Raw genomic sequence first — 288,358 nt, forward strand, 5'->3', positions numbered from 1 at the left:
AAACCTATATTCAGTAAAAAAAAATAACCTCAAATTTGTATCAATAAACAAAAATCTATACCAATATATAATATACAAGACTAGTAGTTGATTTTTGGTTTAAAAATAGATTCAATAATCACTCCTATTATCCTATCATTTCATTTAAAATTATATTCAATAATCTACCCTTTTAGCCTATTATTGCTATATCCCCCTTTTCTTTTCGGAACAAGAACGCTGAATTTAATCTCCTTTGTTAAGCTTTTTTCCTGGCCATTACCAATAACAACTTGTAACCAACCACCCTAAATGATGACAAATATTCATAACCCACTGAATGACCAAAATATGCCCACTCCCACCTATTTGGAATGTGGGTATCATGCTTTTAAAAGTACTTCCTGCTGCCTGGGGGTGTTGGAATCTTTATGAGAAACTGAAAAGAAAAAAACTGGAATAATTGTCAAGTCCTCAGTTACTGTATCATTAGTTTTCTCATCTGTGTGTAATGAGAAAGTGTAGGACTTATCTCACATTGTGGCTAGAGTAGTCTGTGAGGCTGGACCATCTCAGCTAGCTGCCTCAAAATTGTTCTGAGCAATTTTTAGTTTAAAGCAGACTTTAGATGTTGGTTTTCAGCTTAGTAACATTACCATAGGTCACATATGCCTTTTGGAGATATCAAAGGTTGTTGTTAGGCATGGACATTATTCACTGCAGAAAACTTAAGCAGTTTGAATATCATGTGTGGCAGATCTCAAAGAGGCTAATGGATCATAATTTGCTATATATATTCAGAGTACAAAAACTTAATTTCTTGTTACCTGATAGAGACTCAAACCCAAAATCATGAACAAGAAGGTAAATTAAGCCTTTCTGTAGAACTACTTAGTACTCTTAATGACCATTATATCATGACAAAATTTAATATTATATATTAATTTTTATACATTTTGAGATAATATAGCTTAAGAAATGTGTTAGAGTAAAAATAAAACTGAAGGATTATGAGGTTAGTGGCAATAGAATTGTCCCTTAATTTTGGTTGTTCTGTCCCATTCAGGTGGCTCTTCTGGCATGAGACAGAGATTTTGAATTTTCCATTAACTAGCTTGCTTGGGTTTAGAGAAGGAGAGAGTCTGTAGAGAATAGCAGATACAAACAGTTGGAAAGACTTATGTGGTGTAGGAGGTTCTTCTGTTAGTATGTTGCTTTCATTGGTTGAATAAAGAAACTGCCTTGGCCTTTTGATGGGGCATCCCTTAGGTGGGCAGAGTAAACAGAACAGAATGCTGGGAAGAAGGGAAGTGTGGCAGACACCATGTTTCTCCTGCCTGGGATGGACACCCGTTAGAATCTTTCCCGGTAAGCCACGACCTCATGGTGGTGATACATAGATTGATGGAAATGGGTTAGATCAGGATGAGAGAGTTAGCCAATAAGAGGGCTAGAAATAATGGGCCAGGCAGTAATTAAATTAATACAATTTCTGTGTGGTTATTTTGGTGGTTAAGCTAGCTGGGCAGTGGGACGCAGCCCGCACCTCCTTACTACACTTAACGAAATTCTATTCTGTACAGAATATGATATACCGATAGGCCGATTTACTCTTTTTCTTGAGACATTTTTCTGCATGTTTTCTCCTCCCTTTTCATCAGATGTCTCATTTGTCCAGTGGTTTTCAGATCCCTTAGTACATAGGAGAGCATGCACAGAAGCAGCACATGTTGCGGGAGCTGCCTGGAGGCAGAGCTGGCTGGTGGTGAGGGATTAACTCAGGCAGCATTTGGATTCCAAGTGCCTGTGAATATTGTTGTAGAGAGGCTGCAACAGAAAAATCCCAGACTTGCTCAGAGGGCTTGAGATAAGGGAAGAAAAGCCAGTCGATTCTAGGGGTTGGTTGTGTCTACAGCTGTGACCACCAGTGTTGGCTGTAAAGCCAGGGGCAAGTGGCGATCTGTCCTTTTGTGCCCCAAGGTGATGCCAGATAAAACATAAATCTATTAAATCTTAACAATAAAAAAACAGGAGTCAGATATCAGGGTAAAAACCTGAAGGATCAGAGAAGCAGAGCAGCAGTGGCCAGTTACTATCTGCCTCTTCTTTCAAAAGGGTTGAGATCCTGTCTCAGCCCTACCTTACCAAATTTTGTTTCCCATCTGTACAGTCTTCCAGAATGCTATGGCTAACTAGTGGCTAGCTCTGCCCTGACTCCAAGCAAACTCTATTTGTCAGAACACAAAATATCACACTACAGAGACTGTGATCAGGATATATTATATGAGAAAAAAATTATTTTCAATAAAAGAAAAAATAAAACAATTCTATAATCTATGTAAGAGCTATCTATTTTCATAATGATATACATGAATAAATTACATATGAATCTTATGGAATTCCATTACTTCATTAGTATTAACCCTCACAAAATTACAAGTGCCAAAAACATATACTCCACTTGTATGATGAAGACACAAAGATATGGAGTTTCATAGTCTCATTTGGTAGAACAAGGTTGTTTTTCCTTGTTACCTTATGGATATCAAAACTTATTAGCAAATTTATTAGCTACAGTTGAAAGCCTGTTTTCATTCATCTGTGTCCTAATTGACTTTAATTTGAGCTATGTAGCGCAGTTTCACTTTGTTTGCAGCTTGGGAGGAGGGCTCTAAAGTTGAATCCAGGTAATGAGCAAAGATCAGGAAACTTGACTGTTTGTAGAAGATAGTAGAGTCATTGTATCTAGAGTGAAGATTGAAATGCAATAGTGGTTTCTCAGATAACAGTAGAGTATATTTGGCGGGGAGTGGGCTGATGGTGCACACCTTTAATCCCAGCACTCGGGAGGCAGCAGCAAGTGGATCTATGTGAATTCAAGGCCAACCTGGTCTACATGAGCTAGTTCCAAGACAGGCCCCAAATCTACAGAGAAACCCTGTCTTAATAATAATAATAATAATAATAATAATAATAATAATAATAATTAATAATAATAATAATGTGTATTAGTGTTTGTTGAAAGTACCTAAAACTTTAAAGAATTATAGTAGAGAAGAGTGATTGTTTTATGATTTACAGAGCTGTTTTTCTGAAGGGGTTTTCCATCCACTGCCTCACTTTAGTACAAGATATCCAGGTACACTTAGAGGTCTTGAGTTATGGGATACTGCAAAGAGTACACAATAAGAACTGAAGTTAAAGGGCTGTGGTGATTTCCTTCTGAGAACATATAGAATAGAACAAAGATGATTTGGTATGCGGAACCTATTAAACCCCAAACACAACTTTTGGGTACAATCAATAAGTATGCTTCTGTATGGAGGCTTGAGGTTCATGTCACAGAAACCATTCCTTTCTGCTGCCAGAAGGACTAAAATTACTACATTCTGCTGTGACACTCCTTTGAGCATCCTGTGCAACACAGAACACCCAACATTTTGCACCCAGCATCATGGGCTCAGAGAAGAGAGGGGTTTGGACACTCCAGGACAACATTACTACTTGACTATAGGGAAAGTACTCTAAAGTGTAGGTGAGACTCCAGGATAGAGCATGGATACGGGGAATTCCCCATCTCATGAACAGCATTATGTGATGTTACTGAAGTGTTTGCTAAAAGGAAATGGAGTGCATTTGAGAGAAAAAGAGTTTACAGAGCTTTTGGTATTAGTTAACTGGCATTACATTGGTTTCAGGCAACTCTTCCTGTTCAGTTAAAACTGATAGCATGGAAGCAAGTGTTTAGAGCTTTGAGGAGAGCTCATAGAGAGTGCAGCATATACCAGTGAAGATTTTTTAGTCTTTATGTAAGTTGATCTCAAATGCTCTGGAGTCACTACACAATGAGGGGTCACAGAAAGTTCACTCTGATGTGGAATAGTCCTCATTTGTTGTTATCTTGTTACAGCTACCCCAACAGAGGAAAACTGTATTTTACCTTCTGACTTCTTATTGAAATATAATGTAAATACAAGGAAAAGAATAAAAAACTTTAAGCCCACTGGATTTTCATATACTGACAGCAATCATGGTATCAGTATTTTGATACAAATTAGAAGCATCACCTTCAGGTCTGCTGAACTTTACTACAGAATACTGAGAAGTAATACAAACTGTATACTTGAAAGTTCATACTCAGCAGCAGCCTTGCCATTTAGTTGATGGCTTGAATTACCTGAAGTCCTGTACTACACTGACATCTACTGGTTGTTCATGCTATACTCTTTCACCCAAGCAGGGAAAGAAAATAATGCCTTTTTTTTTTCTTTCAAAGCAAGGTTTCTCTGTGTAGGTATCCCGGACTGTCCAGGAACTCACTTTGATGACAAAGCTGGCCTCCCAAACTCAAAGAGATCATACTGCCTTTGCCTCCTAAATGCTGGAATTAAAGGCATGCACCACCATTGCTGGGCTATACTGTACTTTTTTAAGTGATGAGGTTTTTTTCTTTTTTGTTTGTATATTTAACAAAACTTAACTTTTTATTTTATGTCTTTACATTTCATAAAGGAGGGGAGAAAAATGGAAAGGAATAGTAATTAAAAACATATTCTACAATGAACTGTTTGGACTTACAGCAAGTATAACAGGGTGCTGATATGAGTATCTTAAAATAATCTTCATTTGAAATTTTGATCGTCACTAATTTTCTTAAACAAATTTGCACTCAAGTCCTACTTGCAATGTGCTTACTACAAAACATACTTAGAGAAATTCTGCTCTATACTGGTAATGAATAAATTGTTGTGGACTCCATTAAGTATCATGCAAATATGCCTTCTCTGCTTATGGCCATACCATTCTGAACATAGGTGATCTCATTTAATCACAGAAACAAATATGAGTTCTCTTCTCTTAGAACTTACTATCTGGTTACACAAAGAGACAGGTTTTTACTACAAAACAAAGAGCCATTTCTCCAACATTTTGTGATGTGCAATGAAAATATATTGTACGTGGCAACCCGAAACAGACACTTGTTAGGCAGGAGAAGCTCCAAAGCTCTAGTTTGTGCCAAAAGCAGGCAATGGTCATTCTTTTCTGGTGTGTTGCTAATCGGAGCCAGCAGAGTTTTCTGAATCTGATTACATCTGAGAAGGATACTCAGAAAATTGTTGAAATAAACTGAAAACTGTCAAAGCTGCAGCTTGTATTGGCCAACACAAAGGTTCTGATTCAACACACAACCATAAGTCACACAAAACCTTCAAAACATGACTAAGTTGGTAAAACATCTCTAGGTAAAAGCATTTGCTTTGCAAGCCAGACAAGCTGAGGTTAATCCCTGGAACACAAGTAAAGATGAAAGAAGAGACCTGACTCAAGACGGTTGTCCTCTGATTTCCATGTCCACCCACAAACACATTAAAAATAATAGATAATTTTTTAATATATATTTTTTAAATGGACAAAATTGGAACCCCACATTGCTCTCCTCTCCTTGTCACTCTGTGCTCGCCCGCATGACTGACAGAAGCCTCCTATTCCAACAGAGGCCAAGCCAGCATCTTGAACCCCAGATAAGACTACCTGCCACCCACCTGTACTCATCCATCCTCTCCTCATCACCATATTCTGGCCCACACCTCTGCCAGAGACCAGGTCAGCTCCCTTAAAACCAGTTAAGCCACTCCCAACTCTACCCCATGCCCTGCCTGTGCCTCCTCAGCTTAACCCCAAGTGCCTCTCCTCTCCTTGCCACCATATCCAGGCCCACACCTCAGGCAGAAGCCTTCTATTTGAGGAGATGTCAGGCTGGCATCCTGAACCCCAGGTAAAACTGCCCCCATCTGGCTGGCTCTCACACATCACAACTTCAATTCTCCCACCCCTTTTCCTCAAAACCATATTCTGTCTCACAACTCTGACAGAAGACTTCCACTCCAACAGAGGTCAGGGCAGCTTTCTGAATCCCAGAGACCAAGACAATGCCTTGAAAACTAGGCAGAAGCTTCCTACCCCACCAGAATCCAGGCCTGAATCCCAAACCCCAGAGGGACCCACTGCCAGATCAGAAGCCAAACACACAGCCAGAACTGGAGGCACAAACTTGTGCAGCAACATACTGTTTGACTAGACGCTATCTAGGCCATCAAAAGTCCAGCCCCCAATATAGGTAGAAACACTCTACTCGTCCACAGACCATAACCACCAGAAGACCAGAGAGGACACAGAAACCAAGAAAGAAAACACCCATCCAACAAAGACAAATCTAGAAATTGGTACCTAGACCTATAATCACCCCAAATCCAGATGCCTAAACATATGTGTAAGAACACAAACAGCAGCAGCCAACGCAATATGTCACCACCAGAGTGTAGCCATTGCACTACAGCCAGCCCTAAATATTCCAGGACTGCTGGAACACAATAAAATAGCCTTAAAACCAATTTTATGGTGATGATAGAGGTCCTTAAAGAGGAAATAAAAAATTCCCTTAAAAACATCAAGAAACAGACAATCAAAAAATTGGAGTAAATCAATAAATCTCTTAAAGAGTATTCAAAGTACCAAGAAAAAAACAAATAGTGATGGAAATGAATAAAAATCTTCAAAACCTGAGAATGGAAATAGAAGCAAGGTAAAGGAAACTATCAACAAGACAAAAATGGTAGCCAACAGAATTGGAAAAGATTCTCACCAGCCTCATATCTGACAGAGGGCTAATTTGTAAAATATATAAAGAACTCAATAAATCAGACATCAAAAAAAAGACAAATAATCCAATTTTTAAAATGGGGCATATATCTAAACAGAAAATACTCAAATGGCCAAAAAAAACAAAGAAATGTTCAACATCCTTAGCAATCATGGAAATGTAAATAAAAACAACTAAGAAATTCTACCATACACATGGAAAATAGCTAAATCAAAAACACAAGGGACAGCTCATGCTGGCAAGGAAGTGGAGCAAGGGGAACACTCCTCCATTGGTAATGGGAGTGTATTCTTTGGCAACAATTTGGAAAGCAATATGGTGGTTTCTCAGAAAATTGGGAATCCATATACTTCAAGACCCAGCTATCCCACTCCTGGGCATATACCCAAAGGATGATTGATCATGACAGAAACCTCCTTGAACAATTATGTTCAAACAATCTAGATGTCCTTTAACCAAAGAATGAATAAATAAAATGTAGTACATTCACACAATGGAGAATTACTCAGCTGTTAAAAACAATGGCATAATGAAATTTGCAGGCAAAAGGATGGAACTACAAAAAATCATCTTGAGTGAGGTCACCTAGACCCAGAAAAACAAACATGATATGTACTTACTTATAGAGTAGGTATTAGCTGTAAAGTAAGGGATAACCATGCTACAATCCACAGACCCAGATAGGCTAAGTAATAAGGAAGGCTTATATGGTGACACTAAGATCTCCGTGGGAGCCTGCATGGGCCTGACCTATGCCCTCTATGTATTTATGTAGCTGGTTTTATTTGTAAGACTCCTAACAGTGTGAGTATGGCTGTTTTGGCTCTTTTTGATGGTTTTTGGTACCCTATTCCTCATGTTGAATTGTTTTGTCTAGCCTTAATACATGGAGAGTTGCTTAGTCATACTGCAAATTGATATGTCATGTTTCCTTAATATCCGAGGGAGGACTGCCCTTTTCTGACTAGAAAAGGAGGAGGAGTGGATTGGAGGACTGACAGAGAGGAGCGGAGAGGGATTTGGTAGAGAGGAGGGAGGAAAAACTGTGGCCGGGATATAAAATAAATAAATAAATTTTAAAAATAATAATCAAATCACATTGAATTTTCAGTTTATAGCAATGTAAGTATAGAGAAGGAAACTAATGTTTTAAAATCAGCTTCGGAAGAAATAATTAAAACTGAATGAACTCAGTAAATTAAAAAAAAACAGAAAATTGAAAATGAAAAACCAAACTCAAACAGTAACAACCCAAAAGCAAACATCCTGCAAAATACTTACTGAGTTGTTAATATTAGTTATTTCTGGGAATAGAGTAGGGAGAGGTAGTGAATATTTTGCTCTGATGACCTGAGTTCTAATTCTTATTCCAGGACCCACAAGGTGCAAGGAAAGAACCTACTCCCACAAGTTACCCTCTGGCCTACACACTCTTGGGTACTACACACTCTTGGAGTAGTACCCACGCACCCACCACATGCCTATACACAAATAAAAGTAACTTTTAAAAACTTGAATGAATTTTTCAATGAAGTTTTACACTCTCCATTATTTTACCTGCTTTATTACCAAGTGAATATCTATCACTTATTCAAGTATATGCACGGCCCTTTGCAGAGAAAACAGCTTAAAAAAAAAAAGAATAAAAAAAAATACTTTCCGAGAATCCATAAAATTTCAAAGCATGGATTCTTGTTGCATAGGAATAAATGACTTTATTTTGCATTGAGAAAAATATGTTTATTTTATTGGACCCTCTTTTGATTGATAAGATATTTGACTCTGGTTATTATGATTTAAAATTCATAGTCAAATAACCTAAGGCATTACTGGCAATTGATGATTGCTGGGAGATGGGGAGAGTCAGCTTTCTTTTCCAGGGATGTAGTTCCTGAGAAGACTAGAGCTGTACATGCTCTAGTAGATGATCTTACAACCATGCTCTAAGTGAATTCAGTGTGTCTATGTTCTCTGGGGTTGTGGTTTGTAGGATAGTTTTTCTTTGCTTTATGTCTAAAAGCCACTTCTGAGTGAGTACATATCATATTAGTCTTTCTGGTGGTTCAGTGGTAGAATTTTCGCTTGCCACACAAATCTGTTTTTAATTTACATACCCCAGTCTCCCCCCTCCATCCTCTAACCACAACACCCCACCCACTCCTCAGAGAGGGTAAGGCATCCCATGGGGAGTCAACAATATCTGACACATTTGAGACAGGACCAAGGCCCTACCCCTGTATCTGGGCTGAGCAAGGTATCACTCCATAGGGAATGGGCTACAAAAAGCCAGTTCATAGACTAATGATAAATTCTGATCTCACTACCAATGGTCCCATAAACTTCCCAAGTCTGACAACTGCCACTCATATTCAGAGGCAGATCTGATGATAAGAATGGTAGATCTGTCCCTGAACCCCACCAGCCATAGCATTCAGGAGAGAAGGCCCTTCATTTTGCCTGGGCAATACAATGAAGCCAACCCTTTTGGTACAGGTGTGGGTAAGCCAGCCATGAAGTAGTGAGCATGGGAGTGCTATTCCCACTAATCATCTGTTCTGTGGTGCCATGGGTGAGAAAGAGTTGCCTGCCTTCCCCTCCCCCCACCTATCAATGCCTGACGTAGGCATGAGAACTGCCCTGAAGTCATAAGAACAGGAGAACTGTCCCTTGCCCCTACCACCTGCAACACTTGGGAGAACAGGCACTGCACCTCACCTGGGCAACACAATAGAGCCAACCTTGCTGATGGACGTGTGGATGAGCCAGCCCTGAATTTGTAAGCATGAGAGAGCTGTCTGCATTACTCATCTGTCATGTGACATTGTGAGCAGAGCTGCCTCGTGGTTGGAGGTGAAGGTCATCTAGCCCCAGTATTGTGAGCAAAGGAGTGATGTTCCCATTACTCATCAGACATGTGGTAACATTGGCAGAAGAGAGATACCTTCCCTCCCACCTCCCATCCATCAGTGCCTGAGACAGGTGGAAGATCTGGCCCTGTGGTCATAAAAGTAGGGAACTGCCCTCCCACACACACACCAGCTACAGCACTTGGTAGAGTGGCCTCTGTACATTGCTGGGCAATACAACTGCCTATTCCCAAAACCAGGGCTATGATTTTGCCTGCCCCAATATCCACCCCATCTATGATCTGCTGAGATTCTTTCACTGGAGCGTTCATTTCTTTTTGTTTTTCAAGACAGGGTTTCTCTGTGGCTTTGGAGCCTGTCCTGGAACTAGCTCTTGTAGACCAGGCTGGTCTCGAACTCACAGAGATCCGCCTGCCTCTGCCTCCCGAGTGCTGGGATTGAAGGCGTGCGCGCATCCTATACCTCCTAATGCGCATCTTCCTCCAGTAACTGTTTTCCCACCCACTGCATTGGATATAGAAGTGATATATGATGCGACGGAGATTTGAAATAACCAAAAATAGTCCTTTTCGAATAAATCAGTTTTAATAAAGGGAGAAAAATGGGATAAACTTATGCGAACCAAGAGGAAAAGGGAAAAGAGGGCGGTCCTACCCCAAACCCGGTTCTTTTAAAGGTATCCTCCGCCCCTGGGGTGGCCACGCCCCTCAAACAAGGGAGTGGTCGGCCGCCCCAACATCTCCCCCTTTTGTCTAAATAAGACAGATACAAAAACCAAATACAACTATATACAGTGGGAGCAGGTCATATAAGATTACAAGAAGCACACAATATTAGGCGAGGAACATATAACAGAAATTTTACTAAACATTCTACTTCAGGAAGTCTAAATAATATAGAAGGTAGCTACAATTATCTAATCTTCAACCCCATCAAAGATCTGAGAAGGGAAGTAATATTACTAAAGCAACCAGGAAACACAAACGAGAAACTTCCAAAATGTGCAACAGATGACAGAGACAACTGACTACCTGGGCAACCATACAAAGTCTCGTTAGCAATGTTGAGGCAACCAACTTTGGCTAAAGCCTGATACAACCTGACATACCATTTTTCAACGGCAAGGAACCTTTAGTAGAACTATCCTATCCTGTCTTGGCAAAATAAGATAATTCTGTTTTATCCACTAATGGATATTTTGTATCTTAGTCAGTAGTGGAGGTATGGGCTTTTCTTTGCCCAAAGGCCAGTTCTGCCAAGAAAACAAACTCCCAGTGGAGTGTCTTTGGTGCTCAACATTCTCTCAGGAGTAGAGCATTGTTGCCAGGAGTGATTGTGTCTCATAAGTAAAAAACTCTAGGTTAGATTAAAGGCCATGTTCTACAGCTCTTCGAAGAGGTCGAAGATTATACTATCTATACTAAATATAATCTCTATGTGTCTAGAAAACCTGATTATCCAAAATATAAATATGACAAACATATAATTCTCAACACTTATCTAACTGTATGACTAATAGAATAGACAACTGTGCAATAAATGAAGACAATGATTTCTAAATGTAAACAGGATCATTACATAAATAATATCCGAGGTAGGAATGTACATTGCCATATGGTAAACAATGTCATTACATAAATGATATCAGAGGTAGAGATGTACATTGCAATATGGTAAACAATGTCATTACATAAATAATATCAGAGGTAGAAATGTACATTGTAATATGGTATATATCTCAATATAACAATTGTTTCAAACAGAGGTAGGATCATACTCTCATACAATGTTCAATATATCAATATACGAGATTCAGCACCAATACAGTTTTCAAAAAACAATAACTCACAAATATCAATTATTCCTTCAGACCAGTTAATCCCACCTTTTTGTGAATAAATATAGACATATACATAGTTTATACCCCTGAGTCCACATATTACCTCCCTCAACCCCTCAACACTATACCAGCCACCAATTAGTGTCCCTAAACCTGAGGGTAAACTTTGTTGGGAGAGGGGGCGTCGTCTTCTAAGATTGCTTCCAGCTGACATAGGGGCGACTTTTCCTCTCAGGAGGTCCTGTGAAAGCAAATGATGGTAAAATACCCAGGGTAACATTTCATCTAGGAAGAATGTGTCTAGCCTCTGAATATTTTGAGGAGATCCAGCCACAATGTTGTCAAAAATGTGCACTATTCAAAAGTCTTTTGTGCAATTGGTATCAAAAAACAGGCCAAATTTTAGCACTACAAAAACATGACGTCATAATAACCAGTTGGAGTTGATGTTACGGGGCCCCGTCTTCATCCTGGAAAACGCAAAGATTACTGAAGAAAAAAATTTGTTGTCTGTTACGGGAAAGATAAGCATTATCTACAGAGACATATACAGACATATACGTGTATAAATTCAATGAAAGGTGCATTAAAGACAGACATAGATATGAGGGAAGGCAAAGAAGGCAAATATATTAGTATCATTATTAACATTATTATTATTATTATTATTATTATTCTGTCTCATAGCATGACTCCTGATCTGAGACAGAAACTCTGAGAAATCTTTTATAAACAAGCTTGGAATTGTAGAGGGACTGGGCCAGAGTCCAACTCCAAAAACCGTCTCTAAATATTTATAAAGAAATGTACACTGAGACACATTAAAACATTGTTTTTCATACTCACGGAGCTTATTTAGTGTTATTGCTGATCCTTAGTGGGTCATAACTAGTTTCCATTCATCAGTATTTAAATAGCCAGGGTCCCTTAAATTCTTTGAAGATGAGTGTTTTCCTGTGGAGATAAGAAAAGAACCCTGCCCCCAACCTATGTTTTTCTTACCATCAGTATGATCACCATCTTTATGTATGAATTGTTATTTTTCTTTTCCAGGGGGCTTCCCCTCTTCAAACCGAACCATTATTAATTTTGACGGTATCCACAATTTTTCTTCTCCTGTGGAGACAAGAGCAAATCCCCTTTCCCAACGCAGCACATCTCCTGGCTTCCATTGCGAGGTCAGCACATCCTTGACATAAACTGGTTGATTTAATTCAGCAGACTTTTCCATTATCCAATGTCTTTCTGCAGCCGTTGTCCCTCCCCTTCTCATTTGCGTTGAGAAAATTCAAGGTTAATAAAGCATTATGTAATCTATTTCTGGGGGTATTTTCCACCCCTTTCTGTTTGTATAATTTATCCTTTATAGTTCTATTTGACCTTTCTATGACTGCTTGACCTGTAGGATTGTATGGTATACCTGTAATGTGCTTAATATTGTAATAAGCAAAAAACCGTTTCATTTTCCTAGAGACATAAGCTGGACCACTATCCGTCTTTATTTGCGCAGGTATACCCATGATGGCCATAACTTCTAATAAGTGAGTAATTACTGAATCGGCCTTTTCTGAGCTTAAAGCAGTTGCCCATTGGAAGCCTGAATAAGTGTCAATGGTATGGTGTACATATTTTAATTTGCCAAATTCTGCGAAGTGGAACACCTCCATCTGCCAGATTTCATTCCTTTGAGTGCCCTTTGGATTAGCCCCTGCAGGCAGTGGTGTTTGGTTATAGAAAGAGCAAGTAGAGCATTTCTTTACAATCTCATTAGGTTGTTGCCATGTAATAGAAAACTCTTTCTTCAAGCCTTTGCTATTGACATGATGTTTTTTATGAAATTCAGAAGCCTGCAGCATACTACCAATCAATAATTGATCAATATCTGCATTACCTTGTGCTAAAGGACCTGGCAGACCTGTATGGGATCAGATGTATGTTATATACATAGGGCACAAGCCTGTTCCTGATCATGTCTTGTACCTGGATAAACAATGAGGTTAGTTCAGTATCATCAGGTATGAATTCAGCAGTTTCAATATGTAAGATAACGCTTTGTGGATATTGTGAGTCAGTAACAATATTAAGAGATTCCTTAAAAACCCTTAGCACCATAAGAATGGCAAATAATTCTGCCTTTTGGACAGAATCATAAGGACTTTGTTTCACCTTACTCAAATCTTCTGATTTGTAGCCTGCCTTCCATGATTTATTAGCATCAGTATAAAACGTGCAGGCTCCAGTTATTGGAGCATCATGGACGATTCGAGGAAGAATCCAAGAAGTTCTCTTTATTAAGTTAAGCCTCTTGCTTTTTGGATAGTTGTTATTAATTTTTCCTAAAAAGTTAGCACAAGCTCTTTGCCATGGTTCATTATCTTCCCATAATTTTCTTATCTCATCAGCGGTGAAAGGCACTATGATTTCTGCTGGGTCCATGCCTGCTAGTTGACGAAGTTTCAATTTGTCTTTTATAATTAATTCAGAAAGCTTCTCCACATAAGTTTTTATTTTCTTACTTGGTTTATGCGGTAGAAAGATCCACTCTAAGATAATATCATCTCTTTGCATTAAAATTCCTGTAGGAGAAATTTTTGAAGGCAATATGATGAGAATACAACTGAGTTCTGGATTCACCCTATCCACATGTGCTTCCTGTAACTTTTCTTCAACCACTGTCAGTTCTTTTTCCGCTTCAGCTATTAATTCTCTGGGACTGTTCAAGTCTCTTTCACCATCTAAGGTTTTATTTAAGTGAATTACCATATCAGGTGTTATCCCAACAGCCAGTCGAAGGCTGGAAATGTCTCCCAACAACCTTTGAAAGTCATTAAGAGTCCATAGTCGATCTCTCCTAACTTGTGCCTTTTGTGTCTTGATTTTTTGCAAACTTATTCTATAACCTAGATAATCAACAGAATCTCCTCTCTGAATTTTTTCAGGAGCAATCTGTAATCCCCATTTAGGTAAAACTATCTTAACTTCTTCAAACAATCTTTCTAAGGTATCCATGTTTGAATCAGATAATAAGATATCATCCATGTAATGATAAATTATAGACTTGGGAAATAGCTTGCTTTTATTTGCAATGGTTGATTTACAATGTATTGGCACAGGGTGGGAGAGTTCAACATGCCCTGTGGAAGGACGGTCCACTGGTATCTCCTGGTAGGTTGAGAGTTATTATAAGTAGGCACTGTGAAGGCAAATTTTTCTCTATCATTTTCTTGTAAAGGTATGGTGAAGAAAGTCCTTCAAATCAATAACTATGAGAGGCCATCCTTTTGGTAATAAAGAGGGCAGAGGAAGTCCAGATTGCAGAGAGCCCATAGGCTGAATAACCTTGTTGATAGCTCTGAGATCTGTCACCATTCTCCATTTACCAGATTTTTTTCTTAACCACAAATACAGGAGAATTCCAAGTGCTGGTAGATTCTTCAATATGTTGAGCATCCAATTGCTCTTGTACCAGCTGTTCTAAAGCCCGCAACATTTCCTCAGCTAAAGGCCATTGCTTTGTCCATATTGGTTTCTCAGTCAACCATTTAGAGGCAGGGCTGTTGGTATTTCTGGAGGGGCATCCTTTGCTTTGTGTTCTTGTACAGCCCAAATGGCTGGTTTTTGCCATCTGTAATATCTTTTAATGTTTTCCTCAGAAATATATTCTCTATAGGCAGCAGGAATGTTAATTTGAGTATTCCATTGCTGCATTAGGTCACGGCCCCATAAATTTACTACAATATTAACTACATATGGCCTTAATTTTCCTATTTGTCCTTCTGTCCCTATGCATTCAACCCATCTTGTGCTTTGCCTTACTCGACATAGGGTTCCAATTCCCAAGAATTGAACATTAACATCCTGTAGAGGCCAATATGGATGCCAAGATTCTGGAGTAATGATACTTACATCCGCACCTGTGTCCAGCAGGCCAGTAATGAAAATGCCATTTACACACACTCTTAACTTTGGTCTTTGATCACTTATAGAAGTTTGCCAAAATACACATAATTCATCTTTCAGGCCGTTTTTGCTTTTAACAGCAGGCATGGGGCTTTCTAATTGTTCTGACAAGGCATGTTCTCCATAGTAACAGGAAATGACTGGACCACATTCGCCATGGGGGCCTGCGAGAGGCCCCCCATTGCATTTCCCGCTTGCAGTGGATTTCCCTGTCTATCTCTTGATGATCTGCATTCATTTGTCCAGTGTCTACCTTTTCCACATCTCCTACACAAACCTGAAGGCTGAGGCCTCCTATTCCAGTTATTCCTGGAAGACCCATTATTATTATTATTTCTGGAAATCCTTTGTCTGCAATTCCATTTCATATGACCCATTGTGCCACAATTAAAACATTTGGTATTTTGATATCTTCTTTTACCATTGGCAATTGCTTCTTCCACCCATGCCTTTGTTCCATAGTCAAATGATTCAACATTCATTGTATGCAAGACCCATTCATCCAAAGGTGCTGATCTGATCTTTAGAGGCGTCAAAACCCTTTTGCACTCCACACTGGCATTCTCATAAGCCAAGGACTCAATTATTACATGCCTTGCTTCTGGGACAGATATCCCTATTTGTACTGCTTTAGTTAGATTATGTAAAAAGTCAACAAATGGTTCTCTCGGATCCTGTTTAACTCTGATATATGATTCTGTTCTCTGTCTTGGGTCTTGAACCATGTCCCAAGCCTTTAAGGCTGCGGTAGTACATATGGATAAGGTGTGTTCATCATAATTAGCTTGTTCTAGAGGATCAGAATAAAGTCCTTTGCCCAGAATTTGATCTAGGGTAATGTCAACTCCCTTTGATCTTTCTAGCTGTTCTAAAAGTCTAGCCTCTTGTCTGAACATACACTTCCAGTTTAATTGAGATCTGCTCTCTAGAACCGCCGATACCAAATCAATCTAGTCCCTTGGAGTGGGTCTCGTACTGATTGACCACAATTTTAGCATCTCCTTAACAAAGGAGCTATGTATCCCAAAATTCATAACAGCTTGTTTAATTTCTTTCAGATCATTCATACGGATGGGTTCCCATGTATATTCCTTGGTAACCTTAGGGTTTTTAGAACCAGTCACCTTCTCTGTTCTTATTACCGGAAAAACAGGCAAAGTCTTGTGAAAACTATTCTGGAGAGTTCTATTCACTGATGGGGTCAAGATTTTCTTTTGTACTATTTGCTCCTGTTCATCAGAGTCTATAATTTCCTCAATCTTTTCAAATCTGTTTACCATTGCCTTCTGCAATGCCTGAATCTCTTGCCCAGTATTATGTTCCAAGGCTTTCATAGAGGATTCAAAGATATGAAGTTTGTCTAATACCGATAATGTCTCATCCTTGGACAGAATTTTCATGGCATGAATGGTGCCATCTTGTATTGAAATTCTGTCCAGTAATCTTTCATAGCCCTTTGATAAAGTCTTGTTAATACATTTAATGGTTCGGATCTTCTCAGATAATGTTTCAGTTCCTACAGACAGGGACTGCAATTTATGATTCAAATCAGCTGTTCCTGCCGTCATATCCTGTACATTTTTTCTCAAATGATAAAGCCATCTCAGAGAAAGATCTATTATTCCTTTCCTCCTGAACTTCAAACTTCTCCTCGAGAACTTCAAACCATTTACAAATCTCCTGCATATTTTTCTCAATTGACAAAACCATCTCAGAGGAGGATCTATTATTTCTTTCCTCGAGAACTTCAAACTGTTTATTGGTGTGGCGGAAGTTGTTTCCCAAACCAGTCGTGTCCTTCTTTAATTTTTTAACTTTTGCCTGTAAGGACTCTATCAATTTTCTATTTTCCAACCACGTTGTAATGAAAAAAATAAAAATAAAGAAGATACCAAGCCCTGTAGATATCCAGCCAAAGGAAACCACATCTGCATTGCTCCAAAATTCAGTCATCATGTAATTAAACAAACTATAAAATCTGTCAACAGTGATATTATCAGACATTTTCAATCAGATCACTTATTTCCAATCGAAAGAAAAATTACCTGTAATGACCGTTGTCTGCCAGTAGATGGCACGGTGCACCTGGATCCACGAGGCCGGGAAAATCAAAAATGGTGAACAGGATCACGGTGGAGCGAGCAGTGGTGCATGGGGATAAAGGCAGTGGCGTTGGCGGCTGTGGCAGCAGTGGGAGGGATGGGAGGATGGCGGAGGTCCAGCCGGCTCCTCTCTGGAGGTTCCGCAGTGGCTGCAGCGGAGGGATGTGGATGGGGCCAATTGTGCTATAGCGGGCAGGGGAGGGTGGCCTGACGTTCGGCACGGCTCAGACCTGGGAGCTCGGGCAGCTCGTAGGGGAAAAACAAACTGTGCGCCGACGATCCGCTAAATTAAAATCAACATTGGATCTCTGAAAAAGTTGCACGAATGGGAGTTCTTCCGTGTTGGCGGCGAAGGCCTGACCCCGGAAGCGGCGGGTGCCGGCCCCGGAAGCACGATGCTGGGGTTCGCGAGGTAGCAGAGCCCCACGTTGCAGCGCCAGATGATGCGGCAGAGATTTGAAATACCCCAAAATAGTCCTTTTCGAATAAATCAGTTTTAATAAAGGGAGAAAAATGGGATAAACTTACATGAACCAAGAGGAAAAGGGAAAAGAGGGCAGGCCTACCCCCTAACCTGGTTCTTTTAAAGGTATCCTCTGCCCCTGGGGCAGCCATGCCCCTCAAACAAGGGAGTGGTCGGCTGCCCCAACAGATATATTTGGAACCCTTTTTATTCCAGACTTCTCCATAGTAGTTATAGCATTCTGATCCTGTAATGCATGAACTTATATGCATAATTACATGTATAAGACCATGTATAAGCAGGTCTTGGTGATGTTTATTACAGAAGATAGAAAGTAGTCAATAGGGATGAGGCCCAAAACGGCTCAGCTTACAGAGTTTTTTTTTTTTTTTTTTTTTTTTTTTTCTCGAGGTAAGAAGTACCAAAATTAAATTCTGGTTTAGTTCATTGTTTATTTCCTAAATGAGCATCTCAGCCTAAGGGCAATATGTACCATGTGATTAAAATGAGAGAAGGCACCAGGACAACTGTGTTGGAGCAACTGAACTGACCAGCTTACTCTCGTCCCTACACTTCACCCTATTTTCACTCTTAGGTCATTTAAAAAGCTACAGACTAGCAATTTTATGGCATATTCTTTCCGGGGATGTTTTCTGGGTGTGTGTTTCTTCATCTCTACGTCTTTTCATTTGTCTTCATTCTCTCTCTTTTTCTCTTCTTCCCCACCCTGCTCTTTTTAAGAACCCACTTGTGAGTCTATAATAAACTTGTTTCTATGTCTCTCTAACTCACTCTGTAGTCTGTGAATTTGTTTTCTTCAAATTCTCAAAGTAAGAAGCTGAAAGTCTCTGGCTTGGGATGGCTTGAGTGCCTTTTATATTTCCAGGACACACCACTCCATGATAGACTCTACTGTTCTCAAAACACCTTAATATTCCCTGTCAGTAACACAAGAGTATAATCCAAGCAGTCACTCAGCATCCATGAGGTTGAAGCAGAAGTAGCATGACCAGTTTTTTTTTTCCAGCTTTATGTTTCTGAGTCTGAATTGTTATAAGGGATTACCATAGACTCAGTGACTTAAGCAACAGAAGTTCCTTTCTCACAGGTCTGGCAGCTATAATTATCACCATGGTTTATTTCTAGCATGAGTTTTCTTTTTGACTTGCAAAATGGGAACTTTCTCACCAAATAAACTCATTATGGGAAGAGGGGGAGGGAGGAAGAGATAGTTCTGGCTGTCTGCTGTCTCTTCTTATAATGGGCATCTGACTATGGCTCCACCTTTATAATATGATTTATATATATAGTTTTACCCTGAAGATTCTATCTACTAATCTTATACTAACTTACAGTTAGAAGAAAGCTTCAACAACATAAAAACAAGGTCTCATTATATACCACAGGCTGGTTTCTAAGTCACTGTATAGAAGAGGTTCACCTGTAACTCATGATTCATATTTAATCCCAGGCAAAAGACCTGAGAACTAGGTAATCCAGTGCCTTAATCCCAGGCAAAAGACCTGAGAACTAGGTAATCCAGTGCCCATAAATGAACAGAGGAAGATGGTTATTCCAGGCAAGGTGAAAGAAGAGGATTCTTTGTATTTCTACATTTTCCTCTAACCTTTGTAAACTGGTTTACAAAGTAAAAGTTGCTCCCAAATTAAAGATTCTAAAAGACTAATTGACTGATTAGAACATCTGTGATTATGGCCAATTGGAATGAAACAAGTTCAGAATCAAATTATCTCAGGTTATTGTTACTTCCCTTAACAGCTATATATTGCCCATTTCTAGGTTTAACTTAATATCCATCTGTGTGATTCCTAGATGAATGTTTGTTTGGAAGGCCCAAATAAGCCATTAGCTTCTATAAACCGAAAGTCTAGTAGTGTCATCAGACAGTATTGAGGTCTATAACAGAGATTGCCCTGCTTTGCTATAACTTTTTCTACCTGCTATTCTCATCTATTTGATTTTAAATTGTCTTATTTATATATAACTTTGTTCAATTATTATAAAAACTTCTTGAAACTCTTATCACCTTAAAACATTGTAGTTAGGATAATTTAAATCAGTGTTCATGGGCCATAGTCACTCATGCTTTGCTCTAGAATAAACTATATTTTATTGTCTTTGAGGTGAATATTATATTTTTGTGCTGACATCTGGTACTTAGCAAATTGTACTTATCTGCCCACATTTGTGACAGTAGATCTACTTAACATAAACTGGTTAATGCAAAAGCTAATCATGAACTTCCTTACAAACTTGGCATAGTTCAGGAGCCCCTTCAAATTTTAACTGTTTCAAACATCAACTATAAATTATAAAGTTTAAATTATCATAGGTGTTATCATCTACCTGATACCCCAGGTTAATTCTTCTCCACCATGATTTGTGACCCTTTGAAATATATATATATATATATATATATATATATCTTTCCTCCCTCAAGTTGCTTGTGTCAAGAAATTTATCACACAAACAATAAGAGTAGCTAACTCAGTTTCCACTGCTAAATCTGACATAGCATACCTAGTCCCATTATAGTAAGGATAAATAGGAAAGAAGGAAGAGCTCATGACACCCATGAAAATCCAAAAAAGGTTAATTCTATTGTGTTTTAAGGAGTGAGAATAATTATTCTTTTTTTGCAAACAGCAAGAGGATTCTTTAACGTCGAAGGCACCAACAAGGGACTCACTACTCCAGTGAGAATGAGCCCCAAGAATAATTATTCTTTGATCCTACACTTTAACCTGCATACCCATACTACTACAGTGTCAATGTCACTTTAATGACTTTCTTTTAAACATAATTCTTTATTGATTCTTGCAAATTTTATATCACGCATTTCAATCCTGCTCACCTCCCAGTCCTTCCATATCCAACTCTCACCCCTGCAGCACTCCCCAAATTAATTAAAAAAACAAAATAAAACAAAAAATCCAAACAGACCAAAAACCACCTCACTCTTCCATATTTTCAAAACCTCTTTATTCATCCTAGTGGCATTCATAGCTGCAGTGTGGCATAGAACACACCTCAATCAGCCCCACGAAAATGTTCATTTCAGTGAGTCCTTGGTCTGGTTCAAGGCCTTTGGCACACCATCATCACTGGATCATCACTGAAACTCTTCTCAGATATCTTGCTGTTGCCTGGAGTTGTGGAGATCCTCTGGCATTCTGCAGGACTAGTTCCTCCACATACTCCATCATGTCATAGAAGGGAGAGAGGTTAGGGTGGGCCAACCCAAGGTCCAGAATTTGGGTCTAGGTGATAGGTGAGCTGGTTCATCTGGAGTACTGGGAATATCCTCCTCAGGCAAGGGGCAGAACTAGCTCTCCTAGGCCCATGCCATTGGGGTTAGCTCTTCCATGCCTGTGGTGAGGGGTAAGGCTAATTGTCCCAACTGTGTGGGTGTTACAAGGGAGGGAGGGCACTTGTTCATCCTGGCTGCCTGGATAGCTTAGCCCCAAAATAACCACACAGAAACTGCATTAATTAAATTAATGCTTGGTCCATCCACTCTAGCTTCTTATTGGCTAACTCTTATATTAATTTAACCCATTTCTATTAATCTTTATATATCACCATGTGGCAGTGGCTTACAGGCAAGATTCTAACCGGTGTCTGTCTCAGGTGGAGGATCCCTGGTTTCTCCCTGATTCTGCTTTCTTCCTCCCAGAATTCAGTTCTGTCTTCTCTGCCTACCTAAATTCTGCCCGATTAGGCCAGGCAGTTTCTTTATTCATTAACCAATACAAGCAACACACAGAGGGAACTCCCACATCACATGGGTCAGCTATCCCATGGGAGGTGCAGGACCAGCTACCCTGATGCAGTGTCCAATGAGGAGCAGAGCCTGTGAGGAGCACAGCCTGTGAGGAGCAGGTTCTCGCTCAGCACGGCCATCATATTTCAATGTACATAGTTTCTATGACCCCCTGTAGTAACACGGGCCATGGACATCATCACAAACCCCAGATGAGCAGAAACAGAAAACATGACATGGCCCTCAGCAGCAACTTGGGCCTGGATGTCACCATGAACTTCTTGGAAACACAGGCTAGGTAGATCAGTATGGCTCCAGCAGCAGCTAGGCCCTCAGGCATCAACTTGTTCTCAGGTGACTGTCCAGGCCCCAAGCATCCACTCAGCCCAAGGTGGTAACAGGAATCATAGACATAAACTCAGACCCTGGCTGCTGTTGAGCCATGTGCCAAGACATGGCCCTTGACAGCAGCCTGGACCTAGACAATACTATGGTCCTATATGGCAGTACAGGTCACCCAGATAGGCACAGATCTAGTGGTAGCATGGCCCTCAGACACAAACATGGTCACAAGTTGCAGCTGACGTAGACCCCAGGCATCTATGTGGTCTTTGGTGGTACCATGGGCCATAGACATGAACACAGAACCAGGCTGCGGTAGGACTACAAATTCAGACATGGTCCTAGGTAGCAGCCTGGGCCCAGATTTCACCATGGCCCCAGGTAGCAGTTCAGGCCACACAGACTAGTATAGTACCTACCCTCAGTATGGTCCTTGGACATCAATATGGCCCCAGGTGTTAGCCTAGATCCCTGGAATCAGCATGGCCTTCAATAGTATCAGGAGCCACATAAATGAACACAGACTCTGAATGCAGTAGGGCCACAGACCCAGACATGGTCCTAAGCAGCATCTCAGGCCCAGGTGACAGCACAGATGACTCTGATTGGGATTGCCCTGGCATCATCATGGCCTTTTGGCACTAACATGGATACAGGTTGTGGCCTAGATCCCAGGTATCTATATGACCTTTAGTGGTACTACAGGTCACTGACATCAACACAGAACCTGGCTATGGCTGAACCATGGACCTCAACCTGGTCCTCAGCAGTAGGCCAGACTCAGATGTCACTGTAGTCCCAGGTAGTGGTGCAGGCCACTCAGATTGGCATGGTCCTCCACAGCAACATTGTCCCCAGACACTAACATGGACCCAGGTGATAATGCAGACTCTTGGTATTGGCATGGCCTTTATGCTATCAGAAACCATAGTCATCAACACAGATCCTGGTTGCAGTAGGGTCACAGACCTGGATGTCACCATGGTACCTTGTGGCAGTGCAAACCATTAAGATCTATATGACTCTGGCATCAGCATGACACTCAGATTCTCACCTGGCCGCATGGCATTCGGTGGTATCAGGAGACATGGATATCAACTTATCCCCTGGTAGTGGTAGGGCCGTGGACCCACAGATGATCCTATGCCACAGCATGGGTTCAGATGTCACCATGGCCCTGGGTGACAGGCGATTCAGATTCACATGGCCCTGGCAGCAGTGTGGTTCTTAGACACTAACATGAACTCGAAAGTCTGACCAGACTCCAGTCATCAGCACAGCTTTCTCTGGTTACTGAAGTGATGGACATCAACACAGGCCCTGGCTGCTAAAGGGCCATGGACCAGACATAGGCCTGCCCAGCAACAGCTTGAGTTCTGATGTCATCATGTTCCCTGTGGCAGCACAGGCCATGCAGATAAATATGGCCCCAATGGCAGTATAGCCCATGGACACCAAAATGGCTAAAGGTGGTGGTCCAGACCCCGGGCATCCCCTTGGCCTTAGTGGCAACATGGGTAATGGTTTGAATACTGCTGTCCTTAAAACGTTGTAACTGCAAGTAACTACCAGCTGACATAAGTGTTGCAAGAGCGGAATGTGTCTGGATCGAAACTTAGTTAAGCCTGCAAGAATGCTGAACTCTATGTGTAGAGTAAGGCTTTGTAGGGGGTGGGAAAGTATAATTGGGGAAACTTAAAGGAAACAATGGGGGCTTTTATAATGATTATGAAGTGATTCTGAAAGTATGTTTTTCTTAAAAGTCAAAAATAGGAGCCAATATTAAAGCCATTCATATAAGCTTGGTAGAAAAACCTTTATTATAGTATAAAGACAGCTCAGGCTATTTGGGGTCACTTGAGTGCAATCCACCTGGTGATCAGCTTTCTTCCTTGTACCAGTGCCCTTCACTACCTCAGGACCTGAATCCAAGCTGAGGCTGGACCCTGTCACAAACCACTCCATCCCTCTTTCTCTCCCATTTCTCTACCATATACTTTCAGCACCAGGAGTGCCTGTGGATGCCCTCAGCCAGCCTGGACTGTGAGAACACAGGCTGTTTCATGGGTATCTTCTGTCCACCTGAGCCAACTGGCATCAGGCGTGGCAGTGAATGCTTCCTGCAGTTGAAACAAAAGTGGGGGTTTTAGTTCTATATCTTTGCTGGTAATCCTTCCAAGAAGGCTCAAGATGCACATACCTGCATGGTTTTGCAGCATCATCTGGCTACCATGGTTATAGGCAAAAGCTGTATGCCTGATACATTCAAGGTCCTAACCCTAGTGTTCTTACCACAATGCTTAAAGACTTCTGGGCAGGAAAGGAAAAATAGCTTTAGCATATTCACAGGTACAAATACAAGAGTTCTGAAATTCTCATTTTGTATGCTCTTTTCCTGGTCCTGAAGTCTGATTTGGCAGTGTATTAATTTCATCTAGAGAGACAGTACAATAGTATCTTTGGCACTTCACATCAAAATTTCACTTTTATTTGCAGAATAGATAGACTGAGAAGTATCCATCATATTAGAGACTGTAAATGGATGTTTGGAAGGCATTCAGTATATTACACCAAAAGACTAAAGTTACAGTGCAGACATATTTGAAAATTAAGACACTAAAGAAAGTGGTGTGCAAATTAGTTATCTGGGTCCTTGTGAAAATATAAAATCTCATTCTGTTTAGGGTTTATGATTTGGGGTTTGATGGCAGAAAATAGGTGAGGTTGATGTTGCTGGTTCATAAACTGAATGAGCCACCTACTATGGCCCAGGATTTCAGTGCCTGGATTGTCTGGGTCTTGTACTAGAAACTGATAATGTGCTGTGTCTGAGAAGGGCTCAGGCAGTAAGATTTTTAAAAGTTCTGCAGGTGACTACACAAAGAATAAAGCTTGCAAGGCTCTGAATAAAATCTCAAGAATTATTAATTTTAGCTATGAAGGCTTTCATCAGCAACTCTAGTGTGATCCCTTTTGCTCATCCTACATCACTCCGTAAAACTCAGTCTTCTCTAATTCACATCTAAGGTTTGGGTGGTGAGGGGTAGAGTTAAAAGTGGTGATAAAATGTTAAGGAAAGGATTAGGAGATTCAGGAAGTCAGAGTTTGGAAAGTTTGGATGCAAAGCATTTGAAGAGTGATGAAGAAAAGCAGGTAGAAACCCAATGGGCATGATTCCCAAAGGAAACCTGATATTGCAAGACTTGCCTGAAGTCTTGGGGCTAATAGTGAGTTAGGTAGTTGTCTTAGTTAGAGTTTCTATTGCTGTGAAGAGACACCATGACCACAGTGACTCTTAAAAAGTTGAACATTTAATTGGGGTGGTTTGCTTACAGTTCAGAAGTTCAATTCATTTTCATTAAGGCAGGGATCATGGCAGTGTATAGGCAAACATGGTGCTGGCTACATCTTGATCAGAAGGTAACAGGAAGTATACCTATTGTCACACGAAGTAAAGCTTGGTCAAAGGAGATCTCAAAGCCCACCCCCACAGTGACATACTTCCTTTAAAATGGACACACCAACTCCAGCAATGTCACACTTCATAATAGTGCCACTCCTTATGAGTTTATGGGGTAATTACATTCAAACTTCCAAAGCAGTAAAAACAAACTACAATTCTGGTAGCTGGGATGAGACAACCAAAGACACGTCTAATAATGATGCTTGTGAAGCATCCTGGATGACATGGTTAGTAAATGTAAAAGAAAGACACCCAGTGACAAGATATGGATGTAAAATCTTTTATCAAACCATGCATATCACAAAGGAAACTATGAATTAGTCTAACATGCTAGTCTCCATGGAGATGATAATGAAATAGGAAACACTTAAGGCCTTTACCTGAGCCAGGTACTCTTCCACATGATTTACATGCATCAAACTCATTTGATCTCAATGTAAAATGGCCTTGGTGTTTGATCAGCTTTATACTACATATAAGGAAATAGAGGCAGAGCACTTGAAGTACATGCTCATTTTTCTCAGGTAAGTGGGTATTGTGGGATTTGACTCTAGCCAAGCTGATGGCAACAAATCATTTCCCCAAAATCCTGTCTTTCTGGAACAAAAAAAAAAACAGAGAATATTATTGAGTGAATTAATTTTTGCAACATTTAGAAGCAACTTGTTTCCCTTGTTTTCTTTTATGTAGATAAAGGACCTGTGTTTCTAGAGGGACTCTCCAACATACAGCCAGAGGCTCATAAAACAGGCAGAGAAGGAGATACAAGGGGAAAATTAGGTACGGTTGAGAAGTGTAAGGAAATAATAGCGTTTTGTTGAAATTGAAGCAATAGTATTATAGTCCTAATTAATAAGGAAATGTCAAAGTAGAGTCATGGTGACATATGAAAGATGATTGTAGCAGATCTAAAGATATTTATATTTAATTAATAAGAGTTCAAAGCAGTCTGCTACCTTTAAGATTAAAACAATTTATAAATCTTTGCAAACTTTATGGGCAAAATTTTATTTTTGAGATTTTTTTGAAGGCATTGTGCCTGAATGTGTGTCTGTGCACCATGTGCATGCAGTGCCAACAGAGGCCAGAAGAGGGTGTCATTTACCCTGAAACATCTTTTACAGATAGTTGTTAGCATATATGTGGGTGCAGGGCATCAAACATACATAGATTCTCTGAAATAGCAGTCAGTGTTGACCACTGAGAAATCTCTCCCACTCTTCAAACATTAGTTTCATTTTTGAAACTCACACATGGCACAAAAGTAAGAAAATATTTCAGATTTTCTGTTGCACTGATTAGGGATTATATTCCATGGAATTTCACTTACATACAGTAAGAGTGGATTGAGAATAGTGAATGATTTTTAAAGAGAAATGAATGTATCTGGAGATACAGGTATGACTTATTTGTGGAAACTTTAATCATGTGAAATAATTTCTAATTACTGAAACTTAGAATAAAATGAAAACTTTTCCTTCACATTCAAAGGAGGAAAAAAGTGGCTGCTTTGAGACTGACAGTAACAAACTGATTTCAAAATGACCTTGTTGCAGTCACTGCTCCTCCAGTATGCAAGAAGGCAATGGTCAAACTGGGAGGAGCAGCTCTCTGGATGTTCCAGCATATAAGCACTCTTGGAAATGTCAGATGCCCTTGGCTTTGGACTGAATTGTCTGTATTCTCTATGTTCTCTTTCTGGTGAGTTTTCCAGACCCACAACTTCTGTAGCATCTGTGTGAGAAGTCTGATAATTTTACTGGTTTTCTGCACAGAGGGTTAACTCATTGCTCTGACCTCCTGGACTACATTTTGTGCCCTCTGTGCTATCAAATTTGGCATAGCATGGTTTCCTCTTGACCCAACATTAGGCCTCCATTACCGTGCCCTTACATTAATTACACCAGCATGATCAAATCATGTGTTCAAGCTCAATTCCTAGAATCTAGATCAGTCCCTTTGTTTGGGGTTATTACTATCTACCCAAGAGCAAATATTACTGACTTGTCTAAAATCCACTAAGACAATGCCTCCTCTACATTTCCTCAGTCACCACTACTACTCAAGCCATACTTGTTTCTTCCTTGGATGGGATATAGTGATTCTTTGGTAGTCAGTTTTGTTTGTCAACATGAATGGATGAAGAAACTTCTAGAAAATTGGTAACACACTTGTGGATGTGTCCGGGAAAATTAATGTGGTGATTCTCAACAAACTGGGTGAGGAAGACCTTCTCTGAATAGAAACAATTCTTTCTAATAGGCCGGGATTTTAGGTGAAATGAAAACCCGGAGAATATAGCTCACATCTGTGCACAAATTGGAGTCTTCCTGAGAGGAAGCACTTTGTTCTACTGCCATGGGCCTGTGGGTTTCTGGCTCCTGAGTCTTTTGTCTTTGAATTTTGGTTTACAACAGAGAGCCTACCAGGCCAGCCTTAGGCAGGACTGATTTTTGGACCATCTTTTCAGACTCTCAGCTTCCTGGACTAACAGTTATTAAAATTCCCAGCTTTCCAGTCTACCTATTTCCTCTGTAGCAATATCCTGTCTCTGATTCTGTGAGCAAATCTCATGAACCTCCTGTTATTAACATATGGTTCCCAGCTGGTCTCTTACCTTTAGCTTTCCCAAAATCTGTGTAGTATTAAAAGCAAACATATAATTGGCTTAAAATTCAGAAAGAATTTGTTCTTTTATGCTCAATATTATAAATATAAATTCCACTCATGTTTTTCAGACCTTAAAAAGATGTAATGTAGGATTTTGGTATATGCTTAATGGAAGTATATGCTTATTTGACATATGCTTACGTTTGGAAAGAAGTAGAAATTCAAGTATTGTAAAGGCAATATCTATGACCTCCCCAGGGTCCACAGTAAGTCACTCTGTGAGTATAAGGAGAGCAAGTAAATGCTCACTTTCACTATGAGTGTGATCCAGGATGAACTGGTGAGAAGGATTCTCTGCCATGCTGCCTTCCAGTCTCTCTTTCTTGGTGCCTGGATAATGAACTAACATTTCAATATTTATTAAAATAAAAATCTTAGGTAGCTGTTAAAGTTTCTTTGTATAGTTTGGCTTGGGGAAACGAGGAAGTCATAAGCCAGGCAAGTAGTCTTTTAGTGAGTTAAACACAGAGCCTGAATTCCTTCGATTTTGAACCCTGACCCACTTGAATTCCTCCACTTCTGTTCCAGAGGCACCACGTGCTTACAAATTAGGAACAGACAATAGGGCTCCAGACCACTACCACATCATAACCCACTATATCATACACCCTATGTTCATGTAGTCTCTTAGAGAAGATTAATGTGATGCAGTGCTTAAGAGCACTGGCTGCTCTTCCAGAGGACCTGGGTTCATTTCCCAGTTCACACAAGGTAGATGACAACCATCTTTAACTCCTCTGGTTCTAGAAAAACCAACTCCCTCTTCTGGTCTCCACCACCTGTATAGACATGATGCACAGACACACATGCAAACAAAACGCTCATTCACATAAAATGATAAAAAATAATAATAAAGAAAGCTAAGCAAGCCACTAAGCAACAGTCATCTATGTTCTTTGTTTTGGTTTCCTGCTTGAGTTCCTGTCCTGACTTCCTTTGGTAATGGATAGTTATCTAGGAAGTGTAATCCAAATAAACCCTTTCCTCTCCAAGTTATTTTTGGTCACAGTGTTTATCATACAAGACAATGCACACTAGAGCATTTGGTGATTGATAGAAACTACTGATTAGTGGAACTTTTAAAACTAGTCAGAGATGTGATATAGAGCACTTGTCTAGCATGCTCCAGGCACAAGGTTCAATCCCCAGTACCCCAAATCAAACAAAACACACTCAGAATACTTCATCTATATCCAATATAAATATTAACTTAAGACTGTCATATTTACTAAATTACATAAATTGGAGTGGAATATTGTTGGATAAATTTTTCTACTTATTTCTTTAGCAACATTAATTTGTAAGCTGAAGTTTTCAAGTTGCTCTGCTGAATGTATGGCAGAAGATTTCATTTCAAAATAGTACCAGTTTTCTCTAAGTATAGAAACTCCAGTTTCAGTAGCAATTATATATTTAAAGGTTTCTTTCTGTGTGCAGGATTCTTCAGTACAGTCAAGAATGTGATTTCTTACAGTTTTGGAGGCTTGTATCTTCAACATCAATATAAAGACTTTCTTTCCTTATTTTGTGCACTCATAGTTAGACTGCTCTCAAAACAGCCCTTGTGTTTCTCTCAATTCCAAACCTATGAATAAAAAAAAAGAACTCAGCTATCTAAAAGATAGACTTTGGTTTGAAGTCAAATGGACTGATTTATACACTCTAATTCCACCAGTTTAAAAAATATGACAGAATGAAATATAAATGAATAGTCAAATATAATAGTAGAGAAAAAAAAGAATCCAGGATGCTTGGATTTTAAAGATTGAGCCATAATGTTGCCACAGGAGTGGATTTGCATAATGATCTGCAGACGTGCTGTTCTATTGTTTGGTTGGAAATGTGAACCTTTCAACAGAAATAGATTTCCTGGAATGAAGTAATTCTTTAATTTGCTTCAAGATAGTCAGCACTGTAAAAATCCATGTACCACAGGGTTCTTCACCCACCATCAAAAATGGTGCAAACAAAATAAATTACACCTTATTTAGTAGAATAAATCATCAGGGCAGCAAAAAAATAAGATAGCAGAATATTATTATTATTATTATTATTATTATTATGTCTCTTTATCACATGAGTTAAATATAGTACTCTCACACTCTTAATATTATGAGAGCATAACATAATTTCTTCCTAATGGAAAAAAGGAGAGGATTGCTGTATAGCCAGGAAATCCCTGTGCAATGTATATGCTGTTTTGGAAGAGGAAGAAACCCTACACCAAGCAACTACTTTGTGGAAAGATTTAGGATCTTTGAATGGCATTGGGAGAGTACCACTCCCCTCATTACTGCCATCTTCAACCTGTTTTGAAATTTTGTAGACACAGAAATTGAAAACTTCTGTCACAAGCTAAACATATTCTAGATTTGTTTTAAAATCAGCAGACAGTCTCTCTGACTGAGCTGATTACCCAGCCAGAGAAAAATCTGCAAGAACCTCTGTAAGTCTATGGTATGACCAAAACATTCGGTTTGATGAAAATATTTTGGTCAAAATATTTGTCTAAAGTAAGAAATTTATTGAAACTTCAGAAGGTATCCCATTGTGGTGTGTGCTTTGTGGGGTAAATGAATGAGTGTACACTTCTAAATAAATCATAGTCATGTTTATAACACTTAATAATAATTGGATGAAAAAATAATGCTTTAAAGTTATTCTGAGTGGGACATTGCGATAAAGACTCATAATTATAGTATTTAGGAGGCTAGAGCAGGAGAATTGCTAGTTCAAGGCCATCCTAAAATACATAGAGTTTTGTATAGCCTGGACTACATAGTGAGATTTTATCTCAAAAACAAAACAAAACAAAAAGTAATATTAAACAAACAAAAGTTACCCTATTTTTCTCTTGTTACAAAACCTCATTATTACTTTTCATTAACACATACATAAGCCTAGAGCTTTCTAGATCACAGATAAAATTTTGGGGTTATTTTTGTGATTTTCCATTTGTTAGCTAACATCATCAAAGTTTTTGCCTGTTGGAAAATTTTACATATTACTTCTCTTTTCTTGTCCTTCTTGGTGGTCTATAAGGAAAGAGGTGGTAAAAGCTCTAGTATTCCTGGTTGAGAAAAGAAGCCTGGAGTATGGGGGCTAAGTATATCCCTTTATTCATGACACAAGTCTGGCCATGTCAAGAACCCAAATGCCTCAAACCCATGAGAATAGCAAGGTCTTCCCTGGATGAGGCCCCAGGGGAATGGCAAGGACTTCTCCTAGAGGGAGGATGGATGTTGACAATGTGTGCAAAAATGATCAACAACATCTGTCTCCTCCTAGTTGACTGCAGCCTGAGACTGCTTCCTACAGAGACCCACTGTGTGTATTAATTAACCCGTCTCTTAGTTCATCTGCATATAATAACATATGTGTGTGTGAGTAATATAATAATACACACACACACACACACACACACACACATATTCTGAGTTTCAGTGCTGCTTGTACATATCCATCAGAATGCATGGTTGACCAGATCTCAGATTTTCTGTATGTTTATCTGTGTGTCTGTCTGTCATTTCTTTATTACCTAACCTTCCTAGTCAAACCAAGTCCAAAGCCATGTAGGCCATAATGCTGGAATACTTTGTCCATACTCTATTTTGGTTAAAGTAGCCCACAAAACCTGCTCTATCTGGGGTATAAACCTTCTCTTACAGAATAAAACATGAGATATTAACAAAATAATTTCCTGCCAGGTTATTATTGCAGTGTCCTGGAAAATTCACAAGAATTTTGTATCATGGAAACTACTCAGTCATCATTAAAGTCATCTAATATGATCTAAAATAGATTCTATTTTTAAATGAATTTAAATGCAGGGAAGGGACTTGAAATCTCTCTCTCTCTCTCTCTCTCTCTCTCTCTCTCTCTCTCTCTCTCTCTCTCTCTCTCTCTCTCATGTGTGTGCAACCATGTGGAGACCATACCATGTATTCTTTAATAAAAAGGAAAGTACTTTATGTAACTGGTTCAGAAGGTAAAGAAAAGCAGTCTCTTCTGTAATAATTTGCCTTAAACCCTGGCGGGTTTAACTTTTGCTTCACCTGTCAGTTTACAGGGAACCCTGACTGCTTCATGGCCTGAAAGGGACGGGGAGGGGCAGGGGAGTTAAGAGAGGGGGAAGGAAATGGGAGGTGGGGAGGAGTTGGAGATTTTTAATAATAATAATAAAAAAGTTGCCTAGGTAGGAAAGGGACCAAATGTAGAAAATACTTAAGATTATAACAAATTGAGGTTTGAGAATCAAAATTTATTTTGTTGCCAGAACTTGAAAATGAAAATTAATTTACAGTGATGTGCATTTTTAGTAGAGTAACCACTTATTTAAATGAATTAAACATGAGTCTTTTGCCTTTAAAAAAGAGAATAAGTAGACTAAGGAATTCACAGTTGAACTATGTTAAAAATATCAACTTACCATGAACCTACTATAACCAGGGTCTGCATTGATGTCAGTGGTTCCTGTTACCATGGAAGGCTAAGCAGATTCAAAGGGTTGGACTGCCACCTAGGGACATGGTGGTGCTCAAGTGCCATGCTGCCAGTGGGGCCAGGCTAATCTGGGGGACCTGTGATATCAGTTATGGCGACAATGACATACAGGCCTGGGCTGCTGCAAAAGAACGTATCAGGTCCTTTTGCAGCCTGGGTCTGTGTTGCCACCAGAGGCCACATGAATAACCAGGATCTGTGTCTCTACCTGTGGCCAGATTGTTATTCAAGGGCTATGCCACTACTGGGGCTAGACAGACCTGAGTAACATTCTCTGCCAACCAGGGTCATGATATTGTAGGAGTTGAGCTGTGGCCAGGGACTTGTCTGTGACCCAGCAACGGCCAGGATGTGAGTTTCCTTTTGCCATCAAGGGTCGTGTGGATGCTTGGGATCTGAGCCATTACCAAAGGCCATGTTTGTTTTCCAGGGCCATGCAGCTGCTGGATCCAAGCTGATTTTAATGGCCTGCACTGCCAACTGGAGCCATGGTGACATATTGCCTGGGCTGCTGACAAGGACCATGTCTGAATCCATGGTCCAGCTGTACTCATGGTTTATGTTTATATCCATGGTCCATAGTGCCACCAAGGGCCACATGGATGACTGGATTCTGGCCTAGCACCTAGGACCATGTTAGTGTCCAAAGGCCATGCCCCTACCAGACCATGTTAGTGTCCAAAGGCCATGCCCCTACCAGAGGTATGCAGATCTGAGCAGCCTGTGCTGTCACCTTGGAGTTCTGGTGTCTTCTGAGTCTGGGTTGCTGCGCAGGGCCATATCTAGGTCCATAGCCCTGCTGTAGCCTCAGTTTGCATTGAGGTCCGTGGCTCCTATTACCACCGAAGTCAGTAAGGATAGGGCTGCACAGAATTAACTCTGCCCCTAGTGGCTGCTTCACTAGGGAGAACTGGTCCTGTCCCCCACCAAATGCAGCACTCATAAGTGCAGGCCCTGCATCGTGCCTGGGCAGCATAGAAGAGCTGACCTGGTTAGTAGGGGTGTGAGTGAACTGGCCCTGAAGGCATGAGTGTGGGAGAACTAGTCCCACTATCTGTCTGCCCATGGTGTCATGGGCAAGGGAGAGATGCCTTCCCCCTGACCCTTCACCACCGAGTGCAGGCACAAAATCTGGTCTCAGGGTCAAGACAGTGGGAGAGCTGACCCTATTCCTCACTGGCTGCACCACTTGGGAGAGCAGGTCTTGTACCTCACCTGGGCAACACAGCAGATCTGACTTGGTTGATTAGGGTGCAGGTGATCTGGCCCCTTGTGAATCTGCATGGGAGATGTGGCCCCACTCCTCATCTGCCATACGGTGGAGTGAGTAAGGGGGAGATGCCCTCTCCCATCCCTTCTCCCTCACCATTGGTTGTGGGTGGGAGAGCTGGCCCTGACTCTCTCCGGGTGCAGCACTTGGGAGAGTGGGCCCTGCACCTCACCTGGGCAACACTGACACTCTTGGTGGGGTGATCCATCCCTGAAGGTGTGAGAGCAGGAGAGCTGACCTTGCCTTCTATTCATCTGCCATGTAGTGATGCAGGTGAATGAAAGATGTCCCCCCTTTGCCACCTGTAGCAGACACAAGACGTGACCTCAGAGGCATAAAAGCAGGAGGCACTGCACCTCACCAACTGCGGCATTCAGGAGAGTGAGTCCTGTATCTTGCCTGTGCAAAATACTACAGCTAGCTCTGATGGTGTGGGTACAGCTGAGCGAGCCTCAAGAGCATCAGAGCAGAACTTGCTCTGCTCCTTATTGCCTGCTGCAACGAGTGGCTTGCCAGGGCAATGCTGGAGAGCTTGTGCTGGTGGTGTCAATGAGGGAAAAGCCTATAGGCTGACCAACCCAGCTATTTATCACTCGGGCCCAGAACCAGGGCTATGAGTTGGGCTACCTGAGCATCTACTTCATCTGTGAACTGCTGGAGCATGTGAAGGAACCAGCTCTGCAGATCAGAGCTGTAGAATTTCCATGACACAACACAACAATAGAATACCCAAGAGAAGTTCCAGTGAGGGTCCAGTATCAATAATGCAGCAGAAGCCAGAGGCATACAACCAGACCAACGTCTTATTGCCATGAACACTTACAAGATGTGTAGACTAAAGGATATACTTTGCGACTCGCTCTGTCACACTACAGCTTCCACACCAAGACTTTGTTGTTGTTGTTGTTGTTTTGTATGTTAGTTTGGTTGTTTCGTTTTTCTTTTGAACTTTGTTTTGTTTGGGGGAGATTGCAAGGGCAGATATGAACAACTGGGGAGATGAATGGGATCAGGCTGCATGATATGAAATCCACAGAGTCTCAACCAAAAGATCTTTTATAAAAGAAATATGAACTTACTGTGTTCAGGCCGATAAAACTATCAACTCATTTACTGAATCAGACTAAATTTTATTTGACTTTTTTTGCCTTCACAGTGCCTACTTATTTTTAATACAGCTTTTATTTATTTAAATTTTTTTGAGTTATATAGTTTTCTTTGCTCACCTCCCTTCTTCCCCCTCATATTCTACCCTGTCCCATAATCCTCACTCTCCCAATTTACTCAGGAGATCTTGTCTTTTTCTACTTCCCATATAGATTAGATCCATGTATATCTCTCTTATGGTCCCCTTAATTGTCTAGGTTCTCTGGGATTGTGAATTGTAGGCCAGTTTAATTTGTTTTAGGTCTAAAAGCCACTTATGAGTGAGTAGATATTATATTTGTCTTTCTGGGTCTGGGTTACCTCACTCAATATGATGTGATGTTTTCAAGATTCATTCGTTTGCCTGCAAATTTCAAGATGGCATTATTTTTTCCCACGGTGTAGTATTCCATTGTGTAAATATACCACATCATCTCCATTCATTCTTCAGTAGAGGGGCATTTAGGTTGTTTCCAGGTTCTAGCTATGGCAAACAATGCTTCTATGAACATAGTTGAGCACATGTCCTTGTGGCATGATTGAGCATCCTTTAGGTACATACCCAAAAGTGGCATTGCTGGATCTTGAGGTAGGTTGTTTTCTAATTTTCTTAGAAGTCACCATACTGATTGTCAAAGTGGCTGTACCTTTTTGGACTCCAACCAGCAAATGCAGGAGTGTTCCCTTTATCCCACATCTTCTCCAGCATAAGCTGACATCAGTGTTTTTGATCTTGGTGATTATGACAGGTGTAAGAAGGAATCTCAGAGTTGTTTTGATTTGCATTTCTCTGATGGCTAAGGATATTGAGCTTTTCCTTAAGTGTCTTTCAGCCATTTTAGATGCATCTGTTGAGAGTTCTCTGTTTAGATGTGTACCCCATGTTTTATTGGATTATTTGTTCTTTTGATGACCAAAAAGACTTGAGTTCTTTGTATATTTTGGAGATTAGCCCTTTGTCTGATATGGGGTTGGTGAAGATATTTTCCCATTCTGCAGGCTGCTGTTTTGTCTTTTTGACTGTGTCTTTTGCTTTAGAGAAGCTTCTCAGTTTCAGGAGATCCCATTTACTAATTGCTTCTCTCAGTGTCTGTGCTACTGGGGTTATATTTAGGAAGTAGTCACCTGTGCCAATGTGTTCAAGTGGACATTCCATTTTCTCATCTATGAGGTCTAATATGGTTGGTTTTATGTTGAGGGCTTTGATCCATTTGGATTTGAGTTTTGTGCATGGCAATAGGTATGGAGTTATGTTCATTCTTCTACATGTTGATATCCTGTTATGCCAGTACCATTTGTTGAACATGATCTCTTTTTTCCATTTTGTGTTTTTTACTTCTTTGTCAAACATCAGGTGTTCATAGGTGTGTGGATTGATATCTGGGTCTTCAGTTCAGTTCCGTTGGTCCTCCTGTTTCTTTTTATGCCAATATAAAGTTTATTTGATTAACATAAAAAGACATAGAGGTCTGTCAGCATAGCCCATAAATGGTTAATATATCTCTGAATTGCAAATCAATTGTAACCTCGTTAAATTTTTAAGGTTTCACAGAAAAAAAACATACAAATAACATAATAAAGTAGAATTCTAAAGAGACAATGCCCACCTTTTCTAACATTTTACACTTTACAGAAGCATCATCAAGATTTTCTATGCATGTAGTGAGAGCCACTGAGATTCCTAGATGAAAAAAAAAACATTTCTGTGGAGAAAGTTGTTTTGTGCCTGGTGGGAGAGGGAAGTGGAAACCAAGAAAGTGATAGAAATGATGTATGTAAGATATAAGAGAATTATTCTGGAATGTAATATCCAAACAAACAAACTGTTCATTGTTTCAGCTTAGGGACTGTGGCACCAATAAAGAGAAAAATATTTCAGTGATGATTACAGACAGCTCTAGAAGGAACACCTCTAGTTCTCTGCACATACAACTTCAGGAATCACAGAATGATGTTATCTCCGAGGAGGAGGAGGAGGAGGAGGAGGAGGAGGAGGAGGAGGAGGAGGAGGAGGAGGAGGAGGAGGAGGAGGAGGAGGAGGAGGAGGAGAAGGAGAAGGAGAAAGTGAAATGTCATCAAACCTCAATGTGAAAAGGCAGAAATCTGACTTGGCACAATAAAGAACAATATGTGAAAGTTCAAGGATCATCTAACTTCTACATAAAGAAAATTAAAATAATTTCTGAAAATTTATTTTTTATACATGTACTATTGGATTCTGATGAAACACTCATAATGGTCTTTTCACTTATCTGCCTTCTTTTCTGACATAAATTCTTTTGGTAATATGGATGACATGAATTATTCTATAATTAATACATTGAGTTCCATTTGTTAATTATCTCTAAAAATATATCTTAATTTTGCAAACAGCATTTAATAAATATAAATGATATTTTAGTTCAGCAGCAAATACTGTTAAATGGACAGAAATCAAAAATGCCGTAGATGCTTCTTGGCATAGGAACAGACAGAATCAGAAGAGACATGCGTCCAGGCTCCTCAAACTAAAATTGAAATAATCAAATCCTAGACAGATCAGCTAGGTTGTGACCCTAAATTCAGGCCCTGAATAGAATTAAATTTAGTGGTTGTTTGATTCTAAGACCACTCCTGGTGCTTTTTACCTCCTATTGTTCCTATCCTTCTGAAGCTACATCCTACTGCTGAATAAGGAGACACCACATAGCCAATAGTGGTAGGGAGAGCCCACCTGAGATGACCACTCAGGTACAGTACATAGTCAATTGAAAGTATTTCAGCCAGCAAGGACTACACTCAGGTGTATTCCAGGACTTGAAGTGTGGCTGAGAGTTTCCAGAGCATTGGGGTTTCAAAGGCAAAAACAACAACATCCTGGCATCTCACTGGGCAGTCTTCATAGAAACAAGCAGTTTAACAGAAGGCAAGATGAGCAGTTAGCTGTGGATGTGCCAAAAAAAAGCGAAATTAGTTAGGACATCCTCATCTTTCATTTCTAGAATAGAATTGGTTAATTTTCCATGGTATTCTCCATCAAGGAGATCAAATTCTAGTTAAGCTGTGACTGGACTCTGCAAGAATACAAGTTGGAGTGACCTCTGCACTGTCTTGCATTGTCACAATTAGATGAGGTGGAAGTGGCACTTTAGAACTCAAGATCCCAGACTATGTCTTAGTATACCTTGAATTTGATTTGATACTTTTGGAACTTTCACTTTGAGAAATCTTTGAGAATCTTCTATCAAGATCCAGTTGGCAAGTTTTGAGCTCAGGCTACACAGATGCTTTAAAGATGCTGCTCTTGTCAACAGAACCATTTACCTCCACTGTCAACAGCTCAACATTGATTACTACCTTTCTTTTTTTTTTTTTTTGATTACTACCTTTCTTAGTGCATCATGTCACACGGTCCTCCTAATAGAGGCTTTTCAAATAGTACTAGCCAGACTCTGACATTAAGCACATGTGAATTTCCTAATGAGATATAACTAACCAAGGCAGCAAAAACCCCACAACACTGTGAGGGACTAAAATAATCACCTTGAGGCAGTAAGTTTGAGAATAATCTTTTTGTGTAGAAATGGATGCAAGAATGGGGAGAGAATAAAGAAAGCAAGTAGCATTTTATTCCTTCACTCAAACTCACTACACATTTCCTTGTTCAAAGGAAATGTTTCATACTCTATCCTCCCTTTACATAAGCCTACTTGACTCTGACATTCAAATGCACCTTTAGCTCCTTTTCTCCCTTCTAACTTCTCTAATTTTGTATTTCCTTTAGAGTGATCATGCCAAGAACATCAGAACATGAATGTTTTTATTGCTAATTCTTGTTAACAATCATTTAAATTTTACAGAACTACTCTGAAGCCTGTTCTGCTATTGTGCCCGTTAATTAGTGAAGAAACTGAAAAGAAGAACAAGGTAAATGTTTCCATTCTATTGTTCCACTTTAAAACAGTAGAATCAGAAACTCAACCTAGGAATCTATCTAGAGTCTGTATCTTTAACCAAGAATGTATTGCTACATGTTACTGCTCTTAATACTTTAAGTGCATTTGTATACCGTGCATAGAAGACAGTGTAATCTCTCAAAGAGGAGGAACCTTTTGTTATTTTTCATGGAGTTCTCAACACTTTATTATTGCCGTGTAAGTTTTTTGTAACTATATTCTTTATTATTGTGTATTAAATAATGATTTTATATTAGTTTATTGTATATTAATTAGTTCTCCAGTAGCGCTTAAGAGAATTTTGACTGAGAAAATTTAGGAGGACCAAAATTTTACTGTAGTTTATTTTTAGACATATATGTGGGTGGTATGTGCACAAGTATTCAGGTGCCCATAGAGATTGGATGTCCTAGAGCTGGAGTTCCAGGCAGCTGAGCTGCATGATGTAGATGCTGGGAACCAAACTTGGGTGGGTTCTCTGCTAGAACAGACTCAACTCTCCAGTCCTAGGATCAAAGTTTTAAATGCATATTTATAATAATCATAGGTTAACTGTCTTCCACTCATAGCTATTCACTGTAGAACATTCTGTGGAAACTTAATATCTATCCTGATGGGTTTTCTCTAATACATGCATTTATATTGATGTAGAAAAAGAATGGATTCAATCACATCCCAAAGTCTCTGCCTAAGAGCACTTATGGCCAATAGGGTTCCAACATAATACTCTGAGGAGACATGAACAGTAAAAGTTGAACAACTTTGGATAGAGGCCACCTAACCCATGCTCAGAGCACAGACTGTCCACTCAGTTTTTTAGTGAGACAGAGGAAAAAAACTCATTCAGCTTACTTTTGCCATTACTATTACTTAATTTTTCCTAAAAAATCAACTTGATCTAGCATTCAATTAAACTTGTTTATCAGAACATTCTAAATATTCAAACATATGAGGAAAATAAATACCCTTAGCTCTGGAATTGTCCCTCTATGACTTTATATCTTCTAGGCTTGATTTTTAGCACACATACAATATGCCTTCTGCATTTAAATGTCTTAACTGCTCTAAGTACATTTACTGGATGTAGCCGGTATGGTGGGCCGGCAACGGGAAATAACCAAACTAGCCTTATATGAAATACTCAGCTTTAATAAAAAAATGGAAAATGGGAGAAACTTACAGAGCCAGAGTTCCAGCGAAGAGCAGGGAACCAAGAGGGCAAACAACCAAAACATGGATCTTTTAAAGGTATTTTATGTCCTGGAGGGGTCACGCCCCTCAGAAGAGGGATTGGTGAGCTACCCCATGAACTGGAATAAGTTGTTGTTAAACTGTTTTAAACAGCTTGTGTAATATTACCTGTGCCTAGCCCAACCAGAAAACTTCTGAAAGTTTAAGTGCTGAGCCTGACTCTTACACTGTCACTCTGTCTCACATGCATACTTTTTCAGATGCTATTTAAGTGTGCAAACACTCGAGTCAGTATTATGTAATTAAAACTTATACAGTTTATTTATTGCAGAGTTATTAGGATTTCTACAGGGGCATGTTCTGTTCACGTATTCATGCAAGAGACACATCCCATCATTTGTTTCAATTTATTCAGTCAGTATAACAGTGTTGAAAAAATGTGCACAGCTGTACAAGCCTCTAAGTTCCAGGATGTGAGAGATAGTGGCAGGAATTCAAGGTCATCTTCAATTACAAATAAGTTCCAGATGAACCTGTATGTGTAGGTTAGCTAGGGTTCTCTAGAAGAGCAGTGTTGATAGAATGAATATATAAGGGGGATTTACTAGAGAGTCTTAAGGGCTGTGGTCTGGCTAGACCAACAACAGCTGTCTCCTGACAGAAAGGCCAAGAATCCAGTAGTCATTCAGTCCATGAGGCTAGACATCATAGTTAGTCTTCAGTCTCTGCTGGAATCCTGAAGATATACTTCTAATACCAGCAAAGTAATGCCTCAGCAGCAGGATAGATAAACTTGCCAGTAAGACAATAAGCAGTCAAAACTTTTCCTTCTTCTATGTCCTTCTATGTTGGCTGTCAATACAAGGTGTCACCAAGGATTAGGGTAGGTCTTCTGACCTCAAATGATCTATCAAGAAAAATTCTTCAGAGGTATGCCAGCTGCTTTAGTTTTAGATGATTTCAGATGTAGTCAAGTTGATAGCCAAGACTAGGCAACACACTGGCTAATAAAAAACATTTTAGAACCCAGCAATATTGGGTGCAGTGGTATGTAAGGAAGGCATTACTTTACTGTATATAATCCAGTTGTTCTGGGGCAATGCTGAGACTGTTCTCCCATCCCCATCCCTTGATCCTTGATGTGATTTTGTGCTGTTCACCCAGACTAGGACCAAGGGAAACAGGGCTGTGTTTTGTGTGCTACATCTTCTGCACAAACTTGCTTCCTGCTTTTAGTCTTCGTACTCCATAGCTTTTGTGTTTCATTTGCTCTGCAATCTAGGACGTTTCCCCCAACAGCTGTTTACTCTTTTGTCTTAACATTTGTGGAAGTTTGTTTGTCATTGTTTGTCATGTCTAACTTAGTAGTAGAGCATACATAAAGTCCACGGTTCTATCCCCAGGAAAAACACACACACACACACACACACACAAAAAAAAACCACAAAAAACAATCAACCAATGAACCATAATAATTACAGATAAATATAAACATTAAGAACATCAGCTGGAAAACTGATGAGTTTGATGAATTGATAAGATAAAAAGTGGGGCTTTTAAACAGGCTTTGCTTTTAAACATTTCAAGAATCTGGAGAAATTAAATTGATTAAAAACAACTCTTAACTCAAAACAGCATTAGTGATGTAAAAAGGCTCAGAAAAATATAATTTTATGATAGATATATACTCCCCCTTAAGAACCTAGCTTTAGTGGTTGGGGATTTAGCTCAGGGTTCCTGGGTTTGGCCCTCAGTTTTGGGGAAAAAGGCACCAAGATTTATTTCCAAAATTGTTGAGGTACACAAAAGTATATCAGTACCTCTCTTTGGTAAAATGTGCTAAAATCTGCTGATATCATAAGTACTAAAGTGAAGCTATGTAGTACTATGATACCCAAAAAGTTAGAGCAGTTATGCTGGCACATCAACATAGACTTTTAAAGTAAAACAAGTGATAGTATGTACACTATTTATAAACAGAAAAACCAAGTTAAAATTGTATAATGTGTGTGCGTGTGTGTGTGTGTGTGTGTGTGTGTGCGTCAGAGTAAAACTGGTGGATGGTGTCAGGATAGATTAGTAAAGAAGCAGGCAAAAACAGTTCTATGGGAGGTTAAAAGAAAGACAACTATTTTGAAATTGTTGAGGCTGAGAAGCAAAAGGAGGAAGGGTGAGTAGCAAGGACTGTCAGAAACAAAATTCACAAGGTAACTAACTATCCCAAATCCAAACTGCAGATGAAAGTCTAAGAAGGGGTCTTAGATGTGCTCAAGTGACCAATAAGTAAGTTAGTGTGTGTGTGTGTGTGTGTGTGTGTGTGTGTGTGTGTGTGTATCTGTGTGTAGGGAGATCCTAGTGTTGTTAAAATGAGGATGTCTTCTGGGGTATTAATACATGATTCATGGTTGGCATAATCAAGCTGAAATTTTTTTTCAGAAATAAATATATACTTGGGATTTATAATTAAAATTTCACCCCAAATATAACTTAAAATTTAATAGCAGAAAAATCAAATGATATCTACAATGCTTCCATAATGCTATTGGTATCAATTTTTACTATCTTAAGTTAGTTACACTTGGAGAAATGTCATGTGCTCACAATGCTTTAATAATGTGCTATTTTTTCACATGGCAAATGTCAAAAGCAGGTTAAGTAGTAAAAAGGCAGCCTTTTGCTATCTGAAAGCATCCTTTCCTATTCTCATGAAGTGACAAAGAACACAATAGCAAGGATCTCATTCCATTTACATGAAGCACTTGTTTCCATTTCTTTCGGTCATTTAGAAAGATTTTGATGCTAAAGAAAAACTCCGTTTTTTTTTTTTAGTAGATTATTCCTGATTTCTGTGTATTGATATTCTGCAAATTAATATGAAAATACAATAATCTGACCTAATTAAAAGTGTAATTTATAATAGTTTATGCAGTACTTTTTACCACTTAATCACATGATAAATAAATGATAGAAAATAATCTCCTGGGTTAAAAATAGCTTTATTTAGCATCCTAAAAACAGAGAAACATAAGAAAATTGGATCTAGTATAAACATAAAAAGTTAAATATCATAATTTAATGTAACCCAAACATTTGGAAATGTGAAGTATTGTAATAAAATATATGCTATTTACATAGAACTGAGTTAAAACTAACTCTGTAGTTACTGGATGAGATCATCACTCCTGAAGAAGTTATCATTAGCAATCAACAAATATAACATCTCCATTTTAACTGGTCAATATGAAAAGAAGCAATCATTTTGTTTATTTAAAACATATAGAATTTACTGGGACATTTAGAGCAGCAAGCCTAAATTGCCAGTTCAAGGATTCCAGACACAAGCACTGCAGGTTGAGGTTTGAAAATCTTTCTACTTGAGGAACCATGAGCAGATCCTTTTATTCAATATAAACCATTTAATTCCATTTACTCACTGTTTAGAAAGGTATTAAGAATATTCTGCAAAAATAAACCTTCATTAAAAATGATCAAAGGCAAATGCAGTATCAAGCAAGTAGGAAAGGCAAAGCATAAAAATATACATTATTCCAGATAAGCCCCTTAATTATAATAAATGTTAAGAAACTCAATTTATAAAACCAGAAGGACTAGCAAAAGGGATTTAAAAAGATTGAAACCTAAAGTGTACTCAAACACAACAAAAAATGTAAAATCAAATTTCATGAAGAAAGTATTTTGATTATTCTATCATTATCATGGAAAGGCTATCATGAAATTTATGCTTAGTGCAACTATTATTTACTATGAAATAGTGTTTTCTCTGACCATCAATCTACATAGCTGTCGAAACATTTGGTTTTTGTTTCAAGAACCATCACTCATTCTTATAATTCAGTGCGGGAAATGTTAAATCTAATATTCAGACTTCAAAATGTAAACTCACATTACAAGAACAAAAACCTATCTTAATGACCATGTCCTGTGTTGCCTAATTTAAAATTTTGGCTTCTGGATCCCCCTTTACATTCTTTGGGAAATCTAGATTCTAAAGAACTTTTTTTTGAGATTTATATCTATCAATACTTAGCATGTTAGAAATGAACTGAAAAATTAAAACCCTAGCTCATCTAAAAATTAAAAAAAATATGCCAATACAGGTGTATAATTTTTATGAAAAATAGCTATTTTTTTAAAAAAAATATGTGTGGGAAGACTATTTTTTCCATTTTTCAATTATGTTTTGAGAGACTTAGAATAAAGAAATAAATAATGTCTTCAGATAGGATGAAAATATTTTGATTGCTCCGATTCCCTAGAAGGCTGTCAGGAACTCTAAGGGTCTGTGACCACATTTGAAAATTACTGGTCTCATCTAAAGCCTAATATAAGTGTTGTACAAACACAAACGTACACACAAATCCCCATGAAAATAGCCTCAATTTTCAGTTATAAACAATCTCTTAATCATCTTGCACACTGAATCAAACATCTGTAACTTCAGACTTAATTAGAAAGTAAAGATCATATAGTCAGAAAAAATTCAAAGCAATAATTTTGTGGTGAGACCATTATCAAGATAAAATATTTTTCATCTATCAGACCTATTAACTAATTTATGTACTTTGGTGTAATTTCCAGCATTTCTCCATCTTATGCTGCATTGGCAAATGTACTTATATTGGCACAGCTTTTATATAGTTCAGATTATATCAGAAGTTAATAATACCCCGTACATTCAGAGGAAAATATTGTTATTTATGGAACAGACTGCTCTATTTGTCATTATGTGAAAGCTCTAGTCAGTTCTACGGAAACAGGAAGAAATGGCCCCCTGGAGTGCAATACTGTTATAGTCTTACATTTGAATAGTTCTTCACATTTTACAAATTATTGGTACATACAACATGTCACTTGACCTTTTCTAAAATTCTTCTGAAATAGTTTATTGTGGCAGTTCATTCACAACCTGTTCCTTCTACTCCAAGGGAAAGACATAAAACTACTGCATCTAAAAAAATTAATAGAATATAAAATAAACAGCAACAGTAATGAGATCTATATGGGATGAAAGTAGATTTAGTGTGAATCTACTATAGTGAATACTGTATAATCATATTCTATCGACAGGTATCAACACAAAAATCACAGCTTATAATTGAATGGAAAATTGTATACTAATAATTTTGAGAATAAGATTTCAGCCTGTATAAAACATTAAGAATATAATTCAAAAATTGGTTTTAGCTAATCTTTCAAGTGCATGAAGTGTTTGTTGTAGAAATGAAAAAAAAATTAGTATAAAAGAAAAAATATTATCCTACCATACTATGAGCAAAGGAGTGGTCAGTATCTACTCCTTGTTTTAACACATACATTATTTCATTACCTAGAAATTCTTACAAACAAGATAATAATATGAGTGGCATGAAACATTCAAAGATGGTAGCAAATTTTGATGAGACAGTGTGTGGTAATCAGCCAAGAAGAAAAATCCTGGTACAATATGAGCTAAATGCCACTAATGATCAATGATTTCCTTGTTATATACTACAATCTCTGTCTCACTCTCCCTCTGTGAGATGTCTCTAAAACTGAAAATGAATCCATGTACATTTTTTTCCCTTTCAAGAAAGAATTGGGAGTTTAACCAACATCTATAATAGTTAGAAAACATAGCATGGTGCTGACTATTACATAAACTGTTCCACTTGACTTTTCAATTTTGGTAAGTAATACTGTCTTTATGGGTGGTGTAATGGAAATTAGTTATTTTTACAAGAGTTATCCACAAATCGGATGATGCACATGTGGCTATAAGCATTATATATATATATATATATATATATATTATATTCAATACATACATATAGATATTTGTGCATTTGTACAGATATGTGTATGGTATCACAGCACTTACAGACCTTCAGTGGCATGTCTTTCCTTCATGTTTCTTCTTGTAAAAATGAACATGGATAATGCTTTTATAATAAGAAACAAAACGAAAGATAAATCAACCAGTTAATGTAAAGTGGTATGCTGTAAGAATCCAATAAAATAAATCAATGCACATTTATGTAGTGGTAAAGTGCTAGAAAGTTCTTCCATTAGTATTTTAGAAATGATTTGAGTAAAAAGATGTTGCAGCTTCATTTGATGGTGGTGACCACAGGCACCATAGCAATGGCACTAGCTGAGCTGGAGTTTACTATGTCCTCATATTCTGGTGGTGGATCTAAATGAGGTTCTGTTTCACTCCTACTCAAGTTCACCTGGCCAGTGGCTTCCTCATAGGTTGGTGGGGGATCACAGTTGGAAAGGCGAGTGGAGACAGAATCGGAGCGCCCAACAACGTATTCCAAAAAGCCTGGAGACAATCCACTGTTATCAAAGACTTCATCTGGTGGAGGAGGTGGTGTAATAATGTTAAGATGTTGAGGGAAAGGAATGTGACTTTCAGTTACTGTCTGTCTCCGAGTTTTGTTTCTTAGAAAGCATCTCCAGATTAAAAAGATAACAAGGAGAATAATGAAGAGGCCAAAGATTAATGGAAAAGTAAGATAAAATTGAAACCAGTCACTTCCTCTATTGGTCTCTCCTTGTTGTGCTTTTGTGTAGGTGCTCCAAAACTCTTTCTGAAAATACAAAACAATCGGAAAAAATCAGTATGGTCATAAGATGGTAAATATGAACAAATATCTATTCTGATAATGACAAAAACCTAGAATCAGATGTGTTGGCCTTATTTTCCATGCCAGCAAACAACAAATATAGAAGTCCCCCATTAGAACGGAGTTAGTCCCAAAGAAATTGATTATCAGTTGAAAACCTCATTAATTTACTGCATTTAATAAACTTGACTACCGCCGGGCGGTGGTGGCGCACACCTTTAATCCCAGCACTCGGGAGGCAGAGGTAGGCGGATCTCTGTGAGTTCGAGACCAGCCTGGTCTACAAGAGCTAGCTCCAGGACAGGCTCTAAAGCTGCAGAGAAACCCTGTCTCGAAAAACCAAAAATAAATAAATAAACAAACAAACAAATAAACAAACAAACTTGACTACCAAGCATCGTAGCTTATAGATGAGTACACTGCAGTTTCAGGTCTTTTACAGTTGCATGGCTGACAGAAGTAATGAAGAGCTGCTGCTCCTTGGAGCTGAAAACCATTTGCAAAGAGTTATGTACTGACAAGGAAAATCTCAAAATTCAAAAGCTTAAATACAATATCTACTGAATGCATTATCACTTTCTCAGCACTGGCAAAGCGTGAAAAAATTTTAAGTGAAACCATCATTGGTCAGGGATTATCTACATATAGACCATCATAGTCACTCTGGATGCTGTCTAAAAGAGACATAATGCAAATCTCTTTAATATTTAAGAGTTTACATTTTTAGCTATAGCATTTTATAAATAGTCATACAATTGGAAGAGAGTCAGGGAAATAGCTGTGGTGTTTTAGAGTGAAAATTTAAAGTGTAGGGAGAGGGTTCAGTAAATAAAGTGCTTGTGCAAGGATGACGACCTGAGTTCAAACCCTAGCACATCTATAAACAAAGAATATGTACACAGACCACAGACTACACGTATACAAAGTAAAAGACAATTAAGGACTGAGTTTTTCTCTTTTTCAGATAATAACAAATCATCTAATAAGCCAAGCGTTGGGGGGAGTACTTGCAATATAGATATGCATATAAATGTAAGGATATATACACATGTGACTATGACCTGTCACTCTCCATGTCCAAATCTGCGATTCTCATTACACAAGCCCCATCATGATTAATAATATGTGATGGTTAAGGCTATTGTAGGCTTTTAGTACCTAAGCATTCAGCAGACAAAACAACTTGTTTCCTAATGGTTCTGTTTGGAAAACATAACAGACATTCCTCATCTCCCTTACCAAATGCAATGCTTTATACAGAGATGCTAACTGTGGAAAAAAAATATATATGCCCAGAAAAGGCATTAAGGTAGTCTAGAAATTCTGTTACTGTACTCTGGAACCTAGACTTTCAACTCCAAATAGAAAAAAAAATTCTAGTATTTGAAGCATTTAATGTTTGTTGGGATATATTAGAAGATACAAAGGAAGATGGTTAGTGGTTGGCACCGGCCTTAAATCCCAACACTTGGGAGGCAGAGGCAGATGGATCTCGAGTTCAAGGCCAGCCTGGTCTACAAAGTTCCAAGATAGCTAAGGCTGTTAAAAAGAGAAAACCTGTCTCGAAATACAAAACAAAATAAAACATACAAAAAAAGATATAAAGGAAACTTTTTGTAATTATAATTAATTATTTCTTGAGCCTTAATTTATTTGCCTGCAAAGTGGGGTAATACAAGTTGTCTAAACATTAAGTGAGATAGCACATACAACACATCTAATTGAGTTTCTGGTACATACATTTTCAATAGTCACGATTATAACTGATTTTTATGTCTAGTTATGCTTTTGCTTCACTCTATCACTTGATACAAGGGCCACCTTTTAATGTCATTAATTCCCTCCCTTGTCCTTATTTTCTTCCTTTTGTGTGTGTTTTTGTGTTGGCCACTTTAGTGTTGTCATTGAGAAGAAATTGAAAGAAAAAGCATTTAAAAGGAGGAAAGGATCTTTTTGCTTTTGTTTTGAGAGTCTTCAGTTCACTGTCACTGACTTCATTGTTTCTGGACATTTGCGGCAGGTCATCATAATGATAGGCATGGCACTAGAGCGTTTCTCACTTTATGGCACTGAGAAGCAAATATGGATTGAGCACAAATTATAGCTCAAAAGAATATGCCCACCCTAGAGACCTACTTCCTCCTATGGAAATCTACCTCCTAAAAGTTTCACCATTTTCCAATAATATGAACTCACCAACAGATCATTCCATTGATTAGGTCAGACCCCTGATGATCCAGTCACTTCTTAAAACAATTTTATCTGGTGTGTGTGTGTGTGTGTGTGTGTGTGTGTGTGTGTGTGTGTGTGGTGTGATGGGGAAGCTCAGCCAATCACCTTGTCTGTGGGCTGTGTCCCCCAAATAGTCTATAAAACATCCGTGTGCGTTTGTTTTTTCTGTTTTTCCTGCGCTCCTCGCTGGAACCTTGGCTTTTGTAAGTTCTCCTTTCTTTCCTTTATTAAAGCTGAATATTATATATTAAAGCTAGTCTGGTTAATCATAACTGCTGATCGACCACGTCTCTTCATTTGGTGTTCAACTCGGGGCATTTGTGAGCCTTTAGCTCCGGTTCCCGTGCTGTGCCACAGGGATTCGGCATTGGGATTTTGATTGATTCAGTGCATAGCAGCAGTGCAATTTTGTGCCCCAGCCACCTGCTCGCTCTTGCACTCGATCTCAGCACAGTTTCCCAGAGCTGCCTTTCCTTGCACCCTGTGCGCTCCTTTCCCTGGCGCACTTCTCACAGGCAGCGCGTGCCACACCACCAGCCTCAGTAGCCCTTCCCAAGACCTGCTTGTACAGAGCACAGGACGTGCGAGTGACTCAGCCCGAGCGTGCTAACCCCTCAGGCAGCGCCTGTCCTGGCAGATTCCAGCCTCGGCCCTGCCTGGGCCCTGCTAGCCCTATGCAGCTTTCCTGACCTGCCAGAGACAAGCAGTTACTGCCTGCATCCCTGCGGTCGAGCTTGCGCAGTCACCTTAGAATGAGAGCAACCCTGCTTGCATTACAGCCTGATAGGCTTCCGGGCCGGAACCACGGCCACCACCACAGCTGGTTACTGCCCATGCCACGATCGTGGAAGTAAGGCATGAGCAACCAAGCCAGGGAGCGAGCCTGCCAACGAACCACAGGGCACGTGACTCGACCCGAGCGTGCTCCCACGGACACTCTATCCTCTCAGGCAGTGCCCTCCTCGCCCAGCTATAACTGACAGACAGAGTGCATTGTCTGTGAGCTTCTAATTTTTAGAATTTCCTTTCTGGTTCTGACCTTTTCGGCCAAGTGGATCCAGGTGCACCCCGCCACCTACTGTCAGGCAACGGTCATTACAGATAAAATTTTTTTCGATTAATAAATAAATAAATAAATAAATAAGATTTGATTGAAAATGTCTGACAATATCACCATGCAAGGCTTCTACAGCCTCTTTAACTGCACTATGGCTGAGATGTTGCAAGGCACATATGAGGCTTCCCTTGCTTGGATATTTATAGGATTCACTATGGTTCTCGTTTTTGTTTTTTCTTCATAATATGACTTGACAACAGAAAAGTGATACAGTCTTTACAGACTGAATCAAGGATTCTTAGGAAAGAAGTTGAAAAATTAAAAAAAGGGCACAATGGTTTTGAATGACAACTTTCAGATGGTTGAGGTAATTGCAAAAACAATTCAGACTGACACCAACCTTCTCAAAAAAGAGTTTGAAGTTCTCAAGGAAGGGACTAGATCTTTGTCTAATATGACTCTGTCAACTGAGCAAAGTTTAGAAAAGGTACAGTCTGATATTAAGGAGAAATTCACTGCTGTGGAGGAGGGAACAGCTGATTTGGATCATAAACACTACAGACAGTCCCTGTCTGTAGGTGCTGAGACATTATCTGAAAGAATTAAAACTGCTGAATGTGACAATCGGATTTTGTCTAAAGGATATGACAGATTGGCTGAAAGATTGTCAATATAAGAAGGCACAATCCATGCCATGAAAATTCTATTCAAAGATGAAATATTATCTCTAATGGACAAACTTCATACCTTAGAATCTTCCATGAAGGCCTTGGAGCATAATAAGGGACAGGAGATCCAGGTCTTACAGAAGGCTATGGTAAACAGACTTGAAAAGATTGAGGAAATTATAGACTCTGATGAACAGGAGCAAATGGTAGAAAGGCCAAATTTAACTGTCAATAAGTAAAATTCTCCGGGATAATTTCCATAAAGTTCTACCTGCCTTTCCAATAATAACGTCAGAAAAAGTGACTGGTTCCAAAAACGCTAGGGTCATCAAGGAATATACATGGGATCCTGTCCGAGTGAATGATTTGAAAGAAATTAAACCAGCCGTTTTGAATTTTGGGCTACATTCGTCCTTTGTTAGAGAGATGCTCAAACCTTGGTTTATAAGTAATAAGGTCATGCCCCAGGATTGGGTACCATTGCTATCAGCTGTTCTAGAGAGCAGATCGCAATTTAATTAGAAATGCATGGTCAGACAAGAGGCTAGACTTTTAGAACAGCCGGAAAGAATGAAAGGAATTGAGATTTCCCTAGATCAAATTCTAGGTGAAGGACTTTTCTCTGATTCTCTAGAACAAGCTAATTATGACGAACACACCTTATCTATATGTACTACAGCAGCATTAAAGGCTTGGGGCAGGGTTCAATACCCAGGACAGAGAATGGATTCATATATCAGAGTTAAACAGGGTCAGAGAGAACCCTTTAGTGACTTTTTACAAAGACTAACTAAAGCTGTACAAATAGGGATATCTGACCCAGAAGCAAGATGTATAATAATTGAGTCTTTGGCTTATGAGAATGCCAATGTGGAGTGAAAAAAGGATCCTGGGGCCTTTAAAGATCAGATCAGCCCCCCTGGATGAATGGGTCTTGCATACAATGGATGTTGCTACATTTCGCTATGGCACTGAAGCATGGGTAGAAGAAGCAATTTCTAATGCTAAAAGAAGGCATCAAGATACCAAATGTTTTAATTGTGGCAAAATGGGACATATGAAAAGGAATTGCAGACAACGGATTTCCAGAAATAATAATAATAATAATAATAATAATAATAATAATAATAATAATGCCTCGTCTAGAAACAACAGACATAGGAGAACTCAGTCTTCAGGTCTATGTAGGATATGTGGAAAAGGAAGACACTAGATGAATGAGTGTAGGTCAAAAAGGGATAGAAAAGGCAACCCGTTACCATTGGGAAACACATTGGTGGGGGGGCTCTTGCAGGCCCCCATGGCGAATGTGGTCCAGTCATTTCCGGTTACTGCAGAGAACATGCCTCATCAGGAAAATTAGAAAGCCCGATGCCTGCTGTTAAAAGCAAAAACAGCCTGAAGGATGAGTTACATGTATTTTGGCAGACTTCTCTAAATGAACAACGGCCAAAGATAAGAGTGTGTGTAAATGGCATTTTTATTACTGGCCTACTGGACACAGGTGCGGATGTAAGTACCATTACTCCAGAATCTTGGCATCCGTATTGGCCTCTTCAGGACTGAAATGTTCAGTTCCTTTGAATTGGAACCCTATCTCAAGTAAGGCAGAGCACAAGATTGGTTGAATGCATAGGGGCAGAAGGACAAATAGGAAAATTAAGGCCATATATAGCCAATATTGCAGTGAATTTATGGGGCCATGACCCACTGCAGCAATGGAATACCCAAATTACCATTCCTGCTACTTTTAGAGCCTATATTTCTGAGGAAAATATTAAAAGACATTACAGACAGTGGAAACCGGCCGTTCGGGCTGTACAAGAACACAAAACAACTGATGGCCCTTCAGAAATACCAACAGCCCTGCCTCTAAAATGGTTGACTGAGAAACCAATATGGACAAAGCAATGGCCTTTAGCTGAGGAAAAGTTGCAGGCTTTAGAACAGCTGGTACAAGAGCAATTAGATGCTCGACATATAGAAGAATCTACCAGCCCTTGGAATTCTCCTGTATTTGTTGTTAAGAAAAAATCTGGTAAATGGAGAATGGTGACAGATCTCAGGGCTATCAATAAGGTTATTCAATCTATGGGCTCTCTGCAATCTGGAATTCCTCTTCCCTCTTTATTACCAAAAGGATGGCCTCTCACAGTTATTGATTTAAAGGATTGTTTCTTCACTATACCTTTACAAGAAAAAGATAGAGAAAATTTTGCCTTCACAGTGCCTACTTATAATAACTCTCAACCTACCAGGAGACACCAGTGGACCGTCCTCACACAGGGCATGTTGAACTCTCCCACCCTGTGCCAATACTTCGTAAATCAACCATTACAAATAATACACAATTTCCAAAGTCTATAATTTATCATTACATGGATGACATTCTGTTGTCTGATTCAAACATGGATACCTTAGACTGTTTGAAGAAGTAAAAATACTTTTACCAAAATGGGGATTGCATATTTCTCCTGAAAACATTCAGAGAGGAGATTCTGCAGAATTTGCCAAATTAAAATATGTACACCACACCATTGACACTTATTCAGGTTTTCAATGGGAAACTTCTTTAAGCTCAGAAAATGCTGATTTAGTAATCACTCATTTATTAGAAGTTATGGCCATCATGGGTATACCTGCACAAATAAAGACAGATAATGGTCCAGCTTATGTCCCTACGAAAATGAAATGTTTTTTGCTTATTACAATATTAAGCGTGTTACAGGTATACCATACAATCCTACAGGTCAAGCAGTCATAGAAAGATGAAATCGAACTATAAAGGATATGTTAAATAAACAGAAAGGGGTGGAAAATACCCCAGAAATAGGTTACATAATGCTTTATTAATCTTGAATTTTCTCAATGCTAATGACAAGGGTACAACGGCTGCAGAAAGACATTGGATATTGGAAAAGTCTGCTGAATTAAATCAACCAGTTTATTTCCAGGATGTGCTGACCTCACAATGGAAGCCAGGAGATGTGCTGCAGTGGGTAAGGGGTTTTGCTCTTGTCTCCACAGGAGAGGAAAATTCTGGATACTGTCAAAATTAATAAAGGTTCAGTTTGAAGAGGAGAAGCCCCTTGGAAAAGAAAAATAACAATTCATACACAAGGATGATGATCATACTGATGGTAAGAAAAACATATAGGTTGGGGTCAAGGTTCTTTTCTTATCTCCACAGGAAAACACTCATCTTCAAAGAATTTAAGGGACCCTGGATATTTAAATACTGATGGGTGGAAACTAGCTATGACCCACTGAGGATCAGCAATAAAACTAAATAGGTTTCATAAGTATAATTTTTAATATGTCTTAATGTGCTTTTATTTATAAATATGTAGAGCTGGTTTTGGAGTTGGACTCTGGCTCAGTCCCTCTACAATTCCAAGCCTGTTGATAAGAGATATCTCAGAGTTTCTGTCTCAGGTCAGGAGCCATGATATGGGACAAAATAATAATGATAATAATAATAATACTTGATAAACTTTCTTTGCCTTTCCTGATATCTGTTTCTGTCTTTAATACAACTTCCATTGAATATATATGTCTGTATATGTCTTTGTAGATAATGTTTACCCTTTCCGTAACAACAAGTTTTCCTTCAGTAATCTTTGAAGTTCCAGGATGAAGATGGAGCCCCACAACATCAATTCCACCTGGTTACTATGATGTCATGATATTGATAGGGCTAATATTAGACTTGGGGTTTTTTTTGGTACCAACTGCACAAGACAGTTTTGAATGGTGCATATTTTTGACAACACTCTGGCCGGACCTCCTCAAAACAATCAGAGATTATTTGCAAGTTTTTCAGACCAAATATTAATCTGGGAATTTTACCATTATTTGCTTTCACAGGACCCCTAAGAAGAACATCGCCCCCATGTCAGCTGGAAACAATCTTAGAGGATGACGCCCCCTCTCCCAACAGAGTTTGCCCTCAGGTTTAGGGATATCATTTAGTGGTTGGTATAGGGTTGAGGGGATGAGGGACGTATTATATGGGCTCAGGGGTGTTTATTGAAAAAAAGGGGGGGTTAACTGGTTTGATGGGATGATTGGTATTTGTGAGTTATTGTTTTTAGAAAATTGTATTGGTGCTGATTCTTGTATATTGATATATTGAACATTGTATGTGAGTATGCTTCTACCTCTTTTGTATGAGAGTATGTGTTTACCTCTGTTTAAAACAATTGTTTTATTGAGATATTTACCATATTGCAATGTACATTTCTACCTCTGATATTATTTATGTAATGACATTGTTTACATTTGGAGATCATTGTCTTCATTTATTGCACAGTTGTTTATTCTCTTAGTCTTCAAGTTAGATAGGTATCAAGAATTATAAATCAATAGTCATATATGTTTGTCATATTTATATTTAGGATATTCAGGGTTTTTTTAGATACATAGAGATTATATTTAGTATAGATAGTATAATTTTCAACCTCTTCGAAGAGCTGTAGAAAATGGCCTTTAATCTAACCTAGAGTTTTGTACTAATGAGACACAATCATTCCTGGGAACACTGCTCTACTCCCAAGAGAACATTGAGCACCAAAGACACTCCACTGGGAGCTTGTCTTCTTCTTGGCAGAACTGGCCTTTGAGCAAAGAAAAGCCCATACCTCGATCACTGACAGAGTTTCAGAGTATCCATAAATGGATAAAAATAGAATTGTCTTATCTTGCCAAGACAGGATAGGATAGTTCTAAAAAAAAGTTCCTTGCCTTTGAAAAATGGTATGTCAGTTATGTTAGGCCTTAGCCAAAGTTGGTTGCCTCAACATTGCAAAACCAGACTTTGGGTGATTGCCCAGGTAGTTAGTTGTCTCTGACATTTATTGTACATTTTGGAAGTTTCTCATTTATACTTCCTGGTTGCTTAAGTAATATTACTTCCTTTCTCAGATCTTTGATGGGGTTAAAGATTAGATAATTGTAGTTACCCTCTACATTATTTAGACTTCTTGAAATAGAATGCTTAGCAAAACTTTTGTTATATGTATGTTCCTTGCTTAATATTGTTTGTTGTTTGTAATTTTTTATTTATTATTTGTTCCTATTGTATATAGTTGTATTTGGTTTGGTTCTGTCTTATTTAGACAAAAGGGGGAGATGATGGGGAAGCTCAGCCAATCACCTTGCCTGTGGGGTGTGCACCCCCCTTCCGCGGGCCACAAATAGTCTATAAAACATCCGTGTGCTTTTGTTTTTTCTTTTTGTTTTCCCTGCACTCCTCGCTGGAACCTTGACTTTTGTAAGTTCATTTTTCTTTCCTTTATTAAAGCTGAATATTATATATTAAAGCTAGTCTCGTTAATCATAACTGCCGATCGACCACGCCCCTTCGTGTGTGTGTGTGTGTGTGTGTGTGTTGTGTACCCATGCCACAACAAACGTGAAGTCAGAGGACAATTTTCAGAAGTAAGTTCTCTCCTATGTGAGCCCTGGGGACTGAATTCAGGTCAGCAATTGAATTCTGGGCAATAAATGCCTTTATCCATTGAATCATCTCACTGTCACCTAATCATGTCTTTATGATTGGCTCTATCAGGATTAAGTGTTCAACATATGAACCTTCTGAGAGATACTTCATATCCAAACTGTAACTTTTTTTGTTCTGACGTGTTCGGTATGCTATACGTATCTGGTATTTCAAACTCAGGTATACAATGGGTTTATTGCATTTACATGAAATAACAAATGTTCCAAAGAAAGGTTCTGGGCTCTAAAACTGCATGGTTTATGATTTTATATCAATATAGCTTTTAAAGTACTTATAGACATTTTGTCTTGTTGATTGTGTCCTTTGCTTTACAGAAGCTTTTCAGTTTCAGGAGGTCCCATTTATTGTTTCTCTCAGTGTCTGTGCTGCTGGAGTTATATTTAGGAAGTGCTCTCCTGTGTTAATGCATTCAAGTGTACTTCCCACTTTCTCTTCTATAAGGTTGAGTGTGGCTGGCTTTATGTTGAAGTCTTTGATCTATTTGGACTTGAGTTTTGTGCATGGTGACAGATATAGATAAAGGATGCTCAATTGTTCCACAAGGACATGTGCTCAACTATGTTCATAGCAGCATTGTTTGTCATAGCCAGAACCTGGAAACAACCTAAATGTCCCTCGACTGAAAAATGGATAAGGAAAATGTGGTACATTTACACAATGCTATACTACATAGCAGAAACAAAAATGACATCTTGAATTTTACAGGAAAATGGATGGAGCTAGAAAACATCATTTTGAGTGAGGTAACCCATACACACACAGAAAGACAAGTATCACATGTACTCACTTGTAAGTGGTTTTTAAACATAAAGCAAAGAAAACCAGCCCACAAGTCACAATCCCAGAGAACTTAGACAACAATGAGGACACTATGGGAGACATACATAGATCTAATCTACATGGGATGTAGAAAAAGACAAGATCTCCTGGGTCAAATTGGGAGCATGGGGACCTTGGGAGGAGGGTTCAAGAGGAGGGGAGCAGAGAAAAATGTAGAGCTCAATAAAAGTCAATAAAAAAGTACTTGTGTACATAATAATGATTCAAAATAATAACTTCTCTAAGGTGTAAGGTTATTGCAAACATTTGTGTTCCTAAGACTAACTTGAATGTATTATGAAAATATTATATATTTGTAAAATGTGTAAATATTCATAATTGCACTCTTAAAATCAGAAGGGATAGTGGAAAGATAGCTCACTGGTTAGGAGTATTTGTTTATCTTACAGAGGATGTTGGCTTGGTTACTAGTATTCATATGGTGGTTTAAAACCAGCCTGACTCTAGTTTCAGGGTACCTGTACTTTCTTCTGAACTCTGAGGTCATCAGGCATATACATGGAGTGCACACATGCATAAAGGGAAAACATTCATACACATAAAATAAAGTACATGAATCTAAAACAGTTTTTTTTTTAAATCATGAGGCTGGTGTTGCCACTATATGTGAGAGGCCTGCACTGCCATCTGAGGTCCTAATGACATCCAGATCCATGCTGCTGCCAAGGGCCATGACTGCACCTAATGTCCTACTTTGGCTAGGGTCTGTGTTGATGTTCTAGGCCTGTGTTACCACTAAAGGTCATACAATGTTTGTGGTCTGTACTGTAGCCTGAGCCTATGTTGACATCTGTGTGTCCTACTACATCCAGGAGCCATACTAATTTGGGTGACCTGTACTGTCACCTGAGGCCAAGTTGATGTTGTTGTCTCTAAGGGCCATGTCTAGGTCTATGGTCCTACTGCAGCTGAGGTCTGTGCTGTCACCAGAAAACATGTGGAAGCCCATGACCCATGCTTCCAGTGGCTGTAAAGAACACTTTTGGAGTGATATAGATGATGGCAGAAGTACAGTTGAGAGGGACGAACCTGGAAGGTTTCTGTTACAAACCCTTACCCTGCCAATTAACCCCTCCAAAGAAGGGTAACACCCTGAATAGGAAGCCATTGAAGAGAACTGTTAGGAAGTGTGATGAGGATGTTGAGGTTGGTTCTTCACAATTGATAGCTTCTGGCAGGGGTGCAAGAGGATAATGACTCAGTCTATTAAAGTGGCAGGCCATTGAGAGTTTAACCACACTCCAGTGAGTGTATGGATAACACAAATTGGACTTTTTTTACTTTTTTAAATTTTACTTTTTATTTTTTTTTGGGGGGGGTATGCCACAAGAGAGTGGGTGTGGACATGAAAAGACTGGAAAATGAGTGTGATCAGGCTACGTGAAGTGAAATTTCTAAAGAATCAATAAAAATATTTTAAAAACTTTAGAAGGCTGGAAACAAGGCTCAGCAGTTTAGAGCACTTGATGCCTTTCCTGAGGACATAAATTTAGTTCCTAGCAACCCATAACAGCTCACAATAATCCATAACAATTCCAGGAGGTTCATCATCTTCTTCCGGCTTCCTGGAGTATTTTACACAAGTTGTTCACAGATATACATGCAGGTAAGATAGTTAAGACACATAAAATGAGAATGAATAATAAATAAATAATAGAAAATTAGAAGGGACTCTCAGGGTTTTTATTGCTACGAAGAGACACCATAATCATGGCAACTCTTCTAAATGATAATGTTTAATTGAGATGTCTAGCTTATGGTTTCAGAAGTTTAGTCCATTATCATCATGGTGGGGAAGTATGGCAGTACACAGGCAGAAATGGGGCTAAAGAAGCAACTAAGAGTCTAACATATTGTGGGCAACATGAAGATGACTGTCGCATGAGTGAAGCTTGAGCAAATGAGACCTAAAGCCTACTCCCACAGTGATACAGTTCCTTCAACAAGGCCACACCTCCCAAAAGAGTCACTTCCTTTGAGCTTATGGGGGTCAAATGCATTCAAACTACCAAGACAAGGCTCAGCATTTAAGAGCCTTGATGCTCTTCCAGAGGACTTGAATTCAGTTCCCAGAAACTCATGACAGCTCACAGTAATCTATACCTCCAATTCCAGGAGATCCCATCACCTTTTACTGGCCTCCTTCTGTAGTGCATACAGTGGTTCTCAGACAGACACACAGGCAAGACAGTTAAGACACATAAAACAAAAATAAATAAAAAAATAATAGCAGAAAATAAGGAGGGATGTAGAAGGAACGCTGCGGGCTGTGTCCCACCACGCGGCTAGCTTTACCCAAAATAATTACACGGAAACTGTATTCATTTAAATACTGCCTGGCCCGTTATCTGTAGCTTCTTATTGGTTGATTCTCATATCTTGCTTTAACCCATACTTATTAATCTGTGTAGCACCATGAGGGGTGGCTTACCAGGAGAGATCTTAACCTGTGTCCATCTCGGAGAGAAGCATGGCGACTGCCTGAAGTGTCTCCCCCTCTTTCCCAGAATTCTGTTCTGTCTACTCCGCCTACCTAATTTTCTGTTCTCTTAAATGGCCAAGGCAGTTTTCTTTATTAATTAACCAATGAAAGTAACATAGACAGATAACTCTCCTCCATCAGAGGGACCCCACAAGGTTTAAAGAAACAAGATTAGAAAAAGTATGCCAGCACTCTGGAGACAGAGAGAGGAAATTTTCTGCAAATTTAAGGCCAGCTTGGTCTACATATGTTTTTAATATTGTATACTTTTTGTACAATGGTCAATTTTACAATTGCTAATTTTCATTATATAAAATGACATTTAGAATACAGATTAGAATTATATAAAGTGTCACTAGCACATAAACAGCTAAAAGAAACAAAGCACTTGAGATTTTATCACAAAGAAATTAAGCATTATTAATATTTTGGTATATATCATTTAAAAGCATTTCAATCTATTCAGAGTAAGTTTTTTTGTATCTTCATATAAAACTTACCACCTTCCTAGTCCCTTAGAATATCACATCCTATTACTGTTTTATCTTATCAATGAATATAAATAATCTGTCACATTAGATAAAAACAATAAAATGTGCTTCTAAAACATGATCCAGATTACTTTGGAATAGTTACTGTATTATCAATGTATATTAAAATGAGTTGGAGATATAGCCCAGTGGTTAAGCGCATTTGTTACTATTGTAGCAGGTCTGGGTTCAGTTCTTAATATCCATATGGAAGCTCACAACCACCTGTAACTCCATTTTTAGAAAATTCAATTCCCTCTTCTGACCTCCATGAACACAATAAATATACATATAGGAAAAAAATCCATACATATAAAACACACATGAATAAAAAGTAAGCATGTGCAGCTTGCATAAATCAATTTCTCATTTCTTTGATATGATGGGAGCATAAATATTCAAGCACTGATATTCCTGTTTGATGTAGAAATGTTAAAGAAAAACAATCAAACTTTTATTTCTGAAAAGAAAAAAAGCTTTTAGGCAAAAGCAGATTTGGCAAGCTTATTTTTTTATTTTACACATAGTAATATTATTCCATACAACCAATACTGTAGGTATTATTATGATATTCATACTGCACGTGAGGAAATGGAGGCCCATAGTGGATACATAACAAAAAACCTTTACTTTGTAAATTTGAGCTGGAATTTCAACTAGAAGGTTTGGAACCAGAACAAATTAAGAAGCACTCTGTATTAATATGTAAGGTATTCTAACCCAATTTGGCCATCTCTTGGAAAATTAAATGTTTCCTTTATATTTAATGTATAATTAAAAGTAAGCCAACATATTTTACAGATAAAATATTTTCAATTAATGCAACAATGATCTAAATAAAAAGGTACTTGCAAATCATTTCTTTGGAACATGGAATTATTTTGCTCTTGAGACCAGGAGCTCAGAGGATGAAAGAATTACTAAAGGGAATTTGTATTTTTCTGTTTGTTTTGTTTTGCATTTCTAGAGACTGAATTCAGGGCCTTCTACATATTAGGCAAGTACTATAACACTGAATTATAAACCCAGCCAGGAGAATTCATAATTTTAAAGCAGGCTAAAGTTATCCAAATAGTAAATGTATTATAAAGCTAGCAGAGAGATTGGAAAATCATTCCAGAGAGAAAAGGACCATTGGGGAAGCATTCATTCTATTATGGAAGGAAAATTATAGAAGAGAATTCAGCAGGTTAAGGATTCTTTGAAAGTATATCTGAGTCACTTTAAATATGTGATTTTTTTATTTTAATTTCCTCACTGCCACTTATGAGTAGGATCTGAGTGATTCAAGCAAGGCCTTAACAACTTTACAAGTATTTGGAAAGAAAGAGTAGAACTGTTAATGTTTTTTAATATTAAAAAATATTTATGTATACGTGTGAATATACGGCATATATGGAGACTAAGGATCATGTTGGAATCCATGGAGATGGAGCTACAGGAAATTTAACTGCACAACATTGGTGCCAGGCCCATAAATGTTAATGTTTTACTGTCTTTGATTATTTAGTTCAGAATCCATCTGGGAAAGCAGAGAAATTGATGATTTCCCAGCTGATTTGAACTGCTGAGGATGGCTTAGAAGCATTTACTACAATCCTTTCTTGAAAAAGTAGCACATGTAAGGGGGCTAGAGATATCACTCAGTAGTTAATAATGTTTTCTTCATGCATAGTAACCTTAGAGACAGGACAAATGAACAAAGCAAGTATGTTGAAGGGACATGCCTCTCAGGCCTCACATAGACAGATTGTGATTTATTGCTTGAAACTGGACATACTGTCACTATATCGAAATCACTGTTGATTTAAGAAAGAAGGAATAAAATGACTAATAATGCTACAGTTTAAATCTTAACTATTTCACAATGGCTAATACTTTGAATGCTTGTTGCTTAACTGTTATGGTTTAGACCTTTAGATTAGTCAAGCTGGTTAGATTTAGAATCACCAGGACATATGCTTCTGGGTGTGTCTGAGGCTATTTTCAAGGAGGTTCAGTTATGGAAAAAAGGCCTACCTTGAATATGGAAAGCACTATTCCACTGGCTAGGATACCAAAATGAAATGAAAATTGGAGGATGTTGACAGAAGTTTCTGTCCTACCCAGTCCCGCAGCCATTCATTCCCAAAGAAACACACAGAGGCCTTTATTAACTATAAACTGGTTGTCCTATTAGCTTAGGCTTCTTATTAACTAACTCTTACATCTTAAATTAACCCATTCCAATTATTTTGTATTTTACCATGAAGCTTGTGGTTTACTAGTAAGGTTCTGGGGTATCTGTCTCCTTTGGCGCTGTATGGTGTCTCCCTGACTCTTCCTAGCTTCTCTCTACATCTCTGTTCAGAATTTCTGCCTGACTTTACTTGGTTAAGCCATGGGTTGAAAGCAGATTCTTTATTAACGAATGGCAATAAAACATATTCACAGAATACAGAGGGGGATCCCACCTCGCCTCCCCTTTTCTATCTAATTAAAAAGAACAGTTTTAACTTTAAAATAGTAAAATGACATATAACAAAAACAGTTATTAAGCAAGAATTATGGTTACAATATTTAGTCCATTTACATTTGGCAAATTAGAAAAATACTCTATAATCTATCCTATCTTGGTGAGTCTAAATCTTGTATTAGAAATGGCTTGGATAAGTCATGAGAAGAAAGTAACTACAACTATTTAGTATTCAACCCAATTGAAGACCTGAGAATGAAAATATTTGAGTAAACAGGAAGTGCAATCAAGCAGCTTGGAAAATGTATAATAAACGACAGAGACAACTGGCTACCTGAGCAATCACCCAACGTCTCATTTGCAACATTGGAGTGGTCAACTTTGGCTAAGCCTAGAGTAACTGACACCATTTTCAGAGGCAGGAAAATTTTCAAAACCATCTTACCATGTCTTGGCAAGATTTGGCAGTCTTTTTTCTTGTGTCCTGCTTGCCAAGTTAGGACACCAAGCATTTTGTCAGTGGTCTAGGCTTAGCAATTCTCTGCCCAAAGGCCAGTTTTGACAAGAAAAAACAAGCTCCCAGGGACGTTTCTTCAGTGCTCAACATACCCTCAGGGATAGATCCGTGCTGCCAGGAGCAATCGCGTCTTAGGTCAACAGAATTTTAAGTTATTTAAATGTCATATTCTACAGTTTTTTTAATTGGCTGAAGATTACCTTAAATACCTCATCTATACAGAATACAATCTCTATGTATCTAAGGAACCTCTATCAGTCTAACTATGACAAACATGAATGACTACTGACCTATAATTCTTTATATCTATATACTTTAAAGAGTAAGGCCTCATATTAAAATATTAAACAATCTTTTTTTACATCTAGTATCTGATGGAAAAAAATATTAAACAATCTTTAAACAACTGTGCAGCAAATGAGGACAACAACCTCAAAATGTAAATAACATATATGATACCAAAAAGAAGGCCAACTGCTGACATAAACTTGACCATGTGATATGTTTATGGGAAAAAGTTTATGGCAAGAATGTGGAAGAGTGTACAGTTGTAGGATAGACAGATAAACCTTACCATGCTATGAGGAGAGATTAATGGGCCATGAGTCTGAAGTCTATAAAATTATAGAGCAAAATAAAATAATAATAAGTAAGGTCGGGGAGGCCCAGCACATAGGTTTCAGAGGGGAACAAGGATGCCACTGGGAAGTTATTCTGGCTACTTGTATTACTCTCAAGCAGAGTCTAGTATCATTTGACCAGTGTAGTGAAAATTTGAGTGAGGCTGAATGTAAAAGTAATGGACTAAGAGATTTAGTAGAAGAAATTTCAAGGGAGAATCTAACATTCAAGCTATGACATAGTTGCTGCTCATTGTTCTTATTCAGATTTCCAGTGAAAGGGAACTGAAAAATATGCTCTTTGGTGAAGAAAGAAAAAAATCAGAGTATGAGCAAGGTGTTTGAACTTAGAACCAAATTATGGATATAGGGTGTAAAGAAGGAAGCTAAAGAGAAACCTCACTGCTCAGCACTGGAACCACAGGAAACATACCCTTAAGGAACGACCCCACCCATCAGAATTGACAGTTTATAAAATACAAATTCAGCCAGGTGTATCATCACACGTCTTTGATCCAAGCACTTGGGAGGTAGAGGCAGGTGGCTCTCTGTAAGTTCAAGGCTAGCCTGGTATATACACTGAGTTCTAGACAAAGCAAACATACAAAGAAAGACCAATCTTAAAAATGCAAATTTATTTGGAGAGAGAGCCAGACACATAATGTTACTTCAAGGGTTGTTCTCTGCTCTAAAATATCGACCTATGGATATATTTCCCCAGGTTCAGAGATTGTCTTGAACTATGCTTAAACTTCAAAGTCAGACTTTTGAACATTTAAACTGCTAAGGCTATGGAACTTTCTGAAATTGGAATTTTGTATAACAAGCTAGCCATAAGTCTTTGAGAGGGGTAGAATATTACACCTTTAAGTGATATGTATAGCAACCAAGTTAACAATGGGTAGAGTTGTAGTAACTAGCTAAAAAGATTATTTACTTAATATTATGTATATAAGTTCTTTGCCTGCATGCACATATATGTACCACATGCATGCCTGTTGCCCACAAAGGTCAAACAGGGCATTGGATCAATTAGAACTGGAGTTGTATAGTTTTGTGGGCAGCAGAGGAGAGGGTGCCTGTACTGGCCTTATCCTATAGCCACACTGATGAATATCTTGCATATCACCATAGAACCTTCATCCAGCGATGGATGGAGATAGAGACAGATACCCACATTGGAGTACTGGACTGAGCTCCCAAGGTCCAAATGAGGAGCAGAAGGAGGGAGAACGTTAGCAAGGAACTCAGGACCGCAAGGGGTGCGTCCACCCACTGAGACAATGGGACTGAGCTCACCAAGGCCATCTGGACTGGGAATGATGGAACATGTGATCAAACCAGACTCTCTGAACGTGGCCAACAATGAGGGCTGACTGAGAAGCAAAGGAAAATGGCACTGAGTTTTGTTTCCACTGCATGTACTGGCCTTGTGGAAGACTAGTCTGTTTGGATGCTCACCTTCCTAGACCTGAATGGAAGGCAGAGGACCTTGGACTTCCCACAGGACAGGAAACCCTGACTGCTCTTAGGACTGGAAGGGGAGGGGGAGAGGGAGTGGGGGGAGAGGTAGGGAAATGGGAGGAGGGGAGGTGGTGGAAATTTTTAATAAATAAATAAATAAAAGGAAAAAAACACAAAACAACAAAAACCAGAATCAGGTGAATGCAACACAGAATTCTACTAGAGCTCCAAAGAAAAACAAAAACACTCCTCAAACTATTCCATAAAAAAAGAAAGAAAAGAACACTTGTAAATTCTTTTAACAAAGCCAGTATTAACTCTGATACCAAAACCAGACAAAGATCTAACAGAAAAATTATAGATCAATTTCTCTGATGAACATAGATGTAAAAATTCTCAACAATGCATTTTTTAAAAAGATTTATTTATTATGTATACAGTGTTCTGTCTGAATGTATGCCTGCATGCTAGAAGAGGGTATTAGATCTCATTATAGATGGTTATAAGCTGCCATGTGGTTGCTGGGAATTAAACTAAGGAAGAGCAGCCAGTGCTCTTAACTTTTGAGTCATCTCACCAGCCCTCAACAAGGTATTTTCAAGAGCACAGACTACTAAAAGACCCAGGGGAAAAAAAAAGAGCTGGAGTTGTAAAAGTTGTGAACCACCATATGGGTGCTAGGAACCAAACCCAGGTCCTCTGCAAGAAAAATAAGAGCTCTTAACCATTGAACCAACTTTCTAGGCCCCATGGTAGTTATTTTCAATTATCGACTTTATTATTATAATCACCTAGGAGACACAAACTTTGGGTATGTCTATAAGGTCTCTTCCAGAGAGATTTCACTGGGATGGAAAGAACCACCTCCAAATGTGGGTGTTTATCATTTCATGGGCTGGGGTCCAAGACTGAATAAAAAGAGGAAAGAATATAATCAATTTAGATATTCATATCTCTGCTTTCTGATGTGGAGGCAATGCATTCAGATTTCTCATGCTTCCACTACCACCACAACTACCATTCTTTCTCTATCATCAATGTGTGAAACAAAATAAACCCTTCCTTAACTTTATTTCCTGTTAGGTATTTTGTTGTTGTTGTTCTTACTGCTTTGTTTTGCTTTTGACACAGGGTCTCAGTACACTGCTCTGGCTGCACTGTAAACTTACTCTGTAGACCAGGCTGGCCTTGAAATCAAAGATTCACCTGCTTCTGACTCCTGAGTGCTGGAATGAAAGGTATGTGCCAATTCTGTCAAGCCTATTATGTTGCAGTGACAAGAAAGTAACTCTTATACTAGCCAATGGTATGTTTAAAAGATGGAACATTTCAGGAAGTGGCACTTAACTGGGATTCATTAGTCTTTAGGAATGAGCCTTTGAAAGTTATACCAGGTTCCACTTCTTGATATGCTGTGTTGTGAGAAGTCTCCACTATAAAACTCACACTGATCTCTTCTACTACTTAGTTCTTGACATGACAAGATGAAATATGAATCCATAAGCCACATGAATAAATAAGGAAAAAAATAATTTAAAAGAGAAAAATTCAATGTGGTATATTTTTGGCATTTCCATGGAAAAGTAACTCATACAGGTGTCTACCATACTTCTAATGGCTGGAGATATGAAATTCAGCATGAAATGCATTGCTTTTCTTTCTGTCCCATAATACCTATGCTATAGAAATCACCAAACAAATATATCTGACCACATCTGAGTTATAAAACAGTTATGAGAATTATCTGGCAGCACCAGGTAACTTTAGATACCGCTACAACTTACTATAAAAGAGTATCATCAAGGGACTAAAAAGATGGCTTGGCAGTTAAAACTACTGCTCTTGAAGAGGACTCAGGTTAGGCTTCTAGTACCCACATGGCAGTTAACAACTGTCTGTAATCACAGTGCTAGAAGATTTGGCATCTCTTCTGACCTCCAAAGGCACTGGCATATACACACATAATGAACAGATATATATGCAGGTCAAATATCCATACACTGCACATAAAAAGTAAATCTTAAAGCCAGTATCAGCAAACATTTCACATTTGTAGGATATAATATCTTCATCTTTCCTATTGGCTTTATGTTTGTTGTAGGAACACAGTGGCATACAATATGTTAAGAAATGGCTATGAATCTCTTCTGATGACATTTATAAGAACAGATGGGCTGGATTTAGTTGGCTTCTAGGTCATATTTTTCCATCTCATGTCCATGATAAAACAATTTGCCAAACTGTTTATAACAGAATGATTAACAGTATGCATGTTTAGTGCTTGCAATATGTATATATAAAACATAAGAAAGCAGACATTTTCTAGTTTTCTATGAAATTTGCTAATTCAATTATTGAATTATAGTACATTTTCAGTGTTTGGTTCAGTGGTTGCATAAGGCCCTGACTGTGTAAGTCATTTGAGCACTGCTATTTTTCAGCATCCTAAGCTATCTCAAGGTATATCCATGTTTGACAATCAGGGTGCTAAAGAGTACTTCTCAAAAGTAGTTTGTTAAGATACAGATTCTAATTAAGGAATATGGGGTTTTAGAGTTGGCATTACAACCAAGTTGTGAGGCCAAATGTTTGATTCTAGGCCACAGATCATTCTCTGAGTCATAGGATGCAAACACTAGCTTTTAAAGCCTCCCAACCAAGTTGTCCCCCAGAAGCTAAGACATTCAGTATGATAGGGACCTAGGTGATGATATTTACAAAACTCTTTAGGTGACTCACATGTACAGAACAACTTGAAAACTTCTGTGCTAAAGTGCACATTATCAGTTTCATTTATGGTGATATTAGTAGCTCTAATGTCCGTTTTGTTCATTTATTTCCCAACCTGAACATCCACTTGTATCTGCTTTAAGTCCAGGAGATCAGGATTAGCACTGCAGCTTTATACTCTTTTTCAACTCAAGAACAAAGGCAGCAATTTATCTTCCTGACAAGTAATGTAAGAGCTAAGGATTTTCCCTTTCAAATGTGTGGTGTTTTTTTTTTTTTTTTAGTTTTAACACAAGAGAGACCTCCAGTGGTAAAATACTGGAGGTGTACTCTATTCCCTAAAGCCTAAGTACCTGAAAGAAACCTAGAAGTGAGTGTAAAATGACACTGGCTGCCATGGTGATAGATGATACATGAAATACAGTGTGCTGTGTACTAGGTGATTTACATACACAGTCTCCATAATGAAAAGGGATTAATATTTTTGTTATCCTGTCTACCATAGGAGGAAAACGGAGGCAGAGACTAAAAAGTATACCTTAGATTCCTGAAGTAGCTAAAGTGAGCCTCTCATCCAGCAATATGTGGATAAAAGATTACCATAGCAAACTGCTCCTCTAAAACCCAGGAACAAGAAGGACCCACAGTAACTTTGGCTTTTTTACAATATAAATAGATGACTGTTTTTCCTCATACGTACAAAAGAGCAATATATTGACATGTGCATATGGAGGGAGAGAGGGACAGTGCATATAAATAAGAATATGAAATGTTAATCCCAGTCTCATATATTGGAGGTTGGTTGACAGCTTCTAGGAAGTGGTTGGATCCTGAGGGCTCTGTCCCAATCCTCTGTTTGATTGAAAATATAATGACATTATTGGGAAGGGGCAAAAGGTCAGGCCCAGCTGTGGAAAATATGTTACTAATGATATAATTTTGAAAGATTTAGGTTGCTCCCATTTCTTTTTTTCTCGGGTCCCCAGGCAGCCATAATGTAAGCAGACAGTTGCCATGCCCTTCCACTATGACATTCTGCCTCCCTTAGTCCCAAAACTGTGTAGCTAGCGGAACATGAACTAAAAATGCAAGGCAAAACAAATTCTTTCTCCTTGAAATTGTTCTGCTCAGTATTTGATCATGACATTAAAAGGTCAAATCAAAGTCAGAAGTTCTCAAAACAATCAACTAAAAAAAGAACAAGTTAGACAAAGAGTGGCAAAGGAGAAAGAATACTTTCTCAAAACTTGATTACTATGGCAGGAAGGATGGCTCTGCAGTTAAAAGAACTGACTGATTTCGATAGGACTCAGATTTAATTCCCACCACCCAACCTTACAGCAGCTTACAAACATCTTTAACTCTAGTGTCTGAGTATTCTATACCCTTTCTTTGCTTCCTCAGGCACCACATGCACATAGTACATGGAGATATGTGCATCCAAAATATCCCTACACATAAATCCTGACAAAAACAAAAATCACTGCACCACCCAAGATATCCACCAATAGATGAATGAATGATGAAAATGTGGTACATATAAAAATGGTATACTTTTATACAGGAAATCATGAAATGTTCAAGAAAATGGATGGACCTGGAAAGTACAATATTAAACAAGATGAGACAAACTCAGAAATAAAGAAAAACAAAACAAAACATGCATGCTGTATTTCATCTACGAATGTTAACCCTATAATGTATATATATATATATATATATATATATATATATATATATATATATATATATATATATTTCTAAGAGTGGGTAAAGCAAAAAACAGATGAACAAAAACCAAAACCAAACAAACAAATCCCCCAGAACAAAAGAGGAAACAAACAAAAAATAATAGGAAATGAGGAAAAATGAGGGGTAGGCAAAAGGATGCATAGAACATGAAAGAGGAAAACAGACTGACATGAAGCTACAAGGGAACCAAGAGTAGCAGAGGATGTGGGGTGAGGTAAGCCATGAAAACAAACTTTGTTAAAATGTCATAATGCTATTTAGCACTTCGTATACTAATCTGAAGAAAAGACATGAATGTGGGAAATGGACTTGCCCAGAAGGGATTGGTAAAATGTATGGGAGCGACATAAGATCACTAGGGTGATAATAATCCGTTGGTTAATTGGAATATGCATGAAAATGTTTAAGAATAAATTTAATCAATTATTTTTAAAAGAATCACCATGCTTAATGTCTTACCTACATATCTATTGTTGTGCTAAGATAATATAATCATGACAACTTATAGAAAAAGGGTTTATTGGGGGCTTACCGTTTCCGAGGGTAAGTCCATGAGCATTATAGTAGAGAGTATGGCACCAGGCAAGCAGGTATGGCTTTGGAATAGTAGCTTAGAACTTACACATCATGACACAATCATGAGGCAGGTTGGGAGGAGGGAGAGCAAGCTAACTGGGAGTAACATGGGCATTTAAAATTTCAAAGCCTACCTTGAGTGACACATCTGCTCCAACAAGGCCACACTTCCTATCCCTTTTCAACAAGGCCATACTTCCTATCCATATCTCAACAGTTCTACCAACTACAGACAAAGCATTCAAACATACAAAACCATGGAGGCCATTTTCTTAGCCTCTTAGGAGTCCAGGTAGATTGTCAGGTTTTTAAGTGGACATTTGAGAAACATCATTCTGTAGATGGTACTGGTGTCATGTACCTGGATAAACTCACTCAAAGAAAACAGAATACTGTAAGTACATTCAGGGTACCTGCACATTTAGAGGCATCTAGAAGAGCTGTTGGTCCCACCTTGACTATTAATTTATTTAAAAACTAATAAAGTATAGCCATAAAATGTGTAAGCTACTGAGTATCTAAACATGCTCATAGTTTATCTGATATTTAAACTAGTTAGTTAGCTGGGGCAAAAACAACCTCAAGCTACCACTGTAACTTTGAATTAATATTCTGTCATTTTGACTTCACATGGTTTGATCAATTTTTTACACAGTCTATCTTAGAATTTACATACTGATGTCATCTGGCTAAGCAGAGAATAAAGTATGCCAGAATACAGTGAATAAAAGGATATTAAAATATTTATCTATTAGTTCCCTCCAAAAACTTTGCAATAGGAAATAGTTTTTTATGCACATGTCTAAGAGACAGATATAATGTAAATTCTTCTCTATATCAAAAGATTATACTAAAATCAAAACAATGCATATATATTGAGAGTGAATACATGTGCAATATCTAAAATAAGGTAACAGTCAAGGTGAGAACAGGAGCTCTTCTTGGTGTTGTCTCTAAATAATCAGGTGCGGTGACTGTACTTGCAATGTTCTGTTTTCGTTCTGCTGAGCTTATCCAGGTAAATGACATCAGAACTGTATATAGAATGATGTTTTTCAAGTGTCTATTTAAAAACCTGACAATGCACCTGGACTCCTATGGGAAGAGAGTACATGCTCATTGTTTCTAACTCTACCATGACATTCCTACCTTCATGTGCAAAAGGAATAACAAATTTTATATAGCATAACATTCTTTCTTTGCTCCTCTAGCCTGGGTGTGCTCACTGCAAGCATCTCCAAGTTAATGATTGCATCATCACAAAGTCAATATAATTGTACCATCTCCCATTCATTACTATCAATTCATGGACAAATCATGTTGTGATTTGTGCCATCTGGAATATGCCTATTATTCTACAACCCCCAGTTATCACAGTAATTCAAACCATACTATTTTTTCACCTGGACTGAACAAAATGGCTGATAGCTATCAACTGGACTGGCTAGAGGCAAGGCTACAAAATTGGTAAAGAATACTTCAGGTTGTATCTGTGAGAATGATTGGCAAGATGATAAGCAAACAAGGTAAGAATGCAGTCATTTTAATATGAGAAGTACTGGCTATAAGCACAGACATATGTGCAGACAAATGCTCATGCACATACAATGGGCATATACCCAAAGGATGCTCAACCATACTGCAAGGACATTTGTTCAACTATGTTCATAGCAGCATTATTTGTAATAGCCAGAACCTGAAAACAACCTAGATGCCCTTAACTGAAGAATGGATAAAGAAAATGTGGTACATTTATAAAATGGAGTATTACTCAGTGGTAAAAAAAAATGATATGTTGAAATTTACATGCAAATGGATGGAAAAAACCCTCTTCTGAGTGAGGTAACCCAGACCCAGAAATATGTGCATTGTATGTACCCATTTGTAGGTATTGAATACTAGCTGTAAAGCAAAGGATAAGGAGTCTATAGTCCATGTCCCCAGAGAAGCTAAATAACAAAGAAAATGCTAAGAGAAACATACATAGATCCCTCATGGGAAGGAAAAATAGACAAGATTTCCTGAGAAAGCTGGGAGCATGGGGGTTGGGAGAGAAGGGAAGGTAGAAGGGGAGGAGGAGGGGAGAAGTAGAGGAGAAGGAGAACTAGAGGGAACGGGATGGTCGAGATGGGGCAAGGACAGAGACAGAGAAAAAAGAAAGAGATATCTTGATTGAAGGAGCCACTATGGGGCAAGCAAGAAACCTAGAGAAATTCCAAGGAATCCACAAGGATGACCCCAGCTAAGAACCTAAGCAACAGTAGAGAGGGCACCTGAACTTGCCTTGCCCTGAAGTCAGATTGATGAATATCTTAAATATCATAATAGAGCCTACATCCAGCAACTGATGGAAGCAGATAAAGAGAACCATAGAAGAGCATTGGTCTGAGCTCCCAAAGTCCAGTTGAAGAGAGGGAGAAGTGAGAATATGAGCAACGAAGTCAAGACCATGATGGGTATACCCATTGAACCAGCTTGCCTTAGCTAATGGAAGCCTACCAACTCCAGCCTGACAGCAAGGGAACCAGTATAGGACCAAACTAGTCCCTCTGAATGTGGTTGACAGTTTGCATGGCTGGGGCAGACTGAAGGGCCACTGGCAGTGGCACCAGGATTTATCCCTTCTGCTTGTACTGCCTTTTGGGAAACCTCTATCTCAGACTAGATATAGTGGGAAGGGGCTTGGTCCTTCCTCAGAGCAATATGCTAGACTTTGTTGACTCCCCATAGGAAGCCTTACCCTCTCTGAGGTGTGGCTGGAGGGTGGAGTGGGGAGTGGGAGGGGGGCAAAGTGGAGGGAGCAGGAGGAGGTGAGGGAGAGGAAACTGGATTTGGCATATAAAATGAGAAAATATATATTTTTAAAAATAAATTAAAATAAAAAAATAAAAATATGGGCTATACAAAAATGGGGGCGTGAGAATGTGGAGACTCCTAGACATCTGATAAGAGAATCTGACCTCATTCACTAAAGGTGAGAATTTTTCATAAATGAGTCAAGTTGACATTTATTTTGGTGAGAACAAAATAACTTTATAGAAAACAGCTGTCAAACTAGAGAACTTGCTTTAAGGGCAATATGCCTACTTAGTCTGGGGACGCAGGGACTATCACAGCTCAATTCTTTGAACTACTGTCATCCAGGTGCAGCTCACTGAAAATACTCCATAATGTCATCTTTCCTAGCTCCCACCTGGTGCAGGTTGGACAGAAAGACAAATGTAGTGCGGAGCTGCGGGCGGCCTGCTTTTCCTCCCAACCAGCTCCCGCATGGCTAGCTTTACACACGAAATAACAACACACAAACTGTATTCTTTTAAACACTGCCTGGCCCATTAGTTTCAGCCTCTTACTCACATCTTGATTAACCCATACCTAATAATCTGTGTAGCACCACGAAGTGGTGTCTTACCGGTAAAGATTCAGCACATCTGACCTGGTGGCTGGCTTCATGGCATCTGTCTCACTGAGGAGAGGCATGGCAATCTGCCCAGAGAGGCGAGGCATGACAATTTAGCTCACTTAGGAGAGGTGTGGCATCTGACTGAGCCATCTACCTCACTTCCTTCTTCCTGTTCTGTCTACTCCACCCACCTAAGGGCTGGCCAATCAAATGGGCCAGGGAGTTTCTTTATTGGCCAATGAGAGTCCTCCATCATTTCCCCTTTTTCTGTTTAAACAAAAAGGCTTTCACTTTAACATAGTAAAATTACATATAACAAAACAGTTATCAAGTAAGAATTACAGTTACAATATTTATATATATTTTATCTTTTATCATAACTAAGAAAAACTATAACTATCAAAGACTCCAGAAGAATATAATATTAGCCAAGTAAATGAGAAGTAAGCAACTTACAAAACTCTAGAAATCACAGAGATATCTTGCTGCCTGGACAGTCACCCAAAGTTCCTCTGCATCGTTGGGGCATCCATCTTCAGCCTACAGGCCCATAGTATCCAGCAGACATTTCCATGAAGCAGGAAATTTCAAAGGCAGTTCAGTTACTATCTGCTGTGTCCTTCAGAATGTCTCGCAGACTCTTTCATGAATCAGGAACCCCCGAAAGATCATCTCACCTTTAGGCAAGTTCAGCAGTCCTCTCTCTGAGGGTTCTCTGTGTCCAGTTTATGCAACAGTCCAGGCAAGAGCAGTTTCTTGCCCACATGGCTATCAAATTCCATAAGGAGCCTCTTCAATGCCCATCTTCCTTTTGAAGTAGATTGGTGCTGCCAGGAGCAGACGTGTCTCATTGTCGTGAAAAACCCTAAGTTATTAAAACATTAAATGCCATATTTTGCAGTCTTTGAAAGATATGAAGAATGTCTATCTAACTGAAATATATCTCTCTATATATAGAAAAACTAACATGACTATAAGCTTAACTATTATTGATGACTATCCATTAACAACCTATATTTCCTAATTATACATTATAGTTTAAATGAACTACACAATCACAATACCTTAATCAGTATCAGAAATCCATATACATATAACAAAATTGACCTTAAATTTAAATCACTAAAGAAAAATCCATATCAATGTAAATTATTCATATTAATATCATATCTATATCATATCCCCCTTTAAATGTAAAAGAACATTTATAAACAATATCTGGGAATATGGATGTAGTTATTTCTCTCCAAACTGCTTCCTGCTGAATGGGGGCGCAGTTATTTAGGTCTTTCATGGTATATAACCTATGTACCAGGGTCATCTCGGTCAGCAGTTGAGCAAAGTAATTTTTTTGAGGGTATGCATAACAACCTTTCAGGAGGGCGTGGTCTATCATACCATATTGGGATAGAAGCAATCCATAGGGTCTCATTTTCTGTAAAAACAAAAGAAGAATCTCTTTTCCAAAGTATCATATCCTTAGATCCAAATTCTGAAGTCAAGGTATTTTCAAAATACCTATCTTGGATTAGTTCAGCAGCATTTGTAAACAAATATCTTTTAGCATCTGTTGCTCCTTCCTCAGCATTCAAACAATTCAAAGAGAGCATAATAGCATACAGTATCAAGATTTTATGTGTATTTTCCATCTTTATGCGGCTTTGTTTTAACCTCTATTTTGTTTATTTTTACTTTTATTTTTTGAGACAGGTTCTGTCTATCTTTGTCCTGGAATAACTCAGTAGACCAGGCTGTCCTTGAACTCTCAGAGATCCATCCATCTCTGCCTCCAAGGCATTGAGATTAAAGGTGTGTTCTGCCACACCTTGAAGTCACAGAGGTCAATCTACGTCTGCCTCCCAAGTGTTGGGATTAAAGGTGTGTACCACCACAGGGAACTACTTTCTTTCTTTTCTTCTTTTTAACTTTAAGAACTTTAACCTTTACCCTACATATATTTTTAACACATAGTAAACCATTTAAACATTTTCTTTGACTTTGAATCTTTCTTTTACTGTATATCTCTCTTTTTGTGACCACATGAGTCTTTAATTTACGAAACAATATCACTAGGACAAAGCCTTAACTTTGGCGGCTGGATCATTCCTTAGCTTTCTGCGATTACAGCCTTGCGGCTGAGGTACTGGCCAGAGCCTAGTTTATCGCCACAACTCTACAGTGTTTCAAGGTCCTTGCCAGCAAGCAAGCTGCAACAGTGTTAAACAACACTCAAAAGCTCTGTAGTCAGGACCGCCTGCTACAGAGTTTGCCATGGCAGGATGTCCCAGAAAGCCAGCATTTTAAAACAACACAGCTTTTTTCCTGCTATGGCTGAAAACCGAAAGCTTTTCATCAACACCGTTAAAGTGTTTCATGGCAGGACCTCTTAAAAGAGCTGCAATATTTTGCAGCTAAAGCTGAGTCAGGAAGCCTATCTTAGATGAGAGTCCTTGCCTCTAGCGAACAGAGCAGACCCGAGAAATTGCTGTGACCAAGAAAACATGCTTTACTCTATTCTTTCCCAAGCTTTCTCAAGCTTTCTGTAGGTTCAGTTATCCACGTTGAGCGCCATTCTGTAGTGCGGAGCTGCAGGACGGCCTGCTTTTCACCCCTTCCGGCTCCCACATGGCTAGCTTTACACACGAAATAACAACACACAAACTGTATTCTTTTAAACACTGCCTGGCCCATTAGTTTCAGCCTCTTACTCACATCTTGATTAACCCATACCTAATAATCTGTGTAGCACCACGAAGTGGTGTCTTACCGGTAAAGATTCAGCACATCTGACCTGGTGGCTGGCTTCATGGCATCTGTCTCACTGAGGAGAGGCATGGCAATCTGCCCAGAGAGGTGAGGCATGGCGATTTAGCTCACTTAGGAGAGGTGTGGCATCTGACTGAGCCATCTACCTCACTTCCTTCTTCCTGTTCTGTCTACTCCACCCACCTAAGGGCTGGCCAATCAAATGGGCCAGGAAGTTTCTTTATTAGCCAATGAGAGTCCTCCATCAGACAAACATCTCCTGGATGATCCTGAAATGAGGTTGCAGACAGTGGCTGCAAAAGATGGGCAACACCTTTGTTAAAAGCCATCGAGGAAGCTCTCACTGATTGTTTTCTCCAGGTGGAAGGCACATTCCATGAATGCGAGGCCATTAACCCAATCATTATGGCTTTTAAGGAAGCAGATGCGGCCTCCACCCTCATTCTAAAGTGTCAGGAACATCTCCAGGAGTGTGGATTATTCACGTGAAGAAGAAGCCAGTGAAGTTCTTCTGGTTCAAATCTCCATGGTCACAGAAGAAGGCCATGGAGAAGTAAACATAGGAAATGTAGAGCTGCAACTGAATATAGCTAGTGATGGGAGCCTTACAATCGGGATGGTAGTTCTGTTGCACTCAGGGTGGCTAGCAAGAGCAGCAGCAGGTAGGCGACACTCACTGTGGAAGTGCGCAGAGGGCAGTGGTGGTGTCAGCACTGACAAGAACATCATGGCAAACCCATTTTGGGTTATTGGGTAACCTAAGAATGAAGGTTCCTGGCTTGTCTGAGGCAAGTCTGAGGCACCGAAAGGAGGAAATGGAAGATTATGGACATATTCCATCAGAGCCTGGCTTATGAGATGCTGGGAACTGAACTAGGGCTTTCTTCATGCTAGGCAAGCTCACTACCTGTGCTGCATCAGCAATTTTTCCTGTTTTTTTTTTTTATGTATTTTAGCATTTGTTCTTTGGACAGCATGATTAGGGAAAAGGTAGTAAATACAAATTACTAATATCAGGAATAAGAGAGAAGGCATTAATACAGACATAAAAAAGTAATAGACTCTGAGTTACTATTTATATTGTTAATTAGATATATTTTTCACTTCTAAAAATGATGTTCTCTCAGCAATAAGTGATAAACTAATTTTCAGATCAATGATCAAATTTGCCTGTTCTCTTCATCAGTGACACAGAAGGTGATGATTCAGCCAACTGCTTTCTTTTCTCCCCAGGGTTGATGTTGGTAGAGCAATCAATGATCAAATTGCATTGAGCACAGAATTTCTATGATAATGTAAATAAGCAGCACAGTAGATGGCAGAATACAGATGGCAAAGTTGTAAGTGATTGCAAAAGCACTGTTTCTTAATGGTCTGAGATGCTAAGCTCCCTTTAAGATGATGAACTGTATTCTGAATAAAATTTGTGGCAAGTTTAAATATTTAAAAATAAAATCCCTTAAAATAGAATGGAATAGTTGAAACATAAAAACTAATACACTATGCACTGGGGCAAAGATAGTTTGTGATAGACAAAGTGTCTAGTATGTCCAAGGCCCTGGGTTCCATGCCCACAATCACATATGTTAAATATTTAATATTACAGTCAAGTATTTAATACTATTATTTTTATTACTAAAAATCTATGGTTATGGAGAAATTTAACTATTATTTGTTAATCTCATTTAACTTAACAGTACAAATTTGTTTGTTTGTATTTTTGAGAAAGGGTATTACTATGTAGTTATGGCTGTCCTGGGATTCGGTATGTAGACCACGTTGTCCTTTAACTCACAGAAATCTGCCTGCCTCTGCCTCCTGAGTGCTGTGATTAAATGTTTTCACCATCATGCCCAGCTTGGATTTTTTATAATATAATCTTTTAGAGGAAAAACAAGGAATTTCTGTAGCTTTAAGAAAGTTCAATAACTAGATAGAAGTGCTTCTTCATCATTTTTCTACTTTAAACAATACTCTAGATTTATAAAAAAAAGCTCATAATTTACATAATTTAGAAATAACTCTCCTAAAAGTGATTTTACCATCACATTCATTAAGTATCTAAGATTTCAATTTCTATATTCCTTTTGCATTGGTTTTATTAGGTTTCTTTTTCTTCCAGACACACTTCCTTATGCTCTGAGTGTGTCATCTATGTGGTATGTTGATTACGAAGAGTGGACTGGGAACGGGCCTTGGAATAAAAACATGACATTGAAATTTTTGGTTTGATGTGCTTTGAAATAAGAAATGTTAGAATTCAAATATGAATTATCTTTGTTTGAAATGAGAAATGTCTCCCACGGGCTCATGTATTTGAACACTTGGACCCCATTTTGTGGCATTGTTTTGGGAGATGGTACAGTCTTGCTGAAGGAAGCATGTCACTGGGAACAGATTCTGAGAGTCTGTATTTAATTTATGCTTTGGGTTATAATCCAGTACTATAGTATTGATCCTGTATCTCCAAGTGCTTACCTTTAGTCACTAGGGACTCCTTAAAGCTAACTGCTAAGTCCACTTATCATGTTTCTCTTCTTTCTTTTACTTTTGTTTTTGTCTTTTGGCACATCCTTATTTTCTGATACTAAAATAAGTGCCAGCCTTAGAATAAGTTATTTCTTCAAAGAGTTCTGGCTTCTTTTCTAGACTAGAGATGTGTAAGCATTCAGTGTTGAGTACTTGCCTATCCTGTGTAAGACCCTTGACTCAATCCTCAGCTCCATGCATAGAAAAGAAAAGATCATAGAACTAAGGATGAGATAGGACTGTACAAGTTTGATAAACATATAGACTATTCTTGTATCCCTTGAAGTGTGAGGACAACTATCTTAGAGTCAAGCAAAGTAAGGCTGAAATTATTTGTGAAGAAAAGTTCTGAAATAATTACTACAATTTTCTTCGTAGTCACTCAATATTAAAATGTTCATTCAGCACATAGAGATTCTTTATGCCCCCAAAACCCAAGTAGAGGCTGGAGAGATGACTCAATGGGTATAAGCATTAGCAGAAGCCTGTAGACCAAGATTAACCCTAAGATACCACCCACATAAAAAGTCAAATCTGATGGTACACATCTGTATCCTAGCATTCCTATTGTGATCTGGGAGATTGAAGAGGATGGTGGCCAGAAGCTCCAGCTAGCCTGCAACACAGTGACAGAAAAAAAAAGGTGATGTGATGTGACTTTACAAAATTCGTCATCTTAGCTCTACATACACACACACACACACACACACACACACACACACACACACACACACAAATATGTGTATATACACATATATATTATTTTAGAAAAACGAAAGGAAAATAGGAAAATTACCTGGTAGAAATATGAATCTTAAATAAAATATCTATAATACAGTATCTAAAACTTGAATGAAATATATTTACTGAAGGCTTTGTCTGTTTTAGGCAGTATAGAGTGTATAATTTCACACCCAAAGATATTTGTAAAATTAAAATACATAAAGGTGAAATGTCTATTTGAAATCAATACAGTCAGTAGGTGGCAGAGTTGAGACACCAAATAAGATCGATCTGATTCTCTAAGGTTTGATAATGACATGCAGAAACCCTTTTCAACTTCAATTTTATTAAAGTATAGATGACAAAAAAATTCTACGAATTTAAGATATAAATGGGATATAGCTTAGTAGAGCACCTGCCAAGCATGAAGCCACTAGATTTAATCCTTAGCACCACAAACAAACATGGAGCTGTGAATTTCAGGCTGGAATGTAAGTTAGTGATAAACTGCTTGCCTAGCATGTGAAAGTCTCTGGATTAGACCAACAATGCCCCTCTGCCTCGAAAAAGATGGATTAAATGTTTATACAAACTTTCATGTGAAAGTCAGTTACTTCTGATAGGCCTCAATCATGATACAATATTTTAAAATATTCTGTATCTGTTCCACAGTAGTTACTTAGCAGATAACATCTGAATCAATCTGACTCACCTACATGCTGAAAGTGAGGACGACTAAACATAATGTCTTTTTTCCAAATCCATAATTAGACTTGTGCACTAAATTAGGTAAAGTGCTACAAATAAATATTCCACTGAATGCTATCTACTAAATTCATGTAGCTTATATTTTAGGATATTGAAGATGTTATAAACTGTTTCAAGTAAGAAATTTCAATATATAAAAACAAAAGACATTTACGAGAAAACAAATCTCAAAAGCTAATCATTTTCTCTCTCTCTAACATCTTCTTAGCATGTAACAAACATGATTCTGAAACAGTTACAATGAAGCAGGTAAAGGAAGACATTCCCACATTGACTTAAATGCCTTCTAAGACATCCTATTATAAATACTATAGCTTTAATCATAAAAGCAAATTTGGATGACAGACTTTGAAGCCATAGAAAAGGCAACAAATCAATAAAGTAAAAAAATCCATTTTAATGTCTACATCTCTCATCTAACTCATGAATAAAATTCATTACTTCTTTCCTCTATCAAATTTTTATATAGCCCCTATTATGTGCCATAATGTCATAGCTAGGAACCAAACAAATGAGAAATAGTGCTGTCACAGGGATAACAGTCTTGGGAAGAAAGCAGACAGCTAATAAATACAACAAATCAGTGTCAGATGGTGATAAATGGTGTAGGGGAATCACAGAAGATAGAATATTTCCTTATTGAGAAAGTGAAGCTGCACAATGACATGACTGCAATCATTAAGCTCAGACAGATACATTTGGAAGGGAAGAACAGAAGAGTTGATGTCCCCATGTAGAGGATTGTGATAAAATAGTCCTGCACTAGCTCAGAAATGAGCATAATAAAGGACAGGGCAAGTGCTCTGTATGGAAGCAGGAAGCAACAACAAATCAATGAGTAGAGTAATAGGAGATGTAGGGAAGATTTCTTCTGCAGAAAAATGACAGTGGAGGATGAAACAGTTGTACGTTATAGGTGATTCTGAATTCTTTGGCTTTTACTAAGGGAGATATGAAGCCACTGCAGAGAAGTTAATATATTGGGTTTTTTTTTCAGGCTGGCTCTTAATAATATAGACTAGCCTAGTCTGGAACTCATTACACAGCATAGGTATAATTCACAATCTTCCTTACCTCCTAAGTATTGCTTCTATAGCTATAAACTACCATGCATAGTAAAGAAAATTTACAGTGTCATTCTATCTTGCTATTTTAAAACTTAGATAGATGTCAGAGATGTCTAAGTGGATGAAGGTACTTGCTACTAAGCTTGATGACCTGAGTTCGAGCCCTAGAACTCACAAGAGTATTGACTTGTTCAATTGTCCTCTGGTCTACTGGCATGTGCCCCTCCCTCTTCCTACAAAATAAATCAATGAAGAGGAAACAAAGTTGAATGGGCTGGGAAGGGGAGGATCTTGGTAAAGCTGGAGAGGGTAGGGAATATGACTATACTGTACAAAATTCTCAAAGAACTGATGAAAAAATTAAATGTAAAATTTTTAATTATGTGGAAAGTATAAAAATATACTTGAGATGGTAGTGGTGATGCATTAATCATACGTTCTGATTCTGTGACAAATACTTGAGAAAAACAGTTTAAAGAAAGGAGATTAGATTTTGCTTATGGTATCCTATACTTAGGAGGTTATCAGTGCATGACTGGTTGCATACACTGCTCTGATTCTGAGTCAAGGCAGAATATCATGGTAACAGGAACATGTGGAAGAGATTATTCACATTACGGTAGTCAGGCAGCAGAGAGAGACAAGAGGGGTCAGAAAGAAGCTACTCTTCAAAGGCACACCCACAATGGCTTATTTCTTCCACTGAGGTCATACCTTCTAAAAACTAAACTTTCAACACACGAACCTGTGGGATCACTTAGTATTCAAACCATAATGAATGGTTTTGTTGTAAAGAGGAAACAAGTACATGGGTGAAATTACTACTAACCATGGCAAGAGCAGATTATTTTGAGACTGTAAACTGAAAAAAATCCCAATAAAAACACTGATTTTTCTTATGCTAGACAATTTAATACTAAAATTTACATGAAAAATGTAGTCCATTATCTCTTGGGTAGGTAAGCGTTTACAAATTACTGTAGAATACCATATCAAGGTAGAACTACTTCTAATTTATATTAGAACACACAACATATCTTCTGAACGGAGAAAGGTAAACTAGAATAGAAAACCCAGAAATAGATGAAGTACATATGGAAATCAGGATAAGTAAATATAACTAAAGGAAATATATAACTAAGAATAACTAAAATGACTATAGTGAGGAGGGCTTGTTTGTTGAATGGGGCTTGGAAAACTGGACAGTCATCAAAAATCATACTCATAATTCACTATATATATATAACAACAACTACAAGTAAAACCAGTAAAACTGATGAAAATCATAGTTTGTTAATTTATATTAATTTATGAACAGATTTTGCTTTTGTGTTGGGCACTAGAATCTAGCAATTTCCGAGGCCCTTTTTTCTTTCATCTCTAGAGCCTCCTTCACTAAATAAAACATCAAACCCTCCTTCTTTGAAACATGTATATACTCACTGTTACTGCAGCTTATTTGATGTCCCTATAGCACATTGTATGCCACTTATTTAGCATATGGTATTATTTCTTGATGCACAGGCATGGATCTTTACAAAACAGCTAACTCTGGTTTTATAATTCCCAACTATAGAATAGACTTTAATGTTGCAGGAGCTCCTTCTGCTCCTTCAGCCAATAGCCGCTGAGATACCAGCCCATTGGGGCATGGTCTCTCTCTTTAAAAACGCAGCCACTTCCATCCACTTGCTCTCTGGCTTCTGGCACCGTCCCAGACAACAGCCCTCTGAGCAATCAGGAAGGGAGCCTAGTCGCCGGAAGCGGGGCCAGAAGCCAGAGAGCAAGTGGATGGAAGTGGCCGCGTTTTTAAAGAGAGAGACCATGCCCCAATGGGCTGGTATCTCAGCGGCTATTGGCTGAAGGAGCGGAAGGAGCTCCCACAACACCTTAACAATTTACATCATTATTTTTGCTTTCCCAACCCTGTTCTCTGAATAGATTGCTTTCAGAGTAAAGTGAGGTAAAGTAGTCTTGTAAAATGTAGAAGAAGAGTCTAAAAGTATACAGAACTAAAACAAATTTTCTCTGGTACAATAGATGAAACCAGGATTCTCAAGTATGCAAGGGAAGTATCCTATCACCGAGCTATATACCTCCAGTCCAGGATAAATAAAATATCAAAACACTAACAGTGTCCCATACTTTTCTCCATCCCCTCTCTCTCATTAGCTATAAAAACGTAATGAGAACATCTACTTTCTGGATCAAAGTCTTGGGTGAACTTGATGCCTTGCCACTATAATAATTGCTAGCTAAGCAGAGCACTGTGGAAACATGGCCCTCAAACTCAGACCAACAAAGACGGAAGTAAACTAGTTCTCTCCTATACAGAACACTATTCATTAGATGTTACATGGAGATCTCTTCAATAAATCAACTTTTTTAGTTGAAAGCAGTGCGTGTACTTCAGAAACGTAGAGTTCAAAACTACATCAAAAAGTAAGCAATTCTGTGAACATGTTTTAAGTTACCAGTATACTTACAGTTTTTTCGTGATTTTCAAAAGCCTCTCTGGCTTCTTCGTATGTGCAGACTTCTTCTTTGCACTCACGCTCAATGTTGCCTTGTCTTATTTCTTCAAAAAGCCCATTGGCTCTTGGGTAGCGTTTTAAGACTGAGTTGGCCTTTTCTCCCGTGAGGAAAACTAGAAAGAGATATAATAAGCATAAAACAGCAGCAAGAAACTCATGTACAAGAAACTGACATACAAGAAGAAAACTGCCTGTTTGTCCTCAGAAAACACAGACAATATTCTAAACATCTTTCACTAAACCAGGAGTGAAAAAATATTTAACTTCAAATGAAAGCATTTGATAGCTTCCTCATAATGGGAATATATGCTTTTAGTCCACATGACTAGTCTGGGCAGGAACAGTAACATAATTACCCATGTTATATTCAGACTTAAGCACATTCTTGAGCACCATGGGTGTTTAAAAATAGCAAGAATGATAGCGTTACTTATATTCATTACTCCAAGGCATTCTGCAAGCAAACCAAAGGCCAGTTTCTGCCTACCTAAAAATAAATACAAATCAAATTGATCTAATAATATAAACCTAGAGAACCATTACTTGAAGAAAAGACTTAACATGGTGAAAGTTTCATTACAGATCTTCGAAGCTTGTAAAAGATAAAGAATATACGCTAAAGAACTTTCTGGAAAAAAAAAACATAAAAAATAAATTTATCTACACCTCAGTTCAAAAAGCAGTAGTAATAATTTCATTCTAAATATAGTATAGGTATACTTCAAGGCATTTAATCTCATTTAAACATATTTAAAGAAAATTATTTTTTCATGAACAACTGTAAGCATGTGTGCACACGTATACACATGCAAACACAGATGCAGGATCCTTTTATTAAGTTCCATTTTCTTCTTTTTTGCACGAGGTCATCATGATTTGGTTTATATTTTACATATATGATTCATTTCAATTCAGATGATAAATTTTAATTGACAAAGCTTAATCTGTATTTGAATTTCATAAAATGCAATCTTCAAATAGCCAGATGGTAAAGGTTTCCAAACCTGAACTTAGTCATAAAATAATCTTCAACAGGTGCAGTCCTATTGATGAAATGTGTCATCCTTTTCAGGATAATTGATTTCATTGAAGCAAACATGGTAATTTTAAAATCACATCACTTTACGCTAAACAAACTTACCTACTCTCCCCTCCCTTTCTCCCTCTCCCTACCTTTGCTCCTGGTCACAACACATTTTTAAAAGTTGTATTTGTAATGAATTCCCAGGCAGTCCTCCTATTACCACCGTTTAAGAACCAATACCCTAAGATCAGTTCCTCAGAAGATGGTTCTGAGTGTTTATGGAAAACTTTTTTATCAGATTTAGACATATTTTATTGTGTGACTTGTAAGGTCTTTAAATATATTTAATATATACATCGCAATTATCTTAAAAATGAGTGTGTCTCGTTTGGGTTTGTCTATGGAATTCTTTCCAAGACATATTTCACAAAATTATAACATTTTAGCCACAGGTCATATTTATATCTTCTATAATAACATTAATACAAACAGGAATTGACTTATTTTAAGACTTCTTTTTTCCAAGACAATCTTTTTTCCCTTCTTCATCTGTTTCTTATGTAAGGGGATATGATTTTCTGGATCCACACCCACCCTCTCTAATAATCCAGTGTTCTGTGCTAAATATAGTTCTCTGTAAGAATCAGAATTTGATCCGAATTTTCATCATCCATATTTATAACATAATACATATGTTAATTCATTTTAAAATATCACCAGCTTTTATATCACATTTCCTGAGCATAAATCAAATAATACACAATAAGAGATTTTGAATTTTCAACAAGAAAAAAAGCAAAATACCATGAAGAGGAAATTATCTTCTCATATGCTAGCTAAATGGAAAATAAGTGTTACGGAAAGTGGCTCACTTCTATAAGTAGAAAGCAAGCTAACTGAAAGGTGATATATCAGGATGCAAACTTGTAATTCCAGACTAATCAAATTACCAGGAGCATTCCACATAAACATCTCTTATGTATTTCTTCTACCAAGAAGCAAGGTAACATAATAATAAGAACTCTAGATGTTGGCAAGAAAACTTATCTTCTTGCCAAATCTACTTAAATGGAAGATATTATGTGAAGTAAAAGTTTGACCAATAGTAAAAAATATAGTATTATAGATAAGTTGTATCTGCCATATATCTGGGAATATGAAATAAGAAAAGAACATTTGACAGTATTTTAAAAAGTGGTTTGGAAATCTAATGGACTCTGCAAAATGATAAAAGAATAAGGATCTTATGAGACAGTTAATCAGGTGCTTGCCAGCAAGCCTATAAACCTGATTCTGATTCTTGGAATTCACAGTGGAAGGTTAGAAACTTTATATCTATTCTCCATGGACCATGTGTGTACACACACACATAAAAATTTTTTTTATTTTTATTTTTAATAGAGTAGAATATGGCAGCTATAACTTACAGGATGAAGTTACATTATCTCTTCATGTAGTTCCTTTCTTATTTAAAATATATATATATTTTTATATAATACAGTTTCCCATTCCTCAATGCCTCCCAGATCCTCCCTAGATGCCAAACTTCATGTTTTCTTTCTTTCTCAAATAAATGAGTAGGGTAGTTGTGGTGCACGCCTTTAATTCCAGCACTCACAAGGCAGAGGCAGGCAGATCTCTGTGAGTTCAGGTCAGCCTGATCTATAAGAGCTAGTTCCAGGACAGCTAGGACTGTTACACAGAGAAACCCTGTCTTGAAAAAAAGTAAAACAAATAAACAACAAAAACCAACTTGCAAAAAAAAAAGAAAAAGCAAAAGAAACACATCCATACCAGAAAACACCATAGAAATATAAAATTGGAAACTATAATATACATGCAAAAGATCAGTAAGACAATAAATGCCCAAACAAAGCAATGAGACAGAACATCTACTAAAATACCATTGAGTTCATTTGAGTTGACTGTCTACTGCTGCACATGGGGCCTACTCATAAGTGTAGTGAAACTCCATTGGAGGAAACTAATTTTTCTTTTGCAAGCAATGTAAAATACAGTTATCTTCTTGGTTAGGGATGTACACTTTCTGTTCTCAATGCTGGGACCCTGTCTGGCTTGAACCTGTACAGGTCAAACACTGCACAATATCCATGCAACAAGGCTTATCTTAGGACTTTTCCTGACTGGGTAGACTTGAATTAGGAATTTAAAATTCAAATTTATAAGCTAAAGATATAGCATGGTGTTAATGCTAAGTATATGTAAGGCTCGGTGATCTATCTTCAGTTTAAAAATAAATCAATATAACCCACACCACTCCTGGGCCTTACCTGCAATGCTGCCAGACTTCCATTGCTCAGGTGCAGGCCACACCAGTCAGAAGAACATATAAATGATATGCCTGCCAGCTGAACTGCCACACTCACCAGATTTTGTTCCCCAAGACCCATTCCTCCACCTGTCCCTCCAACTTCTTTCCAAGTTGAAAGCTTGCCTTCTAGAGGTTAACTTGGCCTTTGGTTCAGCAGGGGTCACTGTTCTTCTGACTAGTATAGCTTGCACATGTTCTTCTGACTAGTGTGATCTCCACTTGAGTAGCAGGAGTCCCTAAAGGCAGGACAGGACAGGGCATGTCCTTGGGTCTGGCAATGAGGTTGGAAGGACTTGAAGAGAGAGAATAGAGAGAGAATACTAAAATTAACAAAGTCAGAAATGAAAAAGGGTACATAACAACAAAAACTGAGGAAATCCAAAGAATCAAAAGAATTCACAAAACTAAAATATGTAAAAGAAATGGACAAATTTCTTAACAGATAACACTTACAAAAGTTAAATCATGATGAGATTAATAATTTAAATAGACCCATAAACCCTAAGAAATAGAAGCAGTCATCAAAAGTTTTACAACCAAAAAAAAAAAAAAAAGCCCAGGACCAGACAATTTTAGAATAGTTATACCAGACTTTCAAAGAAGAGCCAATATCAATATTCATCAAGTTATTTCACAAAATAGGATAAAAGGAACATTGTCAAATACTTTTCATGAGGTCACAGTTACTCTCATACCCAAACCACACAAAGACTCAACACACACACACACACACACATACACACACACACAATTACAGACCAATTTCCTTCATGGACATTAATGCAAATATACTTAAAATACAGGCAAATCAAATTCAAAAACACACCAGAAAGATCAAAGAAGCAAAAATATAAAATGAAAAAAAAAAAGAAAGCATATTCAACAAATGGTGCTGGCATAACTGGATATCAACATGTACAAAATTGAAAAGAGATCCATATTACTATGCATAAAACATAAGTCCAAATGGATCAAAGACCTCAACATAAGACCAACCACACTAAACCTGATAGAAGAAAAGTAGGAAGTTCACTTTAATGCATTGGCGCAGGAGACCACTTCCTAAATATAACACCAGCAGCACAAACACTGGGAGCAACAATTAATAAATGGGACCTCCTAAAAGTGAAAAGATTCTGTAACGCAAAGAACATGGTCAAAAAGACAGAACAGCGGCCTAAAGAATAAGAAAATATCTTCACCAACCCCACATCAGATAGAGGGCTGATCTCCAAAATATACAAAGAACTTAAGAAACTGGCCATCCAAAGAACACATAATCCAATTAAAAATGGGGTACAGACCTACACAGAGAACTCTCAACAGAAGAATCTAAAATGGCTACAAGACACTTAAAGAAATGCTTAACATCCTTAGCCATGAGAAAAATGAAAATCAAAACAACACTGAGATTTCATCTTACACCTGTAAGAATGACCGAGATAAAAAACACTGATGACAGCTTATGCTTGAGAGGATGTGGAGTAACACTCCTGCATTGCTGGTGGGAGTGCAAACTGGTACAGGTGCTTTGAAAATCAGTATGGCGTTTTATCAGAAAATTAGGAAACAACCTACCTCAAGACTGAGCAATATCACTTTGGGGTATATACCCAAAGGATGCTCAATCATACCACAAGGACATGTGCTCAAAGATGTTCACAGCAGTGCTATTTGTCATAGCCACAACCTGGAAAGAACCTAAAAGTCCCTTAACAGAAGAATGGATAAAGAAAATTGGTACATTTACACAATGGAGTACTTAACGCAGTGGAAAACAAAAGTTACAACATCTTGAAATTTGCAGGCAAATGGATGGAACTAGAAAACATCATATTGAGTGAGATAACACAGACCCAGAAAGACAATTATCATATGTACTCACTCATATGTGGTTTTTAAACATAACGCAAAGAAAAAAATCAGCCTACAAATCACAATCCCAGAGAACCTAGACAACAATGAGTCCCCTAAGAGAGACATAAATGGATCTAATCTATATGGGAAGTAGAAAAGGACAAGATCTACTGAGTAAATTGGGAGAGTGGGGATTGTAGAAGAGGGTAAAAGAGGATAGGGGAAGAAGGAAGAGGAGCAGAGAGAAAAAAATATAATAAGAAAAACAATAAAAAAAGATCATTCGCCATGATCAAGTAGGTTTCATCCTAGAGATGCAGTTATGGTTCAACATGCAAAAATCTGCTAATGTAATCCACTATATAAAATATTGAAAGGAAAAAAAAAAACATGACCTCATTAGATGTTGAAAATCCTTTAACAAAAATTCAGCACTCCTTCATAATAAAAGTCTTGGAAAGATAAGGGTTACAAGGGACATACCTAAACATATTACAGGCAATATACAGCAAACCGACAGGCAACATCAAATGGAGAGGAACTAAAAGCAATTCCATTTAAATCAGGAACAAGACAAGGCTGTCCACTAGCTACATATCTATTCAATAAAGTACTCAAAGTTCTAGCTAGAGCAATAAGACAACAAAAGGAGATCAACCACATACAAATTAGAAAGGAAGAAATCATCATTTTGCTTTGTAGATGATATGATAGTATATATAAAGGCCCCAGAATTCTGCCAGGGAACTTTTACCATGGATAAACACTTTCAGTGAAGGAGATGCCTACAAAATTAACTCAAAAAAAAAATCAATAGGCCTACTATATGCAAACAATAAAGAGGCAAAGAAAGAAATCAGAAAACAACAACCTTCACAACAGCCACAAATAACATAAAATATCTTTGTGTAACTGTAACTAAGAAAGTGAAAGACCTGTATGACAAGAACTTTAAGTCTTTGAAGAAAGACATTGCAGAAGACAGCAGAATATGGAAAGCTCTCCCATGCTCATGGATCAGTAGGGTCAACATAATAAAAAAAAATCTTACCAAAAGCAATCTACAGATTCAACACAATCCTTATCAAAATTCCAACACAATTCTTTACAGACTGTAAAAGAACAATACTCAAATTCATATTGAAAAACAATAAACCTAGGATAGGTAAGACAATCCTGTACTATAAAAGAACATTTGGAGGCATCACCATCCCCAATTTCAAGCTGTACTATAGACCTATAGTAATAAAAACTGCAAGGTACTGGCATAAAAACAGACAGGTTGACAATGAAAGAGAATCAAAGAACCATGCATAAATCCACACACCTATGGACACTTGATTTTTGGCAAATAAGCCAAATTATATAGTTAAAAAAAGAAAGCATTTTCAACAAACGATGCTGGCATAGCTGAATGCAAATCGATCCATAGTTTATCACTCTGTACAAAACTCAATTCCAAGTGGAACAAAGTCATCAGCATAAAACCAGATACACTAAACAAGAGAGAAGAAAAAGTGGGAATATTGAAAAGTATTGGTGCAGGAGTCAACTTCCTGAACAGAACACCAACAGAATAGATACTAAGTTCAACAACTAATAAATGAAACCTTATAGAATCAAAACGCTTCTGTAAGGCAAGACATAGTCAATAGAACAAAGAGTATCCAATAGAAATTGAAAAGATCTTCACTGACTCCATACCTGACAGAAGGCTGATCTCTAAAATACCCTCCATGCAAATAATTCAATTAAAAGTGTGCGGCACATCTAAACACAGAATTATCAACAGAAAAATCTCAAATAGCTGAGAAAAATTTAAATGTCCAACACCCTTAGTTAATAGGGAAATTTAAATCAAAATGACTCTGACATTCTATCTTATACATATCAAAATGGATAAGACCAAAAACACAAGTGTCAGCTCCTGCTGGAGAGGATGTGAAGCAAGGAGAATACTACTCCTCCATTGCTGGTGGGAGTTCAAACATGGACAGCCATTTTGGAAATAAATATGGCAGTTTCTCAGAACATTGTAAATTAATCTACCTCAAGACCCAGCTATACCATTCCTGGGCATATACCCAAAGGATGCTCAATCATATCACAAGGACTCTTTCTCAAGTATGTTCATAGCAGCTTCATTAGTAAAAGCTAGAAACTGAAAACAACCTAGATGTCCTGATGTGAGATTTCCCTCTGTATTCTGTGATTATCATTAATAAAGAACTGCTTTGAGCCTATAGCAGAGCAGGGCAGAAGAGAAGTAGGTGGGGAAAACTAAACTCAATGCTGGGAAAAAGGAGGCAGAGAGAAATCATGTAGCCCTGCCATAGACAGACACCAGAACTTTAGCTCATTTTTGTAAGGGGTAGCAGGATGGGGGCATGTGAAGATGGTGATAAAAGATATACTGAGAAAACAGAGAAGTGAACAAAAGCTTGGAAGTGAGCACACAAGGGCTGTAAAGGAAGCACAGTGATCTCATGGGTAGGGCTTGAGTAAAAGAAAGCTGGGAAACCAAAGTGGGATACTAGAAAATTGTTGTATCATAGAGGCAACTAATCTTAGGCTACCACATTTGAAGTATTTGATAGTCATTCAAGGTTTATTAGTCCAATACCAGAAACTCAGATATATAAAAACAAAAGATTTGAGGGTAAGGGAAGGAAAATATAGAATGGGAAAGGCTCAGAAAGGGCTCCTTCATATAGGCAGGCTAAGAGATGATCAGAGATCTTGCAAAAACAAAAAAAAGAAAGGAAAGAACCGATGAAAGTTAAGATTACAGAGTATTCTCTTGATCACTTACTCACCATACATCTTTCTCTTCAATCAACTTAAATCTCATTAGCATGGTTAATAGAGTACATTTTTGGTCCCAGCACTCCAAACACAGAAGCAGGAGGATCTCTGTGAGTTCAAGTCAGCCAAAGCTATATGGTGAGACCCTGTCTCAAAAACAATGAAACAAAACAACAAAGAAATACCCAAATATCATCTTTCTGCAAATTGGTCCTTTTTGTTCTCCACATTTTTTTCACCTGATACTTCCTCTGTCTGGTGAACTACTATTGCAATGTAACATCTTCAAAGGTCTTACTCCACTATAACTTATTAGACATATTTACTATAGAATCTAAGTATATATTCATACTTTGACTAGAAAAAGCAATGATACTTATATGTTTTGGTATGACACTGTTTAATCCTTAAGGGATTATAAGACCCATGCATTATTAATATTTTCATCTAATATTTGTCTCTTGTAACATCAGTACAGAACCTGATGCAGTAAGTGAAGAGAATATGGTAGGAAGAATGGGAGAAATTGGAGACCAAATGAAAAGAAATGCATAGGTTATATACCATGCTTCTAATTATGATGTTCCTTAATTTTAATGTCTACATGCTATACAACACATATCTGCACTCAAATTTCTTCCATATGTCTGTCTGGTTTTCAGCCAAAGAAAACCACTTTTCCAACTTTATTGAATGCTTCTCTTCATTCTTCTCTGAGAGAATGCATTTTCTTGTTTGGAAGAATGATCTGATTACCTCTAGTACAGTGATTCTCAACCTTCCAAATGCTGTGAACCTTTAATATATTCCCTCATGTTGAGATAACCCTAATCATAAAATTTTGTTGCTACTTCATAACTGTAATTGTACTACTATTATGAATTGAAACATAAATATCTGATATGCAACCCCTGTGACAAGATTGTTTGAATCCCACGTTGAGAACCTGTGCTTTTGAGCCTCTTGGTTAGAAGCTCCAAAACGTTTATCAGTTTATGTCAGTTTTTTGAACAGCACTTACATGTCAAAAGAAGTATCAGATAGTGTAGTTTATTGAGTAATTGGGTCTACAGAACTTAAAGGTATTTATTTCTTGGCAATATATATTATCTATTTAAAAAACAATATGCATAATTTGAAAACAAGCAACAACCTTAAAAAAACAAGCAATCATACCAAAGCTGTGTTTCTGTAGGACCCAACTCAACTTCTCTATAATCTTGCCACCAGCTGAAAATACAGCTTTGCAAAGAAGAGGAATGTCAAATAATCTAATAAAGCTTCAAAGCATCTCTAGTGGTAGCATGTGTGGTGTCTGAAACATGTCAGGTACTGCTCCTTTCCTTCACAAATCACTGAACTCCATAAAAATCATAAAACATCCTACACAACCTCGGAGTATGCTACAGCACAGGAAGCAGGGTCCTTTGCCACACACTTTGGGAAACAGGGTACTACTTCTTGTCAAACTCTAAAGTGTCTTGCTGTTCCTTGAGTTACAGTCACTCAAGCCTCTTCACATGGGAACTGAGAATCTCCAGGTTTCTGGAATAGTAGCAGGTTCACATAACTGTTGAAGTACCTCTCCCACCCCATTATTGAGGCTTTGATAAGAGTTGTAACCAGCAGCAGAAGAATGACGTTCAGTCAGCTGCACATTCCACTCCTATCACTCAGTTATAGAGTATTTTCACCCAAAATTTCCTCAGATAATTTAATTCACAGGCTTGCCTGGAGAATAAGATAGGCATTATGGTTTGTATGCTGCTGGTCTGTCCAAAGATTTATGTGTTGAAGGCTTGGGTCTCAATAGGATAGAAGGAGGTGGTAGTCCTTCAAGTGGTGAAGAAAAGCAAGAAATCCTTAGGTCCCTGGTAGAGTATCCTCTACCATTATCAATTTATGGCTTCCCATTTAAAAATATGATTTCTGTTTCTGTTAGAGCAATTCACCCTGAAGTGACTCAGCTAATAGAAGTTTTAAACTGTGAACTAACCAAACCTATTTTCGTTATAGAGTTATTATACCTCAATCAATTCATTATAGCACTACAGAACAGGCACTAGTCAGAGGTATGGAAATTGAAAGGTAGGACTAATGTGCTATAGGTAAGCATAGGGCATAAATTTTTAGATAGAATGGTGTCATCCTAGCATCACTGTAAATTACTATGAATCAAGGGGGACAATCTATGATTCAGAAATTGTACTGCTATTTTAGTGACACTGGAATTATTCTGAGTACCAGAAAGATTGGTTTGCATACTCTGTTACTTTTCTTTTTACAATCATATTTTATTTAAAAGAAAAATGGACTTGTTCCATATAGCTCAGGCTAGGCTCAAACTTGGGGTCTTCCAGGCTCAACCTCCCAAGTGCCCACACAGGCATGTGCCTCCACATCTGTATGATGATATGCTTTGCTGTAAGACTCTTATCGACACCACCAACAAGAAAATATATATTAATAGAGAAAGGGAACTTTCTAAAAATGAACTGTTGAAAAGCAGAAGGCATTCTCCTATATACTTAATGTGTAATCTAGACTTAATGGGGTTACTGTTGAAATGGAAAGAGAAAAAGAATTCATTTTTTTCATTATGGGAATCTTACAGTTGTTTGGGTAACAAATATGACTTAAATAATATCTCAAAGTTGTTAAGTGGTGAACAAGGTAAAGAATAAGACAAAGTGTTGATGGGGGAGCTGACCAATCCCTTGTCTGAGGGATGTGACCCCTCCAGGGCTCCAAATACCTTTAAAAGATCTGTGTGCTTTTGTTTGCCCTCTTTGTTTTCCCTGCGCTCCTCGCTGGAAGCTTGGCTTTTGTAAGTTCCCTTTTCTTTCCTTTATTATAGCTGAATATTATATATATAAGCTAGTCTGGCTAATCATAATTGCCAATTGACCACATCCCTTCATTTTGGCGTGCCGAATGTGAGGCTTTTTTAGGTTTTTTGTACCCGTGTCAGAGCCTCTGGTGGCTGCCGAAGTCAGCGACCGGGGCTCTACCTGCTTGTGCAGCCTCCACTCACAAAGGAGCTTGGCCCCGCTGCCACCTCGCACTACGGGCCAGCTTCCCCTCTTGCGACCCGCTACACGGGTCTCGCCAGAACCTGCAGAGCACCCAGCATGGTAGCACACACAGTACAATTATTCCCAGGGCCCCTGAGCGCCCACAGCAACTTCTCCCACACCCAGAGCGCACCAAACTGCTACTGTGTGGCCACCAGCTGCGGAGGACTGGGCTTTGCTCTGGCCCCACCCGCCTTAGCAGTTACCTGCCAGAGACAGTTACTGCCTGCGTCCTGGCATTTGAGCTTGTGAACCTCAACCCCGCCCCCCCCCTCCCAGGCCCGCTAGCCTGCACTAGCCCACCACAGCTTTCACAGCTCGCACGAGCGAACAGAGCTCAGGCCCCTGTGCCCTGCTCGCTCTTACACAGGGGGCTGGCTTTGAGGCTGCCACTGACTCCGACTCTAGCGGCAACAGGGCGGCCGGCCTCCCTGCCCGTTTTCCCGGCATTCGCACTTGCCACCAGCTGCCGCTGCAGCAGACTTGGTCTGGCACTCTCACCCTCAAAAGCTGAGCAGACCACCCGGCTATAACTATAATCCACACAGTGCATGGTCGGTGAGCTTCTATTTTTTAGAATTTCCTTTCCGGGTCTGACTTTTTCAGCAACGTGGATCCAGGTGCACCCTGCCACCCATGGGCAGGCAACGGTCATTACAGGTAAATTTTTTTTCGATTAAAAAAAGAAATATATATATATATATATATATATATATATATATATATATACACATACATACATACATACATAAAAATAAATACAGATTTGATTGAAAATGTCTGACAATATCACTGATGAAGGATTCTACAGATTGTTTAATTGCACCATGGCTGAGATATTGCAGGAGGCAAATGAGGTTTCCTTTGGTTGGATATTTACAGGGCTTAGGATTTTTCTTGTTTTTATTTTTTTCATTATAACGTGGTTATACAATAGGAAGACAATAGAGTCCTTACAGGACGAATCCAGGATTCTTAAGGAAGAAGTTGAAAAAATTAAAAAAGGGCACGACTGTTTTGAGAGACAACTTCCAAATGGTTGAGGTAATTTCAAAAACAAATCAGACTGACAATAACCACATCAAGAAACAGTTTGAAGTTCTCGAGGAAAGGAATAGATCTTTGTCTGATATGACTCTGTCAACTAAGCAAATTTAGAAAAAGTACAGTCGTCTATTGAGAAGATTCATTGCTGTGGAGGAGAGAACAGCCGATTTGGACCATAAACTTCAGTCCCGGTCTGTAGGAACTGAAACATTATCTGAGAAGATTCAAACCGCTGAGTGTATTAATAGGACTTTACCAAAGGCTATGAAAGATTAATGGACAGAATTTCAATACAAGACGGCACAATTCATGCCATGAAAATTCTATCCAAGGATGAGATATTATCTGTATTGGACGAACTTCATACCTTAAAATCCTCTATGAAGGCCTTGGAACATAATTCTGGACAGGAGATTAAGGCCTTGCAGAAGGCAATGGTAAATAGATTTGAAAAGATTGAGGAAATTATAGACTCTGATGAACAGGAGCAAATGGTAGAAAGGAAAATTTTAACTCCTATCACTGAGTAAAACTCTACGGGATAATTCCCATAAAGCCCTACCTGCCTTTCCAGTAATAACAACAGAGAAGGTGACTGGATCCAGAAACCCTAGGGTCATCAAGGAACATACATGGGAGCACTTCCGTATGAATGATCTGAAAGAAATTAAACAAGCTGTTATGAATTTTGGGATACATAGCTCCTTTGTTAAGGAGATGCTAAAAACATGGTCTATCAGCAAGAAAGCCACTCTACATGATTGGATTCAATTAATTTCAGCAGTTCTAGAGAGCAGATCTCAACTAAATTGGAAGAGTATGTTCAGACAAGAGGCTAGACTTTTAGAGCAGCAGGAAAGAGCAATGGGAATTGAGATTACCCTAGATCAAATTCTAGGTGAAGGACTCTTTTCTGATCCTTTAGAACAAGCTAATAATGATGAACACACCTTATCCATATGTACTACAGCAGCCTTAAAGGATTGGGACAGGGTTCAAGACCCAGGACAAACAATGGAATCATGTATCAGAGTTAAACAGGGTCAGAGAGAACCCTTTAGTAACTTTTTACAAAGACTAACTAAAGCTGTACAAATAGGGATATCTGACCCAGAAGCAAGATGTATAATAATTGAGTCTTTGGCTTATGAGAATGCCAATGTGGAGTGAAAAAGGATCCTGGGGCCTTTAAAGATCAGATCAGTGCGCTTGGATGAATGGGTCTTGCATACAATGAATGTTGATATGTTTGACTATGGCACTGAAGCATGGGTAGAAGAAGCAATTTCCAATGGTAGAAGAAGGCATCAAAATACCAAATGTTTTAATTGTGGCAAAATGGGATATATGAAAAGGAATTTTAGACAAAGGATTTCCAGAAATACTACTAATAATAATGTCTCTTCCAGGAATAACAGAAATAGGAGGACTCAGCCTTCAGGTTTACGTAGGAGATGTGGAAAAGGAAGACATTGGACGAATGAATGTAGGTCGACAAGAGATAGACAAGGCAACCCGTTGCCATTGGGAAACGCAATGAGGGGGCCTCGCAGGCCCCCATGGCGAATGTGGTCCAGTCATGTCCGGTTACTGCAGAGAACATGACTCGTCAGGAAAATTAGAAAGCCCCATGCCTTCTGTTAAAAGGAAAAACTGCCTGAAAGATGAGTTACGTGTATTTTGGCAGACTTCTATAAGTGATCAAAGACCAAAGCTAAGAGTGTGTGTAAATGGTATATTCATTACTGGCCTACTGGACACAGGTACGGATGTAAATATCATTACTCCAGAATCTTGGCATCCGTATTGGCCTCTTCAGGACATAACATTCAGTTCCTGGGAATTGGAACCCTATCTCAAGTAAAGGATAGCACAAGATGGTTTGAATGCATAGGGACAGAAGGACAAATAGGAAAATTAAGGCCATATGTAGCCGATACTGCAGTGAATTTATGGGGCCGTGACCCAATGGAATACCCAAATTAACATTCCTGCTACTTCTAGAGCATTTCTGAGGAAAATATTAAAAGACATTACAGACAGTGGAAACCGGAGGTTCGGACTGTACAAGATCACAAAGCTATTGATGCCCCTTCAGAGATACCAACAGCCCTGCCTCTAAAATGGTTTACTGAGAAACCAATATGGACAAAGCAATGGCCTTTAGCTGAGGAAAAGTTGCAGGCTTTAGAAGAGCTGGTACAAGAGCAATTGGATGCTCAACATATAGATGAATCTACCAACCCCTGGAATTCTCCTCTATTTGTGGTTAAGAAAAAAATCTGGTAAATGGAGAATGGTGACAGATGTCAGGGCTATCAACAAGGTTATTCAACCTATGGGCTCTCTGCAATCTGGAATTCCTCTGCCCTCTTTATTACCAAAAGGATGGCCTCTCATAGTTATTGATTTAAAGGACTGTTCCTTCACTATACCTTTACAAGAAAAAAATGATAGAGAAAAGTTTGCCTTCACAATGCCTACTTATAATAACTCTCAACCTACCAGCAGATACCAGTGGGCCGTCCTCCCACAGGGCATGTTGAACTCTCCCACCCTGTGCCAATACTTTGTAAATCAACCATTGCAAACAATACGCAAACAATTTCCAAAGTTTATAATTTATCATTACATGGATGACATTCTGTTATCTGATTCAAACATGAATACCTTAGAAAGACTGAAGAAGTAAAAATAGTTTTACCTACATGGGGATTGCAGATTGCTCCTGAAAAAATTCAGAGAGGAGATTCTGTTGATTATCTAGGTTATAAAAGAGGTTTGCAAAAAATTAAGACACAAAAGGCACAAATTAGGAGAGATAGGCTACGGACTCTCAATGACTTTCAAAGGTTGTTAGGAGACATTTCCAGCCTACGACCGGCTGTTGGGATAACACCCGATATGATAATTCATTTAAATAAAACCTTGGATGATGAAAAAGACTTAAACAGACCCAGAGAATTAATAGCTGAAACAGAAAAAGAACTGACAATGGTTGAAGAAAAAAATTACAGGAGGCACATGTGGATAGGGTGAATCCAGAGCTCAGTTGTATTCTCATCATATTGCCTTCCAAAATTTCTCCTACAGGAATTTTAATGCAAAGAGATGATATTATCTTAGAATGCATCTTTCTACCACATAAACCAAGTAAGAAAATAAAAAATTATGTGGAAAAGTTTCTGAATTAATTATAAAAGGCAAATTGAGACTTCGTAAACTAGCAGGCATGGAGCCAACAGAAATTATAGTGCCTTTCACTGCTGATGAGATAAAAAAATTATGGGAAGACAATGAACCATGGCAAACAGCTTGTGCTAACCTTTTGGGAGAAATTAATAACAACTATCCAAAAAGCAAGAGGCTTAACTTTATAAAGAGAAATTCTTGGATTCTTCCTGGAATCATCTGTGACGCTCCAATAACTGGAGCCTATACATTTTATACTGATGCTAATAAAACAGGAAAAGCAGGTTACAAATCAGAAGATTTGAGTAAGGTGGAACAAAGTCCTTATGATTCTGTCCAGAAGGCAGAATTATATGCCAATCTTATGGTGCTAAGGGATTTTAAAGAACCTCTTAATATAGTTACTGACTCACAATAAGCAGAGTTATCTTAAATATTGAAACTGCTGAATTTATACCTGATGATACAGAACTAACCTCATTGTTTATCCAGGTACAAAACATGATCAGGAACAGGCTTGTGCCCTATTTATATAACATACATCCGATTCCATATGGGTCTGCCAGGTCCTCTAGCACAAGATAATGCAGATATTGATCAATTATTGATTGATAGTATGCGGAAGGCTACTGAATTTCATAAAAAACATCATGTCAATAGCAAAGGCTTGAAGAAAGAGTTTTCTATTACATGGCAACAAGCTAAGGAGATTGTAAAGAAAGGCCCTACTTGTTCTTTCTATAACCAAACTCCACTGCCTGCAGGAGCTAATCCAAAGGGCACTCAAAGGAATGAAATCTGGCAGATGTATGTGTTCCACTTTGCAGAATTTGGCAAATTAAAATATGTACACCATACCATTGACACTTATTCAGGTTTCCAATGGGCAACTGCTTTAAGTTCAGAAAAAGCTGATTCAGTAATCACTCATTTATTAGAAGTTATGGCCATCATGGGTATACCTGCACAAATAAAGACAGATAATTGTCCAGGTTATGTCTCTTGGAAAATGGTCCAGCTTATGTCTCTGGGAAAAAAATGAAATGCTTTTTGCTTATTTCACTATTGATCATGTTACAGGTATACCACACAATCCTACAGGTCAAGCAGTCATAGAAAAATCAAATAGAACTATAAAGGATATATTAAACAAACAGAAAGGGGTGGAAAATACCCCCAGAAATAGAATACATAATGCTTTATTAACCTTGCATTTTCTCAATGCTAATGAGAAGGGTACAACGGCTGCAGAAAGACACTGGATAATGGAAAAGTCTGCTGAATTAAATCAACCAGTTTATGTCAAGGATGTGCTGACCTCGCAATGGAAGCCAAGAGATGTGCTGTGTTGAGGAAGGGGTTTTGCTCTTGTCTCCACAGGAGAAGAAAAATTGTGGATACCGTCAAAATTAATAAAGGTTCAGTTTAAAGAGGAGAATCCCCTTGGAAAAGAAAAATAACAATTCATACACAAGGATGATGATCATACTGATGGTAAGAAAAACATATAGGTTGGGGGCAGGGTTCTTTTCCTATCTCCACACGAAAACATTCATCTTCAAAGAATTTAAGGGACCCTGGATATTTAAATACTGATGGATGGAAACTAGTTACGACCCACTATGGATCAGAAATAACACTAAATAGATTCTGTGAGTACGAAAAAAATTTATTTATTTTTTTTCTGTGTCTCAATGTACATTTCTTTATAAATATGGAGAGCTGGTTATGGAGTTGGACTCTGGCCCAGTCCCTCTTCAATTCCAAGCCTGTTGATAAGAGATATCTCAGAGTTTCTGTCTCAGGTCAGGTGTCAGGTTATGGGGCAGAATAATAATAATAATAATAATAACAACAAAAACAATATACTTGATAAACTTTCTTTGCCTTTCCCCATATCTGTGTCTGTCTTTAATACACCTTTCATTGAATATATATATATATACATATATATGTCTGTATATATATATATGTATACACACACACACACACACACACACACACACACACACATATATATATATATATATGTCTGTATATGTCTTTGTAGATAATGTTTACCTTTTCCGTAAAAAACAACAAGAGAAATTACTGGAGGTGCATGTAGATAGGATGAATCCAAATCTTAATTGTATTTTAGTCATATTGCCTTACAGAATTTCTCCTACAGGTATATTAATGCATAGGGACAATATTACCTTAGAATGTATCTTTTACCACATAAACCAAGTAAAAAACTAAAACCTTATATGGAAAAAGTCTCTGAATTAATTATAAAAGATAAATTGAGACTTTATCAATTATTAGGTATAGACCCAGCAGAGATAATAGTGCCTTTCACTACTGATAAAATTAAAAGGTTATGGGAAGACAACGAATCATGGCAAAAAAAAAAAAAAAAAAAAAAAAAAAAAAAAACCTGTGTTAACTTTTTGGGAGAAATTAATATCAATTATTCCAAAAGCAAAAGACTTAATCTTATAAAGAGAACTTTGTGGATTTTTCCCTGAATTGTACATGATGCACCAATAACTGGAGCCCGTACACTCTATACTGATACAAATAAATCAGGGAAAGCAGGTTACAAATCAGAAGATTTAAGATGAAACAAAGCCCTTATAATTCTGTCAAGAAGGCAATGTATACACACACACACACACACACACACACACACACACACACACACATTCAACCGGTTTTCGAGTGGGACAATGGCTCTGTACATCTCTAAATCCAAGCACGTTGTTAAAAGAAACATTCAGAGTTTCTATGTCATATCCAGAGCCATCTAGTATGGGACAGAAGGAAGAATTTAGGAAAAATTTTACTTTCTCCAAGTCTATTTTGTCTATATCATATTCTTAATTGAATGTATATCACTATGAACAATGTTTAAGTTTTCCATGCTATACAATAGATTTTCCTACAGATCCTTTTCCTGCAGTAATCTTTGAAGTTTCCAGGAAGAAGATGGGGCCCTACAACAACAACTCCACCTGGTTGAGATGTCATCATGATGCTGGCAGCGCTACTATAAGACCGGTTTTTCGGGTAGCAGCTGCTGAAATGATGCACCTTCTCAAGAAGTTCTGGCCAGAACGCCAGATAAGAACTTTGGAAAAAACCCTATTGACTGCTCAGAAATCGTTTGCAACTATACTAGACAATAATTTTGAAACTTAACCATCACTTTACTTTTGCAGGATCCCATAAAGAGAACATAGCCCCCATGACAGCAGGAAGCAATTCTAGAGAATGATGCCCCCCTCTCCCAAAAAAAAGTTTGTCCTCAGCATTGGGAACACCATTTATGGGTTGCTGATTGTTACTTGTATCATGAAGAAGGTTGGGGTGGAAACTACGTTTGTTCCAAAAAAAGGATAATAATAGTGGATAACAGAGTGAATACTTGTGAGCAAGTATTTATGGATAATTTACATTGGTATAGTTTTTGTATATTGATACAATTCAAATTATATTGTTATTTCTATTTACAATATCTGAATCTATGCTAAGTTATTCTGTCAGATTGTATACATGCATGTTTCTACCTGTTTAGGAAATTTTGTAGATTAATACAACCTTCAGGGTATGTTTTCATATTGTATTATATATTATTCTTACCTATAAACAAGATATTTATACATTGCTTACATTTTGATGTCATTTTCCTCATTTGCTGCACATTTCTTTACAGATTATTTAATATTCTGACATAAAGTCTTAGTCTTTAAGCTATACAAGTATTAAATAATAAGTCAATAGTTGTTCATGTTTGTTATATATACAGTCAGATTAATTAAGTTCTTTAGATACATAGAGATTGTATTCTGTCTGGATTGGTAATCTTCAACCACTTCAAGGATCTGTAGAACATGGCATTTAAAGAATTTAGGGTTCTGTTGACATGAGACATGATTGCTCCTGACAACACAAATCATTTCCTGAGGGAATGTTGAGCACCCAAGATACTCCACTCAGAGTTTGTTTTCTTCTTGGAACAATTGGCCTTTGGGCAAGGAACTGCCCATACCCCAACCATTGACAAAGTACATGGTATCCAGAAATGGATAAGCAGGACACAAGTAAAAAGACTGTCAAATCTTGTCAAGACAGGGTAAGATGGTTCTGAAAAATTTCCTGCCTCTGAAAATGGTCTGTCAGTTATGCTAAGCCTTAGCCAAGGTTGGCTGCTTCAACAATGCAAATGAGACTTTGGGTATTTGCTCAGGTAGCTAATTGTCTCTGTCATATATTGCTAACTTTGAAAGTGCTTGATTGCACTTCCTATCTGTTTACCATTGTTCATGTTGTTTGTAATTTTATACTTGATATCTTGTTCCTATTGTATATAGTTTAGTATGGGTTTGGATTGCTCTTGTTTAGACAAAATGGGGAGCTGATAGGGAAAGCCTAATTAACCAGTAATCCTTAAGAGGTGGGTCTTAATTAAGGTGTGGCTTCGCTGAGTCCCAGGTAAAAAGGTGTACACCTCCATGTGTGCTCTCTCTGAGCATTTTCCCGTGAGACACTGCTGTGTTTGGATTTGTCTTTTCCTGTTTCATGAGTTTTTCCCTTATAATAAATAAAATTTGATTGTTTTATCTTTAGCTAGCCTGGTTATTTTCACACAGTATTCTTAAGAAGGCTGGTCTATATTAAGCTTACAAGGCCCTGTGTGTAGCTGCTGTCTTGAATCTTGCTTATCACTTTCAACTAGCTAGAGGGTTTGTGGGAATACCATTGCTAAAATTCTATCATACGTCTTAGAAGAATTTTTTATCTAAGACATTGTGATGCTATTTAAAAGGGTTAAAAAATGAGATTTTAGGGGTGTACAGAGTAGGAGATAAAAAAGTATAGGTCAAAACATTAATTTTTATTATATGTGTACAGGCATTCTTGCTACATATATGTCTGTGCACTATATGCATGCGTGGTGGCCAAAGATGCCAGAAGAGGATGCCAGATCCCCCGGTACTAGAATTACTGCTTATGAGTCACTACACAGATGCTGAGAATCAAACCCAGGTCCTTTGGAAGATGAACTGGTGCTCTTAACTCCTAAGCCACCTATCTAGTCTAGATATATGACTTTTTACTTTAAAAGTCAATGTGCAGCAAAATATGGTTTAAGACCTTAGTTGTGATCTGGTTAGTAGATAGTGAGGAGGCCTATGTCTTATAAGCCATTAGCAAATGGATACTACAAATATTTATTAATAAACAACCTCAGGATCATTAAAACCAAATTGATAATGGAATTGTGGATGCTTTTTTCCCGCTTTGCATACTGAAACAACTTCAATGAGTATAAATTAATGCTTATGAATCACAGGATCTCAAATGTGAAAAGCACTTTTTGAGATTTATTTAATCAACTGGTGGCATGCTAAAGTTACCTAGCCAAAAAAATCCTCTTCAAATCAAAGCCATAGGAAGAAAAAAAGACAGAAAAAATCCAAACTGGAGTTATTCTGTCTAAAGCTTTTCCTTTTCTCCCTTCCCTTGGGGGCTCCTTTAGAAAACTAAATGCTTCACTGAGTGTAATAGAAACAACTGATCCATTTCAATCCTTTTATTTAACTGACTAAGAAAATGAAAAAGTACAGGCTAAGTGACTAAACCAAAATCACAGATATTTGATTATAGGTTTAGAACTTGCCGCAGTCTCTAGAACCATCTGATGCTTTCTCTTTGACTCATAAAAACATAATCATATCATGAAGATGGAAGACAAACCACAGGCAGGGTAAAAGATTTTACAAATTATATGTGATAAAAGACTGTTAAACAAAGCAAAAGCAGGAGGACTACAAATTCAAGGTTAACTCTGGCTACATACTCAGACCTTGAGTCAAAAATTCCAAAAGAAAAAAATTTCATTAAATGGAAAAACAACTCTTAAAACTCAAAAATAAGCAATCAGATGTATTAACAAATGTACCAAAGACCTAAACAAATACCTCACCAAATAAGTAGACAAATATCAAATGAATCTACAAAACAATATTCTATAGCAGTGGTTCTCTATCTTCCTAATGTTGTGGCATTTTAATACAGTTCATGCTGTGGTGAAGCCCAAGTATAAAATTATTTTTGACTGCTACTTCATAACTGTAATTTTATTACTGTTATTAATTGTAATATAAATATATGATATGCAGGATATCTGACATGTGACCCCTGTAAAAGGGCTTTTGACCCTAAGGGAGTCATGATATAAGTTGAGAATGACTGCTCTATAGTATAAATCATTAGGAAACTCAAGTAACATACCACACGATTCCACTTATATGAAGTGTCTAGACTAATTGAATCTGTAGAGATAGAAAGCAGAATAGAAACTTCCAGGGTTTTCAAGGTAGAAGAAATATAAAGTTACAGATTACTGGGTATGGGGTTTTCTTTGTGACTGATGAAGGTGGTTTGGAAATTGTTGGCCAACCTACATACTTTAAAATAGCCACACTTATGTCACTTTTGATTCAATTTTAAAAGGTTAATTAATTTTGAGATTAAGAAACCGTTAAAAACACATATACTGACAAATAGAAATGCTTATACCCACAGACAAAAGCTATTCCTAGCCTTAATCAGAGCAGCCTTCTCTGATAATGAAAGGTGGTGAATGCCTGCCCAAAATGTAGAGAATGAACAATGGCTGTGGGCTCAGTATTACACAACACCTTCTAAAGCTTAGAAAACACTATGCCAGAGGGAATTAGAAACTATGTAAAAAACAGAATATATCGTACAGGGCTGTGAAATATTCTCTGAACTTGACACAACCACTGCAATCAGTAACTTATAACAACTACAGGTACTTGACCTAGGTCCTCAAAAGATCAGTACTATAAAGAGTCCGTGGAGGTAAAGGGAAGAAGAACCATGAGGCCCTTAACTTTAACTCTGAACTACTGGTTTGACAGGTTAAAGGAAATGAAAGTGCCATCTTTAGGTACATACCTATAGCTGAGTCCTCCAAGCTCCAGCCATTACCTCCAAACCCCTCTTCAGACAGATGCCCTGGTTAATCTCAGTGGGTCACTGTAGTTTTAAAAAAAAAATAATCACAGCAAGGGAGGCCCTTTGTCAGCGAGCCGCTGGGCCAGCAAGGAGACATGACTGTCTACCAGAAGATCCATCATTCATTGGAGTGAGTGATTGCCTGAACCTCCACAGCAGCCCAGAGAGGGACCACGGACATTCCCCAAGCCCCCCCCCCACACACTTCCTGCTCTTCCTGCAGGGGTTATTCTCCCCAGATACTGCCTCTCTCTTCCTGTCCCTTCTCAGCTTGCACCCAGAACACCCTCACCCCCGCTTCATCCTCCAGGCTTCAGGGCCACAAAATCCCAAAGCTCAGCCTGTTTGGGCACCTGGACCTGGAACTGAGTGCACCCAGGCAGGTGGGAGGTCCTCAGTTTCAATAGCCTGCCTACAGCAAGGTAGGCCCTTTGTCAGCGAGCTGCTTGGCCAGCAAGGAGACCTGACTGTCTACCAGAAGATCTAGCAGAAGATGAATTGAATTCATTGGGTTGAATTGAACTTCTAAAAGAAGAACCATAGGGGATTGTTCAGAGGAAGAAATAGGCAGGCGCCAATGCAAGAATTCCGCCAACAATCTGAAAAACAACATAAAAGCACCAGAACCCAGCGAACTTACAACAGGAGTTCACACTAATCAAGAACACACTAATCAAGAAGAAGTAGAAAAAAGTGACTTTATGAAAGTAATAGAGTCCCTTAAACAGGAGGTGAAAAACTCCTTTAAAGAAATGGACGAAAAGAATAACAAAAAGTTTGAAGAAGTGAGTAAATCCGTAAATGATATCCTAGGAAACCAAGAAAAAAAAAATCAAACAGATAATGGAAACAGTGCAAGACTTGAAAACTGAAATGGAGGCAAGGAAGAAAACACAAACCGAGGGCTAGCTGGATACGGAAAATCTATGTAAACGAACAGAGACTACAGAAACAAGCATAACCAAAGAATACAAGAGATAGAAGAGAGAATCTCAGATTCTGAAGATACCATAGAGAAAATAAACGCACTGATCAAAGAAAACAGCAAATCCAACAAATTTTCATCACAAAACATTCAGGAAATCTGGGACACAACAAAAAACACCAAACCTAAGAATAATAGGCATAGAAGAAGGAGAAGAATTACAGCTCAATGGTCCAGAAAAATATATTTAATAAAATTATAGTAGAAAACTTCCCAAACATAAAGAAAGATATTCCTATTAAGGTTCAAGAAGCTTACAGAACACCAAATACACTGGATCAAAGAAAATCATCCCCTCGCCATATTATAATCAAAACACAAAACATACAGAATAAAGAAAGAATATTAAGAGCTGCAAAGGAAAAAGGTCAAGTAACTTATAAAGGTAAACCTATCAGACTTACACCTGACTTCTCTATGGAAACCATGAAAGCCAGAAGGTCCTGGATAGATGTTTTAAAATTTAAACAATACGTAGCCACAAATCCAGCCTTACAGAAAGTAATAGAAGGAAAATCACAAAAAAAGGAGTTCAGCATTGCCCAAAATAACTCAGACATCAAGCGACCCTTCACCAGCACATCTCAAAGAAAGGAAACACACAATCTCTACTACCAAATAAAAAATGACAACTGGAGTTAACAACCACTGGTCATTAATATCACTTGATATCAATGGACTCAATTCACATATAAAAAGGCACAGGCTAAGAGATTGGATACGAAAACAGGATCCAACATTCTGCTGTTTACAAGAAACACACCTCAACCACAAAGACAGACACCTACTCAGAGTAAAGGGTTGGGAAAAGGTTTATCAGGCAAATGGACCTAAGAAACAAGCAGGTGTGGCCATACTAATTTCTAACAAAGTTGACTTCAAACTAAAATCAATCAGAAGAGATGGAAAGGAACACTTTATACTCATTACAGGAAAAATCCATCGGAATGAAGTCTCAATACTAAATATCTATGCCCCTAATATAAAAGCACCCACTTATGTAAAAGAAACACTACTAGAACTCAATCAAACCACAAACACGGATAGTAGGAGACTTCAACACTCAACTCTCACCAATGGACAGGTCAATCCGACAGAAACCTAACAGAGAATTAAGAGACTTAATGGAGGTAATGAACCAAATGGACTTAATAGACATCTATAGAACATTCCATCCAAATAGGAAAGAATATACCTTCTTCTCTGCAGCTCATGTAACCTTTTTGAAAATTGACCACATACTCGGTAACAAAGCCACCTTCCACAGTTACAAAAACATATTAGTAACCACCTACATCTTATCGGATCACCATGAATTAAAATTAGAATTCAACAACAATGCTATCCCCAGAAAGACTACAAACTCACGGAAACTGAACAGTCAAGTACTGAACCACACCTGGGTCAAGGAAGAAATAAAGAAAGAAATTAAAGTCTTCCTTGAATTTAATGAAAATAAAGACACAACATACTCAAACCTATGGGACACTATGAAAGCAGTACTAAGAGGAAAATTCATAGCACTATGTGCCCACTTTAAAAAAAAAAAAAAGAGAAAGCATACACTGGAGACTTAACAGCACACCTGAAAGCTCTAGGAAAGAAAGAAGCAGACTCACCTAGGAGGAGTAGAAGACTGGAAATTATCAAACTGAGGGCAGAAATCAACAAAATAGAAACACAGAAAACAATTAAAGAATCAATGAAACAAACAGCTGGTTCTTGGAGAAAATCAACAAGATTGACAAACCCCTAGACAAACTAATCAAACAGCAGAGAGAGACCAAACAAATCAATAAGATTCGAAATGAAATGGGGGACATAACCACAGACACAGAGGAAATTCAGAGAATCATTAGATCTTACTACAAAAGCCTGTATGCCACAAAATTGGAGAATGTAAAAGAAATGAACACTTTTTTAGATAAGTACCATATACCAAAGTCAAACCAGGACCAGGTGAACAATCTAAATAGTCCTGTTGGTCGCGAAGAATTAGAAACTGTTATCAGAGCCCTCCCTATCAGAAAAGCCCAGGACCAGATGGTTTCAATGCAGAATTCTACCAGAACTTCAAGAAGACCTAATACCTATACTCCTTAAGGTATTTCATAATATAGAAACAGAACAGTCATTGCCAAATTCCTTTTAAGAAGCTACAATTACCCTGATACCTAAACCACACAAAGACTAAACCAAGAAAGAGAATTACAGGCCAATATCACTCATGAACATTGACGCAAAAATTCCCAATAAAATACTGGCAAACCGAATCCAAGAACACGTTAGAAAAATTATCCACTATGATCAAGTAGGCTTCATCCCAGAGATGCAGGGCTGGTTCAACATACGAAAATCTATCAATGTAATCCACAATATAAATAAACTGAAGGATAAAAACAATATGTTCATCTCATTAGATGCTGAAAAGCATTTGACAAAATTCAACACCCCTTTATGATAAAGGTATTGGAAAGATCAGGGATACAAGGGTCATTCCTAAATATAATAAAGGCTATTTACAGCAAGCCAACAGCTAACATAAAATTAAACGGAGAGAAACTCAGTGAGTTATGCTGTAAACCCCTTTGTCCAAATATCATTACTTGCAAGTGTTCATCGCAGAGTCATTGGTCTGGTTTGAGGCCTCTAGTTTCTACTTCACTATTGATGCTGGGCCCTCATTAGGACTCTTCCTGGATATCTTGTTGCCCTGTGTTGTGGAGATCCTGCAGCTTTGGGCATGTAAGTCAGGTCCTTTCATGTGCTCTAGCAGATGATATATTGGGTGGATGTTGGGGTTGGCCAACTCAAAGCCCTGGATCTGGGCTTAGGCAGGGTAGGGTTGTCTGCCAGCCAGTTTTCACGTGTTCTTACTCCCAAGGTGAGCTCTCCAATATTGCCTTGGTTATTTCACATCTTGTAGGAATAAGTGAGGGGTGGGGCCAGTTCTACTGCTTTCAGGCCATCGGGGTTGGCTCTCCCACACCAGATCTATTATGTTGCTCAGGCAAGGTATTGGGGCAGCTGGTGTGGGGAAGGGAAAGCCCTCTTGCTCTTATGGCCTAGCTCCTCTACCTATCTCAGGGAATGATAGGCATGGGAGAGAAGACTTCTCTCTTTGGCCCACGATACATGTCAGGTGAGTAATGAGGGCAGTTCTCTCCTCTGTTCCTAACATTGGGGCTGGGTCACCCTCACCTCCAACCACTAGGCACTCTGTTGTGCAGCCTAGTGAGAGGCAGGGCCCATTCACTGAGTGCTGCAATTGGTAAGGGAGAGGGTCAGCTCACTTGTCTGTTGCAGGCAATAAAGGGTCATCTCTCATCCCTTACACATCACCATATAACAGATGAGAAGTGGAGACAACTCTCCCAACACTTAAAACTTCCAGGCTGGCTTACCCACACCTCAGCCAACAAGGTTGCCTCTATTGTGTCATGCAGGTGAGGTGCAGGGCCTGCTTTCCCATGTGTTGCAGCTGGTAGGGGGCAGAGACAGCATTCCTTAGCTTTGTGACCTAAGGGCCAGTTCTCAAGCCTGCCTCAGTCATTGATAGGTGTGGCGAGGAGGGCTACTCTCTGCTGCCCATGTTGCCACAGGGCAGACTGGTGATGGAGGCAGCTCTCCCTTGCTCCCTACTTCAGGACTGGTTCACCCACACTTGTGCCAACAGAACTGGTGCCATTGTGTTGCCCAGGCAAGGTAAAGGGCCTGCTCTCCTTAGTGTAACTGGTGGGAGTCAGGGACAGCTCTCCTGTTCCTATGACCAGAGGGCCAGCTCTGCCATCTGCCACAGGTGTTGATGGGTGTGGCAATTCTTCTCCCACCCATGCCACCTCAAGATAGATGAATAACAGAGATAGCTCTCTCTTATTTACTACTTTGGGGTTAGTTCACCCACAACTCCACTGACAGGGTTGGCTCTATTGTGCTGCCCTGATGAGAAGTAAGGCCTGCTCTCCAGAGTGCTGTAGCAGGTGGTGGTTAGGAACAGCTCTCCCACATTTATAACCACAGGGTCACTTCTCCCATCAGTCTCAGTCATTGATGGGTATCGGGGTATCTCTCTCCCAGCCATGCCTCTACAAGACAGGTGGGTAATGAGGACAGCTTTGCCATGCTCACAATTTTGGGGCTGACTCAACCATACCTGCGCCAGCAGAATTGGCTCTATTGTGCTGCTCTGGCAAGGTGCAGGGCTGGCTACTCTGAGTGCTGCAGCTGGAATGGGTCATGGACCGCCCTCCTGCTCTCAGGACAACAGGGTGGAGAGGTGGGGTCAACTCTCCCCCACCCATGCTGCCATAAACAGATGGGTAATGAGAATGGCTTCCCCACACCTGTGCTAACAGGGTTGGCTCTATTGTGCTGCCCTGGTAGGAGAGCACCTCTGTTCTTAAGGTGAAAACACGGAAATTAGCCATGAATAACAAATAGATACAACAAATTACTGCAAAAGCAATTATAGATGCAATGAGTTCTGGCACAGAAAAAAAATCATATGAATAGATATATTTAAAAAAATAGAATGCAGATTGTCATAAAAATCACAGTAAAAATCAATTTGTTTTATGGATAAAGACATTATTAAGAGGATTGTGTTTTCTAAAAAACATTTTGTTAGAAATGTGCTAATTGCTTCGGGGAAGAATTGTAAAAATAAAACTTTAAGTTTCACTTGAAAAGGTAAAGTATTCCCATTCTCTTCTTTGTAAAAATGCTAATTTTCTACCAGAAGTTTACATATAATCATACATTTTTTGAACTAGCATCTCATCATTTCATGTCATAAAATTTTAGGTTATATGACACATTATAGTCTTTGTTTCAAGAAAAGACACAAGAATAAAAGGTCTTTAGTCAAAAGGATCACTTTCACATAGGATAGGTAAATAGTGCTGACTGAGTCTTTTCTTTTATGGCCCTTCCCTTGTGGAATGTTTAGAGCAAAGGTTGCAAAGTGAAATGTCTTGACAGCTGCTACGATCTTTGATAAGCTGTGCTGTTGGTCTGTGAATTACCGCAGGCACAGGCCATTGTTAATTATAGTATCTTTATGTTTGTGATACTTTGCTATCTGAAACACCTGTGTGATTTTGCTGTCACCAAAAATGTTAGGACACTGAGCTCTTTCACTTTGACTATCTGTCTAATTCCCCATGATATTAAAACATCACTATAGATCTGAAAAAAATAATTAATCAATATTTTTCTCAGCAACAAAGGGCTTCTATGTAATCAACTTCACATATTACTAATAATTAATAATAAAGGATATTCAGAGTTTATCAGAAGAAATGAAAACTTATGATAACATAAGATCTAGTTCTACATCTTGGCTCTCTAATATATAAACTCACTATAGATGATATTTTCTAAATCAATTTTAGTTTACAGATAAATATATTAATAAAAATGGTTATCCTTATTTTATAATACGAGTTTTTCTTACAGCACAAGATAAATAAGAGGAATGTCAGAGGAAACATCTGTGAGTTACAAAGTACTGTAAATAATTATTAATATAAAAATAACTACAAATTCTTGAGTCCTAAATAGTAAGCCTCGATTAAAGACATCATAAAGAGTAAAAGCAATTTCAGTACTACACACAATAAACACTGTAAATACTGATTATAGTCAAATAAAAATTAAGTATGCATGCCTTTTCTTTACCTGCTCTCCCATTTTATTGTGTTGCTGTCTCACGAAGTGCAGACTGGCTTCATACTTGCTATATGTTCAAGGTTAATCCTGAATACCTGGTCTCTTAGCCTTCTTTTCCCAAGTACTAGAAATATGGACATGTAGCAACTGCTCATGTAATGCCAGGGAAAAAAATAAATCCAGGGATTTGTACATGCTAGGTAAGCACTCTAGCAACTGAACTACACATAGTACCTGTTCCTCCTTTCAAAGATTTAAGGTTTGTGAACTTTCATGTTCATTAATAAAAGTTTCATATATTTGTAAAATATTGATTTGTCCTTAATAAAGAATAGCAAAATATAGTGCCTGCCTGCCTGCCTGCCTGTCTGCCTGCCTGCCTCTGCCTCCCATGTGCTGGGATTAAAGGCATGTGCCACCACCACCCAGTTTAGCATGTTGCTTTTATGATATATATGTACTAGAATTAGTATAAAGTCATTAATATGGATAGTCCATATTAGAAATTAAATGACCCTAAATTTCTCTATTGTCCACTGTCTATAATAACTTTAGGTAAAAGCAAAAACAAGCACAAAGAATTCATGTAATGGTTTTTATTGTCGACAGTTTCACTTTAGAGGAAACAAAAAATTCTGCTGCATAAAAGGAGATTTTTTATTTGTACTATTAATTTTTTTTAGAAAAAATTTAAAAATATATCTGGGGTGGCTCATGTCTTTAATCCCAGCACTCGGGAAGCAGAGGCAGGCAGATCTCTGTGAGTTTGAGGTCAGCCTGGTGTATAAGAGCTAGTTCTAGGACAGGCTCCAAAGCTACAGAGAAACCCTGTCTCAAGAAAAAAAATTAAAAATACTTAGTAATTTATTTTTATGTATGTGTATATACATGTGCCTGAATTAGTTTGTGTTCAATGTGCACACAAATGCCCACAGAAACAACATCTGAAACCAGAGTTATAGTCAGTTGTGAGTGTTGATACAGGGAACACAATCAGGTCCTTGAATGAGCAGCAAGTAAATTAAGAGCTCTTAATTACTAAGACAGTCAATTTCTGTTACTATTAGCAAAATTCAGATAGCATCAAGGCTTGTGGGTAAGTTTGGAAAGAGTTATAAAGAAGTTGGAATTTGGAACATTTATATAATATCAGACTTGAACTATTTCTCTCTGTCCTGGGAGATATATATATATATATATACATGTGCATGTGCACAAACATGTACGCACACCACCACAAGAAAACCAAATATCAGAAAAAAATAAAAGAACCAGTGAGTAACACGTAGTATGTTGGTCTTTTTATGCATAGTGTTGAATCAGACCAAATTTTCCATCAAGTACCTACAAACAGGATTTCTAATCTCAATTTCCCTGGAACACTAGATTACTATTATGAATGAAAATCATTTCAAAAGGGAAGAGAAACTTACCCCTCCCCATTTTTTTTCTTGTGGCTTCTGGCAGGTCCTGGATGATGATTCTCTGTACAAAACAGAGCACATAAACAGTCAGATTCACAAAGGCTGAGTCACTATATCAGATAAGCTCCATTATAGCTGATGTAGTCAGGGTGAGCATTTCATTTCAATGCACTCTAAGCTTGCTCCCTGTCAAAACTGTTTTATGAATCATAGATACCTAAGCTCAGAGGACAGAAGCACAATTTTGGAAAGCATGGGCTGTCTATACCAATTTAACTATGTCCTTCTTTTTCTGGTATTAGTTTTTGCCCTTGCCAAATAAAACTCATTAAATTGGCCACACGCTTATCTTTTTGGAGAACAGCCTTATCAACAAAAGATGACAGGCAAAAATGCCAAAGACTTGATATTAATAACCGAGCTAGCATATTATTAGCTTGGCTGTCTCTGCCTTCCCTTCATTGGCATTCTATGAGAAGTACAATTCCCTTTATCCTGTTACATTTTCCTGAATGGTGTCAAATGGCAGTGCCCCTAATCAAATTATCCTTGAGGCAAAGCAGCCCACAATTATTTTCAATAAACATCATGAATCAAGGACCATGGATTCCTGAAAAGAAAAGCATAAGAGAACCAAAAGGAAATCCATAAATTGCAATGCCAATGGAAGTTATACAAAATCAGAAATTCTGTTTTATAGATGAAAAAAGCATGAACACAACATATGCAGAAGCCAATGTATATAATTAATGCTTCAATTTCTTTCAGGTATAAAGCATGAAGCTACTATTTACCAGTCACTTGTCAAGCTCTTGATGTGTAGCTAAGCAGTTGAGTTCAGGTGTGTGTCGGCGTCTGTGAGTGTGCGTAGTGAAAAGATGTGATCTATAAATCCATTAAGAAACTTACTAGAAGTTCAGAAGGGGAAATCAAGAATAAATACCAAACTGAAACTTGATAACTAGTTGTATGGCACCAGATAAACCACTTTCTATTTTAAATTTTTTACAAAACATACTCTGTGTACCCTGTAGGATGTTAAAAGTATGTGCTTCAAAAGCAAATGTTCTTTGTTAAATCTAGAAAATGCTGACATAAACCTATACAAGTTTCCTTGTCACCAAACATTTCAGATACTTAAAAATGATAATGATGGACTGGGGAGATAGCATAATGTTTCAAAGCACTTTGTTGCTCTAACAGAGGACTTGCGTTCAGTACTCAGAACCTACATAGTGGTTTACAACTATCCTCAACTCTAGTTTCTGGAGATCAGGCTCCCTCTTCTGACTTTCACAAGCACATGGAACACACACACACATTCATGCAATAAGATAAAATAATAAAAAAAATTTAAAAACAGGTAAAGAAAAATGTAGCACAACTATATTAACTTATTTGGCATTTTATCATGAACATTTCTCAGGATTGGATTCTTTAAAGCATTTATTGTTTGATCTTCTTTTGAAATCAGCTGAGTTCCTCAAAATAATCTTAGACAGGGTAAGGTCAGCTCTTGTGAGCTCCTCACAGAAACACCAAACAAACAAAAACGCAGCAATAAATTAATCAATTAATGAGTGGATGAATGAATAATTAATACTTGAGAAGGACAAGGGGGTTGCGGAAATGGGAGGGGAACAAAATAGAGTAATGGAGGATAAAAATGATCAAAATGCATTATATACATATATGAAATTATTATAATAAACCACTATTATATAATTAATATATGCCAATAAAAATTTAACTTATATTTTTATGAAAAACACTTGTTAATAAATAGGTTAACTCTCCAAGCTAAATTAGGGTACAGAACTACCTTAGTCTCACTCACTGGGATTTCTCCTTGAAGTCATCAGTATATGCTGTCATCAGAAACCAAGAACTTGAAGTCCCAGTCACCTATCAAGTGAACTTATTCTGGGAAGGCATTAGGAAAAAGGCAATACAGCAAAGGGTAATCCATTCATGTACAAATAATGACTTGCAAGAGTTAAGTGGGATGGTGGTGGTACGACTCAATTTGGATTTTAACAGGAAATCATTGGCATCTATGGGGAAAGGAGAATTAAGGGGTGAAGATAATTTGACTTCAGAGACAGTGATATCAAAGATGCTGAAGAAATCCAGCAGGACTTCTTGATTTCACCTTTTTTTAATTTCTTGCTTGTTCTGCTTTAATATTTAATCAATCTCTCTAGAAAGAATTAAGCCTATTTCTGTTGTTAGTGAGAACCACAAAGGAAAGGACTGTGAGGCATCGCTAGGATTTTCAAAGAGCAGCTGCCTCTCCAGAGGTCAAAAATGTCATCTGGATCTGGGATTACCTTCTTCCTGGAGAAAATGAAACCAAGGAAACAAAGGTTAATTCTACCCTAGTCAATAACTACCTCACCTAGACATCTAGAGGCAAAACTCTAGAGATCAGAATCTTTATTTGTTTGTTTGTTTGTTTGTTTTCATATTATTTATTTATTATTTATTTTTGGTTTTTCGAGACAGGACTTCTCTGTAGCTTTAAAGCCTGTCCTGGAACTAGCTCTTGTAGACCAGGTTGGCCTGGAACTCACAGAGATACGCCTGCCCCTGCATCCCCAAGTGCTGGGATTAAAGGCATGAGTCACCACTTCCTGGCTCAGAATCTCTTTTAAATAATATTTTTTTCTTTTATTTTTCATATCAACCATAGTTTCCCTTTCCTTCTCTTCTCCAGATTCCCCTCTTGACTCACTCCTCCTCTGTCTTCATTCAGAAAGCAGCAAGCCTCCCACTGGCTTGAACAATGTCATGGCATACTAAATGGAGGCGGAGCCAAACCCATTTTCTTGCATCAAGGCTAGGAAAGGTAATCCAGCATGGGGAACAAGTTCCCAAAAGTCAGCTAAGTGCCAGAGACAGGTCCTGATTCTATTGCAAGGAGTCTTACAAAGAGACCAAGCTAGTCAACTGTCACACACAAGCAGGGTGCCTAGGTTGGTCCCATGGAGGCTCCCTAACTGTTGATTTAGAGACCATGAATTCCCATGAGCTTTGGTCATCTATCTTTGGGTTCCCATGTCATGACCCTCAGGTTCATATAATCCCTCATCCCTTTCTTCAGCAAGACTTTCTGAGCTCAGCCCAGTGTTTGGCCATGGATCTCTGAACCTGATTCCATCAGTTACTAGATAGAGTATCTGATAACAATTAGGATAGTCACTGATCTGAAGATCAGAATCTTATTTTAAGCAAAATGATTTCCTTAAAGATACAGGGTTAATGGCCTACTATACATATCACCCCAAACTAAGTTTTCTATTTCACATTGTCTCTTACTGCTGCTTCTGCCACCAACATTCAGTGTGTCTCTTTAACTTGGATCCTTGCTTCTCTAGTCTCCTTTATTCTGAGGTGTGTGTGTGTGTGTGTGTGTGTGTGTGTGTGTGTGTGTGTGTGTAGTGTGTAGTGTGTGTGTCTGTGTTGTGGGAAACCTTTAGAGAAGGTTTATACTTCTCTAAAAATGAGTCAGGTCCCTATCTTAAACTAAGTAGCACTTCCAACTCTTCCATTTATTTACCTAGCGTAGCACTAACTAAGCTCTATAACAACGGCTGTAACCTGTGGGTTGCAACCCCTTTGGCAAACTTATATTACAGTTCATAAAAGTTGCATAATTATAGTTATGAAGTAGCAATGAAAGTAATTATATGTCTGGGGGTCACCACAACATGAAGAACTATAGTAAAGGGTCACAGCATTACGAAGGTTGAGAACCACTGCTCTATAACTAGATCCTAGCTTCCTGAAAACTAATATATCAACCATTATTGGCAGTGAACACCTTTAATCCCAGCACTCAGGAGGCAGAGGCAGGTAGATCTTTCTGAGTTTGAGGCCAGTGTAGTCTACATAGCTTATCTTATATTTTCTCTAATTTTAGCTTTATATGTACATATATACATAGAGAGAGAGACACACACACATATATAATTGTTCCATATATATGAAAAGTAAGAAGAAAATAGTTATATATATAATTTTATATTTTCTGCTTACTTTTCAATCTCTGGATTTTTGTTATAGTTTTTAAACCATCTGTCTTATAGAGCATAATGTTATGATATATTTCTTGATAGATACATGCATAAAGTAATGACCAAAGAAAAGCATGACATTTGAAATAACTTCAGGGCTATTTTTGCCAAAGGCTGGGGTATCTGGCCAGTGTGGTAGGGAAACTAAGGGTCATGGATATGACTCTAATCCAGTTCCCAACCACATGATGACCAAGAGAAAGGTCAGCTTGGAAGGGCCAAAAAAGAGCCTAAGAGTCCTCCTGCAAGGCTGTCAAGACAAAGTCACTCCTGCCAAGGTAGCATCAGTAAATATTCTGCAAACATCTAGATGAAAGGATATGCTCAAAATTGATAATTTTAGGTACTCATTGTATATTAATCAAGGGATTAATTGTAGCAGGATAGTCAACATGTTTTTTAGAGAAGAGTATGTTTCTCAAAATAGGTAATCAGACAAAAAAATGGAAACAAAAGGGGAAAGGATAGCAAAATGTAAACAGGCTGGGTTGACTAACCAAGAAAAAAAAAGATGTACCTGCATAAAAGGGAGACACTAAAAACTAGAGTCCTGCCTCTCAAGCAGAAGAGAAAGAAGCCAAGTCCAATTGATCATGTGTCATGTCTCTCAGTATACCATCTTCCTTTTTCTGAAAGCCAGAGAAATGTTCTTATAAACTATTTTGTAAATGTGAGTTTCTTAGAACCTCTAGAAATATTTTTTAAAAAGTGGAAATCCCAACTTATCCAAATTTTTAAATGTAAATATTTTTAAGAGGTAAAGTCATTCATTCATTGGTTTAACTAATTCATTGGTATAACCAGACGATAGCAAAATACTGAATCAAGGAAGACTTTCGTTGTCTGTGAGTCCAGAGTGGACTAGTTTTATATTCTTCAATACAAAACATGCTAAACAACAATTCAGAGTCTAGTCATGTATTTGTGTCTAGATTATTTTGCATTACTTCTAGTCTCATGTTTTTAATAGAACCACTTAAAAACAAGCAAACAAACAAACAAACAAACAAACTTACAGGTTCTTGCCCTGTCAGAACTTTATTTCCTCTCTTCTGGTTATGGTGGTCAGTTTTCCTAATAATTTTGATGTTATAGAAGAAAGAAAATTTGATGATATGTTGTCTGTGATATAAAACTGAATCAATGGATATAAAAGATTATATGCATGCTAGCTATGTGAGATCTTTAAGAAAAATTTGTGATGGGCTCTGTGTAAGCCTTGTCAGTTTGGATGCTCACCTTCCTGGACCTGGGGGGAGTTGGGAGGACCTTGGACTTAACATAGTGTAGAGAACCCTGAGGGCTCTTTGGCCTGGAGAAGGAGGGAGTGGGGGTATGGGTGGAGGGGAGGGGAGGGAAGGGGGAGGAGTGGAGGAGATGGAATTTTTTAATAAAAAAATAAAACAAGAAGCTAGAGTTAACAGGTCAAGCAGTGATTAAAATAACATAATTTCTGTGTGATTATTTTGAGGCTAAGTGGCCAGGAACTAACTAGCAACCTTATTCAACACCTTACACAAGTAGCTCCCTAGCACAGATGCACATAGACTGTTTGTGCTGTGTGTTCTCCTGATGAGGCCTCTTCATGAAGGCAAAATTAGCCTGCAAATAGCCCCAGTCAGTGAGGATGAAGGCCAGTACACAAGCATAGCAGCTTCTCATCCTTCAGATGGATGAGTCTAGAAAGTGCACCGTGCACTTCTTGGCTGTCCCACAGGATTCCCAACAGCCCCTTCTATCTTTTCCAGAAGCCCCAGAACACAGTATTTGATTGAGTTTGACCTGTTATTACATCACTGTCCTTGCTGCCATTGTTCCTATGTCCTTTGACCACCTTTGAAATAAACATTTTGTTCCAAATAAAATAAAATAAAATAAAATAAAACTATTAAATGGTTTTTAAAAAAGATTATATGCATGCCAGTTATGTGAGATCTTTAAGAAAAATTTGTGGACAAATTTGAAATCGGAACATTAATGTAAAAACTATTTAAAATAAACACAAAAAGTGGAGAGTTGGCTTAGCAGTTAAGAGCACTTGTTCTTGCAGAGTACCTGGATTGAATTCTCAACATTCACATGTGGACTTCAGTCCCAAGGGACCTGAAGGCCTCTTCTAACTTTCATAGGAACCATGCACGCATGTGGTACAAATATATACATGCAGGCAAAATACCCAAATATATAAAGTAACAAAATGAATATCATATATTACATTCATATATTTATTCATATTTAGTATATGAATGTAATATATATGAATATATAAATAACATTAATACATTTATATATCTAAAACTAAAATAAATTGAAACACAATGCATGGCTCTTCAGATTTTTTGGTATGTGTGTTAAGAATTGTATATGAGGGCCGGGCGGTGGTGGCGCACGCCTTTAATCCCAGCACTCGGGAGGCAGAGGCAGGCGGATCTCTGTGAGTTCGAGGCCAGCCTGGTCTACAAGAGCTAGTTCCAGGACAGGCTCTAAAAAAAAGCTGCAGAGAAACCCTGTCTCGAAAAACCAAAAAAAAAAAAAAAGAATTGTATATGAATTGAAATGTCTGTGCACTGATCCTCAACCAACTGTTCTAAGTTACAAAAGAGAAAAATAAGTAAGTGAATTTGATAAAAGTTCTAACAAAAAGTAAAAACATAGTACAGACTTAGGAATTTAGGCCTAGCCTGCTGCCAAATACTATCTGATCTTAGGCAACTCATTTAACTTTTTAAGCCTTTCTTTCAACATACTGGTATTATCCATAGCATCTCTAAACTTTCCTTGAGGAAAGTTTAAATGAAAACAGCTATAATAGTTCTTGGAATCAGTAAGATCATGAAGGGTTAACAAAGGTTTGGTACCTCCCACCCAAATGGCTTGGTTCTATACGATTTTTCTGGTTTCTTCTCAGTTGGTCAATCTGGTTCAAAGCATTCAAAATTAATAATTACAACTTAAGACAGAAAGGTGGTGTAATATTTATTTTATTAGCAGAATTTTGAAAATTAAACTTTAATTTTAACCTTGAGATGGCAATTCTTTAAGTATGTCCTTTGTCGTTTCTACAAATACTTGCCTTCTTTTCCCCAGCCTCCTATTCCTTGTAGTTATTCTTCTAAAAATCCCCTGAGATTCAATTACAATTAGCTATTAGTTTCAAAATACTACAGGCTACATTTTAATTTGCAGAGATCCACACTGCCTTTACTTTTCAGCCACAAGGATATCAAGTTAGGCAAGCTGCTTACTTCTCGGCCCTCCCCTGCATGTTGATACACAATATATACAATAACCTTTGGTAACCATGCTTATAGCTTTACCAGTCCTAATGTTTAGTTTCTTTACCATATTTCAAGGCCTTTCTAATTTTAAAGTTTAAAAGCTAAAAGGCATTATAATGCACTGTAGAGATGACGTAGTCTCTGGAACCCTTTCCTTTTTATTGTATCTCCTAAAGCTCCTTCAACTGTCAGAAGGCTCTTCTGTAGGAGCTATGTCTTGTCCTGTCTTCTTTGCTTTGTCTTGACACAGGGTCATACAGCATAGGCTTGGTTAGCCTGGAACCCACACAGATCCTCCTGCACCCCTAGTGGTGTGACATGTACCACAACACCTGGAAATGTTTATTCTATTAGGCCTCTGGAAGCTTCATTTCCATATTCTTTTTGGTACCACATACTTCAAATAATAAATGTTCAACTGGTATTTGTTACATGTATGTTCACTGTGATAAGGCAACTACTCTTGAGTCATCTTATTAGGGTCCAAAAGAAACCTATGAGGTAGAAACAGTAGTACCTATTAATAAATTTTGAAGCAATCAACTTCCTCACATTCACATAGCTAGTAACTAAGAGCATTTCAGGATTTGGTTAATATCTCAACACATTTGTATTAAAATGTGAATATTATAATTGTTAGTCTTCACAGAGACATTTGTGATGGTCTGGATCTGAAAACGAACCATGAAGGCCATGTGTTAAAGGCTTTGTCTGCACCTAATGGCACTATTAAAAGATTACAAAAACTTTATGACATGGAACTAAATGGAAAGAAATAGGTCCCTGGAGGCATGTTCCACAAGAACATACTTTGTTCCTATTCCCTTTATTATTTTCTGTCTCCTGGCAGCCATAAGAGTGCAGTATTCTTTCGTCACATCCTTCTGCTGTGATGAACTGGCTTTCCAAAAGGGAGAGAAACAAGAGAACCAAGTGACCATGGACTGATACTACTAAAACCGAAACAAATCCATTCCCCTTGGTGTTTTCATCACACAGAAGGAAAGCTGGCTTATGTAACACTAGTGTGAACTAATAACATATAGATCAAGATTTAGAATACATTTCAAGATCTTGACATAGGGTTTCTGACACCAAATCTGGTATTCTTTCAGTCAAATATTTAATCATTAAAAAGCTATTTACTTTAAGGCTAGAGTTGTTGCTTACCTGGTAGAGTGTCTGCCTATATGACATGGCCCTGGGTGCGATTCCCAGTCCCATGTAAAATTTGTCATGGTGGTGTATACCTATAATTTCAGCACTAGCCTGTGCAGGCAAAAGAATCAGATGTTCAGGGTCATCCTTGTCTACACAGCAAATTCAAGGTCAGCCTGGACTGCATGAGATTCTGTCTCAGAAATGGAAACCAAATGTTTACTTAATATCATAATTCAGCAATTTTTCTGAACATTAGAGAGTTAGTGGTAAATAAAACAGATATGTTTACTGAGGAGTAAAGCTTAGACTTCATGGAGATATGTGTGTGTGTGTGTGTGTGTGTGTGTGTGTGTGTGTGTGTGTGTGCTCATTACATTTATTTGCTTTTTTGTGTTCATTATATTTTAAGATGTAAATAAAGGAACTTAATTAAAGAAAAAACTCAAAGTCTATTACAGCATTAGCATGGTAAATGAGAGCAGGTTAAAGATAAAAATAAGTGGTCAAATTATACAATGCTTTATGAGTTGAGTTAGTACAGCATTGGGCTATCTATTCTAACTGCAGAGAAAAAAAAAACCATTAAGCAATTTCTTTGCATCCATCAAACAACCTACTCCCGGAGAGCTTAATAAATTCTTGTAAATACCACTAACTAACCTTTCACTGCTTCCTATTCACTTCACCAGCTTTATTGTTTATAATGCATAAAAGCAAGAACTGATATAAAAGATTGAGATTCAGATATATGTATAAGTGAATCCTATGTCTTTAGTGAAACTATGTATTACTAACTTTTAAAAATTTCATAAACTATAACATTAAAATACCACAACACTATAGATACTTTATATTTAATACATAGTAAATAATTCATATATTTAAATGTATGCAATTATTCACTAGAAAGAAGAACCAAAATCTTATCAAATACTGCTGAATTTTGAGATGCCCTGTAGAATCTGTATCACAGTATTAGCTAAGTTATACAATTAAACAAAGAGTACTTCCTCTTGTTTTCCATTTTCCCTCAGATTAGGGTAGAGTAATGTGCAGCAAAATCAGCACAGTCGCCTTTTCAATTCAACAGTCTACTCAGATATATATCCTGTGTCTTTTAACAGCCCTAGGTCCCTGGGAGTGCAACAGTACACAATACAGACAAAAATCTATGACCTTATGAAAGTTACAACCTAGAGGTGAAAATAAAATTAATTCTATGCCATATTATTTAAATAAGTAAAATATATAATACTTTAAATTATGAGAAATAGTGGTAGATAATAAAAAACAATTATGGAGGGAAGAACAGAATTATTAAAATAGAATTATTAAAATTGTGTATGATGAGCATTTCTGCTACTTTTATTGTTGCTAATTGTATATTTGTTTGTTCGTTTGAGACAGGGTCTTACTATAAAGCCAAGGCTGATCTAGAACTCATGATCTCTTGCCTCAACCTTCCAAGTGCTAAAATTACAGAAGTATACCATCATGCCAGACCCACTTCTGATCTTCTGGTACTTGTTTTTTACTAGTTGCCTTACAACTTAGCAGTTGGTATACACCATATGCCAGTGGTCAGTAGACATTTTCTATAGCACATCCAAGAGTAAATATTTACACTTCTAAGGTCTCAGTTAATGACTAATTCTTCTGTTATAGTCACAAAGCAGGCACAGAAATAATTTGTATGTAGTTATAGTTTAATGGGGTCAGTGAAAAGGTTAGTGGGTTAAGGAACTTGTCACCAAGCCTGAAAACTCAAGTCCACACTCTCCGGGACCCATAATGGTCAAAGAAGAGAACCTATCCCGCAAGTTGTCCTTCGACATCTACATATGTGCTTCAGTATGTATCCTCCCCATCCCCCACATAAAGAGATAAATAAAAATTCAAAAAATTTGCATTTTATAATGCAAGGACATTAAAACTTGAATTTTGTATAATTATCAAGTGTCACAAATTTTTAAATATTCTCTAATCATTTAAAAATGATTCCTGGCTCCTAACTATACAGAATTAGGCACTAGACTGTTATTTGCTAACCTCTGGTTAATTCAGAAAATTCAAAAACAACTCCAAAGAAGTATAAGGTTACTCAGTGTAAGTATTATTAGAACATAAAGATACAGAAACATCAATAACAAGTTAAAAATTCTCCAATATCTTTTAAGTGAGAGATAATTAATTTTACATGACAATGATTCCTAAGTTTCAAATGTATGATAAAATATTAAAAATAATGACATAACCACCTAACTAAATCAAGTTGAAACACATCAGTTAATAAGAAATATTTGCATACTACATCAAACAATCTAGATGCCCATAAATCACTTAATGATATCAACTATATTTCCTAACAGAAAGTTACTTTATTCACAGTAATACTTCAACTAACACATCCCAACAAAATACAAAGGTTAATATTCAGTCTTGTCCTATCTCTTTAATTTCACAAATTTAGATGTCTCAAAACATCTAAAAAGCTATTTTACCATGATCTGAAATACTACTACAGGTTTGAATCCAAATATTTCTCTACTATACAAGTAAATTTGGTTCTCCTCAATTCCTTATGGCCCAAAAATATTTCTATACATTTATTTAAATAAGTAAAATATATACTTTAAATTATGGGAAATAGTGGTAGATATTAAAGAAAAAACATTTATGGAGGAAAGATACATAGGACCATAAGTCTCTCCTCACCCCTCAAAAAAAGTGACAGGGCACTCCCTAGACACTCTGGGAGTGATGACAACACTGTTTTTTGTAGTAGTAAGGGCACCTCTTGGACTAGGTATGAGGAGAGTACTTTCAGGTACTCATAACCACTGACCTGGTTCCTTTTCATTGTAAATGACTTTTAAGTGTTTATGCTCCCTACATAAATGGAATCAAAGTATATATAAACTTTTGGTTGCAGCTTTTTTTGCAGAATACTTTGTTGTCACCTTGGAACATGTATTCTGCAATGTGTTCATTTGCACTACTGATCCCCATCCACCATATGAACATGTAGCAAGGTGTCATCTCAAGAGAATGAGTCTTCAAAGACACTGAAATTAATGGTGTCTTCATCTTTGACTTCTCAACTACACAGACTGCATCTCTGAAGTTTATGAACCAGTACCACGTAACTGACAATCGAAAATTTTGATGTAGATATGAAATCCACATTTTGACATCTCGATTTGTAAGGTCTTAGATTTCTTTTAAAGCATCTTATTTCTGATATCTGCAAGCATGTGGAATGACCCAAAGGCCTATCTCCCTAATATTCCTCTTTTCCTTTTCAGCAATATGCTAATAGTAGGATGGTATTGAAGTAAGAGTAAAAAGGAAGAGGTCAATTCTGGTAGGTATGTTCTGGTATATTTAAATGCAAGGCCCTACAAACTGTAGTTTTAGTACTATCAGGAGAGACTGAAAAGAAAACTTCAGCATAAAAGCCCATGAAAAGAGAAGCAGATAATAAGACAGCATACTGTTACCAGATCATTACATGAAGTTTATTTGTGTAATCTTATGACTTAAACATAGTACTAACATTATATCCATTTTATAGATAAGGAATTGGGCATATAATGGTTAAATGACTTTCTCAAGATTGTAATAGTATGTGAAATGACAGAATTCTAATTATAATATGGTTCAAGGTAACCCAGTAGGACAAAAATACACAATGTTCACTTGATATCTCTGAGAGGCCTGTTTTTTTAAGAAAAACTGAGGAGGAATGGAACTGGGATAGGGCAGAGTTAGTGGGAAGAGGACTGGGCTGGGAGGAGTGAAAGGAAGAGAAACTGCAGTAATGTAATATATTATCATATATGAGAGAAGAATAAGAAAAATCTTAAAAAAATAAAAATAAATAACAAAAAAGAAAAATATAGCACTGGTCAATGATATCAATGACACCATAAATATGTTAGAATTTAGAGGAACTTTATAGGTGAAACAAAAATTTCGATAGAGCTATCTGTGATATAAGTGTTGATCTTCATGATACTCTCTATATAGAGAGAAATATACATATGTATATATACATATATATGCATATATATATGGAGGGGGTAATTTACAGATAATAAGGTCAGGTAAGGTAGTACATGCTATTAATTTGATAATCTGAACACTAAGGAAGCTAAAGAAACAGAACCATTTCAAGTCCAGAAATGGGCTACATTAGAAATTTATGTCTCCAAAAATGAACAATTAAAAAAGTTACCAAAAAAATGAACAATTAAAGAAATTACAAGGGAACAGAAGGAAGTTCCTTTTAAGACAGGTAGAGGAGTGTAATAGCTTAATTTTGACAATTTCATAGGTAGATATATACATGCAAAATGTTTCCAATTTTATCTTCAAATATAAGCATGGTACCAATTTACATGACAATTATACCTCAATAAAGTTGGATACAAAAAGGATGAACTAGACCAGTCAATAATCTAATCACAAAAATCAAAATCCAAAACAAAATTATTTTCACTACATAAATACATATGCAAAGCATTTAATACACATGGTTCTGGACTTACAATGGATCAATTTACTAGTTTTGAACTTCATAATTGTATGAAAATGATATACACTCAAGAGAAAATGCATATGAACTTTCAATCTTGAACATATTATATGTTATCAGGTTAGTTATAATCTGAGCCTCTACTTCTTTTCTTAGGCAGTGGCAGTGAGCCATAGATACCAGCCAGCCAAGCAAAACTGCCAAGACTTGATGGCGTGCTATGTGGGTGAACTGTGATGCGTGAAATGAATTTTCAAGTTAAAATACTTTCAAGTCATGATGGAGTTTATCTTTATGTAATGTCATTGTAAGATTGGATATAAAATGTCACCTCTCTGTGTATAAACGTAGGCTTTAGCTTTGGTTAATACCAAGAGCTTTTACTGAGGCTTGCCTCAGTAAGTATGTGAGTCTACAATCTTTAAAGCAGATTCTCAAACCCTTTCAAGCCTTCAAATATCTATAGTCTGGCCAATATCTTGATAGTCATATGAAAGTAATATACTATACTAAAACCACACAGTTATACTACTCCTGAACTGCTGATTCTCAGAAAAACATGTTTGCTAACTGAAGCTGCTAAGTATAATTTATTGTACACCATAACATAAATAATGCAGCACATATCATTCTTTTATGTAATAGTTTTAGATGTAGCATACATATCACATAGGTGAGAGAGACCCAACTCTTTGTGGAACCCTAGTGCAGGAGTTAAGCACTGTTAAACACTGCTAAATACTATTAACTATTTTTACATTTATTACAAATGTTAGTTCTATGCTGAGTTTTTGCTAACTGCCTCAGGATTTCTATTGCTGTGAAGAGACACCATGTCCATGTTAACTTTTATAAAGGCAAAACGTTTAATTGGGGTGGCTTACATTTTTAAAGGTTTAGTCCAATATTATCATGGTGCAACATGGTGGCATGCAGGCAGACATGGTGTTGGAGAAGTAGCTTGCAGAAGTGGCTTAAGGCAAATAGAAAGTGGTTTGAGTGTCACACTGAGCGAAGCTTGAGCAAAACAGACATCAAAGCCCAACAGCACAGTGACATACTTTCCCCAACACAGTAGCACCTATTCCAACAAAGCCACATCTCCTAACAGTGCCACTCCATATAGGCTTACAGGGGTCAATTACATTCATACTACCATACTAACTCTATTTACAGTAATACTTTTAATGTTTTCTTTGAATAAATATAAGTGGCAATGGTATGGCTGTTCTGTGGTTAAGAGTGTTGATTGTTCTTACAGAGGGTCCAGGTTCATTTCCCAACACCTACATGGTGGCTTACAACCATCTGTAACTCCACTTGAAAGTGATCTGAGGTCCTCTTCCTGACTAGTCTTGGTACCAGGAATGCATGTAGTACACATATATCCAAGGCAAAACATTCAGACACATAAAATAAAATAAATAAATCTAATATTTATAAGTAAAAAAGGAAATGATGGAGGATGGTCATCTGTCTATGTGTTACTTTCATTGGTTAATAAAGAAACTTCCTTGGCCCTTTAATAGAACAGAAAATTAGGTAGGCGGAATAGACAGAACAGAATTGTGGGAGAAAGAAAGCAGAGTGAGGCAGACGCTTCAGGCAGTCACCATAGGCAGTCGCCATGCCTCTCCTTTCTGAGTCGGATGCAGGTTAAGATCTCTCCTGGTAAGCCACCTGTTGTGGTGCTACACAGATTACTAAATATGGGTTAAAGCAAGATGTGAGAATTAGCCAATAAGAGGCTGAAACTAATGGGCCAGGCAGTGTTTAAATGAACACAGTTTCCGTGTAATTATTTCGGGTGTAAAGCTAGCCAGGTGGCGAGACGCAGCCCCGCCGGTCCATCTACAAGGAAACATGAATTTGACAGGCCCCTTTCTTTTTATTTATTCTCTCATACAATATATTGGACAACAATCACCCTTCCCTCCACTCTACCCAGATCTTCCACTCCACCCTTCGTCCCTGACTCCCACCAAGAGGGGGAGGAAGGATTGTAGGAGCTAGGAGGGTCAAGTACAACACAAGAACACAGCCCATAGAAAAAACTAAGCAGGGCTCATGGAGCTTCAGAGACTGAACTGACAATCATGGAGTCTGTATGGGTCTGTGGTAGGTCTTCTGAATGTTATTGTTGTGAGGCTTACTGTTCCTGTGGGATTCCTAACAGTGGGAATGGGTGGTGTACTTGAGTCTTTTGCCTGTAGTTGAGACCCTTTTCCTCCTATGGGGTTGCCTTATCCAGCCTTGATGCAAGAGTTGGTACCTGGTCTTACTGCATCTTGTTATGTCATGTTTAGTTGATACTCCTGGCATGCATGTTCTTTTCTGAAGGGAAACGAAGGAGCAGCAGCTCTGGGGGAGAAGGAAAGTGAGAGAGGTTGCTTCCCCCTAGTGTAGCAATGTTGGGCCCATTAAGAAGTTTCTCTTTAGGGTTTTGTCCTTGTCTACTTTTAAACTTTGTCATTGGAAGGACAGGTGACACTCATAACCTGATGAGTATACAATGGAAGCAGCAGTAGAAAGCAGCAGCAATGATGCCCAGGAGACAGATGAAGAGTTCCAGAGAAACAAGAGGATAAGGCTAAAGTCTATAAAGGGCTGCAAGAAAGAAACTTATTCTTGGCCATTGTAAGTATTCCATGGAACTCTAAGCCTTTAGGCTCAAACACACTAACACTCTAAGCCTGAGAGCTGTAAAATTAGCTATTATCAAGAGTCAAGAGTCAACATAGTAGGCCTAACAGCTATAACACTAGTTACTGCAAGGGTTAAGGCTTCTCAAACCCTAGACCCAAGAGCCACCGTAGAGGCTGATAATCCCAGCACCCATTCAAGAGCTTAGGACTAACTAGCAGATACTGAGCTATGCTGAAACTCACTATAGCTGGAAGTCAAGGGTTAGAACAGCTCCAGAGTGCAAGGGTCACTGGTACTTAACTGTATGTTTCTTACTTCTAAAACATGTAAGAATAAGTCTCTGACTCTTAGGCTGTGAATGTACGCTTCTGGGTTTGCTAATCCAGCCACAGCACTAGCACTTAAGGGTTCACAACTGCAAACAAAAAAGCGTCTCTTTATCTACTCAAATTTTCATCTAGTTGGGCATAAAAATCACAGCCAGCTGACTAGTAACACAAACAGAAAAGCATAAAATCATGAACATAAACATATACCTTTTACTCATTTGTATGAAACCATTTCCTTATGTGGTTGTACATCAGGCTTTCAGTTATTCAAGACTTTTTTTCAGTAATCTGATGGAAGTAGTATTACATTGTGCTTTTTCTTAATAAATGAGAAATTTGAACAACATTCTTGTGTGTTAACTGGATCTTTTGGAGATCTTATGTTCACTACTTGTTACGTGTCATATCCACTGATGTATATACTTTTTGTTAGTGTTTTAGGTTTATTTATTATTTCTATATGAATAAACATGCTCATGCCCACATGGCATGTATCTGTGGCCATCTGTGCCATGGCACATGTTTAGAGGACAGAGGAACAACATTGTAGAGGCAGAGCTCAACTTCCACTTTATATAGATCCCAATGAACAAAGTGGGGTCACCGGGCCTGCACGACAAATACCTTTGCCCCCAACATTTTACTAACCTTGTTTCATTGTTTTTTGAGACACAGTCTCATTAAGCTAGGCTGTCCCAAACATGCTATGTAACCAGGATTACCCTCCAACTCCTGGTCATTCTATTTCAAACTCTCAATTTCTGGGGTTACAAAAATGAGACATGAATCCAGACTAGGGCATATACTTTTAAAATAAGCAGACTCATAATTCATAAACATTCTATATAGTATTATGAAAACAAAGGATTGAGGAGTAGAACAGTCATTAAGAAAAAAAGGGCTCGTGAGATGGCTTAATGGGTAAATGTGCTTACTACTGAAGCCTGGCCAATCCTCAGAACCCATGGAAAGGGAGAAGAGAACCGATTTCACAAAGCTATCCTCTGAACTCCATATGCACATGTGCTCACACTCAAATACCATGCGTGCAGAAACAATTTTTTTTAAAAGAAAAGTGGGAACATCAATAGCTATTTCTTCAAAATTATAAAGATTGAGAATGAAAACAAATGAAGCAGTAAAGTAAAGAAACCTATAAAGCAAGAACAAAGGAAGTGGGGGATATTATGAAAAAAAAGCATGTGAGATAAGATCTTCATCTAAAAGTTGATGGGAAGCAAACCACAAACAGAAAATAGGTCAACATGTCTAACATAGTCAAAGTCCAGAAAGGCTTTTCTGAAAAAAAAAAAGAACAGGTTACAGATGGTCTTTAGTCCTGTTTTATAGTACTGTGTAATTCAGGGTGATTTGGTACTCTTAGGATAAAACATTCAATTTTCCATAAACAGAAATGTATATTACCAGCAAAAGGTATACATCTCTTGAGGAACAAAAAAAATCATCCTTTATAGATATTATGGAATTAGTCTGCAAGGATATATTAACCTTTCTTTAATCTCTCAAGCTAACATTAGGTTTTACTTTTCTTCTTATTATTTTTTCCTTCTTTTATGAGTTACCAGAATTTACTATGACATTAGCTGCTTATTTTAGTTTACTTATTAAATTTTAATAAGACTATTCTGATAGCAGAAAAATTGGTAAAATAAAGGTAATATTACTGGACAAGATCAATGCCTAATGGATACCACATTTGAGTGAAAAAGTAGAAGAATAAGTAATGTGGCTTTCGTTTCAGGTACATTACAGCACAGAATTTTAAGCCCAGAATTTAAAAAAAAAAGTGTATGTTTTAAATATGGTCTTATAAGAGATTCAGATACTGCACTTTTAAAATAAAATAGATCATATATAACAAGAGCACAACAAAAGCAATTGAACCAGAAGAAATAGATTGTCACAATTAACATTCTGGCATTAACCTATTGTGAAAGTATGTCACCAAAACAGACATTGAATATTGAATAATCACTGTAGATAGCATATGAAACAAATTTGCTGTCTCAGACACCTTAAAAGGAAAGAGTCCTTTCTAAGTTATATATTGCTACTGCATCACTATCTAACAAATTAAGCAACTGTAATGAAAACACATAAAGATATTACATTAAAGTTATTGAGAGAACCAAACTTCAATTTCCATACATACAGAATTAAAACATTAACCTCAATTCCCAAGAATATGGAGCTGCCAAAATGGCTCAGCAGTTAAGAGCATTTGGTGTCCTGCCAGATTCCTAGCACGCATATTAGATGGTTCATAGTTACCTATAATTCCAGTTCCATGAGATCTGGCTTCTGAGGTAACCAGGCATGCACATGATGCACATTCATATGTATACATGTGTAGTTACTCACTCACACACATAAAATTAAAAAAATTCAATAGATTTTCAGAGAATGATTACTTTAAATGATGAAATTCTTAAAGAATATTTATAATTCCTTCAATAATTGTTTTTGTTGGGTTAGTAATTCAACACACACAGAAAAAAAATAATTTGAGGGTTGAAACTATAGCTCACTGTAGAGTGTTCCCCTAACAGGCACTGGCTCTAGCACCTCAAATATATTTAATAGTGTAGTTTTTTTCTTATCAAAGATTTACTTCCTACAAACTAATAATATCCCACAAACAATAAGAATTACAACCCATAAAGCACCAAGAGTAGGTTTGTTTATAAAACCAACTTTTACAAACACTGAAGAAGTGCTATTTCTTTTGCAAACCAATAACTTGTCCTGCAAAAGCAGCCCAAAGAAATCCATAATGGATTCCTTGAAGATTAAATTACTATTGTGACACTAACCACAAAGACAAAGAGAATCTAAAAATGATGTGTAGTGCTAGGTTTGAATTATCTTTTGTTTTTAAACTATTTTCAATCTAATTGAATTGGGAAGTTATAAAGTCTCAGGAAAGAAAAAGCAGAAGAATTATGAATTGAAGGTCAAAGAAAATTCTACCAACTAGAAAATAAACAATCATATTTAACTAAAAATCACCATCCCTAAGGGGAGATGTAATATCATAAAGTCCTATATTGTATAATGGAGGCAGGAATCACAAATGTCTTGTTCAATGTTATAGACTCATGTTTATTACTATACTTGAAATATACTAATATATTTTAATAAACTGAGCTTATATATTTTATTTTGTGATCTACTTTTTAGAAACACCCACTTTAAGAACTTTCCTATAAAATTAAATTTTAACAACTGTTAATGGTTATAGTATATATCCACATACAATCGTTTAACCATGTCCTAAATATTTTCCTATCTGAAAATAAAGTTGGATAAATCTAATCATTTCAAACAGCTGCCATTAGTGACTGATCTATTGTTTGCTGTTAACAGTAATGTAGCAGGAGCTGGATAGATGGCTCAGCAGTTAACAGCACTGGCAACTCTTACAAAGGATCTACATTCAATTTCCAGTATCCACATGACTTACTACTGTCTGTAACTCTACTTCTAGGGGATCTGACACACTCTTATAGTCTCCTTGAATACCAGGTACACATATGGTACAAAGACATGTGCAGGCAAAACACTCATACACATAAAATAATAATTAATGTTTTAAAGAACCTCCTCTACAATAAACAAACAAACAAACAAACGAATGAATGAATGAATGAATATGTAGCAGACCAGGCATAGTGGTGCACACCTTTAATCCCAGTATTTGTGAGGCAGAAGCAGGCAGATCTCTATGAGTTCCAGGCTGGTCTGGTCTATATAATTCTAGGCCAGCAAGGAATGAGACCATATTGGAACTATACTGAGACATTGCGATAGTAGTAGTAGTAGTAGTAGTAGTAGTAATAGTAGTAGTAGTGTCAGTATTTTAAAGTAACAATTTTAATACTCACTTTTGACTACTTCATTGGGACGAATAAATGAGACCACCATGTGTAGAAATATGTAGACCCAGCTATATTTGAAGCAAGCACATATATAGTTCTGGGATAATTAAGCAGAAGACTACTAGTTCTTCATATATTGGTAAATTAACTGCACCAATTTTAGGACTAATATGTAATGAACATAATATGACAGTGGCCAAGTTAGATCATAGATTGTAAGTACAAGGTAATTGACACCAAATGAGGCAACCCCTACCAGGTCAGTGTGTTCTGTTTCATAGTCAGCTGTGAAATATCAATAGGACACTGATTGCTCTTTCATAGAAAGGTTTCCTGGTTAAATGTACTGAAACTCAGGAAAGCTTGAAAAGGGAGACTCATGAAGTAATTTCATACACATACTTCAAGTACTCACTGTAGGAGTTATTTTATACACATGATTAGTTGTTGCTATAAATCTCAAACTAAGTCCAATTATAAACTTTTGATCTCACCTCATTTGGTACCATAGACTATCACAAAATAAAAAAGGAAACACTGTACACAAAACTTAGTATTTCAGTATCAAATTCACTTTATCTGCACCTAGTTTTCTGAAAATTTAAAGATGATGTTGATGAAATGATAGAATACAAAGTTTATAAATATAAAGCATTTGAGGAAAATATGGCACAGAAAAATAAGAACATGAAATACAAAATATTCAAGTTTGTATACAATACTGGATGAAAATTTCTGTAACATTGATAAAAATATAGCAGTAGATAGTACAAACATAATAATTAGTTGTATGAGCCACTATATTACCAACATAAAAATTAACTCATTGCACAGAAGCTTTATCACGTACAATTTGACACTAAAGGAAAAACTTACTCTGCTGTCCTCAAAAGAAAAGCAATGAAAAGTCTTCAATAGTCACATAAGCAGATTTTATAATAAAAATAAAAATTTATAATAGTAAATTTATCATAGATTTTATTGTAGAAGTAGGTCAACAGCAATACAGCACAGAAAATATACTACATTTATATATTTATAAATTAGGCTATACAAATGACTTCTTAAAACTGCCTAGACATACAAAAGAAACTGCAGTCAATGGAGCAATGGAGTGACCAGGACAAGGGCAACACTTCAGACCTACCTGATGCAGACCAATGTCTGATGGCCAATCTATAAACAAAACCTGAAAGATCTGATTCATTCTGCTGGCCCTTCTCCAAAAAGGGAAGCAAGCAGTCCTGACAGAAATGCTGATAAGCAAGCACAGGGGCCAAGAGACATCAGAATGCCATTCCATTCTAAATAAGGGCAAAGGTTATGGTTTATTTGAGGGCAGCCTTGGGTCCCTAAGATTTACTAATCAACAGCAGTAGATTATGGAAAGCTTGCCAAGTTGATTCTCCAAGCTGTTGGCCCTGGAAGCCAACAACTAAACCAAATCAGGATATCTGTTATCATAAAGTTGCAGATAAAAAGAAACCTCTACACCTTGTGTTGAAGTGCTCCATCTGTAGATGATGTACTAAAATTTTGGTCCTTTTTTCCTGGATTTTTATCACTTTGGTATTCCACTTTCAGTTGAGTGAAAATATTTCTGTTAAGCCTTTATTTCTCTTAGATACACACTTTTCATTAGAATTAAGTAAGGAATAGATGTAAAGCAGATTTGATTTGAAAATGTCTTTTTTGCTGTCTCAGCAAAATTAACATTAACACCATTATACTATTTCACTTCATCTATGTATTAATATCCCTGTAAAGTCAGGCATGGTGGTACATGCCTTTAATCCCAGCACTCCAGAAGCAGAGGCACACAGATTTCTGAGTTCGAGGCCTGCCCAAACTATATAGTAAGACTCCATCTGAAAGACAAACAAACAAACAAATGACAACAAAAGTTCTGTAAATGCAACATGCCCAACAGGGCAGAACATGCATGTAATCCCAGCTCTCAGGAAGTAGGTAACTCTTTTGTTCTAGACACATTTGAGCTCATAAATTTACTTGTCTCAGGTTTTGTACTCCAAAGGAATTGGGAAACAAAAATTGGTAAAGGAAAATGAATTAAAGTACAATTTGGCCAAAGGAGAGGTTTAATATCCTTCCCACTCTGGCTATAACTACTTTATAATTTATAGAAATCTACACATGGTGTCAAGGCTAGAATGCCTAAATTTTTCAGTGGAAAGCAGAAAAAAAAGACATTTATTCAATGTGGCATCATTGGGAAAATGAAACTAGAAATTCACCACCAACACCACCAAATCCATCTTAGGGCTCATCCCTGTCATGGTTATGGACTCTCCCTCGGAATCTGCAAGCAAGTCACCAATGAAATGTTTTCTCTCATCTTCTCTTGGATATACTGTCTCTTCACAGCAACAGAAAAGTAACTAAGAAACAGTTCTTTGTGGAGGGGAGAATTATGAGAAATCTGGTTCCCAAGTTGAAGAAAATGGATCTTTAAGGGTTCTCCATTTCAATATATATGATGTTCGATGTTTTCGGGAATAGAGGAGTCCTACCCACTCAGTCTTTGTAAGAGCTCTTTGTCCACAAGTCTGTTACTTTGGCAGGTGGCAAATGGTAACGTTTTTGTCTTTCCTTTGGAGACTAGCTTCAAGTTCTAAACTTCTTAATTCCTGTTTTACATACCAATTTTTCAAGTAAAGATGAGTACCGAGTGGGTTAAAAGAAGGATGGGTGCCTTTCTTTAGAATCTATCTTGTTCTGACAACAGCTTTTGCATAGCATTAGAGTTATATGGGCCCAGAATGATATATAATATTACTGGTTCACAAATTAGACAACCAAGTGTTGGCTTGATCATACAACCACTCCATGATTAGAACTACTGCTGTGTCCCAGGTCGGATTCACACTCAAATGCTATCCTTATTAAAACGTTAATCTAACAATGGAAAAAATTATAATTGTTTTGCCTGAAAAAAAAGATTCTAGTCTATAGTAGATGCTGATGTTCAAATGGCCATTTTTGCAAATCTGAAACATGGGTCCTAATCCAAGACTTTCAAAGATGGAGCCCAGAGATGCTCTTCCAAGACTATTATAAGAAAATTACAATTGAATCAACCTTGTCCTCTACAAATGCTGAATAAGTTTCCACTTCAAAGACTTTGTTCATACTTATGTGCCTTTATTTAAATGTTAGTTCCTTTTTAAAAATTAATTGATTGTGAAAGTCACTGTTAAGAGCAGTCCAATTCCCTTCCTCCTTAGACAAGCATGTTGATTAGCCAGCAGAACATTATCTCTGCCCTCTGAGTTTCAATAGGATTCAAATCGAATGTACTTATTAGCAAACTCTCTAACTGTGCACAGTATTTCCCTCAGACAACAAACTACTTAAGAGATGAGGGCATGACTTGGCCTCTGCTATACTATCTATCATTTAGCAACAGCTGGCACAGAAAATGCTTAGGAGCTGAGGGCTCAGACACCAAATCTCCTCAGCAGTCTAAATAAACCAAATGTCTGCTTTCTTACTTTACTTTAACTACAAATTCCACTAATCATTTTTATTCCCTTGACAAACTATTGCTTTCATTATCAACAGTAAACAGTGAAATATTGGCAATATGTCTCCTAATTGGTTTTCTTCTTTTTGTTGTTTTTCTTATTTAATTTTCTTCTAGTTCCATATAAAATAATTGGTTTTCTAAAGACATTTTCATATATGTAAATTGTACTTTTATTTTCCATTTTTTTACTTTTATTTTTCTACATCAACCCTAAAACAAAGCTATATGTGTTAGCATTAGACTAAATATAGACTCTTGTGTGGTATGTCTGAAAATTTTTCTGTTCACCAAACTGATTTACAGCCTTTAAGACCATCAACCTATAAAATGCGCACATTTTTATCTGCTTTAGAACTACTTAACACAGTTATTTATTTAAGCAGTCCTCAATGTTTGTTCACTTAGGATGGTTCCATATCATTATAAACAAAAAAAAGCACCCTCCTCTATATTTTCATACACATTTCTTATTATTTTATAATATTAAGTTTTGGGGGTGAGTCATTATTTGATAACTTGCCATCCAGAAGGATGTGATGAATTTCATTTTACCACCAGTATAATAAGAATGTTACATTACAGAATGATTGCCTCAAGTTGGCAGTAAGGGGATTAGTAACAGAAGAAGGAATCACAGCAAATTAGTGAAGATAAACCTTTAAAAGAATATATTTGAAATAAAATGGCAAGTGTAGAATTTTCTACTGTATTGGTCTTTCTAATTTGGGGTACCATGATCTTTATATTTAAGAGAAAGAACTTTTTGTCAGGCATGGTTGAACATACCTTTCATCCTAGCACTTGAAACACAGAACAGGAGGACTGCTCCAAGTTCAAGATGAGTCTAGATAGGCCACATAGTAAGTACCAATCCAGTGAGGGACTATACAGCTAGACTATATCTCAAACAAATAAGCAAGAACAAAATTCTTTCTTAAAACAGTGCCTACTTAACATATGTGAGTATTTTTTAAAAAAAAATATTTAAAAATTTATCCTATAATGAGATTTTATTTCGAGGTTTCAGGAGTATATACTCTATCTGCTGTTCTGTGAACCACTGTTTGCCCGGGACAAGGCTGGAGGGCACAGCTCAGTAATGAACCTGGCTGGGTTAGGATGGAGCTGGGAGCTCCTTTCCACACAGGAACTTTTCTTCAATGCTGTTCCATTGTGAGTATTTGTTTCTCAACTCTGATTCAGTAAGTTAAAAAATGGCACCTCATTAATCTACATTTTTTTGTTTTTATTGAGCTATATATATATTTTTCTCCACTCCACTCCCTTCCTTTCCCTTCCCCTTCTATCCTGTCCCATAGTCCCCATGTTCCAAATTTACTCAGGAGATCTTGTCTAAAATTTTCTACTTCCCACATACATTAGGTCAATGTATGCCTCTCTTAGGGTCCTCATAGTTGTCTAGGTTCTCTGGGATTGTAAATTGTAGGCTGGCTTTCTTTGCTTTATGTCTAAAAGCTACTTTTAATGAGTGCATATGATATTTGTCATTCTGGGTCTGGGTTACCTCATTCAATATGATGTTTTCTACACCCATCCATTGGCCCGCAAATTTCAAGATGTCATTGTTTGTTGTTGTTGTTGTTGTTGTTGTTGTTGTTGTTTTCCTGCTGTGTAGGACTCCATAGTGTAAATGTACCACATTTTCCTTATCCAGTTTTCTGTCAAGGAGCATTTAGGCTGTTTCCAGGTTCTGGTTATGACAAACAATGCTGCTATTAATATAACTGAGCACATGTCCTTGTGGTACAATTGAACATCCTTTGGACATATACCCCAAAGTGGTATTGCTGGGTCTTGAGGTAGGTTGTTTCATAACTTTCTGAGGAAACACCGTACTAATATCTAAAGGGCTATCCAGTTTGCACTCCCAACAGCAATGGAGGAGTGTTCCCTTTACCCCACATTCACTCCAGCATAAGCTGTCATCATTGTTTTTGATCTTGGTCATTCTTATAGGTGTAAAATGGAATCTCAGAATTGTGTTGATTTTCATTTCTCTGATGGCTAAGGATGTTGGAGAATCGATCAGTGGTTAAGAGCACTGGCTGCTTGTCCAGAAGACTGGAGTTCAGTTCCCATCAACCATATGGTGGCTCACAATAACCTGTGTAGTTTAAAATATTTGTTCACTCATTGAACACACACATATAGACTAGATAAAATTATCTCTCATGATCCGTTTTACATAAAACAAGACAGTTTCTGTTTTCATTGATATGCACATTCTGTTGAAAATTTTAAAAGCATTCAAGGATATTTTCTTCTCAGAAACATAAATCTTCTAAAGACATGAACTTTAGAACTACTCTCTTAGAATCTTTTACATATATGATCTTTTTATTCTTTGGTGCTGTGGTCTCAGATAATTTGCCCTCAATAACCTCCTACCACTCAGAGTAAGTCACTCCTATTAAACTCAGTGTGGAAGACATAAAAAGATGGCATGAATGTAGAAGAGAAATTTCTTCTTAATAAGGATTCTAGAAACAAAGAGGGAAGAGAGAAAAGAGTGGAGGGCTGAAAATGTTTAAATCCATTATATAAATGTATGAAACTGTGATTAAAACAAACAAACAAATCTAAATGAAACACTTTTATTCCCTACATCACCTACTTTTTACATCTCCCCAGAAAAACAAAGCATGGTTTCTAATAGGTCTGGAAGAAATGAAGATATTTTGTGTTTCTCAATTTAATTTTAAGATTATAGAAATAATGGACCCCAAAGAAATGGAATCTTATGTTGCTAGAAGAATAATGTACCAGAGTGGTAACTTCTCTCTAGGAAAGTGATTTCAAACAGTTCTAACGTCTCAGATCACTTTACACATGAAATTAAAGTGTAAACAATGCTGGGTCACTGGTGTGTAGAACCAAACATTGGTGGGGACTACTTAGATACGAGTGTTCTTAGCCCTCTATTTAAACTTCAATCTTATTTCAGGATCCTCACTTCTGAATCAGTTCACTGGGTCTTTTTTTTTCCTCAGTGTTAACACATTAAATAAATCTCCTATTTCTGTTTTCCACTATTATGTTAGCTTTTTTCATTAAAGACAAATGATCAAACCTGACTTGGGCCACAGGCTTTGATCCCCAAGTTTTATAACATACTGAGTGACTATATCATTCAATGGGGAGAACTGAGGTTTTTGGTCACCGAGTTCAGAGCTCTCAGTTTCACAGCGCAAAAGGCCACCTTAAAAATGATATAGCACCTTCTAAGGCCATTATCACCCTGAACACTGAAACAACCTAACAGATGGGATCTCGTTCAATGTTTTCTTCCTCAACATGTTCCTCAAGGGGCAAAAACATTCTATTACCAAACTGGACACAATTTTATAAAAATAAAAAATATGGAAACATTCCTAAAAGCTTTATTCCTTTCAAAAGCCTTAGAGGGAACCACACAGACTCTGAGGGAATTAGTGTAATAGGTATCAGTATCAACATGGCATATTCCCGTTAATATAGCAAGGACACAGAAATTCATGGGTGAAAAAATGCTTTGTATATGAAGAAAGACCAATTACACATAAAAAATTGACAAGTATCTGGAGAATGTATAAAAAATACATGTAAAATTACAGGAAGGAGGTCCTTAAGTAGACAATCTAAAAAACAAGTATAGAATAAAAAAAAAAACTAAAAAACAAGGGTTTCCAGCTGGCCAAAGCCTCACTCCAACAAGATGAACAAAAATCATTGATAACCAGAGATTCTGTTGGGTGCATCTATTAAACGAACTCACAACAAACAATATCATCATGTCACCATGTTTTATAACCAGGGGAAAAAGTAAGACTGTTATAATGACTCAGCTGGAAAAGCATTTGCCTAGTATGCACAAAAATCTGAGTTTGATTGTTAGGATGAACCAAACATGTGAACATGCCTGTTATTGCAGCTCCTCTCCAGGAAGTAGAGAAAACAGAGTCAATTCAAGAGAATCCGTAGTTACATAGTAAGTTAAAAACTTCACTGTTCAAAAACTCACAGGAGGTGGGGAGGGAGTAGAACTGGGATTGGCATGTAAAATAAGAAAAAGGTTTTTTAAAAAATAATTAATTAATTAAAAAACTACCTGTTTAAGGCCAGACTAAACTGCACAAGACCAAAACAAAACAAAACAAACAAAAAAAAAAAACAAAAAAAAAAAAACACCAAACAAAACAACAAAAAAAACAGGGCATTTAGAATTCTAGGAAGCACAGATTACTTTAATATTTACAGATTTAATCTTCCATACTTCTGTCACTCTTATGGAATTGATCACTTACATACTTACAAAATTTGCATATCACTGAGGCCAAGCTCTTGGAAGCCTACTACCTTCTATTATTGATATTTTTATTCTTATGATATTCTTCCATCTTGGAAATGGTCAAAGTAACTTTAATTTGAAGCCATGAGTCAGATAACATGTATAAAATAAATACATGTCTCTGATGGCTAGTGATGGTGAGTATATTTCATATGTCTATTGGCCATTCATGCTTCATCTTTTGAGAACTGTCTTCTCATTTCAATAACATATTTATTGAGTGGGCTATTAAATTTCTTGGATAGTTTTTTGAGTTTTTTTAAGATTTTATATTCATGCATACAGTGTTCTGCCTGCATGTGTAACTGTACACCAGAAAAGGGCATGAGATCTCATTACAGATGGTTGTAAGCCACCACAAGGTTGCTGAGTATTGAACTTAGAACCACGCTGGAAGAACAGTCAGTGTTCTTAACCTCTCAGCCATACAGTCTATATATTAATCCTACATCAAATATGTATCTAGCAAAATTTTCTCTCTATGTAGGCTGTCTTTTCACTTGATAAATTAACTGATTTCCTTGCTATGAAGAGTTTTAAAAATTTTGTTAAAGCACATTTATGTCAATCATTGGCACTATTTCATAAATGACTAGAGTTCTATTCAGAATTGCTTGCCTATGCTAATATACTGAACTATTTTTCCTCTATCAGTTTAAGAGTTCTCATCTTACATTAAGGTGTTTGATCCATTTGGAAATGGTTTTCATACAGAGTGTAAAACAGGGATCTACTTCCATTATTCTACATGTGGATGATCTATTTGCAAGTACCATTTATTGAAGAAGCTGTCTTTTCTCCAAAATATGTTTTTGGCATCTCTATCAAGTAGCAGATGTCTGTAATAAAAACCACACTGAGATGCCACCCCTGTTCAAATAGTAGCCAACAAGAAAAAAAATAATAACAAATGTTGGTGAGGATAAAAGTATATCCTTATACTCTGGTGGAAGGAAGGTGAATCAGCTCAGCTGTTATTAAAAAATGTATGAAAAGTTCCTCAAAAACTAAAAATAGACTTGCAATATGACTCACTTGTACTGTTTTTTTAGTATTTATTCAAAAGGACTCTAATTCAACAAATCATGGGGACACTTGCACATCAATGTTTATTGTAGCACTATTCATAACAACTAAGTCATGGAACCCAACAACAAAGGACTGGACTTAAAACTATAGTTTATACACACAATGGAATTTTTTAGCCATAAAGAAGAAAGAAGTTATACTATTTGAAAAAGAATTAACAGAAACACAACTAGAGATAATTATATTAAGTCAACTGAGTTAGTCTCAAAAAGACAAAATATCATGTTTTCCCTTATTTATGGATTACAGATACATAAAATCATATGTATATTAATGACATGAGCATAAAAATGAAACTTAGAAAAGGGGGTCTAATGTAGGTATAAGGGGTGAAAAGGATGGTAATAAAGTACGGAGGTATGGTCAAAGTATGGTTTGCATAACTCTGTATAATAAAAACAAAACAATGAATGGAAAGAATTTCAAGGAATAATAAAAAGATGTGCTTGAGATTTAACATGGTATGTCTTTCTAAAAATATAATATATGTGTAACATAATTGACTGTACATGTGTCATGGAATTTTAAGTAGTAAGGAGCAATCATTGCACTTGTTTATTCTCAACACATGGTCTTTACAATCCCTTTTCCCCTTTCCTTTCTATAGTATAAAGGCTGGAAAATTTTTCAGATTTTCATGTAACCCAATTTTGACCAAAAGTGATGTTTAAAAAGTCTTCTCTGTAAGATAATATTATTCTGGCACACCCTCCTTCAACTTGCTATCTTTCTTCTTGCATGGAATAGAGTCATTTGAACAATTACAGCAATGAGAAAGCCTTATGCTATGATTGCCAGACTAGAACAATAGAAAAGTACATCCTTGAAGACATTCATTCTGAACTATGCATTTCCAAACCTACTCTATGAAATAGCTACATACCTACCTAAGGCTCTATTGATTGCATTTCCTGTTTTCAAAAGAGGTGACTGCAAAAATAATGAACAAATTAACAATGATTAAGCTCTCTACTTGCATGAGAAAGACAGATACACATTAAAGATGCAACAAACACATCTTATATTCTATAAAAGGACACTGAAAAGAACAACAAGGTTATCTACATCTCAAAAAGATTATAAAAACAAAAACTTGCATGCCAGAAGCAAAAGGGAAAGAACACATTATTCTGTCTTCTGCCCAATACTCCCACCTCTATTCCCATGCTAAAAAAAGACTGGAAGCCTAGAACATTGTAATGAAAGGTAATTTCTTATCTTTATGAAAAAAAATTAAAAAGAATTTACCACAGCCAACTATTGTACCAGGGCTCAATTATTACAAAAATGAATATAAAACTTGCCCCATATTGTGGATATGCTAATGGACAGAGCCAAGGTTACTTCACCAAACCAACCAGACACAACTCAGTGACTACATAATTGTATCAGATATGTTGTTGCATCTGACCTGAAGTCTGATCTTCCAAGTCTTCTGACTAAAATCTATTTTACTCCTTTCCATGTAGTAATCAACTCACTTCCAGAATAAAGGGGAAAGTATCATGATGTCATTTGTGATCATTAAAAATTCTCAATGCAATTATGATCTCTGGCAAAGATCCCAGGAGACCAAATCAGACTATTGTGTAATTCACAGCTTCAAAGTTCAAAGTCTTTAGAGACTAACTGGTCCAAGAACTTTAGAAAGTTACCTCACCATCTGTTCACTTCCTTGGAAACTGCCTCTAAAATGGCTAGCTACAACATTTACTACCAAGAAAAGTCAGTCTTAGGAAATGCTCCTCCTACATACCAATGTATCTACTAAAAATTTGAGAATTTTCTCTTTGACCAAGCATTTGCTAAACTTCATCATAAAATGACGTCCTAACATGTTATATTGTTAATTCTAAAAGACTTTCTCTCTATCTGGACACAAATATTGAATTAGGAGTCAAGCTTCTTGAAGCATAGGTTCTTACTTCTAGTTTAATTGAAGTATTCATCTATCATAGAGCTGTAAGAGTAAGGCAAAGGAGTAATTAATGGGTTTTTTATAGAGAATCAACATAAATGCAAGTGGATCCTCAGAAGAATCAAAACACTCCATTAAATTACAAATGAATCTTTTTTAATCATATGGGGGGCTGAGTATACCATTGGCAACATACATGAACGTTCCTTATAAACATTCTTTAGCCTTATGTCCTTTGTTATTCTAGTCTTATATTATTTTTCACATTTTAAGTGTTCACTGATACAATAAATGCCTGAGAGTAGCTTAGAATGCTTGATTTCAACTCATGATACCTGAGGAAAAAGGAAGCTGCTTATAAGCTGATATGTAGCTATGGATCACAAGAGACAACTGCCAGATGATTACTTAAGGAACCGAGAAATGGCCCAATATTTTCAGAATTCCCCAGTCCACCTATGCCACTAAGTGCAGGCCGAGGGCAAAGAACTGAAGGCACTTTCTGATTTATGAGGCTAAATACTTGAGTGAATATCAGAAAACAGTCTTATACTTGCATGGCCTTAAAACAATCACCCTAACAAGTCAATGTTAAATGCTTAACTTTAATGAAAGGTCAACAAGTGTAATTTGACATCATTCCCATGCAATACTGAAGAGTACCTACACTAAGACCTTGATTTTACCACAATATCAAGAATTCATCTCCTACACATGTATTAATGAGATAGGTAATGAGCCCAAATTCAAGTGGAAATTTAATAAATTTTAATGAATATGTTAACCCCCAACTCATAAATAAAATCCTTTCCTTATTTGCTGTTTTACACTTTTAAGTCTGTGATAATTTTCTCAAGTCTCCTAATTTCTTTAAACATCTTTAAGGTATCCCTGTAAATAATCTCATTTACTTTGCCCTTTGTCTATGAGGCAGAAACTACCAAATGAACTTTATTTAATTACCTAGCTTACTATTCCCTAAAGTCTTCCAATAAATGAGTTAGGCAGAAGTACAAAACATCATTACAGGGATTTTCCCAAAACAGCTCATTTACATAGCAATATATAAGCACATAATGATAGGCTAATGTTCACTTAACATGGATTTAACATGTCTGTTTAGATACATGACTACAAGAAAACTTAATTATTTTTCTGTAATGTTCACCCTTAACTAATTTACTAATGATGAGCAATTTATTACAGCAAGTTCATTGAATAAGCAATTACTCAGTAGGTCTTATAATAGATGCAATTTCTAAAAAGCAAGCATTTGGCTAAAAACAGCTGTAAACAGCTTTCTTTTTATTTTAAAAAGAAATCTTTAGAGCCTGAAAAGTATTTACAAATCCACTAAATTTTAGAGAGGTGGGATTCTATAGGGTTCTCCTAGCCTCCAAAGGGTTATTCTTAACACTAAAAAACTATCATACTCACCCATTGTTGTATAAAAACAAAAAGCTTAAACACTTGAAAAGATGACTCAATAAAGCAGAGGTGTAAGTGTTTCCTTTGGTTTAGATTGCCTTTCTATCCTAAGGGGGAAATGGGCCTCAAATATTTCCATTGTGAATCCCTTCAGGATACCCACATCTATAGGACCCCACATACAAACAAAAAGGAATTATAAAACCTAATAACCCAAATATAATAAAAATATAAATGAACTTAGGCTGGAGAGATGGCTCAGCGGTTAAGAGCACTGACTATTCTTCCAGAGGACCTGAGTTCAATTCCCAGCAACCACATGGTGGCTCACAACCATCTGTAATGATATCTGGTGCTCTCTTCTGGCATGCGGGCATACATGGAGGCAGAATGTTGTATACATAATAAATAAATAAAATCTTTAAAAAATATATAAATGAACTTAAGGTAGAGGACAGAGGAATACAAAATCTGAGAAGGAACTCATCATTTCTAGGAGGGATGGAAGACACATGAAGCTCGTAACCTTGGATTTTCAACACCATATGCATAGTGCATATGACGAAAGCAGCAGGGCACATGGGCAAACTCATTTTTCAGGTGCACAGAATCACAAAAATCATGTTGGAAAATACTGAAAAGTATGGGACTAGAAGGAATAAGAGTCAGGGAGAGTCTGCAATATTTTGTCTACCAAGATCTCTATAGAACCTTAGATTAAGTTCCTAGAAGATAGATGTGTAATAAAATAATTGCAAACTGAGGCTAGAACTGCCATAGTGAATTCACCAGTATGTGCTGAGAAGTAGGTTGACACAGGTTTATGGTGTACACTTGCTTGTTGGAAGGGAGATGGCATGTCTTTTAGCATGGGAATTGTAACAGACAAAATAAGCATAGCAGAAGCAAGCACAAAAGAAAAGACTCAGCAGCCTGGCCTTAGAAAAACAAAAAAAAAGGATTCAAAGAACCATGGTCATTCAAAAGATAAAAGAATAAAACCTTAATCTCTAACTACTGATATCTCTGACTAAACACTGAATCTCATTTATAAAGACCAGACTGTTACAAAACGAAAACTAGATAGGACCTATTTCAAAAGTAGTAGTAATTATCTCCATCTCTCTTTCTCTGTCTCTCTCTGAGAGAAAATAGAAATGAGATGAGAATTTGAAATTATATGGTAATGAAACTACATCAGAATCTTAACGTGCAATTAATAGTGCTTAGAAGAAAATTTAAAGTCCAAATGACTATGTTTTAAAAGAACATAATGCAATATTAACAGTGGATTACATTTTCTATTGTAATAAAAACACCATGACCAAGGCAACTTAAAGGAAAGGCTTATTCTGGGTTGACATTTCTAGAGGGATACCATTACCATTTTGGCAGATAATATGGCAATGGGCAGGCAGGTATGGTACTAGAGCATCAGCAAAGAGCTCAGATCCTGATCCACAATCAGGAAGCAGAGAAAGAGGGGCACACTGGGAATGAATGGGGAGTACTGAAACATTAAAGACCACCCCTATTGACACACTTCATTCAACAAACATTTCCATCAACTTGGGACCAAATATTGAAACACATGAACCTACGGGAGCTGTTTACATGCAAACCATTACAGAAACATTTTTAAATGTAAAATTTAGAAAATAATTTTTGTGAATCTTTTTTCCTAGAGATAACGCTAGGATAAGAATACTTTGCTTTCAACTCTACTACAGAGCTACAGTACTGAAAAGAGGCTAGTATTGGCAAAAGAACAGACAGGAGGACCAATGGAAAGGAATAGAAGACCCGGATATTAATCCACACACCTTCAAACACCTAATTTTTGACAAAGAAGCAAAAAATATCAAATGGAAAAAAGAAAGCATATTTAACAAATGGTGCTGGCATAACTGGATATCAACATGTAGAAGAATGAAAATAGACTCATATCTATCACCATGCACAAAATTCAAGTCCAAATGAATCAAAGACCTTAACATTGGGAACATGGGGACCTTGGGAAGGGCTGAAGGGGAGAGAGGAGAAGCAGGACGGGGATCAGAGAAAAATGTAGAGCTCAATAAAAATCAATAAAAAGAAAAAAGAAAACTAATAGTGAATTAACTTTTGGCCATCAATATAATTCGTAGCTTTCAATAGTAGTGTATAAAGAGATATATTAAACAGCTTTTGAATAATATAGTGCCCTTACAAAATTCAGTGTAACAGACTACATGCAAAAGACTCCATGGCCAACATTATACAGAGATAGCTGATTTAATTAAAGCTTTTGGGAAGTAAATTCATATACTGCTTTAAGCAAATACATTTCAACCACAATATGATAAATTTTAAAAAGAGAAGAAAAACCACATGTCTTTGTAGTAATTTAACAAGATTAAAAAATATATATCAGTTAAAGTTCAACAACTATACCACAAGAGAGAAAATCCTTGGTGAGACCTAGGATAACAGGTAAAAGTTAACTATACAGTGTTGTTCCTGCGCAGGCCCTCTATTAAGAACTGAAAGTAACAGTAAAAATAATTCATAAAACAGCCTTCAGCTACTGTCCACCTAGGAAAGAAATTGGCAATGAAAATGAAAATCCACATAGTATGTGTGAGTTTTCTGTTGGCATAAAACATCAATGAAAGTTTAAGAGACTATAGTAGTGTCTCAGAATTTTTATTGCTGTGAAGAGATGCCACAACCATGCTCGCTCGCTCTCGCTCTCTCTCTCTCTCTCTCTCTCTCTCTCTCTCTCTCTCTCTCTCTCTCTCTCTCTCTGTGTGTGTGTGTGTGTGTGTGTGTGTGTGTGTGTGTGTGTGTCTGTGTCTGTGTGCGCCTGTGTGTGTCTGTGGATTTTTGAGACAAGGTTTCTCTAACAGCCCTGCCTGTCTGGGAACTTGCTTTGTAGACCAGGCTGGCCTGGAACTCACAGAGAACCACCTGCCTCTGCCTCCCAAGTACTGGGATTAAAGGTGTGCACCATCACGCCAGGCAGCTCTTAGAAAAAGAAAATATATTGGGATGGTTCATTTACAGTTTATAGATCAAGGGACATGAGACCCCCCAAACCCCAGCAGAGAACCCCTACTGGACCTGAAGACTCATCAGTCACCCGAATCTGCTCAGAAGATCTAAGAGGAAACAGAAACCAAGGAACAAAATACTCATTCAAAAAAGACAAACACAGGAATCAACACCTAGACCTTAATCACCCCAAATCAAAATGCTTAAATGGCACTGTAAGAACACAATCAAAACCAAAAAGGGCAGTATGTCACTACCAGAACCAAGCTACCCTATTACAGCAACACCTGAACATTCCAACACAGTTGAACCACAAGAAAAAGACACTAAAATAACTTTGTGAAGATGATAGAGGTCCCTAAAGAGGAAATAAAAAAATAAATGAAAAAAAAAACAGCCAAAAATTGGAGGAAATCAATAAATCTCTTAAAGAATGTCAAGAAAACCAAGAAAAAAAAAGTTGACAAAAAAAATATAAAGCTGTTTATTCAATATCTGAAAAATGGAAATAGAAGTAATAAAGAAAACACAAACTAAAGAAATTCTGGAAATACAAAACCTGGGCAAGCAGACAGGAACTACAGATCTAAGCATCAACAACAGAATACAGGAGATAGACGAGAGAATTTCAGGAACTGAAGATACGATATAGGAATAGATTCATCAGTCAAAGAAAATGTTACATCTAAAAATTCCTGAAAATAAAACATCAAGGAAATCTGGGACACTATGAAAAGATCAAATAAAAGAATAACAGGAATAGAAGAAGAATCCCAATTCAAAGACCCAGAAAATATATTCAACAAAATTACAGGAGATAATTTTCCCAACCTTTAAGAAAGACATACCTATAAAGGTACAAGAACACCAAATAAACTTACAGAACACCAAAAGAAAAAAAAGTCCCCTTGGCACATAATAATCAAACAATAAACATACAGAATAAAGAAAACATATTAAAAGCTGCAAAGCAAAATGAGAAAGTAACATATAAAGGTAGACCTATTGGAATTATACTCAATATCTCACTGGAGACCCTAAAAGCCAGATATGCTGCAGACTTAAGAGACAACAGATGCCAGCCAAGCTATACCAGCAAAATTTTCAATCACCATAGAAGAAGAAAACAAGATATTTCATGATAAAGTCAAATTTAATCAATATCTATCCATAAACCCAGCTCTACCGAAGCTACTATAAGGACTCCAACCCAGGGAAGTTAGCTACACCAACAAAAAAACAGGCAATATATAATCTCACACCAAAAGGAAACTACATACATTCACACCACTACCACCACTACCGCCATCAAAAACAACAACAACAAAATAATGGAAATTAACAATCACCAATCATTATTATTTCTCAATATGAATGGACTCAATTCGTTAAATTAAAAAAAAAACAGTTAACAGAATGAATAAAAAAAATGGATCCATACATCTGCTACATACAAAACACACCTTGAGGGGCGCCTGGACATGGAATTGAGTGCACCCAGGCCGGTGGGAGGTCCGCTGTTTCACTAGCCTGCCTGCAGCAAGGTAGGCCCTTTGTCTTTGAGCTGCTTGGCCTGCAAGGAGACCTGACTGTCTGCCAAAGGATCCATCATTCATTGGGGTGAGTTAGTCCCTGAACCACAGCAGCTGCCTGGAGAGGGACCACCTACATTCCCCAACCCCCGCCTCACTTCCTGCTCTTCCTGCAGGGGTTATTATCCCTGGATACTGCCTCTCTCTTCCTGTCCCCTTCCCAGCTTGCACCCAGAACCCTCTCCCCCCCCCCTTCATCCTCCTGTCTTTGGGGCCAAAAAATCCCAAAGCCCAGCCAGTTTGGGCGCCTGGACCAGGAATTGAGTGCAGTGGAAGGTCCCCTGCTCCAATAGCCTGCCTGCAGCAAGGTAGGCCCTTTGTCAAAGAGCTGCTTGGCCAGCAAGGAAACCTGACTGTCTACCAGAATATCCATCATTCATTGGGGTGAGTGAATTGAACTCATTGGGGTGAACTGAACTTCTAAAAGAAGACCCAAAGGGGATTATTCAGAGGAAGAAATGGGCAGGCACCAATGCAAGAATTCCTCCAACAATCTGAAAAACAACATGAAAGCATCAGAACCCAGCGAACTTATAACAAGAGGACTTGAACACCATAATCAAGAAGTAGAAAAAAATGACTTTATGAAAGTAATGGAGTCCCTTAAACATGAGGTAAAAAACTCCCTTAAGGAAATGGACAAGAAGAATAACAAAAAGTTTGAAGAAGTGAGTAAATCCGTAAATGATATCCTAGGAAACCAAGAAAAAACAATCAAACAGATAATGGAAACAGTGCAAGATTTGAAAACTGATATGGAGGCAAGGAAGAAAACAAACCCAAGGGCCAGCCGGATATGGAAAATCTATGTAAACGAACAGAGACTACAGAAACAAGCATAACCAACAGAATACAAGAGATAGAAGAAAGAATCTCAGATTCTGAAGATACCATAGAGAAAATAAACGCACTGATCAAATAAAACAGCAAATCCAACAAATTCTCATCACAAAACATTCAGGAAATCTGGGACACAATAAAAAGACCAAACCTAAGAATAATAGGCTTAGAGAAGAAGGAGAAGAATTACAGCTCAATGGTCCAGAAAAATATATTTAATAAAATTATAGAAGAAAACTTCCCAAACCTAAAGAAAGATATTCCTATTAAGGTTCAAGAAGCTTACAGAACACCAAATAGACTGGATCAAAAAAAAAATCATCCCCTCGCCATATTATAATCAAAACAAAAAACATACAGAATAAAGAAAGAATATTAAGAGCTGCAAAGGAAAAAGGTCAAGTAACATATAAAGGTAAACCTATCAGACTAACACCTGAATTCTCTATGGAAACCATGAAAGCCAGAAGGTCCTGGATAGATATTTTGCAGAAACTAAGAGACCATGGATGCAAGCCCAGATTACTATACCCAGCCAAGCTTTCATTCACAATAAATGGAGAAAACAAAATATTCCACGATAAAAACAAATTTAAACAATACATAGCCACAAATCCAGCCTTACAGAAAATAATAGAAGGAAATTCACAAACAAAGCAGACCAGCATTGCCCAAAATAACTCAGACATCTAGCGACCCTTCACCAGCACATCTCAAAGAAAGGAAACACACAATCTCTACTACCAAATAAAAAATGACAACCGGAGTTAATATCCACTGGTCATTAATATCACTTAATATCAATGGACTCAATTCACCTATAAAAAGGCACAGGCTAAGAGATTGGATACGAAAACAGGATCCAACATTCTGCTGTTTACAAGAAACACACCTCAACCACAAAGACAGACATCTACTCAGAGTAAAGGGTTGGGAAAAGGTTTATCAAGCAAATGGACCTAAGAAACAAGCAGGTGGGGCCATACTAATTTCTAACAAAGTTGACTTCAAACTAAAATCAATCAGAAGAGATGGAAAGGGACACTTTATACTCATTACAGGAAAAATCCTTCAGAATGAAATCTCAGTCCTGATTATATATGCCCCTAATACAAAAGCACCCACTTATGTAAAAGAAACATTACTAGAACTCAAGGCAGCAATCAAAACAAACACACTGAGAGTGGGAGACTTCAACACTCCTCTTTCACCAATGGACAGGTCAATCCGACAGAAACCTAACAGAGAATTAAGAGACTTAATAGAGGTAATGAACCAAATGGACTTAACAGACATCTATAGAACATTCCACCCAAACAGGAAAGAATATACCTTCTTCTCTGCAGCTCATGTAACCTTTTTGAAAATTGACCACATACTCGGTAACAAAGCAACCTTCCACAGTTACAAAAACATATTAGTAACCACCTGCATCTTATCGGATCACCATGGATTAAAATTAGAATTCAACAACAATGCTACCCCCAGAAAGCCTACAAACTCATGGAAACTGAACAGTCAAGTACTGAACCAAACCTGGGTCAAGGAAGAAATAAAGAAAGAAATTAAAGTCTTCCTTGAATTTAATGAAAATAAAGACAAAACATACTCAAACCTATGGGACACTATGAAAGCAGTGCTAAGAGGAAAATTCATAGCACTAAGTGCCCACTTAAAAAAACGGAGAAAGCACACATTGGAGACTTAACAGCACACCTGAAAGCTTTAGAAAAGAAAAGAAGCAGACTCACCTAGGAGGAGTAGAAGACTGGAAATTATCAAACTGAGGGCAGAAATCAACAAAATAGAAACACAGAAAACAATCCAAAGAATCAATGAAACAAAAAGCTGGTTCTTGGAGAAAATCAGCAAGATTGACAAACCCCTAGCCAAACTAATCAAACGGCAGAGAGAGAACCCACAAATTAATAAATCAGAAATGAAAAAGGGGTCATAACCACAGACACAGAGGAAATTCAGAGAATCATTAGATCTTACTACAAAAGCCTGCATGCCACAAAATTGGAAAATGTAAAAGAAATGGACACTTTTTTAGAGAAGTACCATATACCAAAGTTAAAACAGGACCAGGTGAGCAATCTTAATAGTCCTGTCAGTCGCGAAGAATTAGAAACTGTTATCAGAAACCTCCCTACCAAAAAGAGCCCAGGACTTGATGGGTTCAATGCAGAATACTACCAGAACTTCCAAGAAGACCTAATACCTATACTCCTTAAGGTATTTCATAATATAGAAACAGAACAGTCATTGCCAAATTCCTTTTATGAAGCTACAATTACCCGGATACCTAAACCACACAAAGACTCAACCAAGAAAGAGAATTACAGGCCAATCTCACTTATGAACATCGATGCAAAAATTCTCAATAAAATACTGGCAAACAGAATCCAAGAACACATTAGAAAAATTATCCACTATGATCAAGTAGGCTTCATCCCAGAGATGCAGGGCTGGTTCAACATACGAAAATCTATCAATGTAATCCATCATATAAATGAACTAAAGGATAAAAACCATATGATCATCTCATTAGATGCTGAAAAAGCATTTGTCAAAATTCAACGCCCCTTTATGATAAAGGTATTGGAGAGATAAGAGATACAGGGGTCATTCCTAAATATAATAAAGGCTATTTACAGCAAGCCGACAGCTAACATCAAATTAAATGGAGAGAAACTCAAGGCCATCCCACTAAATTCAGGAACACGACAAGGCTGTCCACTCTCTCCTTATCTCTTCAATATAGTGCTTGAAGTTCTAGCAATAGCAATAAGACAACACAAGGGGATCAAGGGGATTCGAATTGGAAAGGAAGAAGTTAAACTTTCGTTATTTGCAGATGATATGATAGTGTACATAAGCGACCCGAAAAACTCCACCAAAGAACTCCTACAGCTGATAAACTCCTTTAGTATCGTGGCGGGATACAAGATCAACTCCAAAAAATCAGTTGCCCTCCTATATACAAAGGATAAGGAAGCAGAGAAAGAAATCAGAGAAGCGTCACCTTTCACGATAGCCACAAATAGCATAAAATATCTTGGAGTAACTCTAACCAAGGAAGGGAAAGACCTATTTGACAAGAACTTTAAGTCTTTGAAGAAAGAAATTGAAGAGGATACCAGAAAATGGAAGGATCTCCCTTGCTCTTGGATTGGGAGGATCAACATAGTAAAAATGGCAATACTACCAAAGGCAATCTATAGATTTAATGCAATCCCCTTAAAGATCCCATCAAAATTCTTCACAGATCTTGAGAGGAAAATAATCAACTTTATATGGAAGAACAAGAAACCCAGGATAGCCAAAACAATCTTATACAATAAAGGAACTTCTGGAGGCATTACCATCCCTGACTTTAAACTCTATTGCAGAGCTACAGTATTGAAAACAGCTTGGTATTGGCATAAAAATAGAGAAGTCGACCAATGGAATCAAATAGAAGACCCGGAACTTAACCCACAAACCTATGAACACCTGATTTTTGATAAAGGAGCTAAAAGCACACAATGGAAGAAAGAAAGCATCTTCAACAAATGGTGCTGGCATAACTGGATGTCAACCTGTAGAAGAATGAAAGTAGATCCGTGTCTATCACCATGCACAAAACTCAAGTCCAAATGGATTAAAGACCTCAATACCAATCTGAACACACTGAACCTTTTAGAGGAGAAAGTGGGAAGTACTCTACAACATTTGGGCACAGGAGACCGCTTCCTACGTATAGCCACAGCAGCACAGACTTTAAGGGCAACATTGAATAAATGGGACCTCCTGAAGTTGAGCAGCTTCTGTAAAGCAAAGGACATTGTCACTAAGACACAAAGGCAGCCTACTGACTGGGAAAAGATCTTCACCAACCCTGCAACAGACAAAGGTCTGATCTCGAAAATATATAAGGAACTCAAGAGACTGGACTTTAAAATGCTAATTAACCCAATTAAAATATGGGGCACTGAACTAAACAGAGAATTCTCAACAGAAGAAGTTCGAATGGTCAAAAGACACTTAAGGGCATGCTCAACCTCCTTAGCAATCAGGGAAATGAAAATCAAAACAACGCTGAGATACCATCTTACACCTCTTAGAATGGCTAAAATCAAAAACACCAATGATAGCCTTTGCTGGAGAGGATGTGGAGTAAGGGGTACACTCATCCATTGCTGATGGGAATGCAAACTTGTGCAACCACTTTGGAAAGCAGTGTGGAGGTTTCTCAGGAAATTTGGGATCAACCTACCCCAGGACCCAGCAATCCCACTGTTGGGAATTTACCCAAGAGATGCCCAATCATATTACAAAAGCGTTTGTTCAACTATGTTTATAGCAGCATTATTTGTAATAGCCAGATCCTGGAAACAACCTAGATGCCCTTCAGTGGAAGAATGGATGAAGAAAGTGTGGAATATATACATATTAGAGTACTACTCGGCGGTAAAAAAACAATGACATCTTGAATTTTGCATGCAAATGGATGGAAATAGAAAACACCATCCTGAGTGAGGTAACCCAGGCCCAAAAAGATGAATATGGGATGTACTCACTCATAAGTGGTTTCTAGCCATAAATAAAGGACATCGAGCCTATAATTCATAAAAAATCCTAGAGAAGCTATATAAGAAGGTGAATCCAAAGAAAAACATATAGTTATCCTCTTGGATATTGGAAGTAGACAAGATTGCCAGACAAAAAATGGGAACTTGGGGGTGGGGTGGGATGGGGGGATGGGGAGAGAAAAGTGTGAAGTGGAGGATTGGAAGAGCTTGGGGGAATAGGATGGTTGGGATATAGGAAGGGTGGATATGGGAACAAGGAATTATATATCTTAATTAAGGGAGCCATTCTAGGGTTGGCAGAGACTTGACTCTAGAGGGGTTCCCAGGTGTCCAGGAAGATGCCCCCAGCTAGTTCCTTGGGCAGCTGAGGAGAGGGTGCCAGCTATGTCTAGATCCTATTGCCATACTCATGAATATCTTGCATATCACCATAGAACCTTCACCTGGCATTGGATGGAGAAAATGACAGAGCCCCACATAGGAGCACGGGACTGAGCTCCCAAGGTCCTGATGAGGAGCAAAAGGAGGGAGATCATGAGCAAGGAAGTCAGGGCCATGAGGAGTGTGTTTACCCTTTGAGACGGTGGGACATATCTAACGGGAGACCACCAAGTCCAGTTGGAATGGGACTGATGGAACAGGGGACCAAACCGGACTCTCTGAATGTGGCTGACGGTGGAGGAGTACTGATAAACCAAGAACAATGGCGATGAGCATAAACTCTACAGCATGGATGGGCTCACTGTGAGCCTTGTCAATTTGGTTGCTCACCTTCCTGGACTTAGGGGGAGCTGGAAGGACCTTGGACTTAACATAGTGAAGGGAACCCTGATGGCTCTTTGGCTTGGAGAGGGGTGGAGTTGGGGTATGGGTGGAAGGGAGTGGAGGGAAGGGGGAGGAGGAGGGGAGGAGATGGAAATTTTTAATACAAAAAATGAGAAAAAAAAGAATTACAACCAGCATAAACAATATTAAGCAAGGAACATATGCTAAATGTTTTAATAAACATTCTATCCTAAAAAAAAAAAAACACCTTGACATTAAAGACACACATCAACTCAGAGCAATGGTTGGAAAACCATTTTTCAATCGGATGGACCAAAGAATCAAGCTGGTGTAGCTATACTTACATCTGAGAAAATAAGACTTTAGACCAAAATTAATAAAAATAAATGAAAAAGGACATTTCATATTCATCAAAGAAAAAAATCCACCAAGATGATGTCTCAGTTCTGAACATCAAATGCAGCAAACAGTAGGGCACCCACATTTGTAAAAAGAAACATTATTAAAGCTTAAATCAATATGTCAAACTCCACACATTAATAGTGGAGAACTTCAACACCACACTCTTCCCAATGATCGGGTTGCCCAGACAGAACCTAAAGAGACAAATGGAACAGATGTCATGACTCAAATGGACCAAATAGATATCTACAGAATGTTTCATCCAAACAGCAAATAATATACCTTCTTCTCAGCATCTCATGGAACACAAACTTGATCACAAAGCAAATATTAAGAGATACAAAAAAATTGAAATAACAGCCTGTATCTTATAAGATCATCATAGATTAAAGTTGGAGTTCAACAACAACACAAACCACAGAAAGCCCACAAACTCATGGAAACTGAACAACTCGCAACTGAATTTCCCCTAGGTCAAGAAAGATGGAGAGATGGCTCAGCGGTTAAGAGCACTAACTTCTCTTCCAGAGATCCCAGGTTCAATTCCCAGCACCCACATGGCAGCTCACAACTGTATGTAACTCCTGTTCCAGTGGCTCTGACAACTTCACACCAATGCACATAAAGTTAAATAAATCACAATAAATTAAAAAAGAAAAAAGCATAAAGACTTCCTAGATTTCAATGAAAATGACCGTGCATCATACCCAAGCTAATAGGACACAATGAAAGCAGTAAATGCCTACATAAAAAAGTTGGAAAAATTTCACACTAGTGACTTAACAGCACACCTGAAAGCTCTAGAACAAAAAGAAGAAAATACACTCAAGTGCAATAGAAGACAGGAAATAATCAAAATAGAAATAAACAAAACAATGCAAAGAATCAATGGAACAGAGTTGGTTCTTTGAGAAACCCAGCAAAATAGACAAACCCTGGTCCAAACTAACAGATGACATGTTACTACAGAAAAGCAACCACAAAAATTATACCAGGGAACTCTTACAGCTGAAAAACACCTTTAGTGAAATGGCTGGATACAAGATTAATTTTCAAAAACCAGTAGGCCTCTCATATGCGATTGAGAAATGGGCAGAAAAGAAATCAGGGAAGCAACACCCTTGATAATAGCCACAACAATATAAAATATTTTGGTGTATCTCTAATCAAGCAAGTGACCTGTATGACAAGAACTTCAAGTATTTGAAGAAAAAAATAGGAAAAGATATCAGAATATTGAAAGATCTCCTATGCTCATGGATCAGTAGGATTAACATAGTAAAAAGGCCATCTTACCAAAATCAATCTACAGATTCCATGAAATACCCATCAAAATTACAATACAAATCTTTATAGATCTTGAAAGAAAAGTACTCAACATCATGTGGGAAAACAAAAAACCCAGGATAGCTTACGCAATCCTGTACAATAAAAGAACTGCCAGAGGTAGTACCATGCCTTATCTCAAGCTCTATTACAGAATGACAGTAATAAAAACAGCATTAGGTATTGGCATAAAAATAGATGCATTGTTCAATGGAATCAAACCTAAGACCAGACATAAATCCACACACCTATGGACATTAGAGCTTTGACAAAAAGCCAGAACTATACAATGGAGAAAAGAAAGAATCTTCAACAAATGGTGTTACCATAACTAATGTCAGCATATAGAAGAACAGAAATAAATCCATATCTATCACCCTGCAAAAAACTCAAGTACAAGTGGATCAAAGACCTCAACATAAATCTAGTTAGACTGAACCTGATAGAAGAGAAATTGGGAAGTAGTCTTGAATGGATTGGCATAGGAAACTACTTCCTGTATATAACACCAGTAGCACAGATACTGAGATCGACAATTAATAAATGGGACGTCTAAACTAAAAAGCTTCTGTAAGACAAAGGGCATTGTCACTAGGACAAAACACAGACTACAGAATGGGAAAAGAACTTCACCAACCCCACATCTGACAGAGGGCTGATTACAAGAATATATAAAAACTCAAGAAACTAGGCATCAAAATATCAACTAATCCAATTTAAAAATGGGGTACAGACCTAACCGGAAAACTCTCAAAAGAAGAATCTCAAATGGCTGAGAAACACTTTAAAAAAAACTGTACATTATCCTTAACCATCTGGGAAATGCAAATCAAAATGACTCTGAGATTCCACCTTCCACCTGTCAAAATGGCCAAGATCAAAACCACTGATAATAACTTATGCTGCGAAGGATGTGGGACAAGGGAAAACTCTTCCATGCTAGTGGGAGGGCAAACGTGTACAGCCACTTTGGAAATCAATATGGTGGTTTGTCAGCAAGATATCCCAGAGGAGTTTCGGTGAGGGTCCAGCATTGATGGTGTAGCAGAGGCCAGAGGCTTTGAACCTGATCAACACACTACACAATTTGCAAGTAAAGCTGTTTGGTCAAAAGAGTATGCTGCACAATACACCACAGCTCCCAACATCACTAAGACGAATGTAGAGGTGACAGAGACGTGGGAAAGATAGAATAGCAAGCGTGTTTTTTTTATTTGTTTTTGTTTTTAATTAATATTCCTATTTTTTTATTTTTATTATTTCTTTTTATGTTTTCTTGGGGGTGGAGGATGCTGCAAGGGAGATGGGTGGATACAGAGGAACTGGGAGATGAGTGAGACTGGGATGCCTGATATGAAATTCCCAAAGAATCAATTAAAAATTATATAATAAATAAAGAAGCTGAAGTGTGGTTTATCACAGTTGATGGTTTTGGGGGAGGGGGTAGGGAAGGACTTAATTATTTTTAATTGATAACTCATGGCTAGCTACTGGGTGATTGAGCATGTTCCATTGAATATATGGGCAACACAAATTGGACTTTGTGTATTTTTTGCTTTTGGAGGAGGAAGGAATAGGGAGCCAGTGTGATGGTGTGTATTATATGAAATCCCCAAATAATCAATAGGAATATTATGCTGGGGGAAAATAAAGAAAAATTTAAAAATGAAAACAAATATCACAACAACCTAAAGGCATACAGAAAACAAATTTTATTTGTTTTTTCAAACTGTGACTGATGTTCTCAACACCATGTCCTCTGTTTAAGGAACTGAACTCAGGTTGTTTTCAAGAGCAGTAAGTGCTCTTAATTGCTAATCTCTGCAGCCCCAAATAAGAAAAGTAACCAGTGATCTAGTCTCAAAGTAAAGTCTTTAAAATCAGTTAGCTCTTTATACCCTTGACCCTGTGATAAGTGATGAGGGCAGTGCCTGAGACACACTTAATCCATCTTTCCTATTGTCTTGTTCCAAGCCGTTGGCTTGTTTATAGAATTATTTGTTTGTTTATGTATTAGGAGAGTCTGTATGACTGTGTCTGCATATGTATTTGCATGTTTGAGTGTCCTTTTCTTTTAAGGCAGGGGTCTCTTCCTGAACTGAGGCTGTTTTCCTGTTGAAGAGTGGAAGCCTAAGCAATCCCCTTATTTCTTCTTTCTTAGAGCTGGATATGTGATTTCAGAATAATCAGCACTGAGCCACCTCTCTGACCCCTAGTTGACTTGTTTTTATTAAGCATAGTCTCTTTAACAGTTATCCCTCTCTTGGCTCCAGTTTTATGAAAGCTACACGCCGTAACTTTTGCGAAAACTTCAAGTTTTCAATTATTTTTTCTTAACTTGTTTTCAGTTCTCAACATAAATCTCTCTAAAAGCAGCAAGGAAAGCCCATATTGCAGAATGAATGTTTCACTGTGTAGAAATACCTTCTACCATGCTAATTAGTCTAACACTTTCAAATTTAACCTCTCATGAAGTTTTAAGGCAGAAGCAAAATGTAGAAAAGTTATTTGACACATATGAAACATGAATAATCTCTTGTCCAATTACCAATGGAATGCTCATTTCCATCTGAAATATCATGAGCAGTTTTTCCTGTCCACTTCCCTGTGAGTATTCTGAGCTAAGGTTCTAGCCAAATCACCCATTTGGCTCTGGTTATAAAATTCTGGGGCTTTTCTTAACCCTCATTTCTATTTCTCCCCAAATATTTACGACACACATGTTCTAAAACCATCTTAACGACAGTCATGTCAGCCAGCACAGCAACAATTTCACTGGCACTTAGTTTTTGTGCTAGATGTTTTCTTTTCCATCACTGTGGCAAATACCTGAAGGAATAAAGTCAAAGCTCACATTTTCAGAAATTTCAGTTGGGAATTGGCTATGTTCATATTTCTGGATCTGTAATGAGGTGAAATATCATGGCAGGAAGGCACAGTAGAAGAAAGCCCTTCAACGCATATGAGCCAGTAAACAGAGAATATGTGCTTGTTCTAACAGCTCTCTCCTTTTAATTTATTCCATCTGAGTCTTATTTATGCTGGTGTTCCTCATATTTGAGGTGAGTTTCAATTTCTTCAATTACTTCTCTCTGAAAATTCCCCAAGGTCACACCCAGAAATGTGTTTTATCTTCTGGACATCTTTCAATCCAATCAAGTTAAAAGTCAAGATTAATCAGTACAAAAGGGGATTTCCTTAACTTCACAAAAACAATCTGTTCCTTAAAAATTACTAATAACATCATATTTAATGGTTTGAAACGGGAAGCACTCCCTCTAATTCAGAAACAAGGCAAACATGTCTCCTTTTACCACTCCTTTTTACATCATACTGGAAATTCTACCAAGTGGAATTACTGAAGGAAAGGGAATAACTGTTAAATACAGTTAGAACCAAGAACCAAAACTGTTTTTGTTTGCATATAACATGGGTGTCGCAGTAGAAAATATCAAAGAATTGACATAACAGTTCCTAGAACTAGTACAGCTAGATTTCATGATATAAGGTTAAGAAACAAAATTCAATGTTTTTTCTATATTATCAGCAATGAACAATCACAAATTGAAGCTTAAAACACATCACAATTTATCTTGGCTTACCTTTGATATTAATTAGTTAACAATCTAATAACATTTATATAAAATGTCTATTATGAAAACCCTGATGAAATAAATAAGACCAACAAAAGTAAAGTATTCCTGGAATCAAGGATACAAAGACCCTTTCCCCCAAAGAAACGTTAAACAACTTATTTTATGCCTATAAAAATTGGTTCTGAAATTTATATTGAAAGGCAAAAGTTATGGAATAGCCAATTCAATACTAGAAAAGAATAAAAGCAGTGGAACATTACTATCAATTTCCAGACTGTATTAATTACTTGTCTCATTGCTGTGACAAAATACCTGACAAGAGGAACTTAAGGAAGAATTTATTTCTTATTACAATTCCAGGTGATATTATGCAGCATGGCAGGAAGGAACAATGGCAACAGCGGGAAACAGCTGTTCAAATTGTGTCCACAGCAGAAAGAAAAGACAGTGATGAATGCCTGTGCTCAGCTCACTTTCTTTTTATTTATTCAGTCAGGGACCACAGCTCATGAAATTGTATGATCCACATTTATGTTGATTGTTCCTATGTCAGTTAACTTAATCAGGGCAATATGTCACACATGTGCCCAGAGATTGTTTCCATGGTGATTCTAAATATCATCAAATGGAAGGAGATGGGGAAAGGGAAACCATGACCAGAATATATTGTATGAAATTTCAGTAAAATAAAATTAACCCCCACAAAGACTTACTATAAGACTAAATAGTAAAAAACAATGTGATATTTGCAAAATAATAGTCAATGTAATAGAATAAGTTCTCATAAAGGGATACATATTAATGCAGCCAACTTGTCTTTGAAAAAGGACAAAAGAAAACATAATGAAGAAAACATAAGTCTTTCATTTAATGCTTACAGAAATAGATATCAGCATGCAAAAACAAAAATGAATATAGACATACAGGCTATGCATGTGGTTATACCTCTTAAGTTCCATAAATCAGGAGGCAGAGGCAGGCAAACTCTGTGAGCTTGAGGCCAGCTTAGTCTACAAAAATGTTCCAGGACAGTCAGGTTTTTACAATGAGATCCTGTCTCAAACAAAACAAATATAGAGTTGATATATGAAGTTCAGTTGTTAGAGTGTTTGCCTAACATACATGAAGTCCTGGGGTCAACTTGAGGAATAGATAAAAAAAGGCTATATGCAGACTTCACACACAGAGCAATTAATTTTTAAATGCATTGCTAACTTAAAATGGGCCACTGTGTTATGTGTAAAATATAAAACATTAAAACTCCTAGACGATAACAAAAGGTAACCTAGATGACTTCAGGTATGATGATGACCTATAAAAGAAACAATTAGTAAACTGGGCTTCATTAAAACATAAACCTTATGCTCTACAAAAGACACTGTCAGGAAAATAAAAAGAAAATATACTTGCAAATTACTAGATAAAAGACTATCAGGCCAAAAATAGAGGTACTTGGTTTAAAAATGGCGAAAGGGGCAGGAGGTAGGGGAGTACACCTTTAATCCCAGTATTCAGGAGGCAGAGGCAAGTGGTTCTCTGTGAGTTCGAGGCCAACCTAGTCTACAAGAGCTAGTTCCAGAACAGGCTCCAATGCTACAGAGAAACCGTGTCATGAAAAACAAAACAAAAAGGTTAAAGGATCTATAGAGACAACCCCTCAGTCCCTCAGTGAAAGAAGAAACACAGATGGAAAATAAACATATGAAAAGATGCTCAGCATTATGTTTTTAGGGAAGCTCAATTTAAAGCAACAATGGAATAGCATTATACATACAGTAAAATAACCAAAATAGAGAATACTGACACTACTGTTAATGCTGTTGATGCAGAATGGGCCTCTCGTTTGTTACCAGTGCAATTGAAAATATAGTACAGTCACTGTGTATGCTGTCAGTTTCTAGCAAAACCAAACTTATTCTTAACATAGAATACAGCACTCACATTCCTTGGCATTTACTCAAAGGAGTTGTAAAGTTATAGTGTGGGAAGAGGCAAAAGGTTATAGAATATTGATATTTACACTAGCTTTATTTACTATTGCTAAAACTTAGAACAAAGATTTTAGGAGGTAAATAGACAAACTGTGACATACCCAGGTGAGGTGTTATTGCCCTTAAGAGAATAAGTTATCAAACCATGGGAAGACATGCAGGAAATTGAAATGTGCATTACTAAATGAAAGGAATGGGGGAACCCACATAATGTATGATCCCAAGTATACAGTGTTTTGCACAAGGTGAAAATATTGACGTAGTGGAAGGATCAATAATTACTAGAGATTAGAGAGAGTAAGTGATAAGCATATGTGTTGTGGGAGAGAATATTTGTTTAACTATGTAAAGATGTACTGCATTTGTTTAATTATTAAAGGTGTGTTTAATTATTAAAGGTGTGTCACCTTGCTTGCCTAAGGCACCTGACTGGTCTAATAAAAAGCTGAATGGTCAATAGCTTGGCAGAGGAGGAATGGGGTGGCTGGTGGGCTGAGAGAAAAGGGAAGCCAGCCAGCCCACTAGAGAACTGCCAATTGGGGGGCAGCCAACCAGCAGTGCTAGCTAGACATGGAGAAATCAGAAAAGCAAGATGGAAAGTATGTAGATTAGGTAAACGATATTCGGGAAAGCACATAGATTAATAAAAATGTGTTAATCTAAGTTAAAAAAAAAAGCTAGCTAGAAACAAGCCTAAGTTACGGCCAAGCATTCATAATTAATGCTAAGTCTCTGTGTCATGGTTTGGTGGCTGGCAGTCAAAGATGAAGCAAAGGAGATTTGTAGGTCAGTCAAACTATCTGTGTGATATGACAAACGGGAATGCAATCATTACACTTTTGTCCAAACCTATAGAATGTTTAACCGAAAGAGAAAGGTCTATGTGAACAATATATCTTAGGTGATAATGATGTGTCAGCGTCAAGTTTATCAGTTGAAACAATGGTACCACTGTGGTACAGGTTATCCTATAGTGCAGGAAATAGAGGAGGCATATGAGAACTCTATTTCCTACTAATTTCCCTGTTAACATAAAATTTCTCTAAAAATAGTACTTCTTGATTAAAAAATTAATAACCTCTATACTTATAATGATTTGACTTATTCCTTGAGTTTTCTACTAAGATACACCTACAAATTCTAGCTGGATACTAAGTAAGAATCTTAAATAGATTCACTGAGAAATAAAACATTTAATAAAACATTTTATAAATAAAACATTTATTTATTATTAAATAAAACATTTAATTAATTAATAGATAAAACATTTATTTATTTATTATTAAAAAATTATTTATTTATTATTAAATAAAACATTTAATAAAACATTTAATAAAACATGCAAAGAGAATACCATCAGCTTCACCCTCTCTGCCTTTAAACTTAACGTTTTAATTCATTCTTTTCACTTCTCTCTATGTCCCTAATCCCACTGTCTTCTGTTCCCTGCTCCATTAATATCTTCAAGCTTTACACCTTCAGTCACGCCTGTGCTCTAACAGGCTTTTCAACTCTCTTTGGTTGTTAGTTGAAAGCACTTCCTATAGGTAGAATCCTATGCATAAACCAAATTAAAAAACCTTTATTCCAAGTACCTGCAATGTCGTTCTAGTCCTAAGAATGATAATATTCCACCAACTGAAGAATATAATTAAGTCAATCCTCTGCACCTGACATAACCATCACCAGCTAAAAAAGGAAAGTTTCTTTGGTTATTAAATACAAGTATCTTCTCTTGCTTGTGTCCTTTCCACCCTCACGTGATATGACAACCCTAGCTTTAAGCACACTCTGTTGTTTATCTAAAGACAGGGAAACACCAAAACACAAGGAGGAAATCTGAATAAGAAAAATTCAAGGGAGAAAAGTGTAAAATAATCAAAATGGTTTGGTATCATTTTCTTCAATAAATGTGTGCACGAATCAGAAAATACGTAGAATTTAAAAAAAATATTCATGGAGTACTCAGCCTTTCTGCATCTCAAACTTTATTCATAAGTATCAAACTCTTGAAGCATTGTTTTTGGCAGGGTGATCATTTTTAAAGTTACATTGAAAAAACAATTTTATATTTAAGTGGACAGAGAAGTTAAGTAAGGGAAGAAAAACGGGTTAGTAATGACTAGGACAGGTTCTCTGCTTTTCAGACATAGACTCTGGATCAATCAAGTTGCCAAATCTTGAGTCATTTTTAAACAATGGAATAAATTCATTATTTAATAAAGTCAATATTTGCTAAGGATCCTCTTGGCAATGGGTAAATCCATTCAGGAGATGAAAGTTGGGGACAGGACTGATGAGACTGAGCAGAGGTAACTGGAAGGTCAGTAATACTGTTTTAGTTAAGAGAGCTGTCAGAGACAAGATAGCATAAATAGTCAGACCAAGCTGATCAAGAATATAGTTCACAAAAATTTCATTAGCTAAAGCTCAAACCATCTTAAGACTCAGGAGTACAATATAATTTAGGTTTCAGTTTTCTGTATTAATGTGTTATCCTTTACAAATTATACCTAGTGAGCTCTGTTAATTTTTAGTATTTCCTAAATTCAAACAGCGCCTTATTCATGTCTTTCTGCAAACGACAAATTACACATTCCAGTATACACACTGACTATTCACTAGCTTAGGTCTCTTTTAAAGAGTGCATTTTTATACTCATTTTCCTTTTTTCTACAGATTTTTTACACTTCTTTTATGAGGATAAACTGTCAACTAACACATGAGTGTATCTTTGTTCTCACTCAAAAAAGTTGCTTAAACATCAAATAAAAGTTCAAAATTTCTTCTCTTACTCCATGAACTCCATTAAGAATGACTTATCTTTCTAGTAACATTTAATAGCTTGCAACTAATAAGTTTATTGGGCACTCACCACGTGCAAGGTTGGTATTTGGGTAGCAAGAGAGAAAAATAAAGGTAGAGCTATCAAACAGATAAAGCATGATTAGATTCTAATTTTTGCAATAAGTTAATAAGAATGAGTCTGGAAGCGTGGATAGGAGTTCACTGGGCTCTTGGAAAAGGCGAAAGGCATCCCTAGCATCCCCCTCACTAGTTGGATAGTATCATCACCAAAGCCCTTTGAATAATTGGAGTAAAGAAATGAATAAATAAAATAATAAGAAGACATGAGGAAATTCTGTTTAAACATATTTCAGATCTGAGAGTAAATGTTTATAAAATAGAATTCACAATCAAGAAAAAGAGTAGGAGGTTTATTATGTTGTATTAAGTTAAAATAAATGAGTTAAAATATAAACATCTGCGCTTGGGACCACATATTCCGTCTTTTGTAAAAGTTCATAAAAATTAAAACGAAAGCATACAGGCCTTTATCGAATGTCAGAACACTTTTTCTAATGTTTTATATTCTTAGCATCAATGTTAAAGTTTCTAAAGTCAGACTGCCATGTTTCCAGCCGCACCATACCCTTAGAATACACTCTTCCTTGAAACAATGAGCACTAGTTTAGCTAAAAAAAAAAAAATTCAGTTACTGGTTTGTACAACTTCAAGTTTTTCAAAGTCTGGCCTTATATTGTAACTATCAAAAGGGATTCGTCTAGCTCAAAACTTTGCCACTCCACCTCTTCAGTCACATTCACGTATTTCTTCTCAAATTCCATTAGCTGTTTTTCTCCCGATGGAACTCTTAAAAATGTGTATCACACACACACACACACACACACAAAATGGCTGCAGTCAGATCACGAACACACACCAATATACAGTCACATTCCTATGGGGGATATTTTTACTCACAATCAACAGACCAAGAAAAAGAAAAAAAAGCCTCAGCAGGAAAGTTCCAAAGTCTCTCCATTCCTCCAACTCTAGGCCCTCATAGATTCCCCACCCCCTAGGGCGGCAATGTGACTGACTTCTCAAGCATGGACGCGCGCGCGCCACCCTCTGTCACCAGCCACTGCCAACAAAACAGTTATAGCCTTTGTTAAAAATGTCCAGGCACAATGCATCAGAAGAGGGTCACATTCCCGAGCAAAGGAAAGTCATAGGAACACCACACCCTCTATTGCAACAGCCTAGGCCGGATAGCCCACCTCTCCCAAACCCTCTCACCAGCGATAGGAAACATTCCTGGCAACTCTGTACCCCGAGAAAGCAGAGTGAGGGTAGAGAGTAAGTTGGAACATTGCTCAGGAGCACCAAGCTGTGGCGACTAAGCTTGAAGCAAGGCCACCCTCCGGGACCCTCAAGCAAACCTCCCCCTCCCGGCCTGGCCAAGCCCAAGTGTGGACTTCCAGCTTGTCCACTCCCTTCTTCCTTCTTCTAATTCAGCCGCTCCCTACACACCTTGCCCCGCGCGTCCCGCCACAGCTCACTCCTCAGCCCACGCGACCGGAACCAAGAAACCTCAGGCAGCGCCGCCACCGACACAGCAGCACGAGTTTCTCTCAACCGGGTCAAAGTCTTCCATCCACACCCCAGCCCCTCTCGGGCTGCAGCCACGTTCTCTCGGAGGAGTTCCGCACTGCAGCCGCACTCACCAAGAGTCCCGCTCCGCTCCTAAGCGCTAGGAGAGCCGCAAGCCGCGCCTGCGCCCTCCCGCTCCTGTCGGTCGCCGAGAAAGGAGCCAGCAGCAGCTGGGAACCGCCATCCGGTGGCAGCGGTGGGGAGGGCTCCAACCGGGAATAGGGAGGAGGGGAGGGACCACGAGGGGTGGGAAGTAAGGGGCGGAGCCAGGCAGGCGGGAAAGGGAAGAGTGGTGCCTGGGTAGCGCTGTAGGCCTTTGAGCTGGAGCCATTCACTCTAGGTGCCCATAACCAGCCCAGAAAAACTGTCATTGGCCCCTCCGTGTGTTCCTGTATCTACCCGCGAGCAACATTGCTTGGAGTAGAACCAAACAGTTGTCAGAGCAGCTGGTCTCTTTCTCAAACCTCATTGTCAATCTCACCACCCTATTACCTCTTTTTCTTTGTTAATTCTCATTCCACATTTTCCTAGACCCTCTTCAAGATAGTGGAATGCAAATTTCTCATCTGCATGCCTACTAAGAAGATGTGTCCGGAACTAGCGACTAGCCAACCAGACTTTGGATATTGTTACAGCTCAGGGAATTGCCCTTTCCATGGGGTCAAACTTGAGCTACTTCTGAACCAACAAATTGAGTTACTTCTTGAGGCCAACAATCTGCATTATCTTTAATATTATGTATGTATGCATGCATGCATGCATGTATGTATGTATGTATGTATGTATGTATGTTTTTGAGACAAAGTCTTGCTTTGTGGCCCTGGCTGTCTCACTGTGCTCTGAATAATTACATTGTTAAAATCCATTCAAATGCCTCGGGAAATGAGAACACAATTTGTCAAATAAGGCCTATTTTTAAAATGTTTTAGGTGTTTGTTTTATAATTTGAACACTAGGTTTCTAAGAGCCCCTCTTAGATATGGGATGCAAGACCATTCTGTTGTGTAGACTTCCGTCTAAGATTAAAAACCTTCTGATTGTTAGCAATTCAAGGAGCCTAAAGTGATTATTATTCTATGCTGCATGCATGCTTAGTTTTAAGTTCTGAGCTTTTCTGTTTAGACTCTGGTCAGCTGTGGCATGGCATTTCACATGCTTTCAGATCAGCTATTAAAATAAACACACCTCAGTGAACCCAAAGAGAATTGGGTGTGGGCTTAAAGTGATTTGTTCCAAGCTAATTTGCCTCCACCCCCTTTTTTACTTTGGTCAATGATGGAATTAGTGCCACACTAGTAAGCCCTTCCCAATAAATACTTTAGTTGTGACTGCAACATTTTATGGGGCAGTCTAGTAATTGTCACTAAAGATCTAAATATACCAAAATTCCTCCCATTAGTTTTGTGGTTCTTTTCATCTGTGTTTTTTTGCAAAGTAGACTTTTCTGAGCTCACTTTTTACTTTGCATTTGTTAAAAAAAAAGGCTTAGGGAGATTGTAGGAAGGTGGGAAGTGCTTATTGATGAAAGGTTTGCTGGCAGGTTTTGCAGAGTGAATCTTTAAGTGACTGAAAATGTAACTTATCCTATTTGTTTCACTAGTAAAATATTTCCTGTAAAGAAGGTGCTTTAAAAGTACAGTGGATCAAGAAAAGTGATGTTTAAAAATCTAATAGATGTGGATATGTGGGAGATCTCACTTTTAATTTGTTTTTTATTCTACTTTTTTCCCTTAATGGTTATTTAGGTGGAAGTAACCAATACTAGATTGAAATAGCTTAAGCAAAATGACAAAGTTATTGTGTAACCTAAATTGTGAAAGGGTGAGTCTGTTGTTAGCTATGAGAATAAATAAAACCTGAAAACAGAATGCTTGAAATTCCATCTCAGCTCTCAATCTTTCCTCTCTCAGACAAGGTCACTCTTTCAGAACCTCCCAAAGTCACATACAACTACCTTGGAATCACAGCTTGTGATGAACATTGGGTTCAAACTCTCAAGTCAGGTCAGATAGATGTTTCTCTTCCCTCAGTTCAAGTTTTTAAATCACCAGCTAGAGTTTGATTGGGTAGATTACCATAACTGATTCTGGACAGAAAATGTTTGGATATTAAGTAAACGGGACCCCACACACACACACACACACACACACACACACACATGCAAGCACAGGAATAAAAGTAAAGAAAACTTTTCTAAATGAAAATATAAGATATGAAGAAATGTTTCCAGACCAGATTTGACACTCAGGTCTGAAGAATGACAGAACACCAAGTTTTGTTTTGGGTTATTCTGTTTGGTTTATAAATTTTATTTCATGTTTTTTCCTGCAAGAATGTCTATGCACACCTATGCATGCAGTGGCAACAGAGGCCATAAGAGAGCTCCAGATCGCCCGAAACTGGAGTGATAGACAGTTGTAACCTACCATGTGGGTGCTGAAAATCTAACCCAGACCAGAAGAATATTCAGTGTTCTTAATCACTGAGCCGTCTCTCCAGCCCCAAGATGTTGTTTACAGAAAAAAAAGAAAAGAACTAGATAGACAAAAATAAACAAAATGCACATTGGGCTGGAGAGATGGCTCAGAAGTTATGAGCACTTGCTCTTCATACACAGGACACAGGTTCAATTCTCAGAACCCACATCGTGTTTTACAACTCCCTATGGTTCCAGTACAAGGGAATCTGACACCCTCGTCTGGCCTCCAGGCACACATGTGGGGCACCTACATACATACAGGCATTTACACATACACATAAATAAATCATCTTTTAAAAAAGAAGATAAACACAATACAGTATCTGTATTTAAGGACCACAAAGTTGGAATATTCTCATATTCTATGTGTCCCTGTCTGTCTGTCTCTGTCTCTGTCTCTCACTAATGTGTGTGTTTGTTTTCTATGGCTGATGTAACAAGCCATAAATACATACTTACTGTTTTAAAACACAAATTTATTGAAGTTGAAGAGATGGATCAGGAGGTAAGAGCACCTTCTGCTCTTGCCAAAGACTCAGATTTAGTTTGTAGTGCCTACATCAGGAAATTCATAACTACCTATAACTCCAACTGCAGGGGATCTGGTGCCCTCTGACTTATTTGTGCTTTTGATACACAATAAACTAATGTAGGTATGCACATACACATAAAAATTTTAAAAACCCATTTTAAAAATCAAATTTAGCAAAAAATTAAATGTGTTACATTTTTAGAGACCTGAAGTGAGAATGGAATTCCTTTTAGAAGACTCTTTGGAACTGTCTTGCTTTAATTCAAAATGTTCTATATATTTTGTAGTCAGCTTAATTTTCCTTAAATTACTTTCCCCTGATTTACATCTTGCTTAATAAATGAGGCAGGATTCAAAAACAAATTTTAGAGTTGGTGTAGTAGATATAATATCTGTTTCATTGTCACCCCATATCACAAAATTATTACATATTCTTCTACTCAGAAAACTCCAATGAGCCTCCTTCTCCAATATTCCAGGCTCAGGCATATAATTCATTTGTAGATCCAGTCTTCTCCTTGATTGATGTCAATGTCAATGACTTGTAAATCAGATACTTAGCTCTGAACTCTACTGATTTTCAAATCTATAGATATAACCAAGTAGTGAATTAATTTTCCTCAAACTATAAAAACAGGCTAATTTTTTTCTGCCCAAATCTTTTTTATTGATATTCATTCCTTGTTATTGAAACCACCATGTCCCTCACTAGTAATTGAATTGGTAAATTATTCATAGATGCTTTTTTCTGGTCTTTCTATTTGAATCATTTTTACCTCCCATACATGCCACATATTGTTTTCTTTTTTCCATTTGATTAATCTTAACCACCTGAGTTACAATGTGGCCTTCATATTCATATCCTCATCTTTAGTTTCTCCTAAATCCAACTTCCTTGCCCAATTTAAAATTATCTTTTTGAAAACACAAATATAATCAAGTTATAGCTACTGGAGTATATTACTGGAGCCTTGTATGGAGTAATGTGGATGTTCCATTTAGACCCAAGCACACTCTACAGTCACTTATTTTCAACATTTTTACCAGTTGTGCTTGTGTTATCTTTTGCTCCATGCCAAAAGAAACTTCTCTGATCCAGCCTGACAACAAATTGTCTATAGGCATAAACATGAATGTTTAGGAGGTAACTGGATCCAGGGAACATCACTGAAGTGAGCCAGAAGGATTTTTCATTTGTTTTTGAGACAGGATTTTTCTGGGTATCTTTGGAGCCTATCCTGGAACTTGCTCTGTGAACCAAGCTGGCCTCAAACTCACAGAGATCCACCTACCTCTGATTCCTGAGTGTTGGGATTAAAGGTATGCTACCACCGCCTGATAAAGAGCCAGAAAGATTTTAAGAGCTTGAAGATGGAGAGAAGTGCTCTGAAACTGTGTCTTCTGAATGTGGTATGACTACTGCAATCACAAACACACAGTAAGTGGTTATGCCATTAGCTTCACAATGCCTTAGCTGTGATGACATATTTTGTCTATGTTTTTGAACTAATTAAAATATGCAGATTTCCATACAGTGTTGTTGAATATTAGTTGAAAATATGTTACATTTGTTTATGCCGTGGAACAGTTGTTTAACGATGCTAAGATTTTGAATACTTTTATGTTGTATTTGTTTTAAGTCAGTGAATCTGACTTTGCCTGTCTAAAACACCTAATTGGTCTAATAAAGAGCTGAACAGTCAAAATCTAGGCATTGGTCTAATAAAGAGCTGAACAGTCAAAAGCTAGGCAGGAGAAAGGATAGGTGGGGCTGACAAACAGAGAGAATAAGTAGGAGAAATTTGGCAGAGAGAGTGGGAAGTGAAAGAAGAAGGAGAGAGGTCATCAGGGGTCAGCCATCAAGCTACACAGCAAGCAACAGAATAAGAAATAAAGAAAGGTATATTTATATACAATAGAGAAAGATAAAAACCAAGAGGCAGAAGATAGTTAAGGTTATTTGAGTTAGGAAAAGTTGGCTAGAAACAAGTCAAGCTAAGGTTGGGGATTCATAAGAAAAAAATAAGTTTCTGTGTATTTATTTGGGAACTATGTGGCAGAATCCACAAAGAGAAAAGAGTAAAAAACTACAATAGAATCTTTAAATCACCTGATATAGATTACTTTTTTGTTGCTTTGATAAAATATCATGACCAAGGCAACTTGTGGAAGAGTTTGTTTGGGCTTATGGTTCTAAAAGATTAAAGTCCATAATGGTGGATTGGTGTGGGACAATTGTCTATATTCTGTCAATTATGTTTGAAATAAATGCCGATTGGCCAGTAGCCAGGCAGGAAGTATAGGCAGAACAACCAGACAGGAAGTAGAGGCAGACCAATGAGAACAGGAGTATTCTGAGAAGGAGGAAGCCCATTCCTCCCCAGATGTGACTTCCTCGCTGAAAAAAAATACTGAGCCATGTGGCTAACATAGATAAGAATAATGGGTTAATATAAGTTATAAGAGTTAATAAGAAGCCTGGGCTAATGGGTCAATCAGTTTATCATTAATATAGACTCTCTGTGTGATTTTCTGTGCAGTTAAATATCTGTGGGGCCTGGCAGAAAGACAGAAACCAGGCAGGACAGAAACTCAGACAACCGTGGATATAGCATGGTAGGAAGCTGAGAGCTTCCATATCAGCTACCAACATGAAAAGAAAGAGGAGAAACTTGCTTCTGAAAGTCTGTCCCTAGTTGTAGGTGGAGATTTTATCCCACCATCCTGCTTCCAAATTACCACAGTCTTAATATTAACTATGAATGCTCAGTCAATAGCACAGGCTTATTACTAAATAGCTCTTACACTTTAAGTTAATCAGTGTTCCTTATTTATGCTCTGCCATGTGGCAGTAACTTTATTAGTATGTCACATTTATTTCCTATTGCTTCTACATCTGGCTAGCAACTCTAGACTCTGCCCTTCTTCTTCCCAGTGTCCTCCTAGTCTGGCTCTCCCGCCTAATCACTTCCTGCCTAGCTATTGGTCAAACCACTTTTCATTAACAATGAGAACAATTAATTCACCCAGTGTTCAGAAGGATTATTGCACAGCACCAAGTAACATTCTTCCTTCAGTTAGCCTAAACTTTGTAAACCTACCCAAATTGTGCCACCAAATATATGCCAAGTATTCAAATATGGGAGCCTCTGGAGGAACACTCTTATTTAAGTCCTATACTTGATTTCATCACCCTCACAGATGGACATAGGACAAAAATTATATTGCTGTCACAGTTAATAATTTCCTTGGGAATATGAGAAAGAGAAGGAAAATTATATATATGGAATTTTGTTGTAGTTTAAAGTCACAAAATATTTCTACTTCCTCATGATCTTCCTAAAATTGATACTTACAATCTCTTATAATTTCATGCTCTCAGAACATCTTTATTTTCTGATTGCCAGATATCCTTAGCTGAAAGAACACTCATTTTCTAAGCTCTTTTTGGTGTTACTCCAGACAAAGTAAAGGGTTGCTAATCACTTTGCTGAGTACCAATCAAATGGGTACAACCTGAAAGTACTTTATAGATTTGTCTACATTCTTTTATAAAAACAAAGGTGAGATATAAGCACTAATTAAGTCTTTATAATGATATATTCTTTCATCTAGGAATTTTAAGATCATTTCAGTGTTAAATTCATGCTGACAATGAAATTTTATATTTTACTAATTTTGTTATATTTTATACATGTATATTTACTTTCTAATCAAAATTATACACATATACACAAGTGTGTCTATATATGTGTACAACATGTGTGTACAGGTGTCACTCAAGGTAAAAAGAGGGCACTGAAGCCCTGGAAATAGAGTTACATTTGGTTGTATGGTCCTCAGATCTGCTTCTGAGACCTGAACTCAAGTTATCTGAAGAAAAAACACTAATCACTCTAAACTTCCATCTCTCAAGCCCAGCGTGCTTATATTTTTAAATTATAGCGATTGATAAACTGTAAGAAAGCAGGATACAATCTTTGTATTCTTTTATAGTTCTGGAAAAAAGACATATTTAATATACATGAGGAAAGATAGATCATATTATGGACCACAAAATTAGAATTATTAAATGTTAAAGAAATGAAATAATACAGAGTATGTGCCCAAAATAAAATTAAATTAAAAATCAATATTACATTTAGAAAAACTCACATATAAGTAAAGTAAATAATAGTAACTATTAGATAATCAAATTCAAAAATAGTTGTATTGATAGTAACATCAAAACTTTAAAAAATTTTCAGATAAGTAAAATTGAAAATTATTATATTCTATAAAACACTGCTAATAGAAACTCACTGAGAACTAACAAAATGGAAAGATATACCATTTTTTGTTTTGTTTTGTTTTTTGTTGACTTTTGTACATAAAAACTCAACATTGTCAAGACACATTGTTTTAATTTTCTATTGACTTTGACAAAACACCATGACCAAGGCAACTTATAGAAGAAAGCATTTAATACTGGCTTACAGTTTCAGAAGAGAGTCAATGGCCATCATGACAGGGAGCATGGCAGCAAGCAGGAAGGCATTGTGCTAAAGCAATAGCTGATAACCTAGATCTGCTCCACAAGCATGAAGCACAGAAAGAGCTACCTGGTAATGACATGATCTTTTAAAACTTCAAATTATGTACCTAACAGCACACCCACTCAAACACAGTCACAACTCCTAATCCTTCCCAAACAATTCCACCAACTGGGGACCATGTTTTCAAACAAATAAAATTATTCTTAGAACAGAGCACTTACCTGGGACTATCAGGTATAGGGTTGAATATTACTTCCCAAGTATTTAAAGTTGCTATGTTTCAATATTCAACTGGAGGTTATTAATTGGTCCACAACAATTAAGAAATATCAGTTAAGAAAATTATGCTACACTTAAATTAATCTATTTTATAGGGTTTTATTGATATTGGATACTATAAGAATACATTCATATGATTCCAGAGGAAATATCCTCTAATAATTCCAGCCAGAAAATTAAAAACAATATTCTTAATAAAGGGAATTTCTTACTTTTATGGACTTTAGAGCTAAAATTAGGGAGCCAACCATTGTTCCACCCTACCTTGAAAATGTTATAGGCTGGAGGTTTAACAATTGAGGAAAGATACTAGATGGGGTATAAGACATTTCTGATCCCCTCTATAGGGACAACAGATGTGACCTAACAGTAGCTTAATTACAGAAAACAGTAACTTTTAATACTTTTCTACTATCTTTTCTCACCATGCAAGTATTTAGTACATTTATGATTTCTAAAATTGCTAACTGAAATGTTTTTTTCAGTTTTATTAAAAATAAAAAACAAGTGTTAAGTTAATTTTGTCTTGGGATTATAGCAGAATTTCTAACAATTTCAGAAATATCCCTAAAAATATTGCCAAGGCCAATTGGAATGGGACTGATGAAGCATGTGATCAAACTGGACTCTGAATGTGGCTGACAGTGGAGGCTGACTGAGAAGCCAAGGACAATGGCACTGGGGTTTGATTCTACTGCATGGACGGGCTCTGTGGGAGCCTTGTCAGTTTAGATGCTCACCTTCCTGGACCTGGGGGAAATTGGGAGGACCTTGGACTTCCCATAGTGTAGGGAACCCTGACTGCTCTTTGGCCTGGAGAGGGAGGGAGTGGAGGTGTGGGTGGAGGGGAGGGGAGGGAAGTGGATGGAGGGGAGGGGAGGGAAGTGGATGGAGGGGAGGGGAGGGAAGTGGATGGAGGGGAGGGGAGGGAAGTGGGTGGAGGGGAGAAGATGGAAATTTTTAATAAAAACAAATAATAAATAAATAAATAAATAAAAAGAAATATCCCTTAAAAAAAACTCTCCTACCTCCTCTGTATATTGTGTGAAACAGTATTCTCAGCACTGACAACTGCAAAATTAAAATATGTTTAACTCTGAAAATGTTCTTCAACCTACAGTGCCAAATATTTTGGCACAATCTATTTTAGTTTGCTTTTTTGTTATTGGTGTGACAAATACCGTGACCAAAAGTAACTTGGGTAGGAAAGTATTTATTTCATCTTGAATTTTACAGTCCATCATTGAGGGAAGCCAAGGCAGAAAGTCAAGACAGCTGTTCTGGTTAGTTTTTTTGTCAACTTGGAAGAAGCTAGAGTTATCTGAGAAGGAGGAACCATAGAGCAGAAAATGCCTCCATAAGATTGGCCTGAAGGCAAATCTATAGTAAATATTCTTATTTAATGACTGATGTAGCATGCTTTGGGCTGACACTACCTCTGGATAGATCTTACATGGTATAAGAAAGCAACCTGAACAAGCCATGTGAAGCAATCCAGTAAGTAGTGTCCCTCTATGGTGGTTTGAGAGAAATGGCTCCCATAAGTAGTGGCACTCTTAGGGGATGTGGCTTTGTTGGAGTAGGTATGGCCTTGTTGGAGGAAGCATGCCTCTGTAGGGTGGACTTGGAGGTATCCTATGCTCAAGCTATGTCTGCATGCATGCCACCATGTATTGCCATGGTGATAATGGACTGAACCTCTGAAACTGTAAACCAGCTCCAATTAAATGCTTTCCTTTAATAAGACTTGTGAGGCCATGGTGTCTGTTCACAACAATAAGAGCCTATCTAAGTTACCTTCCATGACCTTCAGTTCCTACCACCAGATTTCTTCCTTCATTTCCTGCCCTGACTTCCTTTCATGATGAACTAACTATAACTTATAAGCTGAAATAAACCTTTTCCTCTCCAAGTTGCTTTTTTTCATGATATTTATTAAGCAGTAGAAACCCAAAAGACATTAGTGTAAAAACTAATTCCTTTCATCATTGTTATTTAACAGCAATTATTAAATTAACTAATAGCTAATAACTAATTGTGTTAACCAACTGGTTGCCTTCTCTTGTGGCTGGGACAAACAAGCAGCCTCTCTCCCTACAACATACATGGGAACAAGCTGCCAAATTCTGCTTTTTGCTGGGGCTGGAACATGGACCCATAATTCAAATACATTTTTACCAGCTTTCTGTTTTTGATGGTTTTTTTCACTGCCTAAGTTTCGCTTTCCAATACCTTTCTCTGTCGACCAGGCTGGCCTTGAATTCTGAAATCAGCCTATCTCTGCCTCCCTTGTGACTGCATTAAAGGTATGTGCCACCACACCAGGCCCTAAGCTTTTATTTAGTTTATTTTCACAAGTTGAAAGTTTTGCTGGGTGAGGTCTTGCCTTGAGGTCATAACTCCCTGCATTCCATTTAACGTCAGGCTTTTTTTCATCATTTTATTGCCTTGAACACAGGATTTAGTTTCAATAAACGTCCTGGTACCTCCCTTACTCTTCAAACTATACATTTTGTAGTTTTTCTTGATCAGGTGCTCCTTTTCATTATAGATCTTCATAATACTGGCTATTAATAACTACATGACACAGCCAATACACAGGTTGTTTTGAAATGTCATCTGCCATAGCTGTTAATCCAGAACTTTTCAATTTACCGTCAGGCAGACATTTTAGACAAGGACAGAAAAGAGCCACTTTTTTCACCAAAATATCACAATGATTGTTTCCTGGACACATAATAATATTCTTTGTTGAAACATCTTTTTTTTTTTTTGGTGTCATGTATGTACTGACTATTATTTTTTTTATTATTATTATTATTTTTAATATTTAAAAATTTCCATCTCCTTCCCTCCTCCTCCCCCCTCCCTCCCCTCCTCCTCCCCCTTCCCTCCCCTCCTTCTCCCCCTTCCCTACACTCCCCTCCACCCATACCTCCCCTCCCTCCCTCTCAAGGCCAAGGAGCCATCAGTGTTCCCCACTCTATGCTAAGACAAGGGTCCTCCCAACTTCCCCCTGGTCCAGGAAGGTGATCGACCAAGCTGAGAAGGCTCCCAAAGAGCCCGTCCATGCAGAAGAATCAGAGCCCAGAGCCATTGTCCTTTGCTTCTCAGTCAGCCCCCGCTGTTGGCCACATTCAGAGAGACGGGTTTGGTCGCATGATCCATCAGTCCCATTCCATCTGGAGTTGGTGATCTCCCATTAGTTCTGTCCCAGCGTCTCCATGAGTGAACGCACCCCTCTCGTTCCTGACTTTCTCCCTCATGTTCTCGCTCCTTCGGCTCCTCATCAGGACCTTGGGAGCTCAGTCCAGAGCTCCAATGTGGGGCTCAGTCACCTTCCCCATCTGTCGCCAGCTGGAGGTTCCCTCACGGTCCTGACTTTCTTTCTCATGTTCTCTCTCCTTCTGCTCCTCATCAGGACCTTGGGAGCTCAGTCCGGTGCTCCAATGTGGGGCTCTGTCATTTTCTTCATCTATCGTCAGGTGGAGGTTCTATGGTGATATGCAAGAAATTCATCAGTATGGCTATAGGAACTGGCCTTTTCAGGCTCCCTCTCCTCAGCTGCCCAAGGAACTAACTGGGGGCGCCTCCCTGGAAACCTGGGAACCCCTCTAGGGTCAAGTCTCTTGACAACCCTCAGGTAGGTCTTTAAATTAAGATATATGCTTCCCTGCTCCCATATCCACCCTTCCTATATCCCAAGCACCCCATTCATCCGAGCTCCCCCCGTTCTCCCCTTCACACTTTTATCTCCCCATCTTCCCTTGGCCCAGTCTTGCCCAACCCTCAAGTTCCCAATTTTGCCTGGCGATCGTGTCTACTTCCAATATCCAGGAGGATTACTATATCCTTTTTTGGGAGTTCACCTTCTTATTATCTTCTCAAGGATCCCAAATTTATAGGCTCGGTGTCCTTTAATTATGGCTAGAAACCGATTATGAGTGAGTACATCCCATGTTCATCTTTTTGGGTCTGGGTTACCTCACTCAGAATAGTGTTTTCTATTTCCATCCATTTGCCTGCAAAATTCAAGATGTCATTGTTTTTTACCGCTGAGTAATATTCTAGCATGTATATATTCCACAGTTTCTTCATCCATTCTTCCACTGAAGGGCATCTAGGTTGTTTCCAGGATCTGGCTATTACAAATAATGCTGCTATGAACATAGATGAGCATATGCTTTTGTTGTATGATTGGGCATCTCTTGGGTAGATTCCCAATAGTGGAATTGCTGGGTCCTGGGGTAGGTTGATCCCGAATTTCCTGAGAAACCGCCACATTGCTTTCCAAAGTGGTTGCACAAGTGTGCATTCCCACCAGCAATGGATGAGTATACCCCTTACCCCACAACCTCTCCAGCAAAGGTTATTATTGGTGTTTTGGATTTTAGCCAATCTGACAGGTGTAAGATGATATCTCAAAGTTGTTTTGATTTGCATTTCCCTGATAGCTAGGGAGGTTGAGCATGACCTTAAGTGTCTTTTGGCCATTCGAACTTCTTCTGTTGAGAATTCTCTGTTCAGTTCAGCGCCCCATTTTTTAATTGGGTTAATTGGCATTTTACCGTCTAGTCTCTTGAGTTCCTTATATATTTTAGAGATCAGACCTTTGTCAGTTGCAGGGTTGGTGAAGATCTTTTCCCAGTCAGTAGGCTGCCTTTGTGTCTTAGTGACAATGTCCTTTGCTTTACAGAAGCTGCTCAACTTCAGGAGGTCCCATTTATTCAATGTTGCCCTTAAAGTCTGTGCAGCTGGGGTTATGCGTAGGAAACGGTTCCCTGTGCCCATTTGTTGTAGAGTACTTCCCACTTTCTCCTCTATCAAGCTCAATGTGTTCAAATTAATATTGAGGTCTTTAATCCATTTGGACTTGAGTTTTGTGCATGGTGATAGATATGGATCTACTTTCATTCTTCTACAGGTTGACATCCAGTTATGCCAGCACCATTTGTTGAAGATGCCCTCTTTCTTCCATTGTGTACTTTTGGCTCCTTTATCAAAAATCAGGTGTTCATAGGTTTGTGGTTTAAGATCCGGGTCTTCTATACGATTCCATTGGTCAACTTCTCTGTTTTTATGCCAATACCAAGCTGTTTTCAATACTGTAGCTTTGTAATAGAGTTTGAAGTCAGGGATGGTAATGCCTCCAGAAGTACTTTTATTGTATAAGATTTTTTGGCTACCCTGGGTTTCTTGTTTTTCCATATAAAGTTGATTATTGTCCTCTCAATCTCTGTGAAGAATTTTAATGGGACCTTGATGGGGATTGCATTGAATCTATAGATTGCTTTTGGTAGAATTGCCATTTTTACTGTGTTGATCCTCCCAATCCACGAGCAGGGGAGATCCTTCCATTTTCTGGTATCCTCTTCAATTTCTTTCTTCAAAGACTTAAAGTTCTTGTCAAATAAGTCCTTCACTTCCTTGGTTAGAGATACTCCCAGATATCTTATGCTATTTGTGGCTATTGTGAGAGGTGATACTTCTTTGATTTCCCTCTCTGCTTCCTTATCCTTTGTGTATAGGAGGGCGACTGATTTTTTGGAATTGATCTTGTAACCTGCCACGTTACTGAAGGAGTTTATCAGCTGTAAGAGTTCTTTGGTGGAGTTTTTGGGGTCGCTTATGTATACTATCATATCATCTGCAAATAATGAAAGTTTAACTTCTTCCTTTCCAAATTGAATCCCCTTGATTCCCTTATGTTGTCTTATTGCTATTGCTAGAACTTCAAGCACTATATTGAAGAGATAAGGAGAGAGTGGACAGCCTTGTCGTGTTCCTGAATTTAGTGGGATAGCCTTGAGTTTCTCTCCGTTTAGTTTGATGTTAGCTGTCGGCTTGCTGTAAATAGCTTTTATTATATTTAGGAATGACCCTTGTATCCCTAATATCTCCAAGACCTTTATCATAAAAGGGTGCTGAATTTTGTCAAATGCTTTTTCAGCATCTAATGAGATGACCATATGGTTTTTTTCCTTCAGTTTATTTATATGATGGATTACATTGATAGATTTTCGTATGTTGAACCAGCCCTGCATCTCTGGGATGAAGCCTACTTGATCGTAATGGATAATTTTTCTAATGTGTTCTTGGATTCGGTTTGCCAGTATTTTATTGAGAATTTTTGCGTCAATGTTCATGAGTGAGATTGGCCTGTAATTCTCTTTCTTGGTTGAGTCTTTGTGTGGTTTAGGTATCAGGGTAACTGTAGCTTCATAGAAGGAATTTGGCAGTGACTCTTGTGTTTCTATATTATGAAATACCTTAAGGAGTATAGGTATTAGGTCTTCTTGGAAGTTCTGGTAGAATTCCGCATTGAAACCATCTGGTCCTGGGCTCTTTTTGGTTGGGAGGTTTCTGATAACAGTTTCTAATTCTTCGCGACTAACAGGACGATTTAGAGCATTTACCTGGTCCTGGTTTAACTTTGGTATATTGTATTTATCTAAAAAACTGTCCATTTCTTTTACATTTTCCAATTTTGTGGCATACAGGCTTTTGTAGTAAGATCTAATGATTCTCTGAATTTCCTCTGTGTCTGTGGTTATGTCCCCCTTTTCATTTCTGATCTTATTAATTTGCGTGTTCTCCCTCTGCCGTTTGATTAGTTTGGCTAAGGGTTTGTCAATCTTGTTGATTTTCTCCAAGAACCAGCTTCTTGTTTCATTGATTCTTTGGATTGTTTTCTGTGTTTCTATTTTGTTGATTTCTGCCCTCAGTTTGATTATTTCCAGTCTTCTACTTCTCCTAGGTGAGTCTGCTTCTTTTTTTTCCAGAGCTTTCAGGTGTGCTGTTAAGTCACCAATGAGCGCTTTCTCCGTTTTCTTTAAGTGGGCACTTAGTGCTATGAACTTTCCTCTTAGCACTGCTTTCATTGTGACCCATAGGTTTGAGTATGTTGTGTCTTTGTTTTCATTAAATTCAAGAAAGACTTTAATTTCTTTCTTTATTTCTTCCTTGACCCAGGTGAGGGTCAGTAGTTGACTGTTCAGTTTCCATGAGTTTGTGGGCTTTCTGGGGGTAGCATTGTTGTTGAATTCTAATTTTAATCCATGGTGATCCGATAAGACACAGGTGGTTACTAATATTTTTTTGTAACTGTGGAAGTTTGCTTTGTTACCAAGTATATGGTCAATTTTCGAAAAAATTCCATGAGCTGCAGAGAAGAAGGTATATTCTTTCCTATTTGGGTGGAATGTTCTATAGATGTCTGTTAAGTCCATTTGGTTCATTACCTCCATTAAGTCTTTCAATTCTCTGTTAGGTTTCTGTCTGATTGACCTGTCCATTGGTGAGAGAGGAGTGTTGAAGTCTCCAACTATTAGTGTGTGTGGTTTGATGGCTGCCTTGAGTTCTAGAACTGTTTCTTTTACATAAGTGGGAGCTTTTATATTAGGGGCATAGATATTCAGGATTGAGACTTCATTCTGATGGATTTTTCCTGTTATGAGTATAAAGTGTCCCTTTCCATCTCTTCTGATTGATTTTAGTTTGAAGTCAACTTTGTTGGAAATTAGTATGGCCACACCCGCTTGTTTCTTAGGGCCATTTGCTTGATAAACCTTTTCCCAACCCTTTACTCTGAGTAGGTGTCTGTCTTTGTGGTTGAGGTGTGTTTCTTGTAAACAGCAAAATGTTGGATTCTGTTTTCGTATCCAGTCTCTTAGCCTGTGCCTTTTTATAGGTGAATTGAGTCCATTGATATTAAGTGATATTAATGACCAGTGGTTGTTAACTTCAGTCATTTTTAGTAGTAGAGTTTGTGTGTTTCCCTTCTTCTAGTTGTGCTGGTGAAGGGTCGCTAGATGCCTGAGTTATTGTGGGCGTTGTTGGACTCCTTGGTTTGTGATTTTCCTTCTATTACTTTCTGCAAGGCTGGATTTGTGGCTATGTATTGTTTAAATCTGTTTTTGTCCTGGAATATCTTGTTTTCTCCATCAATGGTGAATGCAAGCTTTGCTGGGTATAATAGTCTAGGCTTGCATCCATGTTCCCTTAGTGTCTGTAGCACATCTATCCAAGGTCTTCTGGCTTTCATGGTTTCCATTGAGAAATCAGGTGTAATTCTGATAGGTTTCCCTTTATATGTTACTTGACCTTTTTCCTTTGCAGCTCTTAATATCTGTTCTTTATTCTGTATGTTTTGTGTTTTGATTATTATATGTCATGGGGATGCTTTCTTTTGATCCAGTCTATTTGGTGTTCTGTAGGCTTCTTGTACCTTCATAGGAACATCCTTCTTTAGGTTGGGGAAGTTTTCTTTTATAATTTTGTTGAATATGTTTTCTGGGCCTTTGAGTTGTAATTCTTCTCCTTCTTCTACCCCAATTATTCTTAGGTTTGGTCTTTTCATGGTGTCCCAGATTTCCTGAATGTTTTGTGTTAAGAATTTGTTAGATTTGTTTAGTTCTTTAATCTGTGAGTTTATTTCCTCTATAGTATCTTCAGAGTCCGAGATTCTTTCTTCCATCTCTTGTATTCGGTTGGAAATACTTGTCTCTGAAGTTTCTGTTCGTTTACTCAGAGTTTCCATTTCCAGTCGTCCCTCAGATTGTGTTTTCTTCAATACCTCCATTTCATTTATCAGGTCTTGTACTGTTTCCCTTACCTGTTTGATTGCTTTTTCTTGTTTTTCTTGTTTTTCTTGGGTATCTTTGAGAGATTTATTTATTTCCTCTACCTTTTTGTTTGTCATCTCCATTTCTTTATGGCAGTTTTTTACCTCCTGTTTAAGGTCCTCTATTATTTTCATAAAGTACTGTTTAATGTCGGTTTCTTCTATATCTTCTGGGGTAGGGTGTTCAATTCTTGTTGTTTCGGGATGTCTGGCTTGTGGTGATGTCATGTTGCCTTTCATGTTGTTGGAGGAGCTCCTGCATTGGCGCCTGCCCATCTCTTCCTTCAAAAGGAGCCCGGAGGCGTTTGGTGTCCTAGACCAATCTTTGCTGTGACTGAAACTGGTTGGATCTCCCCAGTGCCAGAGGAGGACCTATTGCTTGCGTCACAATCTGAAGAAGCCCACACTCCCTTGCAGGAATCCTCAGACCTGCCTGGAGGCCAGGGTCTGACTCCTCTGGGTGGATGGCCTTAGAACAGGAGCAGGACACCTGAGAACACTCTGTTGAAACATCCTGAACCAGCTCCCCACATTTCAAATCACCCTCAGGACCACTGCCTTCTATGCTACTACTAGTTTGTCTCATTAAGTCCTACTTAAAGTGTTGAAATGCTTTTTTAATCTGAAGTCCCAAAGTCCACATTGCTCCAAATAAAAGCATGATCAAGCCTATCATAATACCCCAATCCCTAGTATTATAACTCCTGGAATTGGAGTTATGAATGGTTGAGAATCACCATGTGTGGCTTCTGCAAGAGAAGAGTAATGAGAGATCTAAACTTTTGAGCCATCTCTCCAGCCCCCATGAAATGATATTTTAAAGAAGGTACTAAGAACACATAACTATGAGAAATTAAAAAACTGTCCCTTTTCTAAGTAATTTAATAGTTTTGATAGTATATAATTTTACAAATTGAAATTCAGATGGTATACCATATATGGTCCACATCTTTAAAAACTATTTATGTAAAACTTTACAAAAAAACTTTCTGTCATCTACTTTCCCTGCTTTGTTCTTCTTTTCTGTTTGCTTCTTTTACTTGCTTCACTAATACTCACCAATAAATTCATTGATGATTCTATGTAATTTCTTGAGCCTTTGCAATAATTTATAATTCAGCTTTGGCTCAATAATGAAATTGGGCCTAGTTGTACATTTTCTTTATTGTCATTCCTAAATAGAAAAGTGTAACTAATTGAAAAATAATTGTTAGAAATAATATCTGATGGTTAATTTTCAAAGGTTCCTTGAACTATCTTAGGTCCAACAAATTAATAGAAACTACATATCTTCTGTTAATGTCTGCTAGTTTGGCTATGTCTGTTTACCCCAACCCTGGTAAGCTATGGCCTACTTAAACTAAATTTATTTATTTATTTATTATGTATACAATATTCTGTCTGTGTCTATGCCTGAAGGAAGATGAGGGCACCAGACCCCGTTACAGATGGTTGTGAGCCACCATGTGGTTGCTTGGAATTGAACTCAGGACCTTTGGAAGAGCAGGCAATGCTCTTAACCTCTGAGCCATCTCTCTAAAGTGGAAAATTACTAACAGCCAAACTTGTAAACAAGGTCATGAATCTGATTAGTTTTCAAGTAAATGGGAGGTAAGACTTAGAGATAAATCCACAAGCAGTTTTTGTAGAGAAAATGTCAAGTATAATCAACACAGAAAAATATAAGAACATACCCCCATGATTGCTCCAATAACTTGAAAAGGATAAACATAGAAAGGATAGTGTTCAGCATTATTAAGATTATTCTCTGCCTCAGTCAGTATGCCTGCCATTCTAGGCTGGCACCCAACTCTGCAAGGTCATAAAATAAACTGCTTAACTTTCACTACTTATAGAAAGTATATCTTTGGTAGGTTTAAATTGTTTTATTATAACATTCCATTAGCAAAAACATGCATAGAAACCTTACGCTTTTTTACAAAGTTCACTTAAAGTTGTAATATGGGAAATTATATTGAGCTTAGAATTTGGATAATTTGTTTAATTCCAACAGAGGAAATAATTTAAAAGTTGGCAAATAACTAAAATTGTGACTTTGAGACAGAGGAATAAACAAAAACAGGTAGATACTAGAGAAGACAAAAAAAACTGGAAAGAAGCAAAAGGGTGTAAAAGTCAGTCTTCCATCTTACAGACTGATGATATATTGAACATGGTCCCACCCTGTATAGCTAGAACTCCAACAGAAAATCTGTAACATTTCTGTTCTAAAGATGCAGAAGACATAGCTTAGAAAAGCCAAGAGAATGATACTAAAAAGGAAAGATAGAAAGAGTTCACCAAATTTTCTCTGTAAATGTTCTTAAATTTGATGTCTAACCTCTGAACCACAAATTAAGACAGCTCAAAAAACCTGAAAATTGAAATGTTGCCACTTTATGCTATTTAGATATCTAGTCTGAAAACAACCACATAATGTACCTGGCTAAAAACAAAACAAAACAATAACAACAAAAACAAAGCCACATCAAAATCAGCTTTTATTGGAGACATAATCTTAGAATATAGCCCTGGCTATTCTGAAACTCATTACGTAATCGAGGCTGGCCTTGAAGTCACAGAGATCCATGGCATCTTCCTCCATAGTGATGTGATAAAAGGTGTGTGCAAATGTGCCCAGTCTCCAAATCACTTCCATTTTAATGACAGATAATGTTCATAGGGAGACCATGACAATTACGTTGTACTTATGATTTTTAAAAAAATCTTTATTTCTCAAATTATTCATGATTATTATTGTCTTCCTTCTTCCAGTCCTGTGATATTGCCATTTCAAACCCTATTTCCCTTTAAGGCCAGTCTTTTAACTTCTATCAACGTAAGAAGTTCCTTAGTTTACACAGAAAAAAAAAAGAAGTTGGTGGGAAGATTAGACATCAAGGGGAACAGACACAAAGGATGCATGTATATAACAAGAATCTTGGAAAAAGGGAACAGAATTTGGAGCCCCAGTTTCAATAGATACTCTCTCTCTTAAATGATTGCTCATTTTCTGGAAACACTCTGAGAAATAACATAAAATGTGTTTAACTTTCACAACACTGCAGTTTATGCATTCTAAAGCATAACACAATGTTTAAATTGATGTTTAAAAAGGTGTATATGACATTGCTGTTTTCTGACACTTTTGATTTTGTTACAGTATCTCTTTCAGACATTATTTATTGGATTTGCATTTTAATTCAGTCACATGGTAGGAACATAAGTTTTGAATATGATAATCTCTGCATACTCTGATTTCTTCTTTTGCTTCAATTCAAATTCAAAATATACTTGTGGAAATGTTTTCTTCTTTTTTTTCACATTCAATGACTGTTCAGCAGTTAAAAAGGAAAAGCTGAAAAAAAAAGCCCACCAGTGTTGCAACACAGGTAATGCTCTTCCAGTTTTGAAAGGTGACATTCATTACTAACATAACTCCTCTCTCTCTTTCCATTTTTTCTTTCCACTGCTATTTTTGCATGTTCACAGCAGACCTTTGCATGGCTTCTTACATTATTTCTCCAAGTTCTCAGAACAAAGAATAATTGTGTCCCAAGGCTGCAGGAACAATGACAGTTGTCCTTCTTTTGGTTTAAAAGTGCATCATTGTTTCTACTCTGTGCATTTGTTCCCTTCCTGATTTCCTCCCAGAGTTTCTTATCCTGTGGAATGTTTGCTCCCAAGTTACTGAAACACACATGGTAAAGAAGAGTTTTATTTGTCTCATCAGTACAAATGCCAAATGCAAGTCATTCAACAATATCATGATGAAGCATATTAAACACACAATGTCATTTATAGTGTTCATGGAATTGATACGTAGCATATTTATGAAAAGTACCTGGGTCAAAGGTCTCTATAATCTCCCTTACATTTGAAGATTCACCCGAAAGGCTCACAGGACTGAATATAGTGTCGAGATACAGCTAGATCACAAAAGAAAATGTCTTAGGGAGAATGTGGAAGAATTCATGTACAGACCTTCATCTATATATGCCCCTTTTTCTTTTCCTCTATCCCTTCCTCCTCCTCCACTTTCCCTGTCTCAGGGGGCTCATATGGGATTTTTTTCCATCATCAACAAACACTCAGGAATCTTTGCAAGGTTATTCTGCTCCAGGACTACTGCTATAAACAATACTTAGGAGTGTTACTGATAGTTGTCCATATAGATATTCTCTTCATTTTATATAACAAAATACCAGAATACCAAAACACATGCAAGATTTCAGTTTTAAGAACAATGTTTAAGGCTGGCAAGATGCCTTAGTGGGAAGAGACACTTCCTGCTAAAAAAAAAAAAAAAAAACCTAATTCCTGCAAGTTGCCCTCTGACCTCCATATGTGAGCTCTGGCATATACATCCCAACCCAAACCTTTTCCACATAAATAAATAAATAAATGTAATAAAAGCATTTTAAAAAGCATTGTTTTTACAGATTAGGGCAGTGAGCCCCTTTAAAAAGTTCTGGAAATAGTGGGATCCCACCTCCCATTCAAGAGGCAACCCTCACAAATATATTTCTCTTCTAAAAAATAGCATCTTTGCCTCAAACTCACAGAGATCTGCCAGTCTCTGCCCCCCTCCCCGCCCCCGCCGAGTGCTAGGATTAAAGGTGTGCACCACGACCACCTGGCTATTTACAGGACAGGCTCCAAAGCTACAAAGAAACCTTGTCTCGAAAAAAAAAATAGTATCTTGGTTTATTCTTTAAAAATTTCATACACATATGAAATATGTATTTAAATATTCTTATACTTTTCAAACTAAATATAACTGAATCATTTCTCCCTTCCCTCCCTCCAATGTATTTAGTACCTCTCTCATGTATTTATTCCCTCCAATATCTATCTATTCAAAATTCATTTTTCATTTTTTTAATTGCTGTGATATATATATATCTTTTTCTTTAGTTGTGATATATATATATATATGAATAAATGATATGGATAACTAATTGAGGGACTCTTCCCTAAAGAAGACTGTATGTCCCAATCTTAGCATCCTTTACATCCTTTAGTTTCCTTTTCCTGACTCAGACTTAATTGGGTTATGAGAGCAAGAAATGGGCAGTTTGAAAAGAAAAATAAATTTCAGCAGGTCTATTGTATAGCAAGTTAAACCCAGTTAATGGGAACATATTGTATGTTTAGAAAATGTGAAAAGAATTTAGGTATATGCTACCACTATAAAAAATAAGCATGTAAAATGATAGGTTTCTTAACTATAATGCTAGATTTAATTTTTCTACAATGTGAATATATTAAAACATCATGGTGTGTGTGTGTCTGTATACATATATATCAGAAACTTGTACTATCTGTGTTAATGTAATGATTGCACAATTTCTTATTTTATTACCTCATTTAGTTCTAGTTTGATTTTACTCATTTTTAAGTAATTACCTGTATCATGTAAAATTAATTTCCTATCAATAATCTTTCTTTTTTTTCTCATTTTTTTATTAAAGATTTCCATCTCCTCCCCTCCTCCTCCCCTTCCCTCCCCTCCCTTCTACCCAAACCCCCACTCCACCCCTATCCAAAGGCAAAGAGCCATCAGGGTTCCCTTCACTATGTTAAGTCCAAGGTCCTCCCAGCTCCCCCTAAGTCCAGGAAGGTGAGCAACCAAACTGACAAGGCTCACAGTGAGCCCGTCCATGCTGTAGAGTTCATGTTCATTGCCATTGCCCTTGGTTTCTCAGGCTTCCACCACCATCAGCCACATTCAGAGAGTCCGGTTTGGTCCCCTGTTCCATCAGTCCCATTCCAACTGGTCTTGGTGGTCTCCCTTTAGATCTGTCCCACCATCTCAATGCGTAAAAGCACTCCTCGCGGTCCTGGCTTCCTTGCTCATGATCTCCCTCCTTTTGCTCCTCATCAGGACCTTGGGAGCTCAGTCCGGTGCTCCTATGTGGGGCTCTGTCATTTTCTCCATCCAATGCCAGGTGAAGGTTCTATGGTGATATGCAAGATATTCATGAGTATGGCAATAGGATCTGGACATTTCTGGCACCCTCTCCTCAGCTGCCCAAGGAACTAGCTGGGGGCATCTTCCTGGACACCTAGGAACCCCTCTAGAGTCAAGTCTCTGCCAACCCTAGAATAGCTCCCTTAATTAAGATATATAATTCCTTGTTCCCATATCCACCCTTCCTATATCCCAACCATCCTATTCCCCCAAGCTCTTCCCATCCTCCACTTCACACTTTTCTCGCCCCATCCTCCCATCCCCCCATCCCACTCCACCCCCATGTTCCCATTTTTTGTCCGGCAATCTTGTCTACTTCCAATATCCAGGAGGATAACTATATGTTTTTCTTTGGGTTCACCTTCTTATATAGCTTCTCTAGGATTTCTTACGAATTATAGGCTCGATGTCCTTTATTTATGGCTAGAAACCAATTACGAGTGAGTACATCCCATGTTCATCGTTTTGGGCCTGGGTTACCGCACTCAGGATGGTGTTTTCTATTTGCATCCATTTGCATGCAAAATTCAAGATGTCATTTTTTTTACCACTGAGTAGTACTCTAATATGTATATATTCCACACTTTCTTCATCCATTCTTCCACTGAAGGGCATCTAGGTTGTTTCGAGGTTCTGGCTATTACAAATAATGCTGCTATAAACATAGTTGAACAAACGCTTTTGTAATATGATTGGGCATCTCTTGGGTAAATTCCCAACAGTGGGATTGCTGGGTCCTGGGGTAGGTTGATCCCGAATTTCCTGAGAAACCTCCACACTGCTTTCCAAAGTGGTTACAAAAGTTTGCATTCCCACCAGCAATGGATGAGTGTACCCCTTACTCCACAACCTCCCCAGCAAAGGCTATCATTGGTGTTTTTGATTTTAGCCATTCTAAGAGGTGTAAGATGGTATCTCAGTGTTGTTTTGATTTGCATTTCCCTGATTGCTAAGGAGGTTGAGCATGCCCTTAAGTGTCTTTTGGCCATTCGAACTTCTTCTGTTGAGAATTCTCTGTTCAGTTCAGTACCCCATTTTTAATTGGGTTAATTAGCATTTTAAAGTCTAGTCTCTTGAGTTCCTTATATATTTTGGAGATCAGGCCTTTGTCTGTTGCAGGGTTGGTGAAGATCTTTTCCCAGTCAGTAGGCTGCCTTTTTGTCTTAGTGACAGTGTCCTTTGCTTTACAGAAGCTGCTCAGCTTCAGGAGGTCCCATTTATTCAATGTTGCCCTTAATGTCTGTGCTGCTGGGGCTATACGTAGGAAGCAGCCTCCTGTGCCCAAATGTTGTAGAGTACTTCCCACTTTCTCCTCTAACAGGTTCAGTGTGTTCAGATTGGTATTGAGGTCTTTAATCCATTTGGACTTGAGTTTTGTGCATGGTGATAGACACGGATCTACTTTCATTCTTCTACAGGTTGACATCCAGTTATGCCAGCACCATTTGTTGAAGGTGCTTTCTTTCTTCCATTGTGTGCTTTTAGCTCCTTTATCAAAAATCAGGTGTTCATAGGTTTGTGGGTTAAGATCCGGGTCGTCTATTCGATTCCATTGGTCGACTTCTCTATTTTTATGCCAATACCAAGCTGTTTTCAATAATGTAGCTCTGTAATAGAGTTTGAAGTCAGGGATGGTAATGCCTCCAGAAGTTCCTTTATTGTATAAGATTGTTTTGGCTATCCTGGGTTTCGTGTTCTTCCATATAAAGTTGATTATTTTCCTCTCAAGATCTGTGAAGAATTTTGATGGTACCTTTAAGGGGATTGCATTAAATCTATAGATTGCCTTTGGTAGTATTGCCATTTTTGCTATGTTGATCCTCCCAATCCAAGAGCAAGGGAGATCCTTCCATTTTCTGGTGTCCTCTTCAATTTCTTTCTTCAAAGACTTAAAGTTCTTGTCAAATAGGTCTTTCACTTCCTTGGTTAGAGTTACCCCAAGATATCTTATACTATTTGTGGCTATCGTGAAAGGTGACGCTTCTCTGATTTCTTTCTCTGCTTCCTTATCCTTTGTATATAGGAGGGCGACTGATTTTTTGGAGTTGATCTTGTATCCTGCCACGGTACTAAAGGAGTTTTTCAGCTGTAAGAGTTCTTTGGTGGAGTTTTTCGGGTCACTTATGTACACTATCATATCATCAGCAAATAACGAAAGTTTAACTTCTTCCTTTCCAATTCGAATCCCCTTGATCCCCTTGTGTTGTCTTATTGCTATTGCTAGAACTTCAAGCCCTATATTGAAGAGATAAGGAGAGAGTGGACAGCCTTGTCGTGTTCCTGAATTTAGTGGTATGGCCTTGAGTTTCTCTCCATTTAATTTGATGTTAGCTGTTGGCTTGCTGTAAATAGCCTTTATTATATTTAGGAATGACCCCTGTATCTCTAACCTCTCCAAGACCTATATCATAAAGGGTTGCTGAATTTTGTCAAATGCTTTTTCAGCATCTAATGAGATGATCATATTGTTTTTATCCTTCAGTTTATTTATATGATGGATTACATTGATAGATTTTCGTATGTTGAACCAGCCCTGCATCTCTGGGATGAAGCCTACTTGATCATAGTGGATAATTTTTCTAATGTGTTCTTGGATTCTGTTTGCCAGTATTTTATTGAGAATTTTTGCATCTATGTTCATAAGTGAGATTGGCCTCTAAGTCTCTTTCTTGGTTGATTCTTTGTGTGGATTAGCTATCAGGGTAATTGTAGCTTCATAAAAGGAATTTGGCAATGACTGTTCTGTTTCTATATTATGAAATACCTTAAGGAGTATAGGTATTAGGTCTTCTTGGAAGTTCTGGTAGTATTCTGCATTGAACCCATCAGGTCCTGGGCTCTTTTTGGTAGGGAGGTTTCTGATAACAGTTTCTAATTCTTCGCGACTATCAGGACTATTTAGAGCATTTACCTGGTCCTGGTTTAACTTTGGTATATGGTACTTCTCTAAAAAAGTGTCCATTTTTTTTACATTTTCCAATTTTGTGGCATACGGGCTTTTGTAGTAAGATCTAATGATTCACTGAATTTCCTCTGTGTCTGTGGTTATGTCTGCTTTTTCATTTCTGATCTTATTAATTTGTGTGTTCTCTCTCTGCCGTTTGATTAGTTTGGCTAGGGGTTTGTCAATCTTGTTGATTTTCTCCAAGAACCAGCTTTTTGTTTCATTGATTCTTTGGATTGTTTTCTGTGTTTCTATTTTGTTGATTTCTGCCCTCAGTTTGATAATTTCCAGTCTTCTACTCCTCCTAGGTGAGTCTGCTTCTTTCTTTTCTAAAGCTTTCAGGTGTGCTGTTAAGTCTCCAATGTGTGCTTTCTCCATTTTTTTTTAAGGGGGGCACTTAGTGCTATGAATTTTCTTCTTAGCACTGCTTTCATAGTGTCCCATAAGTTTGAGTATGTTTTGTCTTTATTTTCATTAAATTCAAGGAAGACTTTAATTTCTTTCTTTATTTCTTCCTTGACCCAGGTGTGGTTCAGTAGTTGACTGTTCAGTTTCCATGAGTTTGTGGGCTTTCTGGGGGTAGCATTGTTGTTGAATTCTAATTTTAATCCATGGTGATCCGATAAGATGCAGGTGGTTACTAATATGTTTTTGTAACTGTGGAAGGTTGCTTTGTTACCGAGTATGTGGTCAATTTTCGAAAAGGTTCCATGAGCCACAGAGAAGAAGGTATATTATTTCCTGTTTGGGTGGAATGTTCTATATTTGTCTGTTAAGTCCATTTGGTTCATTACCTCTATTAAGTCTCTTAATTCTCTGTTAGGTTTCTGTCGAATTGACCTGTCCATTGGTGAAAGAGGAGTGTTGAAGTCTCCCACTATCAGTGTGTGTGGGTTGATGGCTGCCTTGAGTTCTAGTAATGTTTCTTTTATATAAGTGGGTGCTTTTGTATTAGGGGCATAGATATACAGGATTGAGACTTCATTCTGATAGATTTTTCCTATGTAATGGCTATAAAGTGTCCCTTTCCATCTCTTCTGATTGATTTTAGTTTGAAGTCAACTTTGTTAGAAATTAGTATGGCTACACCTGCTTGTTTCTTAGGGCCATTTGCTTGATAAACCTTTTCCAACCCTTTACTCTGAGTAGATGTCTGCCTTTGTGGTTGAGGTGTGTTTCTTGTAAACAGCAGAATGTTGGATCCTGTTTTCGTATCCAATCTCTTAGCCTGTGCCTTTTTATATGTGAATTGAGTCCATTGATATCAAGTGATATTAATGAGCAGTGGATGTTAACTCCGGTTGTCATTTTTTATTTGGTAGTACAGATTGTGTGTTTCCTTTTTTTGAGATGTGCTGGTGAATTGTCACTAGATGTCTTAGTTATTTTGGGCAATGCTGGACTTCTTTGTTTGTGAATTTCCTTCTATTACTTTCTGTAAGGCTGGATTTGTGGCTATGTATTGTTTAAATTTGTTTTTATCGTGGAATATTTTGTTTTCTCCATTTATTGAGAATGAAAGCTTGGCTGGGTATAGTAGTCTGGGCTTGCATCCATGGTCTCTTAGTTTCTGCAAAACATCTATCCAGGACCTTCTGGCTTTCATGGTTTCCATAGAGAAGTCAGGTGTTAGTCTGATAGGTTTTCCTTTATATGTTACTTGACCTTTTTCCTTTGCAGCTCTTAATATTCTTTCTTTACTCTGTATGTTTTGTATTTTGATTATAATATGGCGAGGGGATGGTTTTTTTTTTTTTTGATCCAGTCTATTTGGTGTTCTGTAAGCTTCTTGAACCTTAATAGGAATATCTTTCTTTAGGTTTGGGAAGTTTTCTTCTATAATTTTATTAAATATATTTTCTGGGCAATTGAGCTGTAATTCTTCTCCTTCTCCTATGCCTATTATTCTTAGGTTTGGTCTTTTTGTTGTGTCCCAGATTTCCTGAATGTTTTGTGATGAGAATTTGTTGGATTTGCTGTTTTCTTTGATCATTGCGTTTATTTTCTCTATGGTATCTTCAGAATCTGAGATTCTTTCTTCTATCTCTTGTATTCTGTTGGTTATGCTTGTTTCTGCAGTCTCTGTTCGTTTACATAGATTTTCCATATCCGGCTGGCCCTCGGGTTGTGTTTTCTTCCTTGCCTCCATTTCAGTTTTCAAGTCTTGCACTGTTTCCCTTATCTGTTTGATTGTTTTTTCTTGGTTTCCTAGGATATCATTTACAGATTTACTCAATTCTTCAACCTTTTTGTTATTCTTTTCGTCCATTTCCTTAAGGGAGTTTTTCACCTCCTGTTTACGGACTCTATTACTTTCATAAAGTCAGTTTTTTCTACTTCTTCTTGATTAGTGTGTTCAAGTCCTCCTGTTCTAACTTCGTTGGGTTCTGATGCTTTCATGTTGTTTTTCAAATTGTTGGAGGAATTCTTGCACTGGCGCCTGCCCATTTCTTCCTCTGAATAATCCCCTTTCGGTCTTCTTTTAGAAGTTCAATTCCCCACAATGAATTCAATTCACTCACCCCAATGAATGATGGATCCTCTGGCAGACTGTCAGGTCTCCTTTCAGGCCAAGCAGCTTGCTGACAAATGGCCTACCTTGCTACAGGCAGACTAATGAAGGATGGGACCTCCCACCGGCCTGGGTGCACTCAATTCCAGGTCCCCAGCGCCCAAACATGTTGAGCTGTGGGATTTTGTGGCCCCAAAGACGGGAGGATGAGGCGCGGTAGGTTGTTCTGGGTGCAAGCTGGGAAGGGACAGGAAGAGAGAGGCAGTATCCGGGGAGAATAACCCCTGCAGGAAGAGCAGGAAGTGTGCCGGTGGGGGGGAGAGTTGGCGAATCTCGGTGGTCCCTTTCCGGGCAGCTGCCCGGTTCAGGCACTCACTCCTCACTCACCCCAATGAATGATGGATCCTCTGGCAGACTGTCAGGTTTCCTTGCAGGCCAAGCAGCTCACTGACAAAGGGCCTGCCTTGCTGCAGGCAGGCTAATGAAGGAGGGGACCTCTCACCGGCCTGGGTGCACTCAATTCCAGGTCCCCAGAGCCCCAAACATGCTGAGCTGTGGGATTTTGTGGCCCCAAAGATGGGAGGATGATGCGGGGTGGGGGGTTTTGGTTACAAGCTGGGAAGGGACAGGAAGAGAGAGGCAGTATCGGGGAGAATAACCCCTGCAGGAAGAGCAGGAAGTGTGCGGGTGGGTGTGGGGGGGGGGGAGTTGGGGAATGTTGGTGGTCCCTCTCTGGGCAGCTGCCCGGTTCAGGCACTCACTCCTCACTCACCCAATGAATGATGGATCCTCTGGCAGACTGTCAGGTCTCCTTGCAGGCCAAGCAGCTCGCTGACCTCAATAATCTTTCTTAACTGAAAAGGGCTTTCTCTTGAGAAGCACACGAGTGTGTACTATTCTTCTACTAAGAGCCCCTTGTCAAAGAGCGGAAGGATGAATTATATGAGCAAGGGGGATCAAGATTATGATGGGGAAATCCAGAGACAGCTGGCCTGAGTTTGTGGGAGCTCATGGACACTGGACAGACAGCTCGTGAGCTGCATGGGACTGACCTAGGTCTTCTGCATCTGGGTGGTAGTTATATAGCTTGGTTTTTTTTTTGCTGGGCTCAAACTCACAGAGATCTGCCTTCCTCTGCCTCCTGAGGGCTGGGATTAAAGGCATGCGCCACCACCGCCTGGCTTTGTAGCTTGGTCTTTTGTGGGACTCCTAGCAGTGGGACCACAACCTCTCCCTGATACATGAGTTGGCTCTGCTGAATCTATTCCCTATGGTTGAATACCTTGTTCACCCTTGATGTAGGTGGGAGGAGCGTGGTCGTGCCTCAACTCAATATACCATGCTTTGTTGACTCTTATGGGAGGCCTTACCCCATCTGAATAGAGACAGAGGAGGAGTGGATGGCAGGGTGGTAGAAGGGGGGAGGGAGTGGGAGGAAAGGAGGAAGGGGAAACTGTGGTTGGTATGTAAAATAAATTTTAAAAACTGATGAATTTTAAAAAAGAAAGAAAATGTCATGGTATAGAAATTACTATAATTTCGAGACAAGACACTGAGAGACAAAGTGACTTTCTCAAGTTTACAATATGGCATTACCATAAATGAGGTTCAATCAGATCTCAAAGAATGTATTTCAGAGTTACTGCTGAAAGTCCATTTCTTTTGGTCTCAGAATTTTCAGAACAACCATAAAACAAAAGAAAAACCAGAAGCATATAGTCTCAGTGCAAAGAATGTCAAGCTTTATATAGGAAGGAGAAAAAGGGTAAAACCTCAACCCATTTAAGCAGTTTATTCATCTCTTTTTAACGCCCAGACAGATGTATAATTTTTACATGCCCTTGACCCCACATCCCACACACACCCTCCCTGCTTGCTACATTGACTCCATAAATTTGCTCACCATTTAATGGATTGAACAGCTTGTCAGATTTACATCCAAATTCAGCTAAAGGAATAAAAATTCGGTATACCAAGACAGGTCTTCCTTGCTGTGTATACATTTAATGTTAACCTGCACTGGCTATTTATATAGCAGATAGATTGGTTTTCATATACTTTGAGTTATAAGAACAGTAGTGGTAGATCTCTATACTGGGTCCCTACGTGGGGGGGACTTAAGTCACAATGACCTAGCCTCAATAGCTGTTCAAAAAGAGGGGACCAGATAAGTAAAAGTTGAAAGTTAAAAGGGTAAAAAGCAGTTTCAGTGTGACCATGTAGTTGTATAAATCTAAGGAGAGATTTGAATACAAAAAATAGTGAATTGAAGTTGCACAGAAGAGGAAAAGCAAAAAGATAAGAGTTTAGGGGGCTTGCATAATAGAGTCTTATTGGTGTCAAGGACTTTATTGTAGCTAAGTTGAAATCTTCATTTGTTTCACAGAATGTTCATTCCCCAGTCTTGTGATTATGAAAGAGTATAATCTCTGTTTTGCAGACTTTGTCTTTCAGACTCAGGACCTTGGAATGTCAGAAAACTGAGGGAAAGAATTCAAAGGGAAATAAAATGGAGTCAGTTAGTTTAATGCTTGGACTCCCTTTGATCTTAAGGGCTTAAGTTGAGTCATGCTGTTGGGAATCAGAACAGAATGAAAAAGGCAACACTCTTCATTGCCTTTCACAAAGAGCAGAGGAGTGATTATGTCAATTAGAATCTCTTGAGAGATGGTTTCAAATATAAATGTTCCTGCTCTTGACCTGAAGTATAACCCTAATTTGTTGTAGTTTGAAAATATTCCCAGGGGTTTTGTAAAAAAAAAAAAAAACCACTCCTGTTATAGAGGAAGTTTTCTTATTTAATATTACAAGACTATACATCTTTAAAATATCCATACCTCAAAAAATCACTAAGAATGGATGGGAAGATGGCTCATCAGGCAAGTGTGCTCATAAAGAACTAAGTTCAACTTTCCAGAACCCACACAAGAAAAACTAAACATGGTCACATATTCCTTTAACTCTAGTTCCTGTGGGTGGAGCAGCGGAAAGAGCAGAGACATGAGAATTGTTGAAGCTTACTGGCTACCAGCTTAACTCTAGATTCAGTGAAAGATACTGAATCCAAGTAAGGCTCCTCCAAGGGAAGAATTAAAGAGTAATAGGGAAGAACACCCAATATTCTACCTTGGGTTCCACCTGCACATAGACATAGGCATACACACACACATACACACATATGTATATATATTATATATAAAACAGACACATACACAACACAAACACACATGCACAAAGTCACTAACAGTGTTATTATATAAAGGGCAACTCAGAATGTAATGCTATTATTGTACTTTTACCTTCTTGAGTGAAGGTACCTCTTTCCAATTTATTGTGTAATAGTGATATTACAGACAGGTACCTTAAAAACTCCAAAACTGTGTTTCCTTTTTTCTTCTTTAACATAAAACATCCTTATTTACAAAGGGAAATGATTTTATGTTTACTGTAAACTGCATTGGAATGATCTAGAGAAATTCTTGAATACAGTGTACTTGGCCACACTACAGTTTCTGATCCAATTAGTTGACATCGGAGCTCTATCCTTTTCATGTATAACAACTACCTAAGTAATGTTGGTGGTTTAGGGATACATTTGAAGGACCACTACCTTTTTTTTCTGGGTCTATGCATAAGTTACTGCAATAGTTTCACTTCCTCACCTTGATATAATTTTTTCCTGTTTTGGAGTTTTTATTTTTTCATAAGCTAATCTTTCTCATTTTACATACCATCCCAGTTCCCACTCCCTCCCCCTTTACCACCCTCCATTCACTCCTCAGAGATGGTAACACTTCCCATGGGGAGTCAACAAAGTTTAACACATTTGATTTGAGTAAGGACCAAGGCCCTCCTCATTATATCTAGGCTGAGCAAGGTATCCCTCCAGAGAGAATGTTGTTCCAAAAGCCAATACAAGCAGTAGGGATAAATCCTGGGTCCACTTCCAGTGGCCCCCTCAGTCTGCCCCAGCCTTAAAAACTGTCACCCACATTCAGAGGTCTAGGTTTAGTCCTATGATGGTTCCTTCCTCTCAGGCTGGAGTTGGTAGGCTCCTGTTAGCTCAGGTAAACTGTTTTAGTGGGTATCCCCATCATGGTCTTGACCTCTTTGCTCATATTCTCACTCCTCCCACTCTTCAACTGGACTTTGGGAACTCAGCCCAGTGCTCCCCTATAGATCCCTGCCTCTGCTTCCATCAGTTGCTGGATGAAGGTTCTATGGTGAAATTTAAGATAGTCATCAATTTGACTACAGGGCAAGGCCAGTTCAGCCATCCTATCCATTATTGCTTAGGGTCTTAGCTGGGGGTCATCCTTGTGAATTCCTGGAAATTCTCTAGGTGCTAGTTTTCTTGCTAGCCCCATAATGGGCTCCCTTAATCAAGATATCTCTTTCCTTATTCTCATCTCTGTCCTCCCCCCCATCTTGACTATCCTGTTCCCTCAAGTTCTCTCCCCATCCCCCTTCTCCCCTCCTCTTACCCTTCTGGTCTCCCTTCTCTCCCCCAACCTTCATGCTCCCAATTTTCTTAGGAGTTTTTGTCTATTTACCCTTCCCAGGGGTTTCTAGTGGATTTCTTACTTTATGACAGGAAACATTAAAAACCTAAATGCAGCCGGCCGATAGTGACTCATGCCTTTAATCCCAGCACTCAGGAGGCAGAGGACAGGCAGATCTCTGTTAGTTCGGAGACCAGCCTGGTCTCTGAGAGCTAGTTCCAGACAGCACCAAAACTATACAGAGAAACTCTGTCTCAGAAAAAAAGCAAAGAAGGAACATCAAGTAACTGACTATAACAATTTTGAAAGATAATTTTGAAAAGTGTTCATTTTATAGAGCAGGGGACATATTGTGGATAGTATTTAAAAGTAAGTGCTTCAAGTTCCAGAATATCCTCTCTGGTTATTCAATCAAATATTCACCTAGATACTTTTGTGACAGGATTTAAAATATCTAGTTACAATTAGAACATTAACTTTAGAAGACCATCTTACAGGTCCAGTGGGAATCAGATGAGCCCAGAAAAATAGAAGAGAAAGGAGCAAGTCTAGTAAGAAGATTGCAAGTAGCTGAGAGAGCCAGAAGAGAGTTATAGTAGAATGGTAGGATCGTGAAATTCAAAATTCTAGAGAAACACAACTTGCTTTTACTGGCTTTTAAAGATAAAAGGGACCACAAACCATGGAGTTCACACAGCCTCCAGAATTGGCAAATGATTTCTGGATAACATCCAAACATTAAAGAGAAACAAGTATTTTTAAGATTTCAACAACAGGGAACTGAATTTTGCTGACAGTCTGATTAAGCTGGGATGGAGAATAACTCCTAAAATATCCAGAGAAATGTATACACAGCCAGTACCCTTGATTCAGTTTTCTACAAACCCCAAATGGAGAAACTTTCTGACCTAATGAAACAACTGTTTACTTTTCTTTAATTTTTTTCAGTATCAAGAGCAGGTTGTCATTCTATCCATTGGCTTTTTGTTTGTTTGTTTTTTGGAGACAGGGTTTCTCTGTGTAGCCTTGGCTGCACTGGAACTAGCTAGTAGAAGAGGCTGACCTCAAACTCACAGAGATCCACCTGCCCTGCCTCTGCCTCTCAAATGCTGGGATTAAAAATGTGTGCCCAGCACTGGCTGGCTTCCAATTGACATTTATCTTCAGCCTCAGTCCATGCTTTTAAATTACAGAACTACAATACAGTGAGTTTATGTTTATAACTGTAAATTTTGCAGCATTTTCTTAGAATAGTCATAAAAAACAAAAAGTAGAAGTAAAAATAAAACACATATTTTATTTTATTTTGTGTTTCAAGCTGAAGATCAGAAAAGCAAAGCAGCCAACCACTAGAGAGACGTTTTATCCTCTACCAAATCTTCAGACCAAAAAGGCAAGATTTCGTCTCCATGAATCTCTCAGACTCCACAATCCAGTGAGTTCCTGTCTCTTCCCCTTTATATTCTTCTCTCTGCCCAGCCCCATCACTCCTGTCTCCAGGAGTACTTCCTAGTACTGGGATTAAAAGTGAACACATATTTTAAAATACATTACTTATATATGGTAAAGAATGTTGGCAAGGTAGAAGTGTAAGGAAGAACAAAACTTCACAGTGTTCATGAATTAAACTGCTATAACAAAAGACAAATTAAGAAGAGGAAAACCATGCACATTTATTTAATATAACGTACACTCACTGTGTTGAGTATTGAATTTAGAGCCATTTACATGGGAGACAAATGTTTTACTGCTGATTCTGTTCCAAACTTATGTAATGTGTTGTTTGTAAGTCACATGAAAACATCTAGAACGACCTAGAATCCCCAGGGAGAATATGTGTATTTTATGTTTCTATGCTGAAAGAGTGGATAATTGTGGAGAAATTATGAGTGAATAAAATAAGGTATGGTTAAATGAAATATTTGATGGAGTCAGGGAAGCTTAGCAAGGCTTCTCGTGATTCTTCTTGGCACCCCTGTGTGACATTCCTTTCCTCTGGGTATAGAACCAAGTTCTATTTGGAATGAGAGGTCTAATGACCTTATTTTCAGGACAAGATCAACTAAGTTTTATGGCCTCATTCAGAATACAGTAAGAAAGAGGGAACCTTTCTAGTTTCTAATATTTATTACTTACTTATGTTGTTTTCTTATTTTGAGGTAATATGCCATAGATTCCATAAGGAGACAAAATGTGGTGGAGCTGGATATATAGCTCATCTGTTAATAGTGCTTCCAAAAGATTCAAGTTCAGTTCCCAGCACCTATGTAGGATGGCTCACAGGTCCATAACATCATGTCTTTTTTCATCAATGAGTACCTGTACATATGTGGCACATACTTACCCAGACACACAATATAAAATCATTTTAAAAGGAGGGTGGTCTTTAATATATGTAAAAGCTTCAAATGTTTGTTCAAAAACAGTAAGGCACTATGAATCCTTTCTAATACTACTCTTTGAGATATAGTCTTTGTGTATCCCAGGATGGCCTTGACATCATCATATAGCTGAAAATGACCTTAAACTTCTGATCACCTTGCCCTCCACTTCCCAAATGCTCATATTACAGGACATGTGCCACCATTTCCAATTAAATTTGGTGCTAAATGTCAAACCTAGGACTTTGTCTATGCTAGTCAACAATCTATTGAGCCACATCCTCAGTTGCATAATAATCCATTTTGTTGGTTGGTTTTTTTTTCAAAAGAAAAGATTATTTTAAAAGTTTATGCAATATATTATGATCATACTCGTTCCCCTCCTAGATTCTCATCCACCCCAACTTCATGCCCCCTTTCTCTCTCACTTTCTAATGAAACATGGGATTATCTTGCTGTTACTTTCTTTTATTAGCATCATCTAATAAAATTGGATCATGTCTTAAGTGCCATTTAGAATTTCATCTCTTGTCAAACTAGTTCCCAAGTCTTCTTGCAGGAGCATCACTTTTATTCTGTGTTGAGGATTTGGTTCTTGATATCTAAATATCAGATACTGAAGACTGACTTTGTAGATGCACCTGTTCTTTACTAACATTTCTCAGTCTTGGTTGTGTGACATGGTGAGTATTTTGTTTCTCTCCTAGCACTGACCAAAAAAAACCAGAGAAGGCACTATTGTGGTGGGAATAGCCTCTCAACTGCACAATATTTATAGAGAGTATCTTTGTTGTATGATAAGCATAAATCATCCAATATTCTGGATAATAAAATGGTGTAATTTATTATCACACCAGGACAGTAGGTATAAAGTTTATTGTTCTTTCAAATTAGTGTGGATGTTCATCTGGGCTATATTTCAAGTGGGTATATTCCAGTAGCTTGGATAATGGCAGCAAAACCATAAGCAATGCGAAAATCAGAGGCCTCTGGAGTTTACAGTATACTAAAGATGTCAGAGAGTAACCAACTAATAAAGAACATCATGGTGTAATATTAAAATACTGTTCAAGAGCTATAGGAAAAGCAAAACAGGAAGAATTCTCCAATTTTTCTCTCTGTCTTTCTGTTTAAGTCTTTCTGTCTTTGTCTCTGTCTCTCTCAATCTTTGTGTGTGTGTGTGTGTGTGTGTGTGTGTGTGTGTGTGTGTGTGTGTTAATGTGAATTAAAATGTGTTCATTTTTAAAAAGCCTCACTGGAGCTGTTGGGCAGCAAGGAGACCTGACTGTCTACCAGAAGATCCATCATTCATTGGGGTGAGCGAGTGCCTGAACCACTGCAGCTGCCCTGAGAGGGACCACGGATATTCCCCAACCCTCCCCCCCACACACACTTCCTGAACTCCCTGCAGGGGTTATTCTCCTCAGATACTGCTCTTCCTGTCCCTTCCAGCTTGCACTCAGAACAACCCCCCCCCCCCGCCCCCGCTCCATCCTCCATCTTCTGGGCCACAAAATCCCACAGCTCAGCCTGTTTGGGCGCCGGGACTGGGAATTGAGTGCACCCAGGCAAGGTGGGAGGCCCTCTATGTCAATAACCTGCCTGCAGCAAGGTAGGCCTTTTAACCTGTGAGCTGCCTGGCCAGGAAGGAGAATTGAACTCCTAAAAGAAGACCCATAGGGGATTATTCAGAGGAAAGAAATGGGCAGGTGCCAATGCAAGAATTCCTCCAACAATTTGAAAAACAACGTGAAAGCACCAGAACTCAGCAAACTTAAAACAGGAGGTCACACTAATCAAGAACACACTAATCAGAAGAAGTAGAAAAAAATTGACTTATTAAAGTAATAGAGTCCCTTAAACAGGAGGTCAAAAACTCCTTTAAAGAAACGGAGAGAAGAATAACAAAAAGTTGAAGAATTGAGTAAATCCGTAAATGATATCCTAGGAAACCAAGAAAAAACGATCAAACAGATAATGGAAACAGTGCAAAACTTAAAAACTGAAATGGAGGCAAGGAAGAAAACACACACCGAGGGCCAGCTGGATATGGAAAATCTATGTAAATGACCAGAGACTACAGAAACAAGCCATAACCAACAGAATACAAGAGATAGAAGAAAGAACCTCAGATTTTGAAGATACCATAGAGAAAATAAACGCAATGATCAAAGAAAACAGCAAATCCAACCAAATTCTCATCACAAAACATTCAGGAAATCTGGGACCACAAACAAAAGACCAAACCTAAGAATAATAGGCCATAGAAGAAGGAGAAGAATTACAGCTCAATGGTCCAAAAAATATATTTAATAAAATTATAGAAGAAAACTTCCCAAACCTAAAGAAAGATATTCCTATTAAGGTCAAAGAAGCTTATAGAACACCAAATAGACTGGATCAAAAAAAAAAAAAAAACATCCCCCCACCATATTATAATCAAAACACAAAACATACAGAATAAAGAAAGAATATTAAGAACTGCAAACGAAAAAGGTCAAGTAACTTATAAAGGTAAACCTATCAGACTTACACCTGACTTCTCTATGGAAACCATGAAAGCCAGAAGGTCCTGGATAGATGTTTTGCAGAAACTAAGAGACCATGGATGCAAACCCAGATTACTATACCCAGCCAAGCTTTCGTTCACTATAAATGGAGAAAATAAAAATATTCCAAGATAAAAACAAATTTAAGCAATATGTAGCCACAAATCCAACCTTAAAGAAAGTAACAGAAGGAATCACAAACAAGGAGTCCAGCATTGCCCAAAATAACTAAGACATCTAGTGACCCTTCACCAGCACATCTCAAAAAAAGGAAACACACAATTCTCTACTACTACCAAATAAAAAAATGTACAACCGGAGTTAACAACCACTGGTCATTAATATCACTTAATATCAATGGACTCATTTCACCTATAAAAAGGCACAGGCTAGAGATTGGATACGAAAACAGGATCCAACCATTCTGCTGTTTACAAGAAACACACCTCAACCACAAAGACAGACACCTACTCAGAGTAAGGGTTGGGAAAGGGTTTATCAAGCAAATGGACCTAAGAAACAAGGGGGCGTGGCCATACTAATTTCTAACAAAGTTGACTTCAAACTAAAATCAATCAGAAGAGATGGAAAGGGACACTTTATACTCATTAAAGGAAAAATCTACAGAATGAAGTCTCAATCCTAAATATCTATGCTCCTAATATAAATGCACCCAGTTATGTAAAAGAAACATTACTAGAACTCAAGGCAGCCATCAAACCACACACATTAATAGTGGGAGACTTCAACACTCCTCTTTCACCAATGAACAGGTCAATCCGACAGAAACCTAACAGAGAATTAAGAGACTTAATGGTGGTAATGAACCAAATGGACTTAACAGACATCTATAGAACATTCCACCTAAACAGGAAAGAATATACCTTCTTCTCTGTGGCTCATGGAACCTTTTTGAAAATTGACCACATACTCGGTAACAAAGTAAACTTCCACAGTTACAAAAACATATTAGTAACCACCTGCATCTTATCGGATCACCATGGATTAAAATTAGAATTCAACACAATGCTTACCCCCAGAAAAGTCCTACAAACTCATGGAAACCTCGAACAGTCAACTATGAAGCCCACCTGGGTCAAGGAACAAATAAAGAAAGAAATTAAAGTCTTTCTTGAATTTAATGAAATAAAGACACAATATACTCAAACCTATGGGACACTATGAAAGCAGTGCTAAGAGGAAAATTCATAGCACACTAAGTGCCCCCCCCTTAAAAAAAATGGAGAAGCACACATTGGAGACTTAACAGCACACCCTGAAAGCTCTAGAAAAGAAAGAAGCAGACTCACCTAGGAGGAGTAGAAGACTGGAAATTTATCAATATGAGAGTGGAAATCCACAAAATAGAAACATAGGACATCTATCCAAAGAATCAATGAAACAAAAAGCTGGTTCTTGGAGAAAATCAACAAGTTGACAAACCCCTAGCAAAACTAATAAAAACAGAGAGACGAACAAACAAATTAATAAGATTCGAATGAAAAGGGGGACAAACCACAGACCACAGAGGAAAGTCAGAGAATCATTAGATCTTACTACAAAAGCCTATGCCACAAAATTGGAACATGTAAAAGAAATGGATCCCTGTTCCATCAGTCCCATTCCCAACTGGACTTGGTGGTCTCCCATTAGATCTGTCCCCACCGTCTCAATGGGTAAACGCACTCCTCACGGTCCTGATTTCCTTGCTCATGATCTCCCTCCTTTTGCTCCTCATCGGGACCTGGGAGCTTAGTCTGGTGCTCCTAAGTGCTCTTTGTCTGGAGAGGGGTGGAGTGGGGGTATGTGGTGGAAGGGAGGTGGAGGAAGGGAGAGGAGAAGGGAGGAGATGGATGAAATCTTTAATAATAAAAATGAGAAAAAAAAGAAATGGACACTTTTTAGATAAATACCACATACCAAGTTAATCCAGGACCAGTTGAACAATCAAAATAGTCCTCTTAGTCACGAAGAATTAGAAACTGTTATCAGAACCCTCCCTATCAAAAAAAGCCCAGGACCAGATGGTTTCAATGCAGAATTCTACCAGAACTTCTAAGAAGACCTAATACCTATACTCCTTAAGGTATTTCATAATATAGAAACTGAACAGTCATTGCCAAATTCCTTTTATGAAACTACAATTACCCTGATACCTAAACCACACAAAGACTCAACCAAGAAAGTGAATTACATGCCAATATCACTCATGACATCGACGCAAAAATTCTCAATAAAATACTGGCAAACCGAATCCAAGAACACATTAGAAAATTATCCACTATTATCAAGTAGGCTTCATCCCAGAGATGCAGGGCTGGTTCAACATACGAAAATCTATCAATGTAATCCACAATATAAATAAACTGAAGGATAAAAACAATATGTTCATCTCATTAGATGCTGAAAAGCATTTGACAAAATTCAACACCCCTTTATGATAAAGGTATTAGAAAGATCAGGGATACAAGGGTCATTCCTAAATATAATAAGGCTATTTACAGCAACCAACAGCTAACATAAAATTAAACGGAGAGAAACTCAAGTCCATCCCACTAAATTCAGGAACACGACAAGGCTGTCCACTCTCTCCTTATCTCTTCAATATAGTGCTTGAAGTTCTAGCATTAGCAATAAGACAAAACAAGGGGATCAAGGGAATTCGAATTGGAAAGGAAGAAGTTAAACTTTCATATTTGCAGATGATATGATACTGTACATAAGCGACCCGAAAAACTCCACCAAAGAACTCTTACAGCTGATAAACTCCTTTAGTACCTTGGCCGGATACAAGATCAACTCCAAATAATCAGTTGCCCTCCTATATACAAAGGATAAGGAAGCAGAGAAGGAAATCAGAGAAGGTGTCACCTTTCATGATAGCCACAAATAGCATAACATATCTTGGAGTAACTCTCAACAAGAAAGTGAAAGATCTATTTGATAAGAACTTAAGTCTTTAAGAAAGAAATTGAAGAGGACACCAGAAAATGGAAGGATCTCCCTTGCTCTTGGATTGGGAGGATCAACATAGTAAAAATGGCAATTCTACCAAAGGCAATCTATAGATTTAATGCAATCCCCTTAAAGGTACCATCAAAATTCTACACAGATCTTGAGAGGACATTAATCAACTTTATATGGAAGAACATGAAACCCAAGATAGCCAAAAGAATCTTATACAATAAAGGAACTTCTGGAGGCATTACCATCCCTGACTTCAAACTCTATACAGAGCTACAGTATTGAAAACAGCTTGGTACTGGCATAAAAAACAGAGAAGTCGACCAATGGAATCATATAGAAGACCGGGATCTTAGCCCACAAACCTATGAACACCTGATTTTGATAAAGGTGCTAAAAGTACACAATAGAAGAAAGAAAGCATCTTCAACAAATGGTGCTGGCATAACTGGATGTCAACCTGTAGAAGAATGAAAGTAGATCGTGTCTATCACCTGCACAAAACTCAAGTCCAAATGGATTAAAGACCTCAATATCAATCTGAACACCACTGAACCTGTTAGATGAGAAAGTGGGAAGTACTGTACAACATTTGGACACAGGAGACCACTTCCTACGTATAGCTCCAGCAGCACAGACATTAAGGGCAATATTGAATAAACGGGACCTCCTGAAGCTGAGCAGCTTCTGTAAAGCAAAGGACACTGTCACTAAGACAAAAAGGCAGCCTACTGACTGGGAAAAGATCTTCACCAACCCCGCAACAGACAAAGGCCTGATCTCCAAAATATATAAGGAACTCAAGAGACTAGACTTTAAAATGCTAATTAACCAATTAAAAATTGGGGCACTGAACTGAACAGAGAATTCTCAACAGAAGAAGTTCGAATGGCCAAAAGACACTTAAGGGCATGCTCAACCTCCTTAGCAATCAGGGAAATGAAAATCAAAACAACGTTGAGATACCATCTTACACCTGTCAGATTGGCTAAAATCAAAAATACCAATGATAGCCCTTTGCTGGGGAGGTTGTGGAGTAAGGGGGTACACTCATCCATTGCTGGTGGGAATGCAAACTTTTGCAACCACTTTGGAAAGCAGTTTGTGTGGTTTCTCAGGAAATTCAGGATCACCTACCCCAGGACCCAGCAATCCCACTATTGGGAATTTACCCAAGAGATGCCCAATCATATTACAAAGCATTTGTTCAACTATGTTTATAGCAAGCATTATTTGTAATAGCCAGAACCTGGAAACAACCTAGATGCCCTTCAGTGGAATAATGGATGAAGAAGGTGTGGAATATATACATATTAGAGTACTACTCAGAGGTAAAAAACAATGACATCTTGAATTTGCATGCAAATGGATGGAAATAGAAAACACCATCCTGAGTGAGGTAATTCATGCCCAAAAAGATGAACATGGGATGTACTCACTCATAAATTTTTCTAGCCATAAATAAAGGACATTGAGCCACATAATTTGTGATCCTAGAGAAGCTAATTAAGAAGGTGAATCCAAAGAAAAGCATATAGTTATCCTCCTGGGTATTGGAAGTAGACAAGATTGCCGGGCAAAAATTGGGAACTTGGGGGTGGGGTGGGGTGGGGGATGGGGAGATGGGGAGAGAAAAGTGAGAAGAGGAGGATGGGGAGAGCTTGGGGAAATAGGATGATTGGGATATAGGAAGGGTGGATATGGGAACAGGTAAGTATATATCTTAACTAAGGGAGCCATTCTAGGGTTGGCAGAGACTTGACTCTAGAGGGGTTCCCAGGTGTCCAGGAAGATGCCCCCACCTAGTTCCTTGGGCAGCTGAGGAAAGGGAGCCAGAAATGTCCAGATCCTATGCCATACTCATGAATATCTTGCATATCACCATAGAACCCTTCACCTGGCGATGGATGGAGAAAATGACAGAGCTCCACATTGGAGCACTGGACTGAGCTCCCAATGTTCCTGATGAGGAGCAAAAAGGAGGAAGATCATGAGCAAGGAAGTCAGGGACGGTGAGGGGTGCTTTCACCCATTGAGAGGTGGGACAGAACTAACGGGAGATCACCAAGTCCAGTCTGATGGAACATGAGACCAAACCGGGCTCTCTGAATGTGGCTGACGGTGGAGGAGGACTGAGAACCAAGGACAACGGCGATGGGCTTGGACTCTACAGCATGGTCGGGCTCACTGTGAGCCTTGTCAGTTTGGTTGCTCACCTTCCTCGACTTAGGGGGATTGGGGAGGACCTTGGACTTAACATAGTGAAGGGAACCCTGAGGCTCTTTGGCCTTTAGAGGGAGGGAGTGGGAGGGCATGGGTGGAAGGGAGGGTAGGGAAGGGGAAGGAGGAGGGGGGAGAGAGGAGATGGAAATTTTTAATAAAAAATATAAAGAAAATTAAAAAAAAGAAAATGATCCCCTCTCAAGGGAATGACACTATTAGGAGGTTTGGTTTTGTTGGGGAAGGAAGGCTTTGTTGGAGGAAGTGTTTTCACTGTGACAGTGGGCTTTGAGGTCTCTTGTATGCTCAAGTCACACCTAGTGTCTCAGTCACTTCTCGTTGCGTTAGATAAGATGTTTAGGACTCCAGGACCATGTGTGCCTTCATGTTGACTTGCTTCCCACTTGATGATAATGAAATGAAAATCTGAACTGTAAGCATGCCACCACAATTAAATGTTCCCTTTATAAGAGTTGTCATGTTCATGCTGTCTTGTCATAGCAGTAGAAACCCTAAGAGAATCACAAAGCAAAATGAATAGATAAAAGCCATGAGAGAGAGATTTGTAGGGAGGATGGGAGTTAACAGAGTGGCAAGGTGGTGGAAAGTTAGAATGATCACTATGCATTTTGAACAAGTGCAAAATTGTCTAAAGACCAATTTAAATAATAAAAAAACCAAAAACCCAACTTATACACCAAGTGTTATATTCTCAAATCTATACAAAAGGCAAAATGACTATATCAATAACAAAAGCTCTCTTTAGTGGGTCTGAAGTAGTAGCATTCCATTATATAGGCCCATTTTTCTAATGGAAAACATTTACCAGGAATAAATAATGGTAGCTGTCAGTCCCAAGCAGATTTGTATTACTGTTATAAAATTAGGATGATAAGTGGTTACAATAAACTAGTGACATCATTTCAACTGCAGCAACACAATGTCACCATAATAAAGATGTTCTAAGATCTAATAGAGGAAAGCAAATGAAATAATTAATGGACATTAAATAAATGCCACTACTTGAACTACACAGAGCAGGGAGCTTCCAATAAAATTAGGCCATATGTTATGATATCTTACAACTTGTCCATTTGAAGCCTCGTTTCCTTGTTTGAAAATATGGAGGCTTTATGCAAAGTTTAAGTTTAGAATTGCAAAGAATTGAGATGGAATGTATACTCTTTCCTTATACTGTCATGCTACATAATTCTTGGGTTACTGCATGTGTTTGTCCTTTCCACAAAAGAATTCATCCATGTTCCCAATTTATCAAGACTTAGTATGATGACAGAGTCTTAGTCTATACAGGACAACCAGTGGTTGCTTTTGTTGCTGTTTTGTTTTTGTTACTTTACATATTTTTCTGAGTTTAAGAATTTTACACTATATCCCTAAGAGATCAGAATACTGGCAGGAGACATGACTCAGCCATTAAAAGCTCACAATCAAAAGGGAACACCAATTCAGTAACTGTTTTGTGTGTTTCATTTTTATTAAACTCTTCCTTCTACAGTTGGAATAATAAGCCTAAATGACAACAACAGAGGTCACAAAGAGCCTATGAGCTATAAACTTGTGCTGAATCCTGATGCTCATTTAATAATCATTTCTTCTTTTAATTAAAATCCTTTCTTAGAGATTTTTATAAAGTTTTATTTTTAATCTTTTTCATGAGTTCTTATCACATTATCATCATGGGAGGGTTTCTGTTTGTTTTTGTTGTTTGCTTTGGCGATGCTGGCCTTCAGCTTTCAGATGACCTTGACCTCTGAATAGTTCTCTCTTCCATCTTCTGAGTGCCTGGTTTATAGGTTTGTGCCAACATGCTTGGCACTAAGAATGCCACCATTGACAGCACTACTCTATATTCAATCATAGCAGAACAGAAAGGGCATCTTACCATTATGTATGTAACATGAAGATAGAAAATGACTTTCCACACTCAGAATTTATAGATCTAAAACACTCTTCTAAGCTTAGAACTCTACTTCTTGCCTCAGCATTTAAATGAATTCCAAAATCTCAATACTGGAAAAGGAAAAAGAGAAAATGTTAAACTACCTTCACATTTTTCTCATTGTTTTCCAAAATAATACCTGCTGCTATTCCATGTAAGTTAGTTTTTGTAAAGAAAAGCAAAATTCAATGTGTTTAATGCTACTTGGCCATACTTCCTTTTTTGTAAAGGAAGGGGAAGGGCATCTGTGTCTTATTATTATTGAAACAGCATGAGGAGCCTCCTCAATATCTCTGTTCTTTTTTATTTATTTATTCTGTTTGTCTTTTATAGTATGTAACTTGATCCTATTTTACAGTCCCTTTGGCATCTACCCTCCACTCCTACATACACTCCCAAATAAAGCAAAATTTACAAAGGAGAAAAAATTTAAAAAGGAAAAGGAAAAAAATTAAAAATTTCATCATGAAAGCTGCAGTGTGACACAGTGAGTTATGCTGTAAACCCCTTTGTCCAAATATCATTACTTGCAAGTGTTCATCGCAGAGTCATTGGTCTGGTTTGAAGCCTCTAGTTTCTACTTCACTATTGATGCTGGGCCCTCATTAGGACTCTTCCTGGATATCTTGTTGCCCTGTGTTGTGGAGATCCTGCAGCTTTGGGCATGTAAGTCAGGTCCTTTCATGTGCTCTAGCAGATGATATATTGGGTGGATGTTGGGGTTGGCCAACTCAAAGCCCTGGATCTGGGCTTAGGCAGGGTAGGGTTGTCTGCCAGCCAGTTTTCACGTGTTCTTACTCCCAAGGTGAGCTCTCCAATATTGCCTTGGTTATTTCACATCTTGTAGGAATAAGTGAGGGGTGGGGGCAGTTCTACTGCTTTCAGGCCATCGGGGTTGGCTCTCCCACACCAGATACTATTATGTTGCTCAGGCAAGGTATTGGGGCAGCTGGTGTGGGGAAGGGAAAGCCCTCTTGCTCTTATGGCCTAGCTCCTCTACCTATCTCAGGGAATGATAGGCATGGGATGGGGAGAAGACTTCTCTCTTTTGGCCCACGATACATGTCAGGTGAGTAATGAGGGCAGTTCTCTCCTCTGTTCCTAACATTGGGGCTGGGTCACCCTCACCTCCAACCACTAGGCACTCTGTTGTGCCGCCTAGTGAGAGGCAGGGCCATTCACTGAGTGCTGCAATTGGTAAGGGAGAGGGTCAGCTCACTTGTCTGTTGCAGGCCAATAAAGGGTCATCTCTCATCCCTTACACATCACCATATAAACAGATGAGAAGTGGAGACAACTCTCCCAACACTTAAAACTTCCAGGCTGGCTTACCCACACCTCAGCCAACAAGGTTGCCTCTATTGTTGTCATGCAGGTGAGGTGCAGGGCCTGCTTTCCCATGTGTTTCCCATGTGTTTCCCAGGCTCTTTGGCCTGGAGAGGGAGGGAATGGGGGTATGAGTAGAAAGGAGGGGAGGGAAGGCGGAGGAGGAGGGGAGGATATGGAAATTTTTAATAAAAAAATAAAATAAAATAAAAAATAAAAAGCCTCACTAATGTTACTCTTTTATTGAGGTGAAATCTCAGTGGTTTTCAATCCGGCCTGAAAATTCTGAGGTCAGGTTATCCTCCTGTCTCAGAGTCCCAAAGCACCTGGACATACAGGAAATATTACCATAGTGGGAAGAAGTTGGGTTCTGGAAAGAGGCACATAGAAGGCATGGTAAAAATAATGAAACACGGAGGAGAGAAACTACACAAAATCAGAAGAGGGGAGTGCTGTTGTCAGAATTGTTAGGTTCAGAATCTGGGTCCTTGTAGACCCTAACAAGCCAAGACTCAGCCACCTTTTTCCAATAAGCCAAATAAAGAGACATGTAATAGCAAGAAATAGAAAAAACAAGGTATTTTTAATGTGGCCACATTGGGAAAAGAACAAAGATCTGGTGACCATACCTCCAGAGTCCAATCTTCAGTTTCTGACATGAAGTTTAGTTTTAAGTAAAAGGCCAATAGGTATATATCACAAATAGTCCCCAGTCAAGGTAAGGGTCCTGGCCATCTTGATCCATCATTGTCTTGAATGCAGTATCTAATGTAAGGTATTAGCAGAAGTTGTCAGAATCATGAGAAATCCCTTCCTAGGAAAAAAGTTTCTTGTGGCCTGATATCAGACTTCAGGCTTTTCATTTCTCTTAGGGTGAGATTACTGAAGAAATTCCATGCTTTTCTTTTTAGATTTATGTGTTATTCTGTGTGTGAGAATTTTGCTTGCATACATATCTGTGCACTGCATATGTGTCCTGTGCCAACAGAAGTCAGAAAAGGGCATCAGATCACCTAAAACTGGCATTATTAATGGATGTAAGTCACCATGTAAGTGAGGATACTAAAGGTGGGTCCTCTGCAAGAGCAGCAATGCTCTTACCACTGAGTCATCTCTCCATCCCCAAATTCCGGTTTCTTGGGGATCATCGATTCACTACTCTTATAGACAAAGGGAAGGGCACAAGTATTTCTTCATAATATCTTTCTTGCTGTCAGGATAGTTACATATCTAGTGTGCCCAAGGTAACATAAAGGCAAGAGTAAGTTCAAGGAGAGTTTTTGTGGGACATTGTGAAAACTTTGAGAGAAAAATGCAAGGAGGATGTAGATCACTGGAGTAGTAATGATTTGACTCTGGTTTCATCAGAATGTACTGCAGCTACAATGTTGAGAGTAGACTGTTGTGATATGGACAGAAGCAGGGAGACTGCTCTATCTTGTTCACTTGAAATAACAAAGTACAACCTGAGCCCCATAAATATAGCATATGTATGCCCCCGTTTGTCCATATAAGACCTTAGATGAATCCTGTGTCCATTGGAGGACTAGTCTCACCAGTCTAAAATGCTGTGAGAAGATAGCTGTAGTTCACTGACACCAATGACCAGAGTTAACTATGAAGCAAGGCTCTCTCTCTCTCTCTCTCTCTCTCTCTCTCTCTCTCTCTCTCTATATATATATATATATATATATATACCTTATAAATGTAAAGCAAAATAACTTATCATGCCATACCTTGACTGATAGGGGTATTAGGTATATACTTTGATTTTTGCTTTGTTTTTTTTCATTTTAAAAAAGAGTTATTTACTTTTATCGTCTGTGTGTTTTGCATGCATGTATATGTGTGTACCATTTGCATGCCCGCTGCTCAGTGAGAACAGAAGAAGTGTAGATTTCCTGGACTTACAAGCTGTTGTAAACTGCCTTCTGGGTTCTGTGGAAAGAATCTGGTTCCTTTGGAAGAACATCAAGTGCTCCTAACAGATGAAGAACCTCTCTATCCTTGCCATACCTTTTTTTTTTGATATTTGATCTTTGATAGTATCCCCCTACTATACATGTCTATTAAGATTTTCAAGGTTAAAGTAGCATCATCTTCTAATTAAGTGAATCTTGGCTGGATTATGAATTGGGACTGGTTTGCCATGACTAGAAGTTTGGAGTTTTCAACTTTATCCACCATCCCTCATGAAGAGGAAAAGGAGGGAATTGAATTAATAATAGATGATGGAATCCTCTATAAAACAAAGATTCCCTGGGAATTTTGGAGAGCTTTTGGCTTTCTCAACATATGAAGGCATTAGAAAGGTGATGTACAAAGCTCTGCTGCTCATAGTTTGCTGTATACTGTAGAGAGAAATTTTTTTCTTGCCCAGTCCCACAGTCATTCAGTCCTAAATAAACACACAGAGGCTTTTATTAATTATAAACTGTATGTCCTACTAGCTCAGCCTTATTACTAACTAGCTCATACAACTTAAATTAACTCACAAGTCTATCTGTGATTAGTCACATGGCTTGGTACTTTTTCTCAGTAAGGCATTCTCATCTTACTTCCTCTGCATCTGACTTTCGAACAGCATCTCTGCCTTCCTCTTCCCAGCATTCTCCTAGTCTGGTCACCCAGCCTATAATCCTGCCTAGTTACTGGCCAATCAGCATTTTTATTAAATCACTATGAGTGACAAATCTTTACAGTGTACAAGAGCATTATCCCTCAGTAGTATATATCTCTTCATCTGATTCTTTAAAATCAGTATCATTTATAATATCCTTTACAAGGACCCATTAAACATAAGCACAGTAGTTCTTTATATCCTTTGATTTTGTCAGTGGTAGCAGGAATGAATGCAAAATGCTATCTCTTGTAGTAGCCTAAGAAGTTGCCTTCTTCCTTTGGGACTTTCACTCAAGCAAAAACTAGGATTCTTGGCTATACTGATGAAAAGAATTTCAGATTGAGCCACTATGAAGCAGAATTGGATTTTGTCAAAAGACCTTTTAAACATGGATCTTAAGTAAAAGGTAAATATAAAGATAAATATTCTCAGGGAACAAATAAAATATACCCAAGTATGGTTAAGGATTTCTTTAAGAGAGGGTCACACTTAAGTGTCTTTAAAATAGATATCTATATCTCTCTACTTATTTTTAGTAACCATTTAGTAAAGATGATTAATTTCATCTTTAAAGTTTTTCAGAAGCCCTATTATAAAACATTGTTCAAAGAGTATAGTCTACAGATTTAGAATGTCAGCTTTACTTTTTTGTAGACAAACTTGACTGTGTTGTCTCAATTGACAAATGAGAAATGAGTGCTTCAAGCTGAGGTTACATGTCATTCTGGCACTAAGCAATCACAGATGGGTTCCCTGTGCCACATATTGTATCTGTGATATTTCTCCTTATCAATGTTGTATGATGCTGCTTAGCTTCATGATACTATCAGAAGTGAAGGTAAACTGGATATCAGAGTAAAATGTCATCTCTTCTTTCAGTGGTTTTCATCCTGTATCTTTCTACCCCACCTCAAGTGACCCAACAAACTATTGAGGAGGAGGAAGAGGTTGTGGGATCTTGCAATTTGTACCTATGTTGGGCAGAAATTGTGAATTTGTTGGGTAATTTACCACTTGTGATTGGCATTTGAAAAGTAGGAAACAAAATTGTGGAAACATCTCTTTGTTGTTTGTTTTTGCCTTTTTTGAGACAGGGTTTCTATGTATAGTCGTGGATATCTTAGAACTGACTTTGTAGACCATGCTGTCCTTGAACTCAGAACTGCCAGCCTATGCCTCCTGGAGTACTGGTCTTAAAGGCCTGCACCACCAGCATCTGCCTGAACACAGATCTTACTATTGTGTCTGAATATTATCTCCAGGTAGACAGTGTTGATAAACTGGCTAGTATGTGATGGGGGACTATACATATATAGGACATAGAAATGTGCTTTGGTATTGTAAGTGACGTGTTCTGGATAGATTAAAGACTATTTTGAGTATAATGAAAGGAAATAGCTTATTCTTTTTCCTGTTTCACGTGTGTACTTGCTTTTGAAATTGAGATTTTTACTGAACAGCTATAGAAAATATACAAATGTCCCAGTGTATTTGCTAAGTCAAACCAAGTTAACAACGTTGTGCCAATATTGTTCTTAAAAAAAAGAAAAATACGACCTCTCAAGCAGTCTTTTTAAGAGTAACAGAATGTGCTTGAGATAACAGGTAATCAAGTGAAAATCTAGGAGACACCACACATACACACACAGAGACACACAGTGACACACAAATTTGCTGAAAATCAAAATGAAGGTTTTTCTTAAAGTATGAATATCTGAGACATAAGCTAAATTAACGTTTGTAAGGATCTTGCTGCAAATATAGCCTTGTGGTTTTTGTATCACAGCAATGTAGAAAAGTGATCCTTACTTCTCAATCAGAAACAAAATATCTAAAGAAAAAGGAAGTTCATAGCTAACAATTTTCAATATCTGACCTTTCTTCAATGTTAGCAATATTCAATGCTTTCTGCTGTATTAATTTCTAAATTGTCCACATAATGATCAAGAGTCTATACTCTGGTTTCCTCAAGTAAGAGGTAAGCTTAGGAGAAGTCTCACTGAATTTTGTCTTCTGCATTTTGTCATGCAGCCATTCAGCTGGAAAAATTCTTCTGTTTTTTAGAATAGTCATCTGCAACTACAGATTTTAATAAAACACTATACACTTTACCTGAGGTTTTTCTATGAAAGATGAATATTTTTCACACTTTCCTGGGCCCAGACCACCAATTTGATCTTAATTCTATTCCCAGTGTGGTCACATTAAATAAATCTCTTCTGCTGTTCTTTATTAATTTGGTTGAGATGATGTGACTTATAAAATTTTAATTGGCTTCCTGAGAACAGGTAGTGGAACCTGGCTTGAAGCACAGGCTGTGACACCTCAAATCCAATAACATAAAATTTACACATAGTAAGATCTTCTTGTAATTGGTGATCTTTTAGGTTCACTAAGATATGGTATTTGTAATGACACGCCTCTTAGTGGTGGGCTGGAGATAGACATCAAGAGAGCAAAAATAGAAATGAGGCTATACAGTGGATGATTAAATTGATCCAGTCACTTTAGGCCATATAGTAACAAACTGTGCATATAAGGTGAAGCAAATAGGATTTTATAAACAGTGTAAAGAAAGAAATATAAGAAGGATTGCTCCAAAACTTCTGACTTTAGCATTGGGAAGAGTTTTATAACTTGAGATTTTGGTGACAGCACCAAGAATTTACTTACAGGAAACTTATTTTTCAATGCTTAACAACAGATAAGAAGGTAGACTATGTGGTCCAGAGTCTCTGTGGTATATAAATTAAATGCTAAGAACCAGAAAATGCCTCTATAAAGCTCTAATGCTCTCTCAGTGCAGTTGAAGTTGGAAAGTAGCTAGCATCAGGAAATTGACCCCTTTCAGGTTTGTAGCAAGAATTTAAAAAAGCTGGCAACTATGCAAAAGGGACCAACTCAAGTTTGCAATAAGAAAATATGCAAAACAAAACCCCACAGCTCAGCCTGTTTGGGTGCCGGGGTCCTAGAATTGAGTGCACCCAGGCCGGTGGGAGGTCCCCTCCTTCATTAGCCTGCCCCCAAAAAGGCAGGCCCTTTGTGAGCGAGCCACTTGGCCTGCAAGGAGACCTGATAGACTGCCAGAGGATCCATCATTCATTGGGGTGAGTGAGGAGTGAGTGCCTGAACCGGGTAGCTGCCCGGAGAGGGACCACCGACATTCCCCAACTCTCGCCCCCATCCGCACAATTCCTGCTCTTCCTGCAGGGGTTATTCTCCCCGGATACTGCCCCTCTCTTCCTGTCCCTTCCCAGCTTGCACCCAGAACCCCCTAACCCGCCTCATCCTCCCATCTTTGGGGCCACAAAATCCCACAGCTCAGCCTGTTTGGGCGCCGGGGTCCTGGAATTGAGTGCACCCAGGCCGGTGGGAGGTCCCCTCCTTCATTAGCCTGCCCCCAGCAAGGCAGGCCCTTTGTCAGCAAGCTGCTTGGCCTGCAAGGAGACCTGATAGTCTGCCAGGGGATCCATCATTCATTGGGGTGAGTGAATTGAATTCATTGGGGGGAATTGAACTTCTAAAAGAAGACCCAAAGGGGATTATTCAGAGGAAGAAATGGGCAGGCACCAATGCAAGAATTCCTCCAACAATTTGAAAAACAACATGAAAGCATCAGAACCCAACGAAGTTATAACAGGAGGACTTGAACACACTAATCAAGAAGAAGTAGAAAAAATTGACTTTATGAAAGTAATAGAGTCCCTTAAACAGGAGGTGAAAAACTCCCTTAAGGAAATGGACGAGAAGAATAACAAAAAGTTTGAAGAATTGAGTAAATCCGTAAATGATATCCTAGGAAACCAAGAAAAAACAATCAAACAGATAAGGGGAACTGAGCAAGACATGAAAACTGAAATGGACGCAGGGAAGAAAACACAACCCGAGGGCCAGCTGGATATGGAAAATCTATGTAAACGAACAGAGACTACAAAAACAAGCATAACCAACAGAATACAAGAGATAGAAGAAAGAATCTCAGATTCTGAAGATACCATAGAGAAAATAAACGCAATGATCAAAGAAAACAGCAAATCCAACAAATTCTCATCACAAAACATTCAGGAAACCTGGGACACAATAAAAAGACCAAACCTAAGAATAATAGGCATAGAAGAAGGAGAAGAATTACAGCTCAAAGGCCCAGAAAATATATTTAATAAAATTATAGAAGAAAACTTCCCAAACCTAAAGAAAGATATTCCTATTAAGGTTCAAGAAGCTTACAGAACACCAAATAGACTGGATCAAAAAAAAACATCCCCCACCATATTATAATCAAAACACAAAACATACAGAATAAAGAAAGAATATTAAGAACTGCAAAGGAAAAAGGTCAAGTAACATATAAAGGAAAACCTATCAGACTAACACCTGACTTCTCTATGGAAACCATGAAAGCCAGAAGGTCCTGGATAGATGTTTTGCAGAAACTAAGAGACCATGGATGCAAGCCCAGATTACTATACCCAGCCAAGCTTTCATTCTCAATAAATGGAGAAAACAAAATATTCCACGATAAAAACAAATTTAAACAATACATAGCCACAAATCCAGCCTTACAGAAAGTAATAGAAGGAAATTCACAATCAAAGGAGTCCAACATTACCCCAAATAACTCAGACATCTAGTGACCCTTCACCAGCACATCTCAAAGAAAGGAAACACACAATCTCTACTACCAAATAAAAAATGACAACCGGAGTTAACATCCAGTGGTCATTAATATCACTTAATATCAATGGACTCAATTAACCTATAAAAAAGCATCGGCTAAGAGATTGGATAGAAAAACAGGATCCAACATTCTGCTGTTTACAAGAAACACACCTCAACCACAAAGACAGACATCTACTCAGAGTAAAGGGTTGGGAAAAGGTCTATCAAGCAAATGGACCTAAGAAACAAGCGGGTGTCGCCATACTAATTTCTAACAAAGTTGACTTCAAACTAAAATCAATCAGAAGAGATGGAAAGGGACACTTTATACTCATTACAGGAAAAATCTATCAGAATGAAGTCTCAAACCTGAATATCTATGCCCCTAATACAAAAGCACCCACTTATATAAAAGAAACATTACTAGACCTCAAGGCAGCCATCAAACCAAACACACTGATAGTGGGAGACTTCAAGACTCCTCTTTCACCAATGGACAGATCAATCTGACAGAAACCTAACAGAGAATTAAGAGACTTAATAGAGGTAATGAACCAAATGGACTTAACAGACATCTATAGAACATGCCACCCAAACAGGAAAGAATATACCTTCTTCTCTGCGGCTCATGGAACCTTTTCGAAAATTGACCACATACTCGGTAACAAAGTAAACTTCCACAGTTACAAAAACATATTAGTAACCACCTGTATCTTATCGGATCACCATGGATTAAAATTAGAATTCAACAACAATGCTACCCCCAGAAAGCCTACAAACTCATGGAAACTGAACAGTCAACTACTGAACCACACCTGGGTCAAGGAAGAAATAAAGAAAGAAATTAAAGTCTTTCTTGAATTTAATGAAAATAAAGACACAACATACTCAAACTTATGGGACACTATGAAAGCAGTGCTAAGAGGAAAGTTCATAGCACTAAGTGCCCACTTAAAAAAACGGAGAAAGCACACATTGGAGACTTAACAGCACACCTGAAAGCTTTAGAAAAGAAAGAAGCAGACTCACCTAGGAGGAGTAGAAGACTGGAAATTATCAAACTGAGGGCAGAAATCAACAAAATAGAAACACAGAAAACAATCCAAAGAATCAATGAACAAAAAGCTGGTTCTTGGAGAAAATCAACAAGATTGACAAACCCCTAGCCAAACTAATCAAACGGCAGAGAAAGAACACAAAATTAATAAGATCAGAAATGAAAAAGGGGACATAACCACAGACACAAAGGAAATTCAGAGAATCATTAGATCTTACTACAAAAGCCCGTATGCCACAATTTGGAAAATGTAAAAGAAATGGACACTTTTTTAGATAAGTACCATATACCAAAGTTAACCAGGACCAGGTAAATGCTCTAAATAGTCCTGTTAGTCATGAAGAATTAGAAACTGTTATCAGAAACCTCCCTACCAAAAAGAGCCCAGGACCTGATGGGTTCAATGCAGAATTCTACCAGAACTTCTAAGAAGACCTAATACCTATACTCCTTAAGGTATTTCATAATATAGAAACAGAACAGTCATTGCCAAATTCCTTTTATGAAGCTACAATTACCCTGATACCTAAACCACACAAAGACTCAACCAAGAAAGAGAATTACAGGCCAATCTCACTTATGAACATCGATGCAAAAATCCTCAATAAAATACTGGCAAACAGAATCCAAGAACACATTAGAAAAATTATCCACTATGATCAAGTAGGCTTCATCCCAGAGATGCATGGCTGGTTCAACATATGAAAATCTTTCAATGTAATCCATCATATAAATAAACTGAAGGATAAAAAACATATGATCATCTCATGAGATGCAGAAAAAGCATTTGACAAAATTCAGCACCCCTTTATGATAAAGGTCTTGGAGAGATTAGAGATACGGGGGTCATTCCTAAATATAATAAAGGCTATTTACAGCAAGCCGACAGCTAACATCAAATTAAATGGAGAGAAACTCAAGGCTATACCACTAAATTCAGGAACGCGACAAGGCTGTAAACTCTCTCCTTATCTCTTCAATATAGTGCTTGAAGTTCTAGCAATAGCAATAAGACAAAACAAGGGGATCAAAGGGATTCGAATTGGAAAGGAAGAAGTTATACTTTCATTATTTGCTGATGATATGATAGTGTACATAAGCGACCCGAAAAACTCCACCAAAGAACTCCTACAGCTGATAAACTCCTTTAGTAGTGTGGCAGGATACAAGATCAACTCCAAAAAATCAGTCGCTCTCCTATATACAAAGGAAAAGGAAGCAGAGAAAGAAATCAGAGAAGCGTCACCTTTCACGATAGCCACAAATAGCATAAAATATCTTGGGGTAACTCTAACCAAGGAAGTGAAAGACCTATTTGACAAGAACTTTAAGTCTTTGAAGAAAGAAATTGAAGAGGATACCAGAAAATGGAAGGATCTCCCTTGCTCTTGGATTGGGAGGATCAAAACATAGTAAAAATGGCAATACTACCAAAGGCAATCTATAGATTTAATGCAATCCCCTTAAAGATCCCATCAAAATTCTTCACAGATCTTGAGAGGATAATAATCAACTTTATATGGAAGAACAAGACACCCAGGATAGCCAAAACAATCTTATACAATAAAGGAACTTCTGGAGGCATCACCATCCCTGACTTCAAACTCTATTACAGAGCTACAGTATTGAAAACAGCTTGGTATTGGCATAAAAATAGAGAAGTCGACCAATGGAAACGAATAGAAGACCCAGATCTTAACCCACAAATCTATGAACACCTGATTTTTGATAAAGGAGCTAAAAGCACACAATGGAAGAAAGAAAGCATCTTCAACAAATGGTGCTGGCATAACTGGATGTCAACCTGTAGTAGAATGAAAGTAGATCCGTGTCTATCACCATGCACAAAACTCAAGTCCAAATGGATTAAAGACCTCAATATCAATCTGAACACACTGAACCTGTTAGAGGAGACCGTGGGAAGTACTCTACAACATCTGGGCATAGGAGACCGCTTCCTACGTATAGCCCCAGCAGCACAGACATTAAGGGCAACATTGAATAAATGGGACCTCCTGAAGCTGAGCAGCTTTTGTAAAGCAAAGGACACTGTCACTAAGACAAAAAGGCAGCCTACTGACTGGGAAAAGATCTTCACCAACCCCGCAACAGACAAAGGCCTGATCTCCAAAATATATAAGGAACTCAAGAGACTAGACTTTAAAATGTTAATTAACCCAATTAAAAAATGGTGCACTGAACTCAACAGAGAATTCTCAACAGAAGAAGTTCGAATGGCCAAAAGACACTTAAGGTCATGCTCAACCTCCTTAGCAATCAGGGAAATGCAAATCAAAACAATGCTGAGATACCATCTTACACCTCTCAGAATGGCTAAAATCAAAAACACCAATGATAGCCTTTGCTGGAGAGGATGTGGAGTAAGAGGTACACTTATCCATTGCTGGTGGGAATGCAAACTTGTGCAACCGCTTTGGAAAGCAGTGTGGAGGTTTCTCAGGAAATTTGGGATCAACCTGCCCCAGGACCCAGCAATCCCACTTTTGGGAATTTACCCAAGAGATGCCCAATCATATTACAAAAGCATTTGTTCAACTATGTTTATAGCAGCATTATTTGTATTAGCCAGAACCTGGAAACAACCTAGATGCCCTTCAGTGGAAGAATGGATGAAGAAAGTGTGGAATATATACATATTAGAGTACTACTCAGAGGTAGAAAAACAATGACATCTTGAATTTTGCATGCAAATGGATGGAAATAGAAAACACCATCCTGAGTGAGGTAACCCAGGCCCAAAAAGATGAACATGGGATGTACTCACTCATAAGTGGTTTCTAGCCATAAATAAAGGACATCGAGCCTATAATTCATAAAAAATCCTAGAGAAGCTATATAAGAAGGTGAACCCAAAGAAAAACATATAGTTATCCTCCTGGTTATTGGAAGTAGACAAGATTGCCAGACAAAAAATGGGAATATGGGGGTGGGGGGGATGGGGGGATGGGGGGATGGGGAGAGAAAAGTGTGAAGTGGAGGATGGGAAGAGCTTGGGGGAATAGGATGGTTGGGATATAGGAAGGGTGGATATGGGAACAAGGAATTATATATCTTAATTAAGGGAGCCATTCTAGGATTGGCAGAGACTTGACTCTAGAGGGGTTCCCAGGTGTCCAGGAAGATGCCCCCAGCTAGTTCCTTGGGCAGCTGAGGAGAGGGTGCCAGAAATGTCCAGATCCTATTGCCATACTCATGAATATCTTGCATATCACCATAGAACCTTCACCTGGCATTGGATGGAGAAAATGACAGAGCCCCACATAGGAGCACGGGACTGAGCTCTCATGGTGCTGATGAGGAGCAAAAGGAGGGAGATCATGAGCAAGGAAGCCAGGATCGCGAGGAGTGCTTTTACCCATTGAGATGGTGGGACAGATCTAATGGGAGACCACTAAGTCCAGTCGGAATGGGACTGATGGAACAGGGGACCAAACCGGACTCTCTGAATGTGGCTGACGGTGGAGGAGGACTGAGAAACCAAGGACAGTGGCAATGAACATGAACTCTACAGCATGGACGGGCTCACTGTGAGCCTTGTCAGTTTGGTTGCTCACCTTCCTGGACTTAGGGGGAGCGGGGAGGACCTTGGACTAAACATAGTGAATGGAACCCTGATGGCTCTTTGTCTTTGGAGAGGGGTGGAGTGGGGGTATGGATGGAAGGGAGGGGAGGGAAGGGGGAGGAGAAGGGGAGGAGATGGAAATCTTGAATAAAAAAATGAGAAAAAAAAGAAAATATGCAAAAAAGAAGGATATGACCAAATTTCTAGTTATATTAAGAAAGTAACTTTGAATGAAAATTAGTTAAATGAGTTGAAAATACATGGAAATAAAGGAAGAGACACATATGGAGATACACATTTAAATACCTTTTTGCTGATGTACATAGCACCAAAACATAAAAGATGCATAGTTTACGTGATTGTAGCTAAAGTAGTTCTATCCTGAGCTGGTATTTCCTTTTAACAGGATTTCCTGAAAGTCAACCTATTTGCAGAACACATAGAATGATTTTTTTTTTTGGAACTTCTTGGTGTCCTCTTAAAGGAAATCTGAAAGTAAACCAAATATTTCCTTGAGGTACTTGATATTTATCACAAATTAATCTTAAAGATTAATTCCAGTGATAGAAATTTCAAGAATTATTATTGCCAATATAAACCATTTGTGTACAAGTTTAGAGCCCTTCTCTATGAAAAAAATATTGTGAAATAAGTTCACAGTATTTGTAGTCCTTCTTAGTACCTAATGTGGAATTCAGAATAAAATTCAGAAACGTTGAGCCAAGGCTGCCTTTTTTTAACACTTTAATTTTTTATTCATTTTTAAATTTTTTAAAGAGAAAACAAACTTTTTTTTTATTTAACATACCAATCCCAGTTCCCACTCCCCCTCCTCCTCCCATACCCTTCACCTTCCCCCAGATACCACACCCCATCCACTTTTCAGAGAGGGTAGCTAGATTTCTTTGGGGAAGGTCCAAGGCCCTCCCTCTAGGCTGAGCAAAGTATCTACTCAAAGAGAATGGGTTCCCAAAAAGCCAGTAAAAGCAGTAGGAACAAATCCTGGTGCCTCTGTTAGTGGCCCCACAGTCTGCCCCAGCCATACAACTGTCACCCACATTCAGAGGGTCTAGTTTGGTCCAATTCTGGTGTCTTCCCTGTTCAGCAGGAGTTAGTAAGCTCCCACTAGTTCAGATAAACTGTTTTGGTGGGTGTCCCCATCATGGTCTTGACCTCTTTGCTCATATTCTCATTCTTTTCTCTCTTCAACCGTACTTTGGAATTTCAGCCCAGTGCTCCCATGTGGGTCATTGCCTTTGTTTCCTTCAGTTGCTAGATGAATATTCTATGGTGACATTTAAGATATTTGTCAATCTGACTACAAGGCAAGGCCAGTTCAGATACCGTCTCTTCTATTGTTAGGGTCATAGCTGGGGTCATCCTTGTGGATACCTAGGTATTTCTCTAGTGTCACATTTCTTGCTAGCCCCATAATGGCTCCCTCAATTAAAATATCTCTTTCCTTGTTCTCATCTCTGTCCTTCCCCCATCTCAACTACCTACCCCATTTTCTCAAGTTCTCCTCTCCCTCCCCTTTTTCCTCCTCTCCCCTTCTGCCCTTCCTTCTCCCCCCCACCCCCATGCTCCCAATTTTGTCAGGTGATCTTGTTTATTTTCCCTTTCCAGGTGGATGTATATAGCCGGGCAGTGGTGGTGCACACCTTTAATCCCAGCACTCGGGACGCAGAGGCAGATGGATTTCTGTGAGTTCGAGGCCAGCCTGGTCTACAAGAGCTAGTTCCAGGACAGGCTCCAAAGCCACAGAGAAACCCTGTCTCGAAAAACCAAAAAAAAAAAAAAAAAAAAAAAAAAAAGTGGATCTATATATGTTTTTCTCAGGTTTCAACTTGTTACTTAGCTTCTCTAGGGTTATGGACTATAGGCTCATTATCCTTTGCTTTTCAGTTAGTATACATACCATGTTCATCTTTCTGCATAAGGATTACCTCACTCAGGATGGTGTTTTTTATTTCCATCCATTTGCATGCAAATTTCTAGATGCCTCATTTTTTTTGTTTTGTTTTGCTTTTTTTTCTGCTGAGTACACCATTGTATAAATATACCACATTTTCTTTCTCCATTATTAAGTTGAGGGGCATCTAGGTTGTTTTGAGGTCCTGGGTATTACAAATAATGTTGCTAAGAACATAGTTGAGCACCTAAGGAAAAGGTCCTTGCTTTTACAAATAATGCTGCTAAGAACATAGTTGAGCACTTAAGGAAATAGTCAACATACTTAGCCATCAGGGAAATGCAAATCAAAACAACACTGAGATACCATCTTACACCAGTCAGAATGACTAAGATAAAAACCGCCAATGATAGCTAATGCCAGAGAGGATGTGGAGTAAGGAGAATGCTTTTGCATTGCTGGTGGAAGTGTAAACTTGTACAACCACTCTGAAAATCAGTATGGTGGTTTCTCAGAAAATTGAGAATCGGCCTACCTCAGGACCCAGCAATACCACTCTTGGGCATATACCCAAAAGATGCTCAGTCATGCTACAAGGACATTTGGCCAAAGCCACTCTTTTGTTTGGGGTATTAATACAAAAGATATAGAAGACAGATATAAAGGGAAATATTCAAGTTAACAAAACCATAGTTTTAAGAATTCTTTATTGTAAAGTTATATTATCAAACTTTGGAGTTGCAATCTGTGATTCAAGTCAGGTCTGGCCATTGTCAATATGCCAATTAAAAAACCCAAATTAAAAGTAGAAATCAGAAAAAAGGGAGACTTATTCAATTTTGTCACAGTGGAATGTATGAGAGAGGCACAGTAAAGCAACCAAAATGGCCAGGCGATGGGTGGTAAAGGGAAAGTTTATTTCTGACAAGGATGTCTTGGGGGAAAATAGATGTATGTGAGATGGAAAAACCCCTACAGTTTTAAAGAGAAAGGGTATCTGGGGAGGTAGGGGTGTGAAATGAACCAGTCTGAGAGTTTTAGCTTAGAGGCAGGGATGAGAGGGGCCAGAACACTAGCATAGACTTTGAAATGCAAATTGGGCACTTGTGAATGGAGACCAAGGAAGCCTGGAGGCTAGCATGAACTTGGATATGCTGGTAGTTTTCACTGGTATATGTAAACAAAGAGCCATAAGTCCCCTTTTGCTGGAAGTAAAGGAAATGACTCCTTTGTGGGGAAAGAGACCCATTTCACAGTTTCCTAAGGAATGGTGATTGTTGTCTAACCACAAGAAATCATTTTACTTTCCTAGGACAGCTTAAGATGGGCCTAGACACAATTTTGGAGTAAATCAGTGGGCCTGTCATTTGGGGGCAGGGAGGATATTTTTGGAAGAGGGAACAGTAAGACTTAGGAGGTTTATTGGATGCTTTGTCTCATTTGTTAATTGGTTTATTGAGGACAGGTGGCTAGACCTGGCTTTGCATACAGATTACAGTTTCTAAGTTCAGTAACAGAGAATCTGGCATTCTTTGGGCGCAATTGATTTTCCAGTCTAGAGATAAATGCAGTCAGGTGAATGTGCCTGATAGGAATTTTTCCTAATGTGAGCTCTCTGCCAACACAAAAATCCCAATCAAGCCAAATCAAAACAAGCCAAATTAGGAAATATCCAGGTTCAATGGGATTCCTGCACTTGGGGTGGCCTGTAGGGGGAACCAGGGTGCCACAAAAGCGATCCCTGTGGGTGGGGGGTGGGGGGGAAGGAAAGAGATCACGTGTTTCTCCACTTAAATACCCTGTAGGAGTGGTCCTGACCCCCCCCCCCAGGACCTGGCATGCTTGAATTCGGAGTCCAGACTAATACAACTCCCAGGCCTGGGGGCTGGGATGGACGGGAGGGGCTGGGGGTTACGCTCCCGCTCCCAACTTGACAGTGTCTACTATTGAAAAATAACTTTCCTGTGCAAATCAGCTAATTCCTTAGTAAGGCCTTTCTACTTGCTTTTTGTAATGATGTTGATTTTGTTTCTCTAAATCTGTCAGAATTGGTACCAAATCTTCCAAACTAAGCCTAAATAAACAGATAAATAACCACAATTCACTGTCAAATTTCAAAATCTTATGCAACAAATGTAAAGACATGTCATATCAGCATCAGTCTCACAACTTACACTGACTATTGGACTACATTTTTCTATTTGTATCAGAATAATGACCTTGTAAAGACACATATTTACCCAAATATGTTTAAACATAATACATTAAGAGTTTTAGCTCTATTGATCTATGAACAACACTTACATTAATTTAGAGTAAGATTCCAATTAGTTTTTTTGATGACTTGGTTAACACTGTTAATTAATATTGAACAAACCCTTTGGGTATTTTTTACATTAATTGCTATCCAACTCAGTCTCCTAAGTCCTGTACTAGTATTCAATCTTTTGAACTTCAGTGCTATGCCTCTGCTTTCCCTTAGTAGATCTCAACTTGTTGGTTTCACTGACTCTTTCTACCCTACTTGGTACTTTAACAATTCTGATTTGTTTTCTTGAGTCCTTAATCAATGTTTCTGTGTTAAAAGCAGTTAATATATCAGGTCTCAAACTATTTTCCATCTGAAAACTTGGATTTATGGAAAAATATTAAAATATATTTGTTGATAAAGGTGTTTAAAGTCCTCAGACTGTTTACACAAACAGTGTGTTATCTTTCTGAGAGTCTAAACTTTTTGGCATATGGCATAGCCAAATTTAAGCTACCAACTCCATTAAAAAAAAACCTTGCTGGGCAGGGGTGGCACACACCTTTAATACTAGCACTCGGAGAAGAGGCAGGTGGATCTCTGAGTTCGAGAGCGGCCTGGTCTATAAGAGCTAGTCCCAGGACAGGCTCCAAAGCTACAGAGAAACGTTGTCTCAAAAAACCAAAAAAAAGAAAGAAAAGAAAAAGAAAACAAACAAACAAACAAAAATCCTAAAATGAGCTTAATAGCACAGGAGAATCAGGAGTTCAAGACTAGCCTTGGCTATGTAATGGTGGTCAGCATGGTCTACCTAAAACAAAAAAAAACAACTCTAAATTGAGCCCTAAGGACCTTCATAGATCAGAAGTACTATATGCATACAGCTGCATTTTTTTTTTGTTGCTGGGGAAAAAGATGCAGTGCACTTGAGAGACTGCAAGCATAAAGAAGCCTGAATGTGGATTCCAAGGTTCTCCACCTGTATTTTCCCCTTATGATTTGTTAAAATAGTTATAATAAATCTTAACTCTGATAACAAGGACCTACTGACTCATGAGTCATAGAAAGCTATGAATATTTTAGTTAATCTCTAAATGTTGGCATGGCATTACAGATCCTAGAAACACAACCCAATTTGAACAGCTGCAGATATAAATTACTTGTGCCAGCTATCAAGCACCTGTGACAGTTTAAGGATGATTATGATTCTAAACTTTATAAGTTTAAATGTCTTTACTTAAGTAAGGTGACTAATAGTCATTATGTATTTAGTGAGAGTTTCCACTCTTCTTTAAAGCAGTACTTTGTATTTGTGCTTTTAAAGTGCTCATTACTCAAATCTTTTCTTGAAAAGAAAGAGTCTTGGGGTTGAAGAGATGGCTCAGTGTTTAAGATTGGATAGTGCACTTGCAGAGGATTTTAGTTCCATTCCTAGTACCCACATTGGACAGCACAACTGCCTATAACTCTAGACCCCCAAAATCTGGCCTCCTTATCTGGCCTCCTTGAGTTCCAGTTGTTATGGTTTTGGTCCATTGTCCCTTTAAGAGACAAGCCACGCCTACTCCCTCCCCCATCCGCTGAGGCCGGCTGATCTTCAGCTTCCTCAGGCCTGAGCTCTCTCTCTTTTCCATCTTCCTCTCGGAGAGGCAGCTCCACTTCTGCCTCTCTTCCCCACTTCTCTGCTTCCCCTCCCTGCCCCTCTTCTCTCTCTCTCTCTCTCTCTCTCTCTCTCTCTCTCTCTCTCTTTCCTTCCCCTCGCCTTCCCCCTTCCCCCTTCCCCCTTCATAACGCCCTGAATAAATCTTCAACCTCACTCTGCAAGTCATGTCTATCCATGTCTCTGTCTTTTGCCCACCTACCATGTGTCTCCCCGCCTGGGACCAGCCACTGCTCGGGGACCAGCAGCCATCTCTGCCTGGGACTGGCTGCTCGTAGGGCCCACTGTCTGCTGCCACATGGCCCGCTACCACCATTTGGGACCTACAGCATTTCTGCTGCTGTCAGGGACCATTGTCCTAAAGATGATAGCAGGGACCATTGTCTTAAGGATGTTTGCAGAGAGCCCCACATTCTAACTATCTTGAGAACTGTTTGTTAAGGGAACCACAAAAAGAATGTTTCTGCTTGCACAAGGAACACCAGGTTTGCTAGCTGGTGACCTTTGCTACCCCCTACCTCCCACCCCAAGCCGAGTTCCTCATTCAAGGGCTATATAAGCTGTAACCATCACCCTAATAAAGGAGACCTTGACAAAGATAATCTTGCTTGGTCTCCTTTCTCTCTCCAGCCCATGTCTTTCAGGTAGCGCCCCTTCAGAGGACCCTGAATAGCTGACCCACCAAGCGGAGTTACATGCTGCCTACTGCCGCCAGGGATCTTGAAGCATTTTTTTAAAGAAATATAAAATTGGTGCTGAAACCCACCAGTCTCATATGTAGAACTCCCTCCCCCATGCACTATACATAAATAAAAGGAAAAAAAATAAGGGCCTTCAAAGAAAATGGTTGGGGAATGTTTCAATACAAAAGATTTCCTTAGACATCATGTCAGCATCCCATAACAGATACACCTCCCTGAGCAGAGAAAAAAACAACTTCCCTGTCCTCTAATGTACTGTTTTAGCATACAAGTATATAGAGAGTAATTGAAAAATAATCACCCATGTAAAACCTACTAAGAATATAGGCAGTGTTAACATTTGTGATATTTACTCCAGGACATTTTAATTTTAATGTTCTATTTATTACATTTTTTGGCACAAGACCTCATGTATCCCAGGCTTGAACCTGGGTACATCATCTAAACCATCCTTGAGTTGTGATTCTCCTGCCTTCATTTTCCCAAATACTGGGATCAGAAGCATGCACTGCCATAATTAGTTTAACATTTTTATTTCCACAAAATTAAATAATAGTTGTGAATGTCTGCAAATTCTATCTCTTGTGAGGCAAAGATAAGAGAATCACCATAGCAGGGAAAGCTTGAGCTACATAGCAAGAGCCTGTAACATAAACCAAGGGCTGGGCAGTACGGTATTCAGTATAGAGGTGCCCCAGAAACAAAATAAACTAAAATGCCACATTGTACAGCTACTGTTATGCAGACCTGAAGGCATCTAAATCAGCATAAAGTATACATGAATATACATGTTTGATTGTTTGATGGCATTATTTACAATAACCTTGTTGTTGTATCAGTTTATATAGCCATCAGAAGAAAACCGGATAGAGAAAATATACCACATACACAATGGAATTTTTATCCAGCCATAAAGGAAAATTATATTATTTGCAGAAAAAATGGAAGTACCTGGTGAATGTTATATGAATATTCCAGTTTTACCAAGGCAAATATTTCACACTTCCTTATATGCAGAAGCTGTATGTGTATATGTACATCGTACTGCATTCATCTGTTTTGAGTGTGTATATTACAAGAACTCTGTGACTAGAACTCAGGTCTCCAGGCTTAATGTGCTGAGAAGCACCCTTATCTGCTAAGCAATCTTGCTAGCCCCATAAATATTAAAGTCACCAATGGATGATTTGGCAAGAGGAAGGGAACCAGTGAGGATAGCAAACTGGGGTGAGTATGATAAACATACTTATGAATCATTATTTTCTATTATGAATACATTCTAATTTTGGGAAACTCACATAAAAAGGAATTAAAGATGCACCAACATACTTTGTGCTGTATAAAACATGATACTTCACACTGTGAATGTGGGAATGATTAATGTATCTGGTTTGCATATTTAAAATCATATAAAGATACAAAAATAAACAATGACTGAGGTTGTATTTCAGCCTAGTATTTGGAAGCACTTGATTTGTTCCCCCATCACTGAAAATAATATGGAATGATGAAAAGCATTTTTATGTGTTAACTTTAGTGGCATCATCCAAATTGCTTCCTCTTCAGTGGTGATCAGGACCATTATACTATCTGTTATCAAACTTTTAGCATTCATATAATGTGGAGTTATTTGGAGTGTGTTTTAATCTTTGCTGAAGTGTTAACATTGCTTTAAAATGTGATTGTATTCTATATTTTTCTTTACTGATATGTAGTATTTCCATGTAGATTATGAACCTCAACATATATATTTTGTTTGATCCAAATTCTACATTGTCAAACTAAAAAATAACTTTTAATATATATTTTATAGAACAAATAGTAAATTTCATAAATCTGATTTCTTTGGGCTTAGATACAGCTTTAGTATGTTTAAGAACTAGCCACTATATAGATGGATGTATATGAGAGACTAAATCAAAAGGCAGCTAGATCAAGGGTTGGACATACTTAAATTTACTGGGGACATACAGAAGAAACCTAGTCAAGGGTAGAAGCAAAAGCCATGGTTTGCCACCAATTTGTGCCAAATGAAAGAGCCTATTGAATGGACAGGTTTTATACATGTCACAATGTACCTGGATTTTCTCAAGCTGAATCTCAAAGATGTCAGGAGATGTTGGATGCAAAAACGCCACAGAAGACTTAAATGGTTTTATTTGTTTATAATATACTGGAAAGATGTGCAAGCCCAACTGACCAGGGTTTACTTAGGGGCATTCATAACAGTCACAACTTAAGATTCAGCTCAAACTAGGATGGACTTGAAGCATTGCACTACTTTGTTTTTTCAAAACATTGAAAATATTCTGTAGGATTTCGATAGCAAATTTAGATAAATTTAAAGTTTTAGAAACAAATGCTCACTCCATCAGCACAGTTACTACAAAATACAAAGTTCGAAAATAAGTGAGTAAATACAATCACAATTATTTGCAGGTATGAATGTCTCAAAGAATTTATTAAAATATCTTTTTAAAAGTTCAGAAACAAGATTTCTATTGATTTGGTAATTTTTCACTAATACCACAATATTTGGCTAATGCTAAGGGTTTAATCTATTTATTAAAAAATTTGCACTCAAATTTTCTTATTTGAAATACAACAGCAAACATTTATATCCACAGATAAATTTTTCTTTAGAATATAAACAATTGATTGGTTTTTTTATATATATAAGTTCAATTTAATTCATATGAAAATTGAGGCAAAACTATCTTGTATATAAATGAGAGTCTCCCACAATCTAAAATAGGAAGACAACTATAACTACTAAAACAATTTTGAAAAAAAATGGCGTTGGGGATCAGTGTCCCAAGGTTCATGGTGTTATACAACTATAGTAATCAGGACTGTGGGGATGAGTCCATGGAACAATGAAGCAAAGAGTCTAAAACTAAACCACCCAAATATGCCCAACTTACTATATTTTTTTGAGACAGGATTTTGTGATATATCCAGGACTGTCCTCAAGCTCACAATCCTGCCTCAACCCCATGGGTACCTGGGATTATAGTCACACACCATAGCCCCTGGCTTCGAAATCTGATTTTTTTTCTCATCATGGTTTATTTTTTTTATATTTAAAAATTTCCATCTCCTTCCCTCCTCCTACCCCCTTCCCTCCGCTCCTCCTCCCCCTTCCCGTCCCCTCCTTCTCTCTCCCCCTTACCCTCCCCTTCCCTCCACCCATACCTCCCCTCCCTCCCTCTCAAGGCCAAGGAGCCATCAGGGTTCCCCACTCTATGCTAAGTCCAAGGTCCTCCTAACTCCCCCCAGGTCCAGGAAGGTGATCGCCAAGCTGAGAAGGCTCCCACAGAGCCCGTCCATGCAGAAGAATCAGAGCCCAGCGCCAATGTCCTTTGCTTCTCAGTCAGCCCCCCGCTGTTGGCCACATTCAGAGAGAGGGATTTGGTCACATGATCCATCAGTCTCATTCCAACTGGAGTTGGTGATGCTCCCTTTAGTTCTGTCCCACCGTCTCCATGAGTGAACGCACCCCTCACGTTCCTGACTTTCTCCCTCATGTTCTCGCTCCTTCTGCTCCTCATCAGGACCTTGGGGGCTCAGTCCAGTGCTCAATGTGGGGCTCAGTCACCTTCCCCATCTGTCGCCAGCTGGAGGTTCCCTCACGGTCCTGACTTTCTTTCTCATGTTCTCCCTCCTTCTGCTCCTCATCAGGACCTTGGGAGCTCAGGTCCGGTGCTCCAATGTGGGGCTCTGTCATTTTCTTCATCTATCGTCAGGTAGAGGTTCTATGGTGATATGCAAGAAATTCATCAGTATGGCTATAGGAAACTGGCCTTTTCAGGCTCCCTCTCCTCAGCTGCCCAAGGAACTAACTGGGGGCGTCTCCATGGAAACCTGGGAACCCCTCTAGGGTCAAGTCTCTTGACAACCCTCAGGTAGCTCCTTAAATTAAGATATATGCTTCCCTGCTCCCATATTCACCCTTCCTGTATCCCAAGCATCCCATTCCTCCGAGCTCCCCCCATTCTCCCCTTCACATTTTTCTCTCCCCATCTTCCCTTGGCCCAGTCTCGCCCAACCTTCAAGTTCCCAATTTTGCCTGGCGATCCTGTCTACTTCCAATATCCAGGAGGATTACTATATCTTTTTTTGGGAGTTCACCTTCTTATTATCTTCTCAAGGATCCCAAATTTATAGGCTCAATGTCCTTTAATTATGGCTAGAAACCGATTATGAGTGAGTACATCCCATGCTCATCTTTTTGGGTCTGGGTTACCTCACTCAGAATAGTGTTTTCTATTTCCATCCATTTGCCTGCAAAATTCAAGATGTCATTGTTTTTTACCGCTGAGTAGTATTCTAGCATGTATATATTCCACAGTTTCTTCATCCATTCTTCCACTGAAGGGCATCTAGGTTGTTTCCAGTATCTGGCTATTACAAATAATGCTGCTATGAACATAGATGAGCATATGCTTTTGTTGTATGATTGGGCATCTCTTGGGTAGATTCCCAATAGTGGAATTGCTGGGACCTGGGGTAGGTTGATCCCGAATTTCCTGAGAAACTGCCACACTGCTTTCCAAAGTGGTTGCACAAGTGTGCATTCCCACCAGCAATGGATGAGTGTACCCCTTACCCCACAACCTCTCCAGCAAAGGTTATTATTGGTGTTTTGGATTTTAGCCAATCTGACAGGTGTAAGATGATATCTCAAAGTTGTTTTGATTTGCATTTCCCTGATAGCTAGGGAGGTTGAGCATGACCTTAAGTGTCTTTTGGCCATTCGAACTTCTTCTGTTGAGAATTCTCTGTTTAGTTCAGCGCCCCAATTTTTAATTGGGTTAATTGGCATTTTACCGTCTAGTCTCTTGAGTTCCTTATATATTTTAGAGATCAGACCTTTGTCAGTTGCGGGTTGGTGAAGATCTTTTCCCAGTCAGTAGGCTGCCTTTGTGTCTTTGTGACAATGTCCTTTGCTTTACAGAAGCTGCTCAACTTCAGGATGGTCCCATTTATTCAATGTTGCCCTTAATGTCTGTGCAGCTGGGGTTATGCGCAGGAAACGGTTCCTGTGCCCATTTGTTGTAGAGTACTTCCCACTTTCTCCTCTATCAAGCTCAATGTGTTCAGATTAATATTGAGGTCTTTAATCCATTTGGACTTGAGTTTTGTGCATGGTGATAGACACGGATCTACTTCATTCTACTACAGGTTGACATCCAGTTATGCCAGCACCATTTGTTGAAGATGCTTTCTTTCTTCCATTGTGTGCTTTTAGCTCCTTTATCAAAAATTCAGGTGTTCGTAGGTTTGTGGTTTAAGATCCGGGTCTTCTATACGATTCCATTGGTCACTTCTCTGTTTTTATGCAATACCAAGCTGTTTTCAATACTGTAGCTTTGTAATAGAGTTTGAAGTCAGGGATGGTGATGCCTCCAGAAGTTCCTTTATTGTATAAGATTGTTTTGGCTATCCTGGGTTTCTTGTTTTTCCATATAAAGTTGATTATTGTCCTCTCAATCTCTGTGAAGAATTTTAATGGACCTTGATTGGATTGCATTGAATCTATAGATTGCTTTTGGTAGAATTGCCATTTTTACTATGTTGATCCTCCCAATCCACGAGCAGGGGAGATCCTTCCATTTTCTGGTATCCTCTTCAATTTCTTTCTTCAAAGACTTAAAGTTCTTGTCAAATAAATCCTTCACTTCCTTGGTTAGAGATACTCCCAGATATCTTATGCTATTTGTGGCTATTGTGAAAGGTGATACTTCTCTGATTTCCCTGTCTGCTTCCTTATCCTTCGTGTATAGGAGGGCGACTGATTTTTTGGAGTTGATCTTGTAACCTGCCACGTTACTGAAGGAGTTTATCAGCTGTAGGAGTTCTTTGGTGGAGTTTTGGGGTCGCTTGTGTATACTATCATATCATCTGCAAATAATGAAAGTTAACTTCTTCCTTTCCAAATTGAATCCCCTTGATTCTCTTATGTTGTCTTATTGCTATTGCTAGAACTTCAAGCACTATATTGAAGAGATAAGGAGAGAGTGGACAGCCTCATATTGATGGTTTTAAATGTATTCTCTGGGATTATTTTTTCCCACAAGAGGTTTTGGTAATGGTAAGATCACTGGCCTGTAAGTGCTAAAATATTAGTATATGAAACTTTCAACCTTTGATCTAGAGTTTATATAGTGATATTTTTGTTTTGTTTTAATTTTGTTATTTTTAAAATTAGATTTATTCATTTTATTTTGAGTTTTTTGAGACAGTTTTTTTTTCTGTGCAACCTGGGCTTTTCTGGTTAGCCTCAAATTTAGAGCTATACCTGCCTCTGTGTTCCCATGCCACTATGCTCAGCTATTCATTTTTATGTGTGAGTGTTCGCCTGAATGCATGTATGTGCACCTTATATATACCGGGTGGTCTTGTAGGTTAGAAAAGAGCGCCATACCTCCTGGAACTGGAGTTACAGATGGCTGTGTGCCTCCATAGGGTGCTTGGAATTAAATCTTGGTTCTCTGCAAGAAAATAAGTGCTTTTAATCACAGAGCCAACTTTCCATCCTCTGTTAAGCTATTCTTAACTTAAAAGATTATATTTGTATAAAAACAAATTCTAAAGTAAAATTAGGCAATTGCTTATCTTTTAGAACCATAATTTTTCTGTATGTTAATTGGATTGAAGAATATTTGCTGTACAATTAATAGTTTTTTGGTAATATTTCTTACAAGAACATCATGTATCTTTCTCTTATTTTCCTTCATTACCCTCTTTTGTTCCTCTGCTCGCTTATGTTTCTCTTCCTCTTCCCAAAGATACTTCCTTTCTAGTTATGGTCTTTAGAAGAAAAATAGAATATGCACATGAGAAAAAGTATACAATATTTGTTTTTTGTGAGATGGCTTAACAGACATTTAGTCATTCCTTCAGTTCATGTTGATCTTGGAAAGTCTTTATGCTACTCTTGGTCTTAAAGGTTAACAGCTAGACATAGTTGGGCAGTTATTTACTTTCAGAGCTTGACAGATACCATACCACATTTTCCTGACTTTTAGAGAGTCTGCTGAGAGGCCTACTGTTAGACTGATTTGTTTTCCTTTGTATGTGAAATATCACTTTTCTCACATAGCTTTTTTATATTTTTACTTTGCATTTTTTATATCCAGACTATAATTGTCTTGGCGAAGTTCTCTGGGCAATCCCTTTGGATGTTTAAATATTTTAATGCTTGGATATTAATGTCTTTAGACTTAGGAATTTTTTTCTTATAATTTCATTGGCTACATTTTCTACGTTGTTGGTTTGTGGCTCAGTTCTTTTCTTTGTACCAGAAATACATAGGTTTGGTTTTTTATTAAAATCATTGTCCAGAATTCTTAAAATTCTTATTTTTCTTGTTATGATTCTTTATTCCTTCCTGGATGAAATATTTTCTCAACTTTGTCTTCTATATCTGAAAACTCTTTTTCTGCTTAATCTAGCATGTTTGTGATGTGTTATTTATTTGATTTATTGGGTTTTGTATTCTTAACACTTCTACTTTCTTCCAGAAACTCAATTCTTGTATTGAATTTCTCATCCATGTTACTGATTTTCTGGTGTAAGTTCTGAATTGGCTTCTTTACTTGATTAATTTACATTTTAAAATCCAGTGTGAAGTAATCAATTGTTTTTAAAATGAAACTTATAAAATCCACTTCAGTTACTTAGCATTTGGTCTTCAAAGAACTATGAATTTCATAAGAATTGTGTTTCCTTGCTTTTTTATATTTTTTGTGTTTTTAAGTTATGAGTTGAACACCTACTGAGGCAGATATGTCTTTCAGTTTTATGTAGGGATCTTTACAGTGAAAAATCATTCTTCATCGTTCAATACTGAATGTTACTCTGAAAGAAGGATACAAATCATTGCAACAGCAACACTTAAAAAGAAATAAGTCATCCAAACATAATTAAAATCAGTTTAGTACAATGACACTGCCAACAAAAATAAAAAATGGTGAAATTACATACTTGTCATTTATGAGGTTCAGAATTACTTAAGACAAAATTATTCATAAAGACTGAATGAAGTAAAAGAAGGGACAGGGGAACCTCCTTTCCTGGACTCTGTATCCTGGCCTACAACTTCAGAAGAAAACTTTGGCTTTACCAGAGGCTAGGTAGGATCTGAGAACCCCAGGTAAGACACTGCCCACTGAACATTAAACACCATTATACCCACCCAACAAACCCAGAATGCACCCCTTGCCCTGGGCTTTATACTAGGATGCACAGCCCCATCAGCTTTTCCTGACAACAAACTGTTGCTAGGCACCTCAGGTGGGACACCAATCACAGCCCAATAAACCCCTTTAAGCCTTCCCAACAACTCCAGACTACACCTGGGCTCCATTTCATGCAGATACAACTTTAGGATAAGATTTACACTTTCCTGGAGGCAATGACAGATTGAAGGACTAGAGGCTACAAAAAATTCCAATAAAGTCATAGTACTTGACCTGAAGACTTATTATTCACCAGAAACCTTGGTTACTTAGGCCAGAAGGCCAGAGAGGAAATAGAACCCAAGGAACAAAACAGCAATCCAATGAAGACAAAGATAAAATCGTTACCTAGACCCATAATCATCCCAAAAAATAGATGCCTAAAAACCAGTGTAAGAACATAAGGAATAACAGAAAAGTCATTATGGTGCCACCAGAATCCAGCTATCTAATACCGTGAGATCTGAACAAACGAATGCAGTTGAAACACAAGAAAACAACCTTGAAAATAACATTATGACTATGACAGGCCATTAAAAAGGAAATGAAAAAATTCCTTAAAGAAACTGAGGGAAAAACAAAGAAAAGAAAGAATCAACCAATCCATAAAAAAATGCAAACAAAGTCAAGAACAAACAAACAGGTGAAAGAAACAGTTCAACTAACAGATGTAGATGTAATGAACCAAATGGACTTAACAGACATCTATAGAACATTCCACCCAAACAGCATTTCATGGAGCCTTCTCAAAAATTGATCACATAATTGGTAACAAAGCAAACATCCATAGATACAAAGAAATTGTAGTAACCACCTGGGTACTATCGGATCACCATGGAATAAAGTTAGAATTCAACAACAATTCTAACCCCAGAAAGCCTATAAACTCATGGAAACAAAACAGTCAACTACTGAACCACCCCTGGGTCAAGGAAGAAATAAAGAAAGAAATTAAAGTCTTCCTTGAATCCAATGAAAATAAAGAAACATCATGATCAAACCTAAGTTTGTGCTAAGTGCTAAGAGGAAAGTTCATAGCACTAAGTGCCCACATAAAGAAAACCGAGAAAGCACACATTAGAGATTTAGCAGCACCCCTGAAAGCTCTAGAAAAAAAAGAATCAGATTCACCAAGGAGGAGTAGAAGACTGGAAATAATCAAACTCTAGGCTGAAATCAACAAACTAGAAACACAGAAAATAATCCAAAGAATCAATGAAACAAAAAGCTGGTTCCTGGAGAAAATCAACAAGATTAACAAACCCCAAGCCAAATTAATCAAATGACAGAGAGCAAACATGCTAAATTAACAAGATCAGAAATGAAAAGTGGGACATAACCACAGACACAAAGGAAATTCAGAGAATCATTTATCTTAATACAAAAGCCTGTATGCCACAAAATTAGAAATTGTGAATGAAATGGACACATTTTGAGATAAGTACCATATACCCAAATTAAATCAAGACCAAGTGAAGGGTTTAAATAGACCTGTAAGTCTCAAGGAATTAGAAGCTGTCATCAGAAACCTCCCTACCAAAAAAGCCCTGGACCAGATGGTTTCAATGCAGAATTCTACCAGAATTCCAAGAAGAGCTAATACCTATACTCCTTAATGTGTTTCACAAAATAGAAACAGAATAGTCATTGCCAAGCTCCTTTTTTGAAGCTACAGTCACCCTGATACCAAAACCACACAAAAACTTAACCAAGAAAGAGAATTACAGACCAATCTTATTCATGAACATTGATGCAAAAAGTCTCAAGAAAATACTGGCAAACTGAATCCAAGAACATATTAGAAAAATTATACATTATGATCAAGTAGGCTTCATCTCAGAGACTCAGGGCTGGTTCAACATATGAAAATCTATCAATGTAATCCATCATATAAATAAATTGAAGGAAAAAAACCATATGATTATTTCATTAGATGTTGAAAAAATCATTTGACAAAATTCAGCACCCATTTATGATAAAGGTCTTGGAGAGATTAGGGATACAAAGTTCATTCCTAAATATAATAAAAGCAATATACTGCAAGCCGACAGCTAACATTAAATTAAATGGAGAGAAACTCAAAGTCATCCTGCTAAAATCAGGAACAAGACAAGGCAGTCCACTCTCACTATACCTTTTCAATACAGTTCTTGAAGTTATAGCAATAGCAATAAGACAGCATATGGAGATCAAGGGGATTCGAATTGGAATGGAAGAAGTCAAACTTTCATTAATTGCAGATGATATGATAGTGTACATAAGCGACCCAAAGAAGTCCTACAGCTGATAAACACCTTTAGTAATGTGGCAGGAAACAAGATCAACTCCAAAAAAATCAGTTCCCTTCCTACACACAAAGAAGAAAGAAGCAGAGAGGGAAATCAGAGAAACATCACCTTTCACAATAGCCACACATAGCATAAAATATCTTGGGGTAACTCTAACCAAGGAAGTGAAAGATCTATTTGACAAAACCTTTAAGTCTGAAGAAAGAAATTAAAGAGGATACCAGAAAATGGAAGCATCTCCCATGCTCTTGGATTGGGAGGATCAACATATTAAAAATGGCAATTCTATGAAAAGCAATCTATAGATTCAATGCAATCCCCATCAAGGTCCCATCAAAATTCTTCACAGTTATTGAGAGGACAATAATCAACTTTATATGGAAAAACAAAAAACCCAGGATAGCCAAAACAATCTTATACAATAAAAGAACTTCAAGAGACTTTACCATCCCTGACTTCAAACTCTATTTCAGAGCTACAGTAATAAAAACAGCTTGGTACTGGCACAAAAACAGAGATGTTGACCAATGGAATCCAATCAAAGACCCGGATATTAATCCAAAAACCTACGAACACCTGATTTTCAACAAAGGATTTAAAATTATACAATGCAAGAAAGAAAGCATCTTTAGCAAATGGTGCTGCCATAACTGGATTTGAACCTGCAGAAGAATGAAAATAGATCCATATCTATCACCATGCCCAAACTCAAGTCCAAATAGATTAAAGTCCTCAATATTAATCTGACCACACTGAACCTGATAGAAGAGAAAGTGGGAAGTAGTCTACAACTCATGGGCACAGGACACCACTTCCTATGTAGAACCCCAGGAGCACAGACAATAAGAGCAACAATGAATAAATGGGACCTCCTGAAACTGAGAAGCTTCTGTAAAGCAAAGGACACCATCATTAAGACAAAAAGGCAACTTAATGATTGGGAGAAGATCTTCACCAACCCTGCAACTGACAAAGGTCTGATCTCCAAAATATATAAAGAACTCAAGAAACTAGACATTAGAGCTCCAATTAACCCAATTTAAAAATGGGGTACGGAACTGAACAGAGAATTCTCAACAGAAGTTCAAATGACCAAAAGACACTTAAGGTCATGCTTAACCTCCTTAGCAATCAGGGAAATGCAAATCAAAACAACTTTGAGATATCATCTTACACATGTCAGTATAGCTGAAATCAAAAACACCAATGATAGCCTATGCTGGAGAGGATGTAGAGTAAGGGGAACACTCATCCATTGTTGGTGGGAATGCAAACTTGTGCAACCACTTTGGAAATCAGTGTGGTAGTTTCTCAGGAAATTGGGAGTCAACTTACCTCAGGAACCAGCAATTCCACTCTTGGGAATATACCCAAGAGATGCCCAATCATACTACAAAAGCATTTGTTCAACTATGTTTATAGCAGCACTATTTGTAATAGCCAGAACCTCTAAACAACCTGGTGCCCCTCAATAGAAGAATAGATAAAGAAGGTGTGGCACATATACACTTTAGAGTTTTACTCAGTGGTAAAAAACAATGACATCTTGAATTTTACATGCAAATGGATGGAAATAAAAATACTTTACTGAGTGAGATAATCCAAACCCAAATAGATGAATATGGTATGTACTCACTCATAAGTGTATTCTAGCCATAAATAAAGGACATTTAGCCTATAATTCATGATCCTAGAGAAGCTAAATAAGGTGAACCCAGAAAAAACATAGTTATCCTCCTGGATATTGGAAGTGGACAAGATTGCCAGGTAGGGGTTAGGAGCACAGGGATGGGGGTGGGATGGGAGTAAGAGGAGATGTGGAGAGAAAAATGAGAAGGGGATGATGGGGAGAGCTTGGGGGAATGGGATGGTTGGGATGGAGGAAGGGTGGATATGGGAGCAGGGAAGTAGATATCTTAATTAAGGGAGCCATTTTAGTGTTGGCAAGAGACTTGACTCTAGAGGGTCTCCCAGGTGTCCAAGGAGATGTCCCCAGCCTCTTCCTTGAGCAGCAGAGGAGAGGGTACCTGAGCTGGCCTTATCCTATAGCCACACTGATGAATATCTTGCATATCACCATAGAACCTTCATCTGGTGATGGATGGAGATAGAGACAGAGACCCACACTGGAGCACTGGACTGAGCTCCCAAGGTCCAAATGAGGAGCAGAAGGAGGGAGAACATGAGCAAGGAAGTCAGGACCGTGAGGGGTGCATCCACCCACTGAGATGGTGGAACTGATCTAATGGGAGCTCACCAAGGCCAGCTGGACTGGGACTGATGGAGCATGTGATCTAACTGGACTTCTAAATGTGTCTGACAGTGAGGGCTGACTGAGAAGCCAAGGACAATGGCCTTGGTTTTCGATTCTACAGCATGGACGGGCTTTGTGGGAGCCTAGTCTGTTTGGATGCTCACCTTCGTAGACCTGGATGGAGGCGGGGAGGACCTTGGACTTCCCACAGGGCAGGGAACACTGACTGCTCTTTTGACTGGAGAGGGAGGGGGAGGAGGAGAGGGAGTGGGAGGGAAATGGGAGGAGGGGAGGAGGAGGAAATTTTTAATTAAAAAATAAATAAAATAAAATAAAAAAGAAAGTGAACGCGAGGAAAAAATGTCATTTACCCTAAGCTGTGACTCTACTTGATGTTTGAAAAAGAATAAATTCTGGAAAATAAAAAAAAAACATTTCAAACCTGAAATTAAAATAGAAGCAATACAGAAAGCAAAAGAGAGGAATCCTTGAATTGGAAAATCTAGGAAGCAAGCAGAAACTACAGATGCAAGCATCACCAACAGAATACAATAAAAGAAAGAGTGACTCTCATGAGTTGAAGACACAATAGAGGGAATTGAAACATTAATCAAAGAAAAAGTTAAATCTAAAAAATTCCCTGCACAAAACATTCAGGAAATCTGGGACACCATGGAAAGAACAAATTTAGGAATAGGAATAAGCAAAGAATAAGAATCCCAGCTGAAAATCCCACAGAATATATTTAACAAAATCATAGGAGAGAAACTTCACAACCTAAAGAAGGACATACCTATAAAGGTTCAAGAAGCTTAGAGAATACCAAATATATTGAATTACAAAAGAAAATCTACACTCCACATAATAATTGAAACACTTAACATACAGAATAAAGAAAGAATGTTAAAAATAACAAGGGAAAAAGGCCTATTAGAATCATATCTGACTTCTCAATAGATACCCTAAAAATCCAGAAGGGCCTGGACTAATGTCCTGCAGACTCTGTTTCCATGGATGCCAACCCAGATTATTATACTTAGCAAAACTCTCAATCACAGTAAATGGGGAAAATAAGATATTTCATGACAAAGTCAAATTAAAAAATATATATCTACAAATCCAGCCCTGCTGAAGGTCCTAGAAGGAAAATTCCAACCCAAGTAAGTTAATTACATCCATAAAAACACAGGCAATAGATAATGTCACACCAGCAATACTCAAAGAAGGGAGATACACACACACACACACACACACACACATGCTACCAACACTAACACTACTAATAATAAAATAACAGGAATCAACAATCATTGGTCATTGACTGCCAGTTTCTCTGGCAGAAAGAGCAGGGGGCAGAGCTGGACCCACTGGACTCTTCCTGGGGACAAACGGAATGGTGAGTGTTGCTACTCAACCCTCCCTTCTGGGCACTGGGGAAACACACACACACACACACACACACACAAACACACTGAGTCAGGAGTCTGTCAAAGCAGGATCTTGTTTAATAGTATCTAGCAGGGACTTGTATAGGGTTGTGATGGGAGTGGAGAAGCCTGGAATTGGTCAAGGCAGAGCAAGGAACAAGAGCCAATAATATTCTGCAACGTTAGCAATGGCTGGCCAGAGGCGGGCCTAGATTGGGTAGCCAGAGACAGGTCTCCAAACTCGAACTAAGCTCAGGAAGTTATACTAGGCCTCACCAAACTCAAGTTAGGCTTAGGAAGTTACACTGGGCCTCATGTCCAGGCCTCATGAGGCCCAACAATTGATATCTCCCAATATCAATAAAATCAATTCACAAATAAAAAGACACAGGCTAACGGAATGAATAAACAAGAAACAGGATCCATCCTTCTAATGCATACAAGAAACACACCTCTATAGCAAAGATAGATATCATTTCAGAGTAAAGGGTTGGAAAAAAAGAGGGGACAGATAGTAGAATTCTTTAGTGCAGAATTCTCCTAGGCTTCCAAAGAAGAGCTAATACCAATGCTTCTCAAATTGTTCCACACAATAGAACAGAAAAAAAAAAATGCCAAATTCATTTTATGAGGCCACAGCCATCCTGATACTGAAGCAACACAAAGACTCAACAAAGAAAGAGAATTACAGAATTTTCCTCATGGACATCAATACAAAAATACTCAATAAAATGCTGCCAAACCAAATCCAAGAACACATCAGAAAGATCATCCATCTTAATTAAGTAGGCATTATCCCAGAGATGCAGGGATTTCAATTTCAACATTGCTGAAATTTTCCACATAAGAAAATCTGTCAATATAATTCACCATTAAACAAACTGAAAGAAAAAAACCCACATTATCTTCTCATAAGATGGTGCAAAGTTTTGACAAAATCCAACACTGCTTCACGATAAAAGTCTTAGAGAGATTAGGGATACAATCCATATAACATAATAAAGGAAATATACAGCAAGCCAATTGCCAACAATATCAAATTGCCAACAATATCAAAATAAATGGAGAGAAACTCAAAGCGATTCCACTAAAATCAGGAACAAGACAAGGCTGTCCACTCTCTCCACACTTATTCAATATTCTAATTGAAGTTCTAGCTTGAGTAATAAAGACAACTGAAGGAGGTCAAGGGGTTACAATTTGTAAAGTAATAAGTCAACTAATCTTACAGCAAACTCCGTGTTTCTCTGGCTCTTACAATCTTTCTACCCACTCTGCAGCAATATTCCGCAAGCCTTACATTCAGGGGTGTTTTGTTGCTGTATCCATTGGGACTGGTCTTCACAACTCTTCATTTTGATTGGTTGTGGGTTTTGGTACTGGTCTTTGCTGTAAAGAGAGTTTCTTTGATTAATGGTGAAGACTACATTATTTTAACTCTAGAATTTATGATGTGGTTTTAGTCTGAGCTAAATAAGAATTTTTTCCAATTCTACCACATGCATTAAAATTTGCTAAAATTGTATTGCTGAAAGGGAGTAAATATCACTGCTGGACCATGTAACTCAGGGGTAGAACTGTTGACCAGAATACATGCAATGCTAGGTTCAATTCCTCATACAAATAAATAAATAAATAAGTTTCTTTACAGTTGAGTAGAATAATATAATTCAATAACAAAAACACTCTTAAGGGACTGGAGAGATTGCTCAGTGTTTCAGAGCACTGACTGTTCTTCCGAAGGGCTCAGGTTCAAGTTTTAGTACCTAATTGGTAGGTGCAAAACTCCTCAGTCTCAAAGCTAGAACATGTTTCACATAATACATGCATACAAAACACCCATAAACATAAAATAAATAAATTAATTAAAAATACTATCAAAACTAACCCTTACCAAATTCATCAAGAAAGTAAATGAGCAATGGAATACAAATAGATAACTTGAGATTTTTCTGTCTAACAAGTCTCCCAGAAAAATTTTATTTCTTAATGCATTCTAAACAACCAGCTAGAGTACAAATAACAAAAGATGTCTTCTTATTAAAGAGGAAGACATTTCCTACCTCTGTAGGTATTTTATAATAGCTTATCACTGAGAAATCTATTGTAGAAGAAATAAGAGGGTAACTGAACTCTAGGAGAAGCAATTATCTATCTTCCAATAAATAAATTTAGTGAATTCCTGAAATGGTGACAACTCTTACCTAAAGCAACCTGAGCTCTTGAATAGATGACACAAAATAATTTGTTGAAAGTTCACTGTGCAATTTGTCAACTATGCAATTGCCTGAGTGCAATTAGACAAAATATCTACACACAGTTGTACACAGTAGTCTTTTTTTTTTCTTAAAGATTGGCATGGAGGGAGACGAGAATCCTAGAAATTCCAGGTCCTAGGATTCTAAGTTCGCCCTCCAAATCAGATTAGACCTTGTTTATATTTGTTTCACAAACCTTGCAGCTAACCTATTCAAGAAAGCAACCCACTTAGGTTTTATATCCCTAGCTCTGTAAAATGTTAGGCTAAAGCATTAAAGGATTTCCTCTGTCTGAGGGCTGCAGGATAATAGGAGCAGAGCCCATGTATCCCTTCTGTCTTTCATGATGTTGCTTTTCTAGCACATGCTCTAAAAGAACAAGAAGTTGAAATTTTTCTTTGAAAACTAAAAGTGAGAAGGAAGAATTGGATTGTCTCAAAATCCCCTAGTACTTGTTTGAATTTAAAAGACTCATAGTCCTGGGCCTTTTTTGCACTTAAAACACAGAATAAAAGGACTGGTGAGAAATATGGGTATAAACTTTGAATGGACACTGTGAAAGCATTGTTTTCAAAGACAAAATGTTCTTGTAAGTAGGACAACAATCTTAGAAAGAAAAGTTTCAAGATGAAGACAGTCTTAAAATTAGGCTATCAAATATGAGACCTTTTGGAATAAAATGTGTCCTTAGATTTTAATACTAGTACTAGCTGGCCAATGGTAGTAATTTTTTGAGTTGCAGACATGAGTGGACAGTTTGCTTCAGTGCAGATCTCCAGTCTTGAAACAGTATGCAATGTCAACATTCACTAATTCACTGAGATCATCATCTTTTGGAAACATAAAAGCTCCCTTTAAGTTACAAATTCCAAGAGTGTTCTTCAGACCTTTAAATGTTTAAATTATGAGACCTGCAGTGATTTGAATAAAAATGGCCCTAATAGGCTCATATGGAGCTATAATATTAGGAGGTGTGGCCTTATTGGAATAGATGTGGACTTATTGAAGGAAGTGTGACATTGAAGGTGGGCTTTGTGGTTTCAAATGTTCAAACAAGGCCCAGTGTCACTCTCTGTTCTTGCATTTAATTAATTAATTAACTAATTAATTAATTTAATATACAATATTCTGTCTGTGTGTATGCCTGAAGGCCAGAAGAGGGCGCCAGACCTCTTTATAGATGGTTGTGAGCCACCATGTGGTTGCTGGGAATTGAACTCAGGACCTATGGAAGAGCAGGCAATGCTCTTAACCTCTGAGCCATCTCTCCAGCCCCGTTCTTGCTGCTTTTTGATCCAGTTAGAACTCTTATCTCCTCCAATTTTAGTATATGTGCTGCTGAAGTGAGCCCTCTCACCTTCTTCTCTTTCACCATGTCTACTTGCATGCTGCCATGCTTCCCACCATGATGATAATGGAACTACAAGCCAGTCACAGTTAAATATTTTCATGATTAAGGGTTGCCATGGTCATGGTGTTCCTTCACAGTAAGTGAAACCCTAACAAAAGCAAGCCCCTTTAGAGATGTTCTACATGCATAAGAATAGAAAATAGTCAATGTTCTTTGGAGAAATGCAACTGATAGATATAAATTCATTTATTTTGAAGATTAGCTCATGTGACTTTAGAGGGCAATGTCCCATCATCTGCTTACTGTCTTAAAATTGAAGACCAAGAAAAGTTAGTTGTAATAATTTAGTGTAGGTTAAGAGAAGAGGGAGCCAAAAGAGTCAATGTCTAAAGCAGAAGAAAACAGATGTCTCAGTGAACTGAGACATTTCATATTAAAATATAAGAAAATAGATTTAAACTTTCTATAACTTTTTGATTCAACTTGGGCCTGAAAAAACTGAATGATGCCTGGCCACATTGCTAACTTCAGATATTTTTCACTGTGTCCATTGATATTGATTTATTCTAGAATCATACCCATAAATAATATTTTATGAGCTACCTGGATATCCTTTGGCAAAGTCAACTTGCAATAGAAAATTAACCATCAAACATTCATAAGTTATTATGATACTCTACTTTTACTATTAATAATTCCAAATTATAAAAGTTTTCTTTGTGAAACTGTTTTGATTGTGTATGATGGTAGCTTATTCTCAGGAATTCATAGCTGTTTATGAAATAGTCTATTTTCCATATCTCCTGCAAAGGTAACTATTGTAGTTAAAATGAAAGAAGGGTGGCAGGCTGCCATTCTGAGCATCCTTGTGTCACTGGAATCCAGAGTGCTTCTTTTGAAGAAAGAGATAAAATATTACCCCTAGTGTGGGGCTTTTTGTCATGCTGTGTCTTTTATGGCTTTACCGTTTGCCTTAGTTCATTACTCTGTAGACAACAATGCAGGTCAAAGATATGGGTAACAGAATTTCATGACTGCAAGGGATTTAAAGACAATCAAGACATCCCCCCAAAACCACTTCTGACTCCTTCCTTAATATGTTCACCACAAATGGCCATTTAAATGTGCCTTTCCTTTAGAAGAACTGTGGCTCTTTCTACTTGAGAATCTCAGCAAGAACTGAAGTATTGGCTTGATTAAATGTGACCAACATGTTTTGAGCATCCTTGATAAATTGTGAATCAGGGTTCCAATTTAGGTAGGATTTTCCTGGTCTATCATAAAACTAAAGATGGGAATATATCTTCTAAAGAATAATAATGGGTGTTAGATTTACATGTCTTTGTAAAGTATCTGTTCTGTCTAGTAAACACTGACCTACTGTGATTTTTATCTTGTCAATTTATTAGATTAAAAAGCATCAGAGAGACTATGAAAACATACTTTAGGGTGTGTCTGTAGGATCATCTCAGGAGAGTAATAACTAAGCCTAGGAAACCTGACCTGTATGTGGTTAACATCATCTCTTAAGTTGAGGCCCAGATGTTTAAAAAATAGTTAGAACTCAGAGCTCACATTGACGTTCTCTCTCTGTTTCCCAGTAAGGAGAATTTTAGCTATTTCATACTGCCACATCTTCTCTACCACAATTTATTAACCATCTTAAACTGTGAGTCGAAAGTAAGCTTTCCTCTGCTAAGCTGTTTAGGTGTTTTGTAGTAGCAACATGTAGGCCTATATTTCTGTATGGTGTGGCTACCAGGCACAAAAGCCATAGGCCGGATCTGAGGTGGTCACGTAGCTCTGCAGACAAGTTGTCTCAGCTTAACAATAGCCAGGATGTGCTGCTCCTTCCACTTTTGTTATTAATGTAGATCGCCTGAGGAGAGGTCTTGGCTGAAGCTGATCAGGATGTTTGGTGCTTTTTTCTTTTGTAATTTGGAGAATGACTTATAGAGATGCTAATTCAGGCCTACATTACAGCTAGCATACTCGCAAACAGGTAGATGCGAATGTGACAAAAGGTCATTCACCTGGTTACCTAGGAGACAGCCTAATGTATTTTCCCGCTCAATTGATGTGATGGTATATAAGCTATTTGGATAATAAACAGGAGAGAGATCATCAGGAGAAAAGATCCTGAGATGCCCTTCAATGGTGACCGTGTAAGTTGTGTCTGATTATTCCTTGTGTCTCCGTACCAGTCTAGTTAGGAAAAATAGTTATCTGTGTTGGAGCAATAGGGGCTTCAACAGCAACACAAAAGAAGTTTAAACACCTACTGAAACCTAACCACCACTCCATGCCTGTGGGATGGTTCATTTCATCTGTGTAGAAAGGAACAAACAGAAGCTTAGAAAAGTTCTAAATGTCAACCAAAGATCTATGACAAAAGCCACATGATCAGTGATTTTCCCCTCTAATTATTGCTGTATAAACATATACATAATTCTTTAGAGTTAACAGATTTTTCTCACATCTTAATTGCATTAGATTTTTCATTCTGGGTGCTCAGGAGTCTGTTTCATGTATATCTTGTCAACCATTAACTTCTGTAGCTTCATTAGAGAAAAAAATAAACAAAGAATATTCATTTTGTGAAAAACATCAACTTCTGAATATCACTGATATTGTAGAAACAACAGACAAGTTTGGGCCTATATTCTACTTCCAAAATTTGATCTAGGCAAAAGAAAATTCTTTATCCAGGTTTTGGTAAAGAATCAGAGTGTCTGCCCAGTCTTAAGGTATTCTTAAAATTGATTAGCAAGATACACAGAATAAATCACTCTCTTATCCTCTTCCTCAATTCTAACTCAAGTAACAATGAGCCAGGAGGTTTGGCAACTAGAAGCCAGAAACCTCAATCAGTAAACTCAGGTGTGGAGGGTGCTTTTCCTTACAGTGGGTTTCTAGTCCTTCAATATGAGGAAAATGTACTGGAATGTTTGGATGAGGAGTGATATATATAGTTTCAGTGTCTACCACTTAGAGGCCTCTGGTTTAAAAGGCTTCCCAATATTTCAATGAATATCAGTCTTAACCAATTTAAACAAGCAGAAAATATATTGTAGGGCCCATGGGTCTACCCCTGCTCCTACGGTTCATCTTGATGACAATTTCTGAACAGCCAGCTAAAACATTCTGTTTCTGTGCTCCCTATGTCCCATCTGGTGATTAGCTGTAGGGCGTTGTTTATTCCATCTTGGGTGTGGCAATTTCCCACCTGCCTGTGGGGAATTCCTTGTGCAGCAGGTAAGTATTTAAGGATTTCCCCAAGGTTGAATAAAATGCAACTGGCTGATCTCCTTTCGAATGACCCAGGTCTCTTGTGTGCTCTTTCAACCTCCAGGCCCTTGCCCTGCTCATGTATGGTACAGTGGCACGTGAACTGTACCAAGAGGGTAACAGAGAATCAGGTGTTACAATTGGAGGCTCCGCTGGAATTATCAAAAACTACAGTATATCATTTGTATTTCCTGTGTTCCAAAGTGTTTTTCTATGTTTCCTCAGATGGCTTTATCTCCGTAAGCAGAAATCTCTTCCCTTTTTAGCTTCTAAAGTGCTATGACTCTCCTAGCCACCTCCACCTCCTTGACAAAGTCTCAGTAACACAGGATATCCACCAACAACCTTGAAATCTTCTCCCCCCCCTTCCATGTTTGGGCAGTAAATCTACAAGCCAACATGACTAATAATTCCTGCTTTTTAAAAAAATTGTTCTTTAAAAAATCTCTTTTATATCTTTAATAGTTATCATATATTCTTTTTATTTATAGAAAAATGGTTTTGTGGTGCTGAGAATTAAATATAGTGCTCATGCATAACAAATCTGATTTGTCACTGAGTTATATCCCACAGCTAGTCTCAAAAATTTTAATTGTGGGATTAAATATAAATGACTATAGATATAGTGTTCACTTCTTTTCTCTTTTCTGTGTTGCACATCTAGAGAGACATGCATGGCCTCACTAACTGCCATTGATGAGCTGTGAATTAACAGGAATAACAGGGTTTTTTTGATGCCTCCAAGCTTCTAAGTTCCTTTATTCATAGAGTGCTGGGCAACACATGGAGATAATACCAACATCTTACACAAACCTCTGCCATTCTTCATATTCTAACCACTTGGCTCCTAAAACATGTCTTCTACAATTCCTGCAGAATTCAAGTGTGGACCTGTTGCTCCTGAATTATCATTCCCAGATGCAAAACACTATCCTCTGGCTATATATTTTCCATACTTCTGAATCCTTCATGCACTGCTTAGACCCACTGAACCACCAAGTCAAAGAGGTCTATCCATCCCATGAAATGTCTCCTGAAATGTCATTCAAGTTCAGCCTGTCTGCCCCATTTGTACTATCTTATCTAGGGAAGAAGCCCTAGATACTTCTTCCATGAGCTTCTATGTGACCTATACATGTGCTTGCCTAGTACCAGATAATTCTTGATCTATTCCCCTACAACACAGCTTTATGGATCTCTGAATAGGCACACAAAAGTCATGGACCTAAGTGTAAACCTTGGTTGTCATCCTGGAGTGGTTCTCTATTCTAAGTGAGGATGTTACTGTCTCAGGATCTGAATTATGTTTGTTTTCTCCTCCTGGTAAGGAATTAAAAGGCAAGGAAAGTAATCTACAGTGTAATAGGTAGCAGCAGGGAAAATTTCAGACATGGTAGTCAGAATCATCAAGTGGGAAATGTTTTTATCAAAGGTAAAGTATACATAACATACTGCAAGGTACCTAGAGAACCTTGCTTTGCAGGGGGTCAGTCAGGAAGAAAAAGTCCTTTCTTTCCTAGAGGGCTGGGGTTTTAAGGGTCTTTGATAGGCTGGAATGTGGTCTTTTCCTAATTTACGGTTGGTCATTTTAAACAAATAATGGAGGGGCTGAGTAACTTTGGGTAAACGTGTCCTTGTCTGGCCTTCAACTTGTGAGAGTGATCTACTGGAAAGGTGAGTGGCAGCTACTGGTGGGAAAAAAAGCCCTGCCAGGCCTTAGTCATAGATCAGCAGAATGAGGAAAAAGCTGGAGGCTAGCTATCTTTTAAAATCTATTTGTGACCCTATTTCCTTATCTTTTGGCCTTTCAGGGATCTGTCTAACTCTTGGGCCCTTATAAAGGCCTAGATTCCTCATTGGAGCACCATACCATCCCCTTTAGGGACTTACCTACATGACTAGCCTAATTCCTTCTTTCTTTAGTTAAAAAAGAATATTTTTCCAAATATACTCAGTTTTTTTCTCCTGACTCATTTATTTATAGTCATCCTTGACTGACCCCCTTTGTTTCTAGCCCCTTTCAGCACACTTCAGCATCACCAATCTTCTCATCATCATTTAAATTCACAGACTAAAGTGAAGAAAATGGACCAAAATGACAAAGTCCAAGACGAGAGATAACTATGAGGGCAAGGTCCAAAGTCTTTATGAAATAAAAGGAAAGAAATTTATTATTTCCAACTAGATCATTTCAATGATTGAAATAAATGTTAGTACTTTCTACTGTTGTGAGAAAATATCCAAGAAAATTAACTAAAAGAAGGAAAGATGTGTTTGGGCTCATGTCAAAAGATTTAGTCTCTTATTACTTAGATCTACATTTTATGGGCAATTAGTCCCTTATTACTTAGCTCTACTTTTTATGGATAATAAGTAAAGCAGAACATCATGACAGGAAGTATCACATGATAGAACAAAGCTGATCACTTCATGGCAGTCAGAAATAGGAGAAAGAGGGGGGAAGCTGATTCTTTGAACAAAATATCCCCCACAAGGCCACATCTCCTAAGACCTGCTTCTTCTAGTTATGTCATTCCTCTTCAAGTATTCTATCACCTCTCATTAACTCAGTAAGTTCTAGATCTACAAATTAGGTTAGAGTCCTCATAATTCAATCCTCCCCAAGGACCCCACTTCTCAGGACCACTACATTAAGACCATGCCATCAACACAAGAGTTTTTAAAAGAAATTCCAGATCCAGGTTCTACAGTAACAGGTGCAACGTTTCTTTGAATATAACATAAATAATTTGTGTAATCAATCAGTGAAGAATGAAAAGGATCAAGGGAAATCTCCAATTTAGGCTCCATGAATTCTGGTCACTCAACAACAAAATATTTGGAAGATATAGGCAGAGGCTTGTTGTTTGTTCCCGGCTGACCAGACCCAGAATAATCACTATATTATTTGCAGTACTGTTTGACCAATAGCTTAAGCATATTCCCAGCTAGCTCTTCACCTATAATTAACCCTTTTCCATTATTTTGTATTTTACCATAAGGCTTGTGGCCTACCTGCAAGGTTCCACTTGGCAGTTCATGTCTTTCCCCTCTGGTGGCTACATAGTATCTCACTGACTCCACCTACTCTCTCTCTCCCTCTCTTTTTTTTTATTTTTATTTTTTGTTTTTGTTTTTTTTTTATTTATTTGATTTTTTTTCCCTCATGGTTTATTTTTTTTATATTTAAAAATTTCCATCTCCTTCCCTCCTCCTCCCCCCTCCCTCCGCTCCTCCTCCCCCTTCCCTCCCCTCCTTCTCCCCCTTCCCTCCCCTCCCCTCCACCCATACCTCCCCTCCCTCCCTCTCAAGGCCAAGGAGCCATCAGTGTTCCCCACTCTATGCTAAGACCAAGGTCCTCCCAACTCCCCCCAGGTCCAGGAAGGTGATCGACCAAGCTGAGAAGGCTCCCACAGAGCCCATCCATGAAGAACAATCAGAGCCCAGAGCCATTGTCCTTTGCTTCTCAGTCAGCCCCCGCTGTTGGCCACATTCAGAGAGACGGGTTTGGTCGCATGATCCATCAGTCCCATTCCAACTGGAGTTGGTGATCTTCCATTAGTTCTGTCCCAGCGTCTCCATGAGTGAACGCACCCCTCTGGTTCCTGACTTTCTCCCTCATGTTCTTGCTCCTTCTGCTCCTCATCAGGACCTTGGGAGCTCAGTCAAGTGCTCCAATGTGGGGCTCAGTCACCTTCCCCATCTGTTGCCAGCTGGAGGTTCCCTCATGGTCCTGACTTTCTTTCTCATGTTCTCCCTCCTTCTGCTCCTCATCAGGACCTTGGGAGCTCAGTCCGGTGCTCCAATGTGGGGCTCTGTCATTTTCATCATCTATCGTCAGGTGGAGGTTCTATGGTGATATGCAAGAAATTCATCAGTATGGCTACTTCAGAGACAAGTATTTCCAACCGAATACAAGAGATGGAAGAAAGAATCTTGGACTCTGAAGATACTATAGAGTAAATAAATTCACAGATTAAAGAACTGAACAAATCTAACAAATTCTTAACAGAAAACATTCAGGAAATCTGGGACACCATGAAAAGACCAAACCTAAGAATAATTGGGGTAGAAGAAGGAGAAGAATTACAACTCAAAGGCCCAGAAAACATATTCAACAAAATTATAGAAGAAAACTTCCCCAACCTAAAGAAGGATGTTCCTATGAAGGTACAAGAAGCCTACAGAACACCAAATAGACTGGATCAAAAGAAAGCATCCCCACGCCATATAATAATCAAAACACAAAACATACAGAATAAAGAACAGATATTAAGAGCTGCAAAGGAAAAAGGTCAAGTAACATATAAAGGGAAACCTATCAGAATTACACCTGATTTCTCAATGGAAACCATGAAAGCCAGAAGAGCTTGGATAGATGTGCTACAGACACTAAGGGAACATGGATGCAAGCCTAGACTACTATACCCAGCAAAGCTTTCATTCACCATTGATGGAGAAAACAAGATATTCCAGGACAAAAACAAATTTAAACAATACGTAGCCATAAATCCAGCCTTGCAGAAAGTAATAAAAGGAAAATCACAAACCAAGGAGTCCAACAATGCCCACAATAACTCAGGCATCTAGCGACCCTTCACCAGCACAACTAGAAGAAGGGAAACACACAAACTCTACTACTAAAAATGACTGAAGTTAACAACCACTGGTCATTAATATCACTTAATATCAATGGACTCAATTCACCTATGAAAAGGCACAGGCTAAGAGACTGGATACGAAAACAGAATCCAACATTTTGCTTTTTTACAAGAAACACACCTCAACCACAAAGACAGACACCTACTCAGAGTAAAGGGTTGGGAAAAGGTTTATCAAGCAAATGGCCCTAAGAAACAAGTGGGTGTGGCCATACTAATTTCCAACAAAGTTGACTTCAAACTAAAATCAATCAGAAGAGATGGAAAGGGACACTTTATACTCATTACAGGAAAAATCCATCAGAATGAAGTCTCAATCCTGAATATCTATGCCCCTAATATAAAAGCTCCCACTTATGTAAAAGAAACACTTCTAGAACTCAAGGCAGCCATCAAACCACACACACTAATAGTTGGAGACTTCAACACTCCTCTCTCACCAATGGACAGGTCAATCAGACAGAAACCTAACAGAGAATTGAAAGACTTAATGGAGGTAATGAACCAAATGGACTTAACAGACATCTATAGAACATTTCACCCAAATAGGAAAGAATATACCTTCTTCTCTGCGGCTCATGGAACCTTTTCGAAAATTGACCATATACTTGGTAACAAAGCAAACTTCCACAGTTACAAAAAAAATATTAGTAACCACCTGTGTCTTATCAGATCACCATGGATTAAAATTAGAATTCAACAACAATGCTACCCCCAGAAAGCCCACAAACTCATGGAAACTGAACAGTCAACTACTGACCAACACCTGGGTCAAGGAAGAAATAAAGAAAGAAATTAAAGTCTTTCTTGAATTTAATGAAAACAAAGACACAACATACTCAAACCTATGGGACTCAATTTTTCTTTTATAATTAATTCAGAGACTTTTTCCACATAAGCTTTTATTTTTTTTCTTGGTTTATATGAAAAAAATCCATTCTAAAATAATATTTTCCTTCTGAATTAAAATCCCTGTAGGGAAATTTCTGGAAGGCAATATGACTAAAATATAATTAAGATTTGGATTCACCTTATCCACATGTACCTTCTGTAATTTCTCCTCAACAATCATCAATTCTTTTTCTGCTTCAGCTACTATTTCTCTGGGACTATTTAAGTCTCTGTTACTATCTAAGGTTTTGTTTAAATGAATTATTAGATCAGGTGTTATCCCAGCAACTGGTTGGAGACCGGAAACATCTCTTAACACTAAAAGTCTGTAATCATTCTCTCCTAATTTGTGCCTTTTGTGTTCTAATTTTCTGTAAACCTACTTTGTAACCAAGGTAATTGACAGTATCTCCTCTTTGTATTTTTTCAGGAACAATCTGCAATCCCCATTTGGGCAAAACTTTCTCTATTTCTTCAAACATTCTTTCTAAATAATCTGCATTTGAATCAGATAATGAAATGTCATTCATTCACGTTATGGTAAGTTAGAGACTTAGGAGATTGCTTATGTGGTATCGGAGGTCCTTCTGTCTATGTGTTGCTTTTATTGGTTAATGAATAAAGAAACTGCCTTGGCCTGATGATAGAGCAGACCTTAGGTAGGTGTGGAAAACTGAACTGAATGCTGGAAGATGAAAGGTGGAGAGAGAGACACCATGGGGCCACCAGAGATAGACATGCTGAAACTTTGCTGGTATGCCATGACCTTGACATGATGCACAGATTAATGGAGATGGGTTAAATTAAGATGTTAAGAGTTAGCCAATAAGAAGTTAGAGCTAATTGGACAAGAAGTGATTTAATTTATACAGTTTCTGTGTGATCATTTTGAGTCTAAACTAGCTGGGCAGTGGGAAGAACAAGCGGCTCCTTGCAACATTTATATAATATTTCCATTAGCTGACTTACAAAGTATTGGCACAGGGTGGCACTATTGAGAATTATCTGTGAGAGAACATTCCATTGCTATTTCCTAGTAGGCTGCGAATTATTATAAGTAGGTACTGTGAAGGCAAATTTTTCTCTTTCCTTTGCTTGTAAAGATATAGCATAGAAACAGTCCTTTAAATCAACAACTATAAGAGGCCATCCTTTTGGTAATAGAGAAGGCAGAGGAATTCCAGATTGTAGAGGGCCCATGGGTTGAACAATCTTGTTGACATCTCTTAGATCTGTCACCATTCTCTATTTTTTAAAAATTTATTATGTATATAATATTCTGTCTGCATGTATGACTGAAGGCCAGAAGAGGGCACCAGACCTCATTACAGATGGTTGTGAGCCACCATGTAGTTGCTGGGAATTGAACTAAGGACCTTTGGAAGAGTAGGCAATGCTCTTAATCACTGAGCCATCTCTCCAGCCCACCATTCTCCATTTTCTAGACTTATTTTTAACAACAAATACAGGAGAATTTCAAGGGCTAATAGATTCTTCAATATGGAGAGCATCTAGTTGCTCCTGTACTGTTAAAGGCCACTGTTTAACCCATATTGGCAGGGGCATTAGTATCTCTTAAGGCTTGCTCATTTTTTGTGTTCCTGCACTGCTTGAATGGTTGGTGACCTTTGTCTGTAATACCCTATAATATTTTCCCCAGGAACATGAGTTTGAGGGACTGTAGGGATGTTAACCTGTGTATTCCATTGCTTCAATAGGTCATGGCCCCATAAATTTACTACAATATTAGCTACATATGGCCTCAGCTTTCCTTTATGACCTTCTGGTCTTATGCATTCAACCCACCTCATGCTTTGTTTCACTTGAGATAGGGTTCCAATTCCTAGGAAATGAATATCTGCCTCTTGAAGAGGCAAATCTACATGCCAAGATTCTGGAGTAATGATACTCATGTTTGAAACCATGTTTATCAAGTTCTCAATTACAATACCATTTATACACACTCTTAGCTTTGGTCTTTTTTCATTCATAGAATTCTTCCAGAATATTCTTTTCATCTACCATGTTTTTTTTTTTTTATGCACTGGATTGTTTTTTAAAAAAATTCCTAGTGAGACATGTTTTCCACAGTAACTGGGAATGGCTGGACCTTGTTTGACATGGGGGCCTGTGAGAGGCTCTTCAAGGAGTTTTCTGATGGTATTGGGTTGCCTTGCCTGTCTTTTGTCGACCTACATTCATTAGTCCAATGTTGACCTTTGCCACACCTCCTACATACACCCGAAGGCTGATCCTCCTATTCTTACCATTCCTAGAAGAAATATCATTCCTAGAAATTCCTTGTGTACAATCCCTTCTCAGATGTCCTATTCTACCACAAAACATTTGGCATTTTAGTGTCTCCTCATACCATTAGAAATTGCTTTTCCTACCCAAGCTTTAGTACTATAGTCAAATGTCTCAACATTCATTGCATGCAAGATCATTGATCTATTGATGCTGATATGACCTTTAAAGATCTAAGGATCTTTTTGTATTCTAAGTAGGCATCCTCAAAGGCCAAAGATTCAGTAAGTACAAGTCTAGCTTCTGTGTCTGTTACTCCTATTTGTATATCCTTAGTTAATCTTTGTAAAAAGTTACTAAAGGTTTCTCTCTGACCCTGTTTAACCCTAATATATGATTCAATTCCATATTTTGGTTCTTGAATCCTGTCCCATGTATTTACCACTGCTGTGCTACATAGGGACAAGGTGTGTTTGTCATAGAGAGCCTGGTTCTGAGAATCAGAGTAATGTCCCTCATCAAGAATTTGATCTTGGGAAATCTCAAGTCCTTCTGCTTTTCCCCGTTGTTTTAAAATTTTTGCCTCTTCTTTCTAATAACACTTTCAAAGCAGCTGTGGTCCATTTTCTAAGACTGTTTAGATTAATTGAAGCCAAACGTGTGTGGTAGCTTCAGTGTTTGAAGCTTACATCTTGACCATTTCTCTAACAAAGGAAGACCGTAGTCTGTAAGCCACCATTGCTTGTTCAATTTTTTTTTCAGATCACTCACATGTATAATTTCCCATGTATATTCTTTGACTACCTGAGGGTACTTGGTGCCATATGGTCTTTCCTAGGAGATCACTGGATGTGCAGTTAGAACTCTGGGTAAGTCATCCCACAGTTTGGCATATACTGATGAGACTAAATCCAATCATTGTACCTTCTGTCCCTGCTCATCAATTTTGATAAATTACTCAATATTTTCAAATATTTTTACCACTACCTTTTGTAAAGTCTGTATCTCGTGTCTGGTGTTCTGATCTAATGCTCTCACTGAAGAGTCCATGATATGAAGTTTGTCAGGTAAAGATAACATCTCATCTTTGAATGTAATTTTTATGGTATACATATTATCTTCCTGGAAAGACAAACTATCTACCAATCTAGAAAAACTGTTCACCAGATTCTAATTATTACATTCAACAGTACAAATTTTCTCTGACTATGTCTCAGAATCCTTTCTCATTGACTCGGTTTTGTCTGTCAAATTGGTCCTAACCTTTTCCAGAGTGCTGATTTTCTCTTTTTGCTTGCCATTATCAGTCTGTAAAGACTGTATAATTTCTAAAAGTGCCTTGTTCTTGGCTCTATTATCAAATCAATTTTTTAAGGAGAAAATACAAAAGGCAAAGCTAATCCCTAGAATCAAATAAAGGGATGTCGAAGGGAAATAATGAATAATACCATCAATAGTATACGTAAGAAAAGTTATTGAAATCTTAAGTTTTTAAATTATCAGTCATTTTGACCTTATAAAATCTCACCTCTTGTAAGGTGTATTTGAGTTGAAGTAGGTTTATTAATTAAATTATTACCAGCCAGCAAGTTTCAGAGTTGTAGTTACATGGCCAGAAAATGTAATCTGTAGACTGGTCAAATTGGTTTTCATTTGTTAGATTCTAAAAACTATGCTTAAATTAAGAGTAGTTACTAAGGAGATCAAAGTAATTCCGAGAGTTGGTTACCAGGATAAAGAGAAAATCCAGAGCCTTCTGTTGGCACAAATCAAAGACTATGCTCTCCACAGGCATCCCTGGTTAGGCCCAGAATTAGCTGGCATGGGGCCATGGAAGGGGAGTGTAAGTGCCCAAGTGCACCAAGCAGGGTCCAGTGGTGGCTGGCTGGAGCCATGAGGGTCCCAAAAAAGGGTGTGTACTGGTAACCAAGCTCCATGATCCAAGTGTCATATGTTGAGGGTGAGGACATTGGTAAAAGAATCCCAAGCTTACACCAAAAGAGTCCCCTTATATTTTTTATTATAATGGGAAAACTCATTGAAGCGGAATGAAGTCCAACCTCAGATGTGTGATGTGGGAACCAGAGAGAGTGAGCACTGGGCTGGTCGGTGGTTTTCTCTGGGTACCCAAAGTGTTATGCCCTAACCTGGTCCAACCTAATAAAGGTCGTTGACTAACAGAGGTTCCCTATCAGACTAAGGTGGTTTTAATGAAGTAGGTATGATTCACCCTTTCAAATTCAGTAAGTAGTAATGAGGGATTTGATGCTTATAAAGTCTCTGTGACCTCAAGGAAAGTAGCAAATGGATTGGTAGGGGCAGATCAATAAAAATTCATAGTCTCTTTTCTCACCAAGATAGACTAAAGAGATCAGCTTTATATTGTGAAATTAAGAAAAATAGAGAAAATATATAGAACAAAAATTTGCCTTGAAGCAGCAGAGGCTGATTCCCTATTAAAATGGAAAACATGCGAAATGAAGTCTGTAGTTGTCCTTCATTGTTTAGTTATTTTAGACCATAGTCAGAAGGATGAAGCTAGGTAGAGACCCTGCACTCTATATAAATTTAAGAGATTAAGACAAGCTTCTTGGTCTAGTAAAAGCACCAACTAAAATGCTAATAAGTAGCAGTGCCTTGCAACCACAAAAGTTCTCTAAAAATATCTGTATAAAGGGCACATGAGATGGGTTACATACAAAGACCATAAGCCAGAGTTGCATTAAACTTTTCATCTAAAATATTGCAAATGAGGAGCTGAGTAGATGGGTCAGGGTTTGGATCCAGAGTAGTGGCTACTGTTCCTGAGTCTTCCCAGAACCCACACAATTTAAATCATTTGTATCTACAGTCCTAGGAGATCTGACATCTTCTACTGGATTCCATGAACACCAGACACACACATTTTGCATAGACATGTGTAACATGAGGGCCTGCTTATTGGGGTTTCTGTCCTGCCCAGTTCCCATAGCTGTTTAATCCCAAAGAACCACACAGAAGTCTACATTAGATATAAACTGATTGCCCCATTCCTCAGGCTTCATATTAGCTCTTATAATGTATACCAGGCCATTATTCTAGTATATATTAACCACATGGCTTGGTGGTATCATTTTCAGCAGGGCAGGTCACATCTGGCTTCTTCTGTGATCTGGACAGGACTGGTGAGGAATGGGCTTCCTCCTTCCTAGAATTCTCCTGTTCTCATCGCCCCACCTCTACTTCCTATCTGGTTGACCCACCTATACTTCCTGCATGGCCAATCAGCATTTATTTAAAACATGATTGACAGAATACAGACAATTCTCCGGAACCATTTTTCTCTCTTTTTTTTTAAACAAAGGAAAATAGCCATCATCCATTTTTTGGGAATGGGGGCATAGAATTCCAGACTACTTCCTTCTGTTTGGGGGCACTGGTAATCTTATGGAGACCTAATGAAAATTTAGAGTTATGATTAAGTCCTGACTGGAGTATCCTGTTTGGCTTGATCATCTCAGGCAGCATCTTGAACCTGTTCTGGATGTAGAACTCTGACATCTGGGCCATCTATTCCTGCCGGACATTTCTCAGGTCGTCTTCCTTGATCAAACCTGATTTTTCTTAACTCTGAATGAATTCACAGCCTCTCATTTCCTGTAGAAACAAAAGCAAAATGTCTTCTCCAAAGGAACATACCTTTTGACTTCAATTTTGAAGTCAAAGTATTTTCAAAATACCTATCTTGGATTAAATCAACAGCATTTATAAACAAATATCTTTTAGCATCTGTTGCTTCTTCCTCAGCATTCAAACAATTCAAAGAGAGCATAATAACATACAGTATCCAGATTCTCTGTGTATTTTCCATCTTTATATGGCTTTACTTTAACCTCTATTTCTTTTATTTTTACTTTTACTTTTTGAGACAGGTTCTCTGCATATCTTTGGCTGTCCTGGAATTCACTCTGTAGACCAGGCTATCCTTGAACTCACAGATATCCACCTGTCTCTTCCTCCCCAGTTCCAGGATTAAAGATGTATGATACCACACCTTGAACACACAGAGATCTGTCTCTGCCTCCCAGGCATTGGGATTAAAGTTGTGTGCTACCACAACTTGAAGTCACAGAGGTTAGTCTACCTCTGTATCCCAAGTGTTCGGATTAAAGTTGTGTACCACCACACCCAACTACTCTCTTTTTTATTTTAAGGACTTTAACCTTTTTTGCATATAGTTTTAACACACTGTAAAATATTTAGAGGTTTTCTTCATCTTTGAATCTCTCTTTACTCTATATCTCTCTTTCTGACTACACGAGTCTTTAATTTACCAAGCAAAATGGGTAGGATTAAAGCTGTGGCTTTGACAGCTGGATCCAGCCCATTCCTTAGCTTTCTGCAATTCCAGCCTCATTGCAGAGGTATAGGCTCTAGCCATATTTATTGCTACAACTCTACAGCATTTCAAGGTTCTTGCCAGCAAGCAAGCTACAACAGTGTGTCCACAAACAACATTCACATATTCCCTCTGTAGAAAGACCTGCCTCAAAGAGTCAGAGTTTGCAGTGGCAGGACCTTTTAAAGGAGCTCTAAGGTTTTCAGGTAGAGCCGAATCAGGGAGTCTCTCTTAAATGAGACTGTTTGCTTGCTTGCCTCTAGCAAGCAGAGCAGCCCCTAGAAATTGCTGCTACGAAGAAGCCATGCTTTATTCTTTTCTGTCTAGAATTACTACCCAAGCTTTGTCAGGCTTTATGGGGATGCAGTTGTCCATATGGGCACTCTTCAAACATTAATGATAGCTCATGCTGGAGAGAATGTGGAGTAAGGGGAACACTTATCCATTGCTGGTGGGAATGCAAACTTGTGCAACCACTTTGGAAATCAGTGTGGTGGTTTCTCAGAAAACTGGGAATCAACTTACCTCAGGATCCAGCAATACCACTCTTGGGAATATACCCATAAGATGCTCAATCATACAAAAAAGTATTTGTTCAACTATGTTCATAGCAGCATTATTTGTAATAGCCAGAACCTGGAAACCACATAGATGCCCCTCAACTTAAGAATGGAAAAAGAAAGTGTGGCATATCTACACATTAGAATACTACTCAGTGGTAAAAAAATAATGACATCTTGAATTTTGCTTGCAAATGGATAGAATTAGAAAACACTATCCTGAGTGAGGTAACCAAGACCCCCCAAGCACGAATATGGCATGTACTCACTCATAAGTGGATACTAGGCATAAACAAAGGACATTGAGCCTATAATTCATGATCCTAGAATGATGTTGAGGTTTTTCTGTCCATGTGTTGCTTTCATTGGTTGAATAAAGAAACTGCCTTGGCCTTTTAATAAGACAGAACTTAGATAGGTGGAGTAGACAGAACTGAATGCTGGGAAAAAGGGCAGTGTGACAGATGCCATGAAGCTCCTGTCTGAGACTGATGCTGGTTAGAATCTTCCCTGGTAAGCCACAACCTCGTGGTGATACAGATTAATAGAAATGGGTTAGATCAAGATGTAAGGATTAGCCAATAAAAGATTAGAACTAATGGGCCAGACAATGTTTAAATGAATACAGTTTTGTGTAATTATTTAGGGGGTTAAGCTTGCCAGGTGGCCAGGAAGAACAAGCATCCCCCTCCTTCTTACTACAGATATACATATAAGCAAAATAGACATGCACATAAAATAAAACCATAACAAAAACCAAAAGACTGCATGTGAGAAAATAGTACAGCTGCCTCTTCAGAGCACTGGTATATAAAAAGAAGAAACTATTGCCATAAGATTTAATATAATTTGATTGGGCAGTGATGGCAGAGGCAGGTGGATTCCTGTGAGTTTGAGGCCAGCTTGGTATACACAGCAAGTTCCAGGAAAACCAAGGCTACACTGAGAAACCCAGTTTTTTTTTCTTTTCTTTTTGGTCCAAAAAAGCAAAGCCAAAATTAAATAATTTTATATAAAGAGAAAATATATGTCTTAAAACAAGTCAAGGCCAGATGTGGTGGTATACACCTGTAATCCCAGTAATCTCAGCCTTCTTGAGGAAAAGTCTGTTGATGACCTTTTCTACAGAGAAAGTTTCATGCTGTCCTAGTTGGGGATTTTATTGCTATGAGGAGACACCATGACCATGGCAACTCTCAGAAGGAAAACACTGCTTGCTTAAAGTTTCAGTGGTTCTATATATATGTTCATTATGACAGGGAGTATAACAGTGTGCAGACAGACATGGTAATGGCTACATTGTGATCAGAAGCAATCAAAGTAGACTCTGTGTAACACTGAGGAAAGCTTGAGTAAAAGAGATCTCAAATCCCACCCCCACAGTGACAGGCTTTCTTCAACAAGGTTATGCCTACACACCAAGAAGGCCATATCTCCTAATACTGACTAATACCCTTAGGGTTCCACTTTCTTTCAAACTGTCACACAGGCGCACCAGCACAAACTACATGCAAAACCCAGTCTCAAAAGAAACAGCCACGACATCAAAAGCTCACACAAAACAAACGCAAATCAGAAAAAAAAAAAAAAAACAGGAGGAATATGAGGCAGGCTGGTTTATGTAATGAGTTATTGTTTTACTCTTCAGCAAGACAAATTCATCATCAGTAAACAAGTAGTAGAGTAATGCTTTCTCAAAATTTATTCTTAATAAATTTTCTCAAATTTTATTCTCAGTTCCACTCATGACAGTATCAAAACCATGAAATTTCTGGAAAAAAGTTCAGGGAGGACACATTGTGACAGTCATACACTAAAAATGACAAAATAATACCAAGACAAAAAAGAACACATACTCAAATGGAGAAATATCTTTTGATAGCTCAGAAAAGCCACTGTTGTTGAAATCAAAGTTGTGTATACATAAAGAAGTGAATACAGTATTCTCTGAAGTATTCTCTGAAATAGTCCAAAAAGGAAGGAAACAGTTGGAAAGTCTACCCTGTTCCAGGGGAACCAGGAAGTGTATTTAGTTCTTGGACAACAGAATGGAAGAATCCATTGTGGGGGGAAAAGGTGGAGGATTGGGAGTGGGTGTACTTGGTTTTGCCCATTCTAGTAGAATTTCAGCCCCAAGGTCCCTGTCTCTTAGCAACCTGAGTAGCCATAGGGAAGCTATCCATTGAGGCTGGGACAGTTGCCTCAGATCCAGGGCCACCATGGAAGAGCCATGGCTGCCTTGGAATCGCCCCTGGCAAGTACTTCAGCCAATGCCTCTGGGCATGACCTCCAAGCCCTGGTTCAAGGACAGGTTGCCTTCTAAGTGTTTTGTGAAGCACAAACAGGAACAACTGAAGTTCCCTACCTCTCTGGATGGCCGGCTCTGGGTGTTTGTGAAGGAAGGCATGGACGATTTCAGGAAGGGCTGTCCACCTTTTGAAGGTATGATCCTTCGTGGACCCAAAGAGGGCTTTCTCCCCACAATTTCTCATAGAGGAGGCCGCAGCTCCAGGAAGAGTCAGAAAAAAACGTACCAGGACTTAAGCCTGTTTTCATCCCTGTCACTGGCCCAGCAAGCACGGCAGCTCTTTGTAAAAAGAACCGAAGAAAACCTGAGCCAGCATCCCTTGGCTTTCTGGCCCTTGGAGGAAGGATTTTCTGAAGATCTCTTATTAAATGTGCTGGAAGCCCTTGACCCTGATCAGAAGTTAGAGGAGAAGTGGGATTATTGTGAGGGCCACAGTAAATGGATGAATTTCGATACTGCTGCTGAGAAATGCCCTCCCCCAAAATTTGACTTGGATCCTCCAAAGTTTCCTGGGTCATGTAAACATGGTGTGCGTCATGAAAACAAGCCTAAAAAACAGGACTCTGGCGAGTCTCTTTATTACTGGTACACACCCAAAGGAGTCTATGAATTCTGTGAATGGGTTGAATCATTTGGAGACTTGGGCATTGATGAAGATTTCATGATGAAGCAATTTGACATTGGCTGTGAGTGTAAACCAAGCTACAAAGACACTTCCATCAAGAAAATTAGCCTGCTTCCTTCTGAACTCAGGTTCTGCAGGAGGCTGAGCAGAGTGAAAGAGATCAGATTCTCCATACAGGAGGCAAACTTTGAAAAGAAACTCCGAAAACCACAAGATCCTTACAAGTCCACCAGGGATAAGATTAGATATGGAGCATGGTACTTGAAGCCTGATCTGTGGAAAAAGCTAGTAAATGATGAGCCTTTGATGGATCCTGAAGAGTTACTTGAACTTCAAGGTGGAAGGTCTGGTAAGCCAGACATCATTGAGGACCTTTATGGAACTATTGCCTTTAAGGATTTCATCATAAGTAAAGGCTACAATATGCCAAGCATCCTTGAGAAGTTGTTTATGAGGAAAGGATGGGATTATGACACTGTCAACACTCCAATACCAAGAGTACTAAAAGCACATGAATTGATCATGCAGAAAAAGGATGAAGATTATGATGATGAAAATGACTAGGTGGTTTTCAATTATACTCAAGTTTATTCTGTTCTCATTTCAAATATTGAACAGAATATATAAGGTGAAGATATCATATGTGAACATCTTTTTAGGACAATATAAATGTTAGACTTAATATTTACAAACATTTCTCAATGAACTAAAATTAATTTCTGCTATGCTGGAACCAACATTTTATCAACTACAAGATCAACATTCATATAGTTCTCAAATTTATCTGCTATTGAGAATATGGGATTCTTACACCAGTTACTTATAGTACATAAAGACAGTAATAAAAGGAAAGCAAAATTACGCTTTAGATTCAGTGACATCAATTACAGAACAATATGAATCTTAAAAGATTGGAGTTGTTTGTATAAAATAAGAGAAAACTTCCATAGCTAAATGAAAATTTTAAAGAAGTAATTATCGAAGGAGACCCCCCCCCCCAGAGTGGGGACTTCCTCTTGTACCTTGGATTAGGCACAAGCCACACCCAAACACATGCTTTCACAGATTCTTTATTAAGTGGGGAAGAAAAGTTAAAGTGGCTGCTTTCTGATTCAGGCAGGAAAAACAGCAACAAATGATCTGGCTGGTGTCATTTTAACAGCAGAAGAAGGGCAGGGACTGTGTTAGAATGGCGATGTTACTGTGGAAAAAGAGATGGGACAAGGGTGACGGGGAAGGAGACAAGAGAAAAGGGAGAGGGATATTTGTTCTAGAGGGGCAAAGGATTGTCTCTGGATAGAAGGGAAGATAGAAATGGCACATAGGAACATGGAAGTTTACAAAGGTAAACAGGGAAATCCTGTGTTAGGATGAAGTGTTTATTATTAAGTGGACATGTTAATTAGTTGAGCTAAAAGGGGGTTTCTGACTGCTGGATTTTAATACTTTCATAGCTGGACTTTGGTAGTCAGCCTCAGGATCAGGAAGTGGCCAAATACAGAAATAGATCTTGGTGGCTAACTGTAGAAATGAAATCTATAGATTATTAACAAGACAGAGGGACTGGGGGAGAAGGGAAAGGCCTGCCAAAGCCACATGCTGGAGTGGGTTAGTGTCCCTTCATTCCTACTTTTTGGTTTTATTATTGTTTGTCTGGGTGTTGAGTAAATTGTTGTCATTTTCTCTGACTGCTTCCTGCTGACATTGGACCCTAGGAAGCTTGGTTGCTGGTTAAGGAGGGAAAGAGCAGGCTGCATCAGTTGAAGTTCAGGTTCTATGAGACCAGCTGAGGCTGGGAAAGTGTAGTCTGTGAGGCTGCACTAGGATATAGATTCCAGGAAAAGAGGAGCTGGCACTTAATCTATATGGCTAAGTAGTACTCGATCTGTCTAATTCTATCAGTCTGTAGTTGATTTGAAATCTTTGAGATAAATAGATTAAGGATAGAGGTAAAGTTACAAAATTTAGAAAAAAATTTCTTAGGTGTACATCTGAAACTTTTAAGTTCAAGGTCTTGGTAATTGAGAAGAGGAATCCTAAGACCTGGGAAACGGGGAGTGATCCCACCCTTAGACATAGGCAAGAGGCAGGAAAATGTAGGCTGTTGGTTCATAGGAGTAATTTCTTGGAGTCTCTTTGAGAGTTCTTGAGTGGAGTCAGGAAAAATTTAGATTGGCTATATAAGGTTAATGGGGAACAACTTATTTGAAAGCAGGGTCTGGTTGTGTAAGAGAGAACATAATTTGAGAGACTATTGTCAAGTGGTGAGAGGGATGTTCTATAGCAGATTTTTGGGACTGGGGAGGAAAGGTTGAGAAAATATGTCTTTGGCTCCCAAAGGGCAGCTTGGATAGTTGGAGACAACCAATCCTTAATAAAGGGCGGATTTGGCCTTCATGACTGGAGCATTACTAGCAAGAGGAACTTGGCCAGGGGAGAGCATTAAAGGGAGGCATAGAAAAGCAGTGGGAGACATGTAAGGAAATATCAGTGATGTTTAGGGGAGAGTTTTTTGGATGAACTTGATCCAAGTGAGAGCTTGGCTTTGACTGTGTATGTGTATCAGAGGCGAGAAGGCGACTTGAGTTTAGTTAGGTCTTGTATTTGGGAGTGTAGGATTTGTCCAGTGTTTGATGTCTGAGACATTTGGACAGTTAATGAATTTGGGGAGTCAGCTGGCAAAGGATGTTTGACAATCATTTGGGTAGAGGAAAAGAAGGAGTGTGAAAAGACAGATAAGATTTGTAGGGATCAGATGATCATAAGGGAACAGGAACTGGAAGGTGAGGATGAATATTGATGATGTAGGGTTCTGATGTGGCTGTCTGACAGGAGTTTAGGCTGAAGTAGCTATAAGACCCTCTTGTATATGATAGGGATGGGGTATGAGGTCTTTGACAGTTTTGGAGAGGTAGCCAAAAAAAGGCAAAGGTCAATTCTAGAAAGTTTTTATGCATTTTGGAAGTGTAAGGATAGAAATGTTCACATAGATTTGGGAGACACTGGGATGAAGTTGAAAGGAGAACATTTTATCTTTGAGGAATTGTTTGTGGATGGTAGGAAGGAGGAGGTATAGGACTGGTTTGTTGTAGGGAATATATCAGGAATGAGTACTTAGGGATCTGTGAGAAGAGGAAATTGGCTATGAGGGCAGGGACAAGGAGCAGAGATTGGTAAGGTGGTCTAAACTGAGGTATTTATTGATTGGTATGGGGGAAAAGCCTAGATAGGTGACTAGGAGAGAGGATAGTTGAGCTGTGGAAAGTAAGAACAGATAGGTATTGAGGAAACTGAAGGGCAGAGTGTTCTATTGGCTATCAGAGAGAGAAGGAGTGTAAAGAAGGTGGCCATCTATATATTGAAGCATGCAAGATGAAAAGGCAAGAAGGTGGGCTAAGTCTGTAGTGGATGCCTGAAATGCGGGGGCTATCTCTGAATCTCTGGGGAAGGATAGCCCAGGTAAGTTGTTGGAATTTCCGAGTATTAAACTCCATCTATATGAAGGCAAAAGGGTCTTACAAGTGAACAACCAGGAGTATGGAGAAGAAAGTGATTTTAAGATTTAGGGCTGAAAAGTGAGTGGTGTTAGGGAAAACAGAGAGGATAGCATCAACAGTTAATGGAGTGAAGAAGGTCCTGGAGTAAAGCTTTCTATAGTTTTTGTTTTGTTTTACTGTCAGTAAGGGAGTATTGTAGGATGAGTAGGGTGAGGAAGTGTGCCACTGAATAGATGGGGTTGGGACCTAGACAGAGGCTAATTAAGCATAAGAAATATGGGAGTTTGGAAATGTAGACAGGAGGGTGTTGGCGTATGGTAGAAAAGGGCTTATGATGTGCAGCAAGGGAAGGGAAGGTGGTATCGCATGCAGTGGGATGGACTAGCAAAGTAGGTAGAGGGAAAGAAGGGTTGGAATTTTTGAAGAAGGAAAGAGGAAGGACACAAGACTGTCCTGGGAGTTATTTTGGGGGTAAAGGCAAAAAGGCAAAATTTATGTCATTTCTGGACATCTTTTCTATTTCCTAGTGAGGGAATAAGATGTAAGGGAATGAGGAAACAAACATTGAAAGGAGCAAGTTAAGGGAGAAGTTTGGAGAGGTTTGGAGGCCAGGCTGTGTATTCCCACTATGGGTGAGGAAGAAGGGGGACTGGGACCCAAAAAGTAGCATAGAGAGGAGGAAATAAATCTGAAACAATTTTTATATACATTAAATTACTTTCTCAGACACATACCCATAAATGACATTTTAAAGCCTTCATGACTTACTTAAACTTCCATATCTTTTGACCTTAACACATTTTTGAACTGTTATAACTTGTATCATTTATTTTCCTTAACCTATATAAGTTACTTGTCTGTTCCTCATAACCTTTGGAACCTCACATCTATTTTAGTGTGAAGCCTGTCAGCAAGGCAAACTGTACACATGAAATGGACTGACCAGGCAGCTGGGTGGTTGTTGTTGTTAAAGCTACAGTTAGCCACCGATGTTGTCAAAGATCCAAGAAGGATAAATTTGAGTAGGAAGTATATTTTGAATCTTTTCTTAATTAAAATGACAGATCCTTACTTAGACATTTGTTTCAGGCTTACGTGGTTTATTGCAGAAGCAGTAATCGGTTTTCAGCTGATAGAATAGTGCAATATTAGTTGCCCCATAGAACAGCAGGCCTTCAGGTCTGAATTTTTCCTGTAGAGAAAGACTTTGGGAAAAGTGACCTGACTTTAATGAGGCAGGGTATGTCAGTCAATCCAAAAGTGTCCACAGTTTGTGCAGGTTCCTGGTGGCAGGTTAGGCATAAGGCAGTTTTCCCAAGGGTTTAGGGTTGCCATAGTCCATGTGGAGTTGTTAGTGAAGTGTTCCATCTGTCTTCTTTGGAGACTGTAAAGTTTCTTGTTAGGGGAGTCTTAGTTTATTGTGAGAAGATTTTTAATTTATCATTTAAAAATTTTAAAGGACATCTTCATTGTGTCTGTGAAGAGATTGAGAACCATTATTCATTAAATGTACCTGTACTAGAGAAACTTTGTTTTTAGTTACTTGTTTTAAAGGCTTAATTTTGAAAACATACATACATACATACATACATACATACATACATACATACATATATAAGGCTAAATGGGACTTATTTATGTAATCAAGACTATAAGTATAGTTATGAACTTATTAAAATATGATTATTTATGAGGTAACTGATAATTAAATAGTATGTTTTATCTTTAACAGTTTGGGAAGTAGATAGTGTCAGGCTAGAAAATGGTTAAAGTGGGTAAGTGGCAGCAGCAAGGACCTTGGCATTGGGAGGTGTTATCACAAGGCTCTAAATTGTACTGTAGTTTATTTGGTTATTAACAGTGGAGAATTCAGCTTTAGGAAAGGATGGGGGAAGCGGCATTGGGCTTTTCTAAGTGAAGAGTGAAGGATGGGTTATTGTTGCAGTGTAGACAGAACATATGGCAAAGAATGCAGTAGAAGGAGTTTCCTTGAGTAATCTCATTAGCCCTACACATCCCTAAGGGTGTTGCAGAGCTTCCAGGACAAAAGGGAGTAACTGGTTGTTAAGGCATGTTGAAGAGGATGATGTCCTTCATGCATGAGTACTGTCACCCTGCCAGTTCAAGCTGGATCCTGAAAAGTGGGCGCCCCAGTGGACAAGAAGGAGGGCATTGCTGGTGCTCATGCAGGCTAGAAGGAAGGAGGTACTTCAGCATCTGTGGGCAAAAGGGACTCTAGCAGCCTCTGCAGTTTGGGGCTTGGGGGATGTGACTTATGAAGCTGCAGTCTCCAGCCTGTCTCTGCAGCAATGTGGGCTCTATTGAGTGGAGAGTGTCGGGGAGGGTGAAGTGGGAGCCAAGGATGTAGAGAATGGCTTGTCCGGTTTGGGTGAAATTCAGGAGGAGTTGTTTCAGGGTGAGCAGGGAAGGAGATTGTTGGGAAGTCAGCTGACCACAGAAGGAGTAGTGGTTCATTGTCTGGTACATTAGCTGAGTTTCAGTTTCAGGAGCAGAAGAGACAGGGAAGGGCTGAGAACTTGAAAGCAAGGAAGACATGCAGACAGAAAAGAAAGCAGGGGCATAAAGGATCTTCTTCCATTTTCCTGTGTGCTTACAAAAGTTGAAAAGATCCAAAATTATGTTAGGATCTAGAGAACCATTAGGTGGCTACTTAAATCAATTATCTAGAGGCTGTAAAGGTCTAGCCTGGGTAGTATAGTGAATGAGCCTAGAAGACTTACTGTCTGAGTATTGTAACTGTTTTAGATTCTGGAGGGGACATTCCAAAGAAGTCAGTTGTAATGGAAAAGGGGGTAGAACCCATCACACTTTGGTGCTAGTGGGTCAAAATCAAGATACGAGGCATCCCTCTGAATATCATCCTTGTGACTATTAAGAGGTCAGTCTCTGGGAGAGAGTGGATCATCACCCAGGGTCTCTTAACCCAGTGGGTCCAGAGATGAATCAGGGGCCTCTGGACTGTGTGTGTCTGTGTGTGAGTGTGTGTGTGTGTGTCTGTGAGTGTGTGTGTGTGTGTGTGTGTGTGTGTGTGTGTGTGAGAGAGAGAGAGAGAGAGAGAGAGAGAGAGAGAGAGAGAGAGAGAGACCCAGGCACCACCCAGGAACAGAGCATCCAAAGGAAATTCCTAATGTTCTACAAATTGTAGATAGAATAACCTGCCAGCACACACCATGCTAATGTCACTTTTCTATTTTTTTTCCTTTAAATAATACCCTATAGAAAGGCAGGGTACTTTCTCTTGCCACTGCTGCAACAGTTGCTATGACAAGGTCCCTGTAGGCTTGTACTGTACATGCAATAAAACTTGCTTTTGCATTTTGGTGAGTTAATCTCCCTGGAGGTCTTTTGGGGTCACCCAGAACTGGGCATAACATTTGGGGGTTTGTCCCAGATCCTCAGAGACACCCATTGGGACAACTATTGGGACTCTCATCCCCAAAGGTTTATTCTGATTGACCTTGGTAAGTCTATTTGTGTTTGAAGTCTTGTCTATCTTACTTCCGTTTTTGTTGGTGCCAATCTTGAAATCCGAATCTGAATCTGAGCAGGTCATTTTTCCCTGGCAGACACACTAGATAGCAGTCCTGGTGGAATTGGGAGACAACTCCTTTCCTCGTCCGGGTTGGGGGTCTCTCATCTGAGACCATCCTCTTGGGCCCTGTCTGTAATTCTGAATCTGAACTCTCTGGGGATCAGGTAGCCTTACCGAACAGCTCCTGTTCTATCTGTACAGTTTTTAATCTTGTTGAGGCCGAATCTCTGGGCTTTCAACAAACCAGACTATCTGGTACCTGCGGCAGTCTGTTTTGGGCACTTTTGTCTAAGTGTTCTGTTTGTCGGTCTTGTGTGTTCTCTCTTTGTATCTCTGTTGATGACTGACTTGACTGGACACACCATGGAGACTATTCCTTCTTCCTCCTTGAACCTCACCCTAGCCCACTGGAAGTATGTAAAGGACACTGCTTATAACAACAGTGTTGATGTAAAGAAGGGTAAATGGGTTGTTTTCTGTTCTTCCAAATGGCCCTCTTTCAATGTAAGCTGTCCCACACAGGAATCTTTTCACCTGAATTTGATTTCTAACGTTGAGGACATTGTTTTCCAATCTTGCACAGGACACCTGGACCAGATTCCTTATACCGTGACCTGGCAGGGCCTAGTAAACCGAGTTGATGACCCCCTCCTGTTGGTTAAGCCTTTCCTTCTGCCTAATCTGACTGCACTCCCTTAGCCTCTGCAGGTTTATCCCTTAAATCCCCCATTCTGCATGCCACCCTGTCCCCTCCAATGCTGGTGGATGGGTTCCCTCAGCCTGCCTTGGGGGCTGCATGCCTGGACCTCTGACCAAACCTGACCAAGGTTTGGCTCCCTAGGCCAAGGGCACTAGCTAATGGTGTTAACTTGCAGTGGTCGTGTTGTGACACTATAGCCAGACTTCTCTCCACCAGAGCTGTTTTTGTCATTAAGATCCAATGGGTTATAAATATCTGTCATCATTTAGAGGAGCTGGTTACACATTACTATTGGTTAGGGTATGAAAAAGAAAACTACTGTTAGTCTCAGATGTTTCATGCTGGTACAGGATTTTATGTGATGTAAATCTAGTTACTTTTGTTATAGTATACAAATGTTTCTGTTCTTGTTTAAGATATTGTAATCATACAATGTATGATGTACTACCGAGGGAAACCATAAAACAGACTTTGGTAAGAGTTTTTATGTTGTCTGAGAAGTGAAAAATACTTTGCTATGTTGTCTGGAAAGCATTGGAGAAAGCAGGAGACTGAAAGAATGAAGAGAGGAAAAAATCGATTGAAGGTATATAAGACGTTATATCAGGTCAGAAGTGGATGTGAACTGTGTTTGCTGTGGTTTCTCATACCTGCAAATACTGAATCTGCTTGTTTTGTTGAAAAGTTTGTCTATGTAAGTTTTCTTGCAAGCATGGAGCTGAGACAGAAATCGTTTGGATATTTTTTGCTGTCTCTGTCACCCATCACTGCTGTGGTCACATTTATGGGCCTGACCTCAGAATTTATCACTGAGCTCTGGTTACTGGATTTGATTACCAAAAATTCAGATGACTTTTTGTTATAGATAATGTTAAAACAGTTTTATGCTGTTCTTTATTGAAAAGCTGGCTCTAGAGTTGGATTGTGACTCTTCCTTAACTAAACCCATGTTTATTTAAAAGTTTCCTCTGTCTCTTTGTCAGTCTGAGTCCCCGACACAATGACAAGGAGAAGAAAACAAAACAGAAGAGTCACATTCTGTAGCTTCAGGTTTATAAGTTTATTTTGTTAGATACAGTCACAAATCTGTTAAAATTAAAACAAAACTAGTTACAAGTTAATTAATAACACAGGGAATTGATAACTTAAAATCTGTGCATAGGTAATTTTAAAGAAACCATAAGGCATAATTCCATTTTGGATTTTAGATTTTACTAGAAAAAAATGGAAACTGCATTATTTCACTGCCATCTTGATTAAAGGTGACCATGTGGAATGGGCCTAACAGATCTCCAAAATAGTTTTAATTGGGATGGATTTTTGCATGATGACTCATGTCTCATTCTAAAAATAATATATTATATATATTCAATCATACATACATATATAATTTAAAGTATTAAAGATGCAACTCAGTGTCTTTATACTCAAATAATGTACCTTTCTCTGCCAACTAGACTTAGTTAATTTAAGAGTTACCCAAGTGATAATAGTTATAAAGACATAAAGGGATCATAGGAAGCAGCAGAGGTCTACAAATATATGGCAAGACTAGAGTAACAAAGAATGTGCAGTTGCAAGAACGAACCTTAACAGGTTTAGAAATGCCAGTGCCAGGTGATAATTAGCAGAAGTACCAGCTACAGTGAAATAAAGTAGACGAAGATCTAAAAGACAGGGTATTTATTTGCCACTGAAGATGGAGCAGAATAGGTATTTTAGTTTTGATATTGCAGGAAGACATTTAAGAGATTTTAAATTTTTTAAAGAACAATAAAACTGTGGGACATTTGGCTTATAAAATGTTTTATGTTGTCAATGTTTGGACTTAATAAAAGGCTAAAAATTAGGGTGAGAGCCATAAGTATCAAATGCTAACCAGAAACTGGGATGTTCAGTTCTTGTAATGCAGTAAGACAATGACCTAACCAATCTGGCAAAGGGCTTGAAACAGTTTCTCAGCCAATTGAGTCTTGACCCTTTGGTAGTTAAAAAATCCTTTTACACAGGCAGCCTAAGACCACCTGCATGCCATATGTTTGCTTTAAGATTAATAACAATGACAAAACTGGAGTTGTAAAATTACATTTGGAAAAATTTTGTAATAGAGGATCACCACAACATGGGAAACTATATTAAAAGGTCAAACCATTGAAAAGTTAAAAACCAGGTTAAAAAATGTATGTTTAGCCTCTTTGTCTTTGCTAACTTTGTTGGGTTTAAGCTATTTAAATAAACTTAGTCATAAGTGTTTTTGTATTGATACTAAGGGGAACTTCAATTGAAAAATTGTTTTCTAAGGCTCATACTTAACAGAGATAGAACCACAAAGTCCTTTTCCCAAGGTCAGGGATTCTTATAAAGCTCCCATTCCCTCAGGTTTCTGGAAGAAAGTTCTTACTCCCTAAAAAGGGTATTACCCTCCTTACATCTGGCAAAAAGGAACTTGTGGCTCGCTCCATAAGCAAGGCTGTAGTGCCTTAGAACTTGTCAAGGGCAATGCTAGCCCCTAGGCTGCCTCCTGCTCCTGTTTTCCCTGGGACCTTTTCCTTACCTTTGAAGGAGACATTAATAGCTGGATACAAACTTATTTTGTTTTTACCCTTAGAATGACTCTTTATTAGCTTCAATTCAAAATCATTATTTTTTAAAGGCTAAACCTGACAAAATATAAAGTTTCAGTCTTATGAAAGCTGCTAACTTATTATAGCACTGATATAATTAGTTACTGGGATAAGCCTTATTTAGTTCTTTGTATATGTTTTTAAAGTCAAACTTAAAACAAGTAACTAGAAAGAAAGTTTGTCTAATCAGATATACCTAGGCAGCACTCATACTTCAGAGATCCATAGAATATTGCATTTAAATGATGATTAAAAAGTTTATATTAGACATAGATTCTGAGATCCTAGCAGTAATCAAAGGTCTCCAAAGAAGATTATGGGGGCCTGAGGCAGTGAACTTCACAGAAGCAGGACTGAGCCAGTGACCTTGGCCAGAGTGGACCTGGGACAGTGAACTCTATGGGAGCAGGAGCAGATTCAGACCAGGAATATTTTTGGAAACAGGACTGGGACATCAACCTAGGATGGAACAGGCCTGAGGCGGAAAGCTCCATGGGAGCAGGCCTAAGCCAGCAACCTAGGCCAGAGCAGGCCTGAGATGACAAGGTTCTTGGGAGTGGGAGTGGATCCAGACCAGGGACATTTGTGGAGGAAGGACTGAGCCAGTGACCTGGGCTGATGCAGACCTGAGACAGTGAACTCCACAGGAGCAGGTACAGGTGATCAACTGCTGATAGAGTGGGCCAGAGCCAGAGACAGCAGTGGTCCAGTTGTGAATCTGGGACCTTTGAGGGAATAGACCTGAGCCAGGACCACCCCTGCTGGTCTGGGCATGAGTCTGGGACCTCTGAGGAAGTAGGTCTGAGCCAGGACCTCTGCAGGCCTGGGCCTCAGTCTGAGACCTCTGAGGGAGTAGGCAGGAACCAGAAATCTCTGAGGGTCCAGGTGTGAGTCTAGGAACACGGAGGGTGTATGCCTGAGCCAGATCTTCTACAGGTCTGGGCACATCCTAGCCTGGGGCTTCCAAGGGAGGCAATTAGAGCCAGCAACATTTGCAGGACTAATCCCAAGCCAGGGACATTCACAGGAATAGATCCAGATCAGGGACAATTACAGAAACAGATCTGAGCTGGAAACCTTGACCACAGCAGGCATGAGACAGCAAATGCCTCAGGTGCAGAGAAAACCCAAGAGGGCTGAGTGAACTCCAGAAAAATGAAGTGACCAATGGGGTAACTAGAACCATGGCACTGGCTGTACCACAAGGAACAACCATCTGAGCCTTGGATCCACTGGCACCTATAAGATTAATCGCAAGAGTCACAGACAGACACAACCACACCAATTAGAGGAAAATAATGAGTAGATAAGGTAAGAACATATGCAATACCACAAAGAGCAACACAATACCAGAAAATCTAGAGATCCTACAACAGCAAGTTTTGAACAACCAAATATAGATGAAGCAGAAAAAAATGACCTAAAAATAACTTCAGAAGAATGTTTGAGTACCTAAAAGAAGAAATGAGAAATTCCCTCAAATAAATGGAGGAAAAGACAGACAAAAATTGGAAGACATCAGCAAATCCCTTAAAGAAAACCAAGAAAAAGTAATCAAAAATATGGAAGAACTGATTCAAGACTTGAAAACCAAAATAGAGCCAATAAAGAAAACACAAACTAAGTGTGTGCCCGCTGGGCTGGCCAAATGCCCTGGGAAGGGAGCACAGGCACCCTTCAATCCCCTAAACTTTCTGGCCATTCAGTGGGACTTCTCCCTTGCTACTGGACTTCTCTACATATACCACCCCAGCATGCCCCCAAGCACCCCTTTCCATCTTCAGGGTCCTAGGATCTCCCAACTCAGCCTGCTTCAGGGCCGAGGGTTTGGGGATACAGTGGTGAGTGCAAGGCTGCAGGGGTTTTTGATTCCACCAAGCTGGCATCTACCAAGCCCGCCCTTCTGTCTGTGACTTGAACACACTAATCAAGAAGTAGAATAGACTTTAAATGTAACATTATAAAAGTTTTAGATACAACAGGATGTGATAAATTCCTTTAAAGAAATGGATAGGAAGTAAAACAAAAAGTTAGAAGAAATGAATAAATCCCTCAAAGATACCCAAGAAAAAGAAATCGAACAGGTAATTGAAACAGTTCAAGACTTGAAAACTGAAATGGAGGTAATGAAGAAAACACAAACCAAGAGATGGCAGAATATGGAAAATCTGGGTAAACGAACAGAAACTACAGTGTCCTTTGCTTTACAGAAGCTGCTCCAAAATATATAAGGAACTCAAGAAATTAGACTTTAAAATGCTAATTAACCCAATTAAAAAATGGGGCACTGAACTTAACAGAGAATTCTCAACAGAAGAAGTTCGAATGGCCAAAAGACACTTAAGGTCATGCTCAACCTCCTTGACAATGAGGGAAATGCAAATCAAAACAATGTTGAGATACCATCTTACACCTGTCAGAAGGGCTAAAATCAAAAACACCAATGATATATCCTCCCGTCTTTGGGGCCACAAAATCCCACAGCTCACCCTGTCTGGGGTCTGGGGACCTGGAATTGAGTGCACCCAGGCCCGTGGGAGGTCCCCTCCTTCATTTGACTGCCCGGGACAAGGTAGGCCTTTGTCTGAGAGCTGCTTGGCCTGCAAGGGGACCTGACAGTCTGCCAGAGGATCCATCATTCTTTGGGGTGAGTGAGGAGTGAGTGCCCGAACCGCGGCAGCTGCCTGGAGAGGGACCACCGACATTCCACAAATCCCCCTGCCACCAGCATACTTCCTGCTCTTCCTGCATGGGTTATTCTCCCCGGATACTGCCTCTCTCTCCCTGTCCCTTCCCAGCTTGCACCCAGAATCCTCCCCCCTGCCCCGCGCCTCATCCTCCCGTCTTTGGGGCCACAAAATCCCACAGCTCAGCCTGTTTGGGCTCTGGGGACCTGGAATTGAGTGCACCCAGGCCCGTGGGAGGTCCCCTCCCACATTGGCCTGCCTGGGGCAAGGTAGGCCTTTGTCTGAGAGTTGCTTGGCCTGCAAGGGGACCTGACAGTCTGCCAGAGGATCCATCATTCTTTGGGACACTGCAGTCCTGATGACGACTTCTGGAGATGCAGTTTCATACCTCGCTGACCTCTCAACACAGTAGCACCAGTGATATTTTCTTAGTTGTTCTCAGGTGTCCTGCTCCAGTTCTAAGGCCATCCACCCAAAGGGGTCAGACTCTGGCCTCCAGGCAGGTCTGAGGATTCCTGTGGAGGGGTGCGGGCTCCTTCAGATTGTGCTGCCAGGTTCGCTGTGTGGTATTCCATCCCGCCCTGCCCCCACCTTGGCCCTTTTGTCTGGGCTGCGACCCTGGGCTGCCTGGAATCCCTGAGCCTGTGCACTGACATTCCATCTGAACTGGTGAGTGAATGCGAACCCTGGGGCAACCTGCCCTGGAAGAGAGCACAGACCCCCTACCCCCACTTCCCTCTGCAGGCTTGTGTCTATTTATTCCGTCCCTGTGTCTCCCAAGCTTTCCCTATTCTCAGGTGTCCTGCTCCAGTTCTAAGGCCATCCACCCAAAGGGGTCAGACTCTGGCCTCCAGGCAGGTCTGAGGATTCCTGCGGAGGGGTGGGGGTTCCTTCAGATTGTGCTGCCAGGTTCGCTGTGTGGTATTCCACCAGTTCAGTTCCACCTGAACTGGTGTCCTGCTCCTGTTCTAAGGCCATTCACCCAGAGGAATCAGACTCTGGCCTCCAGGCAGGTCTCGGGATTCCTGCAAGAGAGTGCGGGCTTCTTCAGATTGTGACGCAAGGAATAGGTCCTCCTCTGACACTGGGGAGATCCAACCAGTTTCAGTCACAGCAAAGATTGGTCTAGGACACCAAACGCCTCCGGGCTCCTTTTGAAGGAAGAGATGGGCAGGCGCCAATGCAGGAGCTCCTCCAACAACATGAAAGGCAACATGACATCACCACAAGCCAGACATCCCGAAACAACAAGAATTGAACACCCTACCCCAGAAGATATAGAAGAATCCGACCTTAAACAGTACTTTATGAAAATAATAGAGGACCTTAAACAGGAGGTAAAAAACTGCCATAAAGAAATGGAGATGACAAACAAAAAGGTAGACAAAATAAATAAATCTCTCAAAGATACCCAAGAAAAACAAGAAAAACAAGAAAAAGCAATCAAACAGGTAAGGGAAACAGTACAAGACCTGATAAATGAAATGGAGGTATTGAAGAAAACACAATCTGAGGGACGACTGGAAATGGAAACTCTGAGTAAACGAACAGAAACTTCAGAGACAAGTATTTCCAACCAAATACAAGAGATGGAAGAAAGAATCTCGGACTCTGAAGATACTATAGAGGAAATAAACTCACAGATTAAAGAACTAAACAAATCTAACAAATTCTTAACAGAAAACATTCAGGAAATCTGGGACACCATGAAAAGACCAAACCTAAGAATAATTGGGGTAGAAGAAGGAGAAGAATTACAACTCAAAGGCCCAGAAAACATATTCAACAAAATTATAGAAGAAAACTTCCCCAACCTAAAGAAGGATGTTCCTATGAAGGTACAAGAAGCCTACAGAACACCAAATAGACTGGATCAAAAGAAAGCATCCCCACGCCATATAATAATCAAAACAAAAAACATACAGAATAAAGAACAGATATTAAGAGCTGCAAAGGAAAAAGGTCAAATAACATATAAAGGGAAACCTATCAGAATTACACCTGATTTCTCAATGGAAACCATGAAAGCCAGAAGAGCTTGGATAGATGTGCTACAGACACTAAGGGAACATGGATGCAAGCCTAGACTACTATACCCAGCAAAGCTTGCATTCACCATTGATGGAGAAAACAAGATAATCCAGGACAAAAACAGATTTAAACAATATGCAGCCACAAATCCAGCCTTGCAGAAAGTAATAAAAGGAAAATCACAAACCAAGGAGTCCAACAACACCCACAATAACTCAGGCATCTAGCGACCCTTCACCAGCACAATGAAAAGAAGGGAAACACACAAACTCTACTACTAAAAATGACTGAAGTTAACAACCACTGGTCATTAATATCACTTAATATCAATGGACTCAATTCACCTATAAAAAGGCACAGGCTAAGAGACTGGATAGGAAAACAGAATCCAACATTTTGCTGTTTACAAGAAACACACCTCAACCACAAAGACAGACACCTACTCAGAGTAAAGGGTTCGGAAAAGGTTTATCAAGCAAATGGCCCTAAGAAACAAGCGGGTGTGGCCATACTAATTTCCAACAAAGTTGACTTCAAACTAAAATCAATCAGAAGAGATGGAAAGGGACACTTTATACTCATAACAGGAAAAATCCATCAGAATGAAGTCTCAATCCTGAATATCTATGCCCCTAATATAAAAGCTCCCACTTATGTAAAAGAAACAGTTCTAGAACTCAAGGCAGCCATCAAACCACACACACTAATAGTTGGAGACTTCAACACTCCTCTTTCACCAATGGACAGGTCAATCAGACAGAAACCTAACAGAGAATTGAAAGACTTAATGGAGGTAATGAACCAAATGGACTTAACAGACATCTATAGAACATTCCACCCAAATAGGAAAGAATATACCTTCTTCTCTGCGGCTCATGGAACCTTTACAAAAATTGACCATATACTTGGTAACAAAGCAAACTTCCACAGTTACAAAAAAATATTAGTAACCACCTGTGTCTTATCGCATCACCATGGATTAAAATTAGAATTCAAAAACAATGCTACCCCCCAAAAGCCCACAAACTCATGGAAACTGAACAGTCAACTACTGAGCCACACCTGGGTCAAGGAAGAAATAAAGAAAGAAATTAAAGTCTTTCTTGAAGTTAATGAAAACAAAGACACAACATACTCAAACCTATGGGACACAATGAAAGCACTGCTAAGAAGAAAGTTCATAGCACTAAGTGCCCACTTAAAGAAAATGGAGAAAGCACTCATTGGTGACTTAACAGCACACCTGAAAGCTCTGGAAAAAAAAGAAGCAGACTCACCTAGGAGAAGTAGAAGACTGGAAATAATCAAACTGAGGGCAGAAATTAACAAAACAGAAACACAGAAAACAATCCAAAGAATCAATGAAACAAGAAGCTGGTTCTTGGAGAAAATCAACAAGACTGACAAACCCTTAGCCAAACTAATCAAACGGCAGAGGGAGAACACGCAAATTAATAAGATCAGAAATGAAAAGGGGGACATAACCACAGACACAGAGGAAATTCAGAGAATCATTAGATCTTACTACAAAAGCCTGTATGCCACAAAATTGGAAAATGTAAAAGAAACAGACAGTTTTTTAGATAAATACCATATACCAAAGTTAAACCAGGACTAGGTAAATGCTCTAAATCGTCCTGTTAGTCGCGAAGAATTAGAAACTGTTATCAGAAACCTCCCTACCAAAAAGAGCCCAGGACCAGATGGTTTCAATGCGGAATTCTACCAGAACTTCCAAGAAGACCTAATACCTATACTCCTTAAGGTATTTCATAATATAGAAACACAAGAGTCACTGCCAAATTCCTTCTATGAAGCTACAGTTACCCTGATACCTAAACCACACAAAGACTCAACCAAGAAAGAGAATTACAGGCCAATCTCACTCATGAACATTGACGCAAAAATTCTCAATAAAATACTGGCAAACAGAATCCAAGAACACATTAGAAAAATTATCCACTACGATCAAGTAGGCTTCATCCCAGAGATGCAGGGCTGGTTCAACATATGAAAATCTATCAATGTAATCCATCATATAAATACACTGAAGGAAAAAAACCATATGGTCATCTCATTAGATGCTGAAAAAGCATTTGACAAAATTCAGCACCCTTTTATGATAAAAGTTCTGGAGAGATTAGGGATACAAGGGTCATTCCTAAATATAATAAAAGCTATTTACAGCAAGCCGACAGCTAACATCAAATTAAATGGAGAGAAACTCAAGGCTATCCCACTAAATTCAGGAACACGACAAGGCTGTCCACTCTCTCCTTATCTCTTCAATATAGTGCTTGAAGTTCTAGCAATAAGACAACATAAGGGAATCAAGGGGATTCAATTTGGAAAGGAAGAAGTTAAACTTTCATTATTTGCAGATGATATGATAGTATACATAAGCGACCCCAAAAACTCCACCAAAGTACTCCTACAGCTGATAAACTCCTTCAGTAACATGGCAGGTTACAAGATCAACTCCAAAAAATCAGTCGCCCTCCTATACACGAAGGATAAGGAAGCAGATAGGGAAATCAGAGAAGTATCACCTTTCACAATAGCCACAAATAGCATAAGATATCTGGGAGTATCTCTAACCAAGGAAGTAAAGCATTTATTTGACAAGAACTTTAAGTCTTTGAAGAAAGAAATTGAAGAGGATACCAGAAAATGGAAGGATCTCCCCTGCTCGTGGATTGGGAGGATCAACATAGTAAAAATGGCAATTCTACCAAAAGCACTCTATAGATTCAATGCAATCCCAATCAAGGTCCCATTAAAATTCTTCACAGAGATTGAGAAGACAATAATCAACTTTATATGGAAAAACAAGAAACCCAGGATAGCCAAAAAAATCTTATACAATAAAGGTACTTCTGGAGGCAGTACCATCCCTGACTTCAAACTCTATTACAAAGCTACAGTATTGAAAACAGCTTGGTATTGGCAT

General features: G+C 38.2%; 2 protein-coding genes across 3 annotated transcripts; one reads left to right on the forward strand and one right to left on the reverse strand.

The window, feature by feature from the left end:
• Positions 1-44,331: 44,331 nt before the first annotated feature.
• On the reverse strand, positions 44,332-169,512 carry Prrg1 (proline rich and Gla domain 1). 2 transcript variants are annotated; one of them, XM_038317088.1, is made up of 4 exons: positions 169,389-169,512; positions 114,488-114,539; positions 83,992-84,152; positions 44,332-46,769 (listed from the first exon to the last, which is right to left on the reverse strand). In XM_038317088.1, the coding sequence occupies exons 2-4, from the start codon at positions 114,495-114,497 to the stop codon at positions 46,284-46,286; spliced, it is 657 nt and encodes a 218-aa protein (XP_038173016.1). In that variant the 5' UTR covers positions 114,498-114,539; positions 169,389-169,512; the 3' UTR covers positions 44,332-46,283. The 2 variants fall into 2 exon arrangements, with proteins under 2 accessions (XP_038173016.1, XP_038173017.1); XM_038317089.1 differs by lacking the exon at positions 169,389-169,512 and adding an exon at positions 169,195-169,308.
• Positions 169,513-269,602: 100,090 nt separating this feature from the next.
• Positions 269,603-270,880, forward strand: LOC119804169 (protein FAM47A-like). The gene has a single exon (XM_038315670.1). It carries the CDS (start codon positions 269,603-269,605, stop codon positions 270,878-270,880), a length of 1,278 nt encoding a protein of 425 aa, XP_038171598.1.
• The last annotated feature ends 17,478 nt before the right edge of the window (positions 270,881-288,358 follow it).

The sequence above is a fragment of the Arvicola amphibius genome, chromosome X, assembly GCF_903992535.2.
Source record: "Arvicola amphibius chromosome X, mArvAmp1.2, whole genome shotgun sequence".
Classification (NCBI taxonomy): Eukaryota; Metazoa; Chordata; class Mammalia; order Rodentia; family Cricetidae; genus Arvicola; species Arvicola amphibius.

Coding starts and splice junctions, on each gene's coding strand:
- Prrg1 (XM_038317088.1), bottom strand. Junction 46,770..83,991: donor TTGAAAATCACGAAAAAACT/GTAAGTATACTG, acceptor TTGTATTTTCAG/AAAGAGTTTTGGAGCACCTA.
- LOC119804169 (XM_038315670.1), top strand. CDS start 269,603: ATGGAAGAGCCATGGCTGCCTTGGAATCGCCCCTGGCAAGTACTTCAG.